The 288,358-nt window shown below is 42.1% G+C and overlaps 2 protein-coding genes across 3 annotated transcripts; one reads left to right on the forward strand and one right to left on the reverse strand.

Moving 5' to 3' along the window:
- The first annotated feature begins 99,957 nt into the window (after positions 1-99,957).
- Positions 99,958-210,890, forward strand: CDH11 (cadherin 11). 2 transcript variants are annotated; one of them, XM_081870518.1, is made up of 13 exons: positions 99,958-100,154; positions 141,179-141,299; positions 178,962-179,372; positions 181,887-182,181; positions 182,832-182,951; positions 186,555-186,722; positions 191,138-191,325; positions 192,914-193,167; positions 194,940-195,076; positions 196,562-196,683; positions 197,578-197,695; positions 208,588-208,839; positions 209,533-210,890. In XM_081870518.1, exons 3-13 carry the CDS (start codon positions 179,145-179,147, stop codon positions 210,027-210,029), a joined length of 2,379 nt encoding a protein of 792 aa, XP_081726644.1. In that variant the 5' UTR covers positions 99,958-100,154; positions 141,179-141,299; positions 178,962-179,144; the 3' UTR covers positions 210,030-210,890. The 2 variants fall into 2 exon arrangements, with proteins under 2 accessions (XP_081726644.1, XP_081726645.1); XM_081870519.1 differs by having other exon boundaries at positions 141,183-141,299.
- Positions 210,891-242,103: 31,213 nt separating this feature from the next.
- On the reverse strand, positions 242,104-243,317 carry LOC309345370 (putative CENPB DNA-binding domain-containing protein 1). The gene is made up of 2 exons (XM_081868385.1): positions 242,616-243,317; positions 242,104-242,540 (listed from the first exon to the last, which is right to left on the reverse strand). The coding sequence occupies exons 1-2, from the start codon at positions 243,096-243,098 to the stop codon at positions 242,247-242,249; spliced, it is 777 nt and encodes a 258-aa protein (XP_081724511.1). The 5' UTR covers positions 243,099-243,317; the 3' UTR covers positions 242,104-242,246.
- Positions 243,318-288,358: the final 45,041 nt, after the last annotated feature.

Here is a 288,358-nt window from a genome sequence, read left to right on the forward strand (position 1 = left end):
CGCTGCCAGTGCATGATTTCTGTTCTCATACTGAGGTAAAGTTCTTAACCGGAGGTACTACATCCGGGTTAGTGGAGTCTGTAACCCAAAGTGTTTGTAATCCAAGGTGTTTGTAATCTGAGGTACCACTGTAGTCCTAAACAATAGATAAAACATCCAAAACACACAACCAAATTGAACAATTTCCACATGAATCAAGATACAAAATAAAGACACACGCACAAATCAATAACAGCAATAACCCTACCTCCCGACAAAAAACCCCCCAGAGCCTACCCTTAGGATCTAGCACAGCAAGCTGTTTTTGCCCCTGTACCCAGCTCTCCAGCAGTCTGGACAGACTGCAACTGTCACAACTGTGTTGAAGATGACAAATGATCTTTGTGTTGCCAGCCTCACCAGAAACCCTTTAGGGGTAGCCATGCCCATTTGCCCTGACACTAGGGCTGTGCACAGCCCCTTTCCCTAACCAAACTCTTTTTCCATGGGATGCTTCTTTGCAAGCACCTTCCCTTGGGGGGAAAGGCTCTTGTGAAGGAGCACCCTGCCCCCCACAATACTGAATGCTGAGTGGAGGATCATTGCTGCTGAGGTTTGCTTCAACAATACAGTGGTGCCTCGCAAGACGAAATTAATCCGTTCCACGAGTCTTTTTTTGTTTGTTTGTTCAACTTTAAATGTTTATTTCCTGGGTCATGTTATGAGGTTTCCGAAGGGTCTCTTCGTCTTGCGGTTTTTTCGTCTTGCAAAGCACGGCTATTAGCGGCTTAGCGGCTTAGCGGCTATTAATGGCTTAACGGCTTAGCAGCTATCAGCGGCTTACGGCTTAGCGGCTTGGGGGCTATTAACAGCTTAGCGGCTTTAAGAAAAAGGAAACAAACTCGCAAAAACTTGCAAGACGTTTCGTCCTGCAAAGCAAGCCCATAGGGAAATTCGTCTTGCGGAACGACTCAAAAAACGGAAAACTCTTTCGTCTTGCGCGTTTTTTGTCTTGCGAGGCATTCATCTTGTGAGGTACCACTGTATGTTTCTGTGGTAGAATGCACTGGGGCGGCTGCCAACATCCAACATCCTGAAAGCCCTAGATCGCTCCAGGTGGCCTGACATGGTGATTTGGGGGGTGGCGCTGTGGGTTAAACCACAGAGCCTAGGACTTGCTGATCAGAAGGTTGGCGGTTTGAATCCCCGTGATGGGGTGAGCTCCCATTGCTCGGTCCCTGCTCCTGCCAAGCTAGCAGTTCGAAAGCATCTCAAAGTGCAAGTAGATAAATAGGTACCGCTCCGGTGGGAAGGTAAACAGTATTTCCGTGCGCTGCTCTGGTTCACCAGAAGTGGCTTAGTCATGCTAGCCACATGACCTGGAAGCTGTATGCCAGCTCCCTTGGCCAGTAAAGCGAGATGAGCGTCGCAACCAGAGAGTCAGCCACGACTGGACCTAATGGTCAGGGGTCCCTTTACCTTTACCTTTACCACCAGACTTGATTGAACCTAGAGTCCTCCAAATTGTCCTCATTTAGTTTAGGCTTTGGCTGAATCTGGGGCACATCCATACCTAATACACCCCCTGATTCATACCCTCACTCCCACCACTACGTCACATTTGTAACTTTGTTAACCTCTATTGCCCCTTTCTGTGCACACTTTAGGTGTCTTAAGAACAAATGGTTGGAAATCCCCTTGGTAAAGATATTTTGCAAGAAAAGAAACATGTGCCAGCAACATTTTGCATATTAACAACATCTAACTGCTTTCAAACAAAACATAATCCCCATCTATGGAGCTTCACAGCATGAGCAGGGAATCACATTTGGTTGAACAGCTGCTTGATTTTCATCTAGTGACAGAGTTAACCGTGCACCTGGAATGGATGGTGGGGTGAGAAATTTGGGAAACTGTGGACCAGTTGAGACATTACACAATATCAACTGATAGTCAGTGCTCTCCTATGGAACAAATGCCTACATACTTTCCATTTTCCTCATGGAAAATTAATATGCCATTGAGCAGTGGGCCAACAAATCCTGACAAATCCTGACATTCTCATTTTCTCTATACGGGGAACATTTGTTCATGGCAAAACATTCAAGCAAGCAGCCTCCCACTTCTGAGAACATCAACTGTATCTCAATGAAACATTACATGTGGAGGTAGTTTTTTGCTTGTTTTTTGGTCCACTCACTGTAACGTTTTACAGTAATACATCCCACACCAGTGTAAACTGATCCAGTGAGGTAAGTTTAAGTGCTTGACCAGAGTTTTCTTTTTGAAAACAATAAAGAATTGGGAACACAAAACAATAAAGAATTGGGGACACAACACCTCCACCCAAATCTTTTGGGGTTTCCCCTCTTCAACTGGGGAGCTTAGTTCTCCAAGCCAAAGTTAACATTTTAGAATAAAAAACCCCAGTGGTTTTCTCAAGTAAAACTTTATACAAGGGAACAGATTTCTTGACACCACATCCTTGGTTTGATTTTGGAATATTCCACTATGCTGTGCACTATGGTAAACTCATTGACTTGTAGTTTGGGAAAGAAAAAAGAACAACATCCCAGCAAATGTTTTTGCCAAGTTTGTTTGTTTTAAAAGGTCTGAGTTAGAGTTAGTTCTCTCCCATATTTCCTTCTTGTGATAATTTGGGGTCATGTTGTTAGTACACAGAAGAGGGACCTTTTTTAGACAAAGGACAATTTTCTCCTCTTGGGCAACCCTGAAGGGGGCAAATAACATTGGTGTGTGTGTGGGGGGGGGGGTTCAGAGACAATGGTGAGTGAAGCAGTAGTGGGTTTTTTTTTCTACAGTACAAAAAAGTCATACAAAAAACTGAGGTTTTCACACACACACACACACACACACACACACACACACACACACAACCTCTGCACATGGAAATATTCCAGTCAGACAAAAGGACTCAAGGAGAGCACACAGTAGGGTTAGTGTGACCTGGGGAGAGTAGGTGTGGCTTTGGAAGGGTGTATGACATGAAGGGTGAGGGTGACGGAGAGAGGCCTGGGGGCCATTTTTGGCCCTTATGATAGAGGTACCCAATCCCTGTTGTGTTTCAATTTTTTTGGGATCTCCCATTTCTCTTGAATTCTTTCAGAATTTCTAGCTATGGATTTTAATCTGAGTTGTATGAAAGCAGTTTTCCTAAAGTCCAGAATAAAGCATATTGACTATGCTCAGTTTTTACATCCTTTGCTATCACAATATCCAAGATGACTTGAATTCCTTCCATGTGTTCAGCTTGGAGTTTCAGTTGCAAAAGTGTGCAGGGGGAGTGGGGGCACCTGCATCGCCATTGCCTCCTGCCCACACTCCTGTGCACCTCAACACACTTTTGCCCTTTGTGTATCCAAGAAGGGTCTTTGCTCAGTGATAAAACACCTGCCATGCATGCAAAAGGTCCCGGGTTCAATCTGCAATGTAGGTAATCCCCAGTCTAAAACCATGGGGAGCAGCTGCCAGTCAATGTAGATAAGCCTCTGATCTGACACAGTAGAAGGTATATTCTTTATTCCTATAATGGGGTTAGTTTCATGCTTCCCCAAGGTTCCTTCCACTTTCACTTCATCAGCCATGGAGATTTTAAAAAATAAAATAAAACCACAAATTAGAATGGAAATGTAAGCAAATGGACTTATTTGCAATCCCATTTGAAAATGACACAAATCAGAATTAAACTGATTTGTCCATACCTAGTTTTGCTCATCCTTAGCCGAGCAACTTCCATATGAAGCTCTGGGCTGTGATTGATTAGGGGCAGAAACTGAGGTATTGATATTACTATTTACCCATGGTCATATTCAATTAGTACAAATCACACCTTTTCCAATTAACCGGGCTGCAGTACATAAAAGTGTTGTACAGGATTGCTAACTATTTATGTATTCAAGACAGAAACAGACACATAGCTTGGGGAATCAAATATGGATGTCCCATCAATGAGATGACTTTGCAAGCATTTAGTACACAAATAGACCATTTTATTTAATTAAGAAGATCAACCTCTACAGATTTTAATTAAACTTTCAATCTCATTGGTCACCTTTACAAAGTGAAGTGTGTTGCAAACTCTGTAGATGGAGGCTACTGAGACTTATTTGGGATGATTTGCCCATCCAAGGATATTTGGTCCATGAGCTGCCTTCAGTGAGCAGTACTTTATTTGCAGGTGGCTTGAAAAGGTTTACCTGCAGGACTTGATCTAGGATAGGTTCCTCACTCCTGAAGCAGCCATCATACACAAGTCAGCTGCTAGGTCAGGCCACCTCACTTGCATTCTGGATTACTTAGCAGTGTAAATCACACGCCACACTGATGTATTTGTGGATAATTAAAAAGGCAGATCATCTTTAAAAAATGCTGAATGGTGCTGATCAATGCCCAGCAATTTGACTCCATCACACTAGTCCTTTGTTATTTGCAATGATAGCCAATTAGTTTCCAGGTGCAATTCAAGGTGCTGGTACTGCATTATTGTGAAAAGCCCTTGGGACATGGATACTTTCCATCCATGGGACATGGATATTTTCAGGACTGCCTTTTTTGTATGCCCCTTCCCACATCATCTGAGACTCTGCTCCAGATCCTATGAGCTGGTGAGGTGGGGCTGGTGTCTAGGGATAGATTTATTTATATTTTTAATCTCCATGTCAAGCATATCTGCACAGATTTTGTTTTCCCAATTACCATTCTTAAGGAAATCAGCCCTGAGTGCTCACTGGAAGGACAGATCATGAAGCTGAGATTCCAATACTTTGGCCACCTCATGAGAAGAGAAGACTCCCTGGAAAAGGCCCTGATGTTGGGAAAGATTGAGGGCACAAGGAGAAGGAGACAACAGAGGACGAGATGGTTGGACAGTGTTCTCGAAGCTACCAGCATGAGTTTGACCAAGCTGCGGGAGGCAGTGGAAGACATGAGAGCCTGGCGTGCTCTGGTCCATGAGGTCACGAAGAGTCGGACATGACTAAACGACTAAACAACAACAACAACTTGATCTTGGCAAGTGCATTTTTAAAAAACCAGTTTCACTAAAAAGACATGCAATTCTTTTGTATTATATGCATTATTATTTGCATATGTGCTCCAGGTTTCCTATAGTAATCCAAGCTGGAGGTCACTAGAGTGTGAAGGCCAGACTGTACCATAGATTCAGGAATGGCCCTAGCTGGAGAACCAGCCTAAGATGGGCATAAGCTCTCCTTCAACACTGAAGCCATTTGAGGCCCCAGTGGCAAGTTGGAATCAAGGAGTGCTCCCGAACAATGAACCTGGTCCTTCAGGGGGAGTGCAACCCCTCACAGAACAGGATGCATACCTAATTCCCATACTCCCTCTCTCTCTCTCTATGTATGTGTGTGTGTCTTTTCTGCATGTAATTAGCTGGGGCTTTTTTTTAAAGAATTAGGTTTTAATTAGTAGGTTTTTAAACAATGCATAAACAATTTGGACATGAATGGTCACTTGATGAAAGAGGTGGTGTCATGTGGGTAAAGCTTGATCTTGTTGAAACCACAAAATTCTATGTATGTATCCCATTTAATTAGAGTCATCCTCCATCCCTACCAGTCGCAACCAGGGTTAGGTCCTTTTTCTGTTCTGGCACCCACCTGGCAGTTTGCTCTGCCAAGCAAGAGACACCACTCTCTTTCATTGTATTCTTTCAGGTGCTTGGTGAAAACCTGCTTTTTAAAGGTTGATAAAATAATGGGGTTTTTTTTTTAGGGGGGTTAAATTTGTGCTTTATCATATTGGGCACAGTTTGTAATGTTATTGTTATCTGCCTTGATTTTCCTTGGAAAACAAGTTGGACATATATAAATGTACAAAATACTCACATGGTTGGTCTTCATGCCCTGACTCTGAGCATTTTTTCTGGGTCATGCTAGAGTGTGACAAAGAGTGAGGAGTAAGCAACTGGCTTCTCTACATAGGATGAGTTTATCTGATGTGGTGGCTTTATTTCATACAGCCCTGTAATCTTCCTGTTATTTAGTGCAGACCTGAACGCTCCATAGAATCCTTTGTAAAAATTTTTCCAAGAAAAAGGCTTGTCTTGCTATTCTGCTTAAATTTGACCTCCTTGCCCACCCCACTTCCGCCTACCAGAATTCTCTGCTTACAGGCTGATGTCTGCCTCTAGTTTATTTTTATTTTAAAGTTGACTTTCATTTGATTAAAAAAAAGAGAGCATTGTGCCTGTCAGAATAATGAACAAAAAGACTGGAAGATATATTCTTTCCACATTAAGAGCAAAAGTACATCATAAAACTGATGGGATCCTTTTTATGTTGTTTTGGTTCTTCTGAAGATATTTAAAGTGCTCTTCTGCCTCAACAAAACCTTTCAGTTTCCCCTGCCCCCACAACACAATTTAGGATTGTCTCATTTGTCTGTCTAGGTTAGTAACGGATGAAACCCCACCATCTCAATTTGACTTGGCTAAAGGAAGCATCCCCCCTTATCCCCACCTGAAAAGATACTGCTCCTTGTGACCTCATAGGGATTGTGATAGAGCCTCACTGCCTCCCGCTGTAAGCTTCTAAGCCAGGGATAGTCAATGTTGTTGCGTGCTGAGGTCCCCCAAAACACCCCTACCCCAATAACTCACACATCACTCATAAATTTTTGTTTAAGGTTTTTGGCATAATTTCGGCCAAAACTTTATTAAACATACAAATTGTGAGTGGTTGCTTAGGCATTGGTTATGACTATCTGTCCCCCCCCCCCCCCGCCTTGGGGGACAGCACTGACTCCCAGATTCCAGCGAAAACCAGTGTGGAGGAACAAGATCAGGGATAACTGGAGCTGCGGCACAGACCCTCAGCTTCTCCCCGCATGCTCCCAGGGGCTTACGCGGCCCAAACCCGATTCCAGGGGTTTGGACGAAAGGATGGTAAGCCCCTGAATTCCTTTAATGGAATTCCCATGCAGCAGCAGCATTGGAGGGGCAGGCACAGCCAATCCATACCCCTCCACCAACCAATTTAAACCAATGCCTAACCACCAACCTTACAAGTTGTGACGATTTGCTACGCAGTAGGCAAAAACCAAATGGCACACACTAATCAGCCAAATGGAAAAATTCCTACCAGTGCCCCGCACCAAGGCGGACGACCCCATGACAGGCATAGCAAGGTCAAAGCACAAGCCCAAAAGGGCGGGCGGGCGGGTGATCCGGTGCCCACAGCGAAAGAGAAAGCAGCTTGCTGTGAACCTTGTTTAAATAACCTTTGTTCCCACCCCGAAATTGGCAACATCAAATTTACCCCAGCAACACCAACCACCAATCCAAGCCAGGCCCCTTCAATCTATCCTGCCTGGCAACTATGGGGTGCTTTGCCTGGCCCCATCCGCAACACGTGCTCTCCTTTAGTGAGAACACGCTTTGGATTACAACCCACATCAGGCCCAGCCAGCATGGCCAATGGGGAAAGGTTGCAGCTCAGCAGAGGAGCAGCTATCCCTGTTCTAAACTTTCTCTCTCACTTCCTTTCCTACATAACATACACCTCAGTGGCACGGTTGGGGGGAAATCTCTTCGTGAAGCCTCCATTGCTCAAGATTGGTAGCAAAAATCACCAAAATAACAATATCCAAGCACCAAGGACCCTGAGACATGTTGTTATCTAGGATGCCTGAGTGGTTAATAGGAATATCAGGCACCGCCCTTATGTTCCAAGATTTCATGAACCAAGGATATTGCTATTCAGTGTTTAGGTTTAGGGAGATGACTCAAGTAGGCCTAAAGTCACTAGTGGGTGCATTCTGGAGAAAGAAACAGGGTAAGAGTGGATAGCACCTGATTCATCCTCACACAACCCACTGAATAATTTCCTAAGCAGGAGTGGAATAATATTTCACTAGTGGGGATGAGGGCAGTCTCTTCCCACCATTTTGTTGCAGCCCTTCCAGCATCAGCACTTTACTGACCTCCCTCCTCCCCCTAAGGCCACCTGCCAGGAAATTATTGTAGTGGTTCTACCCCATGAGCCACTTTTTCTTACTCCAACTGTGTATGACTATAGGCCATATTCATTCCTGCATTCACATCTTATTTTTTTAAAAAAATAATATTTATTACTTTTAGAGCTTACAAAAAGAAAAGGAAAAAAGAAGACAAAAGAACAAAAAAGGACAAAAAAGAGAAAAAAAATACAATACATAAACAATACAAAACACAACCTTAACACATTAAACTAACACAATAAACTAAACCAAACCAAACAAAAACAATTTAAAAACATATATCATCCTTTTCCATATTCTATCTTTCATTCCCTTATATCATTGACCTCCTCTCACCTCCCTCTTTGTATTCCACTTCCATTAATTGTTTCAGCAATTCCTTTCCATCTTTCTCTATTTTCTATCATATAAATGTCTTAACATATTTTTAATCTTATTTCCATTAAAATTAATATACGTATTTAAGCTTAACTCCTTATAGCATTTCAGCTAAAGCCATAAAATTTCCTTCCAACATTTTTCTATCACTCATTAATTTTACAATATTTCTATATATAGACTTTAAATTTCCAATCTTCTTCCACCATCTCCTCTCCCCATCTCCTCTCCCCAGTCTCGGACTCTGCCAGCCACTTCCGTCAACTCCATACAGTCCATCAACCTGGAGATCTTATGTCCGAGGCTCTTACCTCTTTTCCACGTCCCTTCTGCCAGTCTTCTTCATATTCTTTGATGCTAAAGAGCAGATCTCGGGGAAACTCCAATCCAATGATACTTTTATTCCTTCTCGACGGGTCAGCCAGATTTCCATAATTACCTGCATTCACATCTTAATTAACATGAAGATGTTAGCTGATCCCATTGTATACCCAGGGAACTGAGAAGGAATGGCATTCACTTCTCCAACACCAGGACGGAGATAGGATCATAACTTGGTGCCTGAGAGTCAAATCCTACTTATCTGATAGATCACACAGGGTCATAGACTATTAGAATCCCCAGCACACCTATTATTTCTTCTCTTGGGTCTCTTTTGTCAGACTTTTCTGCTTAAAATACCTTTTCCTCTTTTCCGGAGCCTTGAACTGTGACCTTGTGCTAAAGCTGGATGTAGCTGCTACCTTTAATCTCAAACGCCAGTGCTGACTCAACGGCACTTGGAGAACAGAGACAGTATAACAAAGCCGGAGGAGGGGTGCGAGAGAGGTATTTCAATTGCTGAAAATGTCACTCAGTTTTTCTGGCCTCCCTTGGCTTTGTAAAGTTGGTCCACATTCATGTAGGGCTGCTCACAATCAAGTGGTGCAAATCTCCCACCACTCTCCGGACCAATGTCCTTTCCTACACAGTGCAGTTTGACCCGGGCTGTCAATCACCCATCTCTGCAGAATGAAGATTTCTCCCCATGTCCTCCAGACCACAGAAAAACAGCTCCCTTGCTGCCTTAGTATCATTTCAATGGTGCATTTCTTTTCTTTATATATAGTGTATGGAGGTCATGCACCTAACATTTATAGTGTGTATGTTAGCACCATAAAATCCAGAGGTGTCAGCACTAGCATCATCTTAGGTGCCTTCCTACAAGTGGAATTCAACTGCATATCAGTAAATTAAAGTGAAAGGCACTGGAAAGTATGATATAACAATGGGTTGATGCGATATTGTATAATCTCCTTGCAAACTGTTGTAGAACAAATCAGGTTGAGTGTTCAATGAACAGGTGATTTGGAAGTGAACATAATATACAAAGCTGCGTTGCCAAATCAATAATGGAGAGTATGTGTGTTTGGGGGAGGCACTATATATGGGAACTTTCATTTCCCCTAGTTTATTTACTTATTATGTTTACTTTAGCCTTCTTCCAAGGACCCAAAGCAGTGACTCCTTGCTACCAATTTTATCATCACAACAACCCCCTCAGGTAGGTTAGGATAAGAGAGTGCAACTAGTCCAAGGTCACCAGTAGCTGAGCAGGATTTGAACCTGGCTCCCCCTCAGCACAATCCAGCATTTTAACCACTATCAGCTACCCCTTAAACTTCAGAGCAGTTTGTGCTTAGAAAGCAAATTTCCTCCCACAGAATGTCAATTGAAGCATCAGATTTAGTAAGCCCTACTTATTTATTCATTTACAACATTTATACAATGCTTTACAAAGAAGTTTAAAACAAATAACTGAAACCCACACAACATGATTGAAAAAGCATAGTTGATCAGGGCCGGACAGCAGACGATTATCAACTGGTTTCAATATCCAGTTAAATCAAATATGTTTTTCTTAGAAAACAGCCAAGGATGGACTTAATACACATCCCTTGGAAAGTATTTCATTGGGGTAGGGCTACTATCGGATGGTATAATTCTTGATATAATTTGCGTCTGCACCCTGGCAGTTCAGGGCTTCATATGTAACTTAAAACCAGTACCTCAAGTCTACTGGAAGGTCTATTTGCCTTTTGCAATATGTGGCTTTGTGGGCAGGGCCTTGGCCTCCCTTTGTGAACTGGCTAATGGTAGGCCAGATCGTCCACCTGCTGCCAATGGCAGCAGGACTTGGAGAGCATTTCCTTGGGCACAGGACCAACTGCCCAATGGCAGCACTTGGCCCCATGCCCAGATCTTGGTTGGAGGTGAGGTTGTAGCCTCCGTCTGCCCCTCCATAGGTAAGGGTATCCTGTTAAAAGTATCTGGGAGGAGTGGCTCCTGTCTGGCATCCAGAAAGGGGCTAGGGCCATACCACTCTTCCAACTAGAACCACTTGGCTCTACCCTTAGAGAGACTGCCAGCAGATGGGCTAGAATGGTATACCTAGCTGCTTATCCCAATGCCTATGGCCAAATCCTTCACACCTGTAACCAATAAAGTTGTGGCCTTTTTGATCCTATAAAACCAATATACTGTGCACTGACTTGTTATTTAATCCTCAGGGAATCGGGTGGACACAGGGCCGTAACACGCAACCAACACAGTTGTTGGAAAACAGGGGTGCTTGCTGGCTTGCCTCAGTCAAAAGATGGACAGCATCTTTTGAACTCATTGAAGTTTCTAAACAGTCTTCAAGGACACAGACAGAGCACAAAACAGCTATCTGATAAAGATGTTGCCAAAGCATGAATGACAATGACTGTGCTTCTCTGTTTCAGCGGTGAGCTGCTAAATCAGTCACAGCTAGAAAAAAGGGCTCACCAAGCCACAGCTGGCATTGTAGAAGTCCCTCTGAATGTCCCCCCAAACAACAAACTTCATCCTTATCAGAGGCTGAGTCACCTCACTATAAAAATCTTTTATTGTATGGAGAGAGCACATCAAAGCACAATTCATATATGCATGGTTCTATTCAGACCTGTGGAGGAATGTATGGAGGTTGGGAGTAAGGATGGTGGAGAGTCCATTTCCTTCTTGGTGTCCTGATTATTTATAATAGAAATAATAAATTATTATTATTATTAGAAATAATAAATTATTATTGTTGTTACAGGGAACCAGGCAGAGGGCCTTCTTGGTAGTGGCACCCACCCTGTGGAATGGCCTTCTATCAGTTGTCAAGGAAATAAACAACTATCTGACTTTTAGAAGACGTCTGAAGGCAGCTCTGTTTAGGGAAGTTTTTAATGTTTGAAGTTTTATTCTGTTTTTAATGTTCTATTGAAAGCTGCCCAGAGTGGCTGGGGAAATCCAGCCAGATGGGCAGGATAGAATGAATAATAATAATAATAATAATAATAATAATAATAATAATAATAATTCACTCCATGCATCAGCAGAGGGCTTATCTATCTCTCCTTCTTTGAATGCTAAACGCGAAACCTTCTCAAGCCTTTCATACTAAATGAAGGGTGTCATCTTCCCAAACCAGCCCACAAGGAATACACGAGCACAGCAGCAATATCCCCAGGAGTTTCCTAGCAACTTTACCCAGAGGTATATTGTCTCTGACAGCATGTCTCCCACCATGGTTCAGATAGAATAATGCTACATCATGAAATAGCATCATTCCAGAGTGATTCATATTGGTGAGGGGTGTCCCCCCACTGACATTCTTCACCCAGCTGTAGACATAATAGACATATGTGCATACATGTCAGAACCACATTCTGTGATTCACACAACATCCTACATCTGTAATGCTTTAAAAACACTTCTGACAAGTGAGCAGAGCAGAACACAAACAATGGGAGCATTGATGGGTTTATCATGTCACCTCCCAGTCTCCGAAAAGCACAGCACACAGATGCCATATCTTCTGCACAGGGGGTGAATTATATATGCAAAAGAGTTCTGGAAAGAAAAGACCAACACAAGGAGACAGATTAGAATTCAGGACCAAGTCCAATATTCTCACCATTAAACTACCCAGCGTCAGTGCGGCTGATGGTTAGCAAATCTTTAATCAAACCAGACATCAGACTTTGGGGACTGCAAAATGCTCTTGCGGATGGTAGAAGCCTTGTCACTTGAAGACATTTCAAAGTAGTTGGCAGGAAGTGGTTGGGAATGGACTCCTGGGAGAAGAGCAGTCCTGTAGATGACAGAAAGATGGATGAATATATGAGGAGGTGTTTTGCTATCTTCTTTTCCAATTGCTCTACAGTCAAACTGGCACCTTTTGTTCTTTTTTCTAGCAAGGGGAGATGAGGAAAAGTTGTGTCAATAACCCACAGCCACAGCTAATTATTATGAGGAGCCTTCTGAGAATAAAGTGCAATGTAGATGTGAAATGTGATGATGAGAATGATGTTTTCTCCTTCTAACATATTCTCACTTTTAACCATTTTTCACGTTGCGGTTCTGTGTCATGTTGACATGCTTCTAGCACAGGTGTTCGTAACAGCAGGGAAGTAAGTGCCAGCATACCTTTGTTGCCAGACAGCCAGAGCATTCATTCATACTTCATTGCAAGTCCTAATTAAGAAAGGGAGTCAAATGCAAAATGAAGAAGCAGAAATGTCCAGAGGCTGTCAAGTGAGCGGCTCAAAAATCACAAATCTTGGCTACAGTGCTGGTATTGCGACTGAGCAGTGTTTGACTCACAGGGGTGCCAGAGAAGGGCTGGCACCCAGTTACCTTTTGTTATAATCCCACTAGCTACTTTTTGGAAACTTACAGGGGATACTGTTTGAGTCAATATTTTCCCCCTCTTCTAAATTAAGTTGCTGAGTTGTGAAAACTTGGGATGTGGGTGGGACACTAAGAGTGGATTTTGTGCAACTGGACTGTGAGCTCAGTTCTGGCATTAAACTATAATTTATGGACTCACAATATATTTGCATTTAGCTCCAGTTCATGGAGTAAACATTTGAGTAAACATCCAAACAGATCCTGAGATGCTGAAGTCTGCCTGCCCCTGTACTGCAATACATGTCCATCACATGATGGTAGAATATTGTTGATAGCGGGTGACTTAACATACAAGAAAATAAAGTTGCCATTCCTGACCCTGTCACTGAGGAACTACAGAGGAGTTCCAAGTTACCTGGAACATAGCATGAAAGCCACTGTAAGTACAACATAACCTCAGAAGTGTGAGATAATTTTAAAAGTGACCTTGAACCACAAAGTGACTGTAGTTTACAGACCAGTTGAAGTGGATATGTTCTGAGGTGCTGATGCATGTACCGTACTGGCCTGAATATAAGCCACACTTTCCCCCCAAATTCTGACCATGAAAAGTTAAAGTGTGGCTTATATTTGTGACCCTACAACATGTAACCAGGAGCGTGGGGCAAACAGCACCAGGAGCGTGTAGTTGCCCGTCTCCTCCCCCAAGGTCAGGAAGGGAGAGAGTGAGGAAGGGTAAAAGCCGCTGGCAATGCAGCACGGCTCCCCCCCCTCCCCAGTATGCAGCCAAGAGCAGCGAGGAATGGAGAGGCTTATATTCAGGTATTTTTTTTCTTTTTCTCTCTCTCCCCCCCCTCCAATTTTAAAGGTGCGGCTTATATTCGGGTGCTGCTTATATCGGGCCAATATGGTATGTTTGTGGTAAAATGCAAGTAAGATTTGCTGTTCTTGGCTACGACCAGAGGACTGTAGTAGTCTTTCTCTCCTTAGGCTCAGGGTCACTTTGGAATAGAGCAGGTTGAGTGTGATAGAATCAACCATCTTGGGCACCCTTATCAGCAAGAGAGGCACAGCTGGTGGTGCCCTTGCTGAGTGCTGCCCACTTGGCATTGATCTATTACAAGGCTTCCTCGATGGTGGTTCCCGGCCTGTGGAATGCCCTTCCTAATCTGGTGTGTCTGTCTACCTCATTACTGATGTTCAAAAGGAATATTTTTTAAAAAAGAAATGCTTGTTTACCCAGGCATTTGATAAGTGAACAATCAGGTTTTTTCTACAGTATCCCAAAGTTCACATCATGGAATGGATTTCATTGTCAATAAAAGGCGACAAAGGCACTTGGAAGTTATATGGTGCCAAATTCTTTTGTAAATTGCTAGGAACTTCTGGAGAGCTCACAACTTCCATCGTGTGCCGAAAATTTACTGGTACTGCTGAAGGGGAATTCAATCTTCATGCAGTATAATATAATTGGAGTATATTTCCATGATGAAAGATAAAAAGATGTCAAGGAAGACAATTTATTGGGAGCTGGGGAGCCTCTCTGAGAATTGTGATAGATCTGGCAAAAATATGTTCTCTGTCTTGTTTGTATACTAGCCAGCAAGTAATTAGAGTACAGTTTCCATATTCTCAGTAATGTTATTAAATAGGAAAAAAATCTCCTTAGTTAGTTGGACGTGCTGAGAACCGGGTATTTTTAGCTAATTATGTGGCTCCAATTCTAGTTTTTCAGAAATGAGATGGTTGTTTTTGTCAAGGTACAAGCTGCATTTGTTAACTCTAAATGAGCCACCTCCCCCTTTTCTCTATAACTATTCCATACAAAGTAAGCTGAAGCAAGCAAGTGGGGATGGAAAATATGTGATGTTGCTGGACTGCTGCTCCCATCGTTCCTGGCCAATGCCCACTGGCCAAACTAGCTAGGGCTGATGGAAGTTGGAGTCCAACAGCATATCAAGGACCACAGGCTCATCCATGAAGTAAAGTAATATGTAAATTTGCACTTCTCCAAATTTTGCAGTGCAGCTCTCCGCAAGTAATATGTACAAAAATGCACTTACTAGTGTAAAGGGTGCATAAAAATGCATATGTTCATGAAAGTAACATACAAAAGTGTATTATATTAGGGAACAGTGCTTTGCAAAAGTGTGTATATCAATTTCTGCCTCCCCTCTAATTCCTGAGTGACAGACACTGAATTTAGCAGTGTCAAACTACAGGCCACGTCCGTTTTCCCACTCAGGAGATTGCCTGTGGGAAGACTCACCAAGCTTAATGAAGACTGGAAGAATAGCCATTAAAAAGGCCATTAAAAGTGCCAGACAACAAGCGGGAATCCTACATCATAGGCTCAGGTTGTAGGTATGTGTAAATAAACCATATATCATAAAGACACCACAGTCTCAGCTGTGCCTCATTTCCAAAAGAAACATAATGTGCTGGGGGGGGGGTGTTACCGTGCGGCGTGGTCTGAGTCCGGTCCTGGGTCGAGGGTCTGGAGGCTGTCCGTCAAGGGCAAAGCGGGGTCCAAGGCAAGGAGCCGGGCGTGGTCAGGAACTCTGCAAGAGCAGGTTAGGGTGCTGGCAGGAACAGGTTTCCAACTGTGTTGCTCCCGCAACCTGGGACTGGGCTGACTGGCCTTTATCTCCTCTGAGGCCTAGGGCGGTCCTGGCCCACAGGTGATTCGCCTCTCCTGGCCTTAAGGCGAGCACTCCTCCTGAGAGAACTTAGTTCCCTCTGCCTCTCTGCCCTGAGCCTCTGCAGCTCCAGAGAGGCTGGAGGGTTACTGGACCCAGAGGCAACCTCACCTTCCCCTGACAGGGCTGAGAGAGGCGCACCTGCAGGCAATGGTCTCGATCACCTCCGGAGCCAGAGCGGCTTCATCTGGTGTCTGCTCCTGAAGATCCAGCACAGGTGAGGGCCCTTCAGGTTCAAGCCCCAGCCCCTGCCCCGGCTCAGCCAGCCCTGGAGGTGGGGACTCCTGTGCAGGCTGGGATTCCTCAGGTTCAGCCTCTGAATCTGATTCCCAGGCCATCACATATAAACCCTGGGTAAGTGCCTGGAACCCCTGAAATCTCGCACTTCTTGGAGATCTGATGCACAACCTTGGGATATATGAACAGGCTATGCACTTTACTGGTAGTGCTTCTCTGCTAATATAGGAACAAAACCTGACAAAACGCATCTAATTATTTCAAGTTGCTTATGTGCCACCCACTTCATATATATAAAGATTCCCCAAGAGGGAAAACCACACGCCTTTTTATACTTCTACCATAATTCAGAAGATTGGAGCTGCCGACTTCACAGAAACAAGATATTTGATTCCACTACTACCCTGCTCCCCTTCACTTAACTCTCCAACCTTTTTATCACTGCTGTGCACATTTGCATCATTATATGAGCGAAATTCCACAAGTGCCTTTATTTGCCATTGCCGGATTGAGTTGGAATGGCTTTTGCAAAGTGCCTCCAGTTATTGTCCAGAGCGTGTGCGCGTGCTTAAAAAAACAAACTTCATGAACAACAGGAGTTTATTTGAAACGGGCGAGAGCTAATTGTATGACTGGAAAAAAGTAACTTTGATTAATGATGCCCTTTGAGGTAATTTATTCCTCAATTGTCAGGCTTCTGAACAGCACTTAGACCCAGGGGGAATTGCCACAGAGAGCTCTAGGGCACAATTTCACAGCCAAGGCCGTACAAAGAACTCCAACCCAACTACAAGTAAAATAATTGATATTTCAAAGAGCTCCACTCTCGTGGTCTCGGGCAGCTTTGTCATCAAAATTCTGTTTAGAGTTTGAGCAGTAAAATAGAGAGTCAAATGAAAACAGCTCAACTTAAAAATTTGGATAATTATTTCCTCCCTGACTTCTGAAAGCAGTGCAATAGGCTCCTGTGGGGAAAGACAGGAATTAAATTCAAGACTGCACTGTTTTACAATCATGCGTTTGGATTTAACCCCAGGCTACATTGTTCACGTCCTCCTTAACTGTAGTGTAACAATGTTAGCTGGTACATTCCTAGAATCAAGAGCTCTGCACGGGGGTTTATGAAAGGCTCCAATTGGTAGTAAGTCCACTGGAAATACGCCCATGAATGAATATGGATTTCAAAAAATAAACATTCCTTAATATTGTTGGCCAGAACTTTAGGTGGGAGTTACTTCCATTAGCACCTACAGAGCCTCTTCCAGAAAAATGCTTAGAATTTCAGTGTTATGAGAGTTCTGGGGGTTTTCTGCAAGGCTCAGTTCAGATGCAACAGTAAATTATGCTTTGTCACTGTGTGAATGATCTGCACAAACCTCACTTTTTACTTTTTCTCCTCTGTTTTTGTTTGTTTGGTTTGGTTTTGTTTTTGCATGCCACAGAATGTGATTAGAAGCATCTGCCTCTGCTTTTAAACTAACTGCTAGGTGCACTGGATTTGTCTTGAACCAAATTGGCCTAATTCTGGGGGGTGGAGGATCTGGACATCAATCAATTTAGACTGAAACAACCCCAGCTTGCTGCTGGATGGATGTCCCAGAGCAATCTGGGAAAGACATCAGGCAGAAGGGAAAGGCAGGCATTGTGTAGGAAGGGGGAGAAAGCATGAAAAGGCCAAGGAGAGTAGGAGTGACCTACCTGACTGGTTGTGTCTACCTGAGAGATAGTAGGGGTGGATGCCTTTGCTTCCTGTCCAGCCTCTTCATCTTTCTGATGATGCCTTGCCCCCTGAAGCAGCACCACAGAAGTTAGAATCCTATGTTTACCAGTTGCTGCTCCTTCATGAGGGGCTTCTTGTAATGGAGCAGCACCCAGCAGAGTCGAATCCTCCTGTTCTCAGTTAGAAGTGAGAGAAGGAAACATCTCATCTCCTTTCTCCACCATACTCTATGTTTAATTAGGGGCTTAAGAAACACTGTTTAGACATTAGCACACCCACCCACATTGTTTTAGGGCTGGTTCTGGAGTGAGGGAGGTGGCCCCCAGATTGACCTGTGTGGATCACAGGGTCTGAGCACAGCCCAGCTAACCACAATTCTTCATGATGTCCAAACTTGGGACACTGGTTACTGGGAACAAGCCAGGATCAAGTCGTGATTTCAGATGTAGATTTGTTCTCAAACCATAGTGTAAACAAAGCACAGTTCCCTTGGATCCACTGTCATGGGAAACTGGTTTGCTGAAGAGCAGAAGCTTTTGATCTCCTCCCTGTGAGCATGAACAATCAGGTGAGAGAAGAGAACACAAAAGGCCAAGGCTTGGTATGGCTCATTCTCACAACATAAACCCATGGTAATACATGGGTTTTACATTAAAATCTGAATCAGGACTAAGATCTTAGGCTGCAATCCTATACATACTTACCTAAGGGGTAAGCCAAATCAAACCTCAGCGAGACATAGTAGATGTGCATTGGAATTGCATTTTTTTAGTCTCATTGTGGCACTATGACATCCCAAACCAGGGCCTTAAAGGACCCACTAGTGCTTAATTAGGAAGGTGGCTGTAGTACAGTGTCAGAGCACATACCTTGCTTGCACAGCACCCCAGGTTTAAATTCTGGTATCTGCTTTATTTCCATGGTCTTTCTCTGTCCTCTAGTTGAGATACATCCCATGAAACAGCTTGTATTTTTCTCACAGTGGACAGCTCCGAAGTCATCATGTTTTGATTAAATGTTGCTGGGAAGCTCACCCTGGAAATAGGAAAGGGCAGAAGCTCAGTGGTAGAGCACATCTGTTGCATGCCAAAGGTCCTGAATTGTGTCTGGCTGGGAAAGACCCCTGCCTGAAATCCTGGAGAAATACTACCAGTCAGTGTATATAGTTCTGAGCCAAAGAGAGACCAATGACCTAACTCAGTATAACAGGGTTGCCATAACAGTCCCAGCTAGTATGGCAAATAGCCTGGAATGATGGAAGTTGGCAGCCAACATCTGGAAGACTATAGGTTCCCCGCCCCTGCAGTATGAGGCAGTTTTGCATGACAGCACTTAAGTTGCAAGCCTCACTATTTTCTTAGCTGTGAAGCCAGGGTAGGAAATTCTTTTCAGTCTGACAGCCACATTCCCTTATTAGCAACTTTCCAGTGGCCTCATGCCAGCAGTGGATGGGGCCAGAGCCAAATATGGGCATAGTCAGAGGGGAAATGGGCAGAGCAACAGGTGTGACTCTTAATGGCATTCACCTACCCTAACTTAGATGCTTAAACCAATCTCACCTTGATGCATGGAATTCCTCACTTTTGTATCCCTTGCCAAGCCCATCCCTGAACTGCACCCAAAGCATTGCCTTATGACACATTTTAATGTGGTTTTTACTAATATTTGCATTTTCATGCACACTTTTCCTGAGTATATGCAGATTTGCACACATTACATCGCTGGAGAACTGTACTGGAATATTTGGACATGTGGCAAATGTTGGAGAATGGCTGTGCTTTGCTTCGTGTATTTTTGTGGAAAGTGTGAATTAGGTGTGTTCATCTCTAAAGGTGAACTGACACAGTTTTCGCCCCTATCCGTATCAACCGCTTGCTTGTCAAAAGTATGCTAACTGTTTCAGGCTTTTTCCCCCATGGATCTTTTTGGGAAGAGTACATTTCACTTCTATCTCATTCATTAATGGAAGCTACTCCTTACAGACTACCATTATGTGTGTTCCTTGGATGCCCCATGGATAGGTGTTCATGAAATGTAAAAAAAGGGTAAAAGGTAAAGGACCCCTGGATGGATAAGTCCAGTCAAAGGCGACTATGGGGTTTCAGTGCTCATCTCGCTTTCAGGCCAAGGGTGCCGGCGTTTGTCCACAGAAGCTTTCCGGGTCATGTGACCAGCATGACTAAACCGCTTCTGGCGCAACGAAACACCATGACAGAAGCCAAAGCATACAGAAACAGTGTTTACCTTCCCATCACAGCAGTACCTATTTGTTTACTTGCACTGGTGTGCTTTTGAACTGCTAGGTTGGCAGGAGCTGGGACACGGCAACGGGAGCTCACCCTGTCACAGGCATTCAAACCACTGACTTTCTGATCAGCAAGCCCAAGAAGCTCAATGGTTTAGACCAGTGTTTCCCAACCTTGGGCCGCCAGCTGTTTTTTGGACTACAATTCCCATCATCTCTTGCCACTGGTCTTGCTAGTCAGGGATGATGGGAGTAGTTCAAAAACAGCTGGAAACCCAAGGTTGGGAAACACTGGTTTAGACCACAGCACCACCCACATCCCACATGAAATGTAGGTCATGGTCAGCAGATCTGTGAGCTTCCAGATGCCATTGGACTACAACTCTCATAATGCCTGTCTAGTGGCCTTGCTGGCTGGTGTTAATTTGGTGATCTACAAAAAGCTTGAATTTGCTCATTAGCAAATGAGGTCAGGGAATAATGCATAAACCATAATACCACAGAAACTTGTGGTTATAGTTGAACAAAATAAAACAATTTATTGTATTATAGAGTTTGGGGGGAAAACATAGCAACATAAATGAAAATGTAATATAGAAATATAACAACTTAGGAAACAACACAGATTAACATTTACCTAAGAGTAGCATTATAAAAATTGCATTGACAAAGCAATCAAACATTATCTCTTATCCTAATTAAAGATTTGGCCTCCTGACTTCCTTCAGTCCATCTAATTGCTAATCAGAATTCCTAAATTCCCTGGCATGATTTTACTTCTAAGTGTCCTAGCATCCTCACACTTTAAGTTATCCATAGTTATCCAGACAGAGCTGTGGGTCAGGATCCTGTCACTTTCTGCTGCTTATTCAAATATATAATAAGCTAAAATTATTATTAAATGTGTTGACTTCTACATGTCTGGATAGGCTTGCCTGAACAGAAATGTTTTTAGCAGACACTGGAAAAGAGGTGCCTGCCTGGTGTCAAAAGTCAGGAACTTCCAAAGCGCGGGTACCACACAAAAAGATCAATTTCACATTAAAAGATGAATGCAGGATGATTATTATGTGGCACCTGCCACAGTGCCAGGTCCACAGATTGAAGTGGTCAAGTGGGCATGCAAGGAGCAATAAGGTGATTCCTCAAGTGAACCACAAGTTGTTAATGGCTTTATGTGGTAACAGTAAAACCTTGAACTTGGCCCAGTAAAGCCATAAGCCTTTTAAGAGGGCAATGTCAAAAAGGAGTCACTACAGGAAACTCTAAGAAGCACTACAGATCACCTTTCTTTGGAATCTAGGTAAATTACAGCTGGGCCCAAAGAACAGGGAAGCTGGGAAGTTTGCTTGCAAGCAAAAGTAAAAGAAACTACGTATTGCCAATATGCTGCTTCCAGCTGGGATCTTGGTGGCCAGATAACGGAAAAGTACTTTACCTAAAGAATGGGAAAACAACATCTGGCAAAGAATATTGATGTTTAATATCTTACGTTTTAAAATTGCTTTGGGAGGGACATTAGGATAGTGGGAGAGTTTTTTTGCAATACCAGAAGCAAAAAAATTATTATCGCAATTTAAGATCATAGGTGCTAGAATTTATATAAAGAAACAGACACTATGCAGGCATCCAGATTTAATTAGACTATCTTTTTTAATGTTAGCCTAATAATGAATGAACCGTTCAATATATTAAAACCTGAATTGGCTGCTACATAATTACTGGAATGTTTGATCAATGATGTATTTAATTTGATTTATAATTTATTTCATGCATTGCATATAAGCAGTTTTTTATTTGTTTGTGCTTTTGATGTATAATTGCAATTAAGTATACATTAATAAGGTCTAATAATGAAAAACAGAACTCCTTTCTCAATCCAGTGCTCTGAAATGTTGGTTCTCGCCTTAGGATCAGTAGGAATAGGTGAGCTGTGTTTTAAAATGCATTTTCTTACCATTACATCCCACTTTTCTTCTATCATAGAACTCAAAGGAGACACATGTGTGGTGTCTAGGCAGTGTCCACCCAGACCCAGACATAATTAGCTTCACACAAAGTGGCAAATCCCACACCAAATTTGTTTGATTCAGAGGGATCTAGGCTTTGATCCAGTTTGTTGAGACAGCCCTGAATTGCCCCAGATCAGGTCAGGCCTCTTATGGTGATCCAAGGTTGTCAGGGGGGTGGGGCTTCAGGCAGAACAAATGATGTTTGACTGTGTGTCCCTGTTCCTAGCAAAAGAAAACACACACACACATAGTCAAACTGAGCAGGTCTGAACCCTCTGCTGCTGAGTGGAGGATACGGTCCTGCAGGCTGCAGGAAATTGTTTCCCCAGCACACTCTCTGCAGGTCAGAGGACTATGTGCACAGACCTATTGGTAACCCTCACATGCCTTCAGATCATACCAAGAGACAGTGATTCATTGTACCGTAGAAGTGACTTGCTCTTACATATTTTCCAGTTCACAACCACAAAAATAAAATGCAAGATTCTATTCAAGTGTGTAGAAAAGAGGACCTAAGTTAATGAGGGAGCTGTCTACAACAGATGTCTATGGAGAGTGGTAAAACTGGTGGATATTTCCTCTGCATCAGTTGACATAAATTCCCCTTCTTTAATATGTATGAAAAAATAACCAAAGAACCAGAATATTCTGGCCACTGGCCATTATCATGAAGAGTTCAGGACTAAGGCAAGATCTTCTCAGTTGTGTAGAAAGAAGAGCAAGGTCAGCTAAGTACAGCACACTCCGATGGGTCTCCTCCACCATCAGTGGCCTTCCTCCTAGGGTCTTATCTGGCACTAATGGCAACAGCAGGGAGCAGGTGAGATCCCAAAATTGCAAGACAGCTGTGTATTGGAAACCCCATTTCAGTTTTCCAGAAATTCTCCATTGAGCACAAGGCAGAAAATTTTAAATAGTGGATATGAGACCCAGCCTCCAAACACTGCTTAGAACACCAGGGCGGCAACAGGGGGGGGGAGAGAGGGGGGCTTGCAAGAAGCCTTAGATAACAGGAAGGCTGCCTCCAGATCTGCGAGGAAACAAACGTTATGAGGCATGACATGAAACTATTAAGCACATGTGCTCTTATGAGGTTAAGTGGGTTTCCCAAAGGATGTAGCTATCTGGGTGGAAAACTTTACACTATTGCTGGTAAAGAGTGGGTGAGGCAGAGCTATAAACATGTAGTTGGTCAGCTCCTTTTGTTTTGAATTGGATCTGGGTGATTTCTGGTTAGTATTTCCTATGCCTAGTTAAGAAGTCAAACAAGAGAATAGGACTGTCCTACTAGGCAGGGTCACACTAATAGGACCCTGCTGGAGCTGGACCCTGCTGGAGAGTTGCAAATAGGCTTCAGTGCATCTACATGCATACATTCTGGAAGAATTGTGATGTGCAACACAGGAGGCTGTGTATATGGCCACATATACACTCAAAGCACATTTTGTCTCTCAAAGGAATTCTGGGCGATGTAGTTTTTCCTTCACAGAATGAGAGTTCCAGCACCCTTAATGAACTACAGTGATCAGAATTCATTGAAGGGAAAAATGTGCTCCAGATGTGCTGTAAAGGTATAATGTATTCACAGCCTAAGTACAGTAACATGCCAGCCATTCCACCAAATGAAGAGTGGGGGACTTGTGCCCTCCAGGTGTTGCTGGACTATGGGCAGATCTATGCCATACATTTAAAATACATCCAACATACATTTAAAGCACAATATTTCCTTCAAAAAAATGCTAGCTGGTTAAGGGTAGTGGGAATTGTAGCTCTGTGAGTGGGAAACTATAGTTAGCAGGATTCTTTGGGGGAAGACATGTGCTTTGAATATGCACTGGATGTGTGCTGAATGTATGATGGGAACCTGCCCTATACCTCCCACCATCCCCAACCTGCTAGGACTGATGAGACTTGGAGTCTCAATAGCAGTTGTGGAGTCACAGGAGAGCACTAAAGTTGTCTTCTAAGCTATTTTTCCAAAGGCATAGTAAGACTATAGTTTTAAAGAGCCAGGATGATAGACACAATGGCAAAGGTGACTTATGAAAATGAAAATGATTAAATTTTATCATGTCAGCCAGAGAATGAGCTATAGTAACAGCAAGATGGAAGCCCATCTCATCTTCCTGAATTTACCTTTTTTCTCTCCTTATAAATAATTTTATATTTTACAATTGCCACAACCAGATTTATATGCACTAGCAGAAAGTTATGTGCTACTTTAAAAAAACAAAAAACCCAAAATAGTGTTGACATCTCAGGAGATTTTTAAAAGTATCTTTATTGTATAGGGAACTTTACAATTTTAAGTGTCGATCACTTGTAGTTCTGAAAACTTCCTTTTGGACTGAGTTTGGATATCTTCTTTGTTATTTTTGGACTCGTATTCTAATGATCATTGGCTACAAGTAATCAGAATTTGACAGTCTGACTTATGCTTTACAAATGTATTCCTGTGGATCTGTAGATGCAATTTCTGGTTTCCCCTCCTTTCCAGACGGCAGTTTTAAAAGTATTTCTCCATCTTTCTTCTGCTTCCTTTCTTTATTTAAAGGTCATGGCCTTGGTAAAATGAAGAAGAAATGAATCGGCAGCTACACTTTATGTTGTTTCGCTTCTGCTTGCAAGGGAGCAGATGGGCTGGTTCAAACATACACATGCTCGTACATATGGAATAGGCATTACATTATTTATCCATAGTTTCTGTGCCGCCAAATCTCTGTTGTGTTTAACAGCAGAACTGCCATCAGCTTTCCCACCAGAAATCCAAACCTCATGATGAGTTCCTAATCTATATCTGTATATTTGTATCTGTATCTGTATAATCTGATGTATCAAGCATTTTCACACACCAGGGGCAGGATTTCCTTTTGTTTTCTTCATTAATAAAGATTTCTGGTGCAATTCTGAATGTGGGTGTAGACAAGAGAAAGAGAGAGAGAGAAATGGGGTGGGGGTGGGGATCAATGAAAGAAAACTCTGGAGCTTCCTTCCCCTTGTGAATTTCAGACACAGAAAGGCACTGGTCCAGATTAAGGACAAGCAAACATCAATAACCACATAGGAAAATGCCTTATACTGAGCCAGACTGTGCTGGTCCCGGGGGGGGGGGTACTGTGCGGCGTGGTCTAAGTCTGGTCCTAGGTCAAGGGTAAGGAGGCTGTCCATCAGGGGCGAAGTGAGATCCAAAGCAAGGAGTCGGGCGTGGTCAGGAACTCAGGAGAGCAGGTCAGGGTGCCAGCAGGAACAGGTTACCAATGATGTTGCTCCCGCAACCTGGGACTGGGCGGGCTGGCCTTTATCTCCTCTGAGGCCTAGGGCAGCCCCAGGTGCCTTGCCTCTCCTGGCCTTAAGGCGAGCACTCCTCCTGAGAGAACTTAGTTCCCTCTGCCTCTCTGCCCTGAGCCTCTGCAGCTCAGGAGAGGCTGGAGGGTTACTGGACCCAGAGGCAACCTCACCTTCCCCTGACAGGGCTGGGAGAGAAGCACCTGCAGGCAATGTGTCCTCGATCACCTCTGGAACCAGAGCGGATTCAGCTGGTGTCTGCTCCTGAGGATCTGGCACAGGTGAGGGCCCTGCAGATTCAAGCCCCTGCCCCGGCTCAGTCCCCTGGAAGCGGGGACTCCTGTGCAGGCTGGGATTCCTCAGGTTCAGCCTCTGAATCAGATTCCCAGGCCATCGCACAGACAATTGGACCATCTAGCTTAGCAAGGTCAACAAGAGCAGTCTTCTCCAACCCAGTGCCCTCCAGAAGTTTTGGACTGCAACACCCACCACCCCCCAACCCATGCTAGGAGCACCAGCTAGTGAACCCCCTAGGGAAGCCTCAGAGAAGCAAGGTTTAGAGGACGGGGAATGTTGAAAAACTGAGAACAGGTCAGAAGATGAAGTAGGGGAAGGAATGGTGGGCCACTGAAGAAGCAACAGGCGTGAGCAAGAGGGAAGAGCCAAGGGCAGAAAACAGTTCAGACTCAGCATATGAAGCTTCCCAGGAACTTGCCCAACAGGAACTTGTGTTAGGATCCTCTCCTCTCCCTGCTTATCTCCAGGGAGACAAAGAGCTATGCATGTGGCTGAACAACACGCAAGAGTTCCCTCCTGCCATAGTTTATGTCTACGTGGGCAAACTCCAGAGGAAGAGAGGTCTTAAGGGGAAGTATGAAGCAGGAACAGTCAGTCCTGGCAACTGTGCTATGCAGAAGACTGGAAGAATAGCCATTAAAAAGGCCATTAAAAGTGCCAGACAACAAGCGGGAATCCTACATCATAGGCTCAGGTTGTAGGTATGTGTAAATAAACCATATATCATAAAGACACCACAGTCTCAGCTGTGCCTCATTTCCAAAAGAAACATAATGTGCTGGGGGGGGGGTGTTACCGTGCGGCGTGGTCTGAGTCCGGTCCTGGGTCGAGGGTCTGGAGGCTGTCCGTCAAGGGCAAAGCGGGGTCCAAGGCAAGGAGCCGGGCGTGGTCAGGAACTCTGCAAGAGCAGGTCAGGGTGCTGGCAGGAACAGGTTTCCAACTGTGTTGCTCCCGCAACCTGGGACTGGGCTGACTGGCCTTTATCTCCTCTGAGGCCTAGGGCGGTCCTGGCCCACAGGTGATTCGCCTCTCCTGGCCTTAAGGCGAGCACTCCTCCTGAGAGAACTTAGTTCCCTCTGCCTCTCTGCCCTGAGCCTCTGCAGCTCCAGAGAGGCTGGAGGGTTACGGGACCCAGAGGCAACCTCACCTTCCCCTGACATGGCTGAGAGAGGCGCACCTGCAGGCAATGGTCTCGATCACCTCCGGAGCCAGAGCGGCTTCATCTGGTGTCTGCTCCTGAGGATCCGGCACAGGTGAGGGCCCTGCAGATTCAAGCCCCTGCCCCGGCTCAGTCCCCTGGAAGCGGGGACTCCTGTGCAGGCTGGGATTCCTCAGGTTCAGCCTCTGAATCAGATTCCCAGGCCATCGCACAGACAATTGGACCATCTAGCTTAGCAAGGTCAACAAGAGCAGTCTTCTCCAACCCAGTGCCCTCCAGAAGTTTTGGACTGCAACACCCACCACCCCCCAACCCATGCTAGGAGCACCAGCTAGTGAACCCCCTAGGGAAGCCTCAGAGAAGCAAGGTTTAGAGGACGGGGAATGTTGAAAAACTGAGAACAGGTCAGAAGATGAAGTAGGGGAAGGAATGGTGGGCCACTGAAGAAGCAACAGGCGTGAGCAAGAGGGAAGAGCCAAGGGCAGAAAACAGTTCAGACTCAGCATATGAAGCTTCCCAGGAACTTGCCCAACAGGAACTTGTGTTAGGATCCTCTCCTCTCCCTGCTTATCTCCAGGGAGACAAAGAGCTATGCATGTGGCTGAACAACACGCAAGAGTTCCCTCCTGCCATAGTTTATGTCTACGTGGGCAAACTCCAGAGGAAGAGAGGTCTTAAGGGGAAGTATGAAGCAGGAACAGTCAGTCCTGGCAACTGTGCTATGCAAGCTGGTCCTGCCTTGAAGATTCGGTTTTCTTGAATAAAGAATTAAACTTCCTGCTCGTTTCTGTGCTTGAGTGCTGACCTGCATCTGAGCCAGCCCTGACAGATAATGAATAATAGGAGATGCATTTCTGGAGAGAACCAGGCCAGGAAAGGCTGGACAACAATTACTGGCGGCAGTGGTTTTTCAGGATTACAACTGGGACTACTTCCAAATCCTACCGGAAATTCCAGGATTGAACCTGGAATCTGGGGCTTGTGTTCTATGACTGAGCTACAGTGTTTGCCCACAGGTTTGACTCAAGAATGATTAAGGTTTCCCATTTTCTTTGACTACTCCCAAGAATGTAAGGACAAAAAAAAAAGTTCAAAGATCACCACAATCAGTCCCTTGACAGTTGTAGATGAAATAAAGGTAAAGTGCTAAAATTCATCCTGTTATCCTTATTCTCCAGAGACTCTGTGTCACTTGCACAGTGAGCCAAAATAACATTTAAGGCTGTTCTAAAGCTCCATATAATTGAATTAAGTGTGCTTTTGCCAAGCAATTTAAGTTAGAACAAGGTCATTATGAAAACATGGACCACCAACCATCCTCATGAGGAAGCAAAATATCATGTCAGCCTTGCAGTTATTTAATAATGAATAATAGTCCTCTTCTTCCTGTGCTAGCCAAACGTGAGCCCAGCTGCCCTTTTGTTCAAGCCCAGCCTGACACATTAAAATTATTAAGGTTAACTAGTGAGATATTGTGGATGTAAAATGCATCTGACAGTGTGAAACACTTTGGATGGAATTACACTGAAATGTATTTTAACCCCAGGCAATAACTTGTAATGTTCTGTTCTGAGGTTTGCAACATTTTTCTTCCCACACATTCCCCCTAAACACACACACACACACACACACACACACACACACACACACACACACACACCATACCACAACCTCACGCATTTGAATGACTCTGACTCACTTGGACTTTTCGTGTGGCGGCCTCCGCACTATACATTTAAAGCAGTATCAGGTCACTTTAAACAGTCATTGGTTCCCCAAAGAGTCCTGCTGAGGATGCCGAGCATTAAGAGAGCCCTATCACAGAGCTACAATTCCTGAGTGGTTGAACAATTCTTCTTTCCCAGGAACTCTGCAATTTATAGCTCTGTGAGGGGAATGAATGCCTCCTAAGAATTTGCGAGTGGCGCTGTGGTCTAAACCACTGAGCCTCTTGGGCTTGCCTATCAGAAGGTTGGCGGTTCGAATCCCTGTGATGGGGTGAGCTCCCGTTGCTCAGTCCCAACTCCTGCCAACATAACAGTTCAAAAGCACACCCAAAAGTGCAAGTAGGTACTGCTCGGTACCGCTCGGGTGGGAAGGTAAACAGCATTTCCATGCACTGCTCTGGTTTTGGTGTTCCGTTGCGCCAGAAGCAGCTTAGTCATGCTGGCCACATGACCTGGAAAAACTGTCTGAGGACAAACTGGAAAAACTGTCTGAGGACAAACGCCACCTTCCTCGGCCTGTAAAGCAAGATGAGCGCCACAATCCCAGAGTCATCTGCGACTGGACTTAACTGTCAGGGGTCCTTTACCTGTAACAACTCTCAGCACTCTTAAGAAACTACATTTCCCAGGATGCATGGCTGGGTGGAGAGCCAATGACTGTTAAAGTACTATAATAGTGCTTTAAATGAATGTGAATGTGGGTGCTGGGTGCATTCTCTGGCCCTGTGCAGGGCTTTGACTAAAGGCTTCCTCCATTTAGGCTGCTTCGGTTCTGGTGTGCTAAACTTTCATAAGCAACAAGAGCATGGGAAGATTTTTTAATTAGCCTATCTAGTTGGAATAAATAAATAGCTTTAGCATATGTAATGGGACAAGAACTCAATATCTCTGTTCAGACCAGGTCTCTCCATAGTTTTCAATTTGGCTATTTTTGGTCATCTGCATTCTATCCCTTGCTTTTTCCTGTAGGTCTAATTGCAGTCGTTAACAGTCACCAACAGATTTACCATACCCATTGAGTCAATCACCCATCTCCCACTACCCTTCTGAGAAAACCCCCACCCCACCCTCCCACTATATATAAGGGTCTGGTGACTTCTGTTTCAGTGTATGCATGCACACGAAAGCTTATACCCAGAACAAACTTAGTTGGTCTCTAAGGTGCTACTGGACATCATCATCATCATCATCATCATTATTATTATTATTATTATTATTATTATTATTATTATTAATTTCGACGGCATCAGACCAACACGGCTACCTACCTGAATCTTAGTCTATCTAGGTTAGTATTTTCTACACTGACTGGCAAGCACTTCAAACATGTCCTTGGCCTAAACCTAGGCTACCTTCTGAATGCAGAATGTGTACTCTACACTGAGCTATGGCCCTTCCCCAAAATGGGGAAAGAAAAAATCAAATCATCAAAGGTGTTGTTTTCCTTTCACTGTAAGTGGTAGCCTCTGCATATCAGGTTGTGAATTATCCCACATTTTCTTCAGTCCCTCTCAAAGGCATCTTTAATCCAGTTTGGGTCACATTTCAAGCAAGCAAGCATATTTGGGTTAATTTAAATTTTGATTTAATCAATTACATCCTTTGAAAGACAAGATTAATCAACGCAAATTATCTGACAGCCATAGAAATAAGACAACAAATGTACATGGGCAAGCTATTCAGCAGAAAGGGCTAGAGGAGGGAAATATCATTGAGCACAGAGGCTGCATTTCATTTACATGTCATTAGCATGATTTCCATATTTATTTTTCCCCACCACCAACAGAAATGTCAAATGACAGGTGTTCGCAAATATTCTGATGACTGCTCTCAAACGCTAGAACTTGAGTTTCTCCTTCCCTTCCAGTGGTGACTCAATATATGGAAATTTGGAGAGCTGGAAAATGCAAGAGGCCTCAGCGTTTCTGCCTGTCTTTTTGTTTCCCTCAATGCTGTGAGAAAGTAATTAAAAGCAAATGTCTCCTAATCTTCCAGGGCTCGATTCAATAGCAGTTAGCGGTTATCTAAATCCTGTGATTTTCTGTATCCCATCATTTTAAGCGTATTGACTCAACATTGCATGGATGTTTCAGTCAATGTGGGCATCCATAGAGGCTAAATGCCCCCCATCTATGCTAGAGGAATGAGCCAATAACTAACTCCAGATATCGGAAGATTGTAAACACTAAGGAGAGACAGAAACACAGAGAGAAACATTTCCATTCATGCAGAATATTAAGGATACATTCCACCTTCCTTGTGTTACAAGACTTAAGATGTGGAATGTACAATCTACCCTGGAATTCAGCAAAACTTCTCAATTTTTGGGTCCCCCCCCCTTAAAATTCTTGAGAATTTTAAGCCACTGTATCTCTTTGCAATTTGGCAGGCTTAATCTGCTGGGGAGGGGGTCCTGTCCCTGAAAATTTCATCCACTTTGCCAAACAACTGGAAAAAGTTAGATTTCCCATTATAGTGAATGGGGAATTGCAGAGCTTCTTTTGATAGAGTGGCTCAGAAGCTGTTCGACAGAGTGAAGCAGAAAGAGCACAGAGAAGCAAATTGGAATGCTTAAAAGTACACACATATAACATGACTCTTGAGGCCCATGCCCACATCTACTAAATCTTGGTTGTTGGACAAGGAGGGAGTAGTTAAACCCAAGATTTCATGGGAGAAGGATCTGAAGAAAGAGGTGGGGTCCCTGCACTGGTGTTCTGCTTCTAAGAAGGTTCCATGTGAAGAAGGGAAGGCAGTGATTTGGAAGCATTCTCATCGCCAACATCATTGGTTTGCCTGTTGATAGACCCACTTCACATGCCTGATGAAGCAGGCTATGGCTTACCAAATCTCTACAGTTCTTGCCACTAGGGCTCATTCTGTTTTGTTATAATATGACTTGCTTCCTCTTTTGATAGGCCCCCATTTCCAAAGTCTTAGGTACATAAGAAAGTAGGTTACCTGTCCATCTTACCTTGTGCACAGAAGTGTCTTGTGCTGATGTCTTTTCCTGAAATGCTGCTTTCTGCCATTTGCCATTAATTGTCTGCTGTAGTTGATGTGGAATATGTGCAAGTATTGAGTGAGTGGAATTGCTTTTGAGTGGAATCCTATTCTATGGATTTTGATGTTTTATCTGTTTTACAGGTTCTTTATATACTGCATTCTTTAATTTTGCTGGGCATTTTCCTTTGTAATGGCACAATCCAAACCCTCTTTGCACCACACTGGGCTTGTATTTTTTTTGGATTGGGCAGAGGTGTCCATCTGCCTGCCAAATGTATGGGTGGACAAAAGTGCCACCGGCAAGATGCCCACTGGTAGAAATCCCTGAAACATGATGTTCTGGGAGTGGAGGAGATCTGAGCTGGCCCAGGATCCATTTGATCTCAAGCTGTCTTCATTGCGATAATATGTTGGCAATGGGCTTGATCCAAGGCTGGTCATTGCACCATCCCCAGGATAGCGCAGCTACCTGTCTGGTCCCCCACCTTCTACCTCACCATCATGTGTGGCAGGGCTGTGTACGCAGTGGTGGTTTCACCTCTCTAAAACCTTCAAAAAGGCTTTCAAAAAGAGTACTACCCTCAAACAACCATTCAAATAGATGGTTACTCTGTTAAATTGGGCATATAGCCATTCAAGCTAGAATCCTTCTAACATAACTTCTAAGTATAGCAACTCAGAGACTTGTACCAGTACCATTAGTGTGCTTTTCTATCATTACTGTTTCTTTGCAGATGTAGGCAGAAAGCAGACCCTTGTACTGAGAAGAGACCAATACATTTTTAATGTCTCTTCAGTTAACCAGTCCTCGGAGGGTGAACCCACATTATGTTAGACTGTTGTCCAAGGAGGCCTATGGAGAGAGGGCTGACCATACTTCACTTGCTCATTTGAGCTTGCATTGAACTCTTCTGTCCATCTGCTAAATACATGGCACTGAAATACAGGATCATGCACTTTCTTTCTCTCCTCCAATTTCACCTCGCTGATGAATAATTGATAATGAAGTGCTGGTCTATTACATGAATAAAGTACCAAGTTTGCACTCCTGGGACTGGAATTCCAATCGAATCTGTGGTCCATTGCAGTGTAAAAATCTATCAGGGGCTAAGAAGTTGCTCCTCCGGATTTCTCATCTTTGCAGCGAAGTATATAAAAAATGCAGCGCAGCAAATCACAGAATCTGTTTGAGGAAGGCCAGAGATTATGTTAACTCTGAAGCCAATATGCCTTCCTCTTGTACAGAAGAATGCCTCCAGGTCAATACTAGTAATAGACTACTACATGAAAATCTGAATAGTGGCTTCTTACTTCAAGGCTTTGCCTGTTAAGTTTGTGTTTGTGTGTTGTTGTTGTTGTTGTTGTTAACTTTACTGTTATCTTGCTGTGCCCTCAGGGTAGAATTCAGTTAGGTCTTCCTCAGAGGAAACCCAATGAAATTAACATGTCAGTTAATTTTAATGAGTCTATTTTGAGTATGACTAATGTTGAACCCCATAAAGGGAAATCAGGATGAAGGAGAAATTTGATTCAGTTCTCATTTAAAGCTGGATTTATCAATTTCCACTTTCTGAAACAATATGAGAACCAAACCAGAGCTCTCCTTCAAAATCCACACTTGTTCACACTTCTGTGATGCAATTCTCCAACCAACCAGATCGTTGGCATTCATTTGTCTCAAGAGACAATGGGGTGTGGCTCCAGGGGTGAAGTCAAACCTATATGTTAGCAGCACCGAAGTAACCTCCCCAGGGTTCAAGCCTGGGCAGTGTGTATGGAGGTTCTGGGTTGCCCAAACAACAGGACTTCTCTCTTGGCCTCACTGATGTGGTCCAAAGGAAACTGAGCAATAAGTTCGGCACCAGCTTGAATGAAGGAGTTGCCAGAAGGAGGTGTACAAGGCACCACCCAACTGTCTTAAGGACTGCACTCTGGATTTGTGTAGGGTGTATTCCTTTGCCTTTTCTTCTCCCAAAGATATCCCCCAAAGCAGACTTCCGGGTTGGTGCCCCCGGCAATGGCGGAGCTCCTCCGATCGGGAGGAACTTGCTCCGTGGAAAGTTGGGTCTGAACTGCCACGGCGAAGGCGGAGACCCATTGAAATCACAGGCGGAAGAAGCTTGTGAATCTGGGATTCGGCTGGCACCTTTTGCGCCTCCCCTACCTGCGGGGAAACCCTGTTTTGGGGATCCGGAGTGACGTGGGGTGAGCGGCGTGGTGCTTTGAATCAACTGCTTCTTTCACGGAAACAGCATTGCTGTTGCCGGAGAGCGCTGGCTTTTTCTTGTGGACAAGTGGATTTTAAATAACAACCCGTGAGTAAAACGGAAAATTGGATCTTTAAATATCTTAATTTGGCTTTGAACGGGGAAGGTTCAAAACAGGAAGTCCGCCTTCCCCTTTTGTAAATAGACTGAAGCAAAGAGCTTACAAGTTAAGGTCTCGGAAAGCCTTATGTAAAGGATTAAACTTCCATCGATTGAAATTATTAGACCCCCCCTTGGAAGCAGGAGAAGAGGAGGGAAATTTTGGACTGTGTATCCTGCAGGAGAGAGTGATTAAAATTAAATTACCACTGCTCTGAACCTGGGAACGGGCTCCCAGTGATTGACGTTTTGGGAGAGTTCATTGACAGCGAAGAGAACAGATGTTGACAGTCAGTTAAATAAGAGAAATATATTGTTTCCATTGTCCGCTTCTGCGTTTAAAAGGGAGGAAAAGTATCTGAAAATTGAAACTATCTTTACTTTTTGATCTGTGTTGGAAAAGATTGATACAAGTGGAGACTGTTCCCCTCTAGAGGGAGCTTTTGAAACTGTTACAAGAGTGGAGCTGGGAAATCTCCAGCTCCTTGATAAGAACTGTGAGAACTAGAGATTGACCTTGGATATTCAAGAATGTCGACAGGAGAAGCCTTATGGACTGCATTTTCTAAGATAAGACTGCATTTTTCTAAGATAAGCTTCATAAAAAGATGAATGCTATGACTACTAAAATTGACATTTTGGAACTAAAAGTGAGCACCAGTACAGAAATTATTCAGGATTTGGCACAGGAATCTATTTCAACAGGACAAATTGCTGAAAAGGAGAAGGAGAAAGTTGCTGTTGTCGAACCTAAAGTAATACAAGGGGGAGCCTTAGCCTTACAGAGGCAAATTGAGGACTACAAGTTGAGGCCCTTTATGATTGAGACTAGAAAAAGTCAGATTTTGAAGATCGGAGCCTGGCCTGGACTAGAAAAGGAAAGTTGGAAAGATCCCTCTATGCAGGGATTAACTGACTTTTCGAATATGGACTTGGGTCAGGAGGAGATTGGAGTTCTGGGGGCCTTTGGATTTGGAGGAATTTTGAAACATGCCCTGAAATACTTTATGGATCCTAGTTTTAATTATGGAAATCTGGCTGACCTGTCGAGAAGGAATAAAGGTATCATTGGATTGGAGTTTCCCCGAGATCTGCTCTTTGGCATCAAAGAATAAGAATAAGACTGGCAGAAGGGACGTGGAAAAGAGTTAAGAGCCTTGGACATAAGATCTCCAGGTTGATGGACTGTATGGAGTTGACAGAGGTGGCTGGTAGGGTCCGAGACTGGGGAGAGGAGATGGTGGAAGAAGACTGGAAATTTAAAGTCTCTATATAGAAATATTGTAAAATTAATGAGTGATAGAAAAATGTTGGAAGGAAATTTTATGGCTTTAGCTGAAATGCTATAAGGAGTTAAGCTTAAATAAGTATACTAATTTTAATGGAAATAAAATTAAAAATATGTTAAGACATTTATATGATAGAAAATAGAGAAAGATGGAAAGGAATTGCTGAAACAATTAATGGAAGTGGAATACAAAGAGGGAGGTGAGAGGAGGTCAATGATACAAGGGAATGAAAGATAGAATATGGAAAAGGATGATGTATGTTTTTAAATTGTTTTTGTTTGGTTTGGTTTAGTTTATTGTGTTAGTTTAATGTTTTAAGGTTGTGTTTTGCATTGTTTATGTATTGTATTGTTTTTTCTCTTTTTTGTTCTTTTTCTTTTGTCTTCTTTCTTCCTTTTCTTTTTTGTAAGCTTTAAAAGTAATAAATATTATTTTAAAAAAAAGATATCCCCCAAAGCAGCAGAGGTTTAGGTTTTCCTTCTCCTGGATGTGCTGACTTCCTAGTTTGATGAGCCCCATATGTCCCTCACTTCCCTCAACAGCACATGCAGAAACCACTTTCTTGACCATTGGACCCACTGTTGGTCTCATTCGCTCAATCCACTGGAGTCTGTCTTCTCATGCAGAGGAAGTTCCTAACCCATCTAGGGTTTGAGACCTGGGGCAGTTTACGGCATGAAAAACAATATTAAAAACAATAAAAAGCTTACATCATCATCATCATCATCATCATTATTCTATTCAAAAAAAACTTTAACACTTTTTAAAGTAAGTATGACCTGAGATTGGATGATCAAGAAGAAAAGGAGAAAACATCTTTGAGACATAAAATACTATGATTCTCAGTAAGTTGTAATAAAGTACCAGGTAGGCTCCTAGGTTTTAAAGTGCTTTATCACACACCTGAATTCTTCTTACCTCTGACAAGTTGACTTTAATCTGGCTTTGTGTCTCATAGAAATCTTTTCATTAAATATCCCATTTTTCTGGTAGTGCCGGATGGATGAACTCAACATATGTGGTATCTTGGCAGATGTCACAGAGGCAGAGGACTTCCAGATTTTTTGAGAGGAGGGGGTCGTTCAGTTGTTGCCAATAGACCATTGGCAAGAAGGGTTTTGGTTTTTTTAAATAAACTTTCTAGATTTCCCCTCAGAAGTGGTAAATCTGGGTTTGGTGAAGGCGTCGGCGGTGGTGGGCTGCATACAATGTGTGGACACGGGGTGGGGGTGGGGAATCAAAGAGGAGAAACATCCACCTCACCACTTGCATCTAGGAGCGCTCTGGGAAAGAAACTCTGGTATATTTTTTATTACCTAACTTGCTTTGTTATCACTAGATATGCTTTGCTGTCCCAAAACTGTGTACAGTATATTTTCCTTGTCAAGCGCTCTCTCTCTCTCTCTCTCTCTCTCTCTCTCTCTCTGTGTGTGTGTGTGTTGTTAAATCCTCTAAACTGCTCCTTGGATTAGATTGTTTTTTATCTCAATTTACTTCCCCCACAAAAAGAAACGGTCACTCAACCCCAGTCTCTATTGCCCTCAATGCCTTCCCCATCACTCAAGGCTCCGAATACCCTTGTTGTCAAGAACAACAGCAGGATCAAGGGGGGGGGGGAGGAATTGACATCCCTCCCTCCACCTCACTGTCTCTGCCCCATCCATCCATCCATCTATATGGAGTAATGTTGTGCATGATTGATTTTAGAGGAATCATTCTTTCAAAGCCTTAAAGGCCTTCATTTTGCCTCTTAATCTAACCACCACTGCTGCTGTTCTTACCTACAAAGTAAGGGACATATAACAGTTATGGATTGTTGCCCCAATCCCTAAACAGTGTGAGATTCCAGGGGTTCCAGGCACTTACGAAGCATTTGTGTTTCCTTTTGGAAATAAGGCACAGTGGAGACTGTGGCGTCTTTATGATATACGGTTTATATACATATATTTACAACCTAGACCTGCAATGGAGGGATTCACAGCACCAGCACCCCAAAGGGTCTTGTTTTTCCCATAGCTGCAGCCTTGGATTGAAACAGAAATCAAATATTGCTTTCAAACTTTGTTCTAGCTTGTTGCTTTACTTTTACGTCATATCACTGCCACCTCTGTTCCCAACTCTGGCTTTTTCTGTTGAGGGAGGGGGCCCCACCCATTTGCTACCTTGCACTGAACCCCTTAATCCACCACCACCTCACCAGGAAACTAGTTTGGCTATTTCCCAGAATTAGAGGCTTGAATAGCTTTGAAACTCATAACAGAAGAAACTTAAGATACTTGCCTGCACATCTGAGGATTAAATGGGCAGCGCTCCACCCCTAATGGCTTTTGTTTGCATATCAGACTTCAGACATTGAGTGCAAAGATCTGAATTGGGCTTCTTTGTGCAATCAAGTAAATACACTTAGAAACAGAAAGTAAGTACACAATGAAGGATCTTCAGTCACCCATACTTAGGAGCCCCTTTAAACCTTCACAGTCAAGGTGTGAAAGTCTAAAAAGAGCCTTCAGGAGTGGGAAGCACTGAGGGTGAGGTTGGCATGTGTGCCTCTGACACTCTACACACTTTTAACCTTTGTACGTTCAGGCAAACACCCAAAGGGGCTATGGTTTCTGAACCATCTGCCCTAAAATCTTCCCTATATAGTCACAAAGTCATTATGCTTCATTGCGTTTTAAAGCATGTGGTGCTGTTGCTAAACATGCCCATTCAGCTAAAAGTCATTTCAAAACTGAAATGTGTTGAGGTTTCTGTCTCAGAAGATTTGGAAAAGAAAGAAAGAAAGCCTTCTCCCCCCCCACCCCCGCCCAGTAGACTAGGCTGCTTTAACTACAGATGGAAACTCTAATCTTGTGGATCTTTATAGGGTGAAATGCATCTCCTTAAAAAAAAAAAAAAGGAAAAAGGAAAAGTCACAAGTTCCAGGAGGAGGAATATGCACATTCCCTGGTGGGACATTAAGTAAATTAACTCCTGGGCTACAAATGTTGGAAGTACTCACTCCATGCGAATAACTGACTTGTACATTCATACATTTCTACTGAGGATTTGCATGTAGGAACATAAGTCTAAATTAGAAGCTGGGCGAACATGCTTTGCATAATTTTTAAATTCACGGGAACATAATGGCTTTGAAAGATTGACTCTGCCTCCGATGCTCGCTTTCCCTTGTGAATATTGCACAAAAATCTGTCACTAGGAAGGAAGGGGAATGAATATACCCTTGGAAGAAAATAGGCTTTTCAAAACAAAGCAAAACCTGCCTCGATCCAAACTAAAGAGAATAAATGGATGCCGTGGAATTGCAGTCCAAAACCGCATCCCTTAGGAGGACTCATTGAATGGGTTTGTTGTTTCTGCTCTTGGTTTTGAGCCTGAGCCTGAATCTGATTGTCATATTTAGGGTGTGAAAGAATTTGTGATCAAGTCAAGGTTTTTTGTTGTTTTTTTAGAGACACTGGAACTATAGTTTTATTCCCTTTGTGTCTTGGCTCACTTTTTTGGGTTGAATTTGTTCCCTGCTCTGGCACATCTACTGCTTGTGACACTATATTCTTACAGTGGGAACGCACAATTAAAACATATGGAATCCAGTCAAGGCAGACAAAAAGAAGCAGTTTTTTTCACACACTGCATAGTTAAACAATGGAATTTGATCCCAAAACTTGTAGTAATGGCCACAAACATGGGTGGCCTTAAAAAAGGTTTAGACAAATTTATGGAGGACACAGCTATCAGAGGCTACTAGGTTATGTTTTCCCACCATGGTTGGACACAGTGTCCTACTGAAAACCAGTTTCTGGAAATCAAATCTGGGGAGAGTGTTTGTTGCACTCAGGTCTTACTTGCAGTCATCTGAGAGATAACTGGCTGATTACTGTGAAGTCAGGATGCTGGACTACACGTGTGTTTGGACTGATCTAGCAGGGTTCTGATTTCACAAGAGGTACTAAGACTTTCCTTGATCTGGACGCTATACTTCTGTGCATGCAGCCTAGAATAGAATTAGCTGTTTTGCTGCTGCATCACACTGTGGTTTGTGGTCTAGATCTTTTTCACATGCATTACTGGCAAGTCATGCGTTTCCTATCTTGTATTTGTGCAGCTAGTTCTTCCTGCCTAAGTGCGGAACCTCACATTTGTCCCTATTGAAATACACTTTGTTAGTTTGTACCCAATTCTCCAATCTGTTAAGGTCATCTTAAATCCTGATTCTGTCTTCTGCAACATTACCTACCCCTCTCAACTTGGTGTCAACTGCAAATTTGATGAGCATCACTTCAATTCCTTCATCCAAGTCATTTATACAGACTTTGAACAACATCAGACCCAGGACAGAACCTTGCCACACCCCACTTGTCACTTTTTTCCAGGATGATGTGGAACAGTTAGTGAGCGCTCTTTGGGTTTGGTCAGTCAACTTTGCTACACACCTGGGATGCTGGAATAAAGAAGCAATGACTGCTCCTCATTTCTGATAAAAAGTCTCTCTGGCAACCAGATCTGTATCACGTGTGCTAACTTCGGAGTAGACATGTATAAGGTTGCACTAGATTCAGCTAAGAATATTAAAAGACTGGTAGAAACTGAAATAATTAGCAGCTAAATCAATACATGATAGCATTTTAAAATACATACATAATAGATCCATGTCAAGTGAACATTTGGGATGGGATGCTGGTTTTAAAATGTTACTGAAGAACACTACTCTCTATGCATTGGAAACATTTTTGTGGCATTCACAGATGTATCACAACTTTAGTGACACCAAAGAAAGTCTCTAAGGTGCACCAAACTTGCCCATTTGGTGCTCCAAAGAGAGGCAATTAGGATTAGATAAGGAGCCTACTGCTTGTTCACAGTAGAAATGACTTCCTGTTTATCACAGGATCTCTGAAAGTAAGAAAGGTGGGAAATCTGGCATTGCTGGTGAAGAGATAGGCAGCTCATTAGCATTTCTCTCTCATTACCTCATAAGGAGAGCCCTACAGGATAAAAGGTCCATCTGGTCTGGCATCCTTTTCTCACAGTGGCCAAGCAGATGCATATGGCGGGAGGACTTCCGGTCGGCACCAGCGTTTGATGGCGGTCCTAGCCTCAAGCTCCGAGGCAGGACTGCTCCGTAAGTTCGGGTCTTACCCGCTACGGCAAGCGGGGGACCCCTAAAATCACAGGCGCTGAAGCCTGTGAGCAAGGAGATTCGGTGGGCACCTTTGCGCCCCCCCGGCATCGTGAAAGAGCCTTTTTAAAGGCTCCGGAGCGGCATCGGGGTGAGCGCGGTGCTGAGGATCGCTACCCAGCTTACGGAGTGAAGCCGCGTCGCCATTAACGGAGAGCGCCGATTCCTTTCTGAAATCAACGATTGGCAACAACAATACCCGTGAGTAAGACTGCAAAAGTAAGACGGGACTTAAAAAATTTAGAAGATTTGGCTGAAAACGGGAAGGCAAAATTAAGGAAGTCAGCCTCCCGGAACTGCATGATTAACGGAGCAATGAAAAGACTAAGCTGTGTTTAAATGGACTTTCCTTTTAACTCTTATTAAACCAGACATCGAAAGGGTCTCCCCCCTGTTGTGCAGGAGAAGGGGGGGAGGAAACAGAATTAATTTAACCTGCAAAAGAAAGGGATAAGGAATAAAAAACCTCTGCTGCTGATACTTCTGGCCAGGCTGCCGGAGCAGCGATCGCCTGAAAAAAGGAACTGTCAAGTGAGCTGTCAAAGGACAGCGGCTACAAAATAAGACTTATTTTGAAACATACTCGGGACTTTGGTGGATTACAATTTTAACAGTAAAGTGCTACAAACTAAAGACTTTTAATGGGACTTTTGCCTTTGGACTTTCTGTTTCTTTGTTCTGGGTGCCTTTGGACGGTTACAATTTCCTCCTCTAGAGGGCTTTAGTTACATTACGGAGTATCCAGTGGGATTTTCCACTTGCAACTTTCCTGTGTGAATGACCTTGAGTTATGAGCAACCCGCCAGAAGAAATTTCAACAAGAAGTAAAACAAAGCAGGCTCAAAAACAAGCTCAAAAGAGAGGCTCCTTATCAGGAGCAGCAGCTGCACAAGAAAAAATAACAGCAGCATCAATGGAGTCAATGACACAGGCCCTGCTTAAAATAAATCAGTCACTAGAAGTACTTACCAAGCAATCTGCAGAACTCACTAAACAGTCTACAGAGAACTCAAAGAAATTGACGGAGTTGACAACAAGACTAGACCTGAATACAACAACAATTTCATCTAATACAGATTCTATAAACCGTTTGGTGCAAGAATCTACGGAAACAAGGAGAATAGCTGAGAGTGCTAGGTCCACTGCTGAAGAAACCAAAGGAAAGTTTGCGCCTATTGTAAAAAAAGTACATGAACATGATTCAGCATTAGCCCTACTAGAACTGGAAAGGAAAAGTAAGAATCTGAAATTAAGACTGGTTCCAGAAGAGGAAGAGGACAAGCTCGGGGAATTCCTTACAGACAAATTTCAAGACTTCTGGAATGACGAGCTAGATGGAGAGGAAGATGAATTTATGATAACCTCAGCCTTTCGGATTGGCAGGAAGCAAGGGAAGAAGCCAAGAGATTGTTTAATTACCTTAGGATCAAAGGAACAAAGAGACAAAATATTGAACCTACATTTCCAGAAGGCCTTGGTCATTAAAAATTCTCAGATTCAAATCTTCAAGGATATTCCTAAATACTTTTTGGAGGTTAGATCTCAATTTAAAGAACTAGTTGATCTACTTAAGAAGAATAACATCCCATTCAGGTGGGAATTTCCACAAGGGCTGTCCTTTAGCTACAAAGGGAAGAAAATTAAAATAAAAACAAACCAGGATAAAGAGTTCTTTTTGGAAAGAAATCAAGAGGATCTCCAGAAAGGAACTGTCAACGAGGAGGAAGTACCGGACATCTCAAATCTATCATTTGGACTGAACCGAGCACCGACCGAGGAGGAACAACAACTTGGTGCAGTCGGTGGAAGGTCTACCCAGTAACCAAAATGTCTCTGCAACTCTTCAGCTGGAACTGCAATGGTTTGAATCACCCTCGAAAAAGGGGCCAAGTATTTCATTTATTAAAGAAGGAACATCTAGACGTAATCTGTTTACAAGAAACTCACATTGCCAGGATACATAGAAAACTTTTAATAAATAAGAGATTAGGACAAGAATTTATATCATCAGATAGAGTCAAGAAAAGAGGAGTTGTGATTTATGTCAAGGAAAAATTTGAACCAAAATTGATCTTTAAGGATGACCAAGGAAGATACCTGGCAGTGGAAATTCAAATTTATGGAGAAAAAATATTGATTGTTGGAGTTTATGCACCAAATGAGGGGAAGGCTGAATTCTTCAAGAAGTTGCATGAGACTTTAATGGACTTTTTGGACTTTAAAATTATAATGATGGGTGACATGAATGGAGTCGTCTCTACAAACATGGATAAGGCCCAAAGACAAACAATATCTAATGACGGAAGACTACCAAAGACTTTTTTTGACCTGACTGACACTATGGATCTGATCGATATTTGGAGAACTAGGAACCCTCTGGAAAGGGAGGGGACTTTCTTCTCTGAAGCAAAAATGACATGGACTAGAATTGATCAAATATGGATTTCTAGTAATCTGGCATCAAAGGTTAAAAAAACAGAAATCTGCCCAAAGACCTGCTCTGACCATAATGCTGTCAAGATGGAAATGAAACTGACAACAGCTGGAACCTTTAGATGGAGAATGAATGACACTCTCTTTGGAGATGGGGAAATCTGCAAAAAGGCCCAAGAAACACTTAAAGACTACTTTGAGATCAATTTGAGATCAGACACAGAAAAAAGAATCATTTGGGACGCAAGTAAAGCCGTGATGCGTGGCTTCCTAATACAACAGAATTCAATAAAGAGGAAAAAGCAGAATGAGAAGAAAGAGAAAATTTGGAATCAAATAAAAGAAGGGGAGAAGAAATTGAGATCTAAGCCTAAATCCCAGGAGATATTAAGAGAAATAAAATTCTATCAAACACAATATATGGAATTGACGAACCAGGAAATAGAATGGAAAATTAAACAAATGAGACAAAAGACTTTTGAATCTGCAGATAAATGTGGGAAGCTACTGTCTTGGCAACTGAAAAAGAGACAAAAATTGAATACAGTGACATCACTCGAAGTAGATGGGAAGTCTATTAATAAACCAAATGAGATAAGTAATTGTTTTCAAAGTTTCTTTAAGAAATTATACAAACAAGGGCCAAAAAATGAACAGGAGATAGAAGAATTTATTGGAAAATACGGACTATCAAAAATCTCTGAAAACAACAGAAGGAGTTTAAACGAGAAAATTACAGATCAAGAAATAGAGAGTGCCATCCAGGATATGAAGCTGGGAAAATCACCAGGACCAGATGGATTAACTGCGAGATATTATAAAGCATTGAAGGATTGGTTAATACAACCATTGAAAGAAGTCTGCAATCAAATTTTGGAGGGGAAAAAGGCTCCCGAATCGTGGAAGGAAGCATTCATCTCACTTATACCAAAGACAGAAACTGAGAAACATCAAGTCAAGAATTACCGCCCTATATCACTTTTGAACGTGGATTATAAAATTTTTGCAGACATTCTAGCAAAAAGATTCAAAAAAGTGCTGTTAGAGGAGATTCACAGGGACCAAACAGGCTTTCTACCAGGCAGGCATTTGTCAGACAATGTGAGGAATATTATAGATATTCTAGAACTTTTGGAAACTGACATAAATAGAAAAGCTGTTTTGATTTTTGTGGATGCAGAGAAAGCCTTTGACAATATTTGTTGGAGCTTTATGAAGAGGAATCTCCAAGGAATGGGGGTAGGCAAGAACTTTGAAAATGGTATAAGTGCAATTTATTCTGAGCAAAAGGCCAAACTTATTGTAAATGGTATGGTTATGGATGAAATTCCAATAGAGAAAGGGACACGACAGGGATGCCCAATTTCCCCTCTATTGTTTATATCGGTACTGGAGGTTTTCCTTAACATGATTAGAAGAGACCAGCTGGTTAAAGGTATACAGGTCGGAACTAAACATTATAAGCTAAGAGCATTTGCAGATGACCTAGTTTTGACACTACAACAGCCAGAAACTAGTACAAAAAGAGTTTTGGAACTTATTGAAATATTTGGTCAGGTAGCAGGTTTTAAATTGAATAAACACAAGACAAAGGTGTTGGAAAAAAATCTCACGGTGGGGGAAAAAGATAGTTTTCAAAGGGAAACGGGTTTGGAAATTACTAAAAAGGTAAAATATCTGGGGGTGAACTTAACATCTAAGAATGTGAATCTATTTAAAGATAATTATGAGAAATGCTGGGCTGAAGTGAAGAAAGATTTCGATATATGGTCAAGATTGAGACTTTCCTTGTTAGGCCGAATTGCTGTAATTAAGATGAATGTATTGCCGAGATTGTTGTTTTTGTTCCAGACATTGCAAATTTTAGATAAGATGGACTGTTTCAAGAAGTGGCAGAAAGATATATCTAAATTTGTCTGGCAGGGCAAGAAACCCAGAATTAAATTTAAGATTTTGACTGATGCAAAGGATAGAGGGGGCTTTGCCCTGCCGGACTTAAAACTTTATTATGAAGCAGCAGCTTTTTGCTGGCTGAAACCATGGCTACTTCTTGAGAATACAGACATTCTGGACCTGGAAGGTTATGATAATAGCTTTGGTTGGCATGCATATTTATGGTATGACAAGGTAAAGGTACATAGAAATTTTAAAAATCATATTATTAGGAAAGCATTGTATAATGTATGGAATCGATACAAAGATTTGTTTGAAAGTAAAACCCCCAGGTGGCTGTCACCAATGGAAGCTAAGGCGGTAAAAAGATTGAACATGGATACAGACTGGCCAAAATATTGTGAAATTGTAGAATATGATGGTGAAAAGCTGAAACTACAGAGTTTTGAGAAATTGAAACCTAAAGTCCGAGACTGGTTACATTATTACCAGATTAATGAAACTTTTAAGCAGGACAGAAAACTAGGATTTCAGAAGGAGAGGTCAAAGTTAGAAACAGAATTGCTAGAACCCAATACTAAGAATTTGTCTAGAATGTATAATCTGCTGCTAAAATGGAACACACAAGATGAAATGGTTAAATCAGTCATGATTAAGTGGGCACAAGATATTGGTCATGATATTATGTTTGCTGACTGGGAGCAGTTATGGACCACAGGTATTAAATTTACGGCATGTAGTGCCCTGAAAGAGAACATAATGAAAATGATCTATAGGTGGTACATGACCCCAGTCAAGCTTGCAAAGATATATCATTTGCCCAATAACAATTGCTGGAAGTGTAATGAATGTGAAGGAACTTTTTATCACCTTTGGTGGACCTGCCCAAAGATTAAGGCCTACTGGGAAATGATCTATAATGAAATTAAGAAAATCCTTAAGTGGACATTTGTAAAGAAACCGGAGGCTTTTCTCTTGGGCATGGTCGGCCAATTGGTACCAAAGAAAGATAGGACCTTTTTTATGTACGCAACAACAGCAGCAAGAATCCTCTTGGCGAAGTATTGGAAGACTAAAGAACTACCTACTCTGGAAGAATGGCAGACCAAGGTGACTGAATTTATGGGACTGGCAGAGATGACCGGCAGAATCCGTGACCAGAAGAAAGAGACAGTGGAGGAGGACTGGAAAAAATTTAAAATCTATCTTAAAAATTGTTGTAAAATTTCGGAATGTTAAGATGTCAGGGGATTGGACACTAAGAATTACAGCTATAAATCGAAATTTATAAAGCAGAAACTCTTTTTAAAGAGAATTAAATATAAAAATGGGATGAAGAATTGCTAAAAATTTTGAAATTTGGATGCAGTGAAGGGGAGGTTTGGGGAAGTCGCATTATGTTTGTTTTGTTTTTTCTTTATGTTGTAAAATCAATAAAAATTATTATAAAAAAAAAAAAGCAGATGCATATGGGAGCCTAAAAGCAGGACCTGAGCAAAATAGCACCCTCCCTACTCCTGATTCCTAGCAAACCATCATCAAATATTTCATTGTGCACAGACACACACTTTAAAGAAGATTAATCGTGGTCATGTTGATCAAAATGTAGATATTGCATAGTGATTCTTTGTTCTTGCTGCATTAAACCTTAGACAGACATTCCTGACATTCTATCGTATTATTGTGCTGAAGATCTAGATTACATTAAACCATGCCATGAGAAATGTTTTATTTTTACAGACATGTTTTACAGAAGCAATTACATTGGTGACACACCAAATATTCAATTATTGTCCGAAAACACCTCTGGTAAAAACTGCTGTGCTGCAACATTATCCAGTCATAACAATCACTCTATATAATACCTGGAAACATTTCAACCATTGGTTTTCAGCAGCAGCTTATATACATCAAATCAATATTCTGTATTTAGACTACACACAGATTTTGTACAGTACAATACAGTACAGTACAAGGACTGGATCTGGCCAGGGGTAGGTCATATGTGAAAGGGGCTGTAGTGTACATACTTATGCATTTGAATGATGTGTGCAAGAAATAAGATACATCCAATTACCACCCAGAAAATTATTGTCTAGACCAGCATTTCTCAACCTTAGCTCATCAGATGCTGTTGGATTACAACTCCCTTTGTCTCTGACCACTGGTCCTGCTAGCAATGATGGCCACCTTCCATGAGTTGTTGACCTGCACCAGGTCAGTGGACAAGCCAGGACACATGTTCCTGACATTTGAGCATGTTAAGCACAAGAGGGTTTGTTTCTTTTCTTTATTGCCTGGTGTAATAGTTTAGTCTGCTTGTCAAATGATCCTCTGCACTCCAAACACCCATTGAAGCAGGTGGACAGTAGCTGGTCAGCACTTTACTAACTGGCAGCTGCCCAGCTTAAGGCAGGCAGTAGCTGACTAGTGAGATACAATAATCTCTCCCACCAACAAAGGCAACTTGTAGTGCTTGTACCTTGTGCCAATCTGTTTGAGCTTATAATGTGGAATTGCCATCTCCCAAGTCAGTTTTTTGCTGTGTTAGCAGCACTGAAGTGACCTCTGTGGGGCACAAACCAAGGCAGTGTGTATGGAGGTCCTGGGCTGCCTAGACGACAGGACCACCCTCTTGGCCTTGCTGATGTGGTGCAAAGGAAAGCAAAACAATACATTTGGCATCGAATTGGCTGTGGGAGTTGCTGGAAATAGGCATACAAGGCACCATCCAACCGCCTTAGGAACTCCACTCTGGATTTGTGTAGGGTTTACTCATTGGCCTTTTCTTCTCCTAAATATGTCCTGCAAGACAAGGGATACAGATTATTCCTCAGGAGTTAATCCCAAAGCATTTCTCATGAAAGAGTATAGCCGCAAGGCAGCAGAGTTCTAAGCTGGTCTTCCAGGACTCACAGTTAATATGGTCTCTGGCCTCTTCAGGAGCCCCAACTTTGGTAGCTGGAGTCAGTCAGCCCAGATGGGAAAAAGTCTGAAATGCAGGGAGCAGGTCTTCCAGGACCCACAGCCAATCTTGGTCTCAGCATAGGCTTCACCAACATCTGCTCAAATAGTTACAGAGAGTGAGGGATAGGTTCCAGAAAATAAGGACTATCCTTTATAAATAGTGACATTTGGATCATATGAAGTATGCAACAAGTCTTATTTGAATATCCAACAAGAGTAAATTCATCTAGCCAAAGTTGGAAAGCCATTAAGGCATAGTGTTCGTAATGTAAATCCTAACACATCCTTGACACCATCAGAATGATCTTCATCCTATAATAATGTGCCAGTCATTTCCTCTTACTATTTGGCAGCTGTAGAATGGAAAATGTTCTTTAAAAAGAAGAGCATAACCATCATTATGCTGAAACAAATGGGACACAGCTTTTAGTACAGGGCATTTATCATGCATTTTGAGTTACCTCTAGACCATTAGAAGTGTTGGAAAGTAACAAAGTACACCATGATCACAAGAGAGGAGGAAATTGTTATTTCCTTTTCCCTCTTGATGTTCAAGTGACAATTAAAAGGGGGAGGAGGAGTTGGAGATCACCATTTGCATACAATGCATAGGGAGCAATCAAACCGTTTTGGAGGTGCATAAGGCTTCTAAATAGGGAGGGTTCCCATTTCTACTCTCTTTTACATTGGTCTGTGGCCATGAGCAAGCTCATTTCTCCTGAGAAGTCTCAGTGGGGACCAGGCACACACTATGGCTGAGCTGAAATTTCTCAGAAGGATTTTTTCCTTCCTTTTTCATATCCACCGGGGGGGGGGGGGAGAGAAACCACTTTGTAGATCCCACTTCCCACATGTAGAAATGGTCTATATATCTCTGTGTGTGATAGCCACCATTCCCCACCAAATTGATGCTAGGGCTAGGAAACTGAGGAGGATGCAAAATGATGGCCAGGCTATCAACACAGTTGCTTCTGCAAAATTAAGAGACAATTTTTGGGGTAAGTAGAGAAAGAAGCCATGCTATTGCTATCCCCGAAAAGCTGTTGGAGAATTTTGAGAGTTAGTGAAATGGTCTCCCCACCCCCTCCCAGTCTCTTACACATAAAAAAGCCATTTGCGCACAGCTCTAAAACACACACAAACACACACACACTTGGAGAGCAGGGTCAAGTGGCATGTACATTTTTATTTCAATTTCAGCTTTCCAAAATAACAACAAGATATGGTCATTAGCAGCAGTTTTCTACCTTTTATCTTGCATTCTCACAGCATTATTCCTGTCTCAATCTCTCTCTCTCACACAATCATATCAGTGACATTTTGCTTGACCTATTTATGACTGCAGTATCAGAACACCTGGCAGTACTAACATTTCATAACGCAGGAGCTGACCTGGGGACTCTCCAGCTAATGACGGAAGGTAACATCCTTTAATAGCAATGACCTGTAGAACTGCCTTCCGTGCTGCCTGGAGTGTACTGTATTCTAAGTGAGTAGTAGAAGAAAGAGCTGCTGGCACAGTACAGAGTCAATTGGGGCTGGAGAAAAGGAAGAAAAAAAAATTATGCTAAAAGTCCATTTCATTGTGCGTTTCAGCAGACTTTCCCTCGCCTGGGTCCAAAGGGCTGCATGGGCAGCTTCTGCATGTGCTTTGTGGTTTGTGTAAAGCTTCCACCACTTGTAGCTTATACCATTTGTACCACTTGTAGCATGAGCCTCTCCAAAGATCTTGGGAAATATTGAGAATGGTCTTCAATACAATAGCTTTGCTCATAGGTAAAGGTAAAAGGACCCCTGACCATTACGTCCAGTCGTGGCTGACTCTGGTGTTGTGGCTCTCATCTCGCTTTATTGGCCGAGGGAGCCGGCGTACAGCTTCCGGGTCATGTGGCCAGCATGAGTAAGCCGCTTCTGGCAAACCAGAGCAGCGCACGAAAATGCCGCTTACCTTCCCGCTGGAGCGGTACCTATTTATCTACTTGCACTTTGACGTGCTTTTGAACTCCTAGGTTGGCAGGAGCAGGGACCGAGCAACGGGAGCTCACCCCATCGCAGGGATTCGAACCGCCAACCTTTTGATCGGCAAGTCCTAGGCTCTGTGGTTTAACCCACAGCGCCACCCGCGTCCCAGCTTTGTTCATATGCTGCTCTAAAAGGGCACAGGTCTTGATTGGATACTTGTTTATAACAGCCAACCAACTAATAAACTAAACTACAGTGTATAAAATACAAAATCACACCATTCACCAAAGCAGTTTTCTTCCTTCAAAAAATTGACAAATGAAACAGAACTAACAATCACAGCAAGTCTAAGAGACATTGCAGCATTCAGATATTTTTGCTTGGTAATAAATGTATTGGTAATTGGATGTAACAATAAACTATGATTTATCAGTAGGTAAATTGACCTTGGGCTTGTGCACTCCCCTATTTCATTTTGTCTCCTCAATAATACCTCAAAGCAGCATTGTATTTGGCTTAGACATGGGATGGCATATTAAATAATAGAGACTACAAGGTTTTATGCATTAAAATTAAAAGTTAACTTAAAATGATAGAAATAGTACTTAGGGAAAAGGATTCATGGAAAACCAGCATATCCTATCAACAGAGGTAATACAGTAAAAAAAGCATTAAGTTTTAAAAAGCAATCCAGTTTTTCCTTATCCACACTATTCTTAGAGTCTAAGGCTTACAACTGGCCTGGCATCTCCATTCTTACATCTTGAACCTGCCCACAAAAGCCAGGCACTGGCAGATTACCACACCTTCTGATTTGAGCCACACACAGGTCAGGTTTAGCAAGTTAACTCCATACTCTCCGAACAAAATTACATGCAAAATGTATTTTTATATAATACAAAACAATCCACTCCCCTCAAGCAGGGAACAATTCTTTCACATTAAACTGCTGTCAGAACACAATTCTTTCCCTGGGCTGACATATTTCTAGTAGTTATTAGCAACAAAAAACCTCATGGCTTATTGAATAAATGCATTCTAGCTATCAGAACCCATTGAAAGGACACATTTAGCTAGAACAAACCTCACCTTCTCACTTGATAGCTATTACCGTGTCATGGGGTGTGTGATTTTAGGGAAGCTATCTGTGGTCTTTGTTAGGGTTACTGTAATGGACAACCACTGCAGTATGGGAAACACTCTTAATTTAATGCTAACCACAGCCAGCAATGCAGAAAGTTTTTCTCTGTCAACAGCTGATAGAAAGCATCCAATTCTTCTAACGCAAGCTCTGTCTAGCAAGCTGCCCTTCAAAAATCTTTCCCCTCTCCTTTCTAAACTTCCAATGACATAGCTAAAAAAGAAAGATTTGAGGAGCAAGTCCCTTTATAGGGGAATTTCTGGATTGTTTCTCCTAATTTGTCAAGTGCACACAAATAGGTCTTTGACAAAATCAGAGTCTGGTAATTTACTAGCCAGGTGTCTGATCTCGTAACTGCTGGCATGCTGTGAAAAACATTTGCGGATATTCAATTCAGTTTGCAGACGCCTGACCATTCTGTATTATTGCTTTTCCTATCACTCTGATTGCTCATCTGACTTCCCAGAGGCTGTTACATTGTAGAGAGAGTGCACAATTGTTGGCTGATTTCAGTTGCTGCATGTGCTACCAGGCCCCACAAACAGTCATATGATGAGGTTCTATGCACAACCCCTTGCAATGGAGTGCAGCTGCAGAAGGGGTTTTTTTGGGGGGGAGGGGGAGCTTAGGCAAGATGCTGTCCTGCTGTCCTGTCCTGTCCCACTTTACCATCAGGCTTAGCCCTAGACATTTTCATCATCACCATCATTTATTTGTATGCCACCTTTCCATAGTTAAACCATGTTCAAGAAAGCTAACAAGTCAAAAAAGAATATATATATATATAAATCACTCTAACAGTAACAAAAATATATATAACTAGTCAGGATGAACAATAGATGAAAACATCTCAAGAAAAATTAAATTAAATTAAATTAAATTAAACTAAACAATCCCCATCATAATTAGCAATAAAAATACAGAAAACCCCACATAATACTGATAACAGGAGAAATAAAGGATCTTCAATATTAAATTTCGACCCCAACAAATCTGCTAAATACTCCATCCCGATAGCCTCTAGACATCCTAAGCAGAATGGCTTGCCATATTCACAGGTAAGATGCTCTCTGGCAGCAGTTTTTGTAGCTGGAATTGGTCAGGGTCAATCAGCTTCCTCAGAACTCAGCAGAGTGGAGGAAGATAAGGACAGAATTAGAATTAGCTGGTTCCACCTTGGGTGGTTCTATCCTTGGCACTGGTTCCACACACTTATGGATTTCCTTTGTTCTGCCCCAGCAGTCTCAATGGGACTAGCCACCTCTGATTAGGGCCATCTCCTTCCAGGCCACATGCAAATAGGCCACTGTGGGTTTTGCAGGCTCTAAGATGGGCAAACTATCCCCTCACCCAGTTCCAGTCCAGAAAGTGACTGGACAACAGATGTCTCTTACTTCATGTATAGGGAGTGGGTGGCACTGTGGTCTAAACCACAGAGCCTCTTGGGCTTGCGGATTGGAAAGTTGGCGATTTGAATCTGTGCAAAGGAGTGAGCTCCTGTTGCTCTGTTCCAGCTTCTGCCAACCCAGCAGTTTGAAAGCATAGCAGTACAAGTAGATAAATAGGTACTGCTGCGGTGGGAAGGTAAATGGTGTTTCCATGCACTCTGACAGCCATAACAGTGTCCTGTTGTGCCAGAAGCAGTTTAGTCATGCTGGCCACATGACCCGGAAAGCTGTCAGTGGACAAACACCAGCTCCCTCAGCCTGAAAACACCGCACCCCATAGTTGCCTTTGACTGGATTTAACCATCCAGGGGTCCTTTACCTTTTCCTTCCTTTACTTTCATGTAGGCAACAGGATAGCATACCCCCCCCCCTGCCCAGTGCACCTGAGGGCAGCAGCCTTGTTAGGGGTGTATGACAAGCCTTGGAAATATCTATAGCTCTGATCAGGCCCAGGAGGAAAGGCTGAGATAGAATCCTGTCCCAGTCAAAATGAGGTGATTTTGCCAAATAGTAGGACCAGCCCTCTTCACTGCTACTCATTCAGTTGCCTCCTCGTACCGGTAGTTGCTCTGAAGGAGAGGGCAAGACTGCTTCTCCTCTTCCTTGTTGCTGCTTGTAGCCTCAGTGCAGGCAGATGAACAGACAGCAACAGCAAGGAGGAGAAGGTGGCACACTGTAGGAAAGGTCATTACTCAATAGGGGAAGGGCCATAGCTCAGTGGTAAGAACATTTCCTTTGTTCTCAGAAGGTACCAGCATCTCCAGCATCTCCAGGTCAGCCTGGAAGAGACCTCATTGCCTGAAATCCTGGACAGCTGCTGGCAGTCAATGTAGTGTGTGCAGACAATACTGTGCAGACAATACTGAGCCAGATGGAACAATCATCTGACATAGTATAAGGAAGCATCCTAGGCACATAAGATACTATTTTATATCCAGCTTCAACGTCCTTTCTTTTTTCTTCATGTTATAAAACCTTGGGGAAGGGATGTAGCTTAGCATCTAGCTTAGCATCTACCATGCATACAGAAAGTTCAAGGTTCAATTCCTGACATCTCCACTTAGGACTGGAAATAAATTCCTGTCTGAAACCCAGGAAAGCAGCTGCCAGTCAGTATAGATGGTACTGAACCAGATGTACCAGTGGTTTAACTCAGTGTAAAGCAGTTTCCCATGCTCTAGGGCTTTGGGGTTTTGAAGTGGTCCTCCTGAAGGCCACGCTGTAATGCCCTCTGATGCCAACCCAGCAGGTCAGGCAATTTTTTCCACACCAACAGAAACAGTTAAGAAAAAGAAAATCATGGAGAAAACCACACAAGTCACTTGGCAAGCTGCTGCACATGAAATGCTTGTGTGTGCACTAACAGTTGGAGTGGCATAGTGTCTAGATCTAGGACCATGAAGTGGAGGAGACTGAACTGTTTCAACAGCAGCTGGTAATTATTAGAGTTGGTGCCAGAGTTTTACATTTTCCTTCTCTCTGTGTGTCCCTTTTCCCTTGCATGTTATCTTTAGATTATATGCCTGAAGGCAGGGATTGGTGGGTGTATGATCTACGTGTTACCTGCTTTTGGAATGATTTTTCAGCTGAAGGGAAATGCTCTAAATAAGTAAGTAAAGTAATATATAAATGTGAAGTATTGTTGTTCATTTCAAGTGTTTTTGTGCATACACCCCAAAAAAAGCCCTGAAGTGACATTAAGACAGGGATTGGCCTTTTCTGTTGTTTATGCTGTTTTAATTTATTCTGTGCCATCCATTCTGGGAGTGTGTGGTGCAACTGTTCAAAATAAATTAATAAACCCCCATCAGCTCCACCCAGCATGCCCAATGGGTTTAGTAGTGGGAATCCAGCATCTTATACTCTCTGTGTTTTAGCCTTTTTTCTGCTTGCTCCTTGCAAGTGGCCCACTCCGTGTCCAAAAGATCCTCGGCATTACATTTTTACTTTGACTGATGCTTCTGCCTTGTTCTCTGGTGAGGTGTTTAGCGGTTAAGCAATCTTAAGAGTGTAACAGACCCATGGTGCCTGTCACAGATAGACCCATGACATCACTTTTGTGACAGATGTGGGTTGCCAAACCTACCTTAAGTCATCCAGTCTGAAAGGGGGAGAGATGGAGGAGATTGTCGCTGCCTGGAATCTTTCATGTTCACTTAATTGTACCTCTTCCTCAAGGCTGAAACATTACACCACAGGGACTTGTGGTTTATTTATTTATTTATTTTGCTTTGATTTCTCTGGCCTCTTTCTCCCCAGACACACCAACAAACAACAGTGCTTCTGTCGGGAAATATCGATATACAGGGTGACGAAGCAGACTGGGAAGCAAAGGGCAAATTCTTTCACCTCAGGGGAGAATTCCCCAAGCAGTAAAATGGAGAGGAAGGAAATTGCTCCTGACCCTCAACATTATCCTTTCATCCTTCCCTACTGCCTGTGTCTCCTTCTTTATCTCTGTGGCACCTATCGCTTAGGTGTCTAAATGGCAGGAACATTCAAGACAGAATAACTTAATTCCTCACAGTTTCCCTTTACGGGAATGCAGCTCAGTTAGAAAATCATGTCCCTGCTTGGACTAAAGTGCACTTACAAGGGAGTAAGTGCTATTGACCACAGGGGGACTTGCTTCTAAGGGGACTTTATGAGGATTTCAGAGGATTTCTGAAATTTCTATGTACGTTGCTCCCTGAGAGGTGAAGATGACTGTGATAGATTAATGCAGGGGTAGGCAACCTGAGGCCCGGGGGCCAGATGTGGCCCAATCACCTTCTCAATCCGGCCCATGGATGGTCCAGGAATCAGTGTGTTTTTACGAGTAGAATGTGTCCTTTTATTTAAAATGCATCTCTGGGTTATTTGTGGGGCATAGGAATTCATTCTCCCCCCCCCCTCCAAAATATAGTCTGGCCCACCACATGGTCTGAGGGACTGTGGACCGGCCCATGGCTGAAAAAGGTTGCTGACCCTTGGATTAATGCATGGTCAGTCCTACCATTAAGCAGAGTGAGGCAGCTTTCTCAGGCACCAGATGCTGGGTGATGGGAAGCAGCAGCAGCCGCAAGTGTTGCAGGTAAGAATGATGTGAACCATGCAGCTTACTCTGTGTCCCCTAAGTGACCATCAACTCAACACTGCCCTGTTGCCAGTATTGAAGCAATAGGCTAATGCAAACCCAGTTGACTCTTTATAATGCTTGAAGGGTGCCATCTTGTCCTTTACTTCAGGCAGGTAAACGTCTTGGACAGGCTCTGGATAAATAAAAACAGATTCCCTGGCAAATGTTAGCATCGGATGGGCGCAACATGGTTTTGGACTCCTTCTCCAAGAAACTGAATCCCAGAAAGCTGCTTTCATGGCATGATTATCTGTTTTCTATAACAAGTAAGTTCACTGGGTTTTTTCCCCCATTGTCAAATATGCTGAAGTAAACATTTCTTTGCTAGAATGAACTCAGATGATTTACAGCCAAATATTTGGGCGAACAGTGTTTAGCTCAAGGTACTTGCAGCATAAAGAACATGGTAGAGTGTGTTGTTCAGTGGATTACAGCCAAACTTTACTGCTTAAATTTGAATAAATTACAATATTCAGTGGTAGAGCTTCTGCTTTGCATGCAGAAGGTCCCAGGTTCAGGTGCGGCTAGAAATTTCCCCTCTCTGAAATTCAGGTGATCTGCTGCCAGCCAGTGAAGACAACAGTGACCTACTCCTTTCCAGGGGAGTGCAACTCACTTCAGGACAGCCTTCCAACCACCCAAATGTAAGAACCTAGGACACATAACAGCCCTGTCTTTTAAAGATTCAATTTATTGGCCCATATTTAGCCCATTGCCACCTCGTGGAGGATAGGGCTGTCAGTGGCTACTATTCCTATTTGACTATGTTCTACCTCCAGTGTTGGAGGTACCTGATGCTGGGAATCACAAGTTGGACATGTGCTGTTGCTCTCAGGTCCTGCTTGTGGGCCTCCCAAATGTCTGACCACTGTGAGAAGAGGGTGCTGGGTGAGTTGGGCCTTTGGTGTGCTCCAGTAGGGCTCTTCTTATGTACAAACCAAAGTCATGTGCAGAGGCTAAATCCACCCAGTCATGTACATATAGCTGAAGATGGAGAGAGAAGTACAGATGAGGACCTTGTTTCTAGCAAGGAAACCAGAGGTGGCCAGAGAAGACTAGAGATAACACAGCAACTAGCCTAGAGACTAAGAGGGCAGAAAACAGCTTCCAAAGTTCTTATAACCCTGGGTGGACACCTCCAAAGGAAACTTTCCATAAACTTCATTTCAAATTGGATTCTATACAGATTTTTTTAAATAGCAAATTTAGTTTCTTTTGCTCATTCAAACATTTTGCTTAGCAAGCAATATGTACCACTTTAGGTTGGAAAACTCTTGTATATGATTGCCATGAACTCTCGAACTGAAGCCTTCCTGATAAGACATAGATCTTTAAAAGCTGGCACCATACTGAAAACGCTGGCTGTTGAGAAAACTTTGCTCGTCTCTCTCTTGGCTATGCAAACTGCATTTTATATTCCCAAACAAACTTTTAATATTTTTCATCTGGACTTGATTTTCAATTGTCAGCAAAACAAAAAAAACACAACAACCAAAAAATAATTCTATGCATGTGGTTGTGTATTTATGGCTGAGTTTTTATCTCTAAACAGATTTGTAACTAAAAACAGAAATATCTTTTTATGGGAGACAGCTGGTTGGGAGATTAAAGAAAGGCAGCAAGGGAAGGGAGTTCAAATTAACAAACATTCCTAGACAAGGAATGCCGGGAGCATTAGCAGGCTTGCGACCTAAAAACATATCTAATCTCATCCATGGGTGTGTACTGATGGGTTTTGGCTTTGTTATTTGATGATAGCAATCTTTTCTCTCTTTTAAGCCTAAAAGGGAACCACAACTTATGCATCTCTCTGTATTGGAATGAGAGCTTAGAAATAAAGCTTTTGTCTGTTCAGCCTGATGCTTGAGCTATGATGATTCTGGTGCCAGTGGTGTGGTGGCAGATTTTTAAGCAAGTTCTCATAATGACACACACAGTGTGTCCAGAAATGCAGACAGCTGTGTTGACCCACAAATAGCAGCAGTACTGCATAGTACAATACCCAAGTTATTAGGTAATGCTATACATTGTGGACTAGGATTGTATTACTATATATCTATGTATAGTTACCTGGGAATGGGCACCATTGAATTCAGTGGGGTTTGCATCTGACCAGTGGCGTAGCGTGGGGGGTGCAGGGGGGGCCCGGCCGCACTGGGCGCAACATCTGGGGGTTAGGGTTAGGGGGCGCAAATCCACGGGTTAGGGGGCACAAATCCACGGGTTAGGGGGTGCAAATTACTTGCCTTGCCCCGGGTGCTGACAACCCACGCTACGCCACTGCATCTGACTGCCTGTAAAGCATCTGTCCAGCTCTTTTGGACTACAAGTGGTTGGGGCTGATGGGAGTTCTAGTAACATCGAATGTGTAACATAGAATGAAGGAACTGGGGGCATCTGAGCACTTGTCATCTACTGAAAGTCACATGGAGATCTCCCGGTAAACTGCCTTCTTCCCATCCCTACCACTCTATAAGTAGTCCAGAGTTTGAAATTGCTGAACTACATGACCTCCTGCAAGAACACTTTTCCACCCCTTTGTTAGTGTTCTCACTCACACAAGCCAATATTATTATTTTTCAAAGGATTTTTGACTACAGCTATCTTATTTTGGCTTGCCTTTATACTGGGATATTTTCTGCTTTTGTAAATGGGTTTGAGTATTTTAAGCATAATAATGCATGAGTTTATTTTAGCAATTTTTTAAATGCAGCATAATTTTGAATTGATGAATTATGGTGCTGGAGGAGACTCTTGAGAGTCCCATGGACTGCAAGAAGATCAAACCTATCCATACTTAAGGAAATCAGCCCTGAGTGCTCACTGGAAGCACAGATCGTGAAGCTGAGGCTCCAATACTTTGGCCACCTCATGAGAAGAGAAGACTCCCTGGAAAAGACTCTGATGTTGGGAAAGATGGAGGGCACAAGGAGAAGGGGACGACAGAGGATGAGATGGTGGGACAGTGTTCTCGAAGCTACCAACATGAGTTTGACCAAACTGCGGGAGGCAGTGGAAGACAGGAGTGCCTGGCGTGCTCTGGTCCATGGGGTCACGAAGAGTCGGACATGACTAAACGACTAAACAACAACAAAATTTTGAAATAAATGCATGAAACATTTATATATACCCAATAATCCATAAAAAATATGTTTAAGCTGCAGTCCTATATAGTATCTTTCCTCAAACTGATGCCCTCTAGACATTTTCGACTATAACTCCCATCAGTCCCAGCCAGCATGACCAATGATATCATCTAGAGCTACCAGATTGCAGTGGCTGCTAGATCAGCTCACCTGGAATAAGTCCCATTGACTTAATAGGGGTTACTTCTGAGTTAGACATGAATATGGTTTCAGTAATATGCATCCAGCAAACTCAGCACAGAGTGGGGGGGGGGCATTCTCTTTCTTCAAAAAACTGATTGGTTTGTCCTCCTGCTTCTGTCCATGAACAAAATTTAATGACCCTCCGCTTACACCCAACAACTATTAGGGACGATCAGATAATGAGCTGGATATGTGAGGGATAAGAAGAATGGGGGGGGGGGGAATCAAAGTAACACAAAAGATCTGCTGGATCAGGCCTATCCAGTCTTGCATTCTGTTTCCACAGTGGTCAACCAGATAATAAAAGGGAGCCTCATATTTTTGGTATGCTCTTATCAGCATTCATATTTCTTTTTCCCTTCAACGAAATTATAAAATATAACACAGGACAAGCAGAAAAATGAAGTGCTTTTATGTGGTTAGTTGAAAGCTGCTCCACTGGTGTCCACATGTCCAATGCATCTGTTTTACTGATTAAGACTGGGCTAACATCTCAGGAAAAGCACAAGACTCCAGGAAGATAGATTTCTTCTTTCTTTAAGCCGATGGCAGAGAATCTAGGCTTTGATGTTGCATTAAGATAGGGATAAAATAGTATATGTTCGCATTTATTATTATTACTGATATTTATTTATTTTTGCCAGAAGGCTGGAAGAAGCAGCTTCTTTTCTGATTTAATTTGCATTGGTTTTTGTAGTGGACAGCCCTTGTATGAAACAGATAAAGCAACAACAACAACAAAGCATTGAAAGCAAAAAGAATTGTACTGATCCTTCCGGTATTAAATGTAATAATATGCAGATTGCGTATACATCTCAGTTTCTGAATATATTTGTGCATGTAATAGCTAACTAGGAACACAAAAAGCAGCAAAACAATGTGAAGTAAAACGATGGAAGTCTGAAGAGGAAGGCGGCTTCTTTCCTCTCTTGCAGAGCTGGGGAATAAGTTGCACACACGCTGTCTCCATTTTGCTGGACTCCCATCATCCCTCAGAGGGCTGTCTCTGAAGACGGTTCAGAAACTGCAGCTGGTGCAAAATTTGGTAGCCCGGTAAGTCATCAGGGCAAGACGGTTTGAGGATATAATGCCAATCCTGGCCTGACTGCACTGGCTGCCAGCTTGACCCAACTGAAATTACTGATTTTGACCAATAAAGCTCAGGACCACAATACCTCAAGGCTCACCTCTCTCCATATGAACCTACCTGGAGCCTGTGATCATCATTTGAGGCCCTTCTTCATATGCCTCCTCCATGAGAGGTCTGGAGGGTGAAAACACAAGAAAGGGCCTTTTTTTGCAGTGGCTCCCCATTTGTGGGATGATCTCCCCAGGGAGATTCACCTGGCACCTTCTTTAGACCCCTTTAGGTGCCAGGTGAAAATGTTTCTCTTCAATCAGGTCTTTGGCTAATTAACATCCTATGACCTTTTAAATCAGTTTGTGGGAGGGAGTGGGAAGTGGGGAGAGGTTATTGATTTTGGGGGGGGGTTTCTTATTTTTAGTATGTATTTTTTAATCTTTTTTTAATGTTGTGAAATGCTCTGAGAATGAAGGACAGTTTACAAATGTAATAAATAATAGTACCAATACTAAATAAAATAAATAATAATACCAATATTACCTTATTGTGACTTTCCTAGAGTTCTTAAACAGCTTAATGAGGGCATTTCCTTGTATTAAACAGGGTGAGGATTGGGGGGATGGGAGGCTTAATAAGCATTTTTTTCACTGACATAATGCAGAGTCTCATCATGCACATCTGTTATTCTGAGGAAATTCCCCTGCACAGCAGTTACTAAGGAGACACTATAAGACAGAGACTACTATTGCTCCCTTTGATCGGTGGAGTGAGCTTGAAGTAGCATAACTCTCTTTGATTCTTGGCAATAGCACCACACCCACTGCTCATAGCAAAGGCTAAATGAACACATAATCTCAGGGCGCATGCAGAGTTCCAGCTGAAATGAGCTTCTCAGTAACACTGTTCTCTTGTACTCTTTAAAGCACCATGCACAGTACTCACTGACAAGAAGGAGGGGAAATGGTATCATCGCATTTTCAGAGCATAGTTCTGAACAGCAGTGACTTGGGCCCGTTGGGACAGGTAAGGCAGAAGGCAGAGAGTCCAACAGTTGTGGAGACAAGGCCATCAAATTCTAGTTTTGTTTCCATTCTCCCCGCTGCTGAGGTCTACGGTGGCAACACTGAGACAAAGAAGAAGAAGAAGAAGAAGAAGAAGAAGAAGAAGAAGAAGAAGAAGAAGAGGAGTAGTTTGGATTTGATATCCCGCTTTAACACTACCCTAAGGAGTCTCAAAGCGGCTAACATTCTCCTTTCCCTTCCTCCCCCACAACAAACACTCTGTGAGGTGAGTGGGGCTGAGAGACTTCAAAGAAGTGTGACTAGCCCAAGGTCACCCAGCAGCTGCATGTGGAGGAGCGGAGACGCGAACCCGGTTTCCCAGATTGCAAGACTACCGCTCTTAACCACTGCACCACAAAAGGTGGAGGAAGCTGGCAGGCAGTGCTGCCATGCCCTGGACTGGATAGGTAAAAAGGCTGGCAGGTGAGAGCTGACTGAGGGCAGATTGAGGTTGTGGGGGGGCAACCACCCATTCATCCAAATGGACTATCCTCCATTGGGTTTGTGGCAAAGCTGAAAGCTTCTTCCTTCAGTCCTGCTGCCTACACCTTATATCTTGGCCCACCCTGACAGCTCATTTTTCTACCCTGCTGGATCGTGAAAAAGACACCTTGGACTATACAAAAGGATTTTCTAGACAGTTTTATTTAATTTTCTTAGGGAAATGACTACATTCATACATGGCTGGAAATAATCATCTTTTCTTCTGGAGCATGTTCTCAAAAACATGTTATTGCAATCCTGTAGTTGATAAAAAAAGAGAGAGTCTCTTGCCATCCCTCCCCTGCGACCACTTCATTATGAGTCAGGGACAGCAATTTTCAAATATACAAAATGTTAAGCAAAATGTTAAGTGTTTCTAATGGGCTGCAACTGTGCTGGTGCAATGCTGTTACTATCCCACTTGACTTTAGAGGAAAGAATTCCTGATATTCTTCAAGCCCTTAAAACCGAAGAACTGTTCCATAACAATGCTGCATTGAAAATAAACACAATGCTTACTTAAGAGATAGTGAAACTGGGTCACAGGAGAATTAAGGATTCTAGCCTCCTTCATGTGTCAATCACAAAGTAGGCAGAAAAGTGCTGTAGGGACCCACCTCTTGCCCTGACCTAACTGAAGTGTGGATTCTCTGGGCTCCACCCCCACACTCCACAATAATGATAGAGAGGGTTGGGGGTGGGGGGCTGCTCCATCCTGATAGTCTCCGCATGCAATTTACAGTCCTGCCCAGTCAAGGCAAAGAGCTTACAGGCATTGAGTGTGTTCTTCACTTCTGTCCATTTCTCCAATGCAATGGTGGACTGAACTGAGGAGACAGGGCAAGAAAGTACCTCCCTGTTCTTCCCCTCTGGTTGGTTGTTGACATATCGGATCCTCTTAATTGAGGGGCCGGGTTGCGCACTGGGAGCAGGACGCCCCCTCTTTAGCATGGAGCGGTGTTCTGTGCCACACTGGGGTATGGCACCACAGTCACCCCAGGGAGGTGCTCCAATGGGAGCGTGGGGGCATGGGTGGCCATGGGGCCAATTTAAACCGCAGCCTGACACTGGGAGCCTTCTTGGCCTTGAGCCACAGAACATGGAGCATGGAGCTTTGCAGAGTTTTGCTGGCCTCCTCTTCGTTGCCTCTCGCTTTGGCCTGGTTTGCCTGTCCTGTCAATTCCTACCACCCTTCCTTTCCTTCTCGTTCTGTTCTTGCTATTCTTTGCCTTATCGTTCCGTTCTCTCCCTTCTCCTCCTTCCCTTTCTGTTCTCACCCATCTTTCTGTCTTTCCCGTTGCATGGGTTTTCGCCTATCTTGCCTCCTTCTTCTGGTGGTTACCCTTACCAGACTCCCTGCAAGGCGGGCAGGAGTCAGTTATAGTTTCGGATTCCAATGCCTAAGCCAATACCGCTCACATTCTGTATTCAGTAAAGTTGTGGCCAAACTTTTCCCATTAACATTCATGTGTCATTGTGTCTTTATTACCTGGGAGTGGATTGTGACCTTGACACACAACCATCTGTCTTGAGAGACAATGGAGTGCACCTTCAGGGATGAAGTCAAGCCACTGCGTTAGCAGCACTGAAGTGACCACCTTGGAGCACAAGCCTGGGCCATGTATGTAGAGGTCCTGGTCTGTCCAGATCACAAGACCCCTCTCTTGGCACAACTGATGTGGTCCAAGGGAAATGAGAGCAATATGTTTGACACCATCTTGGCTGCTAGGTGTTGCTGGAAAGAGGCATACAAGGCTCCACCCACCAGCTTAGGGACTCCACGCTGGATTTGTGTAGGGCTTTCTTCCTCTCATGTATACATTAATTGTGTGAAGCCTTGAAAGACTGCAAAAGGGCTTCTGCACTGAATCCTTCCTGTCAATGCAACTTCACAGAGGTTAGCATGAAAATACCTCCTCAGGGACTCCCCTGTATGTGAGGCTACATGGATAGCCCTGTCCAAAAATGCTACACACTGCTGTGGGTACAGCTCTTCCACATGAAGAGGGGCCTTGGTTAGTTCTCCCTCTTATGGGGGAGCTCTACACATGTACATCCTACACACATGTAAAACTCCTTCGGACAGCCATTGAACATGTGAGCTTGAGAGGAGCATGGCCATCTCACTGTGAGATGGCAGTGAGTGCAAATAGATTGCAGAATGGTGGCTGGTGCCCTTTAAGGTAGGTAGGGCAAAGTGCAAGGAGACCAACAGTAGAGCCAACCCAGGCGAAACCAATTAATTCTAGTTTAATCCCTCCTCCTCCTCCTCCTCTTGAGAGTAAGGTGGAGGCAGACGACAGGCAATGCCACCCTCTGCACTAGTTGTGTGTAAGAAGACAGGCAGGTGTGGTCTTGCTGAGGGAAGGTGGAGATTGGTGGGGCAATGCCCTATTAATCCAGATGGACCAGCCTCTACTGAAATCCCATGGATTGTGGGCTTCTATACACCTTCTTTTAAGGTCAGGGGATTGTGTGGCTTCCCTTCACTTAATGTGAAATGAGGAACACAAAGCATTGCTCCAGTTGAGCAATGAACAATTGAATCCTGAGGAGGGCTGATAAATGAAGCTGGAATTGATGCCTAGAGCCATCCCTTTAACACCCCCCCCCAAAAGTCCCACATCCAATTAATAAAATTAATTAGTGCAGGTGCAGTAACAATAACCGCTACAAACAATGAGTTGATTCTTAATATGCTAGAAGTATAAAGACCATCATTTCTAGGATGTGAAAGAAGCACTGAGGGTAAAACAAAAGAGGGAAGAAAAACGGATTATGTACCAAGCTGTTGACTTAACATATTTAATACTGCTGAGTATCTGAAGGTTAAATGAGAGCAATAGCAGAAAGAGAAAAAGGTGGGGGAGGGAGAGCAAGAGCAAGGAAGAGGTAGAAATGTAGATAGAATTAACAGTGTCTTGCCAATTTTCAGTTTACTTAAACTTACCCTTCATCCTCATTTGTTTGAATTATACATAGTCATGTTTCTGCTAGCTTCAGGAATATCTTTGGGTCATCTGTGTGCTCTTGCTCATGATTAACTATCTGGATCAATTTTTTTTCCTTTTCTTTTTTTCCTAAAGAAGAAATCAGGCTAAAAAGAAGTGTACGTTCTCATTTTTAAAAACGTATTCTGCTTGACATGGCATCTCCTGCTCACCTTCACCTTTGACTGAGTAGTGATGGCCATCAGCTGGCATGGCTTTAAATGGGGATGAGGCAAAACCATGGAGGAGGGGGCCATCAGTGGCTACTAGTCACCACAGCTATGATCTACTTCCACTGTCAGAAGCCATGTTCCCCTGAATGTCAGCTGTTGGGAACCACAAGTGGGGAGGAGCTGTTGTGCCCAGGTCCTGCTTGCATGCTTCCCAAAGGCATCTGGCTGGCCACTGTGAGAGCAGGACGCTGGACTCAGTGGACCAACTGGTCTCAAATTTTTAGAGCAGTTCTAGACACATAATCTTTTCTTCACATCTTCCACTTTCTTCTTCACATTTTCTTCACAGAGAAGTGTGACTAGCCCAAGGTCACCCAGCAGCGGCATGTAGAGGAGCGGAGACGTGAACCCGGTTCACCAGATTACAGGACTACCGCTTTTAACCACTACACCACACTAGCTCTTTGAACTTTGAAGGAAGAAAAGAACTTTGATAAGATTCATACTTTACCACTGGAGTATAATATGTAGGTTGGTCTACTTTTTTTTTTAATTGAATGACAACCTATACTGATATGAGCATTCCTGGGCCCACAAATTAGCTTCAGACGCCCTAAGCACACCACTAAAGTCAATCAGGTTGGCAAGTACTAGGGACAGGGTCTTTTCTGTGGTGGCACCACTCATGTGGAATTCTCTTTCCCAAGAACTCCACTCAGCCCCTTATGTTATATGCCTTCATATTCTGCAAATATTTTTTTTAATGATTTTATTGCTGGTACCTCTATATAATTTTATTCCATGTTGCTGTTTTCATACATGCTATTAATTCCTGTGTTGTAATCCTCCTTTGGTAAAATGGAGGTAGAAATAAAATGAAGCCAGTGTTCACCTGCCATAGGGATGGATTTTTCTGAGGTTACTGAATGAACGTCATGGACTCTTTTGTAACCTGGTGTTTATAGAACAAATATCCTCCCAAAGACCAAGTGGATTAGAATTAATGATCAGCACAGGAAGCCCTAAATCAAGCAGAGAACTTTGCCATTTCACATTAATTTTACTTTCTTTTAATTTAGAAAGTTTGACTTTCCTGTTTCTCCTTTGAAATCTGCAGGGAGACTCTGGGATAAAACCTCTCCAACTCACTTAGACTTTTAACGTTAAACCATTTCCTCCATTGAGTAGATGTGGATTGCCAGACCCTTTTAAAAAAACTTCTCCCTTCTCTATGATTCTTCCTATCTCCAATTTTACCTCAGTTTCTCTCATCTTCTGATTTGGATATAGCGTGTTTATTATTTTGTAGGTCACTTCAGTGTCATAATTTGGGTTCTTTAAAGTAATTCAGGCTTTGAACGAAACAACTTTAAAAAATACATGCATTACTTGCCACATCACACACACATCCACACACACAAACACACTCTTTTTACTTATTTTTAAATGTATTCCCCAGTCAGGCATTTGAGCTTCTCTCAGCATTTAATTATTTGAGGGGTGAGGAGGAAGAAAATTAAATTAGGGTATTTTTATTCATTTCATTTGAGACATGCACACAGATTAGTAGTGGTAGAGTGTCTGAGTGGAAAATTAGTTGTAGAAACCTAGACAGGGCTGCTCAGAAGTAGGTCCTTTTTGTGTTGAATGGAACTTACTCCCAGGGTCCCTATAACTGCATTGCCCATTTGTAAAATATGTTGCTTCAGGCTGAATTCTGTGAGAAATCACACTCTTGATGCATCCCAGGTTAGCGTGTGAGGCACTGCTGACACACTGGTCACCATGTTGAATTCTCCACTCAGTCCACATATCAAATTGTCTCATACAGAGCCAGATCATTGCCCTACTAGCTCAGAACACTTTGACTGGCAGCAACTACCCGGTATTTGCAGTCCCACTACTTCAGATCATTTCTAAGGGACAGCAGATCTCAGGCCGAGGCGCTAAATCATGGGTAGGCAAACTAAGGCCTGGAGGCTGGATCTGGCCCAATTGCCTTCTAAATCTGGCCCACGGATGGTCTAGGAATCAGCGTGTTTTTACATGAGTACAATGTGTGTTTTTATTTAAAATGCATCTCTGGGTTATTTGTGGGGCACAGGAATTCATTCATTCTCCCCCCCCAAAAAAAAATTATAGTCCTGCCCCCCACAAGCTCTGAGGGACAGTGGACTGGCCCGCTGCTGAAAATGTTTGCTGACCCCTGACCAGGCCTCTGTAACTGGCCCTTGGGACTCACCCTAGGCCACCCCCCCTCCCAAATCATGTTCCCCATCAGCTATGTTTTGCACCCTTTGTGAATGTGTTCACCTGACAGCAAAGTGTCCTTGAACCCTGATAATGCGTCATGCTTGTTTGGGTGGAGAAAGATGTCTGAGTACATAGAAACTGGCCTTCCGTACCAAGGTAAAAATGCACATTCATTGCTCCTCACTGTTCCCTCTCTGGCATAGCTGTCAACTTTTCCCTTTTCTTGTGAGGAATCCTATTGAGAATAAGGGAATTTCCCTTTAAAAAAGGGAAACGTTGATAGCTATGCTCTCTGGCCCCACCTACTTCTAGCATGTGGCTTCTGATAGGTTGATCAGAAAGGAATGGAGCTCTGGGGCTGAACATTTTTCCCCAACCCTGTTTTAAGAGGCTCTATGGGAGATTTTGACCTGGGATCCTCTAAAGCAGGGGTCGGCAAGGTTTACCTCGCCTGGGCAGTTCACTGCAGTAGAGATCCTTCCGTGGGCTGGATTGCGCCCGCGATTTCCAACATCTGGGTCTGCGCAGAAGCGATTTTTGGCATCTGTGCATGCCTTTTGTAATACAATACCTAGTGCAGCACTTACATGCATCATCTAAAAACAAAGGGTAATAGCCAACTAATAGTCTGAGTAGACCTACTGAAAACAGTGAGCTGAAGTTATTGATTTAAATAGGCTTACTCTGAGTATGATTAACAATGGCTATCACCCAATGTATGGGTTGTCTCCAGGCCAGGAAGCGCACATAACAACTCCCAGTTAGTATGAGGGGACTTTGTTTTGTATAATGTATTTGTTTTAGTGTTTAAATTATAAACCACCTTGGCAGGAAGGCAATGTGTAAATCCAATAAATACATAAAACATATTCACAATAGACCCATTGAAACTAATGGACATGACTAATACCTAAAGTTAATTGTCTTGCAATCCTAACCATGTCTGGTCAGAAGCATGTCCCATTCAATTCAATGGGCTTCCTGCTGGTAGGAAGTGGGTTTAGGATTGCAGCCCAAATTCTAAACTTGATTTCAGTGGGTCTACTCTGAATCTGATTTATTTGGACCCAACCATGCGTTTTTAGGCCATTGCTTTTCATATGTAAGTTTATGCAGGTTGAGTCAATTAAATAATCACTTTCTCAGCTGAGATTTCTTGATATATTCTGTGCAACACTCAAAATAGTGAGGCGAAAGATGCTGTATAGAGTGCATTGCTTTTTGTTATTATGTTATATGAATTGGTGCCTTCGTGCAAGTGGATCTGTCTCATGGTATCAGTTGCGAGCTCGGTGGCTGATCTCTCAACAGCAGGAGGGCTGTGAACCTGGCAATCAGTCAATGTGGTGCTATGGGTCTGATTGCTCAATTAAACTCGCTACAGTTTGTGCCTCCTGATGTTCTGCAGGATAATGGGGGGTGATTGACAAACCAACACACATTTGAGCTTCTTCAATATCACTCCGCCGCCGCCCAGCATGTGCAATCTTTTGATTTAGAGATACTCAGTTCATTCCCTCTTTCACGATCCCAATCTCCTTTCTCAGTGTGTATGTTCAGCAGCTAAGTAAGCCCTGGTGGTAGTTACTGTATACCAGCTGTCATTATGAGAAAGGATGTCTCTCATTTGTTACAATCCATAAGAACAGACGAAGCTGCCATCTACTGAGTCAGACTATCTAGCTGAGTACTGTCTACACGGACTGGCAGTGCTTCCCCAGGATTTCAGACCAGGAATCTCTCCCAGCTCTACTTAGAGATGTTGGGGATTAAACCTGGGAACTTCTGTATGTAACCCAGATGCTCTACCACCCTCCACTCTTTTCTCTCCTGTGCCACCCTTTTCAGGTCTGTATATGCTTCCATCAGGGCTGCCTCCAGGTTTCAGGGGGCCCTTGCCAAAGTATCCTACAAAGGCTATCATGGGACACTGGGTGACCGTGGCTGCAGTAGGCAGCATCAGCAGTGTTCCACTCAATGTTGGTGGCTTCATGCATGCAATTTTGCCTAATATACACATTTTCCAGGACGCGGGTGGTGCTGTGGGTTAAACCACAGAACCTAAGGCTTGCCGATCAGAAGGTCGGCGGTTCGAATCCCCGTGACGGGGTGAGCTCCCATTGCTCTGTCCTGTCAACCTAGCAGTTGAAAAGCACGTCAGAGTGCAAGTAGATAAATAGGTACCGCTCCGGCGGGAAGGTAAACGGAATTTCTGTGCACTGCTCTGGTTCACCAGAAGCAGCTTAGTCATGCTGGCCACATGACCTGGAAGCTGTACGCCGGCTCCCTCTGCCAATAAAGCAAGATGAGCGCCGCAACCCCAGAGTCGGTCACGACTGGACCTAATGGTCAGGGGTCCCTTTACCTTTACCTTACACATTTTCCAAGCATTTTTACCTAATATAATTCTTTTTGTACATCATTTTCACTAATGTAAGTCTTTTTTGTGCATGCTGTTATATGCAAATATGCAGATTTTGTACTCATTTTGGGGGTGGAGAAGTGCAATTTGAAATAATATCTTTATGCATTGTTCTGGGACATGCAAATTATGTAAGCCTTGCATTAAAATGTCCCATCAACAATTGTATCTATATTTCCCTCCTGCTATTTTCCACTCAATTCTTCCTTCAGCTATAGCTCCTGCTTTCTAGCATATACTCTGCAAAAGCTGGTTTCTTCACCTTCTTTTTTACCTTCCACCAATCCTTGCCCCTGTACTGCCCCAAAAGATAGTGAATGCAAATGAAATATTTGGCATGCAAAACCTGGAATGATTAGAAAAAGTCACCTCTTAAGTGCTATACCACATCAAACAGACAAGCGACAGGCCTGAGGCGGGTTTGCACGTTAACAGGAAGTACCAACAGAGTCTTTCTCACCACTAAGAAAGTCCCAGGAGACTCATCAAAACCTCAAAGTGAGTTCTTATGTTACTAAGAAGTGGTGATAAGAAGATAGACTGTTGCTTTTGCATCTTCCTTCAGTGTTTCAGTGTACAGTGGTACCTCGGGTTACATACGCTTCAGGTTACATACGCTTCAGGTTACAGACTCCGCTAACCCAGAAATAGTACCTCGGGTTAAGAACTTTGCTTCAGGATGAGAACAGAAATCGTGCTCCGGCGGTGCAGTGGCAGCGGGAGGCCCCATTAGCTAAAGTGGTGCTTCAAGTTAAGAACAGTTTCAGGTTAAGAACGGACCTCCGGAACAAATTAAGAACGGAACTCCAGAACACATTAAGTACTTAACCTGAGGTACCACTGTATTATGTAAACCATGGGTAGGCAAACTAAGCCCCAGGGGCCAGATCTGGCCCAATCGCCTTCTAAATCTGGCACGTGGACAGTCCGGGAATCAGCATTATTTTACATGAGTAGAATGTGTCCTTTTATTTAAAATGCATCTCTAGGTTATTTGTGGGGCCTGCCTGGTGTTTCTACATGAGTAAAATGTGTGCTTTTATTTAAAATGCATCTCTGGGTTATTTGTGGGGCATAGGACATTATTATTTTATTATTATTATACATATTATACATTAATTTATTATTATTATTATACATTAATATACATTTTTATTTTTCAAAATATAGTCCAGCCCCCCAGAAGGTCTGAGGGACAGTGGACCGACCCCCTGCTGAAAAAGTTTGCTGACCCCTGTGAACTCTAAGTGAGGAAGTTTCTTGATCATGAAAAGATGCTGTTCTCTCAATATAGGTACGATGTTCATGTATCCTTGCAAAGAACATGTTCAAATGTTTCTTTTTACACAGTACCTGATTAAAAAAAAAGGTGATGCCTGCAACTTCTGCTGAAACTTCTTGGTATGTTGACATCAGGAAGGCTTGGTTGGCTCTTCACAGGCAGGGAATTCCTGTGGACAACCACTGAGGAATTTTTCTACATGTCTTGCTGTCAGGACATGTTCCATTTTAAAAAGTCAAGATGGCATTCTTAGCAGATCTAATACACTGGTTTTGAAAGGCCAAGGCCTAAGAATAAGCTTCCCATCTGACTTCAGTCTGGTTCTTTAAGATTTTAAACAATATTTCCTTCAGCTTTGGTTGTTTTGCCAACTGTGGCCTTGTCTATTTTGAGAGAAAGGGGAAAGAAAGAAAGAAAACTAAAGAAATATAGAGAGTAAAATGACTTTGGCTCTCTGTCCTGTCTCTCACTTTCTCTTTTTTTTAGGTGTCTCATTCTCTTGTCTTTTTTTCTTTTTTAGACTAAGTAGCTGCTTTATCATAGTATATTATAAAAAAGACACTTTGTAACCAGTATGTATTTGTATGTGTGTGGTATATAAAAATAAGAAGGCATATTCCACCTTGCTGGCACATACATTGGTTACATTTAGGCAGGCTTACTGTAACACACTCTATGTAGGGTGGCACTTAATGATGCCCCAGAAGTTTCAATTGGTGCAGAATATGGCAGCCAGAATTCCTGTATGAGCTAGGTAGTCAGACCATATTTCACTGACCCTGTGCCACTTAGATTAGCTACCTTTTCATTTCAAAAATTTCATTTAAGGTGCTGGCATGAATCTTTAAAGCCCCAGATTGTCTGGGCCCAGATTGCCTGAAGGACTGCCATGAACCTGCTTGGGCTCTAAGATTGACATCTGGTTCACCACATGAGAATGTTAGGTTGGCAAATATCAGAGATGGGGCCTTTTCTGTGCTGGCCCCATATATCTAGAAAACCTTATCCAAAGTGCTAGGTATATTCCTCTCTCCGTTGGCCTTTCACGATTTATTCCGGTCTGCATTTTATGGCTCCTATATTTAAGAGCTATTTTTAACTTGCTGCTGTCATTTTTCATGCTGTTGTTTCGTTCCTTTGTTGTGATTTCAATAATTTGGCTCTAGTGTATTGTTATTATATTGACAATGTTGTAAACCATTGCATGGAGGTAGATACTGGGTGCACTAAAATGCAACTTGAAAATATGTATCAAAGAAAGAAAGAAAAAGAAAGAGTGAAGGTAGATGAACAGGGGAAATGGGCAAATATAGCTTCAGAAGAGGATTAGATAAATTCATGGACAATGAGGCTATAAATGGCTACTAGTCACAATGGTTATGTTCAAACCTTGCTGTCAGAGGCATAGTGACTCTGAATACCTGGGAATGGCAGGTGGGCAGAGTGCAGTTGTACTCATGCGTAGCTTGCAGGCTTTCCAAAGGCATCTGGTCAGCCCCTATGAGAACAGAATGCTGGCTAGATGGGGTATTGCCTTGATCCAGCAGGCTTGTATTATGTTCTTAAGAGGGAAAGGTTGCCAGGAGAGAGAGATTAGAGAGGAAGAAACCCAAACATGGTAAAAAATAAATAAATCCAAATCTAGATGCAGTAGATTAGGGTGTGGATATCCCTAGGGTCTCATTTTCTACTGCCATAGGCCACATGCCAGTGGTGGGTGAGGCCAGAGGCAGAAGTAGGCGGAGCAATTAATGTAAAGTTTTACCTTTCTACAGTCAGCTAGTGTCCACACACACACATACCTTCTCTGTATCCTCCATCCAGGCATGCAAGAGGCAATATCAGCATTCAAAAGTACATTCCAGCCATGCACAATCACTCAAGGAGGGTACAAAGCAAGAATGGAGACCGGTGCGACCTGCAGAGACTGAGTGTGGCTGAGGAGAGGATGTGGTCTGGAAAGAGTCCTGAGGGCCAGCTAGAGAGGCTTGGAGGGCTGCATTTGGCCCCTGAACCCGAGTTCCCCAACCCTGCTAGGGGCTAAAGGTGGACCCCAGTTCTGAAATAGCTTAAGATTCTGGCTCGTGAACCACTAGTTCCCCATGCCCAATAAGGTTTTCAAGCAAGGGGAAAGACACTTGAAACTTTGAAAAGCAGATTCTGCCTAACCTTGGGAATTTGCAGTCCAAAGTTGGAGAAAGAGTATCAAAAACCCAACCCCACATGCCCAAATTCTTGGGCACCCCCTGGATGCCAACCTATTGATCCAAGAGATTGCAAATGGGTATAGTACAGGACATGGTGTCTATCATCAGCATAGTTTATTAAAGACTTTAAAAATCAGAGGTTTTAAAAGCCACCCCCTCCTCTTTTGTGCTCTTTAGATAATGGCTTTTTCCCATTCTATTCCATGCAAACATGCATTTGACATTTGGATTAAGTGTGTTTCATTTCTGAGGGTATAGTTCATTGAGTATGCAAAGCCTTCAGAACACTTTTAATGCTACTCTTTTCAGTTGGCATGCTGAATCAGGCAGGTTTCGCCATGCCTTCTTATCCGAGCTATTAAGCATTCCTCTCCGAATGAACCCCACACGTCTCCTGTTTTACATGCTCACGACTTTCCTGCAGGAACCTGTGGCCCTTGAGCAGCACGTGGACCACAGGCTAATTTAATTGGCATGGGAATAAAACCTGGGAAAGGTAGTGGCAGAGAATGAGGGGGAGCAGGAGACAAAAAAAGGGGAAAAGGTAGAAAAAGAAAGGGATACTTAGGAAGCTGCCTTATACCAAGACAGATCTTTGGTTCATCTAGCTCAATACTGGCTACACAGGTGGACTCAACAATTATCCACGATTTTAGATAAAAGTATTTTCCAGCTCTACATGAAGATGCTGAGGACTGAACCTGGGATCTTCTGCAACCCACACAGATGTTCTACCTCTGAGCTGGGACCCTTCCCCATTTTTAGCTCTGATTTCACCTGTTTTACATTCCAGCCTCATGCATTATGCCCCCCCCCCTAAAAAAATTTATTAAGGAATGCCACAGTTGCCAGGAATAAGAAAAGGTTTGACACCCCTGTATTCTGATTATATATCATTTCCTAGCCAGTGTTGTCTTTCTCATTTAAGAAACACTGTATCCCCCCGCACTACTATTTGCTTTCAAGGACTTTGATTACAGACACAGTATTTTGATGGTCAATGAGGCTTATATGGCCTTTCATGCGGAAAATGCATAATGGTGTGGTAACCTTGTTATCTCCAACATCATTCTGCCTCTAATAGAACTTCCCTTAACCGTTCTCATCAATCTCCACACATGGTTGGCACTGCATGATGAAGAAGTTGAAATTTGCTCTCAGATTTGATTGTGCTGTTATCCATGTTTGGTTTGTGTTATCGAAGGACTATTTGCTCCATGCTCCACATGTTTACTATGGTAAAAATATTAATTATTTTTTAAAATGTACCAAAAATATTAACATTTTTGTAGAAACAGGTTGGTTAAAAAGAGAAACTCATATTGTTAAGCCCTGGTTAAACAGTGCAATTTCTAGAAGACATGTGAAAAAAAGATAGGGATGGTTCATGCCAGGTCTCTACAAGTAGGGAGTTCTTGCCACAGCAAAGGTTCAGTCCCTGGTGGAGGCCTTCCAAACCTCAGGGGCATTGGGAACCACCAAAAGTGCCCCATCAGAGGATTACCATGAACAGGGTGGGGCATATGGGACCAGATGGCCCTTAAGGTACTTTGGGGTGAAGTTGTTTAGGGCTTTGTGATTTAACACAAGTACCACGAAGCTGTTCCTGTGAGCAGTCTGGCCACTGCATTCTTCTAGACCAGAGCGGAGGGCAGTCCCACATAGATCTCATTGCAGTAATCAAGTCTTGAGGTTACCAGTGCATAGACCACTGTGGCCAGATTGTCACAGTCAAGAATGGTTGAAACTGGTTTACCAGAGAGAGCTGCTAAAAAGCACTCCTGGCCCCAGAGGTTACTTGAGCTTCGAATGACAGAGATGGATCATGGAGTATTGCCAGACCTGGTCCGATTTCCATTTTTGTATTATTATTTTTAATATGCCCAGGTTGATCAATACTTTGGATTACTGGAAACAAGGCCTTTTTATAATGTTGCATATTTATTGTGCTTACTTCATTGGCTTTTGAAAATGGATTCTTATAGGTTTATTGCTGGCATTAGTTTTATTAGTTTGAGGTAAGCTGATCTGAGAGCCTTGGCTGCTGAAGAGAAGGATGGAAGTATCTCAAAGTAGGAGTTTAGGAAGCTGCCTTATGCTGAGTTAGGCCTTTGACCCATCTACCCAACAGTATTGTATAGACTGTCTGGAAGTGGCTTTCCAGGGTTTCAGGTGGAGTCATACCCCAGCCTACCAGAAGATGCCAGGGGTTGGACTTGGAAGTTTCTGCATACAAAGTAGATTCTCTACCACTGAGCTACGGCTCTTCCCATAAAGAAGTAGGTCCTAGACATCACAAATATCATTGAATTTTAGTACCGTGGTACCTCGGGTTACATACACTTCAGGTTACAAACTCCGCTAACCCAAAATAGTACCTTGGGTTAAGAACTTTGCTTCAGGATGAGAACAGAAATCGTGCTCCGGCGGCACGGCGGCAGGAGGAGGCCCCATTAGCTAAAGTGGTGCTTCAGGTTAAGAACAGTTTCAGGTTAAGAACGGACCTCCGGAACAAATTAAGTACTTAACCCGAGGTACGACTGCAGTAGGGGGGAGTTTGGGGTCACCTAGTCCAACCTCCTGTTTGCTGTGCAGGAATCTTGCAACTACAGTAACCAGACAGAAGTTTGCCCAGCTTATGTCAGTGTAAGAGAACTCACCACTTCCTGAAGAAGTCTCTTCCACTGTCAAACAGTTATAACCAGCAGGAAGTTTCCTCAGATGTTACACTGAAATATGATTCCTTGCAATTTCCACCCTTTATTCGTAGCCTTGTCCTCTGGAACAGCATGCAAAAGGCTCCCTTATTGAAACTGTGGAGAGCTGCTTCTGGTCAATGCAAAGGCAATATTGAGCTAGATGAACTGATGGGTCTGACACAGTATAAGGCAGCTTCTTCTTCTTTTCCTATATTGTATGTGAGAGCCCTTCAGGATATTTGAAAAGGTCTATTGTGTCTTCCACCCCCACCATGTCTTCTCCAGACTAAGCACATCCAACTCCTTCAACCATTCATCAAACTACCTAGTCTGATTCCAGGTCAGCCATTTGGTTCCTTGAGCCACCTTCCCCTTAATAATCACCTGGGAACTTCACTTGGGAATCACACAGAAATGCTTATTTCTGGTTTTACACTTTACAGAGAAGCATATGCTTAAGTGTTTTTGTGGAATCAGGACTTAAAAGACAAGCTGCCATAAACATATCTAATAAGTAAGTGTCAATGAAACATACACACTGGAGAACAAAGTGAAGTTTCTCATATCTTTTCAGCATTCCTTACATTTGGAACAGATTACCTTTTATCTCACTGGTGTATTCATTCCGTTGCACTCTGATGTTCGCCTGCCAACTTTTCAGATCCCTAAAACAGGTCCTTTTGGCAGCTGTAAATGCTTTTCTTTCTTTTTTCTTTTTAAAAACCAACAGCAACAGCACTTGAAATGCATCCAACTCTCCCACAGTTGTAAAATCTTGCAAATTGAAAAACCATGGATCTCGAGGGATGACTCTGTTGAAGATCATGTTTAACCTTGTTCTAATATCCTCTTGCTGTCTGAGATCCTGATCTTTGCTTATTAATATCCATGGAAACTCAGAGTAACCAACTCATGTCAGCATGAAATATTCACAAGCCAATTTCTAATTTACATATATATAAGAAAATAAATTTAAAATGATTTAATTGACCTTTTAAATAAGGTGGAAAATGTAAATTAACTTTTTTATCCTTCAATATTTGCTTTCCAGCAATAAGGAATATATGCATGCATGTAGTGTGTGTATATGTATAGATTACAGATGTTCATGGCCCCCAAAATTCACCTTGTGTCTATATCTGTGCACTTAAAAAAAAACCTTATCTGTTTCTGAATTGCATTGTGCTCTTTTGCCTTCAGTCTGTGCTTTGAGTTCAGAGCTACTATGGGGAAAACAAATGTCTTTATTTTTCTCCTTTCTCTTTAATGGGGAATCTACAAATATCTATACAGTACCTTTACCCTCTTTTGGCTAAAACAATGTTTGTGAAGCATTCAGACAGCTACTTTATCTACAAAGGTATTACAATAAGGCAGACTGAATATATTATTACTGCATTTTGTTCTGAACTGTGATTTTGTACCTGCATTAACACTCAACTGGTATAAATATTGTTATTATTCATCTGAAAGAAAGAAGGAAAGAAGCAAGCAGTTTAGAACACCATGTTCTTAGGTGTTGTACCATTTTCTAACACCCATAAACTTTCCAATTTTGACATCTTGACGTTATGTGATAAATCAAAACAATGATTTGTCCTGAATTTCAAAGAAATGGGAAAACAAAATCATACCAGGCTCAGCTATCAGCTCATTAGGTGACTTAGCAGATATTTATATGATATAGTTACTTCTTAACTGCTGTTGATGGTGGTGGTGATGATGATAATGATGATATAAGAAGCAACACAATACTAAGAATTAAAGAAGAATGTCTGGGTAAATAAAGAACTTGTCATGAAATGCTCAGTACCTCCATGAAAATATCAATTGCTGTCTATGTGTGCAAACTCTGAGATTTCATTTAGTAATGAAAACATGATAGGAGAATCCATCAGCTCTCTGATTCATCATTTTGTTTTTACTCAGAAATTAGATGCCACCACAACAATTGCTCAGCAGCACACAGTATTTAACAAATCCCCAAACATTTTGTTTGCCAGTGTTGCCACTGAGGCAGACTTTCCATGCTGGCCCATCAGATCAGTGGTTTATTAGTCACAGATACTGTCCCTTCCCAGCATCAAGAAAATGTGCTTTGCATCATGATAGAAATATCCTCACGTTCCAGAACAAGAAAAGAACCACTTTGAGGCATAACTTTATTTATCTGTTTAGGGCCAAATCAGAGCCAAGGTTTTCTATCCTGCTGTGGGTGTTAAATTAGCAGAGCCAACCTATGAAGATTGGCTGATTGTCAGTTGCTGCTTGCTATCATTTGGTTACTGCATTTCTTGTAAATATTTGGAGCTTTACAGACAAAAGTCACAGGCAATACTTCTTGCATTTCAATTTTTTGGCGTTAAGTTTTGCAGTTTACATGATTCCCTCTTCAGTGTGTGTGTAGTTTGTTTCCCTATATTTTAATAAATTAATTACTATATAAACTAAGTGTTTTATTTTATGATTTGTTCTATAGTGATGTGTCATGCATGTTTGGAAAAATAAATAAAGTACAGTAGTTTATTATTGCTCATAATCTTATTCTATGTATTTGTAAGGCAGGACCCCAAAGAAGACCTATTTGCTTAAAGCTCAATGGAATTGATATAGTAGAGGGTCTCCCTCCGTCTTCAAATTACCGTATCTCTTGCACACGCACGCACGCATGCACACACACCCTCACAAACATGAGTAAGAGAGAGAGACAGAGACAGGGACTGTCCTGCCCGGCTCCCTTTTTGTGAAGCTCAGATCTATGTATACTAGAGCACAGGATTTGGCCAAGCCCTGAGACAAATCAGGGATATTTGAGGTCTGGGGTAAACACAGCCACAAATCGCTGCAAGTCAGAATGGATTGGCTCAGAGTGATCAATGGTTGTCAAGGGGTGGGCCATTTGGAAGGAAGGAGATGCAAGCAGCAAATTGCAAACTGCAACCTGGTGTGGAGGAGTGAACTGAAGATTGGAAAAATGAGAGACGTTCATAGATTTGAGCTGCACACCCCATTGATCTCAGTAGGAGAAATGCAAGCTTGTTGTTAAATGCTTAATATTGAAACCAAATCAATGTGACTTAAAGTGCCTAACTTTAGCAATATCAGACCTAATTGAGACCATGGCAGAATTCAAATACAACCCCCATCCTCACGGAAACTTACCATACCCCTCAACAGTCCCGATTTGGCTGGGACAGCCACGGAATTAGTTAAGCTTCTACAGTTTCTGCCTTGCTCCTGGGATGCCACAATTTCTCCTGGCCAGCGGACAGGGGTCGCAGAAGCAGCTACAGTGGTACCTCGGGTTACATATGCTTCAGGTTACATACGCTTCAGGTTACACACTCTGCTAACCCAGAAATAGTGCTTCAGGTTAAGAACTTTGCTTCAGGATAAGAACAGAAATCGGGCTCCGGCGGCGTGGCGGCAGCAGGAGATCCCATTAGCTAAAGTGGTGCTTCAGGTTAAGAACAGTTTCAGGTTAAGTACGGACCTCTGGAACGAATTAAGTACTTAACCCGAGGTACCACTGTACTGGGGCAGCAGCACTGAGAAGGAGGTACGGTGGTTCCTCCCCAAAGCCTAGTTAGTGCTTACTAGGCTTTGGGAAGAAGACGGGTAGACTCTAGGACCTTGTCAGAGCCCTCACACCCCCTGCCCAAAGCCATACAAGCCCCTCCTTTCCCCACTTTCTTCAGGTGAGGGAGAAGGGGCTTGCCCAGCCACCACACTGCTCCCACGCCTCTGTGTTGTTTTGCCCGGGCAGTAGTTAAAAATGGTTGTGTAAAGCAGTGCCTTGGGGGGGGGAACACCCCCCCAACCCCACCTCACTCCATTCTGCCTCCCCCCACCCCTGCAAAAAGGAAACATCTTGAAATAGAAAAGTGTCCAGGAAACATGGAAGTAGATGAAAAAACACCCTCTGCTGCTTCTAGCAAAGAGCCATCCAGACCCCAGGAGGGACAGAGAAATAAAAGCCACATCATGCAAGGCTTGGGAGGCAAGGATGGGGTGGGGGGCGGAGGGAGAGAGAGAGAAACTACCAACTTTTTTCCAATTTTTAAAACTAACAAAACAAACTTTAAATAGTATTCCTTTCCACCAGTGAGAGGTTGGCTTCACTCACTCACCCTTTTAAATATTTGTGCACAACAGCAGCTCACAAGATGCATTTGTAATGGGGTGGGGAGAATAAGTAGATAAAACAGTGGAGTAACCAAGGTGAGGAGGACTGAAGCCAGGGGTCTTGGATTTTTCCATTCCATTTTTCCATTCCATTCCCTCAGAGCTTGATGCTTTTCAGCAGCCAACAAGAAGGAGATTGAGGGAAAAGAACGCAAAACAATAAAACCTTCTCCTTTACCCTCCAACGTAAGTTTGCAGGGATGGGACTACATTGCCTCTTACAAAGCACTATGAGTACTCAGGGAGAAAAGGGGGGGGCACTGAGAAAGGCAGGTCACAGCCCCTTCGTTGCAAGCCTGTCCAACACCAAAGTTTGTGGGCAGGACTCTTCCCCAACCAGCCACTTCATGGCCTTCCTCCATTCTCGGGGAAGTGACACATTTCTCTCTTCCAGCAATGGCGGCCCTAGCTGCAAAACCACGAGGAAGCTGAAGGTGGAGTGGGTCCTGCAGAGTCTGCAAGGGGTCACATGGGGGGGAGGGGGGCTTGTGGAATCCATTTGTTTGTTCAAGCCAGTCAGTTTCACAAATGTCCTTATTTTCATCTGAGTCATGTTGAAAAGTATGCTTAATCTGTGCTCCTAAAGCCACTCCCTAGAGAATAATTTCCATTGAATTTGTCAGAATTTAGGCTGTAGTCCTATCACCCTGCTTACCTGGGAGTCAGCCTCATTCACTGACAATGGATGCACTATTATTAGTAAATTTGTGGGGGGGCTGCACAGCATGTGAAATATTGCTACTGTACATTAGCATATCATAAAAGATTATTTCCCTCCTTTGCAAATGAAAATGAAAATGCACAGTTAAAGGCTTCAGCTTTTTATCATTATTATTTTGCTTTGCAGAGGAGCAGTTCCATTTATAATTGTTTCCTGACAGGCAGAGGGCTACAATTGGGACAGTGTGTGACCTCTGGGATTGGTGCAAAATGGCTATTCATACAGCAACAATAACAGTGCCTCTGATTATGGCCTTGGATGGGCAGATAAGTAGCTATTGACTCATAGTGGCGGCCAATGGCACGAAGGCTGCACACACAAAAATCACAAATAATAATAAAAACCGAACCTGAAATGCTTCAGGTGCATGCTGGGCATGATTGACTGTCTCAAGCTGTGGGCATTAAATGAAGAAAGATCTTTGTGCCAGATAAGCGTGACTGCCTGGTGTTCATCAGTACAAAAGGGTTAGCAGCAGCATCCTTCTCTCATAAATCTATTTTGCACACGTTTGGGGCCCTTTGCAACCTGAAATCAGAAGTAACGCAAAGACAGCACAAAATGTGGCTGGAATCTGCTTCTGGGGAAAAGTAGAGGCTGGGTTTTTTTTTTTCTTTCAAAAAAGAAAAGCCCACACAGAATGGAGCTAAGAAGAAACGGGGAGGTTTTTAAACATCCCTTTGTTATGTGCTCGAATAAGCAAAGCTATTAATTATAGAGCACAGGCTGTACAATAGAAGCGACATTTGGATTAGAGAGAAATTAGATCCAGAGTTTCCATAACAGGGGATTCCAGCGACACCACACTTCCCGTATAAAAAGTTACCCTCTGCAAAATACCCAGTAGCTTGTCAGGATTATTTGAGAGCTAGGTGAGCAGCAATTCACCTCCACCATACCTTCTTCAAGGTTGATGCCAACCCTGCTGATGACTGCCCTTGCCCTTAGGGGCTTGTTGCCTACAATATATTAGGAGCATTGCAGGAAATGAAAACAGCAGCTACATCAAGTCACTTGGTGCTGCTGGGAGCACTCCTGTGCTGCCCTCTACCACCAGGTAAATCCAGCTGGTCTCACTGACAGAGAAGGATGATAATCTCTTGCTTATATTTGACAGAAAGGGACATGGGTGGTGCTGTAATCTAAACACTGAGCCTCCTGGGCTTGCAGATCAGAAGGTCAGTGGTTCAAATCCATGCAACGGGGTGAGCTCCTGTTGCTCTGTCCCAGCTTCTGCCAACCCAGCAGTTTGAAAGCTCATCAGTGTAAGTAGATAAATAGGTACTCCTGTGGCAGGAAGGTAAATGGTGTTTCCATGCACTCTGACAGCCATCACGGTGTCCTGTTGTGCTAGAAGCAGTTTAGTCATGCTGGCCACATGACCCAGAAAGCTGTCTGTGGACAAATGCCAGCTCCCTCGGCCTGAAAAGCAAGATGAGTGCCACACCCCAGAGTCACCTTTGACTGGACTTATCCACCCAGGGGTCCTTTACCTTTACTGTTTTTGACTTCCATGTAGGCAACAGGATAGCACCCCCCTGCCCAGTGCGCCTGAGAGCAGCAGCCTTGTTAGGGGGTGTATGACAAGCCTTGGAAATATCTATAGCTCTGATCAGGCATTTATCTTTTTTTCTCATATTTGATATTATTCTTTCACCCATTTTTATATGATTATGATTATTATGATTACATTTTTCTCCCACCTTTTCCCCAGGCACTACATTGTCTTCTCCCTTTCCATTTATCCCATTCCTATTAATTAGGTTACATTGAAAGACAGTGACTGGCCCAGGGTCACCCAGGGAAGTTCATGACTGAGTGTGGATTTGTACCCTGGTCTCCCAGGTCCTAATCCAAGTCTAATCCCAGGTCTAATCACTACTCCACACTGAACCTTGATCTGTTTTATTTCAAATATTGAACAGATCAGTAATTTGTTTTTAGTCTTCTTGCAAGCAGACATGAAAACTTGGTTACAGAGTGGCATATGTATATTCAAAATAAGAACATAAGAATAGCCCCGTGGGACCAGACAAAAAGCCTATCTAGTCCAGAACTCTCTTTCCCAAAAGGCCAACCAGATGCCTGTGGAAAGCTCATAAACAGGACATGAGCCATATAGAACTCCCTCATTCGAAATCCCTGACAATTGGTATTCAGAGGCAGACTGGAGGTTCAATGTAGCTGTCATCACTATTAGTCAATGATATCTCCATGACTTTGTTGTACTCCCTTCAAAACTCTTCAGATTAGTAGCCATCACTACAATCTTGCAATAGCAAGTCCCATACTTTTAACTATGTGCCACATGGCAAACTGTTTCTTTTTAGTTTTCAAAAAAACCCAAAACACTAAATAAATTCCCCAAGGATTAAAATGAAACAAAGTGTTAAGGTCACACCTCATGTATAACATTCAGTTAGGAAACATATATATATATCTCATTGCCTATGAAAATAAAATGCTTTGGTGATTGTGATTCTTAATATCTCTATTTTTAAAAAAGTGCAATGTCAGGAACGAATGAAGCTCAAGTTTCTAACACTAAATTATACCTTATCTAAATAGGAAATCTAGCTTTATGACCCATGTCTCTAAAAGCCCATTATCAAGAGCAGTGATGCATTAAAAAGTTTATGAGGTCCACCATACAACATACTACTTCAGGTTTTGTTTTTAATCCTTCAGCAGTTATGTTTTTTAAAAAATTATACCAGGTTATCAATATAAGAAAGATATTGCTACAAATCAGCCATTGCATCTAAAACTTGGACCTTCACCAGTTTGGTTTTTTAATAACAGGCGCTATCTGAAAAAATGTACTTTCGTCTCTGTTTTTTCCTTTCCTGATCTCAGGTAAGACAGAAGGAATCACAACATTGACTTAAGCCACAATCACACTTTTCATTTAAATCACTATTATACCACTTACATGATCATGGCTTCCCCCCAAATAATTCTTGGACCTGTAGTTTGTTAATGGTGCCAAGAGTTGTTAGGAGATGCCCCTTTCTCCTTAATAGAGCTACGAGTCTGAGAGTGGTTTAATATGCAATCCCTTTTCCCAGGGAACTCTGTGAATTTTAGCTCTGCAGTGGGAATAGGAGTCTCCTAACAACTCTCAGCACCCTGAATAGAGTTCCCAAGATGCTTTGGGTGAAACCATGTTTGTAAAAGTGGTATCATGGTGCTTTCAGTGTATGGTGCAAATATGGACTTAGTTGGTTCACAATCTGAATGATTAAAGTGTAGAAGAAGGTTACATTTCTTCCACTCATGGTGACCTGTTCTTGTCCCAAGTTGAAGCTGATGAGGCACAGCAAGGCAGGGCAGTTGTTTCAGCACTACAGAGAGCTCCAGTGAGGTTTGCAAGTGAACTGATTCCTCTTTTTAAAACTATTTATTTAGTTGAATTATCATATCAGAGACACAATGCAATTTCAGTAAATGACTAATTTTCTTGTCATATGAACAAAATTATATTTTCATTCTATCCCTGCAGTTAGTTCCAGAGTGTACCATGAATGCCAGCTGCTGATAAACAAGGTGTGAGAGAGCTACTGCACCCATTTCCTGCTTACAGGCATCTGGTTGGCCAATTTAAGAATAGGACACTGGACTACATGACCCCATGGCCTGATCAAGCATGGCTCTTATGTTCTGTATGCCTATCAAGGGCTACTAGTGATGATAATAGTATGAAAACCATACAAACTCATCTCCATATCCTATATACCTTATTGCTACAATGTGTTTCATTAATTTCTCAGGTAGAGAAATTTGCCAGGTATAATTACACCATTCATATACAGTTTCTCTTCTGTTTTTCACTGCTTTGTGGGTGGCCTATCATTTTTTAACATCCTTCAAAATACTTGTACTTTAGGACACCCTCACCACATATGAGCAAGGTCCCTATAGACATTCAATTTCTTCTCCAGTGTGATGGATTAAGAATTACATGAATTAGATTTTATTTTCTAGTTTCAGATACCAAAGGTGAAGCCCTTTTATTTCCCTTTACCTTTGCACACAAATATTAAAATGTATTTATGCACACAAATATTAAAATGTATTTTCATGCCAGATTCCTTCCTGTTTCTCCTGGGTGATACACATTCCCTTCCCCAACTTTATTTCCAGTTACAGATAGGTAGCCGTGTTGGTCTGCCATGGTCAAAACAAAATAAAAAAAATCCTTCCAGTAGCACCTTAAAGACCAACTGAGTTAGTTCTAGGTATGAGCTTTCGTGTGCATGCACACTTCTTCAGTGTGTATCTGAAGAAGTGTGCATGCACACGAAAGCTCATACCTAGAACTAACTCAGTTGGTCTTTAAGGTGCTACTGGAAGGATTTTTTTCCCCCAACTTTATGTTAGTCCAATTAGAGAGAATGTTAGCTGGAGGGGAAATGGCCTCTTCTCATTCACCTCAGTTTCACAGAAGCTCTCAAATGGATTGGCACTCAAGAACTAAGACTTACACCTTTTTATAACATAAAACAGCAACATACAACGAGGTTGTGGTGTTGGGGAAGTTCATAACTCATTTTTAAAAATTCAGGAAACCTCACAACTAACCTCTTTTTCAGGGTTTAGGACCTTAGAGAAAGGGGACCACAGGCATCACCCAAACTGTTTTGAGGTAATGAGCAAGTTACCCAGAATGGAGGACAACCCCCCACCTCAACTGTCCCATTGAGCATGAGCAGCTGTGTTAACATAATATACAACAGTGGCTTACAATTGCACTTAGGCCCCAGTTCTGTAGTTAAAGTGCCAGCTATAAGGCCACAATGGAACATTTAATAACAGAGGTTTGAGGCTCTGTCCCCTTTGAGAACTACAGACTCTCAAAGAGCCAACCCTTTTGGCTTGACCATAACACTTTTGCCTGGTGCACTCCATGTGCTGGAGTATGGGGGACACTGGGTTCCTCAGGCCAAGTAGAATGTGTTGTCTGAGTCCTAGCTCTGCTTCTATGGGTCCTGATGTTGTGGACCCAGCTGCTGTTCTTAGGTTCAGTGAGCTCCTAATTACCTGTATGAACCTCAGAGACAGGAAAAGGATCCAGCTTTTCCAACAGTGGCTCTGCAGTCTCTGAGTTGGTGTCCTGGTCAGGCCTCTTTTCCTGTTCCTAATTCTGTGCTCCACATCATGTGAGGAAGAAGAGCAGGGATATACTCCCTGCCCTTGACAATTCTACTACATTCCCCACCACCTTCCATACATTGTTGCTCCATATACCCTCCATACAGTGGGCAGCCTGCTTTACTTACGCAGTGCTTTCAGAGTTTCAAGGGCCAGACAGAGAGGCCTGCAGAGCTGTATTTGTCCCCTGGGCCTGAGGGCCCACTCACTCCTGAAACAGAACAAGAGCCTCCATAGTATCAGAGCCAAACTAGATGTAATATTAATGTGCTTAATGTTCACATTGTTCAAAATGTGAAACATATCCATTAATAGGGTGAGCAGCACAGGAACACAGAGTATAACATAGAATGGGAGAGTTTATCCTTTCCATGTGCCATAATCCTGGTGAAAATTGTCCTCCTGAGGCTGCAGTTTGTATTGGGAGCAAAACTTCAGTTGGAACCAAAGAATGCTTTACTGTTGATGCAAATAATAATAATAATAATAATAATAATAATAATAATAATAATAATAAATTTTATTTATATCCCGCCCTCCCCAGCCGAAGCCGGGCTCAGGGCGGCTAACAACAATCAAACAATCAAACAATCAGATAATCACAACATTCTAAAAGTATTTCATTATAAAAATCAATTAAAATCAAATTAATGGCAACTGATTAAGCAAGATTCTGTGCAGGTTGCCAGAGGAGGGAGTCAGGCTGCGCCCTGACCAAAGGCCTGGTGGAACAACTCTGTCTTGCAGGCCCTGCGGAAGGATGTCAGGTCCCGCAGGGCCCTAGTCTCTTGTGACAGAGCGTTCCACCAGATTGGAGCCGCAGCCGAGAAGGCCCTGGCTCTAGTTGAGGCCAGCCTAACCTCTCTGAGGCCTGGGACCTGGAGGATGTTATTATTTGCAGACCGTAGGTTTCTCTGTGGGGCATACCAGGAGAGGCGGTCCCGTAGGTACGAGGGTCCTAGGCCGTATAGGGCTTTAAAGGTTAAAACCAGCACCTTAAACCTGATCCTGTACTCCACCGGGAGCCAGTGCAGCTGGTATAGTACCGGATGAATGTGATCTCGCAGCGAAGACCCCGTAAGGAGTCTCGCCGCGGCATTCTGCACCCGCTGGAGTTTCTGGGTCAGTCTCAAGGGCAGCCCCACGTAGAGCGAGTTACAATAATCCAGTCTGGAGGTGACCGTCGCATGGATCACAGTGGCTAGGTCAGGGCGAGAGAGATAAGGGGCCAACTGCTTAGCTTGGCGGAGATGAAAAAATGCCGCCTTTGTTGTAGCTGTAATCTGCGCCTCCATAGAGAGGGAGGTATCGAAGATTACACCCAAACTCTTGACGGACGGTGCTGGCACTAATTGCACCCCCGCAAGAGATGGGAGTTGCCCCCTCAATCCCATATCGTCCCGCCCCAGCCAGAGGACCTCTGTCTTCGAAGGATTTAACTTCAACCGGCTCCCACGTCACCATCCAGCCACAGCTTCCAGACATCTTGCCAGTGTGTCTGGGGCCGAGTCAGGATGGCCATCCATCAACAGATAGAGTTGGGTGTCATCAGCATACTGATGGCAACCCAGCCCAAAACTCCGGACAAGCTGGGCGAGGGGGCGCATAAAGATGTTAAAAAGCATCGGGGAGAGAATCGCACCCTGAGGCACTCCACACACCAAGGAGTGGCGCGATGACAATTCCCCCCCGAGCGCCACCCTCTGTCCCCGACCAGAGAGAAACGAGCGCAGCCATTGAAGGACTGTGCCCTGGATCCCCACGTCGGCAAGGCGGTGGTCCAGGAGTTCATGATCGACCATGTCGAAGGCTGCTGACAGATCTAGAAGAATCAGCAGCCCCGACCCGCCTCGATCCAGCTGCCTGCGGAGATCATCTGTTAGGGCGACCAGAGCCGTCTCGGTCCCATGACCAGCGCGGAAGCCGGACTAGAATGGATCCAGAGCAGATGTTTCATCCAGAAACCTACCAAATAACATGCTTGGGAGGGAATGAGATTTTTGCTGGAACCATGGTATTGGTGTGTGTGTGTGGGGGGGGGGTATTTAAGCTCTCTCTTCCTGTTGTGTAAGTAGAAGCGCTATAGCTCTTTTTCATGCAGACAGTCCCAGGTTTAAACCCCGGCATCTCCAGGTATGGCTGGAATCCTGGAGAGCTGCTGCCAGTCGGTGTAGACAATACTGAACTAAATGGACCAATGGCTTGACTCAGTTTAAAGTAGCTACTTATGTTTCCATTCCCTGTGATCCTAAGGCCCCTTGGCTACTAATCACATTGTATCTACATAAATAACATTGCATCTAGTTTTGCCCTTAGAGAATGTGAATAGTGGATCAGTGGTTAGTAGTTATTCTGGCATCCTTCATCCAGTTCAAAATGCTATGATCTTATATGTGCACCCTAGAATTCTTTGTTCAGTGAATTCCCACAGCATCCTCTTTCATTCCCTTGCTTCCTTGCTTTAGTCTAAGCATGCTGTTTATTCAAGACAAATGCAGAGTATCTTAGCATGAAAATGAACTACATTCTGACTGTTGTATTGGAGTGAGGCCACATGTCTACCATTTGCCCTTGGGCTAGCTTGGGGAAGAGCTGGTGTGCCGGACATGATACAGATCAGTGACTCACCCAAACATTTCCCCTCTCCCCATGTGGCCACCGCTCACTTCATTTTGTTACAAAACTAAAGCCCTTTAGAGTAAAATCAGAAGGAGAAAAAGGTGATGCTTGTGTGATGAGATTTGTTAGTTGAGAAATATTTTGCATTACTACATTGCCTCTCCGCTCTGCCACCCCACATCTAACACTCCTTTAAAAAGAACCCTCCTTCTTCGCCCTCTGCCTTTTTCTGATTCCATCCTTACCCCCACCTACAGATTGTTCTCCGAAACCAAGGTCACATGTTGTAACTTTTAAAGCCAAGGAATAAATTTTATCTTTCCAAATACACTTCCCTTTAAAAAAAAAAAAAGGGGGGGGGGAGAAATCCATTATTTGTCTTTGTGATTTCATAGCAGCTGGGCCTAATAGTGCTTCCTACCATTAAAGCACTTTTTTTCTGGATGGTTAGCTACACATCACATGCAAACACAAGAATTTAGAAGCAGTTTTAAAGAAGGAAAATATAAAGGAAATAGTTCACCACCCAAAGGCGCAGAGGTGCAGCAGTAGACAAGGAAGGCTGTGTAGGGCCCCAATCCTCTCAGTGATATTTCATGCCTCTCCCTGAATGTTTAGTTTCACTTTAGCCCTTGTACTCATGGAATCATAAGAAAAAAACATTTTAGGCAGCTTTCTACCCCATGGCTCACTAAGATGCAACTGATTGAACTCTCTTCCCCTGTTATTATTAGACCCATAGTGGTAGTAGAACTGGGTAACTATGCCATGCATCTTTTGCTCTGCTATGGATCTAATAGCAGCTTTCAAGAGGGAGGGGAGGGAGGGAGTGGATTTAAATTTGGAAATGGCACAGGAAAGTGCTCACCCTTTCCTTCACTACCATTCTGATCAAGTTTGGAGGCTCCTGCAGCTGTATTTGGGTAAACACATCAGGCAGTCTAATGGCATCTCATTTTCTCTGACCATCACAGTGCACCAACCTTTTCCCCTTGACAACCCTTTGCACTCACGTGGTCTGCCAGGACTATTCTCAGTCAGAGCCCGCCCTAACATCAGGTAGAGGTAGATTACTACCTCAGGCGGTGAATAAAGGGGATGGGTAGCAGTAGCAAGAGGTTGGAGGACAGAACTGCATGTGCCATGTGGCTTTCCCTATGATATCTTGTTACCCTCAGGTGTAATGGAAGTAGAAGTTGAAGTAGGATTCAGTTGGCTTTTTCTGTACATGTAGTGGGAACCCATATTTGCCTCAGGCAGCAAAACTTCTGTCTGCAGTCACATTCTGCTTCTTTCATGGGCTCATTAGAATTATCCTGTGGCCTTGGAATAGTCACTGTCTCACTTCTCAGCCTCACTTCTCTTATGTGTGAAAGTAGGGAATTGTAACAAAGATGTTGCTGTTGTTGAGGAAAGTCAACAATGAAAACTGTGAAGCATTTTGGGAACCACTCAGGAACCTGTGGGCTTCTTTAAGAAGCTGGATTACAACTTCCATTATCCCTGATCATTGGCCATTCTGGCTGAGACTGATGGGATTTGGAGTTGAACATCTGGAAGCCCCCAGCTTCCCCAGCCCTGCTTTATACAGAGGTAAACAGTAAATATACACTTACCGGTATATAAAACATAGGTATAGAAATCTTTATTTCCCCCCTGTGAAATTGAATGAATGAATATGTTGTTGCTGCTGAAATATCTTAAATAAACCACAACTAAACAACAACAAAAAGAGACCATCTACATTCTAGAAAACACAATTAACAGCTGAATATCACATCCTCTTTAGCATCAAAGTAAACATTACACATAAAAATCAGCTACAAAAATACAAGGAAAATTATATGTATCACAGAACAGTGATTTAAAAATGGAAAATCAGCTACCTTGAGGCTTTCATCTGTTAGAACACAGTCAGATGTTGGTTTGTTTGTTTTATTTCATTTTAAATATATATAGATCAACTGTGTTAACTTGGGAAGCGAGCAGTGGATCTTTAAAATAATCTCTGAAATGAGCAAATGTCAAAGCACAGAACTGGCAACCTCTTTTCTCTTTAAGTCTTGCAAATCTGTTATCACAGATGTTCCTAACTTTAAGCATATAGACAGATATGGTTGCATAATGTTGAAACTATGTATAAACTTCCTGTGTTTATGTCTGAAACGTATGTCACTCCAACTGTGCATGAGAGAATCTGGGGCATCTGGGCAAACTTTTTTGCTGGAGGGCAATGTAGGTTTTCCTTCCTCTCTTTTGCTAGGGGTACAATGAACAGGATATACCGGTAGGTTGCAGGCATTACTGAAACCTAGGAGATCCTAAATTACTGCAAGCTATTCCTTAGTTATGCTTAGGGCATTGATGGAAGAACAGAACCATCAAGAGAGGAAATGTAATGTAAAAAGATTCCCATTAAAAAGTTGAACTTTGTAGGGATGGAAAAGAAATTCAGTTTAGTTCACATTTAAAGGCAAATCTGAACACCACTTTCTGAAATAAAGTATGAAGTGAATATAAAAAGGTAAAGGGGACCCCTGACTATTAGGTCCAGTCATGGCCGACTCTGGGGTTGCGGCGCTCATCTCACTCTATAGGCCGAGGGAGCCGGCGTACAGCTTCCGGGTCATGTGGCCAGCATGACGAAGCCACTTCTGGGGAACCAAAGCAGTGCATGGAAATGCCATTTACCTTCCTGCCGGAGTGGTACCTATTTATCTACTTGTACTTTGAAATACTTTCAAACTGCTAGGTTGGCAGGAGCAGGGACCGAGCAACGGGAGCTCTACTGATCGGCAAGTCCTAGGCTCTGTGGTTTAACCCACAGTGCCACCCGCGTCCCTTACATGAAGTGAATATAGCCATCCTTAAATTTGTGCTTCTCCAGATTTTGGGACAAAGTTTTCCAGCCAATGTACAACAATGTATACATATGATAGCCAGTGTGGGGTAGTAGTTAGAATGTTCAAATCCCCACATGGCCATGCAACTCACTGGGTGACATTGGGACAGTCACTTATATTCAGCTTAACACACCTCACAGGGTTGTTGTGGTGATAAATTGGGGAGCAGGCGGACTATGTATGCTACTTTGATATCCTTGGAGGAAAGGCAGGTTGTAAATGCAACAAATAAATGAATATACTAGGTTAAAGTGTAACAATGCACATATTAGTGAAAATAACGTATAAAAATGCATTAGGAAAAGACTGCTTTGCAAAAATGTGTGTTAAGGTAAAATGGCAGATGGAGATGTAGACAGGAAAAATTCACACAAAAATGCTAATGAATTTTCATAAGGGGAGGGTATGCCCCAACACTTCTTTCAGGTGTCATGAACTGGCAGGAAAATGTGGAGGAGGAAGAGGATCCCAATGAGGGGGGTAGCCAGGACTGGGATACACCGGGACAAGCTGGGGATGGGAAAAGGAGAGGTTGGGGTGATGGAGAAGGAGGAGGAGGAGGAGGAGGGGATGGGTGTCAGTGCATAGGAACCGAAGCCGCAGGGTCCATCACCAGAGCCACAAACATGGCAGGATCTGAAGCACAGGAAGCAGAGGGCAGGGTGCTCCAAGAGGCTGAGACAGGCAAGAGCCCACAGCCCAGCTGGCCAGGTAGGGCTCACTAGCTCTGGGAGGAGGTGTGTGGAGTATGCTTGTAACAGGTGAGGGTTACATGCCTCAGCAAGCCCAGATGCTGCAATCAGCAGGCAAAGTATAAAAAGGCTGCAGAGCTGAGGTGGTGTGTCTGCTTAACTGTCCATATTGATGGATCTTGACTTGGATACTCCTGGACCTCCAGAGGACTCTGCTTTGGGCTTGACTCTGGACTGTATCCTGATTTTACTGGACTTTGGACTTGGCTACTTGGATTGGCCCTCAACCTTGTTTCCTGACCTTTAGACTTTGCTTGTGTGAATTGACCCTCGGAATTGGAACTTTGGACATGATATACTGACTTGCTGTTCAGGACATCAGGTTGGTGGTGGTTCTGCAAGGGGAACTGGAGGTATGCATGATCCAGGCCTGGGCTTCCTCACATCTGCTATCTCTTAGGTTACACAGATCTTTCATAAGCAGCCTTATGCTGTGATCTTAGGCAAAACAAGACTCAGGTTGGGTGCAATGCAGGGGAGGCCAAATTCAGGCTGCACTTGTTGTACAGTAGGGTTCTGATATTGCTTCAGCATGCAACCAACTGAACCTGAGCCTTATATAGAACAGCTGCTGCATCCCATTTGCTTGCCACCCCCCCCCCCACTGGAAGGTGCCTTTTCAATTAAAGGACCCCAGCCTTCTGCATCAGTCTCACTGGGACCTCTGCATCAAAGTCCTCTGAGTCTGAGGGCAGCAACATTACATCCTCAGGCTGAAGGGGCACTTGCTTGGTGGAAGTGCTTCTGGAGCAGATTCTGCAAGCCTTTCCTGTTTCCAAGGCCTTGTCTTCATCTCAAAGAATAGGAATTTGATTCTGAAAGGTGTAGGAGGGGCTACTCTGAAAGTCATCTCAGCCTGTAAAGCAACCTTTCTCAAACTTGGGTCACCAGATGTTGTTGGACTACAACCCCCATCATCCCTGACCACTGGTCCTGGTAGCTAGGGATGCTGGGAGTTGTAGTTCAAGAACATAAAGGGACCAAATGTTGAGAAAGGCTGCTATAGAAGGTTTCATCAGGGGCCAATGGCATGTGTGCTTTCTGGCCTGGGCTCCCTTACTTCTGCCTTCCCTCAAGTCACACAGGTCATTGCCCCAGGGAATGTAGGGGAGTATCTGCTCAGGTAGTTCTCTCAGACCATTAATGGTTATCAGGAGATGATGGGACATGCTCCTTGGCCTGGGCACCCCAGCTTGTTGAGGCTGTCACGTGGTCTTGGTGAGATGGCAGGTCAGTTTCTAGCTATAAACCTAGGTGCAGTTTGTAATGCTAACACAACTGGCTATTTCATAATACATCTCCTAAAAAAAGCATTTTTTATTTGTTGCTTTCTTGTAAGGGCTTTGATAGCATTCATGGAAAGGCCCATCGCATGACCTCTATTGTGCTGAAACATTTTATCAGCATTGGTGCTTTTCAAGTTCCAAAATACGGGTCAGTTTGTATTTTAGTTTTTGTGAATATTGTTGATTCAGCTGGACATACATGAAGCATCTCTTCAAGCAGAGTCTATTGATTTTGAAATGAAATTTTGCTTGAGTATCATCTCCTGGGTTGTATCCTCAAACTTATAACTCCTTTAGAAAGTGGAGATGACAAGACAAATGTAATAGGGAAGACACCTGATTAGATTCTGCCTTTGAGATTCCAGCCTAGGAAGCTGAAGCAAACTCTGACCAGTCGCTAGCGCCCCATCAAATGTTATTGTATTCATTTGTTAACATGCCTTTTGAAATGTATAATGAAAGGTTTCATTAATTCATCAATAAATGGGTTTTGACTTAAGCATATTAAGCAGGTGCTGCTTTCTGTACTGTGTGCAATTCTATTGGGTTAGCTTTGGCATTTCTTCTGTCTCCCCGTCCCATCTCTTATTATGTTTGTTACATGTGGCTAGCTGATTTGAAATCTGGATGGCTATGTGTGTTCATATACATACCTGCATTCATACCCAGTAGGAAATAGGGTAATGTGGATTGGGGATGGTAGAGAACTTTAAAGAAAACAGAAATGGGAGGAGAAATTTCTGGTATCTGTTTATCTGGCCCATATCCAGAATGGAAATCAATCCAGTGAATAAGATCAGTATTTGCTGCTGTTGCTGCTTTTAGTCAACAGGCAATATGTGATGGATTGTGCTACCCCTCCCCCATTTGCATTGTTTCCTTTGCACTGAAATGTATGGAGTGGAATCATATAATTGGAGAGTTGTAAGAGACCCCAAGGCTCATGAAGTCCCACCCCATGCAATGCAGGGATCACATGGAATGAAACAATAACTATTTGACTTACGTAAGTTACATAATAATTACATAAATTATGTACCTTATGTAATTTAGCTACAGTGGACAGTGAGACAAATAACATAGTTTCTGATGGAAGATGAACTGCCCTGGAAATGGAAATGGTGTGGCATGCAATGAGTACAATGGGGAACTGAAGACTGTGCTTCCTTACTTCCCTAATGTGACTACACGCTAGTCCTATTAATGCATTTAGGATGAATGTGTGTTGGCTTAAAATGGGGTAGAGAGCAGGGAACTGCACACAAGGCCTGCCCCCAATGCCTCCCTACCTAGTTCCACTACAGATTTTCCTGCATTCAGTGGCAAGGCCTAAAGTGAATTCTAAGCATACATGGAATCATGTTCTTTTGGCTATATGACAATCAACACTTAGAGAATGTGTTTGCTCTTAGAATAATGGAGTGGGAAAGCAGTTTTAAGAAAACCATGTAGTTCCTCAGCATCTAAACAGTTGGAGTTAATATGGGTCTATCTGCAAGAAAGGCTCTAGCACTGGAATGGTGCCCCTTCCCCTCCTGTAGTCCCTGGACTCTGTTTTTGCTGATCTCTCATTAGTTCCACTCAGCAGTGAAACTCACTGGAAGCAATATTAGTAGGCCTGGGAGACAATGGAATAAGCTTTGTGTCATCAAGAAACTTTCTATAAATGGCCCATTTGGTTGGAGGCACAAACCTGTATGGGACTGGGAGTCATAACAGCTTAAACAAGACAGTCCCGTATTTTGTTAAATGTGTTTGCTCTAAATGCAGAACACATGATGAGAACAGGGGAAGGAGGCTGCAAACAAACAAAAAAGGCCTATTGAAGTTAATGAGTATGACTAACTGTGATTCATTAACTTCAATAGGTCTGCTTTGAGTTGAACTTTGTTGGCTACAACCCGTAAGCTCTAACTTTGGTGAGCCTCCAAGGAAAAGGATATCCATAGCTTAGGGAAATCCTTCATGCATGGTGGTACAAACTTGGCACATGGTTAATATGAGTGGGAGGCCCAGGTAGTTACCAGCTCCTGAAAATACCATTGGTGGTCTGAGAGAAGCCCCACAAACACACTGGGGATACTTAAAACTTTGTGTGTGCTCTGAGAAAAAGCAGGAAGTGAGGAAGACTAGGTCTGGAAGCTCATTCCGGAAGCTGTCCTGAGAATACTCTGTCTGCTTTATATTTATTGTAAAATTTATTCTAATATTGAAAAGCACCTTGGGTGCCTTGTCAGAAATATAAATGCAATCAATCAATAACAGTTAAGAAAGCACCCTTGGCTGATGTCAACGACAGCAAAAAAAACTTCTATAAAGCGGATATTTGTGTTGTACACTGAAGTTTGCTGGAACGAGACATTTTGAAGTTCTCATATATCATGAGAAACACAGGTTTCTAAGTAGCTACTTCTTGTGGTTAACAAAAAATGGCAATGCTGCCTAAATGCTCAGCATTCAGAGCAGCTTCAAAATGTATTACGAAGCTTCATCAGCCAAGCTGCTTCCACAGTTGCCTGGCGGTGCTTTGGGGGCAGGAGCAAAATCTGAGATTGCACAATTCATTTGCTGTCTTCTGTGTAGCCTGTCTGTTTGGAAGTTTGCACTTCCACCATAATGGACATACAAAGACTTCTCCTTTGAATGTTACAAGGAGCTTCTTCAACCAACTTCTGCCATAAGCTGTGCATTCATCTGGAAGCAGTGCCTTCTTTGAAAATCAGGAACAGAGGAAGCTGCCTTATACTGAATCAGTCCATTGGTCTGTTTGCCCCAGGACTGTCCACACTAACTGGCAACAGCTCTCTAAGATTTCAGACAATGGCGTCTCTCCCAGCCCTTACCACTAAGCCACTGCCCTTCCCCAGTTACCAGAGGGGCATGATGGGAACACAGCTTTTTGTTCTCTTTCCCCATGTTTGACTCACTTCTCCAACGCTGCTCCTGTCTCCCTTGCACAGCCCTTCATCCTGAGGACAAACTCCTCAAATCAGAATACGGCATGCAGATTGGATGTATGCATGCAAATGCCTTTGATTTGAATAATTTATTCCATCCTCTGACTACTTTGGAATGTTTATTTTATTTCATTTTTGGCACTGAGAAATGGGGCTTTGCCTAAGGTTGGGGTATGTCTCTCTCTCTCTGTATGTGTGTGTGTGTGTGTGTAATCTAGTTTGTACTGAGGTTATGGGAGAACTCATTTGGATTTCAGTGGCATCAGATTGAAAAGCATCAGACACTATCTGCTTTCAATAAGGCAGAAATATTCAAGCAGCCTTGTGAATAATATTGTTTTTTTAGGAGCCATTGCAGAGCCTGGACACATATTTGAAAGCTTTGACTGACCAACTCTGATTAAAGTAAAGTTCTTCCCTCTTCACATTCATAAAAACTGCTTTACGGACACATTCCTTTATTTCCCAGCAAACTCCCCTAAGCACATTCCTCTCATTTAAAGAATAACCATCTGGACCTCCCATATCTGTTTATATCTATAATGTTCTTGGGTATGTTCTGTTCTTCTCCCCCTCTCTCATTATATCCTAATATTTCCATCACAGCCAAAAGACACTGAATCCAGGACATCTAGAGTTCCAAATTACAACTGGCATGTTGCTCATGCAGAACCTGGGAGCTCACTCACAATATGTAGAATTTCTAAAGCCATTGCTTTTTTCCCTAAGCTGGTGAAGTTTCTAGTCCTTAAGGCAATGGAGGAAGCTGTGAAAGCACATGGGAGATATCTGCTGAACTCACTGATGCAAAATGCATAGTGATTCCTTGTTCTATTTATTTAAGTTTTTCTAGGCCATCTGTTAGGACAAAGCCCTCACAAAGCAGATTACATAAAAAAAACACTATAGAATACAATGTCACCGTTCATTTTTTTTATTTTTTAAAAAACTGCACTCTGAAAAAAAATCAGAGGTCAGCAACACATCATTACAGTGAACTAAAATAACTTAAAATAGTTTCAGACCAGCAACGCTATAAATCCTTAACAAAAAAAGTGCAACCTGACACCAGTGTTTTTTAAAGACCCATTATAAAGTCTGTTCCTACACAAATAACTGGGGAGTGAATTCCACAGATACTGAAGCCACCATTGGTCTCTCATGCCCACACCAATATTGCTGATCTTACACGTGGAACTATATACAGGGCCTCCACAGCTGATCACAAGGTTTGAGCAGATTTATACAGGAGAATCAGTCCAACATCCCACACTGTGTTGACACCCTGCATTCCACTCTAATTTCAAAGAATCATAGGAGTTGGGGGGCACCTCACAGGTCATCGAGTCCAACCCACTCCTGATGCAAGAAATCTATGGGATCCGTAATAGATGGCCATTCATTTTCTGCTTTAAAGCCTCTAACAAAGGAGTGTTTCTCTCCTTCCAAGGCAGTCCGGTCTACAAAATTTTGAGTTAACTAAGAGATTAAAATTAATTCTAGAAATAAATTGCGCTTGCAGAACCTTTAAGTGCCTTCAATTCTATCTGTATCTTCTCTTCCCTGCTGGCATGGCCACAGCTCTGGAAAAGAAGCAATCTTAGGATGATTGTATGTGAGGCTGCATCCAGGTTTGTTTACTTTTGGATGCACTGCTGTGCTTCAGTAAATTCTCCCTCTACTTTCTTTCCCCCTTGCTTTATTGTTTGTAGTGTTCTGCCACAGTATTCCATTCTTTGTTCTCTCGTTCACTCCAAACTCTGGGAAGAAATCCTGAAATACAAACACCGGCAACAATTCTATTAGCCATTTTCCTGGGGGAAAGGCCTGTTGAACTTGATGTTATGTACTTCTGAATGACGGGGGAAGAGATTGTGCCACCAGCAAATCAGTTTATTTGAAATGTTGCTAACAACACATCATTTATCAGCTCAGGATACCTTATCCCACTGGTTCAACTTACTCAGCTGCCCTGCTGTTCCAGGACTCCTCCTCCCATTAGTGTGGAACAAGGGGCTGTTGCTAGTGGCCTTGGCACCTAAGGTTCCTTAGCATCTTTGCCTTTTCTTGATTTGGTTTGTTATCTAAATCAGAAGGGACATTTTGTGATAAGAGTGACTGATCATATGTATGTGAACAGGAGATTTGTTTTTTTGAATGGTGTGGTAAAGGGAGAATACAAGGAACTGTTTTAGCAGAGTCAACAACCTGCAACCTCCCCCCCCCATGTGTCTATATCACACCCCCTGTCACCTGTGTTCTGACAAAGATATCCTCAGACATTTTATGCAAATAACTTGGAACCCAACTGCATGATCAGCAGTGCCTGGTGTCATATCTGCTCTGTTGCTGAGTTCTATGGTTCCAGGAAGATGAATGGTATGGGTGAATGCTTCTTCATGTTAATTCTGTCTGTCTCAAGATATCAGTCTGTTTAGTAGTTCTCAACACTTTAAAAGTGATGCCTGTGTGTCACTTATGAAAGAAAAAACTTCTCAGAAAAATAAAATTATGTACACATTAGTGGCTTGAAATACATTAAGTTGTGCCCCTGCAACGCCACTGCAATGTTTCAAGCAAATTTTTTAATTGTGCTATTCATACCAGAAAGAGGAGAGAGATGTCTTCACCCAATTACCAGATTTGTTTAAGTTGTCATTAGTGCATACATTGTCATCAGCGCATGTGCAATGGCTGCCTGAAATGTACACACCTAGGCTTCACTGCAGCTTCTGTTTCCTAATCAGAAAATGGGAGCTGGTTTGAGGGAAAGTGCATCAAACAGGAACATTTCTCAAGAAATACTACGGTCTGTGGCTAGCATCATGTGTACTCAGCATCAAACACTAGTGGTGGGACCACACTGGAGCTGAGTAAGCAATATTGTGCACGCAGCCTTCTGGAAAAGAAAACACTGCACTATCCTGGCTTTACCTTTTAAAAAAATTTCTACTTCATCCTGTGTGAAGATAGAGGATGGTTGCTAAACTGCCAGTTGACATTTAACATGTGGGTGTGTTCTTTTTGGGGGGTGGGGTGGGGAGTCATAGCAACAGTGTCATGGAACATGCAATGGTTCCCATACTTAATATTCTGGAAGAGGTGACTCCTTCATGCTAGCCATCACCCCACTGAAGATTCATCTGCATGCTTTGGAGAGACCATTCTGTCCCATTTCCAAGAAAGCAGGAGACTAGAAACATACGATAATGCCAACCAAGTTAGACCATTTGTCATAACTCAAGGTTTGTCTACATGAGAGATAGGAAACCCTCAGCTCTTCAGGTGCTGTGGGACACTAGAAGCCCCAGCCCAATAGTCAATGGTCAGACCAATGGTGAGGGATGATGGGAGTTTTATTACCCCAGCAGTATTTGGTGGGCCGCAGGTTCTCATTCTGGGTCTGCATGGACTGGAAGCGACTTTACAGAGTTTCAGTTGGGGGTCTTTTTCACCCCTGAAAAAGAGCTTTGAGATCTGAGACATTGAGCCTTGAATCTTCTGCCTACCATGCATGCACACTATATCACTGAATTAAATGGTCCATCTCATGCATTTGCAGGTTGGCTAGAGTGGGAGTTGCTTCTGAACGTGCACAGATTGCCTTACCCAGTGGAAACACCACCTCCATCCTTTGTGCATCTGGGCTTAGGATAGAGAAAAGGAGGCTTCCCAAAAAGGAGGAGAAAAGAAAAAATGAGCACGGCCTCCGCTCCCACTTTGTAGTGTGGCCGAAGAGATGCTGATCCACTCCTGCTTCTCCGTTGCTCTGTGGCAGAGCATCTGCTCAGCAAGCAGAAGGTCTCATGTCCAGTCCCCAGTATCTGTCGGTAAGGGTGAGAAGCTCCCCTGCCAGGAATCCCAGAGAGCCGCTTGTCAGCCAGATGCACCAGCACTCTGACTTGGTACATAAAGCGCCCCATGTTCCTAAAGAGTGAGCATTTCCCCAAATGCAAAGAACGCCTTTTCCCAGAGCCTGCACTGCCTTTTCAGGGAAGCCCCATGCAAAGGGAAAGATCTGAGGCCTTGCCGTCCCTTTCTGCCAAAAGAGGACAAGTCAGAGCCTCTAGCTTTTCCTCTTCTTCATCCTGCCTGCCTCCACCCTCCCTCCTTCTCCCTCCCTGCTCTCTCCCCTCCCTCCCCCTTTGCCTCCCTCCTCTCTCTCTCTCTCTCTCTCTCTCTCACTCACTCTCTCCTGTTTCTAATTCCTTCCACTAGCTCGAAGCCTCATTCAGCCGCCGTTGCCAGTGGAGTGGAATTCGCTGGGGATGCTGCTGCCGCTGCTCCTCCTGCGCCTCTAGTTGTGAATGGGACTTGCCTCGGCTCGCTTTCCTCTTGCCAGAGGTGACCCAGGGAGAAGCAGGCAGCCGGACTCGCAGGTAAGAGCTGACTCTCCGCCTGCCTCCGCCTGTCCTAGATTAATTTTGTGTGTGGGGGGGGGGGACTTCTTATATTCTTAATTGGAGCGATGCTCTTTGCTGCATCCATGGAGATTTTTTATTTGGGGGGGGGGAGAGGTTATGGGGAAAGGGCTGAGGGTGGATAGGGTGCAGATCTGCAAAGTGGAAGCTGCTGGAAAGAGGGGGTTAGATGGGGGCGCAGAGTTTCCTCTGCCATCGAGGCATCTGAGATTGCAGGGGCGGCGCGGGGAGGGGGGGCAAGGGAAGGATTTGGAAGCCCGGGGGTGGCTAGAAACTGACCTGAAGCCAAAGGCGAAGCTTGGAGGGCTGATCGTTGGTTTGTAGCTGGCGGCGGGGAGTTGGGGGGGGGGAGAGAAAGAAATTATGCACGCAGATCAGACACCTAGACAGGCAAGATCTCTGGGTTGTTTGGGCTCCTCTTATCTCTTGCTGGCTGTGAAAGTGCGTGGAGATAGAGCCATATGGGTGTTGTTGTTTTTCCCCCAAGCAGAACCTCCGGAGCAGCCCAGCAGCGCAGCTGGCTACCCCAGAGCAAAATGCCATAGCTGGCTTGCTGAGCATCAATTTGAGGCAATCAGATCAGTACAAATCGAGGCTCTGCGGGCAGGGGGACATTGCACAAGAAACGGCTACGGGAGTCTCGCGGGTTCTCCTCTCCCTCAAATCTAGACAGCACCCCAACCTCAAATCTTTGAGGTTTTATCTCTCTCGTTATGTTTTGTGCAAACGTCTCTCATGTCTTTACAAATATCGCTCTATCGCATGCATTGGCAAATGTTCTTTTTTATGGGGGGGAGGGGAGATAAAGTGGGTCGATAGGAACTGTGATTAACTCTGGGTTACTTCTGGAGCCTTCGGCGGTGTTTTTTTTTCGGGGGGGGCGGGCGGGCGGCGGCGGAAAAGCGGTCGACTCTGTGTGTGTGTGTGTGTGTGTGTGTGTGTGTGTGTGTGTGTAGAAGAATTGTGGGGAAGGAGACCCCTTTCAAAACATGATCCCAGAGATTCCCTTTCAGAAGATGCATGGCTGTTACCAGAGAGAGTTTTTGTCGTTGTTTGTTTGGCCAACCGCTCGCATCTTGCAGCAGCATTCACAAGGTACCCGTGGAGAGGGAGCGAGAGAGTGGTAATGTGGCTTGGCTAGAAAACCGTTATGCTCTTTGGCTGATGTATAGGTAATCTCAGCCCCAGGGAAGGTGAAATAAATCAGGCTTTGAGGCTGCCAGTCCATCTATATAACGGTCACTTTTTGAATAAGAACCCTCTTCCTGTGGAATCCTCCCTAGAGCCCATCTTACAATCTGACATCACCAGGCAAGCAACTTTACCTTTCTGGAGTGATGCCCATTTATCATCAGTGCCTTTAAATATTTATTGGGCCAGTACCAAAGCAGAGAGGTGCCAAGTTGGCACAGAGTAAGGAATGGGGGGGGGGGATATCCTTTATTATATATATTTGGTACAGTTGCTTTTGCAAAATAAAATAGAAAGGGCAGGTCTCAGTGATGTGACTGAGTTCTTTGCTCTGTGAGGACAAAGGAATCCCTTTAGCAAAATGCAGGTCAGTAGTTCAGGCGAAACAGCAACCTTTAATTTGGGAAAGGAGAACTAAGTGGTGTTTTTCTTCTTTCTCTTTCACATCCCCATGGCTCATAGTTCAGCTAGGAAACACATGATTCCTGTTGATTCATTTTGATGACACAATAAGAATTTCACAGGCCATTGACCCACTGTTAAGGAATCAAATAATTTTAATGACTTAATAATGAAACTGCGAAGTAATAAGGCTGCAATAGACCTACTCAGGTAGGCTGAGCCATGAGCAGCAGAGGGATTTCTTCCTTGGCTTTTTGTGTACGTATTTCCCCCGCTTCGTGTATCCACTTCTCTGGTTTAGAAGCTGTTTCGTCAGAGTTTGGAAAACATGTAATGCTCATTAGGAGGTAGATCTGAAACACTTGGCCTCTTCTCAGATTCAGTTATGATTTGTCAATAAAGCAAGTTCTTTGCAACAATTAAGCCGAAGTTTGCCTTGGTGGCTGCCACCTTTTGGGATTTCTGATGCAAGTTATGTCACTCTTAGGATTATTCCAAGCTCCAGAATATGATGGTGATGATGATAAAAGCTGTTTGCTTGCACGCCACGGTCCTGTAGCATTGCATCAGCACATTTCATGGTAAGGCAGTAAAGTAGACCTTAATGCCTGGAAGAGTTCTTCTTTTGTTTCCAATCCCAGAAGGCTGTTTCAGCACATTTTAAAAGGTGCTGCACCCCAGGAAATGTAAAATTGACCACAGTTTGAAAACATTTTGCCTTGCTGCTTCTTGAGAACAAATAAAGTTAGAGAAGGAAGAATTTCAGTCTGCAGGCTTAAAAAAAATATCAAACAAAGACCTCTATGCCCCCAAGAAAACCCGTATGATTCCTTGTTGCAGTTCTGCTTTATATAATTTATATTTAAAACCCAATCCTCTGATAATGCAACCAGAGGAAACGGGTGATAGGGATGTGCTATTTATAGGCTTCTCATCAGTTCTAACTTTGCAGAAAAGAAATGCACAAAGTTTGCACATTTGGGTGAGTTCATTAGCATAGAAACTATTACAATAAGCTCGGTCAAGAGCGAGGCAAAGAAATTCCCTTTGCAGTGTTGATAGTTGATCTCTCATTGGTGGGTGGGGTGAGGTCTGTGGACAGATAATCTGACAAAGTGCAATGATTTACATTGTGGAATTATATATGGAAGATGAGATGCATATAGAATGGTGACAGAGGATGGTGGTTCTTGGGATTTTTTCTTCACCTGATATCATGTATTTCCCCCCATTTGTCTGACAAAGCATTAACATCAGCCTAATAGGAGGGGCTACTTCCTCGCTAATGAATCGTGTTTAGAGTCCAGGCAACTTAGGCTGCATTTTTATACACACTTCCCTGAGAAATAAGGCCCATTGAATCCAACGGGAATTACTTCTGATCAAATATACATAGAACTGCACTCTCACAAACAAATGCAGTTTGACCAAATAAGATAAATTAAATGGAGAGGATCCCCCCTCTTGTAAAACAGTTACACTCATTGTTGAATATGGATCTTGCAGAAAGAGGAACTTTGTAACTCAACCACAAGATTTTGTGAAATTGCAACGGATTTGCAGATTTTTTTATTTATTAAAAAGAAACACATTTAAATAAAAACAAAAGAAAAGACCGTGAAACGAATTTTAGTTTCTGGAAATGCTAAGAATTCAGGTGTTTTTTAAGAAACAAAAAACAAAAACCCAATTGTCTTCTATTTTCAAAACAAGTAAATGAATTGTATGTGGGGCACTTGACCCAAGAGCTTTTGACAAAGAAAATCATGTTTTCACCTAAACAAATGTCATTTGTTCTTTGGTCATTTAAGAAAAAAGAACAACAGCCAGTTTGGTGTCAAATCAGATGCCTATGTACTGCTGTTAATTCACACTTCACATGACCTCTCTGGTGTTTATACCACTGAGCTTTAAAAATCCCACTGTTGGATCTTTTACTTTTCATTTCCAGCCTCAGTGAACAATTCCTTTGGATGCCCATGGATTCCTGAGTGAGACAAACCCCCATAGGATTTTTAGTCTGCAATAATACTATGGATTAGTTGATCAATACTGGAGTGCCATAGCCAAATTAAAATGAAATGGATGAGTGTGTCTATCGGTGGGGCAAAATATCCCAAATTTAAACATCAAACTCTATTAAGGCTACAATCCTAAATAATGTTCTGGAAAGTAAGTCCCGCCAAGCTCAGTGGAACTAACTTCTGGGTAAACATGTGATTTGTTTTATGTGATTTGATTTTGTTGTAAACTGTCCTGTGGCTTATACAAAGGGTAGCATCTAGTTCATTCAAACAAACAAGCATAGGATCAGGCTGTAAATGACAAAGGAAATACAGAAGCCTAAAAATTGTCAGAAGCTGCAATCCTATGCACACTGGGAGTTCTATCTATGGGGCTAGTTTCTGAGCAGGCATGCATAAGATTGCACTGTGAGAGTGACATGGTCCTCATGATTTCATCAAGAATATTGTCCCTTGAAAGCAAATCTCCAGAAAGCATAGCAAAAAAACCAACACGTTTTACTTCCATGTACACCAAGGGTTAAAAGTTCTTTTAAATCTATTTTTTACTGTGCCTGCTTTGTTTATGAATCCTACCATAGTTGCTTTTAATAAAGGGCCTTGTGTTTTTGGAAGGTATTGCTAGACCTAGACCCTCCATGCCTTCAGGCGGTATTAGCAGGGAATCTGTAGCCCTGTCTATATTTAGCAATTTGTTTCCCTAAGAGCTGGGCCTTGTGTGCACTAGAGGGCGCTGGTGCTCTTCTGTATGTCCTTGCTTGTGGCCCATCTGCTTTTTAGGCCACTGTGAAAAGCTGTTTTGTTACCACCGGCATTGCTTGCCCTCTCAGGGGAGACGGAATTCAATCTCTCTGTGGTTCAGGCTAATGCTCAGGCAGTTTGTCAGGATTAACATCTTTCTAGTCGGTCTTTCTAGTATTACCTTCAGCCGCATACTACCAGTTCTCTGCAAACTTCTGGAATTCTGTCACCCCAGATTCTCTGAAGAATGAAGAAGTAAGATCAGCCCCACAAATACCTTCAATCGTTTTCTCTCCTGCAGAGAAAGCATCTCCCCAAGTGTGGCTAGCTGTGAGGCTATCCTCTATGCTGCAGCCAAGGCCAGAGTCCCTGCATTAGTGATATAACTTTCCAGTTTTAAAAGGACCAGGTAATGGAGAATGGCAGTAGCTCAGTGGCAGAACTTGAGAGGTTTATGGAACTCAGTCTGTGACCTAGTCAGCCCAAAACCTTTGATATGTTTTGACACATATAGACAATGGGACTTACATGTGATTTGGGTCCCACCATCTTGGAGCCCATTGAATGTACACTGCAAATGTTGAGCTATTTACAAACTGTAGCAGTAAAGGAACTCTGAACAATCTCCCCACAACACATACACACTTCCAATTAAGAAATTCAGCATCTCAAGTAAGCTGAAAGAATTTGGTGTAAGGGTTCACAGAATCATAGAGTTGGAAGGGAACACCAGGGTCATCTAGTCCAACCCCCTGCAATGCAGGAATCTTTTGCTCAACGTGGGGCTCGAACCCACAACCCTGGTTGAGCCAGCAATAAAACATACTCTCTGATGGTGGCTGCCCCGTGATAAAGAACTGTATGGGATACAATCAACAGGATTTAGCTGGGGGAAAGGAGTACAACTTAAGTAAATGCTGATTTAGTCACCTCACATTCTCCAAGGAGTGAAATGCAGCTTCTTTCAACTCCTGCAAAAGGGTTTATTGAAATACTTAATTGTTCTGGGAGGGATCCTGGGCTTCAATAGCAAAAAAAAATCTCTGTGTATGGACTTGCCTTGCCCCGGGTTAGGGGGCGCAAATTACTTGCCTTGCCCCGGGTGCTGACAACCCACGCTACGCCGCTGGTGGGCCCTGTAAATAAATGGGGGTGGTAGGAGTGGACGACAGTGAGGTCAGATCTGTGATGAAGAGATCCCTGTGAGAGATCCCTGTTTTCTTCTTCTTGGCACAACACTGCAATTCAGAAGCGGGCTAAAGTCTTTCACTGGCCACACTTCCTTGGTTGGGCCACCTGAAATGCTGACTTATTCATTCTGTACATTTAATGGCTCAATGCAATGTCAACTGGTGAGGTGTGTGCTTTAACTTTGTCACAGACCAAACACCGCAGGCACAGCTTTCAGGTCACCCAACATCAGCTCAAAGGCAGTGCTTTATGTTGGGAGTCACACACACACACACACACACACACACACACACACACACAGCTTTATTGCAGTCCATAGACACAAAATGCTCAGTGTTGGGAGTCCACTTGCACACTGGGCCACAAGTCACCATGCCTGAAATATGAACAGATGTATGGCAGGATAGAGATACAGTTTTGCAGATGCAAGCCCATTCATTGTGGCAGAAGCTTTGGTGGACTAGAGGGCTGGTTTTGTCAAGATGGCAGTGAGAAAAATGAAATGAGAAATATGAATTATTATAAATAAGTTGCCTAGCAAACATGTGGGCTAATGTTCTAGACCTTTATTCCATTTTGTGATTGAAGGAGGCTCTGTGATCTGTGTGGGATGACCTCTTGCTCATTGTCAAGAAGACAATGTTTTGCATCAAATGTGCATATGCTAACAAGATTGATAGACAGTGCTATATTTCTAGGGGGGGAAAAAGGTGTCTGGACTTAACCGTGAATGCCTCACCTCCCTTGTTCTCTTATAATGGCAATGGTGCCCACAAGAGCAGTGCTTTTTTCTAAAAAAAATGTTTAGGGGTACTCTCGTTTTGACTCAAGAAAATCACCATTTTATAGTTCAAATCAGGAAAAATAAATGCAATAAATGGACAAGTGCAAAGATTCACAAAATGTTTAGAGGTATGCGTACCCCTGCATCCCCCCAGAAAAAAAACACTGCACAAGAGAGATGCCAGAACTTAGTTTCTGTGAGATCCGGCTAAAAAAAGCCCTGTATAGATATTCACAAATAACTGTAATGGGGTGTGGGGAAATCAGTATAGCTCACCATAGTCTCCTGGTCAGCTGCAAACTTTTGATAGGAAACTTTAGTTCCTACTATCCCTTCTTAGAAGCTTTTATCTTTAGACTGGAATTCAGCTCCACAGCCATTCCAACAGAAGCTGCCCCTTGTAAAGTAACCCTAGGTCTGATTACAGACACAGGGCCAGTTTTCTAGGCTAGGTGGAGTGTATTCCTTGGGCTGTAAGAATTGCAGCTCAGCATCCGGAGTCCCTGACTTGAGGCCCACTCTTATAAGGCAGCCACTTCACCAGTGGCGAGGAGATTTTTTTTCAGACAGAGGGCCACATTTCTTAATGGGGAACCTTTCCGGGGCCACATTCCCATTGTGGGCAAAACCTAAGAGGTAAGTGGTTGGAATGATGGACGGGGCTCTCATTGGCCGCACAGAAGTGTCCATAAACCCACTCCAATAAGGCAAGCAATGGGTGTTTTCAGAGTTTAAGGACACATACCAGGAGGAAAAAATACTCCAGGAGGACGCAGAGCAGGGCCAGTGAGTGGTGGGACCTGGGGAGAGGGCATGTTCAGGGACAGTCCCAAGGAACAGATTGGGCCACCATGCCTGAGATTTCCTAGTGACTTCTCTGTTTCCCACAGCAAGATTGCTACCTAGTTTTAAAATCCAAGGGTAGAGGAAAGAGATGGGACCTGGAATAGTTCCAAAATATAGGATTAAAAATAAAAAACAAGAAAATAATAATGCCAGTTATAAAAGGGCTAGGGAGATCGGCTTCAAGTTTCAAATATGTATAGTCAGCCCCACAGCTCAAAGCCTTTATGCATTTTGCAAGTAATTCTACTCTGCCACCTTGGCAGCTTAATGTATTGTATATACCTGCATGCCTGGAAAGTCCAATTATATAGATATAATAGTTCTCCCCTGCCATTAAGCACAGGAGAAGAGAACCTTAAAGAGATGAAGCAGTGTATTTCAGGAATAAGGCATTTTTTAAGAAAAGCAAAAATGATACTGAATTCTTCCATATTCTAATCATAATTAGAATTATTCTACTTAATTTAATCAGATTTATTCTAGTTAAGAACATGGCTACCACTCTAGAATTTCTAGTTAATTTAATAGCTGCACCAAGGTACAGGCAAATCTGATCCAGCCATAGTAGCTGGGTTGAGCTCAAATAATATCGCTGCCCTACCTCCTCCATGTATAGGACTATGTTTTACACCAAAATAGATTTTTGAAATGGATGGTATTAAACATGCAATCTGCACGCTTGCGTATATGAGAAATTGCACTAATAGAAGTTTAATTTTCCGATCAAATTGGACCAGAAATGAGGCTTGCTGGAAATAATCAACTAGATAGTAGAAATGCGGATAAGGATACATACAAAAAGATGAGACAGAGGCCTTTGACTATGGCCAGAACTTTGAAAGCTGCTTTGCTGGCTGGAGGTTGAAAAGGAAACCTGTAATTGTTCCTTCCATGGAGGTTTTCAGACCATCTTGTATTTCAAACACCTGCAACAGCTTGGCCCCAACCCATATTTCTTATAGGTGACATCAAACGTTAGTAATGCTCATAGTAGACCCACTGAGATCAATGATCTGAAGTAATAATGTATCTTTTATGAGAATGACTTAATGAATGGGTGAGGAACCTCAGGCCCAGGGACCATGTGTGGCCCTCCAGATCTCTGTCTGGCCCTTGAAACTCTCCTAAGACCACCCCACTCTCTGATCTTGCTTTGTATTCTGGAGTGGTTTTGCCTGGCTGGAATGTGCCCCTGAATTCTAATATTACTCTAACAACGCCTCTTGCTTGCCAGGATGAAATATATAGGGGTGTGTGAATGCAAACTTGTCTTCTGTACAAAAGTAAAATGTACACTAGTTCCTACTCCCACTTTCCCCTCTGATCCTGCCCACCGGTGGCATGTGGTCCCACGAAAGGACTGTGGCTCTCAGACTGACTGAATTGGATATTACTCTGTGTGCTTTTATATGTAGGAAGAAGAAATATGTTTTGGTTTTTTTTGGTGGGGGGTTAGTTTGGTTGGAGGAAGCTATTTGTCCAGGTAAGATCTCATTCTTCACCTCCCTGCCCCCGCTGGTTTTCTCCCATTTCACCCCTCTCTTCCTAATGCCATGTAACTTATATGGAACTGAGGTGTTGTTTCTTGGAATGAGGAAAGGTAATTTTTCTTTTTTTTCTGATCCATGCGTGTCAAGCACACACAAACAAACAAACAAACAAACAAACAAGTGCACTTAGTGGGGCTGCTTTACAGGGGACACCTGGGATCTTGTGTTTATATATCTCAGCATGGACTAGACATCAGAAGTTGCAGGAGGTATGCCATTGGTCATAGAATATAAATGTTACTATGTGCAGTAAAAAATGGCTTTCTGGAAATGAAAACAAAGTAAGAACATACTCCGCATAAATGCACTCATTAGGCTGTCCCCACCTGCACTCATTTATCTCTAAACTGAGACCTATGGGCCAGATTTCTGTTATTAAGAAGGCTTCATGTAAAATAATTGTGTGTGTGTGTGTGTGTGTGTGTGTGTGAGAGAGAGAGAGAGAGAGAGAGAGAGAGAGAGAGAGAGATGGTAGAATTACTATGATTCAAATTGTTATTTGTTATGGAATGCAGAAGTAAAATAGGAATGGGGGTTTGAGGAATTCTTTATGGCAAAAAGATGGGACTTTGGAAAGGCATGAAGGAATCAAGGAAGTAGTGAACTTCTGACTTTATCACTGTGTTAGTGATAAAATAACAGGCATAAGGTTTTGTAGTGTGTTATGTAAATGTGATGTTATTCTTACAAGTGGGACGTTCAAAAAAACATTGCAGTGTTGAGTGCTTCTAGCCAGCCATACCCTTTCAGAGACTACTGCATTCCATTCCCCTTCCTCTTCCAGCTACCTGAGTATATGCATTTTTGTAAACAATGCTTGGCTGGGGAGCAAAAAGAGAAGGGTGTATTTCAAAGGATGGCTGTGTTCAGTTTGCATATTTTTTGGGAAAGTGTGAATTAGGTAGATTCACCTTTAAATATGAACTGATTTGAATTTCTGTACCATCCATTACCAGCATTAAATGAACAGAATTCCTGAGAAGACACTTTCCAGAGAAAGGCTGTTGGAGAATGTTAGGTAAAGGTAAAGGTACCTCTGACCGTTAGGTCCAGTCGCGGACAACTCTGGAGTTGCGTGCTCATCTCGCTCTATAGGCCGAGGGAGCTGGCATTTGTCTGCAGACAGCTTCCAGGTCATGCGGCCAGCATGACTAAGCCACTTCTGACGAACCAGAGCAGCACATGGAAACACTGTTTACCTTCCCACCGGAGCGGTACCTATTCATCTACTTGCACTTTGATGTGCTTTTGAACTGCTAAGTGGGCAGGAGCTGGGACCGAAGAACAAGAGCTCAGAATGTTACCTCCCAAGAATATCCAGAATGATCCCCTCAACTTCAACTTCACTGCCCATGAAGAATTCTGGGAGGCCTTTCTTCAGCCCTAGTTTCCATTTGTCAACTACAGTTGACTTAAGCAGAAATTATTATCATTATAAGAGTATTTAGAGATTTCGAAATACACTGTATCAAGAGATGTGTAGTGGGGTGAATGGTTAGCCTTGAGGGTGACTGGGCTGAGCCCCCACCATCACCCGAGGGGGAAGCATTGATTAGCAATAGCATGCTTCATTAACATCCCACTTTCTCAATCATTGTAATTGTGGCTCTTCTCTTAAAATATAAAATAAAGTAGAAAAGGTTTCATCCCAACCTAATCAATCTAATGTGTTAACATTTGCATAATTTCCCCTTTAATGTTTTAAAAAGCAGCAGCGTGGGTTTTTAAAAATGCATTGTGTGCATAGACTATAATCAAAGTGTTGAAGAGTGCAAGGTTTACATTTATTATATATGGTGCTAAATTTTCCCTGTGAGTCTCAATGAGATGAACCTTCCCTTTTCTGTTCTGCCTACCTCATCTCATCATATGAACGGTAGATGTTTTCTCCAAACCTCAGGGTCTAGCATGATTGGCATCTGTTAATGCTATGAAGAAATAAGTTGCTAATAAAAATAAAATGTGGAAACCGAGCAAGTGCAGATCATCAGCCCTATTTTTTGTAAGAACATAGTAAGAGTTCTGGTGGATCAGACTGAAAGTATAGGCATAAGCGGCACCATTGAGAATGAGCCTGTTCAAGGTGGCTCCCCAATTAGGGAAGACTTCCTCCACAGAAATCTTCCTGGTGACAGCATGGTCTTCCTTTGGGCATGAGGCAAAAACAATTCCTCATTATCCAGGCTTGTTATTATCTTAGGCCCCATCTGCACTATACATTTAAAGCACCATCATGCCATTTTTAATAGTCACAGCTTACCCCAAAAGAATTTTGAGGACTGTTGATTGTTCAGAGTGTTAAGAATGGTTAGGAAGCCCTTATTGCCCTGACAGAATAACAATTTCCTGAGTGGTTTAAAAATCAGGTTCCTCTTCCCAGGGAACTCTGGGAATTGCAGCTTTGTGAGGCGAAGAGGGTCTTCTAACACCTCAGCACTTTTAACAAGCCACAGTTCCTAGTATTCTTGGGGGGGGGGCAAGAGAAGCTATGACTGTTAAAGTGGTAGAACAATGCTTTGGATGTCTGGTAGAGATGTGCCCATAGTTTCAGGAAACTGTACTTCACTCACCTGTCAATTCCCTTCATTTCCCCTTTTTATACAAGTAAGAATAAAACCAAAAGACCACATATATAAATTCCCTTGTCTAGCTTTCCTTACTAGGGACAAACTCTCTTTTTTAAAAGATAACAAGCACTTAACAAGACTTTAGGCAGACTTTTCTACTACAGTTAAGTAAAATGCAAAATCTTGATAATATCTGTCCTGGATGAAAGTGCTACATGTACAGATCAGCATAATCCATCCATGGGCCTGGGTGCCCGAAGTCTGCAGATAATCACAAATCCAGCGAGAGTCCAAGATTTGCTATTTGCATTTGTGTTTTAGTGAAGATATACATAAGAACATTGAACTTTAGTTAGCCTTCTCTCTCTCTCTCACTGCTTTTTAGAGAAATTGAAAAACTGCCTGCTGTGTCTTTCAAATTGCCAGCCAAGGAACAGTATAATGTGTTCCAAGCACACACGGGTAAATTCCTGGTACCCGGTCTACTGCAGTGATAGTTAACCAATGGAATCTCCTGTTCCTTTTGAACTCCAGCTCTTTTCATCCTTGACCATTGGCCATGCTGGTTGGGGCCGATGGAAGTCCAACAACATCTGGAGAGCCACAAGTTCTCCCTGTCTGCTCTAAAGGCATCTGATGTAGCACAGAATAGGTCAAATAAATATATTACTAAATAGGTACAATGTATCTGAATGTTGCAGTTTGTCTCAGAATCTGTATGATTGTTTCTAACTTGTCACCCTGAGGTATTAAGAATTGGTTCTACTGAGGCTGTTATTTTGTATTGCTTCATATTTTAACTTTTCATTAATGGTTTGTCGATGGCAACAAAGATTTGGTTGACTGGCAATTTGCTGAAGCTAAGCAGGTCCAAATCAAGGCTAGGTCCTGGATGAAATAATTACGTGTATATTGCTTTGAAGTTCCTCATGAAATAAAAACAGAATATAAGCATATAATAAATTCTAATATATATAGAGAGAGATTCATGCATTTATTGTACATCCTGCCTTCAAGGTCTACATGATTTATCCCCTTTAACCCTCACAAGAATCCTGTAACTGTAGTACAGTAGCTTTAGCTGAGAGTAAGGAAATAAATGGCCCTTGGTCACCTAATCTATTTCCTGGCCAAGAAGGCAGCTCCACCCAATCTAGTCCAGCAACCATCCAGTCCAGTCATCTCCACCTTGTGGGTTTCAAATAGGCCACCGAGAGAATACAATGCTGGACTAGACAGGCCTTTAGCTTGATCCAACAGGGCTCTGCTTATATTCTTATTCACACACTCCATAGACAATTCTGAAGAGAGGGATGTGTGTTTGGGATCTGCAGTTTTACCCATGCTCAAATAGTTTCCCAATGTGGCACTCACAAGATTTGTACATTTTGTTCAGTCATCCTTCTTTTGGTTGAAATAATTGAAATCCCTTCTAGGCATCTTGCTGTCACAAATGTACGGTGCACTTAGAAGTGGGCATTTATGATTCTTGACAGCGTAATGGTGTATGAAAGAAATGGAGGAGGACTGCAGTCAGTTTTTCAAATATAATTTAGTGGGTAAGAACAAGATTTGTTTTGTTGTGTATGCACCTTTTTGCGGTTGTTTGTTTTCCTCCCTCTTCAATTTATATGGATGAGAGTGCTTGGATGGGGTGCTCCTTGGAGTGGAAAAGGGTGTGATTAAGAAGAAACGGGGGGGGGGGACACCCAAAACTATTTTATGCTTCCTTTCCTGCCAAACAAGAAGATGACTGAGAACACCATTTTACAGGCTTAAGTTGCAATCCTAAACCCACTTTGCTAGAAGTAAGCCCCATTGAATTTAATAGGGCTTAGTTATTAGTAGACACGCTTAAGATTACACTGTTAGTTTTATTGTGATGAGAAAGTTCTGGTTTCTCTTATAGCTGTCTTTTTTTAAAATAACTTGGCAAGTTGAGGGGACTGTCTCCCATGCAGCATTCTCTCAAACTGTCCTAATTTGCCAGGTACAGTCTGGATTTTAGGGGAAAAATCAAAGTAGATATTGTGTTAAACGCAAACTCGCATTTGGTATGAAGATTAGTGTTGTTTTTTTAAATGCAAATAATATATCAGAGGGTTATGACAAATATTGGGATCACAGCAGATGTGGATCCTCCATGATGGCTCCTTCTCTATGGCTGGCTCTAACCAGTTCAGGATTTAAAGGAGGGTTTTAAACCTTATTTGGTTCCCATGGCTCTTATTTGAATGTTTTATTGTAACTGCGACAACTGAAGTTTTTGTGGCATTTTAAGATGTATCAGGGCAGGAGTCACCAATGTGCTGCCCTCCAGATTCTGTTGGACTCCAACTCCCATCAGCCTCAGCCAATACAACAAACAACATCAGGAGGGCACCCCATTGCCTTACCCATGCATTATGCCAATTCTTGTTAATTTTTCATTTATTGTTTTGTAATATTTGTCTTCGTGTTTGGTATTGTGGTTTTACATATGATGCACTGACTGCTCCCTGACATATTTTTGAAGACCAGTTTTTTTAAAAAAATAGTTATAGCTTTCTTCTCCTGCTGTTCTTCTAACAAAAAATGTTCCTCTGAAGGTGATGTTTGCACCAGGTGGTAATTCCCTATTGGCTTTATTTGGGGCACTTTGCAATCAGCACCATAGCAGAGATAATAGGGTTAAATTGCCCCTCTTGATCACATGAACACTAGGGCACTGTGCAAAGCACTAACCTGCCATTCCATGCCCTGCAGCCGTTGAGGTATATTTAGAAGCGTTGATAACGTATTATAGGCAGCGGTGGAGCAAGCCGATTGGGTGCCTGGGGCAGCACATGTGCCCTATGGCTGGGGCAGGGCAAGCCAGGGCAGGACGCTCCATGGGGCCTCCAGGAGTCTGCCTGCCTCCTCCCACTACAGCTAAGGGGGAATCAGCAGGTGGACCGTTTGAGAGCTTGGAGCCTGTGCGCACCCAAGCCACCGTGTCTCTCCCAGGAGAGATGCATGGCTCAGGCGTGCTGCAGGCCTCACGGTGAGTGCATTTTGTCACCCCCCCTCAGTGGTGACACTCAGGGCAGACCACCACTATCATAACCCCCTTCCTCCACCCCTGATTATAAGGCAATTGTGTGTGTGTTCCCACTTCAGGTATATCTTTAGCACCCCAAAACAAGCATTCCCTTCACTTTTAAATGATTGCAGTATGTTGCACGCTAAAGAAATCCAATAGATAAATAATGCAGAGCTTCCAGCAATAGATAAATAGTGCAATGTGTAATAGTGTGTGTGTTTGGAAGGGAGAGGGTTTCATGTAGTAATCTTTGGGCTCAGAATCAGAGTGTTACATGTATGTCTCTATTTTCAGTTGCAAAATGCTGGAGGGTTGGAATAAGCAGTACTGAAATACTAGTCTTTAGTCTTGAAACAACAGCAAACTTTACAGCTCCTAGCTGTTTCTTCAAACCAGCCAGCTCAAAGCTGTGTTCAGAGATGCCATTTAAGCAATGCAATCCAACAGGTGATTATTCCTCCTCTGTTGCCATTCTTCCCATATACATAGATTATACACACAGCAGTTAATACTCTCAAAATATTATTGGCTGAATCTATCTTTCTTTCTTTCTTTCTTTCTTTCTTTCTTTCTTTCTTTCTTTCTTTCTTTCTCTCTCTTCTCCTTCTCCTCCTTCTCCTTCTCCTTCTCCTTCTCCTTCTCCTTCTCCTTCTCCTTCTCCTTCTCCCCCCTCCACTTCACTCATACACATTGTTTTGACCTCTCCTTGTAAAAGAAAACAAAGCACAAATATTTACCTTTCTCCTTTCTTTACTTGGGGTATTAAATACTCTAGCGTACCTACCCACTTAGAATAACACTTCTTGCATTGAATAAAGATTATGCAACCACAAAGATGGTAGATTTTAAATTCAGTCTTCTCACACACTTGGTCTTTCTGCCAAGACTGAACACTTCAAAATGGCTTCCTTTAGCACCCCAGAGGCATATGGTGAGTGACAGACATTCCAAAGGGTTGGAATAACCAATGGCCCTGAAAGAGTATTGATCATGAGCCTATTGTCTGCCATAAAGTTCAGAGCTAAGAAAAGGAATGCTGGATAAGGCAATGCAGCAGCCTATTTCTCTGTCCACATTTAGTTATAATCTTTACCAATGAAAATAGATATGCCCTTTTTCCATTACAATTTCCTCCCCTTCTAGAAGGCTGCAAGCCTCTGAAATTATCTAGCAACTTCTCCGTGCTCTCTCTCATTTGTCCCAGGCAAGCCCACTCCTTTTCAAAAAGCTTCTGGGATCTTTCCAGCAATGCCATAGTTTAGAAATAATGTGGCAGGAAGAAACGCAGAATACAGGGGCTTTGAGGCAGATGATATCTACTAAATCTAACCAGGAGGTTTGAGTTTATAGAGCCTGCATTTCTAAGCAAGCCTGAAAGGCTTGGCATGATTTCAGCTCCTCCAAACTGAGCTCTGAACAAGCTTTTATGAACTAAGCCTTAAGGTGAAACAAGCTTTACTGAACTGAGCTTTCCAAGAGAATTATGTTGTTTTTACCATCTCCTGCTATTACATTTCATAAATAAAAAGGTGACCCAAGAATGTTCTTCCATTTCTTTGGTTTGAAAATAGCACCATAATTGCATTGCAAGTGGATCCAAAGGAGAATGAAATGTCTGGTCATTTCTAATTTAAAACTAACAATAAGGATATGGAATTACCTCTTGAATTCCAAAGTGTGTCTATCTATATAAAATGGAAGGAAACTTAGAATCATAGAATCATAGAATCATAGAGTTGGAAGAGACCACAAGGGCCATCGAGTCCAACCCCCTGCCAAGCAGGAAACTTAATTTCTCCACCATTTTTATTTTTTTAAAGTCTGCACTATTGCTTCAGTAGATACTGCATTGCATTTATTTCTATTGAGAATGCACCTGGGGTGATTGCCTGATCTTTCCCAATGTCACAGAGGGGTGAGACAGGCTCTGACTAGCATTGGATAAACTGCTGGGATTCTGGAAGGGGATTTGTTTATACTATGCTAGACAATTTGGCCATCCACCCAGCCCATATTTCTTCAACCTGGTGCCCTCCAGATCTTTTGAAATACAACCCCCATCTGCCACATGCAGCATTGCTAATGGTCATGGGAGTCACAGTCCAACACATCTGGAGGGCACAAGTTTGGGGAAGGCTGTTCTAGCCCAATGGTGCCTACTCTGGGTAGCAGAAGCACTCTAGTCAGAGGGTAATCAACTAATACTAAATCATTTTAAAATAGGAGAAGCCAGGGACTGAAACTAGGACCATTTACATGTAAAGCAGATGTTCAACAGCTGAGCTATGGCTCCTTCTCTAGATGATGATTTTGGCATTGCTAACTTGTTTTACTGGAATAGGGAAAAGAATAGCAGCAGTAGTGGCACATGAGGTTGGGCAGAGCCACTTTCCCAACACTGGTGGTGCTGATGATTGCCTGGACAGGGCTGGGGTAGGGCAGCAATGAGGTTTGGGACCTGTGGTTGCAACATCAAGAGCTCCGGCTTAGCACTGTTGTTCATGCCTTTGTGACCATGTGGCCAGACCTTGCCACTGCTCCAGCCCAGACCTGTTCAGCAAGGATACTTGTGTTGGGATGGAAGACAGCTCCAGCTCAGCACATGCACCACTCTTGGATGAATGCCAATGGGAAGACACACCAGCTCCTCACTACAATTGGAGCTGCTGGGAATTAAATCTGGGATCTTCTGCATTCAAATCCTGAGCTCCACAGCTAGGTTACGGCTTATCCCCATAGAATTAGCTCAGACACACAATATCCTATGGAAGGAGAGGTAAGATACAGTGATGGTCAAAAAGAAAATGCAACACACTGAGTGTTCTAAGCCAGGTGTGCTGAATAAATGGGTACAGGAGGAATAGAGTGAAAGGGAGGAAAGTGAATGTGAATAGACAGAAAACAAGAGTCCTTAAGACAGCTGAGGATCATAAAATCAGTCAGAGGGATCCTTGTAGACCACCTAATCCAACTGCTTGATGTAGTAAAGCCAGACCTAAAGCAACCCCAAGCGATGGTTGTGCAATCCCTGGTTGAAGACCTGTAGTGATACCCACCACCACCCTTCTAAATAACTGGGTCAGTTTTCAAACTGAAAAGTTGGAGACAATATTGGCTGTGAGTCCTGGGGTACCTGCTCCCTTTCTTTTCCCACATGGGCTGGGAGGGAAGGGCGTTGACTGACTCCAGCTACAAAAGCTGAATCTGCAGAACACACTGTTGGGCTGGGGTATTTTTTAGGGAGGGTTGTTGCTGCTGTTGTTATTTGTGTATCTTTAGTTTTAGATCTTATGATTTATGCGGGAATTGTTCAGTTTGGTTGTGTACTTTTTGAAGTGTTTTATTTAATGTTTATAAATAATTTTGCGATGTTTGTAATTATCTAAATACCTTTATTTTGTAAGCCACCTTGAGTTAATGATGGAGAGGCGGCATACAAATAAAATTATGATGAAACTGCTGTTTGGGGAGAGCCTACATCTCAGTGGGTTGGGACACGGGTGGTGCTGTGGGTTAAACCACAGAGCCTAGGACTTGCCGATCAGAAGGTCAGCGGTTCGAATCCCCGTGACGGGGTGAGCTCCCGTTGCTCTTTCCCTGCTCCTGCCAACCTAGCAGTTCAAAAGCACATCATAGTGCAAGTAGATAAATATGTACCGCTCCAGGGGGAAGGTAAACGGCGTTTCCGTGTGCTGCTCTGGTTCACCAGAAGCGGCTTAGTCATGCTGGCCACATGACCTGGAAGCTGTACGCCGGCTCCTTCGGCCAATAAAGCGAGATGAGCGCTGCAACCCCAGAGTCGGTCACGACTGGACATAATGGTTAGGGGTCCCTTTACCTTTTTACAGCTCAGTGGTAGAGCATCTGCTTTGCATGTCAAAGGTCCCAGTTTCATTCCCCAGCATAGAAGCCAACTCCTGGAGGCCGTGGGTGCTTGGGTACCCACAATAATATAAGCGTGAGGGCTGGGCACCCACAAAGTCAATGAGAAAAGCCAGCAGAAGGCAGTGGTGCTGCTTCCAAGAGAGAAGCATTTCAACTCTGCCCTCTGCAGCCAGCCAGTAAGCACTGGTGGAGGAAGAGGGGGGTGGGGGAGTGCACCACCCCTAGCACCACAATCTCAGTGGGGTGCCATTGTGGCTGCCCCCCCGCACTGGGTGCCACGCCCCCCAGGATGCGTGCCAGCCACACCCCGTCTGCTCTCTGCCACTGCCAGCAAGGCACCCTTTTCAGGGGGGGGGGGGCTCAGACACAGAGGCAGAGCCTCTCTCCATAGAAAGGGGTGCCTTGCTGGCTGTGGAGAGGAGGAGGAGGAGGAGGTTTGGATTTGATATCCCGCTTTATCACTACCCGAAGGAGTCTCAAAGCAGCTAACATTCTCCTTTCCCTTCCTCCCCCACAACAAACACTCTGTGAGGTGAGTGGGGCTGAGAGACTTCAGAGAAGTGTGACTAGCCCAAGGTCACCCGGCGGCAGCAGCATGTGGAGGAGCAGGGAAGCGAACCCGGTTCCCCAGATTACGAGTCTACTGCTCTTAACCACTACACCACACTGGCTCTGGTAGGGTTCTGGACAGTCTCACTGCAGGCTGCAGGGAGAAGAAGCTCTATTTTTGACTGCCCCGCCCTGCATAGACCTTCTTGCATGTGATAAATAAGAGCACCAGGGCGAAGTGGTGCTTCTTTCTGAGTAATGTGTCTAGAACAGGTTAGAAGCTATGGCTCTAAACACTAAAGAGGAACAGCTTCCATCCACCACCACAACACAGACTTGAAACATCCATACACGCCTGCACCTAGTGCATGTGACGTCACATGCAGACGTATGTGTGTGATGTTGCATGGAGAGCTGCTGGTAGTCAGTGTAGGCAGTACTGAGCTAGATGGACCAGTGGTTTGAGTTAGTGTAAGGCAGATTCTGATGTCCTTATCATCTAGCAATTTCCTAACATTCAACCAAAATCCAACTTAAGCCCATTAGATGCTGCTCTGGGCTCTAGAGCAACAGAGTTCAGGGGAGTGCCCCGATGTACCACCTCCTATCCCAATTAGAAATAACCAGGTATTTATTTATTTTTTGGCCTCTCTAGTTGCTAAATGTCTGGGGGTGAGAAGACCAAGAGTTTAATCTAAGGCTGTAATTGAGAAGCAGAATGACTTAAGAGGCTGCATCCTGTAATGTGACAGATAACAGGAACTAATTGCAAAGATCGAGCGATGGTCATTTAAATATTTTAGAGCTGCAGTATGTGCAAATGTGCTCTTGGATTCAAACATACACAGCTCTTTTCTTTAAGCAAGTGCTGCTGACTTAAAGGGATGCTGTCATCTTGAAAATGATTATATCTGAAAATGGTGTACTTACTGTTGCTATTGATTAATATAACTGAAGGATGTTAGAAAAATCTATTTTCCACAGGCTGTTTATTTTGTAGCATAGCCACTCTTTATGGTATTACACTGTTAGCCTGGAGCTGATCTATTTATTCCTGAAGTATGGATGTTCTCAAAAAACCCTCAGCCATGCGGTAGCTGCTTAAAGTTGTGCAACTGACAGTCGTATCTCATGGGGATATGGCATTCCATAACCACTGGTCACACAATTAAGCCCCAAATTCTAATATGTCTGCAACTAGAAGAAAACAGGAGAGTCTCTTAACAATGTAGCTGGCAGTGCCACCACACAACCAGCTGTCCATGTGGAACAAATATAGCAAGGCAGGAAGAGGGGGGGGGAGTGCACCACCCCTAGCACCACAATCTCAGTTGGGTGCCATTGTGGCTGCCCCCCCGCACTGGGTGCCACGCCCCCCAGGATGCGTGCCAGCCACACCCCGTCTGCTCTCTGCCACTGCAGAGAACTTTGGGTCTGGGGGCCTGCTCCATGACACCCTTGGGTGCTTTTCGCTAGATGGACTTTGTCTTTAAACTATGATTGTGTCTATTGCCTGCATGGATGAAGGAGATCTGTCTCTACCTCTGTGTGTGTACACACGCAAACACCTCAGACTTTTGCATGGCTGGAATGCCACCTATGGCACAAAGATAAGAGCCACATCTGTTGCTTCACCCACTTCTACCTCCTGACCCTGCCTACCTTAAAAAGAGAATTAGACACATTCATGGAAGAGGGATATCAATGACTACTAGCCATGATGGCTATGATCTGCCTCCGCAATTGGAAGCAGCTGTGCTTCTGAATACCTGTTGCTGGAAACCACAGAAGGGGAGGTCGCTCTTGTGCCCAAATTCTGCTTGCAGGTTTCCCACAGGCATCTGGTTGGCCACTGTGAGAACAGGATGCTGGACTAGATGGGACACTGGCCTGATCCAGAAAGCTCCTCTTATACTCTGGTGATGAAAACAAACCATGGCCACAAAATGCAGCTGCAAAATTTTGTTTCCTGAGCTGGGTCTTACTGAGTGTGCAAGATGTTCTTGGTTCCCTCCTCACCGCCTTTGTTTTTGAAATTTACCGTTGTCACAAACAGATTGGGAGCACATTTCACATGGCTGCCTGACCTGCATTCACTGAAGCACAGCAAATCTAAGCGAGCTTGTGAGTCCAGAGACAGCACCATTAAAATAAAAAAAGATACCCCACAAATGCCAAAGCTGTTGTTAGCTGCCGCTGCCGCTGCTTGCTGGTGTTGCTTGATCGGAGAACACAAAACAACTCTTCCGTCTGTGTCACTAGATTGAGAAGACAGAGCATCCCTTGTTTGCCCGTAGCCATTTATATGGAATCTAATTGTGTGCTGCGAAGACTGTATATGAATTGTCCTACAAAGATCTGCAGCGCTTCGTTTAGTTACATGACATTTCATTTCTCTGTGTTCCTCCAGAATAAGCATTGCAAGCCATATCCTTGATCCTCCTCTGATTTAAAACCAACAGCTCCCTGAAAACCTATTAAATGCTGAAGATTGGTATGTTTCCTGAATTGAAACAGGATAAAGGCAGAATCAATGCTTACATCAGGAGTCTGTTCAGGCCTGCTAGCCTGCATATTTCCTTTGGAATTGAAAGTTAATCCTAAAGGAAACTATCAACTGACTTACCATATCTTATTTGTATCACGATATCCTGAACCAGGTGGCTGATTTAAAACAAGAAGAAGCTTCCCAATTGTGTGTGCAGTACCTACATAACTTGTTAGGGCCTAGTTTCATGATAGAATGACCGCTCTCCCATCTACTGGAGGGCACCCTTTGCATGGCCGTGAGCAGCACCCTGATCCCTGAGACAAGTTCCTGGTCTGCCTCTCCACGTCACAGCCCTTTGAGGTTCCCGCCAAACCTCTGTTCTAATAAACCTATCTGTGGTGGGGGGAGGCAGAGCTATTTGCGTAGAATGTCTGCTTTGCAAGCAGAAAGAACAAGGTTCAATCCCAGGCATCTTCAGACAGCTCTGAGGATCCCCTGCCTGAAACCTTGGAAAGCCACAGCAGTAGAGAGATAAAATTCTTATCTCATTATATATATATATATACATATAGCATATTTGTGAAAATGATTATTCTCATATTGTAATGGGTTACTATTTGGTAAATGACCAACTGCCTAGCCCTGCTGCATTCTGCTCCTGACTGCTCATCACAAATTGTAACTTTGGCTCAAACTGTAACCTGCACATAACACTCCCCAAAGACTTTGCTTACCTTTCATGTGCAATTAGCTCAAGGGTGAGGAAGCTGTGACCCTCTGGACATTGTACTGCAGCTACCAACTTCTTGACTGCTCCGTGTGGGTTTGGATTAAGGAGAGTTGGAGTCCAACAACATCTGGAGAGCCACAGGTTCCCCAGGAGTGAATGAAGTGCTCCTGGTTTTGATTTTTAAGAAGTGTCTTTCTGCATTTCCATTTGCAAACAATGCCAAAAATAAATAATAATAATAATAATAATAATAATAATAATAATAATAATAATAATAAAAAATAATAATATGCAACAAGCTTAGATCTAATGCTGTCATCTTCTGAAGAAGGGAAGCTCTCATAGCCTCTTGGGGATCTTGACAGTGGCAGCTGCCAGGGAGGTTAATGAAGAAGATTTGAATTATTTATGCACGAATATTAAAGAGGTATTAAACCCGAGGAGATGTCAGAAGAATGCCTATTGCTGAATGATCAAGATAAAGCCTTTCCAACATTTTCCATTATGTGCTGCATAATTACTAAAACCTGAGCTGATCCTCAGGCACATTTATTTTATTTTATTTTTATGTAGTTCATATACTGGGGAACTTCTGTTGGCAAGGTATAAGGGTGTGCTGTATCTTCAAAGTAAATTCACCAAAGGGCTGAAGTAGCAGTGATCTTGTCCTCTAAAGTTTGATATGGGACACATGGACTAACTTCTTGATCAAGACAGGACAACTTATGTACAACATGAACCTAAATATTTGCATTGGTGTCTATATCTGAACAGCCAGATAAGCATACCTTCCAATATTTTTGGGTGCAGGAAGTCTTCAGTCTGGACCATTGAGTATCATTGTCAAGTTTGAGTAAGAAACAGTCTAGAGGTAAAAAGAGACTCTGTGTCATGCCTTTTCAATATCTTCCTTCGGGCAATTTCTGCAACATTTTCATCATTTCATCATCCTGCTTGGTGGTGGGACAGACGTCAGGGCCTCTAATTGTAACTTATTAGGCCAGCTCATATGGAAAGAACTATCCTGGTCCTAAACTGTATAGGACAAGGGGTGTTGTTGGACTCCACTTTCCATCATTCCATCATCCATGCCTATGCTGGATAGAGCTTATGGAAGTGGAGTTGAATGATATTCAGAGGACTGCAGGTTCCCCTGATACAGGGCTTATAGGCAAGGACCAACACCTTGAGCTGATCTCAGAAACTAATTGGAAGCAATTGATGAAAGGCTGGCATAGCATGGCCTGAAATGTGCACACCAGAAAAACATTCTGGTTGCCGTGTTTTGCACCAGCTGCAGTTTTTGAATGCACTTTAAGAGCAGCCCTGAGTTCAGAGAGAGTGGAGAGCAACTTGATTATATGTTAGCTCCTCTGATCTGCCAATATTAAGGACGCATGAACAAGAGATTTCAGGCAATCGTATCTCAGTCTCTTCTTGCCACCCACAAAACAGACGCTACAGCCAGCTCTCTTGCATTTTTCTGTTGTGTTTGAACATGCTTTATTACGCCCGATCAATTACTCCCGATCAATCCCACATTGAAGGTGCTCACTGCCATTCTCCTGCATCATCAATTGAGTTAGCCAAGAAGAAGGAGAGGGCAGGAGGGGGGTGAGGAGACAAGAACTGGTGCTGAAGCAGCAAGCAGGTGGGAAAGACAAAGGCACTGAACAAAAACATTTTGGGGAAAATATTTTTACCCCCCTCAAAAATTGCTATAAGACACCTGGAAACAGGCTGATTGTTATTTCCTCCCCTGAAGTCTGGGCTTGTTTATCTTCCTCTGCACCACCCAGCTATATAGGACAGAATAGAGGAACTGGATAGGGGATGTAGCTAGTTCAGCAATGACATTAACTAATTGGAAAAAAACCTTATCTAGCTGAGAATTAACCATATGAATGCCAAATACTTTCACAATCATGGTGTGTGTGTATATACGTGTATGTGTGAAATGGAGGGTGAGTGGTTTGGGTGCCTTTGAAATACATTACAATGGATAGGTTTTGCACAGTTCATGCTGGAAAGCATGTCTTACAGTCATAGTAGTAGTTGTTAATAATGCAGGTAGCCATGCCGATCCAAAGGAGGGAATCAGATTTGTGAATCTTTAGAAGACATTTGAAGGCAGCCCTGTATAGGGAAGCATTTTAATATGTCATGCTTTATTATGGTTTTTATATATGCTGGAAGCCACCCAGAGTGACTGGGGCAGCCCAGTCAGATGGGTGGGATACTATTACTTACTTACTTACTTACTTACTTACTTACTTACTACTACACTATCCAAGTTAACCACAATCCTTCTCCCAGTTGGATGTTAAGCAAAGAATGTGTGTGTGTGTGGGGGGATAATGGATGCTGGTGCATGTGATGGTTAGATGGTTACAATCTCCAACTTTACTCCTCCACCACCATACCCACCAACTACTCAATGTGAACGGAATGTGGCTTACTTCTAAGTAAACAGGTTTGGAATTGCAGTGTGCAATGGCAGTAACTTTTCTCATGTTGGTTGGCTGAAATATGACAGATGTGAATCAATGTGGAAATTGAGTGTATTGTGACATTACTATATTTTGCTCCAAAACTTTCTGCTTTGTGGGTTGTACATATCTGGATATTTTGAGTGAATGTGGTTTGTTTTGCATAGGAGAATGGGCAAATGAAATTGACTTAACTGAGTGGAGTGGATAATAGCTGGGCTTATGATTGCTAAGAAATGATTTGTGAGATGTTTCTGTCTTTTTATTATTATTGGCTTTAATTAAACTAAATCATTGGTGCACACAGCTTAGTTGCAACCAGCTAAAATCCCATTGATTTCAGTGGGATTTAATTGTGGCTAATTTCTGCTAAATCTAGCCATGTGTGTAGCTGGATTGTAGCAAGCAGAAATGTGCTAAAACACCTGAAAAGGTAGTTTCTTTCTTTTTAAAAATAAAATAAAATAGTGAGGACTGAGAAATGTATTTTACTTTCAGGTTTGTTTGTTTGTTTTTTAAAAATTAGTGCTTTGAATTAACTTTCTCATTATTAAGGCAGATGATTATGACAATTTAAATGGTCATTTTCCGAATGAGCTGTAATAGAATTGTGGAAATATAGTAAGAATATATACACACACAAAGTTAGAAAGAAAACCATCGTGTTCATTATGTGAACACTGCTTGCTTTGGTGGCTGGCACTTTAATTCTGCAAAAGCATAGGGTTTGCTAATGTAGCGCTGATTAATAAGTCCACCTGCACCTCCTATGGGTGTCATAGGCAGTGCCAAAAAATATTCCCCCTGAAATCCACTATGCACAAGAAACCATTTGCTCTTCCTGTTCAGTTCCTGTTTGCACTGGCTCAGCCTCTCCTACACTGAACACACCTCCTTAAACATGCCCACCTTTCATTCAGTGCTATTACTGGACACTCACCTTCCCTTTTCTGAACAGAGGGGAGGGGCAAAAAGCTTTTCTGTGAGCAGGCATCAGCATGGCTGATGTAGACACTTTTCCCCTATGGGGGCTGCATGCCCGCATTATTATGTTGTCTCTTTTCCCACTCTTTCAGATGTGGTAGCCATTTTTTGTTATGCCACACCATGACAATGGGCATTTTCTTTTATGCCACCCTCCTCAAAAAAACCCCCTAAAAACCAACCCAGCAATTTTGTGAAAGGCACCCACAATGCTTCTTCAAAATTCCAAATATGCCAGACACCCAAAGAGCTCAGTGATGCCTTAGCATACAGATTGCTCTTCAGTACTACTCTTCAAACAAGCACAAATACATTCTATGATTAGTGGGTATGAATAAAATCTTGCTCAAAACATGAGTTTGATCTTTGAATTTTGAACATACTGTGGAAGCAGTTACATTTCAATAATTAGATGAAAAAGAGTTATCAAAGCAAGAAAAGAGAACACCTGTAGTTTGTATTGATTCATTATCTTGTTGGAGATCAAAGCATTCCATTTCAGAGCGGTAAGAGATAATGAACAACAAGAGAAAGATGTCTGTTAGCTGAGTTAAAAGTAAGTGATTTGGGGGTTTTGTTTGTAAATATGAATCAAACTTTGCTGTTTTCCTTCCAAGTATCTGTGTCATTCTTTAATACGTGTGTGATCTCATCAAAGTTAATCAAGGTTTCTGTGTCCCATTGTTTGCAATAGGTGAGCGGGGATTGTAAATCACCATCACTGAAAAAATTAGGGAGATGCAAAGATGTTCAACTTTAACTGAATCGGGTGAATTATTCACCCATATATGTTGTGTTAGTGTAAGACCCATTATATAATAAATATTTGTTTGAGGCTAGGAAGACTGGATTCTAATTTCTGTTCAGCCATCAAATGTACTGTGGTTGATCTTGGTCCAATTCCTGTCTCAGCCAAATCCTCCTCAAAGGCTTGTTATCCAGAGGAGGACAACAAAAGCCCCATTTGCACTATACATTTAAAGCAGTATAATGCCACTTGAAACGTCCATGGCTTTCCCCCAAAGAATCCTGGGAGCTTTAGCTCATTAAAGGTGTTGAGAGTTGTGAAAAACCCCCTATTGCCCTAAGGTTCCAAGAGTGGTTAAACAGTCAATCCCTCTTCCCAGGAATGCTGGGACTCCCTACTCTGTGAGGGAGTCTATTAACCATGCTATGTGCCCCTAACAAACTACAGTTCTCAGGATTCTTTGATGGGAGTCATGGCTATTTAAAGGGGCACGATGCTGCTTTCAATGTGTAGTGCAGAAGAGGCCAAAGATGGTGTGTGGCCTGGAAACCATATCCTATGAGGAAATGTTGATGGATCTGGGTATTTTTGGAGAAGATATGATAGCATATGGTAATAATAAATAAATAAATAAATAAATAAATTTTATTTATACCCCGCCTTCCCTGGCCAGAGCAGAGCTCAGAGCAGCTAACGCCAGTAAAATTACAATAAAAACATAATGGGGGGGGGGACCAATTTAAAATACCGGTTAAAATACAATTTAAATTGCAGCCTCATTTTAATAGTAGCCCATAGATCAAAACCATAAGGGGAGGGAAACATAAGGGTCAGACTGAGTCCAAACCAAAGGGCAGGTGGAACAGCTCTGTCTTGCAGGCCCTGCGGAAATGATGTCAATTCCCGCAGGGCCCTAGTCTCTTGTAACAGAGCGTTCCACCAAGTTGAGGCCAGTACTGAAAAGGCCCTGGCCCTAGTTGAGACCAATCTAACCACCTTGCGACTTGGGACCTCCAAAGTGTTGTCATTTGTGGACCTTAAGGTCCTCCACGGGGCATACCAGGAGAGGCGGTCCCATAGGTACGTGGGTCGTGGGCTGCATAGTGCTTTAAGCGGTCATATTATAGAGATCTACAAATATCTGTCACATTAATGAGCAAATGTGTTTTGTTTCTGTTGCTCCAGATGGTAAGACCTGAGTCGAAGGGTTCAAATTGCAAGAAAGGGGATTCCACTAAGCAGCAGGAAGAATTTCCTGATGGCATGAGTTCTTGGACTGTGGAACAGACAGCTTGTGGGGTGGGTGGGGAGGGTGGGGAGGGTGGACTCTCCTTTATTAGAGAATTTGGGGTTGGATGAGCACCCACCAAGAATAAAGGAGCAGTAAATTTCATCCATCAGTAAGGAGTTGCAATGGGTGATTCTTGAGGTACCTTCCAACTCTGTGATTCTACGAATAGGAAACAACCTTCAGCTCTTCTTAAACCCTTGGGAGAGCAATGAGACACAAATATGGTAAATAAATAAGAACACATTTTATTATCAAGGGCATATACTTCAGTCAAAGTGATAACTAGTTAATAAAACACATTTAAGATGGTGTAATAAACGAAATGGAATATTATGATTATTTAATTTAATGATTACCCTTTAAGTTATGTTTTTAATATGGAGACAAAATGATAAGGACTAATAATACCTCTGCACAAAACAACACAAATAGCTTATTGTTATGAAATTATGAACCCCTTCTCTGGAAAGAAAATGACTTTTTATTTCTTTTGGAAAATGTGTAGTAATAGATGCTTCTATCCACATTCCTGTGAACATTATTTACCAGTTTAATCTCCACAAAATGTTTGAAGTCAGCTATTACATTTATTGATGCTCATAACTTTTCAAATGAAGCAACATCTTTATGAGGGGATTTGTTGTCAAAAAAATACTGCCTGTAGCTTATTTCCAAATTGTTTGTTTGAAATTGCCCCATTCTGAATGAATATACAAGTAAGGTGGGTAGATAAAATGAAGGCATGTTATATTCAGAGGAGATTGTGTTCAAATAACTTTTGCTCAGAGTATTACTATTGAAACTTAAGTTAGACATGTCCACTTACTTTATTTTAATATTAAAAGGTAAAGGTAAAGGACCTCTGACAGTTAAGTCCAGTCACGAATGACTCTGGGGTTGTGGTGCTCATCTCGCAGTTTTCCAGGTCATGTGACCAGCATGATGAAGCCGCTTCTGGTGAAACCAGAAGCAGCGCATGGAAACACCATTTGCCTTCCCGCCGGAGCGGTACCTATTTATCTACTTGCACTTTGACTGGCTTTCAAACTGCTAGATTAGCAGGAACTGGGACTGAGCAATGGGAGCTCACCCCATCGTGGGGATTCGAACTGCCGATCTTCTGATCAGCAAGCCCTAGGCTCAGTGGTTTAGACCACAGCACCACCCACGCCCCTGATTTTAATATTAGGCACGTCCAAATGACATGTGATTGCCAATGTGTAGTAGGTCCTTCTGGACCCGGAAGAGGGAAGGATGAGGATATAATGGAGGTGAGGTGTAACAGAGCGTGGCATGCGTATTCACATGTTGGCAGCACATGTACTTTATTTCCTTCCCTTCCTCCAAGGAGCTCAAGGTGGCATACATAGTTTTTCTCATCCTCATTTTATCCCCACCACAAACTTGTGATGAAGTAGGTTAGGCTGAGAGGCAGTGACTAGCCCAAGGTCACCCAGTGAACTTCACAGCTGAGTGGGGATTTGAACCTTGGTCTCCCAGGTCCTAGTCTGACACTCTAACCACTAAGTCACAATGGCTTACCAGTGGGTCAACTTTGGTTAGAACTTAATTGGACACAACCCAATGAAATGAAATAACAAAAACATAAATTTGCCCCCAAACTAAGTGGTATACCTTTAATACTCAAAATACAAATGTTGTCTGCAGCCCCTTTGTTTGTTCTCTTCATGACAATTATGTGTCGAGGGAGCAAGCCCATACTAGACTTTGGCTAGAGAGCTCCACTGCCGTGTCAGGATTTACTTTCCACGTTCCCAGCAAGGGAACAATGACATCCTAGTGTGTTTTCAGAATGAACGTTCCAATGGGTTTTACTTGGATTTCTATGCCCGGGATTACATCTGTGAGATAAGAGATTTCACTAAAGCTGTTTTTAGTCACTGCCCTTTTCTACTGCCTCAAGGTGAAGAGAATGAGAATGTTTTAGAAAAATGGAAAGAGCCTCAGGAAACAGCTTAAGTGCCTTTGAAGAAGGAGGACTACTGGCAAATAAAAACACATAACCACCCTTGGATTACTGGTGGAAAGCTCCACCAGCACAAATATCTTATTGGTGGTGTTACACTAGTTGTGGTGGTGCAAACTGGGCATTCCACAGGCATAGATCATCCAGATCCAAAATGCACTCATTTCCCTGCACCCAGTGCCAAGTGGAAGCTGGGTGAATGTGGCATTGCCCGACCAACATCTGCTTGCTCTCAGCCAGCCCCCACCTGCCTGCATTTTTACTACAAGTAGTCCAGAGGTTGCACTCATCTCCCCCCTCCTCCTCAGTCTCAGCATTGCCTTTGTAGAACTCAGCAGGAGGATGGGGGCAAAGCCAAAATAAGTTGGCTCTGCTTGTCACTGGCTCTGGTATCACCTACTATAACCTTCTCACAAGCTTTGTGCAAACAAATTGGGATGAATGTTTGATAAACCAGTCATCCAAATGTAAGAAAAGCCTGTTGGATCAGGCCATGGGCCCACCTAGTCCAGTATCCTGTTCTTGCAGTGGCCAACCAGATGCATCTGGGAAACCTGCAAGCAGGATTCAAGCACAATAACACTCCTATGGTTTCTAGCAGCTGATATTGAGAAGCATTACTTCCTCCTGGAGTAGCCATCTATTATGGGAAGCCATCCAAAATTGTATCTTAAAAGCTGGGGGAGGGAGTGAAAAGTGATTGCCTAGCTTCGAAAGCACAAGGAAGTGAATTTCAGGGAACCCACCAGGAGGAGAGTGTTCCGCACCTGGGTTCCTACCACTAAGAAAGCCTCTCTCTGAAAGTCCACTCCTTCACCTCAGACTTCAGTGGCACCAGAAATTTCATTATTACTATTATTATCATTTTGCTTCCTAAATAATGATGAAAATAATAATTAAAAGGTTCAATAAAACGTAGCTGTGATAATGAAATGAATGTTGAGTGATAACTATTAACTTTGATCATGGTCAATACGTTGGCATCTTTTTAATCCTTTTCTCCCTGCCTCCCCTTCCAGTTCTACCTTGCTTTGCTCCTAAGTCTTCATTAGAGACAGCTTGCGTAGGCATGTGATTTAGAAATCATGACTTATTAAACTGCCAATTGTTTGTTCTACAAAGGATCACTGGAGACACCAGCTTTACTGAACTTCTCTGGAACTTAAATTAAAATCAATGAGAAGTGTGTGACTAACATCCCTCATGGAATTCTTTGAGAATTTAAGGGTTATTTTTAATTTGCTAGTAACCGGACTGCTTTATCCACTTTAGAGTGGAGCCTTATCATCTGCTGACTTCAGTTCTTTACTGCTGTTTCCCCACTGAAGCTTCAGCAAGTTATTTTATTCTGTGCATGTTATTTTTGCTGCTCCTGCAGCATCGTTATCAGTTAATAATATGGCTTGTTTTCCATATCTATCAACGTTAGATTTAGGCAAAGCACTCTGCTGGGCCATATTATTAGTTCTCAGCTGCTGCTTCCGAATTATTGGCAACAGCTATATAGCTGTATGAGCCAACCAAATAAATGTTATGATCCATTGATGTCAATAGGGAAGATAAGGGTGTGTTTAGATGCAGCAGTGACAAACAAAGGGGCTAGAATTCCCTGTGGTGGCACATCATTTGCCAGGCAAAGGGGCTAGGATGATGATGGTAGCCCCACATTTGTGGGACAGTCAACTCCACCAAGCTGGAGGCCCCCTGCCTTTGGGCCACCTCACCTCACTTCACCTCATCCCACTCCACCCCACCCCACACCTCTTCCAGTTAGTGGCAGTGCCAGAAGCACTGGGAGGATGCTGTGGCCACTCCACCCTCCTCATGCATACTGCTACTGCTTCTGTTTCATTCAATGGAATAAGTAGGGCATAACAGTCTAGCACATAGTGCAGGACTGGCATCAGCAGGGCACTTCACAACATCAACTTAAAAACCACCCCCTGTGACATACAGTGACCAGTAAAAATAGACAAACTTCACAAAATAGGGTAGAGCTGAAACAAGGTGGTGCTGGGGGACTAAACTGAGGTTGCAAGTGAACTGATGTGTCTTAAAAGTCCTTCTCAATGTCAGTAATGAGGGAACCGATCACATTTCCTAGGGGAGGCAGCTTAACAAGCAGGGCATCACTCCAGAGAAGGCTAACTGGAGTACCGATTGTAATGAACATCTTATTGCCATCAGCTGGCAGCAGGGCATCCAGTTACAAATGGGCATCCAGTTTGTATGTAGACAGGTCATCTCTTCAGCCATCTTGGTCCTAAACCATTTATGACTTTATAGGTAATCGCCAAGGCCTTAAATTGTGCTGGAAATGTAGTGGTAACCAGTTGTGCAGAGAAATATACTGGGATAAGAAGATAACCATTTGAAATACTCCCCTATGTTAGAGATTCCCATAAGATAGAACACTAGCATAGCAGGGAGAGGTTCTAGAACCTTTGATCCTATGTATGCATGTTTTCTACTTCCAAAGATATCTGGAACTATTCAAAAGTGGAATCCCCCTCCCCTCTTATCATCTGAAGTGGTATAGTCCACTCCTCATTTTCATTCTTTTCTCATTCTGCTGTATGTCTAGTCTCGGACCCAGAATTCTGCAGGTAGAGACACTGATTCCAGAGGGAGTGTGTTACTGAAGAACTGCTCTATAAATACAATAGAATGAAAGAGTAATGAGGCAGGTGAATTCTGAGGTAGTATAATAGACTGTTTCATTTAAAACTCCTCTACATTAAAATAAGACACTTAGTAGCTTAAAACTAGTTCAGCAGGGAGTGAACAGGGATCGGTCCTGACCCCCTGATGGGCTAGCCAGTAAATTTGCAGGAGGTTTAGTACATGGGAGAGCACTTAAAAATAATTCCCATCACTGCCACTACAATCTGGTGACTTGCAGTGGCTTTCTAGGTTTTCAAAGCAGGGGTCTTTTTTAACCTTACCTGGAGGAGTCATTGCATGGGACTTTCTGCATGCAAAGCAGAGCTTCACCACTGCCACCTCCTTCAGCTGCTAGTACAGATGAGGTCTGAGTGAGGCAATAGGGGAACATGTCTTGAAGCCACAGGGTGGGAACCCAACCCTACAGCTTCGCTTCCATTTAGCTAGGCCTTGTAAAAATGTAGGCAATGCAGTAACTGGTATTTATGCATCATTTTACTCTGTGAACTAGCATTAATAGCAGGAAGAGGGAATTTTGGGTTTTGCTATTTTGAGTGCTGAATCATTCTGATGGAACAACAGCACCCAACACATTGTGGGAGAAAACCAGCTAAATTTCAGTAAACAAGTTATTATTTATAAACTACCAAGTAATGATCGCTGCTGCTGTTCCGTATTGCAAGCATAGTTGGCTTCACAGTCGTGGTGGGCAACAGACATTGTTTTATGGAAATTACAGTGGTTACAATTGGCTAGATCTCTCTAGCCTTGTTGTTTAAGTGCTTTTCAGAGGCACCTCTGGCTCACTGGCCAGCTTCTGCCTGATTGACTGTTGGGACAATTTAGCAATCCTTTTGGAAGGTCTTGATAGACTTGGCAACAGATGTTAATGTTGCCGCTATATGTTTAAACTTTAAGTCATTCTTATCTGTCAGTTTCTGCTTACATATTTCACCTTCAAACAACAATAATAATGAATCCAAAACCAAGCACATTAGCTTCCTTGATCAACATAGCTGCCCATCAGACTGGCATATCCAGCAAATAATGTTGAACAGCCTGGGAACCCCAAGCATTGTGGACTTACTTTGGAAAAAGCCAGCATGTTTGGACACCTGCTGAGGCCCATACCTTGGCAGCCATTCCAGTGACTTCACTTGGTCTTGCTGCTACTCCATTCCACATTTGCCACCTACTGGTTTACTCGTTTTTCTGAGTGAGCTGTGATGGCAGCAAAGGAGCAATAGCTGCTGTCACACCCTCAACAGCCTTTTATTTGTGTTGTTGAGCACACTGGCAGAGGAAGAGGGGGGGCGGGGGGAGAACACAGCTCCCAGCACCACCATCCTGGTGGGGTGCCATCGTGGCTGGCCCCCCTGCACTGAGTGCCATGCCCCCAGGCAATGCACCATGCCCCTGCGGGCAGCGCACGACACCACCAGGATGCACGCCATGCCCCTGCAGGCAGTGCGCCACGCCCCGGGATGCATGCCACACCCCTGGCCATGCCCCCACCTGTTCTCTGCCCCTGGTGCTGGAGCATGAAGCTCTGCCTCTACCACTGCTTGAGCAGTTAGCAGCAATGGAACTGGGTACAGTGGGGGCTATTAAGGGAGGAGGCAGCTTGCTCAATCCCCAACCCCAAATCCTAGAGCCATAACAGGCTTTTATTTTCAGTCCGTGAGTTATCTGCCACCAGCATGCCCTTGACAAACAAAATCATGTTTTAACCATCTTTATAAGAACTTATGGCAGGACTGGGGGATCCTGTGGTCTTCCTGATGTTAATGGACTACAACTCTCAGCATCAGCATCCCTGACAATTGGCACTGCTGGTTGGGCCTTATGGGAGTTGGCGTTCAGCAATATCTGCAGGGCACAAAGTATTGCTTCATTGTGAACAAGTCTTTGGAGCTTTGCACAGATGAGGTCTGGGGAAATCGGCTTCTCATTTCTCTGCTACAGCAAAGATCCCTTTGAAACTTTTTGTTTACTCAGTTCAGCCTGGTAAACATGCATAATCTTTTTAGTTTCTCTATTATTTGCAGCTTTTGTTTGTTTTCCGAGACACACTGCTCTAATATGGATTCATTACAAATGTATCAACAGAAATAATCATCTTAGAATCAATTTTGGCTTGGGCATATTGTTATCCCAAACCAATTTGGAAATGCTTATTGTTCCTCTTTTTTTTATTTCTATCAGGATTAACTAGTATAAATCTTCTTTTCTCTAGCATCCCCGAGAGGCACACTTTAAAAGCAGCCTCAATTCAAAATTCTACTGCATGCTTCAAATCCTATCAAAAATACCCTGAATCTTTAGATTAGCTCTTGATGAGGTATCTACCATAACTGATTGCTGGGACCAGTTGCTTGCATACCACATCCCTTTGCCTCTTCAGCCTGCCAGGAATTTGCTCCCATGAATATCTTCTCCTGTCAGAAGGCATCAGCATTCAAGAAGAGAGCATAGGAATAAATATCTAGAAGGACTGCAAAGCAATCTCCATTTAACAAAGGCCTCACATTAAACATTGTGCTGTTAATCAAAGTAACGAGTCCTACCTAATACTTTTGCATAAGGAAGGCAATTGGATGCCTTGCATTGGCCACATAATTAAATAACAGAAAGGCAGATATGTACATCCTCTGCAGCTCATTTTAACAACCACTTAATGACTGTGGAAGTGTGACACAACCCTGGAAGGAGGAGAGAGAACCAGAGAAGGAGAGAGGAAACAGTCTGTTAAAGAGGAATGTTGGAGGGAAAGAAAGGCAAGAAACATTCAGCCAATATTGGGACACTCCACCAAGGAGCCCTTCCCTTTAAGCGTCATCAAGGCACTTGTATATCTGGGGGCTGATTCACATGGTTGTATATCTGGGGGCTGATTCACATGGTTGCCATGAGGAAAGCCTGCCTATTTGGGTGAGCCTGCTTCACTCATGTCAACACCCTTTGATTTCTCAGCATTTGATCACTGCACGTTAAGGGAAATGGTCTTAGCTAAATGGCAGAGGACATGCTTTATGCAAAGAGGGTCTCAGGTCCAATCCTGGCAATTCCAGACAAGGAAGATACAGCACCCCCTTTGCATTCAGAGCACCCCAAGTTCAATCCCTGGCATGTCCAGTTTAAAAATATCAGGCAGTGGGTTCAACGTAAGGCCAATATGATTTGTTTCAGGGACTGAGCTGGCAGTGACTCACCAGGAAAGGGCTCTAGGGGTCTGGGTGGATTGCTCAGTGAAGAATGCTGTAAAAAAAAAAAAAAATTCTCTGTGTCAGCTTAAATTGCAAGAATATTGTGGATTTTCAAAAATGGGGGGGGGGGTTGCTACTTTTACTCCTCCCCCCACAAAACCTCACCACCCTGAAATGTCTGGATTTATGCCCAACATTCTTTCATGAGGACTTTAAAAAACAAATAAACCTGCAAACAGGTATAGAAATGTCAAGAACTGAATTTAAGATGTGAAAAACGAGAAACAGAGAAAAGACCAAAGATAGATTCACTCCTCCATATGCTTCACAAACTTCAGAATGTATTAAGATAGCTCTGGTGCATTTGGTGGGCTCTTGTTCATTCTGTTGAGAGGAACACGGGGCTCATGACCCAAAGTTCAGCCCTGACAGCATAACTGCACACAGGTCACCTTGTCACGGTTTCCCCAAGTATGATGAGATATATTTCTATTTAAAAATTGTGTGTGTGTGTGTGTGTGCACATGCAATTTTAATGCAAATTGTTTTTTGTCCTCTTTTGATGATGCTTAAGTGGCTGCCCTGATCTACACCTGTGACTCAGTTGACTGTGAAATAAGCCAGGGCCAATGGGTTGTATCCAATGCAGGCTTTTATACAGAGTTGACCCACTGAAAATAATAACTTGACTAACTTTGATCCATTACTATTCCAAGTACAACTTAATTGGATATAACTCCATGTCCCAAGAGATTCCTGACTGTTTGGAAATGACATGTTCATGCATAGGGGTGAGGGGATTAGTCAATTAATTATTTCTCTATTGCTTTTCTACACACACACACACACACACACACACACACACAGGCTTACAAAGTGAAAAATTAAATACATCAAATGAAAAACAAATAAAATAGATCTAGGAAAACGAATTGAAAAGACATCAGCCAAGACCACTAAATAATGCAGAATACCACATCATAAATGGAAACAGTTAAGGAAGCACATAGCAATAAACTCACAGCCAATAGCCATTTTTTAAACCAAATTCCATTTCAAAAGGTGGCTGGAGGAAGGTCTTCAGGACTAATCTAAAACTTGTGGCCCTCCAAATGCTGTTGGACTCCAACTCCACTTGCCTGGCCAATGACCATGGATAGGGAAACACTGAGTGGAAAATGTTGGTTTTAAACAACAGCAGATGTTTGAATGAAGCAGGATTGGAGAAAAACTGAAATACAGAAAGTGGTGATTTTAAACAATGGCAGTGGTTTGAGTAGAGTGAGCAGAGGCAGACAGTGGAGGGCGGAAGTGGAAGCTTAAAGGAAGGTTTGAGTATATCAAGAAAGGCTCTGTTGTGTTAGGTTTCAGGTGTCAGTTTCTGTATTGTACACATCTTTGCAATTTTTTCTGTGTCAAAACTGACTGTTTTGTTTGAGGGGAATGGTGGGGGGTTGCTGAGCAGTGTGAACCAGGGTGCAGCTCCTAAAGTACCATCTTAAAGAGGTACTGGAGACAGACTGGAAAATGGTTGAGTCAATGTTTATATATTCCTTCTTTATAGAAACAGTTCTGCTGTGGCAAAGACCAAATTGTTTACACAAAAAACACCATCCCCTGACTGATATTGCTGTATGTCAAAAGCCAACATTCTTTTCTCTCTGAAAGGATTGAAGCATTAAAATGTGCAGAACGTTAAAGGAGAATTCTAAAATGCAATGTGGATACAGATTTGTATGTTTGTTTTTTTTACTATAGATAAGTATGCACATTGAAAGATGGGCTGGGACATATATTTGACAATGGCTGAAATAATGTTTGAAGACTCTGAGAACTGTGAGGTGCCATAGATTTTTATTCTGCTGAATGAAGCTTATGTGGATTCAGACAAGTCTAGTAACTAGAAGTGTCAAATACATTTTCCCCTTTCTCTCCTAGGCCTCTTCTGCACCATGCATTTAAAGCAGTATCATACCACTTTAATCCCTTTAGGATTAAACTAGCCACTACTGGGCCAAAGCTTCCCTTTCTGTTTGCCACAGGTTTCTTAGCCCTGATTTAGAAAAATGCCTCCTGTTGTATTTGCCCAGGGAGTTCCTTGGCTGATCTGTTATGGTCAGGTCAAAATGCATCAGGGCCTCAATTACAATGCATTTTGTCTGACCCAGAATTGACATAGGTCAGCCTTGACCATTGTAATCGACAGTCTGGGGGAATATTCATCGAGCCCTGGGTCTGTTCAACCCAGCCAAGCCCATCTGAAAGTAATTAGTTTGCTGCCACCAAGCTTGGAAGCAGCCCAATGGTTTTGTTGAGATTTGCAAAACTAAAGCAAGAACATGGTCCTGAATATTTTATAAATTGCAGGGGGCAGATTTTAAAAAGGAAGGGGGAAATTGGTAAAAATGTGGATTCAGTTGTGTGTCAAGGCATAGAAGAATTTGCAAGGCTTCTCTTGCTCAAGGTATCACACGATGTGAAAATTTGTTTTTAAAAAGTGATAGACATGAGTGTCTGGGGAATTATTTTATTGCCTATTGCTTGCTTATTGTACATTGAAACTGGATACAAATGTCCAGATATTTGAATTAAATATCATTCAGCAACATTAGTCTGAACTTCTGGTAGGCTTTTATTAAATATTTAAGAATTCTCTCTTTCCTTTTTTTTAAAAAAAAATGCTCTTATTTCAAACTTTAAAAGTGTTTTAAACTTACCTATTTACCAGTCCCCCCTTTTTTTTACTCACTGGATTTTCCCTGGAAAGGGTACATCTGGATTAAATGAGGAAAAAAATGTCAGTAGGCATTTTGTTGCCAATGGCATTTGAAGATGCAGCAAAAAAGAAAAAAGCACACATCAGGACCATCAGTCTCACAACCAATACCCATCTGAAAGCACCCTAAAACTGAGAGTGATGTGCCACGTTAATGCATATACACCTGGCATATACAGTAATGATAAATGTGGGCCTGAGAAAAGGAAACTGCAATGGTCTCATATTTTGTTATAGTTCTTGTTCTTATTGTTACTATTGATGCAGTCATGGTGGCAAACATACTATAAATCTGCAAATATTTATTTAGTTCTCCTCGTCATAGGGTGTTTTTTTCTAATAGGGAATTATTTGGGGACAATGAAAGACATTTGTAAATTAAGCAGATAAGCCCTTTGGCAGACAATGATTGTTTTGTTGAACACAAAAATTCTATTGTCCATTGCTTTAGTTGTCAAGAGCCCAGGGAGCTGAGGATTTATGAGAATGTTACAATGGTCTTTTCACTGTGCAGTCTAAGAAGCTGTGAGATTCAGTTCCTCTGCTTTTCAGCCTCTAATCTTTTTATCATGCAAGGACAATACAGGATTCAGCTGGTTCTTGGGACCCAGGACTGTCCATTTAGCATCAGGCACTGTGAAGTAATTACTACAGGGACAATGGGCTGGTTTTTTGGACACCCCATTTCTTTGCATCCAAAGTACCAACAGTTTCCAAATCCCTACGGTTGCCACTTAGTATAAACCAACTCCTCAAGAAATGCCTTACTTAAAAAGAGGAAAAAAGAATAATCTTGTTATGAGTTGGGCTAAAAGTACCACTATATCAATTCCATTCAAATTACATGTTTATTGGTGATGAGTTATTGATTATACTTTCCACCCTCCCTCCCCTTGATTGTTGCATTTTGACTTTGAACACTGCAACCTGAAATTGGAATAAATAAGCTGGCCTGTCAAAAAATAAATCCAAAAATGGCTGTTATGGATTTTCCATCTGTTGCTTGGAAATCATAATCAATGCCCGTGGTTCTGTCTTATGACAAATATCCTAATCCATAATATGTTATAAAAGATAAGTATAATTCTTCTTAATGAGTTATTCATAAGAAATATAACTTAAGAAGTATCAGCTGGTCGGCATTTCTGCCTACAACTGACAAAATGCATTATGCATCCATTTTAATACCCTGGGAGAGGAAAATACAGCTTTGTTTACCTTTCCTTTGTGGGGGATCATAATTGATTATTTCCTGTAATGTACAAATTACAAAGGTCCAAGGCAGGATATAAACCCATGACACATTATAGTAGGGATGTCAGAATTCAGAAACTCCGATGCCAATGCAAATATATGCATATCTATCTATCTATCTATCTATCTATCTATCTATCTATCTATCTATCATCTATCATCTATCATCTATCTATCTATCCCTTACTGAGAATCTATCTTTCCCTCTTCTTGTGAGTCAGTGGGAAAGTAAGAAATCTGAAATCTTGCATATAGCCTGTGGGACAATGGGTCAGCGTGTCTGGCTGTTAACCAGAAGGTTGGCGGTTCGAGTCCACCCAGGAATGGCTGTGGTCAGAATTCCTGCATTGCATAGGATTGGACTAGATCATATCCCTTCTGTCTTTACAATTCTATAATAGGATCCTAATAATAATAATAATAATAATAATAATAATAATAATAATAATAGTTGCTGCTGTTGTTATTCAGGGCTGAATAAACTTTCCTCCATGCTTTCCTCCTCTGCATTCTACCACCATCAGAAGTGTGATTGGTGGGTATATGGGACATGACCTCCTCAGCTGTAGTTCCCAGGCTATGGAACTCCCTGTCCCAGGGATAGCTCTACAGATAATATCCAACCACAGTTCTCATAATCCATTGCCATTCTGACTGAGGGTGATGGGAGCTGGAGTCCAACAATATTTGAAGGGTTCCACAGTGGCTACCTCTGCCATATCTTATTCTTTCAAGTACCCCCAGGAAGAAAGGAAGAAAGAAAACCACTGGAAGAAGGTATCCAACCTCTGCTTGGTTTTCTTCTTCTCTGACTTCTACTATGCTAAACTGCCATGAACCAAACTGGAAGGTTCATTCTCATCTTATGCACTTGTTGGAGCAAGGAGGATGGGTCAATTAGCCGGGCAGTTTGGACCATGATACCATCACTCAGAAAGAAAGAAAACATGTCCTGAAGTTGCCCTTCTGCATTCCCTCTCCATAATGTCGATTAGCAAAGAACCTGGCTAGGGCTTTAATCTCATCCTAAATTGGGGTTTGAGCCCACATCTCCATGGAACTAAGTTCTGAATTCTAACTACAACACTACATTCACTCTCAAGCATCTGTATAGGTTTCCAGTCCACACACTGAAGATCAAGCCTGTTTCTCTTTCTCTTCCCTTTCTAATTTGCCTCACAGTGCTTCAAAAGGCCTGAGCCAGCAGAATTTTCTAATTGGCTGCTGCGACAAGACTCTAGCTGTTACTTTTGCAACAGTGTCTCTTACACATGGTAATGATTCCAGAGCCCATTTTCTTTCATGATACTCTGTTTTGTCTCAAAGGGAAAGAGCAAAACATGTGGGATATTGACAGCACTTTATTTATGGGAACATTCCCGCCCCACCACCCAATAATATGTCTGTACTGGTTACTTTTAAATATCGATGTTGAGAGGCTCTTCCCTCCTTCAAAATTCCCCAGGGTCCCAGGAAAGGGGGAATGCTTTAAAGACTTTATTTATTCTTTTATTCAGCCTGTATTGCCATTCTGAATTTCATCTGAACTCCACCCCTCTTCTCTTTTCCAGAAAGAATTGGGATACTGGATACGTTGGCATCACAGAACTTGACTCTTCACTGGGACTGCTGACTTGCTGAAATGGGTGGAATATGCTACTTCAATTGGCAATGGGTTTCCAGTGGGGGAAGGTAAGATGCCTGATCACAACAGCTTGCGCTTCAAGCAAGGATGGAATACTATTTTTTCCAGAGAGAGAGATGTAGTTTCCATTTATTTTTTATATGGAAACCCTTCATGATTCTGATGACTTCCCTATTAAGAGCACCTGTGTGCTTCTCTCACATGATGGTAATCAAAGAAGATTAATACATGTTAAATTGTATGCATTTGGATAACTTTGGCCTACTGACACAAAGAAAATAGTTATGGAAATAGTTGCTAGATTTCTTTTCTTTTTTCCCTTCCTGCAAAGAATTTTGCTGAATAAATTGTAACTTGGTTGGTTTCTGACCTTATTTTATACGAGTACAACATATTTCAGTTTAGTGTATACTAGAAAATGTATGGTATTGATGTATACATGTTTTTTACTGGCTCTGTGATCAGACAAATAACTTTGGTTTACTGTTGTTGGAATCACATTAGAGGAAGAGTGCCTGAACATGGCATGACTGGCACCCTCATCTAAAGATAGGGACAGCTGTGAATCAAAATGGCGGACACCAATTTCAGCGCAGCAGCATCCCACTCAGTGTGTATTCATCAGCCTTCCCTGCTCTGTGGTATATCCTGTTGGAATGTGACTGCAATAGCTTACTACTAATTGGGAAGCATGCAGGCCAATACCAATGAAGCTTTCCCAGTTAGGGCCAATATGCCTTTAAAACTGTGCACTGCTGGTCCTACCTTCACTGTGACCGACAGTATTTCTGCATTAAAGTATGGTGCCTATGGTGCCACAAGGAAGTGGTTAGGGAACTGTCAGGGCGCTACGAAGTTGTGAGTGGTTGTACAAGAAGAATGGTTGTAGGAAAGTGGTTGCAGAGGAATAGTCAGAACTACAGTCACCTCCCTCAAAGCACAAAAAAGTGTGCAAGCTATGCCAGCACTCCCTAAAAAAGGGGAGGGGGAGTACCTCCATCGGTGCTGAACCATGAATATCCTTGAGGTTTATTTTCTTTTATAATTATTATTATTTTAACCTCTTTGAAGTTTTTGGTTGCTATTGTTGTTAGAAATAGTGTTGAGATAGACCAGGAGTGAGGCACCTCACATTTAGGAGCTAGGGCTACCTTCGGGTCCTTCCCCAGCCACGTTCCTCACTGGCCCCGCTTTGTACCACTCTTGACTGTTTTTGCCTTGATGGAATATATCCTTAAACACCGATTAATGTCTCTTGCTTGCCTGGATGGAGGATAGAGAGTGGTGTGTGAGTATATATAGAAACTAGCCTCCTGTGTGAAGGTACAGTTTTTTTCATTGATCTGCCTACTTTTGCCTCTGGTCCCATCACTGGCATGTGGCCTCCAAAGGGCTGCCCAGAAGGAAGTGCAAACCTTGGAGTGAAAAAGGTTCTCCGCCTCTGAGCTAGAATGGACCATAGACTTGAGATAGCTTGTCAGTCTTTGCATATGTTTTGTACTTGATGTGCAGTTACTACATTTTGAGTTTGTTGATAACCAGTTGTGGTTTTAATCCATAGTGATGGTTCTTGTGTGTGACCCAAATATTTCCCAGTTTCCTGCCTGTAAGGCTTATTTTCATCTCATTATTTCATCGGCTAGCTCTGCTGTTCACATGTTACTGTGGATAGAGGAGGAATTTGATTCAGTTCACATTTAAAGGCAAACTAATCTATTTTGCATTTCCCAAAATAATATGTGAAGGTAACACAAAAAAGGGGGGGAAAGGTAAAGTTAATACGTGAACCCAAACACAGGCATCCTTTGAAATATGGACTTCTTCAAATTTTGCAATGCAGTCTTCCAGCCAAGTAATGGGTACAGAAATAGATACACTCTGGTATATTGTGCATGGAAATACATATATTAGTGAAAATGTCATTTAAAATGCATTATATCACGGAAATTGCTTCACAAAAAAAATTGTAAATTAGGGGAAATTGCATACAAAAATGTGTATATTAGGAAAAATTTGCACTAAAATGCTTATGTATTTTCATGAGGACTAGCATAAACTGATGAGAAAATGTGGGGAACTGAATGTAAGATTTGACAACTAAGCAAAACTGCAGTTGATAGATTTGTGAATCACTACATGTGATCAGTCAATGTGGTTTTTTCCCTCACTGTTCCAGCCTAAAATCTGGAAAGCAGCGCTGGAGTGTGAAGCAATTAGGATAATAAGGAATTTCACATCCCTACTGTTTTCACTGTTTTGCAGCTATTCTCTGTTCAGTTGTGTTGGTTATTTCTTTTTATTTTACCATCTGAGACTCTGTAGAGCCAGTGTGGTGTAGTGGTTAAGAGCGGTAGTCTCGTAATCTGGGGAACTGGGTTCATGTCTCCGCTCCTCCACATGCAGCTGCTGGGTGACCCTGGGCTAGTCACACTTCTCTGAAGTCTCTCAGCCCCACTCACCTCACAGAGTGTTTGTTGTGGGGGAGGAAGGGAAAGGAGAATGTTAGCTGCTTTGAGACTCCTGAAGGGGAGTGAAAGGTGGGATATCAAATCCAAACTCCTCCTCCTCCTCCTCTTCTTCTTCTTCTTCTTCTTCTTCTTCTTCTTCTTCTTCTATAGATTCGTGTTTTCTTTTTTTCTGTCATTGAATATGCATGCTGTTGAAATATAAGAATTTTCACATTTTAACTTGCCCCAAACATTTTTCTGCATTGGCTGTAATAGATATCATGCCAGTAACAGCCTTCTTAGCTGCATCTGATGTTAAGTTCCCAACTGAATTACAATGCTCATAATACAGTGCTTAGGCCTATAACATTACAGCTTAGTGCTTAGCTGACTCATTCATATTGTTTTACAGGCAGGGTAGCAATGTTCTGCTTGACAGCTGCTTCATTTCTGCTCAAAATGTCCTTGAGTGTTGATAATCTTATTTCTGGCAGCTAAATGCCCTGTGCGCTGTGACATTGCTTTAAAAAAAGAAAAAGAAAAACCCTCAATACAGGACAGCGTATGTGACATTCATTTGCCAGTTAAGGTAGACTGCAGCAATTAGTCTTGAGAGTTAGTAACATTGATTTGATGCTTAAACAGATAGTGATCAATTTAATTTGGCAACGACATCTATGTGTCATCTAAGGGGAAAATACAGCACTTCAAGTCTCTCTGTGTGGTGCCTGGGACTCTACCTAGGTTACATCCCTCACCAGGCTTCTTTGTACTCCGCTTGAGTATTTTTGCCTGGCTGGAACGAGTCTGCGAACTCTGCCAGTGCGTCTTCCTTGCCTGCATGGTGGGTAGAGAGATGAGCTTTGTGTGTGTGTAGAAATTGGCCTAACGTGCAAAGGGCTGCTGTACAAATTCACAGTGCTGCTCTGCCAGCTTTTGCTTCTAGCCACATCTGCCACTGGCATTTGGCCCCCAGAAGGCTATTGAGGTAGAAATGTGGCCCTTTCCCTGAAATAGAATCCCTATCCCTTTTTTAAACTATGGCATTGGGGTCGTTGAACACATTTACTGACAAACTCAAAGCTGTGAAAGCTGGAGAATGTTTCCCTTCTTCTAATGTGCATATATGTGTATGCTTGCAGGAGCGATAGTGTGTCAGTCTCCACATATGTGTGCTTAGGCCTGTGGGTTTTAGTTTTTTGTTTCATTTTGGTTTTAACTACCTCCACCCCATACTTTTCTTCCACCTGTCTCAACTGAGGAAAAGAGGCTGGGGAATGAGCTTCTAGAAATCCTAATTTTGGAAGTGTGGCGTAAGAGGAGCGCTTACTAATTTGGTAAACAAAGGTCCATTTCCTGAAGTTACAATGGAAAAATAGAAGGATAATTGTAAGTTTTGTGCCTCCATCACTCAAAGCTGTATCTACAAATTCATTTTTCTTTTTTCTTTTGCCTCGGTGGCCTTGTTGAGAATCTATTTTAGTCAGCAGGGGAGCTCATGAAGCATGATCACAACCTTGAAATGTCAATACATGAGGAACAACAGGAGATTATCAGGTTTCTATAGGTACATGAACATCCATCACAAAATTGTGGTGAAATTATGGAGACAACATCCAAGAGCCACCACAAGGCAATAACTTTTTATCAGGAACAGCTACAGTTTTTGAGTTCCTTAAGAACAGTTACTTTTTCAAAAATCCTAATTTCAAATATATGCTAATTGGATTTGAGCTGACAGAGCAAGACTAAGACTTTGGGAGTTTGGTGAGTAACCCAATGAAGATGTTGACCCAGTGTGTGGCAGCTGCGAAAAAGACAAAATCCATGTTAGGGATTATTAGGAAAGGGATTGAAATAAAACTGCCAATATCATAATCCAGTTCTAAAAATCTATAGTGCTGTGGAATACTGTGTATAGCCCAGGGTGCAGCATCTCAAAAAGGATATTACAGAACTGGTAAATGGTCAAAGAGGCAATGGTTATGACATTGGAGCATTATAGTTTAGGGGAGGGAGCAAGTAAGAGGAAACATGCTAGAGATGTGCAAAATCATACATGATGCAGATAATCTAAATAGATAGCTGCTTTTTTATCCCTCTCTCACTAGAACCAGGGGCCACCCAATGAAATTGAATGTTGTGAAATTCCGAATACTTATTCACCCAACACATCATTAAACTATGGAATTTGCTCCCACAAGACGTCATGATGATGTCAAACACCTTGGATAGCTTTAAAATAAGATTAGACGAATTCATGGACGATAAGGCAGTCGTCTAGTCCCAATGTTCTATCTCCACTGTTGGAAGCAGTATGTCTTTGAAGACCAGTTGCTAGGATTCACAAGTGGGGAAGAGTGCTGCTGCATCCAGGTCTTCCTTTTCAGCTACTCAAAGGCATCCGGGTGTCCCCGGTGTGAACTGCCCCAAGATCTATGGATGGAGGGCAGTATATATTTTGCCAAACATGAGGCTCAAACCCATGACCCTGGGATTAAGAGTCTCCTGCTGTACAGACTGGGTGGGCCTTTGGCCTGATCCAATTTCTTAAAGGAAGCGAGAGAAAGTGTGAAGGATGGGAGTTGTTTAGACTTGTCAAGAACGGGGGTGGGGTGGGGAGTCTTAGTCAAGCAGCATCCAGTTTTGAGAAGTGTCCCATTGATTTTTGTAGGTGCTTTGAATTTGAAATACAGAGGAAGCTGCCATGCCTATAATAATTTCTGAGAGAAGACTCCTTGCTGGTTGATTTTAGGTGTCCACTCTATTAAGAATTTCAATTGTCTTCCTGCAAAGAAGAACAAACAAGCACCACTTCTGTTGATTGTCATGTAAACCTGGGTGTCCATATGGCATTTACATTCTCTATTTCACTTCATATTTTGTTCTCCCCTGAAATGATTTCATTCCTGCTGTGCTCACTCAAGAATGTAAATTTCCTGTTTCTGTATCTAAATCATCAAAGAGCAGTCAAAGGTGAAATATACAAAAATGGTGATGATTGCTGAGGCAAAAATGAAAAATAGCAGATAGAAATGGTGACTATAGTGAGGCTGAGCTTGGCCTTATTTGATTGTTTCAACTTTCTTGGACTCTTCTTTCCCCAAATCCGACACTCTAGGTGGGTCTTGAGGGCAATTTAGCCTAGTAGGTGCTGTTGCTGGAAATACTATGGAAGAATCCTTGACTGAGCATACAAATCTCTAGTGTGCATACTCTGTCTTAGAATTCTGGGTGTAGGCTACATTTCAGATGTTTGTGTATGTGGCTTCCATGGTCAGCAATGGGATGACCTGCTTGTATAAATGAAGATTGTTTTATAAATCACAGTAATTACTTTCTGATTCATATTTTAAGTAAGTGCAGGTCTCATTTAATGAATCAGTCCATAGAGACAATTTGGTAGAAGGAAATTGGAATCTACTAAGTGGTAGGTTAGAGGATATCATTTAACTTTTGGCTGCCATTGTACTTTGGGTCATTTCCTATAGAGATGTATGTCTCGATTTTTCATCACAGTGCTACTTATTATTTTCTAATATGTAATGCTGAATGTCTGAGTAGACTGCATAAAAATGTAGTGTTAGAGACAATATAACTCAGGCATAGGCCAATTCGGCCCTCCAGATGTTTTGGGACTACAACTCCCATCATCCCTGACCACTGGTCCTGTTAGCTAGTGATGATGGGAGTTGTAGCCCCAAAACATCTGAAGGGCCGAGCTTGCCTATGCCTAATATAACTCATTGTGTTTCCAATGCTTAGTTAGGAGTGATATTGCTTTATGTGGCAAAATAGTACAAAAAGGAGGTATATGGAACAGCTGCATATTCCTGCATTGCAGGGGGTTGGAGCAGATGATCTTCAGGGTCCCTTCCAACTCTACAATTCTACGACTTTGGGAAACCCTGTGGTTTGAAGGTCCAAAATATTTAGGGATGTAAAACAACAACAACAACAACCCTAAGTGGGTGGGAAGAAACCTCTCCCTCCAAAAAACAGACCTATGGAGATGTATATTCTCAGTGGTCATTGAATGATGTGTGACAGTTGCAGGGGGGACAGTGGGGGGGGGGCTGGAATATAGCGTCTGACATCTTGAGCAGCAGCACTCCACACTTTTGTTACGGTTCCCATTTGAGCATGCTCTATTTGCAGTGTTTAATTTGTGATGGTTCATTCAGAAGATACTGATGTAATCAAGTCATCACATGTATCAGTTGGTGGAAGCCATAGGAGAGAGTGCTGTTGCACTCAGGTCCTGCTTTATTTATTCATACTATTTAAAATATGAAAATTTTGGTGTGTGTATATGTGTACAGTGGTACCTTGGTTCCCAAACTTAATCCGTTCCAGAAGTCTGTTCCAAAACCAAAGTGTTCTAAAACCAAGGCATGCTTTCCCATAGAAAGTAGTGCAAAATGGATTAATCTGCTCCAGACTTTTAAAAATAACCCATAAAGCAGCAATTTAACATGAATTTTACTATCTAACAAGACCATTGATCCATAAAATGAAAGCAATAATCAATGTACTGTACTATAAAATAAATAAGAGTATTGTAGATGATAAAAATTACAAGGTTTTTTTCTTACGTACACTGATGATAGTCATTGTTTGGCTGGGGGGCTTTTATCCATTTCTGCAGTCACACAATCAATCAATCAATCAATCAATCAATCAATCAGTAGAGCTGAACAGGGTTCCACACAGTCACAAAAACAAGTCACAAAAATTACAGAACTGGTCACAAAAACAGGTCACAAAAACGAAGTCACAAGCCACAGTCACAAGTCAGTCCTGTAAAACAAAGAACAAGTCACAGTAAAAAAAAAAAAACAATGAAAAAGCCACACAAACAAAAATGCATTTTTTTTATTTTTATTTTTTTTGCAAAAGCCAAAGCTCCAAATATCACCTCTGTGTTGCGTGGGTGCTCGGGACTCAACAGGAAGCCTCTGATTAGCAGCAGGGACTCAATTTACAAACAGAACACACTCAACAGGAAGCAGAACATGTTCAGCTTCCAAGGCAAAGTTCACAAACTGGAATACCTACTTCCAGGTTTGCAATGTTCTATTTCCAAGTTGTTCATAAACCAAGCTGTTCTAAAACCTGTGTGTGTGTGTGTGTGTGTAAAACATGGGTAGGCAAACTAAGGCCCGGGGCCCAGATCTGGCCCAATTGCCTTCTAAATCCGGCCCACGGACGGTCCGGAAATCAGTGTGTTTTTACATGAGTAGAATGTGTGCTTTTCTTTAAAATGCATCTCTGGGATATTTGTGGGGCATAGGAATTCGTTCCTTTTTTTCTTTCAAAGTATAGTCCAGCCCCCCACAAGGTCTGAGGGACAGTGGACCGGCCCCCTGCTGAAAAAGTTTGCTGACCCCTGGTGTAAAATATATAATCTTCTGAAACATATATATCTAAGTGATGTATGGAAACTAAAGCAGCAACATTTTTTCCAAAAATACATATAAAAGGGTTACATTAATGCAATGTAACATTTAATATAGCATGTTACATTAAATTAAATGTTACATTTAATACAAAGTTACTAATGCACACTAATCTTAGTTCATTCTCCTGCTGACACATGCACTGTCTCAACTTCCTGTCTGTCACTTTTACATTTTAAAAAAACTCACAAAGAAGGTCCCTGGAAACGGCTGAGATCACCCTAGTCTTTCATTCTAGGCTTGCATTTTATGGGCAGGCACCAATGTAGATAGTGCTTCTTGAGGCTGCCCACATCCATTCTGCAGTCAGCTGCACTCTCACTTCCAGGTACAGCAGGTTTGGTGTGTTTGTGAGCTTCCCACTGGAAACCGGTGAGACCAGGATGCTGGAATAGACAGGCCACTGGTCTGATCCAGCAGGGATCTTCTTATGTTCTTATGTGTGTTTGGGATCCTTGATACATTGTAGAAAAATGTCACTGCAGTATGTTCTTTTGGATTAGAGGAGGGGATTTTTATTTTATTTTATTTTATTTTATTTTATTTTATTTTATTTTATTTTATTTTATTTTATTTTATTTTATTTTATTTTATTATTTTTATCCTGAGGCCCGTCTCTTATGAGCACTCATCTCAAGGTCACAAATCCAGTGGTGAGAGGAGCGAGAGGAAAATGTGAGCAGGTAGGGCTCTTATCTTTCTCCCAATAATACAGAGAGAGTTCAATATGCACACATCTCTCTCCATATCCAGGCAAGCAAGAGGCATGATCATAGTTCAGTGACATGTTCCAGACCAGGGAAAATACTCAACCAGGCAAAAGCAGGCTCATTGAGGGGTCTAGTCTTGGCAGGTGTAAGGCACAGAGGGCTGCATTCTGTCCCCAGGCCTGGGATTTTATGCGCTTTCCTAAAACTTATAGGCAATTGAAACTCTACCAGGGTGGGAGTGGGCATAGATGCAGCATGCCTCTGCTGCAATGTGAGGACAGAGAGCAACCTTAATTTAGGGTAAAGTGTGCACAAGCCCAGAGAACAGCTTTGCTGATTTCCCTAGATGAGCCTTATTATGCCTCTATTAATTTACTAATTATTTAGACAATTTTTCAGGGTTGCATAGATGAATTGCTAATCAGAAGTATTAGCAATCCCAGAATGTGGTAGCAATTTCTAAAGTATGTGCCTCTTTGCATATAAATAAGTGTTTTAGCAGCTTGCATCACAGAGGGAAAATATAATAATATACGTAAGTATCATAAATTGAGATCAAAAGAAGGCAGCACATGTCAATTTTCTGAGTTCATTAGTTTTGGGTATGCAAGGAAATAGTGTAGATACCATGTTACTTAGAAAGAATGTTTTATTTATTCATTTATTTAAAATTATTTATATCTTGCTCTTTGGCCCTCAGGAGATTAGTGTGGCACAGTAAAACAGCATAAAATATGAACTAACTATAGAAAACTGTAAAACTCACAGCAGTCCAAATAACTAGGGCACAGAAGCTTGACTGAATAGAAATGTTTGACTGCCCTCTGACCCAAGCGCTGGGAGGAAGTTACTAGGGTGGGGGATGACGGCAGAAATGTTGTTAGAAAAGGCAGTTCTCACATGTTCTTAGAAAATACAGTTCTCTGGCAACATTATATGGAGAAAAGCAGCCTTTTGAAGCTGCAAAGCACCTTACACCTGACTTCAATGTGGTGCCATGGGATTTACTAGTGGGTGACCTTGCCCTCCTGTCAAATTTGGCCCACAAAGCTAATTTCACCAATGACCTGGTCGGTGGAGTAAAAAATACATGGCCCTGAATCCTTTTCCCCACATGGTCTGCCTTCGTACAATGCAAATCTAAAGGAGAATTTATAATTGGGTGTGGTGGTGTCAAGAATGCATTTCTGATATAGGATCTGCTTCACCCCTGACAACTTGCCTTTGCAATCACTCTCAATGCTGTTCAATTATACTCTGGTGCTGGGTGGGTGGGGAAGGGTTTTTTTAAATTAATAATAATAATAGCAGCAGGAACAACAACAATAATAGCAATGAAAACAAATGCACTGAATAAGCCATTTATATTGCAGCTCCATCATAGTTCCCATTGCTAAACTAGACTGGACAGTTCATTAAAAAGAAAATGAAAAAATAGCACAAAGTTGGAGGGAAACAATAACAGATTATGACTACCTTGTAGCAGCATTCTGCCTTTCACATACCTGAATAAAAATGATCTCTCTCTTTCCCTCTCTCTGTCTGCTAATGAAGAGCCTTTTCCAACAAATTTGGCAGAGACCAGGTTTCAAATGCTTGCTATGAGCATTAGGAGAAAATCTTTGTTAACAGTGACAAAAGCAAGCCTGCATAATCTGGGATCCACCAAGCTGCCAGCCAGCTGTGCTTGGTGGCTGCTCAAGTGCTCAATAAATTCCCATTTTTGCCACCTGCCTCTATGGGACTGCCCAGTGGGTAGCTTGCCTAGTAGGATGCCTGCTTATGGAAGAGGAAATTACCTATCCAAAAATGAAGTCAAAAGGACACAGATTTGCATATAAAATGTAATAAGTTTGTAAACTGAGAAATAATTTAAGGCAAAACATTTCACCATTATGGGGTGACCTGTGTTCCTGCTCAGACTGCTAACCAGGTTACGTGTGTAGATGCTTGGGCATCCCCAGGGGAAGTCAAAGTAAATACTCCAAATGAATAAACAAATACACATGAGAAGCAGAAAGATTCACCTTTAAATGCAAACTGAATCAAACTTCTCCCATGTCCCTATGTTCATACTGAAATATTGCTATGCTTTCCCACTCCACCACCAATCTCAACCACTGCCATCTAAAATGGTACCCCTGCAATAAGACAGAGCTGAAGCTAACTGGAACACCATTCCAGCACTCTGAAAGTATCTTCAGTTGCTTTGTTTAATTGCACATCACAAGAGTATATTCTCCAACTGCAACAGTGGATGCATAAAAGGTTTTCATCAATTAAAATTAATTTTTGCCATATTTTTGCCTGCTGCCACTATTATACACAAGGGTTGTTTTGCACAGGGAAGAAACATGGTTTGGTTCAATGACCTTTTTCAACTTCCAGAGGTTGTATTAATCTTTAATAATCTTCCTCTCCTCTATTCCCCCCCCTTTATTTTTCAATGGGGCTGGTTTTTCTCTCCTTCTCTTGCCTGCCCCCACTAGCCTGTAAACACAGGAGAAAAGACACCCTTACAGGAAGCAGCCTCCCATTCAATGAATCACAATGTTTAAATGGCACCAAGCAGAGCTGAACAAAGATTCTGTTATGCTGTAGTGCAGCACAGCCAACCACAACTGCTGCTTCTGCTGCTTTCTTGCAGCATAAACAAAACGATCCAACAGAAGCCAGTTCAAGACGTTTGCCTGCCGAGTATCACACTCCTTTCCTGATTGTTTGTGACCCTGTACTAAGCCATTGTCTCCCCTGCCCCCTCAAAGGATATATGGTTATATTTCATCAATAAAATGGACTTGCTGCAGAGAAATGTTGCACTCTTGGGTCCCAAGTCCCTGGCGTTTGTAAGAATCAGCATGTTGATATCTCTGATGGGCTTGGGTCAGAACTCAAGCAATGGTGGTTGGGTGGGAAATAAGTACATTATCTAGACTCAAGGATCTTGGTCCAGGATACAAGCCCAGTACTGAGATGGGGGAAAGGGTTATGTGGCAGAATTGAGGGTATACTCTGTCAGCGCATCTATATGGGATATCCAGGGCTTGTAAAATCTAGTGAAGTTTGTTACAACCAGGCAGAAGCAGAAGCCAGTCAAATGCAATATTCTGAACAGTGAGCCACATCTATCATGGATGAATGTGTCAATTTCAGTTTCTTCCCACCCCCCCACCCTTTTTCCAATTTAAATTTCACTTCTCCACATTTCTACATGAGTTTCCATTTTTTAAGGCCTCAGGAAAATTCACCAGCATTTATCCCAATACAGTGGTACCTTGGGTTAAGAACTTAATTTGTTCTGGAGATCCGTTCTTAACCTGAAACTGTTCTTAACCTGAAGCACCACTTTAGCTAATGGGGCCTCCCGCTGCCACCACACCGCCGCCACACGATTTCTGTTCTCACCTGAAGCAAGGTTCTTAACCCGAGGTACTATTTCTGGGTTAGTGGAGTCTGTAACTTGAAGTGTCTGTAACCTGAAGTTACTCAAGGTACCAATGTATGCAAATTTGCCTACCATGCACACTTTTGCAAAACCATTCTCCTTAGTATTCTGCTATTATTATTATTATTATTATTATTATTATTATTATTATTATTATATCCTGCCTTTCCCCTCACAAGGAATCAAGGTGGCTTACAGATAAAATGGGAACAGCTAAAAACATGGGGGGGGGGAGGAAGAGAAATCTTTTTAAAAAAGAATTAAAACATGTAGGTGTGTTTATTGTAATTATCTGTATTAAAACATACAGATAATTACAATAAAAACAACACAGCATCAGCCCTTTCCTTAAAATCAGTCAGCGCTCAAAAGCCTGTTGGAATAATACAATGCATCTGTTTGTTATTATTGCTAACATATGCATTTTTATGCAGGGTTTATCATTTTGGTGCACATTACTTGGCACAGAAAAAATCAGAGAAGTGCAGATTTCCATGGGGGGCTCTGTTTCGGTTCACATAATGTTTCAGAAAGTGCAAGGTAGGTAGGTTCACCTTTAAGTGATAAATTAATCCAGTTTCCCTCCTTCTGTCTCGAGGTATGGAAATATGTGGCTTTGAATATGCCAGCTAGATGTTTCAGAACACTGTTTTGAATTACAAAAGGACAAAAAAGCAAAACAACGTGTTTGTGTTGACTGTCTAAAGCAGCAGTAATCTTGGCTATGTTTAGCTGTGGATAGAAAATCAAGGTCAAACTGCGCGCTTATGCTTAATGCGTACCATACACCTATTTCTCCCTTTCTTCCTTACTAAATAACAAGTGGGGGGAGGGATTGTTACTTATCAGGACAGCAGTGCATCAGGAGGAAAGGTTCATCATTTCTCTTTCCAGCCACACAGCCATCACCACCAAATGGCCACCATCATGGCTACCAGGATTAGTAAAAATGTTCCTTTGAGCTTTGTGGGTGGCAAGATTGTTGGCATGTCACAGGTCAGGAGATAAGGGACAAGTCTCATGCCACTGTGCACTGAAGTCTCTATAACAACTGTCCTTCCACATTTGTACTTAAGGCAGAGGCAGTCAATGTGACACACCCTCCAAATGTTGTGGAATCCTACACCCATAACCCTTGGCTGCTGACTGTTAGCTGGCGGCCAATGGAGTTTGTTGTCTACAACATCTAGCTTGGCTACATCAAATATCTCTGAAATAATGAAGTATAGGGAATTATACATGTTTAATAAAAAATAAAAATAAAAATGATATGTAACAGCACACTGTGCATTGAGCAAAATATGTAGTATGCCCTTTCTAGCCAGGCACTTCAACAATGCACATTCAATAAAGCAAAAAGGAAGCCAAGCAATTATCCATTTTTTCAAAACAACAATGAGGTTATTGGATGTTTTTAAGAGCAGAGTTGTGTTATAGGTTTGCACTGGGCCCATAAAAACAATATTTCTGTCCTGGGTTGACATCTTTTGGTCTAGCTATAAGCCAATTTCTGAATAATTGTTTCCACAACTGCAAATTCAGTACAATGAAAGGCATCAGTTCTGAGTTCTGTGTCCAGTTCTGTGGGCACCACAGTTAAAGAAGGCTGGAACATGTGCAGACGAGAGCAACCAGGATGATAAATGGTCTGGGAAGCAAGTTTTATGGGGAACAGTTGAGGAAGTTAGTGTGTTTAGCCTGAAGAAGAGAAGACTTTGAGCTGCTGCTCCAGAGAGTAGAAAGCAAACTAATGGATTAAAATTACAACAAGGAGATTCAGAGAAAACATTAGGATGAACTTGCTAGAGCTCTTTGACAGTTGAAGAGGACCATGTCGGAAGGTGCTGGACTCTCCTTCATTGGAAGTTGTTGATGTTTTTTGAGAAGGTTGGATGGTTAACTTTCAAGAATTGCATAGTTGTGATTCTTGCATCCTGTATCCTGTATTATGCTACATCCCAGCTATATAATTATATGATCACTTATCCTGGGATGGAAATGAACTTATTAAAGAGCTCCAAATCTTGCCAAGAATTGTTGACACTCAGCTCATTTTATCTTCTGAATAAATAAATTAATCAGCCGTGAAGGATTAAATACAGTTACACGTGGTAGTTTTTAAGTTACACGTGGTAGTTTTAAAGTTTTTTTTAAATAGCTTGTACAAATATGGGGGGGGGGGTTGCCATAGCTCTCCCCACCCATTGGGCATAAGGTAGTGGGGGGACGGACGGACATGATTTACCCATACAGTGTGATGCAGTTGTTACAATGTTCATGTAGGACCCATGAGACCAGGGTTTAAATCTTGGGTCACCTTGGGCCAGTCACTATCTCGCAGCCAAATCTACCTCATAGGGTTATTGTGAGGATAAATTGGGTAGGAGGAGAGCCCAAGTGACTTCTATGGCCAGCAGTGCATTCCACCAGCTTCAGATGGTATGCCAGCTGCACTTATTCCTGGACTTGGATAGCCACAGTGGTCCAGACATTGGTAACCTCAATGCTTGATAACTGTAAAACAGTATCTGGTCCAAAAGCTGCAGCTAATTCAGAATGAAGTGGCCATACTTCTCAAAAGAGCAGGCTACTGGCTACATGTTACTCCTTTGCTGAGAGAACCAAATTGCAGTCAGGCCAGGCTCAAGGTTCTCATGTTAATTCACAAGGCCTTGAATAACTTGGTCCCAAAGCGCTGTAAATGCCATCTGATTTCTTATGATCCACCTCAACTGCTGAGATCTTTGGATGGGACACTTTTGGTGATCCCCCTTCTCCTGAGGTTTGGCTGGCCTTCACGAAGGACCAAGCCTTTAGTGTGATGAGCCATGCCCTGTGGAACTTCTTGCCAATAGAGGTTCAATAGGAGTCATAGCCACTTGTTTTTCGATGTCTACTGCAAGGTGCATTATTCAGAGAAGCCTTTCAAACTTGAGATTCTTTGCCAATTAGCTTTTACATGATTTTGTTGTTATTTTTTGTGTTTTTAAGTTGTATGCCACCTTGCAATATTCTTTATGAAAGTGAACTTCATATTTAAATAAAAATAATGTTTTCTTGAGGTCCTTAGGGGAAAGGTGGGGTACAAAGGGAATAATCAAATATATTTCATAAAAACATAAGGAAAGCCCCATCTAGTGGCCAATGTAGATGCCTGTGGGGAACTTTCAAACAGCATCTGACAAAAGGAACACTCTTTGCTTCTGTACTCTTCAGCAACTGCTATTCAATACATGACTTCCCCCAACTGTGGAGGCAAAGCATAGCCATTATAGCTAGTTGCCATTGTTAGCTTTCTCCTGCATGCATTTGACCAATCCTCTTTCAAAGCCATCTAAGATGGTGGCCATCATTGCCCGCTGTGTGCCAGTGTGGTGTAGTGGTTAAGAGCGGTAGTCTCGTAATCTGGGGAACCGGGTTTTCGTCTTCGCTCCTCCACATGCAGCTGCTGGGTGACCTTGGGCTAGTCACACTTCTTTGAAGTCTCTCAGCCTCACTCACCTCACAGAGTGCTTGTTGTGGGGGAGGAAGGGAAAGGAGATTGTTAGCAGCTTTGAGACTCCTTAGGGTAGTGATAAAGCGGGATATCAAATCCAAACTCCTCCTCCTCCTCCTCCTCCTCCTCTTCTTCTTCTTCTTCTTCTTCTTCTTCTTCTTTGGATTTAAGTTCCACAGTTTAACGATGCACTTCATGAAGAAGTACTTTTTTTTATCTGTCTTGAATCTTCCAAAATTCAGCTTCATTGAATATCCACAAGTTTTGGTGTAATGAGAGAGGGAGGGGCAAAATAATCTCTATCCTCTTTCTCCATGCTATGCTTACTTTATAAACTTTTACCATGTTGTCTCTTTCTCAGCTTTTCTCAATAAATCCCAAATGTGGCAACCTTTCTTTACAAGGGGGTTGTTCCACCACCTCAGTCATTTCGGTTGCCCTTTACTGAACCTTTCCAACTCTACGATATCTTTTCTGAGGTACGGCAACCAGATCTGTATATACCGTAGTTTTCCAAATGTGGTCACACCATAGTTTTGTATAACAGCATTATATTTTGGGTGACACCTTCTGATTGTCACAAGAAAGACCCATGGATCAAACAGCACTCTTCTTCAGCAGATGTCTAGAAACAAAACAAAACAGTCAAACAGTTATAATATCACTAGACGCCTTCAGTTGCTCGCTTTTGTTTGTAACCTTTGCAAACATATGCTCCCCTCCTATAGAATTAGCTTCCTCCAAAGAAGGTGATCATCATAATCGTATCTTTGCTTTGGCTGATGAGGAGAGCTGCACTTTTCAAAATCCAAAATGTGCAAGCTGTGTGATCTTTAAAAGGTTGCCTAACCTGACTGTGGAGAACCAATTAATTCTCACAGAGTTTAATTAATCTGCACTTAATAGGTAAACATTCTGCATGTGTTTACTTTAGCAATCTTGGCACATCTTCACACATATGAAAATGATGAATGTGGGTTTTTTTTCTTTATAGCATGACATTGCCAGTATCTAGCTGTTTCATATCTAAATCCATGGAGTATGGTTAATGGGAGATTTAGGCATGTGCTTAATCCCCTCTCATGGTGATCAAGTGATTTAAAAGTGCTTCATGCTAACTAAATGGTGTCCATGGTGTGTAGCATTCCTCTTCAGTCTTTTGTTGCCACCTTGTTCATGTGTGAGGCCTCTTTAAATGATCCTTGAAACTCTCCACATGCCACACATCCTCGCCCTCGATCATACCACTCTCTGGCACTACTTCAGACCCTCCTTGAATGTTTTGTTTTGTTTTGTTTTGGTTGGCTGGAATGTGTCATAATAATATCCTCTGATAATGCCTCTTGCTTGTTATGATGAAGGCTAGAGAGAGGTGTATGAGTGTGTGTAGAAACTAGAAATGTTTCCTGAGCACATTTCAAAGTGTTGGTGCTGACCTTTAAATCCCTAAATAGCCTCAACCCAGTATACCTGAAAGAGCGTCTCCACCCCCATTGTTCTGCCTGGACACTGAGGTCCAGCGCTGAGGGCCTTCTGGCGGTTTCCTCATTGCAAGAAGCAAAGTTACAGGGAACCAGGCAGAGGACCTTCTCAATAGTGGTACCCACCCTGTGGAACACCCTCCCATCAAATGTCAAGGAAATAAGCAATAATCTGACTTTTACAAGACATCTGAAGGTAGCCCTGTTTAGGGAAGCTTTTAATGTTTGATGTTTTATCACTTATTATTAATATTTATATTTATATTCTGTTGGGAGCTGCCCAGAGAGGCTTGGAAAACTCAGACACATGGGCTGGGTATTATTATTATTATTATTATTATTATTATTATTATTATTATTATTATTACTGTACAATATTTGCATTCATTGCTTCACCTACTTTTGGCTCTGGTCTTGCCCACCACTGATATGAGACCTTCGGAAGGTTGCCCAGAAAGGAATGTGGACTGAAAAAGTTTTCCCCGGTCCTGTAGTACAAGGGATTACATAGTATAAAGGACTGTTGCTGTACAGCTCAGAGAAAATGGGAGATGCGTAGATGTTTTTGCCCCTTGAACAATTTTCACAGCAGAAACTGTGAAAGACAATTCTGTGTAGTTTAACTGCTGTTTCTTTATGGTTATCTTGGAAAAAAAAGGGGTCAAGACTCAGAATGGCAGCAACCTCTCCTATTACATAATTACTCCAGAAGCAATTGAAAAGCAGAGTTTGCAGATCCCAGTTATGCAAAGCGATGCTCTAGCCCATTCAGTGAATGAAACTGCTCCTAATTCAAATCTGCAGGATACCTTTGGTACTATTTGATTAATCCAAAATCTTTGGGGGTTTTTAACAGACTTTCGGCACCTTTTGATCAAGACAGTCAGTTCCAAGTCAGGGGATTCAGCTGCAGTCTGCAATTTCTTTTTTTTTATAATAATATTTATTAAATTTTTAAACAATAATCAACATACATAACAACATGATCTTTTTCAATAACCACATTTCATTCTCATCTTTGGACTTCCTCACATCTCTTGTTCCTGCATTCTGAGCACATAAATTTTTCTAGCAAATTATTTACTTAATTCAGTTTATATCATGTAATTTTCCAGTATTAAATCTCAAATCTTAGAATTTAAATCACTCTTTTTTTTTAAGAACTTAATTCTAACATATTATTTATCCAAAATTTGTCTTTTCTTTCAGTCACGTTTAAATTTATGTTCTTTGTTACTAATTTGTTGGAGCCATATTATTACAGATCTTACATCTTTCTTAACATTCGTACAATTTACAGTGTTTTTGTAAATAGTCCTTAAATTTCTTCCAATCCTCCTCCACCAATTCTTCTCCTAGGTCTCGGATTCTGCCAGTCATCTCTGCCAGTTCCATATAGTCCATCAGTTGCATCTGCCATTCTTCCAATGTGGGCAAATCTTGAGTTTTCCAGCCTTTAGCGATGAGTATCCTTGCTGCTGTTGTGGCATACATAAAAAAAGTTCGGTCCTTCTTTTGCACACTCTGGTCAACAATGCCCAAAAGGAAGGCCTCTGGTTTCTTAGGGAAGGTATACTTAAATACCTTTTTCAGCTCATTATATATCATTTCCCAGAAAGCCTTCACTCTAGGACAGGACCACCAGAGGTGAAAGAATGTTCCTTCAGCTTCTTTACACTTCCAACATTTATTATCAGGCAAATGGTATATCTTTGCAAGCTTGACTGGGGTCATGTACCACCTGTATATCATTTTCATAATATTTTCTTTCAAAGCATTACATGCGGTAAATCTCAGACCTGTGGTCCATAGCTTTTCCCAGTCAGCAAACATAATGTTGTACCCTATGTCCTGTGCCCATTTTATCATAGCTGTTTTAACCGTTTCATCCTGTGTATTCCATTTTAGCAGCAAGTTATACATTCTTGAAAGTGTCTTAGAGCTGGGTTCTAACAGTTCTGTTTCTAACTTTGATTTTTCCACCTGGAATCCTATCTTTTTGTCCGACTTAAAAACTTCTTTAATCTGAGCATAATGTAGCCAATCTCGCACTTTATCTTTTATTTTCTCCATACTCTGCAACCTCCAATTATCTCCGTCTTTTTCTATTATTTCCCAATATTTCGGCCATTTGGCCTCCATATTGAGCCTTAGCCTCCATTGGTGATAGCCACCTTGGGGTCTTGTTTTCCAGTAAGTCTTTATATTTTATCCAGACATTGAACACTGCTTTTCTGACAACATGATTCTTAAAGGCCTTGAGTATTTTAACCTTGTCATACCACAAATATGCATGCCATCCAAAAGCATTGTTGAATCCTTCCAAATCTAAAACATCTGTGTTTTCAAGAAGCAGCCAGTCCTTCAACCAGCAGAAAGCTGCTGATTCGTAGTACAGCTTTAAGTCTGGCAGGGCAAAGCCCCCTCTCTCTTTAGCGTCAGTTAATATCTTAAACTTAATTCTGGGCTTTTTGCCCTGCCAGACAAATTTAGAAATATCTCTCTGCCACTTCTCAAAACACCCCATTTTGTCCACAATCTGTAGAGTTTGAAACAAAAACAACATTTTTGGCAATACATTCATCTTAATAGCAGCAATACGTCCTGACAAGGAAAGTTTCAATCTTGACCAAATTTCTAGATCCCTTTTAATTTCAGACCAACATTTTTCATAATTATCTTTAAATAAGTTCATGTTCTTGGCTGTTATGTTTACCCCTAGGTATTTTACTTTTTTAACCACATTTAATTCTGTCTCTTTCTGAAACCTTTCTGATTCTGAAGAGGTCATATTTTTTTCCAAAACCTTGGTTTTTTGCTTGTTAAGTTTAAATCCCGCCACCCGACCAAACTCATAAATCAATTGCAATACCCTTTTGGTACTGGGCTCTGGCTCCTGTAAGGTCAATACTAGGTCATCTGCAAATGCTTTAAGTTTATACTGTTTCGCTCCGACCTGAATACCCTCCACCAACCGGTCTCCTCTAATCATATTTAAGAGCACTTCCAGGACCGATATAAATAACAAAGGGGAAATAGGACAACCTTGTCGTGTTCCTTTTTCAATATTAAACTCTTCCATCACCACATTGTTCACTATCAATTTTGCCTTCTGCTCCGAATAAATTGCCTCTATCCCATTCTCAAACCCCCGCCCCACTCCTATTCCTTCCAGGTTTTTCTTCATAAACTTCCAAGAAATATTATCAAAGGCCTTCTCCGCATCTATAAATATCAGAACTGCTTTTGTGTTGATATTTGTCTGCAGGAGTTCCAAAATGTCAATAATGTTTCTTGTGTTTGCAAACAAATGTCTACCTGGGAGAAAGCCTGCTTGGTCCTTGTGAATCACTTCATTTAACACTTTTTTAAATCTGCTTGCTAAAATGTCTGCAAATATTTTATAATCCACATTCAGGAGGGAGATGGGGCGGTAATTCTTGAGTTCTGTCTTTTCGGTTTCTAGTTTAGGTATCAATGTGATAAAGGCCTCTTTCCACGACTCTGGTGCCTTCTTCCCTTCCATAATTTCATTACAAACCTCCATTAGTGGGTATATCAAATAGTCTTTCAATGTCTTATAATACTTGGAGGTGAGACCATCTGGCCCTGGAGATCTGCCCAGTTGCATGTTCTGAATGGCTTCTTCAATCTCTTGTTGTGTTATTTTGTAGTTCAGGATAGTTCTATTTCGCAGGGACAACCTTGGTAGACCATTCTTCTTTAAAAATTGTTCTATCTCCGATTCGTCTTGCGGCCCTTGTGTATATAATTGCTTGAAATATCTCTGGAAGCACTTTCTAATCTCCGCTGGGTTCTGAATGTTTCTTCCTTCAATTTCTAAATTTGTTACCGTGTTCAGCTTTTGTCTCTTTTTCAGCTGCCATGCTAGCAGCTTTCCACATTTATTTGCTGATTCAAAGGATCTCTGTTTCATTAGCTTGACTTTCCATTCCACTTCCTGATTTATCAGTTTTGAATATTGCGCTTGATAAAGTTTAATTTCTCTTAAAATCTCCTTTGATTTCGGTTTAGATCTTAACTTCTTCTCACCTTCTTTAATTTTCTCCAAAATCTTATCTTTTTTCTCATTCTGTGCTTTTTTCCTTATAGTGTTCTGTTGTATCAGAAACCCCCTCATAACCGCCTTACTTGCGTCCCAGACAGTTCTTTTTTCCACCGTGGTGTTCAGGTTAATCTCAAAATAGTCCTTCAAAGCTTTTTGGGCCTTTTTGATAATCTCCTGATCTCTAAACAGATTGTCATTCATCCTCCATCTAAAGGAGCCGGTTGGAGTTAGTCTCATGTCCATCTTTACAGCGCTATGGTCGGAGCAGGTCTTTGGGCAGATTTCCACTTTTTTTATCTTAGGTGCCAGGACTCTAGTTGTCCATATTTGGTCGATTCTTGTCCATGTCAGTTGGGCTTCAGAAAAAAATGTTCCCTCTCTTCCTAGGGGGTTCTTTATTCTCCAGATATCGATCAAGTCCATGTTGTCAGTAAGTTCAAAGAATGTTTTAGGTAGTCTGCCTTCTTTTGTTACATTTTGACTATGTGACTTGTCCATGTTAGTTGATACCACCCCGTTCATATCTCCCATCATAATGATGTTGTCATAGCTCAGATAGTCCAGTATTGTCTCATGCAGCTTCTTATAGAATTCCGATTTTCCGTCATTTGGCGCATAAACTCCTAATATCAAAAACTTTTCTCCTTGGTTCTGGATCTCAATTGCCAGGATTCTTCCTTGTTCATCTTTGAATAAAAATTTTGGTGACAGGCTCTCTTTTGCATATATCACCACACCTCTTTTCTTAACTCGGTCCGAAGAGATAAATTCTTGGCCTAATCTTTTATTTATTAACACTTTTCTATGAAGCCTAGTCACATGTGTTTCTTGTAAACAAATAATGTCCAATTGTTCTTTTTTCAAAATATGAAATATCCTTCTCCTTTTCTCCGGGATGTTGGCGCCATTTATGTTCCAACTCAGAAGTTGCAAAGACATCCTGGATATATCTGTTATTGCCCTGGTGGTGGTATCTTTTTGTCCTGGTCTTCAGGCCCCAAGGGTGTAGGTATAGATGCAGAGGATGGTCCAGCCCCTGAAGGTTCTTCAATCCCTTTCTGAAGGTCCTCTCCGTAAATATTCAAAAATTTGTCTCTGTCTTCAGCTGTTTTTATTTTCACCTTCTTCCCTCTGAACGTGAAAGATAGTCCTTGTGGAAATTCCCACCTAAAAATAATTGAGTTGCTCCTCAACAGCCTTGTTAGTTCAAGGTAGGTGGATCTGAGGTCCAGAAGTTGTCTAGGAATATCCTTGTAAATCTCTGCTCTTTTATCCGAAATTTCAAGTGACTTTCCGTAGTGTAGTCCTAGTATCTTGTCTCTTTCCTCCTTGGATCTCAAAGTAATCAAACAGTCTCTGGGCTTGTCCTTCCTTGTTAATTTCCCAAGTCTAAAGGCAGTCACAATTTTAAAGTCCTCTTCTTCCTTCAAGGGCCACCATTTAGAAAATTCCTTTGTCAAGAAGTCAATTAGATTTCCTTGTTCAGGTTCAAGTTCTGGCACACACCTCAATCTTAAGTTGTTTTCCCGGGCCCGAAGTTCGATCATAGACAGATAGGCCTGCTGTTCCCCAACCTGCTTGTGAAGTGGTCTTACCTCCTGCTCCAGTGCCTCAGTTTTCTGGATAGCTTCCTCTGCCAGTTTCTGGTTTTCTACAGTGGATTCAGTTAATTTGCCAATTGCTTGTGCATTCAAAGCAACTTGCTCAGTTAATTTGTTGACAGAGTCTCTAGTCTGATCAATCTTAGCCGTTTGTTCATCCACTTTTTTTATCTAGGCCTTCCAATTTTTCAAGTATTTTGTCTAATACTGAAGCAGATCCCCCTGATGCCATATCTTCTTCCAGCAGCTGTTCAGCTCCCTCTAGTTCCAAAACATTGGGGGCAGATGATCTTCGTGGCTGCGAAACTAAAGTCAAGGTTGCTTGCTTTTTTCCTCTAGCCGCTCTTGTTTGTCTCGCAGTGCCACTCATTCCAATTCTGTCTGCTAGTCAAGGTCAAATTAAATATGTTCCCATGAGAATCCGCAAGCCCATAAAGTAAACTTTTAGGAGGAAAAGAAACCAAAAGGAAAGTCAAGTGTAGTTATAAATCCAAAGTCCTCTAGAGGGAGCTCACCTTTATAATCGGGGATAAATCAAATTATTAATCTCCCTTGTATAAACCTTCAAGGTTTTCCCCGATTTCTATATTTGCACAGTCCAAACAGCCTTTAGTTTCCCAAAAGACCTTCAGTTTAGTTGTATTTAGCAGAGTTGGTCTCAAAATGTAACATTGTCTCAATAAGTGCAGAATGTAACAGTTCAGTGTAACAGTTCCACTAAAGCTCAGTTAATAATACCTTCAGCAACAAAGTATCAAAGTCTTGCAATCTGACAGCTCTGTTGTCCAGGCAGTCCGACTACCAGGGATTCTTTATCAATTTGTAAATCCAACGGAACAGGTATCAAACAGTTTGTATTCCAAAGTAAACTTTTAGCAAGTTAAGTCCTAAAGCAGCTTAGATAGATGTGAGAGTTACTTGCCTTTTGACGCCTCTTCAGAGGCTCCAAACATCAAAGCCTTTGCTTTAAATCTTTAAGCAGTGACAAGAGACGGACTTCCTGGTTTCGTCTCTCGTTTTTAGCCGAATTAACAAAAATTTAGCGTCCAAATCTTTCTTTCCTTCTTACTCACGAGTTGTTGATTTCCAGCCGAATGATTCCAGGAAAAGAGGACAGCACTCACCGACAGCAGCTACGCGGCTTCACTTTGCAGAAAGAGCGATTGACTCACAGCACCGCGCCAACCCTTCCACGTTCCGGGACCTCTTACGGGGTCCCTTCTACGTTTCGGGGGGCGCTCCTGGTGCCCGCCGAGTCCCACGGCCACAGGCTTTCGCTGCCTGTGGTTTTCCGATGTGGGTCTCCGCTGCGCCGTAGCGGACGACCCGTTTCTGCGGAGCTCCCTCTTCGCAGTTAGAAGAGGGCAGCCATTGCCGGACGCGCCGCCTCCGGAAGTCTCTGCAGTCTGCAATTTCTGGCCTCAAGAAGTAGGGGTTGGGGGTTTCCAAAATTTCTGTGTTCATTGACCCCTTATTGAGCTTATAAAGTTGTCATCAGCACCAACCCAAATTCTTTGGAATGTAAGTGAAATAAAGTCAAGAAACACCAATATGTAATCAACAGTTTTCAGTCACCAATCTTCATTACTAAAAATTACCATGTGTAAAGAAGAAGAAAATAGTGTTGTATTGTGAAGGTTCCTCACTGGGAGTGGGAACACTCTGTACATGCCCATAGCCTTTATTTCTGAGGATCGCAGTTCCTAATTAAAGTTTTTTCTCTGTATTTCACAAATGTATTTTCCATCCTCGGCCTTTTTCAAACCTCAGCCCAGCCCGATTCATCCTAAGGGGTCAATGTCAACCAATTTCAGAAACCAGTGGTTATATCATCATCTTGTTTATTAGTATTCTGAAGACAATAAGCTATTAATTCTACGAAAAACAGACAAATATGTTACAGTTTGGGTTTCTCTGTTCCTATTTTCTCTTCCAGTCTTAAAGGCTGTTCACCCTATATATGTTTGCATAAACATTAAATCATGGACCCCAAAAGTTCCTTTTCCCTTCCCTAGATTCTTTTGCTCTGTAAAGTTATTTATTTGTAAATTCTGTCTCTTTTGAATCTTTGCTAATGCTATTTTTAATGCTTTTGTGCTGTATTGTGGTATCTATTCATTTGTTTTTAATGATAAGATTATTGGCTTTTTTTTCTTAGCTGCTTTGTTAGCCCCTCTAAGCATCTCCATTGGAAAGCAAAAGTGAGTTAGAAATTTCATTCGAAAAAGGAACCACCAACAACCCCCAGGGTCAGTGGCAGTTGTGTGTCTGTGCCATTGGATTATTTGTTTATTCTTGTTTATCAATCTTTTCCAATGAAACAGCTAGAAGTGATATACATATATAATTACTGAAAACAATTTCGAATCCAATATAGATGAAGAATGGGATAAAAATAACAAGCTCCCTTTAAAAGACTTTGTTGAAAATGCTATAATTTGGAAGGTTATACAGTGGTACCATGGGTTAAGAACTTAATTCATTCTGGAGGTCTGTCTTTACCTGAAACTGTTCTTAACCTGAAGCACCACTTTAGCTAATGGGGCCTCCTGCTGCTGCCGTGCCGCTGCTGCGCGATTTCTGTTCTCATCCTGAAGCAAAGTTCTTAACCCGAGGTAATATTTCTGGGCTAGCGGAGTATGTAACATGAAGCGTCTGTAACATGAAGCGTCTGTAACCCGAGGTACCACTGTATATGTTTGATATGCTTGCACACACAAAATTTCTTCTTCTTCATCGCTTCTTGTGTCCCCCCCCTCTAATTCTGAAACAAAGTTAAAAATAAATGTTCCAAATGAAAATAAATGAAGAAATGCCTCCAAACAGTTGTATATGAAAGCAAAGTCTGCCTCCTTTTGCTCTGTACTAGTTTAGATCTAAAGCATGCAAATTCTGTTGCATGTTGAAATTAGGCTGCTATTGGGGCTGGAATTTTTTTATATACTTTTTTCTGCATAAACCTGCAAACAAAAAGAAAAGGTCTAAGGTTAATTTTAACCTTCTTACACACAAGCTCTCTTGTAAATGAAAAGCACTCAGAACTGGCTTATAATGTGAATGCGACATATAATAATTGGCAGCTTCTTGACTTAGGTTATTTCTCCCTCAGGGCCCCATCTACAACCACTCACTTATATAATAGAAAAAAGGCTATTGGAATGGGAATGGGCAAAGGCTAGGGCGATATTGGATTTTGAGCACACGGTAAATTATGAATTTTCCACTTAGCTCCAAGTCACACAAGTATACAATTATTATTTAAAGTAAACTCCTCCAAGAGCATAGTCATTATGTCAAATGATACTATCAATCATTGTGTTCCTTAGTAAGACTCCTTTTCTTATGCTGGTTGTTTTCCTATTCCTGCTGAGTGTGTGCTTAAAAATAGACAGTCTATGTCACATTTATCTCAAGTGCATCTCCCCAGGGCAGTTGAAGAATGTAAAACTCAGTTTGCAACCATTTTTCATTTCCCAATCCTTTTAGTCTCTCTCTCTCTCTCTCTCTCTCTCTCTCTCCCTCTCCTATTTTGAAATCATTCAGTTTGTTTGTACTTTCAAATTGTGCCTTCACTAGACACTGTGCGTGCTTGAAAATGAAACCAAAACCAGAGAAAAAAAATTTCTATGACACCTCTTTTAAACTGTTAATATGCGTAAATGCAAATTTAGAAAGTAAAATATTACAATTTAAATTGAAACACAGGACAAAAGACACAGCTTTTGTCTTAGGGTAGAAATACTGGGCAAATAATATAGACTTTTGTAAATAGGTGGGGCCAGGCAGAGGTGCCTGTCACAAACCACAATGTATCCTCTGGATTTATGCACATGCACTCAACCCCTACAACCACATAGCCTTCCTTGCTTGCTTGCCACAGATCTGCTACTCTTGCAAGTGAGAAATCACTCTCTTCTCTCTCTCCATGCTTCTTCAGTTCTCTCCATCTCCCTTATGGTACACAGAAAGATACCTTACTGGGATTTGTAGTCTGGTAAGAGCAGAGAAAGAGGGAAAGTACTAAAGCATAAAATCATAGAATCATAGAGTTGGAAGAGACCACAAGGGCCATCGAGTCCAACCCCCTGCCAAGCAGGAAACACCATCAGAGCACTCCTGACATATGGTTGTCAAGCCTCTGCTTAAAGACCTCCAAAGAAGGAGACTCCACCACACTCCTTGGCAGCAAATTCCACTGTCGAACAGCTCTTACTGTCAGGAAGTTCTTCCTAATGTTTAGGTGGAATCTTCTTTCTTGTAGTTTGGAGCCATTGCTCCGTGTCCGCTTCTCTGGAGCAGCAGAAAACAACCTTTCTCCCTCCTCTATGTGACATCCTTTTATATATTTGAACATGGCTATCATATCACCCCTTAACCTCCTCTTCTCCAGGCTAAACATGCCCAGCTCCCTTAGCCGTTCCTCATAAGGCATCGTTTCCAGGCCTTTGACCATTTTGGTTGCCCTCCTCTGGACACGTTCCAGTTTGTCAGTGTCCTTCTTGAACTGTGGTGCCCAGAACTGGACACAGTACTCCAGGTGAGGTCTGACCAGAGCAGAATACAGTGGCACTATTACTTCCCTTGATCTATACTCCTATTGATGCAGCCCAGAATTGCATTGGCTTTTTTAGCTGCCGCGTCACACTGTTAGCTCATGTCAAGTTTGTGGTCAACCAAGACTCCTAGATCCTTTTCACATGTACTGCTCTCCAGCCAGGTGTCACCCATCTTGTATTTGTGCCTCTCATTTTTTTTGCCCAAGTGCAGTACTTTACATTTCTCTCGGTTAAAATTCATCTTGTTTGTTTTGGCCCAGTTCTCTAATCTGTCAAGGTCGTTTTGAAGTGTGATCCTGTCCTCTGGGGTGTTAGCCACCCCTCCCAGTTTGGTGTCATCTGCAAATTTGATCAGGATGCCCTTGAGTCCATCATCCAAGTCGTTGATAAAGATGTTGAATAAGACCGGGCCCAAGACAGAACCCTGTGGCACCCCACTAGTCACTCTTCTCCAGGATGAAGAGGAACCATTGATGAGCACCCTTTGGGTTCGGTCAGTCAGCCAGTTACAAATCCACTGAGTGGTAGCATAGTCAAGACCGCATTTTACCAGCTTCTTTACAAGAATATCATGGGGCACCTTGTCAAATGCCTTGCTGAAATCAACGTAGGCTACATCCACTGCGTTCCCTTCATCTACCAGGCTTGTAATTCTGTCAAAAAACGAGATCAGGTTAGTCTGACATGACTTCTTTTTCAGAAATCCATGCTGACTATTGGTGATCACAGCATTCCTTTCTATGTGCTCACAGACTGTTTGCTTAATGATCTGCTCCAGAATCTTCCCTGGTATTGATGTCAGACTGACTGGGCGGTAATTATTTGGGTCCTCTCTTTCCCCCTTTTTGAAAATAGGGACAACATTTGCCCTCCTCCAGTCTGCCAGGACTTCGCCTGTTCTCCAGGAATTCTCAAAGATGACTGCCAGTGGTTCTGAGATCACATCTGCCAGTTCTTTTAATACTCTTGGATGCAGTTCATCTGGCCCTGGAGACTTGAATACATCTAAACTAGCCAAGTATTCTTGTACTATCTCCTTAGTTATTCTGGGCTGTGTTTCCTCTGCTGAATCATTTGCTCCAAATTCTTCAGGTCAGGCATTGTTTTCTTTATCGGAGAAGACTGAGGAAAAGAAGGCATTGAGGAGTTCAGCCCTTTCTGTGTCCCCTGTTTGCATTTCACCACCTTCTCCTCTGAGTGACCCCACGGTTTCTTTGTTCTTCCTTTTGCTACGAACATACCCATAAAAGCCTTTTTTGTTGCTTTTAACCTCTCTAGCAAGCCTGAATTCATTCTGTGCTTTAGCTTTTCTGACTTTGTGTCTACACGTGCTGGCTATTTGTTTGAATTCCTCTTTGGTGGTTTCCCCCCTTTTCCATTTTTTGTACACATCCTTTTTTAATCTTAACTCAGTTAAAAGTTCTTTAGATAGCCACCCTGGCTTCTTTAGGCACCTTCCATGTTTCCGTCTCATTGGTATTGCCTGAAGTTGTGCTTTTACTATCTCCCTCTTAACAAACTCCCAGCCATCATGAACTCCCTTTCCTTTTAGTATTACTGTCCATGGGATCTCACCCAGCACTTCCCTAAGTTTTATGAAGTCGGCTTTCTTAAAGTCAAGAAATTGAGTCCTAGTATGCTTGGCTGCTCCTTTCCATTGTATAGTAAACTTCAGAAGAGCATGATCACTCGCGCCTAATGATCCTTCCACTTCTACCCCACTAACCAGGTCATCAACATTGGTTAGGACCAGATCTAAAATGGCTGTTCCTCTTGTTGCTTCTCCCACTTTCTGGACAACGAAGTTGTCTGCAAGGCCAGTGAGGAATCTGTTTTACCTTATGCTCTTGGCTGAGTTTGACATCCAACAAATATCTGGGTAATTGAAGTCCCCCATTACTACTATCTCCCTTCCTTTTGCATGCTTGGCCATCTGTTCCAGGAAGGCATCATCTATGTCCTCCGTTTGGCTTGGGGATCTATAGTAAACTCCCACAATGAGGTCACTGTTCTCTCCCTTAATTTTGACCCAAATGCTCTCACTTTGGCTTTGAGGTTCTAAATCTTGGATCTCTTCACAGGTATACTCATCCCTGACATATAACGCCACTCCTCCTCCTTTCTTGTCTGGTCTGTTTCTCTGAAATAGATTGTATCCCTCCATTATTACATTCCAGTCGTGGGACTTATCCCACCAGGTTTCAGTGATGCCTATTATGTCATATTTAGTTTGCTGTACCAAGAGCTCAAGCTCATCTTATTTATTTCCCATGTTTTGCGCATTAGTGTACAGACATTGAAGTCCATTAATCATTCCCCCGTGTCTCTTATTTAAGGATTGTTTACTCCCACCACTAGGTCTGCGTGCTGTTTGCTCCATTTGGTCTATGAATTCAGAATGTACTGCACTGCACTGCACTCCAGCCTGGTTCATTGAGTTTGAAACCCTCCAGTGACCCTCTGGAATTTTCAAAGACATATGTGAAACTTGGATAGAACCTGGGAAGAATCTTTTGCCATAAGTTTCTAATCTTTAATTAGTTTGGCCAGCATACAAATCAACCAAATATCTGGTTGAATGGTGAAGGGAAATTTTAAGCTAAGTAGATAGTAAAATTATGAGGGGTTTTCAGGGGTTTTTGAGGTGCTACTGGAATAAAGAATTTAAAAGACAATAGTAAAAGTAGTCTCACAGCAAATGATAAATTTTGTTTTTCAAATTAAGCTCTCCACACTTCCTCCGGTATTTCAAAAGAGTACATATTGAGGGTTTGTTAATATGCAAATACATTTGCATTTAACTAAGTACCTAATCAATCAATCAATCAATCGTTAAAGACTGGTCTGTATGTTGGCAATTAAGCAACAAAACATTCTTCATTAGTTGGCAGCCCTAGTTGGTACTCATAGACATCGTTTGCAAGATGCTTCTCATATTTGGAAGCATAGTACAGTGGTACCTCTAGTTACGAACTTAATTCATTCTGGAGGTCCGTTCTTAAGCTGAAACCGTTCATAGCCTTTTGCTAATAGGGCCTCCCGCTTCGCGTGCGCTCTGGCATGTGATTTCTGTTTGCATCCTGGGGCAAAGTTTGCAACCAAGAGCAGCTACTTCCGGGTTAGCGGATCTCGAAACCTGAAGCGTTCATAACCAGAAGCATTCGTAACCAGAGGTACCACTTTACTTTAGACAAATCAGCCTTTATTCTATCATTTCTGTATACAAAATATCCAACCAGCCACAGGGAGAAAGCAACTACAGTATGAAAAGCTATTTTTAGGAACAGTTGGAGTTTACCAGATTTAAATGTTTATCCAATACCAAGCCAAGAGAGATAATTCTTAAATGCAAGGGATTAAAATTTTCATTCATAACTTTGCACAGAATGTAATTTTTAAAGCTGCCCCAAGAGATCTCCAAGGTAAAAGGGAGAGTATTAAAAGAATAAGACTCTAATCCCTTCAAAGATTTACGTACAGAGGTTTATGCAGAGCATATTAGACTCACACAATTATATTGTGGTCTGAAGCAGCAAAGAGCACCCTGTTGTTAGGAGAAGCTCTAAGCAGCAGGTAGGGTGTGACTCTTGGGCACTCAAATGCTTGATTTTCCACATTTCAGTTATTTCATGGACGTGTTTGCTTTGATTTCTAGCTACCCATAGTAGCATGGGATAAACTGAAAATTTGGGTCATGTACTCCATCCAGTCAATTCCCTTTTTGCTTCTTTGTGCTAACCCACTTAATTCTCCCCCTGCCTTGAATCCATCTTGCTCAATTGGTCTTTCATCAAGCCCCAGCTACAGAGTTAAGAAATGACTTTTCATGTAACAGTCTCACTCCACAACCCCCCCCCCCGACATTTTATGTACAATTCAGAGCCACACCATACGTTTAAAGAGGACTCAATGCACATATAAAGCATATGACTTTCCCTCAAGAATCCTGGAACTATAGTTTTCCCCTTGCAGACCTACAGTTCCCTTAACAGACTATAGTTGTCATGATTCTTATCTGATAATCAATGGGATTACATCACTACTAACATCACTATAATTCTCATATCCATTTCTGCTAATGAATAAGGGAAGGAGGTTGCTTTTTACATATTTCCCCTTTCTCCTACAGCCATCCATGCTGCTTTCAGATTGGGAGGCAGAGGGGGCAGCAGTGGATAGGGTGGGAGGAATCGGCAAATACACATGCACACACACTACAGACAGACAGGCACACATATTCCCAGCTCAAACAACCTGCATTTAAAGTATCCGTTAGAAACTGGAGAAACTTCAGGTTATTAGGCCACAGAAGAGAGCTTCTCTACAAAAACAAGGTAACAAAAACCCATTAACCCATTAGTGCCATATTATGTTTTCTCATGTGAAACACAATAGAAACAGCCCCCAAAGTGTCCTTAATCTGTTACTGAAGGCTTATTTTTAAAAAGAGGGGGAGACCTATGTCCCTCCAGGTGTTGTTGAACACCTAGCTCCCATCAGCCTCAGCCAGCATGGCCAGTTGCCAGGAATGATGGAAGCTGGAGTGCCACTGATTCCCCATACTGGCTTCAGCTAACTACATACTTGAGCAACTTAGTCACAACCATTTTTTTAAAACATGTCTTCTCAGAATCAAGCCACACTGAGTTCACTGGGTAAGTAGATATAGCCTCCATGCAAGCTGAGGTTGCTTGAAGTGTAAAATAATTCTTAAATTAGCAGGGAAATGTAAATCTGGTAATAGCTAAGCTGATTGAAGCCACAGTTTTTACTTTATCTCATGAAAATTCTCAGCGGGAGGTAAGCGTACTTAAACACCTTTCCATAATATTTCAGTTCGCTGAGACAGATGATAGGAACAAAGACAACGGTTTATGCTGAAGTGCAGTGAGCTTCAGTGGAATAGTGTCGTTTATCTAGGCACTGTTGAATATATGTAAAATATATATCTGGATGAGATCCTCAGTATTCAGCAACATCTGCTTTTAATTAATTCACTTACATTGCAGTTCTGCACACACTTACCTGGGAAGTAAGTAACCCACTGGACTCACTGAAATAAGTGAACATTAAGTTAGTCATATCCATTAATTTCAATGTGTCTATTCTGAGTAGGAATGCCACCCAATGAATAGGATTCATAGGATTACATTGTAAAGCTGCAATTCTCCACCCATTTCCCTAGGAATAAGCTCCATTTAACTCAGCCAGATTTACTTCAGAATTTAAGATTGTACTGCAGTAAATGTATTGCTTTTGAAATCGCACACTCTGAGAGCTCTAGAAAGAGCTCATTAATGACAGCTACAGGGGACCATGTTGATATGGCCTACAACCCAATCCTGGAAAAAAATATCTCTCTGAACTATTATCACCTACTGTTCCCATTCCTCAACCCATCTCCCTCTTTTCAGTTTAAGGGCTACATTCATTTCTGGGCAAGCTTCCAGTGGGGACCAAGGGAATACCTGTGGTTGATGGGGCAAGAGGCAAAAGTGGGCAGAGCAATGAATGTAAATTTCACCTCTCTACAGTAGGCTAATTTCTATCCTCCAGCCAGACAAGCAAGAGGCATTATCATAGTTTAAAGATAGATTCCAGACAGGCAAAAACATCATATGTGTGAAGAAGGACTGGTGAGAGGGAGTGGCTTGGGGAGAGGGGTATGGCCAGAGAAGAGTTCTGAGGACCAGATAGAGAGACCTGAAAGGCTGTATTTGGCCCTTAGACCTGCAGTTTCCAACCCATACTATGCTGTATTGTTGCGTGCTTCCCATTTCCCACACTGTTGGGGAGTTTGAAAGGCAGTGCTACCAGGCTGGATATTCTTTGGTCGAGAACACTGGAAACGTTTTTGTAATAATTATTTTAAAATGCACAAGTGTGGTGAAAAATAGTAGTGGAAAACTGCAGATGTTCTTACAAGCAGAAGGTAAACTACTCAGTGTTAGATCCCTAGACTCTCTGAATCCTCTAGGTAACTTTTGCCTTCAGCCAATTCACCATTCACTTTCTGCCTCTTCCAAACTGCTTTATGACTTTTTACCACCACCACCCTCTCTCTCACACACCCACACCCACCCACCCACCCATGTTTCCATCCCTGAGATCAGGTGCCACTTCCCCAAAGTCCTAGTGTAGAGGTGGTGAACCTCCAGATATTACTGGTCTCAAACTCCCATCAGCAGAGGTGGATTTAGGGAGTATGACAGGTTTGCCTGCACTGGGTGCTGAGTCAAGAGGGCAACAATGATGAACAATGGAAGGCGAGAGGCGGAGGGACACCGAATTTTGGTGTTGTGCAGGGTGCTGCTGAAATTTTAACCCCCAAAGTCTGGCATTGCCATAAGCCGCATCACATATGACAAGTGGTCAGGGATGATCAGGGGATGATCATGGGGGAGCAGGGGCCCAAGCTCTCCCCCCTCCCATTTTCAAGGAAGGAATTGGGTTCCCTCAAAATTCTGTGGCAGCCATGCACGCATGTCATGGGGAGTACTGATGTCAGTCGCGCATGCCGCAGGGCACGCCAGCACTACCTTTCAGCATGTGCAAGTGATGTCAGCATTCTCTGCAGTGTGTGCGCACATTGTACACACATGATGCAGCCCCGGTCCCTTCAGTCATGAGGGCAAGCCAGCGTGCTTGGGGATGATGGTAGTCATTGGAGGGCCAATGGTTTCCCGTCAATTCTCTAGTGGATATTTTATTCAAACACAGCAAAATACATTACCAGGGTGTTCTGAGCTTCTCACCAGCATTTTGACTATCAAAGGAATGGCCATCCAGCTGTGTAACAATTTTATGGGCAGCCAAAATATCTAAATGGAGGTCTGGCAACCTTCCATTGCTACAAACCCAATAAGCATGAAGAAGAAGGTCTGCGTCTTCTGTGCACTTCCCACTCAGTTATTTATCCATCTACATACGAGGTTCAGTTATTTGTTCTGTCTGTTTGCCAGAAAATCCCACTTCCCTTATTTCTGCAAACTGTCTCAGAATTACGCTATCCATCATAATGTCATTATATAGCACACTCTAGAAATCTGTCTTGTTAAATACATATCCCCACAGAACAGCTGCTATTTTAATGTATCATGCAGACATGGTGGTTAGACAAATCTAAGGGATTGTTTAGTCTATTGAGCTTCAGCATATGGTGTTTGAAATAAAGGCAGTCACTGGAAACTTTTTTTGTCCTACTGGGATTATATTTGCTATATAGAGAGTATGCTTGAATACCATTGGTCAGACGTGGTTTCCTAGACTCTAGCCTTGTCATCAAATAATAATCCCACTTGCCTCTTTGGGTTTTTGTCTGTGATTCATTTGTTATAATTTCCACCCCCTCTACGGAAATTGAAGATGGAACATATGAAACATGGGGGAAAAGATATTTATTGAATAGGAAGGAAACAGGAAAAGATTTTGCAAAGAGTTTTAGGGGATTTAACCTTGACAGTTTATATGTTATTATTTCTTTTACCATTTATTGTGTATGTTCAGTTTTAAAAAGCTACCCTGAGCTCCTAGGAACAAAGGAAAGTTCATTCAAGTTAGTTGCATGCTCTTCAACCACACATTTGATCAGTATTTCAGCTGGATCCTACTTCTATAGTAGCAATCAGCTCTCCACAACTTAGAATAATTTATGCATCGATTGTTTTAAGATACAATCCAATCACTTAACTGATATTTGTTGTTGTTTAAATTTCCATACAACCCTTCATCCAAGGATCACAAGGTAGCTTAGAATATCAAAAAACCAAAAATACATAACATAGTAACAAGCAAAAACAACAACAAGAGAAAAATGTTTTCCTAGTACAGGCAAATACTCCCACTGAAACATCGTTGTGTCAATCCTGCAAGAAGGATCCATGCATCAGGTCAGATTTCTACACATGAAGTCTGGATTGCAATGCTCATCCATGGTCCATTGAACTATAGGTCATGTCTTTTGATGAAAACATATATCCACATGCTTCTGTCCCTAGATGTTTATAAGTCTAATTGGACCAGGTCCAGCTCCTACTACATAAACCTGCTGTTGAAAGGGATACAGCTCAGTGATAGAGCCTGTAAAGGTTCCAGAGTCATCTCAAAGTCGGGATGGGAAGGAAACCTGTTTGAAACCCTGGAAAGCCATTCCAGTTAGATAAAGCCCAATCATTTTCTTTTCAGGTCAGTGTCACATGCCATGCTTCTGTTCATAAGCCTGTTCTGTTTCTCCATGAATATGCTTAGAATTCACAAAAATTAAGTTTCTTTCAGCATCCATACCTCTATTAAGTACAGAATATCCTGGGCTAGCTGGATGAGTCGGCAAACCCTGAGTAAGGCAACTTTCTATGCTTCCATAAGGTGTGTTTTCTTGCCCAGGTATTTGTTAGGAATGTTTGCAAAACCCAGATAGTTGGTGAGGTAAACCGACAGGAATTGCACTTCTCTGTAGGTCAGCTGAAAATAACCCCAGTGTGCTTTCTCCAGACTGAAAACCTCTGTGTTGCATGCTAGAAAGAAACCCTAGGGTACTGTTGTCATGTCAACAAGACCAGATACAACAGGACTTGAAAAGATTCTGGCCCATTCCTTACCCAACAGAGAGAGATTTACAAAGAAAGGGATTGCAGGCAATTACCACATTAAGCCCTAATTAGTATATTAAGGATAATGGCTTAGATATGTGGTTAATGTTTTGTGTTTGGTTCTTCATGCCTGAACAACTGATAGTAAACACTTTCATATATCCACACATATTTTCTATTATTCTAAAGAGTTTCTTGGTAATTACATAATAATCCCAGTAATAAAGTTATACTACATCTTGGCAGTTATTGGAAATATTTGATGATTTTCTTAAACCCATTTGTTGACGGCATCATTTAAAATTAATGGTCTGTGGAAGAAAATTCACTTGTACGTTTCATTTGTCTTCTTTTAATTTCCTCTTATATCTCTCCCCAATCAAACAAAGATAATGAAGCAGAACACCCAAACCTTCCCTTTGTATGTACTTTCACATGCCCTGGAATACTCCCTTGTGGTGGCTGGAGGAAACTTGGGGGAGTTTTGATGTGGACCTTCCCCACTATAGTCCTATTTAGTTACTTTTCTCATGTGGATCATGTAAGGAGAATGCCTGCTCTTGTGCTCAACCAAATTGACTGTAGTTCACCAGCTATGTATTGTCATCCAGTCACATTCTTTGATATTTGGTCAAAACAAAATAAAAAAATTCCTTCCAGTAGCACCTTAAAGACCAACTGAGTTAGTTCTAGGTATGAGCTTTCGTGTGCATGCACACTTCTTTTGATATTTGGGTTTTACATGCTGAGTGTGTGACTGAAGTGAAAAGCAACTCAGTAAAGGGTGGGTGCTAATGTTTTATTCTTGTTGGAAAGTTATCTGGTGAAAGTGGAAAGGGCAGTAGTGGGTTGATATTTGGCTTTGCTTGCTTCTATGTGTTATAAATATGCATATATATATATGACTTTCTATGCACTCTACTTGGTGAGTTGATATCATGGTTCTGCAGCCTTAACTCTAGATGCTTGCATTTTGAAAAGGTACTGAGAAGTGGTGAAAGCAAATGCTGACATTAGGTCATGCACATTTGATACAGACAATAGCGTCTGCCTTGCTTGCAAAAGGTCCCAGCATCAATCCTTGGTGTGTCCAGGTGGGGCTGTGAAAGGTTTCAGCCTGAATCCTTGGAGAACTATTGCCAATCAGAGTAAACAATGATGAGATAGATGGACCAATGGTTGGACAGTTTTCTGTGGCAGCTTTCTACACTCTTAGTAGAAAAAACAAACAAAAACAGAAGCAAACTCCATTCTTCAATAATCATGAAACTAACTGTAAATGTTTCTAATAACCCGGTGAGTCTAGTACAGGGAAAGAAATCATTCATTATAATTAGAATGCATACCTGCAAGTATTATAATATATTTTATTATAATATATAATATATATTATTTTCCTATTCTACCCGATTTCATTTATTATCTTGCAATCGAAAAAGAGAGAGGATATACATCATCAAAAAAGAAGGCATAGATGTGCATAAAATCATGCATCTTAATATGCACACTGAGAAATAATTACTGTAATTACTGTAATTTAAATAGATATGCAATGCATCTCACCATAGTAAGGAAGAGGATGACCAGGTTACTTTGTGTGTCTGCTTAGTTTGCTAACAGTTAATGGGCATCTGCAAGAGTCTATCTCTCCTTTCTTAAGGCTCTTTATCTTTAAAACAGCTCTGAACCAGGCAACACTCCAAACAGAGGAATGTCATTGTAATGTATGACACATTGGCCATGCTAACTTGCTTCACATGACATATTCGAAATTATAATTAACTTATAATTGACACAGTGGGGGAAATTAGCCTGCATTTCTCACCCTCTTTCTTTTTCTCTCTTTCCACCCTCTAGGAAATAATTTGGGAATCTATCCAGAATTAAAGTGATGCGCTTAAGGAGTGTTTACATCTCATTTATGGAAAAGTACACCTGAAATTTCAAGAGGATTATATTATTCCTTTTTACTTTTCTGGTGGCCCTGTGAGAAGAAGTGTTAGATTTGTGGATACTCTGGTGCCTATACATTAACCAAAAATGAAGGTGGACAACTGTTTACATGCTACCCTTATCTGCCTGGGAATGCTGTGCTTCAGCCTTGCAATAGAGATCGGGAAATTGAATCATTTCAGGCCATCACTCCATGGTCATCATGAAAAAGGAAAGGAAGGGCAAGTTCTCCACCGTTCAAAAAGAGGATGGGTATGGAACCAGTTCTTTGTAATAGAGGAGTATACGGGACCTGATCCTGTTTTAGTGGGAAGGGTAAGAAAGCCTTTATTCTTTATCAGTTGTTGCATTTTACCTCTTTAGGAACTATTAAGCTGCAGTTCTATAAATCTGTGGTCCTCTAGATGTTGTTGGATGTCAGTTCCCATTATCTGCTGCCCCTATATATTCTGCCACCTGAGGCAGTTGCCTCACCTTGCCTCATAGCTGGGCCAGCCTTGCATCAAAGAGTCCCTCTGATGCCCTCGCAAGGACCATATTCTCCAGAGACAGAGCTATGTTTTGAAATGTGCACATCTTTGTATTTTGTAATGGAGTCCTCTAACCAAATAATGCGTCCATTAGAGGAAAGAGTACACAAAAATGCATATATTGGTGAAAGTAACATGCAGAAGTGCATCATAGCAAGTAAAATTGCTTGCAAAACGGTGTATATTTGGCAAAACTACATACAAAAATGTACATATTTGGCAACATAAGAGCCAATTCCTGCGGTTTGAGTGGTCTTTGGTCCCCCCAATAAAATATTTGAGGGTGCGGGGCCCCCAAAGTTGATGAGCATTGCCATTCAAATCATATGCATGCACTGTGTCATGTCATCAATTATCTGCATATTTTATTCAAGTTGGCACCCCTGTTTGGAAAAGTGTGTGTTAAAATGGTGACAAATCTTTGTAAGGCCTTTTCAAATTTAAATATGCCTATTGATGCATTTCAGTTGAAAAAATGAGAGAAACGGAAATTAACTGAAATTTACCCCTGGATTGAACCTAGAACCTTCTGCATGAGTGATATCACCACTGAGTGATAGTCCCTCCTCAGTCTTTCTCTGCTTGTCTGTATTCCCCTTTCCAGGGGAAGGTTCTTCGTGTGTATGAGCATGATGGATGATCAACATTTGTGTGGCAACTCACATGACAGAGCACTCAGATGACTTCTCTATCACAAAAGCAATAGAACCAGACTTTTAAAAGTCATCCTTGATAGAAGAAAACTGTGTTCATACTTGGGTTGCAGCCTGTATTTGCTCTTACCCAGAATGCAACCTATTTTTCCAAGTTATAACAGAATGTACCTTAAAAAGTGCTGCCCTGCTTACATCAAAGGACCTGCACCAGCATTAAACAGCAGGAACGGATTAACCACACTGAGTGACAATTCTTCACTATTGTACCAGCTTGAACATTTGAGGAAGCGAAGATGGTTCCGAGTCTTATACATTACTTTTTCATATCAATTCACAGAGCCAATGCCTATAAGCATTATGAAAGTGAAGGAAGGCAAGTGGGGCTCCGATTTCATTTTATACTTTAATTGCTTTAGTGCCATTCATTAAAATATCACAATGGGCATTAAGTAGCTGAGAAATTGGAAATGAGGTGGAAGCCAATGGGTGGTTCATTTGTTGCAGCCCCATGCTTCACATACCTCATTTTTTAAAAAGTTCAGATTAAAAAAAGTATCTGATGAATATAAAACCTTTCATAAAAGATACTCTGCTTTTTCCTCTTAATCTCAACAACTAATAATCAGTTTTACTTTCCACATTGCCCCCCCCAAAAAAAAATCCCAAGTACATTTTAAACTAATCCTTAATTCACTTTGTGAATTCTTTCTTCAGGCTATTTAAAATTACTTGTTCATTATATCCATGACAGAGATGCCCAGAAGCATCATAGAATAGGAGTGTAGAACCTTTTTTCAGCCTAGGATTCCCTTCTGGGCAAGCCTTTCTGAGGCCACATGGCAGTGGTGAGCTAAGGGTTAAGGTTTTACACCTCTCTCTCTCTCTCTCTCTCTTTCTCTCTCTCTCTCTCACACACACACACAATCACACACACACACACCTCTATCCTGCATCCAGACAAGGAAGAGGCCGAGGAGAAGGTGTAGCCTAGGAAGAGTCCCAAGGGGGCCATACAAAGACACATTGGGTTATCAGACTCTCTGCCCATGCTACAGAAAATCAGTTTCTGGAAACAAATAAACTCTGAGTACATATCTGGTTTCAGCCCAATAAATTTACAATATATGGGCAAAAGAAATCTGGGAACCCCAGAAATTTCATTAATATGTAAAAGTCAGTGTGTTGATAAAAAGCATCTTCAAATAATAATAGTAGTAATAGTAGTAGTAATAATAATAGTAATGATGACAGTAATAATTTTATTATTTATACCCCACTCATCTGTGTGGGTTGCCCCAGCTACTCTGGGCAGCTTCCAACATGTATAAAAACATAATGAAACACCAAACATTAAAAACTTCCCAATACAGGGATTAGGAGAAGAAGAAAAAACATGCTATCAGTGTAATACTATCAGTGACTCCTGGTCACAATAGCAGTATTATCTCCAGTATCAGAGGCAACATGTAGCTGAATACCAGTTGTTGGAACTGCTTTTGCACTGCTGTCCTGCTTGCAGACTTCCCAGATGAATCTAGTTGCTCACTCTAGGTAGGCTTTCAGCCTCATCCATCAAAGCTCTTATGTACTTAACATTTTCTTGGCTTTGAAAACAATAAGTGTGTATATCTTGCATTTTGCAGCTTCATTCGGACATCGATTCTGGTGATGGGAACATAAAATACATTCTCTCAGGTGAAGGAGCGGGAATCATTTTTGTCATTGATGATAAATCAGGGAACATCCATGCAACAAAGACACTGGATCGGGAAGAAAGAGCTCAGTACACATTAACGGCACAAGCTGTGGACAGGAATACCAACCGACCTCTGGAACCACCCTCAGAATTCATTGTGAAAGTTCAAGATATCAATGACAACCCCCCTGAATTTTTACATGAAAACTACCATGCCAATGTACCAGAGAGGTCTAATGTAGGTACGTAACAGAAAACATGAAATAACAGTTAGTTTGCAGGCTGACAAATGGATTTCTAGGACAATCGGTATTGAGCTGATCATCAATTATGGTTTACGCTTAGGACATGAAATTTTCATTCATGCCTATTTTTCACAAATAGCATATCCGTGAATAAACTTGTGTCTTGACTAGGATGTCAGAGAATTTTGATGAAAGCACCAATGGGAGCAGAAATTGCCCATCTTAGGTTCTTCACTTCATGTCAAAGAGAAATCAATCCAGCAATTACTATACATATAACTGCCAGATACCATGAAATGTTGTTTTTATCAGAGGGAGCCTCTAATAAACACCCCCAAATAGTAATATTAAGTAATTGCCAATGAGGTAAAAAGTGATTCAATATAATTTACTGAACAGTGTAATTCAAATAATTCATTGGACAGAGATTTCCCATAATCCCTAGCACAGCTGGAGGGTAACCAGTGGTGGTTCACTAATAATACCTCATCTAGAGAATTTGGAGTTTTCCAGTGCTTAATTAGTACATAATCTCCCAATCATTTAGTTTTGTTTTTTAAATAAAAATGAATTTTGAAAATGTTCTCCATGCTTTTAACATGCTTACTTAAATCCTGAAATGTATCACCACACCTTTCTGTTTTCAGGTACATCTGTTATTCAGGTGACTGCCTCAGATGCTGATGATCCCACCTATGGAAATAGTGCCAAACTTGTTTACAGCATCCTTGAAGGTCAGCCGTACTTTTCTGTGGAAGCACAGACAGGTGAGCAATTCTTTTTTGCTACAAGAGAAAGGTGCTTCCTGCACTCCCCAGAGTAACCGGAGCAATGCATCTTTACAAATCTGGAAATATGGTGATTAGACCTGAGCATAAATGAAAATCCAGATATTAATTCATTTTTTTAAAGAATGGGCATGTCTATCATTCTTTATATTGCTGTGGCAAGTCCTGATACCCTTTAGCAGCTGCACCAAGAGTGGTAGCACATCTGCTTTGCATGTAGAAAGCCCCAGATTAAACCCCTGGTACCTCCAGAGAGTCCCATGGACTGCAAGAAGATCAAGCCTATCCATTCTTAAGTAAATCAGCCCTGAGTGCTCACTGGAAGGACAGATCCTGAAGCTGAGCCTCTAATACTTTGGCCACCTCATGAGAAGAGACGACTCCCTGGAAAGACCCTGATGTTGGGAAAGATAGAGGGCACAAGGAGAAGGGGACGACAGAGGATGAGATGGTTGGACAGTGTTCTCGCAGCTACTAACATGAGTTTGACCAAACTGCGGGAGGCAGTGGAAGACAGGAGTGCCTGGCGTGCTCTGGTCCATGGGGTCACGAAGAGTCAGACATGGCTAAACGACTAAACAACAACAAACAACACCTCCAGACAGGACTTTGAATGTCCTCTGTCTGAAGCCCTGAAGAGTCGCTTCCAGACTGAGCTACGTGCACTAATGGCCTGACTCAGTGTAAGATTCCCAGAAGCTTTCAACCACAGATTTCATAATCATTGACCACTGACTACATGTGATGGGTGTCAAAAACACCTAGTGATCACCAGGCTGGGGAAGGCTGCTTTAGAAGAAAGGATGAAGTACCAACAATGGGGGAAAAAATACTTCTTCCTATTACTAAAGACCATGTGATTTATCTTTGTAATTTATCTACTGTCTATAGGAGCCTTAAAATCTGCCATTGGGAGCATTTGCTTAGTTCTGACTGAGCAGTAATTAGTGTCCTGAACTTAGACTAAAAATCTAAACTAAAAACATTTTTGAATATCTGCAGTCTGATTTTGCTATAGAGCTGTAGAAGAATCTCTGAGGGGAAATGTCATTTGATTTGTAACACATTCAAGCATTGTGAGAGAGGCACATTCATATTCTGAACCACCTAGTTACAAACTTTGACAGCACCATTACTTTTCAGTTGTAGATACAGTCTGACATTTCATATCACCAACTGGCTCCAGACAATGGTTGTGCAACACGCAATTCACCAAGCAAAAGCCATCTATTAACAATGTATTTTAGCCTGCCAAATGCTTGGGATGTGCAGACCTGTATTTTTCCTAGTCCGTAACACTTCTGCATGTCTTCACCTCTGTCTATCCCATTTCCATATTTATCTTTGGAGTTGCTTTCTTAAAATACTGAATATATAAATTAAATAAAAATCTACATGAAAAGTCACTTTTAAATATGTATTCTTAACAAACTTCCTTAATTTTAAAGATGTACTTAATGTTTCTTGAATGGAGAACTGTACTATAATAAAGTCTATACTCAAATTTAGAACAGGAACAGAAAGTGGGTCTATATTTAACCAGGATTATTCCGGTAGCATATCCTGGCTTCATCATTGTTCTTCCCTAGTATCATGTTTAGAGCTGTTTATATATGTCTTCCAGTTTCTCATTTTTTTCTCCCTCTTTCTCAGGGCAGTCAATTTTTTAAAAAATAATTTTTGTGGGCGCTGGATTGGATTTATAATATTCAGGTCGCTATGGGTGTGTGTGTGCTCCCATTAAACATTTCTCCAGCATGCTGCAGCTTTCCCAGATGCCTATTCTTCCTGATATCAAAAAATCCCCATGGGATAAATTACCTGATAATGTCTTCCCCTGAGCTTTATTTGAAGCATCGTAAGCCAGGCAGGCTTGCTACTGAGTACCTGAGTTCAGTGCGGTCACTGGTTTTATTTTAAAGGGAAGTCTAGATAATGGGAGAGTACAGGCCTCTAGAGAGATGATTTGTAGGATGAAAGAAAGGACAGTCACATACACCTCTTGGCCACCTTGATAGTAACCCACCCAGCATAATTTCTCTGAATTTTTTCTCTCCCCTTTCGTAATCTTTGAATACAATCTATTTTCTCATTAACTGGTGCAGAATAGCTGGGAAATGAGAAATCGTTGGCACAGAAATTGAAATACTTTATTGCCACTTGTACAACTTGTACAGTGGTGCCTCGCAAGACGAAATTAATTCGTTCCGCGAGTTTTTTCGTCTAGCGAGTTTTTCGTCTTGCGAAGCACGGTTTCCCATAGGAATGCATTGAAAATCAATTAATGCGTTCCTATGGAGACCGCTTGCCAGGCTGGCGGTGCGGAGAAGGGCTTTTCTCCCCACCGCAAGCCTTCAGGACAGGTACGGGAACAGAGGGGAAGGCGCGCAGCGCTTCTCCTCTGTTCCCGGGGCTTGCGGTGGGAGGAGGGTTTTTCCTCCCCACTGCCAACATTCAGAACAGCATTCTGAAAGTTGGCGGTGGGAAGGAAAACCCTCCTCCCACCGCAAGTCTTCAGGACAGCCATCCGAAGGCTGGCACAGGGAGAAGGTCTCTCCGCCCCACCGCCAGCCTTCGGAGCAGCCATCCCAAGGCTGGCGGCGGGAGGAGGTCTCTCCGCCCCACCGCCAGCCTTCGGAGCAGCCATCCCAAAGCTGGCGCGGGGAGAAGGTCTCTCCGCCCCACTGCCAGCCTTCGGAGCAGCCATCCCAAGGCTGGTGGCGGGAGGAGGTCTCTCCGCCCCACCGCCAGCCTTCGGAGCAGCCTTCCGAAGGCTGGCGGCGGGAGGAGGTCTCTCCGCCCCACCGCCAGCCTTCGGAGCAGCCATCCCAAAGCTGGCGCGGGGAGAAGGTCCCTCCGCCCCACCGCCAGCCTTCGGAGGAGGTCCGAGGACAGTGGGGAAGACACGCTGCGCTTCCCCGCTGTCCCGGAGATTTCCCTATGGGCTTTCATCTTGCGAAGGAAGGCCATAGGGAAATTCGTTTTGCAAAGCGCCTCCAAAACGGAAAACCCTTTCGTCTAGCGGGTTTTTCGTCTTGCAAGGCGTTCGTCTTGCGGGGCACCACTGTATACAGTGAGATTGCATGAGCACCCCCTACTCAGCTCTCTTAGTCTTAATTCCCCTCGTTTACTGACGTACACCCACCAAAACCAAAAGTCAGTTGCCCTGTTGTTATCATTCAGCAGCCTAACAGTCCACGGATAGAAGCTGCTCTTTACCCTGTTGGTGTGACTAATCTTGCTTCTATATCTTCTGCCTGAGGGCAGGAGATCAAGAAAGTGACGGCCAGGGTATGAATCATCCCAGAGAATTTTCCTCACTCTCCTTAGGCAACGTTCTTCCACTATTTCATCTAGCGGATTCATACCAGTCACAAGCTCTCACCAAAATCTCCTGTTCAGATAGGATCTGAACAGCTGAATATTACCCAGCCCATGTCGGGCTCATTCTCCCCTTGCTGGCAGTTGCTAGCTATGAGGAATCTGGACCAGTGCTGATGCATCTGAATATGTATGGTTCTTAGTGTAGAGTAGATGTCTAAAGAATGTTTTCTGAACCCTCCTTCTGTCTTTTACCTGCAGGTATTATTAGAACTGCCCTTCCTAACATGGACAGAGAAGCAAAGGAAGAATATCATGTTGTCATACAAGCAAAGGACATGGGAGGACACATGGGAGGGCTCTCAGGGACAACCAAAGTGACAATTACACTTACTGATGTCAATGACAACCCGCCAAAGTTCCCGCAGAGTAAGTAAAGAGCATCAGAAGAGCCCTGTTGAATCTTACCAAAGGCCTATGCCAGGCATAGGCAAACTCTGGCCCTCCAGATGTTTGGGACTACAATTCCCATCATCCCTGGTCCTGTTAGCTAGGGATGCTGGGAATTGTAGTCACAAGCATCTGGAGGGCCGGAGTTTGCCTATGCCTGGCCTGCGCAGTCCAGCATCACCCTGTTTCTCATGATCAGTGAGATGATTCTGGATAACCCACAAGCAATACCTTTTCCCCACTGTTGCTACACAAACACAAACACACACACAAGTCACTAGTATTTGGTGGCATACTACCTATGAACTAGGAGGTTCCTTATAGCCGCCATGGATAATAGCCATTTAGGGATCTATTTCCCTTGCTGTTGCCTGTTAGCAAGCAGTATTCAATAGTCCACAGACTCTGAAGTTGGTGTTGCAAGCCTTCTTAAGAATAATGCAGTGGGTTAGGTATTCAGAAAATCTTTGAGCAATCTACTATCAAAGCACACATGGAATGTCAGCTGGGTATTTTGGCCATCCTGCCTAAGTGCAGTCCTAGAAAGTCTAATCAAAAGTAAAATCTCATTGATCTTAATCTGGACTACATTTAGGTAAGAGTTTCTGGGATCATTGCAGACCAATCCAAAACCAATTAAAAAATGGCATTCTAAAAACAGTTTAAAACTCATTTTTTTAAAAAATCCTCTGCTTTCAAACTAATAATTTCCAGTTTGCCAGGGACATGACTTTAAACCATCATGTCCCTGGGTAAACCGGAATGGTTTAGGACATCTGTTCTAAAAGTTAATGGTGAGTGAGACTGACACACCTCACTAAGAAGGGCATTCTACAAGGGAACAAACAATGAGAAGACCCACTGGGCCTCCATGACTGATCTCAGGGCCCAATATACATGATAGTGGGGAAAGCACTATTTTAAGCACTTGGGTACCAAGCTGTTTAGGGCTTGTATGTTTGTGCTAATACTTTGAATCTGGCCTGGTAGCTTAGGCAGAATTTATCAGTATCACTTGAGCTCCTCTGCCTCACCCTTAAATATGTAGACACATCTATATCAAATTGAGTTTAGGAGTCATTATCAAAACACCCTCTTTAAAAAGGGGGGAGGCAAGCTTATTCATAAAAGGATTAAACAACTTCCTAGTGACTCACAGTGAATTGTTGTTTTTTTATCCCTCAAAGGCAAGATTAAAACCCAGGGGGAGGTTTTGTGCTTTGTGTCTCACTTTCAAAACATACCGGACAATGATGTTTTAAAAACATACTCCCACTGAGATCAATGGGATGTGGCAAAGACTTTTGTGGAAAGCACTGGAAAAACCTGTTAAATGAGACAGTTGAGACTGCACTGGATGAAAGCAATAAAAATATACTTGAGAAGGGGGAAAATATCCATTGTAACAAGAGAGGGATGAAAGAAATGGAATCTCACTTCTTCCAGATTGTATATTTATGAGTTTGTGCACACTGTGAAACTGACAAGGACACTGTTCTTAAAAGCAATCTCTGTTTAGATTTCATTTCTGTCCCAGTGATGCACAACAATTACATCAGCTGTTTTTCTGTGAATTATCTGACTTTTGGAGGCCCTGATTTCTTTAGTTTTTTGAGGGTTAGGTTGTTGGTTTTGATTGTGAATATCTATGCTCAAAGTATGGCATGTCAAAAATGAAGTGTGCAAACATAATTTTTGGGCCCTGTCCTTTGAAATGCACACAAAAAGAAGGTGTGAATAAATGTTCTGAAACCACCCTGGGAGTTGAAGGTTGTTCTGTGATTTGTTTTTAATGTAATTTTCTCTGGATTTCTGCAGTAACACCTGCAGCATAAATTACAGCCTTCGTGTCACAATATATTCTGCATGGTCTTATAGTGCTCGTGACTGAGATTAAGACATGCATAATTAGAAGGTAATTTTCTATAATTGGTTTACAGGTGAATGAGGTGTAGTTTACAGGCTCTTGTCAGGAATGTTGGAAATAAATTTTCGAAATGCAGTGTGCTGTAGTGATTAGTGTACCAGATTAGAACCAGTGGGATGTTGGTTCAAATCCCCCCTCAGCCATGAAGCTTGGGAAAATCACAATGTCTCTCTCATTCTAATTCACCTCACAGGGTTGTTATGAGGATAGCAAGGACAAGGGTATATTGTTGGTTGTGTCAGCTGTGCTGACAGAACTTGTACTGAGGGGTAGGATAACAATTTACTTAACTAACTAAACAACTAAACAAACCTTAATAAGGGCTAGCTTCTTAATCTTCATCTCAAATTGGAAAGCATACCTCATTGGAATTGAATACCGTATATATTCATAAGGGCTAAGCAAAACTCAGGGAGGTGGGTTCTTTTCAAGAACATTAAAAATTGAAATATAAAACAAAATCAGTAATTTGAAAACATAGATGCCTGCTAAAATCAGATTACATGCCAAACTTGCATACTTAGCTAGGTTTTCTGGAACAGAAAAGGTTTCAGCACATGGTGAAAGTAATGTGGTGTAGTTGTCTGCCTACTGTAAATAATGCAGTGAGAGTATTTATTAATGGGCAGGGATTTAGGCGGTAAGCTCTTTGGCTCATTCTTGCCTTTGCAACTCAATAAAATGGCAAGCACATTGATGATTTTATATCCCAGTTTTAAGAAAAATTAGCTCCAGACCTTAGTATTGCATTTTTAAGTCTGAAAATATGGTGGCAAAAAATAGCAAAGAAGGCAAGTAAAGCATAGCTCAAATGTACTGTGTTTTTTTCAAATGCAAATTAGCGCTGGTAGTAACACTGCAAATAGGTTCCATTTTAAATTCCTCTCTGGGGCAGCTGACAATCTGTGCTAAGCCTTACGACGAGGGTCAAGTTGAAGTTATTTTTTGAGGGGAGAATAAAATAACACCTTCCAGTTGGTCTGCTAATCCACTGCACATAAATATAGCAACTGGTGAGCAGGTCACAGCCAATGAAGTCATTATTGTGAGTGACTTAAAATTGTCATTGTCCCTACACTCACAGACTCATGAGCTAGCATTGGAATAAAGGTTATATATATATATATTCCTCAGCAAGTTGGAGGAACTACAAACCAGCATTAACCCAACTGACAGATTCAAAGAGGTTTTAGCCAGCTCTGGTAGGGAAGCATCTATCCATGCATCTGGGCACGTGCTTGAGCCACATGCTGGGGCTCTCCAATAAAGGTTGGGGAGGAAATAATTCCATCCTTGCTTGGTGAGCCTTGGATATGAAGCCAACATGCCCACTGATTCTCTGCTGTTGAGCATGCACATGCCAGGCCTAAAATACACATGCCAGGCCTAAAGGAAACTCTCCAACCCTGCCAGGTGTAAAACACTGGTAGATCCCTTAACCCAATAATGTCTCACTTTCCCTGCAATTTTCTCTTCCACTTCCTTATCTTTCTGTACTCAGTGCCCACCACAAAAAAGAGAGGGATCCTAAGGCCTCCCCCCGCAAACATCCCTATTCAGTCCCTTCAACAAATGACCACCATAAGGAGAGAGGGAAGGAGGGAGGGTGCTGCAAACTCACAAGGAACAAGACAATGTGGGAGGAGAAGGCTTATAATGCCAATCTCCCCCCGTTTCCCTATTGGTCATCAGGCCTCATTTTAGAGAGAGCTGGGTGACGGCAAATACGCTCCCACCTTAGGTGCAGGAATGGGATTCACGAGTAAACCATCGTGTAGAAGCCAGACATTTCTAAGCACACATTCCTACTCCTTGAGGTCTTGTAAGGCCAGAATGAAGGTTGGAGGTCAGATGGAACGTGTGGTTTGTGGGTAATGGGTACTCTAAATCACAACACCTTTCGGGAAGCACCAAAGGTTTTTAAGGTTGTTGTCATCATGCTCTGCCTGTTTGGGGTTGGTGTGGGTTATAATATTGTTGTTGCATTGCACTAGATTTGATCTGTTTTGACATGTCTACCAAGAAAGCCCTGAACGTCTGCCAAATAACTCCTATGCATTTGGGAGGATTGTTGAATGTGTTATGGAGGGCACTTCCAGTTCACCATCAAACCATGTGATCTGAAACTGCATTCTTAAGTACACTCAACACTTTCATGTAGCTGTGCATTGCAGAGGAAAATGAGTAGTGGCAGGTAGACTGTCAGTAGGTCTATACAGAAGTGTCCAACATACAGAAGTTATTTCCAGATGCTGTGGGATTCTGATCACCCCTGACCATAAGCCATGCTGGCTGTGGCATATGGTAGTCCATTGGAGGGCAGCACATTGACTACTTCTGCACTTCGAGATGTCTTGAGTTTTAGCACTTTCTGTGCTGCCTTTTGCACATGTAGATTAACAAGTGAAAAGAATGCACATAAAGAAACTAATAATGGCTCATTTATTAATAAATGCTATTTGCCTAGGTGTTTATCAGATGTCAATATCAGAAGCAGCCATCCCAGGGGAGGAGGCTGGAAGAGTGAAGGCCAAAGATCCAGATATTGGAGAAAATGGCTTAGTAACTTACAACATTATTGATGGAGACGGTATAGAGATGTTTGAAATTACAACCGATTATGAGACTCAGGAAGGGGTTGTGAAGCTTAAGAAGGTAAGCAATCCGATCCTTTCATTCCTGTTAATGGATAATATACTTCATTTTCTTCCCATGCCTTGCAGAAACTATAATAGCCATAGATTATTGCTCATGGTAAGAAAATCACAGCAAATGCAGTTTTGGATAATTTGTTTATGAAGCTATGATTAACTTCCAGCATCCCATTTTACTGTTATCTGCTAATGCCTGGAGCCAGAATGGAAGGAAAGAGATTATGAGAAGAAAGCATTGATGCATAGAAGCTTCTTAACATCTTTTTAAAGTGAAGAAAGTACATTCTTCTTTTACTGATCTTCCACTTGAGAAATCAACACCATTCGTTCTTCAAAGCATATTGCATATTAACTTGGAAATAAATGATAGGATTGCTTTGGTTATAATCAAGCATTCATTTTCAAGTTGGCAGTACGGTGTGAATTTTCGGATAATGTGAAAATTACAAGAGATTTCTTTTTGTGCCTGCTTTTCTGATGAAAACTTAATTTCTGCTGTCAATATTCCTTCCAAATGCATTCAGTGCTGAGAGAAAGAAAGGGGGAGATGGGAAGAAAGGAAGCCTAGGCTGAACGGCATTATATTCCCATCAAGAGATTCAACCAGCCTAAGCCACTTAACTGGTTTCTGCTTGCAATTCAAAAATGAATTCTTTTATTGTACAGCTGATGTCACTGCTGAAATCAATCTGAACATCTAATAATGCTAAATCCCAAATGAAAGTAACTATGCTCAGTGTCATTAATGACAAACTTTTAACCAACACTGCAAACTGGTTTCACAGTATACTTTACTTGGGCTGACTGCTTCTCAGGATGTCCTAAGAGGCCACCAACTTGCATGACTTTAAAAGAGGAATGGACAAATTCATGGAGGATATCGCTATCAGTGGCTACAAGCAAGGGTGACCATCTTATATTTTCACTGCCAGAGGCAGTATGCCTCTGAATAGCAGTTGCTGAGAATCACAGGTGGGGAGCATGCTGTTGCTCTCAACCTCTGCTTGTGGGCTTCTCGTGGCCATCAGGTCGGCCACTGTGAGAACCTGGGCAGAAACAAGTGGCTATCAGAACTAGCAATGGGGAGAAATTTGATGTAGTCTGTGCTTTCCAAAACAATACGCAAACCAAAACACAGTCATCCTTGGAGATTTGCACTCCTCCAAATTTTGCAGTGCAGTTTTCCTAGCAAAACTTCTACAAAACTGCATATATTCATGAAAAAGCATTAAAATGAATTATATTAAGGAAAATTGTTGTCCTTAGAGAGAGCAAACTAAAGAATGCTGGAGATGCTGGGGTGTTAATCTCTTGGTCAGCCCTGAGCCACCAGCCTCAACCTTGCTACCTTTTATTTTAACTTTTAATGTTGATAAGTTATTTCAAATATCCATATTCAAGATTATAATATCATGGGCCCTTGCTTCTTCATTCCTTTAAGCTCAGAAATTCTGAAAAATTGTGCATGCATAGGAATCTTTTTGTTTGTGACTCTGTGTGTGTGTGTGCGCGCACACACACACACACACGACTTCTGTAAAAATAGCCACAGCACTGATTCTAATATGCTATGCTTCTGTCTTTTTCAGCATCTTGATTATGAAACCAAAAGGACCTACAGCTTGAAGGTAGAGGCAGCCAATATACACATTGACCCAAAGTTCATCAGCAATGGACCATTCAAGGATACTGTAACCGTGAAAATTAATGTGGAGGATGCTGATGAACCACCAATATTTTTAGCACCATCTTATATTCTGGAAGTAGAAGAGAATTTGGGCCCTGGTGCTCCAGTTGGGAGGGTTCATGCCAAAGACCCTGATGCAAAAAACAGCCTTATAAGGTATGCTTGCAAAATGGGAAGGATGGTTTCAGTGATGCCCTTATGGAAATCCCCCAAATGGCAATTTTAAAACCTGTAAAGCCATGTTGTATATATTTCCATTGCCTTGTTTGAGTTAAGCCATCCTATTCTCCTGTTTGCCTTCTCTGGTCCTGTCCCCCCCATGCAGATCAATCAGAATCTGTGCCCCAATTTTATTTATTCTTGCAACTTGAAAGTAACCCCCTACCCAGGGGATGCTTTGAAAAATAACTCGGGGATGTGGTGCTCAATGCAGCCAAGATCTGCAATCTGATCATAATGGCATCACAAGCCAGGCAATTGCAGCCTTCAATAACATCACACTACATACATTGTACCAATGTTAACTATAAAGGGCACATCTGTTTTATGCTATAATAACAATTTCAAAAGAGATGCCAGATTCCATAAAAGTTTCAGTTTTATTATGCTTTTTATATCCAACTTGTTCAGATGCCAACTGCAATGTCCAAGACTACGGAGTCAGAGTGCATACAGTTTCCCAAGACCTCAACACAGTTATCTTAGCTAATAAAGAGGCTGTATAGATAAATGTACAGTTAATGAACTAGCAATGTTTCAATAAACTGGCAAACCATGAAGCATAAAATAATGTAAATTAAGCTGACACTGGTTGTTTCCAAAATGACTTCATGGGAAATTTGAAAACATATGTGGGGAAAATGGGTTGCATCCAAATAAGTCCTATTCAGAGTAAACCCATTGAAATTAATAAACTCAAGTTAGTTTAATGGATCTATTTTAAGTAGAACTAGCATTGGATACCACCCAGTATCTCCACCTTTGAGGAATATATTCACTTTTCACACAATATAGTTAAGCATGGAAACACATATTATTGGGGTTGGGGTTCTACTGAAAATGGCACACCCAAGTGCTAAAACATGAAACAACACCTCCATGAGGTCATGTCATCACATCACTGATTTCCTCAACTCCACTAGTGGTAAACAATGATGTGGAGCAGGTGACAAGAGAACCCAAAGCACTTGTCATGTCATTGGATTGAGTGTTGCTAAACACCACGTGGGGTTTGTAGAGAACACAACAAACAAATGGCTGGAAGAGGTATTTGGTGCTTCCAGTCCAATAGTTCTGCTATCCTAATCTTATTGGGTGTTCTAAATCACATGATCATCATCATACGAAATGGGGGAACAGGGGCACTGTTCATATCATCGTGTTGTCCACATACTGGGTGAAGGATTGAAGAGAGCAATCTGCTTTTTTCATGTAGGTTCCTACTGTAATGTGGCACCCTGATTGCACAGATTCCAAATAATATGGGGTGGCTATGTACATAGAGGGTCCATTATTCAGGCATTCCCTCAACCTATGGAAATTGTAGCAAAGGAGCCATAATGTGTTTCAGTGGTAGATGTGGAGCCAACAGTTGCATCCCTGAGGTAACATGCCTCCTGCTTCACACAATTGTAATCACATGATTCAGAATGCACCAATAGGCCACCTGTATCTCTGGCAATGCATAGCTCTATACTTGTAAGTGTTTCTTTCTGCTAAAAGACTGATATGAAAAATGGTGCTCATGTAGGAAAGGAAATCCATTTTGATGTTGGTGATTTAGTTAAGTGTAGTTAATTATTTTTTTATCTTGCTAAGCAGAGTGCCTCCAAACAATTTTTTCCAAAAAATAATATGAGGTACACTGTCTAGGAGACACTAAATGAATTGAATATTTCTCTAATTACTTCATTTGCATCCACTTTTAGTTATATAATTGATCGTCACACTGACCTCGACAGATATTTCAGTATCAGCGCAGAAGATGGTTCAATTACAACCACAAAGAAACTGGATAGGGAAGAAATGGCCTGGCATAATATCTCAGTGTTTGCATATGAACTCCGTAAGTATTGATCAAACAGTTATATATACTTTTCGTATAAATTATATTAAAATGCCACAGTCTCCATTTTGAGCAAAATTTGAGGTACATTACAGGTAAATTTTGAGCCAATTTACTAGAATAGTTTTCTAAGAAAAGTTCTGAGATCCCCCCCCCCAACTCCTGCAGAGTTCTTTCTTGATACTACTCACCATTTTGTAGTGTGTGCATGTTGGTTATCTTCGGTCTGTGCATTGTGGAGGATGTAAAATTGTAGCCAGTCTACCAGCGCAAAAAGAAACAGAGGTGCCAGCTTTTCAAGAGGATTGGAGTGTGATGCGACATTGTACGACATCCTGATGTTGCATGTGTGGCGTTGTGCAATGTCCTCTGAATATTAAGGGGGGCAGCCCCCTAAAAATATAGAGTGGTATCTCAGGTTAAGTACTTAATTCATTCTGGAGGGCCATTCTTAACCTGAAACTGTTCTTAACCAACTGTTCTTTCACTGCTCTGGTTCACCAGAAGTGGCTTAGTCATGCTGGCCACATGACCCGGAAGCTGTATGCCGGCTCCCTCGGCCAATAAAGTGAGATGAGCGCCGCAACCCCAGAGTCGTCCGCAACTGGACCTCACGGTCAGGGGTCCCTTTACCTTTACCTGACCTGTATTTATTCTGCTCCAATACAGTCTCACATGAATAGAAAAGCTGTTTTATGTATACAAACATCAAAAAAGAAACGCTTCCTAATGTATGGAAACTCTAGGGGGGAAAATGGGCAAACTTTTGTTTCTCCTGAGAATCATTAATCCCATTCAGCTCTTGTTGCCTATTGATGTCTCCTGAAGGGCAGGAGTGGTCAGTGAGAAGGGAACAGCACTGTGCACCTGACCTCCCAGCAATGGAGTCACTGCTGCTTACTAGGAGAGGGGCATGTCAGTGAGGAGCTCAGCACTGTGCGGGCTGATATGCCCACAAAAAACTGATCACCCACCAATTTGCTCCTGTCCTAGTAACTGGCAGCAACTTTGGTGGTAGGAGGCCCAGTGCACAGCACCATCCCTCCTCACCAACAGTTCCTGCTAATGGGACATTCTGAACTTGTGAGAGTTGTGTGACCTCCACATCTTGACTAACAACCTGAATTAATGCATTCCTTCATTCCCAGGTAGAATTATTATTATATTTGTTTTTATCTGCTCACCAGTGCCCAGATACACACACACACACACACACACACACACACACACAGAGAGAGAGAGAGAGAGACTCCTGAGAAATTATGTTTTTATGTCATGTTAGTCTATGTAAACTTATTCCTTAAGAAAACTTATTAGTCTTAAAGTAGCCACAGGGCTTTTGGGTTTTGGGGCAAAGGCAGGAAAACTACTCTACTCCTGATATCAATGGTCAAGGATAGGATTTGTGTGGGTGGGGCAGCTAACTTTGTTTCTTGTGTTTTTATCCCATGTTGTGACTTTTTTTCTTCTAAATTACTGCTGTAGATAATCGGCACCAGGAAGCCAAAGTTCCAGTAGCGATCAAGGTCCTTGATGTAAATGACAATGCTCCAAAATTTGCAGATAACTATGAAGCAGTTGTTTGTGAGAAACCACAGACCAATGAGGTAACCTCTGCCACACAAACCTCTCATTTGTGGGTGGGAGAGATTAAATGAGGATGTTCATTTTTCTTAAGTGCAGAGTGGCAAAGAAAATTCAATTTAACATAGGTTTGGCTTCTGGGGGGTTAATATCCTGTTCTCCGAGACATAGAGCATCTCTAATGTATTCTAATAACAGGCTTAAAGCTCATAAATCATCCCTTTTGGAAAGAACATGTTGCCAAGTTTCTTAGAAGAGCCAATATTGTCTATCTGAGGCCTTTTTTTAAAAAAGGTTAAGATTTCAGGTTAAGTTTTATTCATATTTTTCAAGTAGTTAAAATTATAGCACACACATCCCCCCTTTTAGAATATAGAGAGCTGCTTTATATCAGTTCACAGCTCGTTCTAGCTCACTATTGTCTACATTGACTGGCATTGGCTCTCCAGGTTTCACAAAAAGGTTTTTCCAGCCCTCTCTGGAGATGCCTAAGATTGGACATGGGACCTTCTGCATGCAAAGCAGATGTTCTACCACTGAGTTGTAGCCTTTTCCCCTTTAAAAGGGGCTTAGCCAGATTCATGGGGGGAAAGTCTATCAATGGCTACAAGCAATGATGGCTACCTTTTGCATCCAGGTTCAGAGGCTGAATGCCACTGAACGACCAATTTCTGGAAGCAACAGTGCAAGAAGAAAGTTGCCCATCCACCTTGCTTGTGGGCCTCTTTGTGAAATTGGTTGCTAGACAGGAAAGGACTTTGGTCTGATCTTATGATGTAAGATGTGCTGGGCAATAGTTATGAGATTGCACCCTAAAGGAAGCTGCACAATTTTCACTCAAGAGCCAATTTGGTGGGATGGGAAGAGGAATGACTTTTTAGATGCACTGCATGCTCACAAGAGCCTTTCTTTTACAGCCATTATTAACAATTACTGCAGAGGACAAGGATGATGCAGCTAATGGCCCAAGATTTATCTTTGGGTTGCCACCTGATATGATCCAGAAGCCTAATTTTACTCTCCGAGATAACCGAGGTTTGTGAAGACAGGAGCAAACTAATTATTCTTATCATGCCATACTGTAACACATTCTTTATCCATGCCCGCCTATCTGGGGCTGAGACTTGTTGCAAAGGATGGGCAGTGGGGTGAAATGTGAAAATAATGTTCAGAGGCATTCCTTTAGTGCATCACCACCAGCATTTATCCTAATAAATACATGTAATATAGAATCTATAAGATTAATGCCTTGGGATTGCAAGTGCTGTAGCGATTTCAGGAACATCTGCTAGCACATCATCTCTGAGCTGGTAACAGTGGCGGAGGAAGGGGGTGTGGACCGTTCCGGGTATTATCACTGAGGGGGTTGACAAAATGACTAAAAAAGAAAAAAAAAGAAATTTTTAAAAATGGGCTCACAAAACTTTTTAGTACAGTCAACAAATGTAACGAAACACGACTGGCACTGGTTGCCACACAGCAGGGGCCAGCACTTACCGCAGGGGCCTGCAGCATGCCTGAGCCACACGTTTCCTGCCCTGAGGGGGAAGCGGTGGAGAGGCTGCATGCAGCGTGCCCCACCCCCATGGGCAGCTCATCTTGCCCCCAGCTGCGTGATGCACGGGCCACACCCAGTACCTGAGCGGCTAGCTATGCCGCTGGCTGGTAACACAAATAAAATGGTCACATGGCAGCCTTCTGATTTGCTGGGGCCTATCAGATTGCTGGGGCCTATCAGAGGGTCGTGGGTGGTGTGAGGGACATGGGTGGTGCTGTGGGTTAAACCACAGAGTCTAGGACTTGCTGATCAGAAGGTCGGCAGTTTGAATCCCCACGACGGGGTGAGCTCCCGTTGCTCGGTCCCTGCTCCTGCCAACCTAGCCTTCAAAGTGCAAGTAGATAAATAGGTACCACTCCGGTGGGAAGGTAAACAGCGTTTCCGTGCACTGCTCTGGTTCGCAGAAGCGGCTTAGGCATGCTGGCCACATGACCCGGAAGCTGTACGCCGGCTCCCTCGGCCAATAAAGCGAGATGAGCGCCGCAACCCCAGAGTTGGTCACGAGTGGACCTAATGGTCAGGGGTCCCTTTACCTTACTATCAGATTGTAGGAGAATGGTCTGTTGCTTCCAATGGGGGGAGGATTAATTTTAAAAGAAAAAAAATGATAAAGGGCAGAAGAACTATGGTACTTACCTCCCAAAGAGGCAATGATGAAAAGAGGATTGGATAAATTCATGGCAGATAAGGCTTTCAATGGCTGCCAGCTATGGTGGCTGTGTTCTACCTTCACTGTCAGAAGCAGTGTGCTTCTGAATACTAGTTAGGTATCACAGGTGGGGAGAGTGCTGTTGGGCTCAGGTTTTGTTTAAGGGTTACCCAAAGGCATCTGGTTAGTCCCTATGTGAACAGAATGTTGGATTTGAGCCTTTGGCCTGATACAACAGGGCTCTTCTTTTATGTTCTTATGCAATTCTTTCCACTATTGGTATTATTGTTATTATCACTGGTGTGGTGGGAAATTCTGGGAATCTAGCACCAGTTGGAAGTTTCCTTTTCCTTATCCTAATTGCTGCACATGGGTGGCAATTGGTTTTTTTTACCAGGATCAAAGTTTGGGAAGGAGATTTAAGCTTCCTCATGTGTTACGGGGTCAACCACAGTCACCCCTCCCCATGCACACACCTGTACTTTTTATATTTAAAACATTGCATGGTCACAAGGTCATGGGTGCGTATTCCTGCACAGCAGGGGTTGAGACAAGATGATTCACGGGGTCCCTTCCAACCCTATGATTCTAGATCCTGAGCCATTTATAGAAAAAAATCCCTGCTATTCATTTCTCCTGTAATGTTAGGGGGAATAGAGGGAAGGACTAACTATGTTAAAGCAGTTAAAGAGGAAGAGAAAAGCATAAACACCAATTTAGAGCTGTGCTAAATAGAAAAACTTTACCACCAAGTTACAGCACTGGGGAGAGTGCTGTTGGGCTCAGGTTTTGTTTAAGGGTTACCCAAAGGCATCTGGTTAGTCCCTATGTGAACAGAATGTTGGATTTGAGCCTTTGGCCTGATACAACAGGGCTCTTCTTTTATGTTCTTATGCAATTCTTTCCACTATTGGTATTATTGTTATTATCACTGGTGTGGTGGGAAATTCTGGGAATCTAGCACCAGTTGGAAGTTTCCTTTTCCTTATCCTAATTGCTGCACATGGGTGGCAATTGGTTTTTTTTACCAGGATCAAAGTTTGGGAAGGAGATTTAAGCTTCCTCATGTGTTACGGGGTCAACCACAGTCACCCCTCCCCATGCACACACCTGTACTTTTTATATTTAAAAAATTGCATGGTCACAAGGTCATGGGTGCGTATTCCTGCACAGCAGGGGTTGAGACAAGATGATTCACGGGGTCCCTTCCAACCCTATGATTCTAGATCCTGAGCCATTTATAGAAAAAAATCCCTGCTATTCATTTCTCCTGTAATGTTAGGGGGAATAGAGGGAAGGACTAACTATGTTAAAGCAGTTAAAGAGGAAGAGAAAAGCATAAACACCAATTTAGAGCTGTGCTAAATAGAAAAACTTTACCACCAAGTTACAGCACTGGTCCCTTATAACCCAAAATTACATATTTATTTAATTATTAAAATACCCTCCTCCATATTTTTTAAAAAACTGCTTCAAACCCTGAAACCATCAAAGCAATGTAAATAAAAATCTATAAAACAAATCTGTTCATACAGTGTACAATTACACTGTATCACATCAGGGTACACAGAATCTCAGGAACCACTGACACCAATCCTGCTTCCCGAGGCAGCTAGTGGAAAAACAAGGGAAAGGGACTGAACATGGGGCCAAATATGTTGCTAAGCTATGATTTCTCTCAATGCAGGCTGGTGGGACCTATAATAGGCAGAGAGTCTAGGAGGTCCCCATCTTCTTTGAGTTTTATTTTCTTGATCTCTTACAATTCATACCCCATAAACATCTCAAAGCTATTTCATACACACACACACAAAAACATCAGCATCCTAAGGGCCCAATTCCTATACTGTATAGAAGGAACCTCCTGATGAGATGGTATCTTCATGAGCTCCTTCCCCCTTCAGAGTGCAGTGATCTTTTGAGTGTATAAGGGTCAAGACCATATTTAACTACCTTCAACTATGTAGTTATGAACTCTTGTACCTTGGTCCAACTTTTTCATTTAGCGTTGCCTTTGTGATGTTTAATGGCAAGTATCCCATTAGAAGTTATAGATTTTTAAAACTGGCTTCCATCCAAATAATCACTTAATGTCTGGGTTGTTTATGGGAGGCGTGGACCATTAGTTGGGTCATGTATTAACTGAACTACAGCTAACCTGTGTCAAGTTGCTATTCATTCTCTGGACTGGCACCACTGGTTTTCTTTTTTTCATTGTTTTCAATCAAAACAAGCAGTGAATTGAATAACATTCCTAACACAGACACTTGATAATCTGTTCACCTGAGTAGCTTTAGCAGACAGCACTCTGGCAGTTTTTTTTTTATATATATATATAAAAACAAAACTCCTCAACAATTTAAGTCAATTGAATTTATCTGGATTGGGGGGGGGCGGTATGAGCTTTTCATTTACTTCACCAATTCTCCAGCTAAATGATAAATTCTTTAATATATTCATGTCATTTTCATGAGTGTGGGGGGGGGAGGGGGGACCCACAGTGTAGTTAATTTAATTCTTTGTATGTGCGTGTATTTTTAAAAGGTTAAGCTAGAGAGTCAAAGTGAATAGCAGGAATTCTAAAGGCTTCTAGCGAGTAACCTTTTTTCCCCGGTGACAGAATGTCTTGCGATTTGCAAGTCAAATAATTTAAAATTTCTCCTTCTCCCCTCCCGCCATTTGTAAATCAGAGTAATCTTTGTATCATGCCTCCACACTCTTAAGGAATTCACTACTTTAAAAGAAAAATGGCTTTATTAACTGCAAAACCAGTTAATGAAAACTCCTAAGTTTAGGCCCCTGCCAGAACTTTTAAAGTGAATACCATCCTATAATGATCATTTAATAGAGTTTCTACTCGTTTCCCAAAAGTAATTACATATTGAAATAATAAAAAAGTCACATTTTACATCCTGTTAATAGTCAGTGGCGTTACTGGCTTTCTCAAGCCCAGCTTGGTTCTATAGAAAGCATGGGATAATGGGTAATTTCATGCTGTGATAAAGCACAACACTGCTTTCATTCAGGGTGTTTACTCACATTGCATCATATTAATAGACAACCATCTTCTTACTTCACACTCTCTCTATACATCTGGTATCATTTTTAATTCCCATGACAGTTTGGGACAGAATGTACCAGTATTGCAGGAAGATCAGAGGCACAGCAATAAAAGTCAGTTGAAACGGATTCTTCATACAAAAATGAACTCCCTTCTACTGTGGCGGAAATTTCCCCTTTGGGGTTCAAGTATGCAGACTCATACCCAATTCCCAATCAGTCAGACTTTATTCAATAATGTACTACAGGGGAGAGTCTGCAAGGACTTTCCATTAGGGCACACACTGTACAGACAAAACATGCATCACCTTGGCTATTTCATCCTCTTCCCAGCCACCTTCTGCCATCCCCTTTCCTCACCATCTCTCATCCAGACACAATCCTTGTACACACGTTGTTGTTGTTGCTGTTGTACATGCAGATCCCTTCTTGTGCTCTTAGGTTTTTCCTTAACTGGTTCTTACCAGTTTTATGGTCAGCCCATATTCTTGTGTACATGACACTGGCCTCACTGATAATGGGTAGCAGAAATTCCACTGCAGTAGCAGTGCCCCTTTAGCCTTTAATGGTCAGCATGCTTACATGAGAAAAAACATGTCCTTTTAGCCCTGTGTCTTAAATGTATGTCCACGAATGCTGCAAGAAGGAACAAAATAATAATAATGTCATCTTGCATGGGTCTCTGCCATGCAGCAGAAGTGTCTTGCAGCTTTTCAGGAATCTAATGTGTACATAACCATCTTCAGCCATCAAACCATTCAGAAGTGGACATACATCATTCCAAACTGGGGGGGGGGGGCTATCAATAGGAAAGAATGACAGAAGCCATGGTGGCTATATTCTGCCTGCACTGTAAGAGGCAGAGTGCCTCTGAACACCAGTTTGTGGGAGTTGCAGAAGAGGAAAGAACTGTTGCACTTGAATTTTGCTTGTTGGATTCTCATGGACATCTGAATGGACACTAAGGGAACAGGATCCTGGATTAGATGGGCATACACTTATGAGCAAAATGCTCTCTTTCTCTTTTTCCGTGTGTGTGTGTGTGTGTGTGTGTGTGTGTGTGAGAGAGAGAGAGAGAGAGAGAGAGAGAGAGAGAGAGAGAGAGATCAGGTATTCTTTGACCTAAAGGTATCTGGTGTAAACTGTTGGAACATTAGTCTTGCCTGAGTAGCAAGTCCTAGCAGCTATATAGAGTTGCTGTTCTGTTACAAACAACAAAAAACAAACAAATAATGTCGAGGTTCTCCTGGAACAATGACTACTCTATCCAGACACAAACCCACAATATATTATATAAACAGTTATTAAATGATTTCCAAGCATTATTGATTTTTTATATAAAAAACAAAGAGTATTATATGATGCTGTTTCATACACAGACCAAGCATGTGAATTCCTTTGGAAGGCTTTTAAGGATGGTTAGAGAACTGTACTATAATGAATTGTCTATGGTTTTTGACTTTTATCAATGTGGCCTAATTTGTTTAGTGGCAAAATTCATAGAAACGTAGAATTGGAGGAGTCCTTGTTGGCTTCTAGTTGCGATGCTGGAAACCCAGAGCTAGAGCATCACTAATGCATTGGATCCCCAATTCAGCCTCTACTTGAAGACTTCCATCAAGGAAAAGCCAATCACCTGTCTAGGTCGTTGCTTTATTGGTCTTACCAGCAAGAAGTTTATTCCAAAGTTTGGTTCTTGTAAGCTCATTAGATCTAGTCCTACCTTCTTCCATTACCTGGCATGAAGGCAATTATTCACACAAAAGCTAGAAGAGAAGAGAAGAGAAAACAAATGGAAAAGAATGAATAAGTATGAATTGCACCATGTTAATTGAACAACTTTAGTGTGGAGTTCAGCTACGCTATGGAAATGCTTTCTGAAGATGATGATGGCTTTGCTCTTATGAAGCCACTACTGCATCATTCCTAGCCTACAACTAGACATTTCAGAAGTGTTAACAGATAATTGCATCCAACCACATCCAGATGTCCATCTAACCACTGTAAGAATCCTGACATACGTGAACAACGATGACCACTTCTGCAACACAGAATGATATTTGTGAAGTGGACCTTAGATGTGAATGTGCTAAAGCTGCCAGCCCCAAGCTGTGGACTTCCATGCATGCCCAGGCCACCACACTCTTATCTTACTGACCTCAGGAGAGCTTTCTTTTTGATGCATTTTGTTGTTGTTGTTGGAGTACAGTCAATGATATTTGGTCTGCTGTACAGCAGGTGGTAAAATTCAATAATCTATACCAAACTTTCTTTGACTTGCTTAAAATGAAAAAGAAAGGGCATTTCAATGAATAAACAAACCCACAGACTTTTTCCCAAGGTGTCTAGAGGAGCATCAAAGAGGAGGAAATAAGTCTTTCTGGAAATACCATAAACATATAAAAGAACTGCAACCAATCTATGAAGAAGGATCGGATCAGGAGATAGCAGCCACCTGCTGGTGCTTTTGAAAGAAAAACAACATTAATTGAGTTTGAAGTTGTTTGGAATGGATTCCACCCCCCCCCCCTGCTCTTCTCCTACAGTACGTTCAGAGTGGATAATAAAAGTAGTGGCAACTTCATGATTCTAGAGGATGCAAGAATTAAGATTATTATAGACCTTGGAGTAATATATGTACTTGCTGGCTGGAGTTGGAGCCCTACAACAACTGGATGGCCGCAGGTTACTTATGCTTGATCTAACACCTCTGTTTGTGCGGATCACATGCCTTTTGCAGTACACAACCATGAAATTTAGAATTGCTATTTCCCCCCTGTGTACGCATATAAGGATTTCATGGCCTTTGAAAAGGGAAAAAAAAGGAAATCATACTGTTAGCAGCCCTCTTTTAAAGAAGGAATCCACAGATATTTATCCTGGTACTGATAAACTCACCACATCTGATTACAAGCACATGTCCAGGGTGGGAAAAACTTACAGTAATATTTGGCTTGGACCCACCTCTTTTAAACAGTAAATAAAGTCTGAGGAAATGATAGCATTACGAATTAGCTTCTTTGTTGAGCCAAATTTAGTTCCAGGACTGGCTTTATTGGAATTATGCCCAGTGACATTATGTCTGAATAAATGCCATTTCTTTCAAGTGCTTGAATACTATGATGTCTGCCAAAGGCAATACACTGAAAATATAAAGAGGGAAAATATTTATTTTGACAGCTAAATTTAGGTAGGTATTTAGCTCCATTTAGCCATAACACATGAGTCATTTTCATTTTGACTACTATGACTTAAAGGACAACACCATAGCTTAAATTCAGGGTATAGTTCTGCAGACTGCCATGCAGTCTGAAGGGTTCCATTTATTTAGTGGGATATGCATGAAATGGTGATTTAAATTTAAGTGCCTTGATGCATACCCTCCTACGAAAATAGGGACATCCCATTCCATAATGATAATTTTACTATTTATACCCCACATACCTTACTGCGTTGCCCCAGCCTCTCTGGGTGGCTCCCACCATAGATAAAAACACAACAAAACATTTAACATTTAAAAACTTCCCTATACAGGATTTCCTTAAGATGGCTTGGGGGTCAAATAACTCCATACCCTCCAACATTTTTCCAATGAAAATAGTGACATCCTAAGGAAAAGTGGGACATTCTGGGATCAAATCAGAAACTGGGATGGCTTCTCTATATGAGGGATGTTTCAACAAATAATGATGTTGAAATGGGGGGATGAGATCTCAGCCAATGAGGCACCCTTAAAATAATACCCTTAGATTCTCCAGGTCAGGGGTGGAGAACTTTTGGCCCACCAAATGTTGCTGATCTAGAACTCCTATCAGCCCTAGCAAACATGGCAAATGACCGGGATGATGGGAGTTGTAGTTCAGCAACATTTGGAGGGCCAAAGATTCCCCACACCTATTCTGTTTCTCAGCAAAAACAAAGATTGTATTAGGAAGAGGTGGAGATTCTATTCTACAGAAAGCCCCAATTAAATCTCTGGCATCTCCAGTTAAAGAAATCAGGTATGTGATGGAAAAGACCCCCTGCCTGAGACCATTCCAATAAAGGTAGCGAATACTAGAGGGTAGATTGTAAATAATCTGATGTGGTAGAGAGTACCTAGTAATGTATGTTTTGAAATGAGGTACATTTCCTAAATGACATGCAAACTATAGATACAAATGTGGGGTGAGCCAATGGACATGGGAGGGGGATCACATACAGAATGCAATGGTACCTCGGGTTACAGACGCTTCAGGTTACAGACTCCGCTAACCCAGAAATAGTACCTTGGGTTAAGAACTTTGCTTCAGGATGAGAACAGAAATCGTGTGACGGCGGTGCGGTGGCAGAAGCTAAGTGGTACCTCAGGTTAAAAACAGTTTCAGGTTAAGAACAGACCTCCAGAACGAATTAAGTTCTTAACCCGAGGTACCACTGCAGTCTACTGAAATGTACTTTTTGTGAGTCTGCCTTTAAAGGTGCACCAGAAGCTTCAGCAGGTATAGGCCCTGCTGGATCAGACCAAAAGCCTGTCTAGTCCAGCATCTAATTTCTCAGAGTTGCTAAAGTAAAGTAAAGTTGCTTCCCTCTGGGAAGTCCCAAACAGGACAAAGCTCACTCCTACCCCCATCACTAGTATATGGAGACAAACTGCCTCTGATCCTGGGGGTATCTATCATGCCCATAATTTGTAAATCTCTTGTAAAGCCATCTAGTGACCACCATCAAATATTGTGGTTTTTAAAAAAGCTCACAGTATAGATGCTCACATGGTAAAAAGGTGATCAAACAAGAAGGAGCTGTCCCTGTGCAGTTTAAAGTAATGATTTTAACCTGTAGAACTGTGAAGAGTTTGTGATCTGGTTACCTGAAGGATTGCCTGACTCTGCCTAGGGTTTAAGATCAGCCACGGATGCCTTGCCCACAGGGCTCTTTCAGTGGTGACCCCATATCTATGGAACATATGTTAAAGATTATTTTCCCCAAGTCTGCCTTTGGTCAAATTAGGAGCTGGATATTTAAACTGGTATTATTGTCTATTTAAATTGTAACATTATGTTATCCCCCATCAGGATTAGAAATAGTTTCATTCTGCTTATTTGGGATTGTTGTATATGACTTTTATTTGTTTGTTTTGTTTTTGTTTGTTTCTAAATATACTGATTTAAGAGATTTTTATTCTGCTGATTGGAAGATGCCCTGAGTAAAGTTTTGTTTTTAAAAGCAGCATATAAACGATTAAAATAAATATGCCTCTTCTCTGATCTATGTGCATTTTTGTGAGGGTTGAACATAGCCTACTTGCATGCAGCTGTAGAAGGATGGGACTTGCTCCTCATCTTTGCAAATCCAACCTTTTCAGGTTTTTAAATTGCACAGAGTGTGAACATGTGTAGGGCAGGGATGAGCCTCCAAGTATTATACTACTCCCCACCTTAACTATGTATTAAAGGACTTACAAAGGAGGGACGTGCATTTTCTGCCTGAAAATGACTGACTGAAGCTTCCTAACATTGGACATGTGCTTTTTGACTAGGGATGGGGCAGAAAGTTGATTCAGAGGCAAATGTAACTAATTTGCACTTTCTCAAACAATGTGAAAACAGAACCACCCTTCAAGATCCCTGCTTCTCTCTTTTTTCACTACAGTTCTCATGCCAAGTAATGTGCACAAAAATGCACATATTTGTGAATATAACATTCATAAATGCCTTGTATTATGGAAAATTGCTTTACAAAAATGTGTGTACTAGAAAAATGCATTTCAAAATGTGCAAAGTAAGATAAATTCACAAATGGATGTGGAAATGTGGAGACTAGGATTCAAAATTAGAATTAAATAGAAATTGAAAGGAACCTGTAATGGTTCTGGGGGCTGCTCATGCGTAAACCGGCGCCACACCTGGCTGGGTTGCCTGAGTGAACCTTTTCTGTCCGGACAGCCACTCACCCGTGGCTGTCTCAATCGCTGGCAGAATCCGTCAGTGGGCGTTTCTTGAACTTCTTCCTGCAAAGAAGCTCTTTGACGCCTAGTCTCCGCCTACTCTCCCTGCGCGGAAGCCTTCTGCACAAGGAGGGTGTGGGCAGCGGAGGACCCGTGCTTTCCCCGCTGGTCCCCGGCGAGGAGTCATGGGACCGCCTCGACGATTCCCCCATCTGCCCCCCTTCTCCACTGATGCTACGCTGATTTCCTTCCCCAGAAGATGGGCTGCTTCTCCCCATCCTGGGATGCTCTCCGGAATCCCTCTGGAGCCCCCTCTCTCCCTCTGGCTCTGATGGCAGTTCCCTGACAGAACCAAAATTGACAGATTTACCTATCCATGTTCTTGGTATGCGTCTCTTTCATACCCCTGCCATTTAGGGATGCAGTCTCACATTTTACAAGCTCTCTGCAGTAATCAATACCCATAAATGGGTGTGTCCATAATATTATGAGCAAAGTTATGTGTTTTATTTTCTTCACCCACTTTCTGTTCTTTTCACCACTGCATTTTATCTCAAATAACTGAAATGATGAGAGCATGACAATATGCAGAAGACATAATGTTAAAATGTTGTCATGCCATTAAGACCGAAGTTCTGTGTTTATTTTGGACAAAAGGGCAAATGCAAATTCTTTTTACAAAGGGGTTGGTGCTGGAATAAGCCTTATAATGATTATTATCTTATTTGCAACAGATAACACAGCAAGTGTTTATGCAAAACGCACAAGCTTCAACCGGCAGACGAAGGATTTGTATTCTCTGCCCATCGTGATAAGTGATGGTGGGAACCCGCCACAGAGCAGTACCAACATACTCACAATCCGGGTGTGTGGTTGTGATGGAAATGGACAATTAATCTCTTGCAACCCAGAAGCCTACGTCCTCAATGCCGGACTTAGCACTGGAGCTTTAATTGCCATCCTTGCTTGTATTGTCATTTTGTTAGGTAAGGAAATCTTAACATTTATTTTCCTCTCCCTTTTCTTGCTTCTCCTCATTCTCCCTTCTCCATCGAAATATGGTGTGTGATCCTACAAAAATATGTTGAACTCAGTATACACCAAACTGAGCACAGCACAGCAGCCACATCTTGGTGAACCCCATTTTTTTGTAGTGCCAAGCAGGCACCATGTGCCTTTAGTGTAAAGAATCTTAGGATTTCCCAGTATAATCTCAAGAGTTCCACTATTCCCTTGATGGGGAGGACTCATAAAGGCACCAGATCAGGGTGTCAGTGCCTGGTGTGTTCCAAATCCAGAAAGGAGCTCAGATTGTGTTCCAGACATCCAGCAGGCATATGGGAAATTAACCTGTTAAAATACAAATTCACCCTGCAGTGGGCTCTGCACATCTCTGTTCAAAATGGATTAGATCCAAAAGTTTTGTTCTATTCACAGAAAGGCTTTTCATGCATAGAAGAATTCTGTGAATGGAAGGACAAAAGAAGGCCTTCCATAAGCAGAACTCACTTTCTTAGAACAGAAGCTCATTATGTGAATGGAATGGAATCTTTGGATTCAATCCAGTATTTTTGCCTGTTATTCTAAGATTTGCCCAGTGCACAGGAAGATTGTTTCTTTCACTTGCTTTTTAGTAATAATAATAATAATAATAATAACCTTCTCATTTCCTCCATCAGTGATTGTAGTGTTATTTGTAACACTTAAACGTCAGAAGAAAGAGCCTCTTATTGTTTTTGAAGAAGAAGATGTTCGAGAGAATATCATTACTTATGATGATGAAGGTGGCGGGGAAGAAGACACTGAAGCTTTTGACATTGCTACTTTGCAAAACCCCGACGGCATCAATGGATTTATTCCTCGCAAAGACATAAAGCCGGAGTACCAGTACATGCCACGGCCAGGGCTTCGGCCTGCTCCAAACAGTGTTGATGTTGATGACTTTATCAACACAAGAATACAAGAAGCAGACAATGACCCAACAGCTCCTCCCTATGACTCTATCCAGATCTATGGCTATGAAGGAAGAGGCTCAGTGGCTGGTTCACTTAGCTCGTTGGAGTCAGCAACGACAGATTCCGATTTGGACTATGACTATCTACAAAATTGGGGACCTCGTTTTAAGAAACTAGCAGACTTATATGGCTCCAAAGACACTTTTGAAGATGATTCTTAACAATAAAGTTAAAATTTGGCCTTAAGAACTGTGTCTAATGTTCTGAGAAAAAGAAATCAGAGGAAATGTAAGCAGGTATTTTTTTAAAATAAAACAAGAAAAGGTTCGTATAAAGAATTTTTGGTTTGGTGTGGTTCAGGAGAGTCCTTAAATTAAAAACGGATGTTAAGAAAAAGTGGTAAATACTGTGAAGAACCTTTTCATGCAAAAGGCAAATATAGGAGTTGGTTATCAACTTCACTAGAAGGGGGACAAAAATAACCACTTGTGAAATACAAAATATTTAAGTGAAGGGAAACTCTTTTTAAAAAATAAAAATAAAAAAATCATCCTACAATCGGGCAATCTTTGTATGTATGATGAACAACTAAGTCTTTTATGTCAAAGAAGCTTCCACAAATTAGAAAGGATAACAGTTCTGAGCTGTAATTTCGCCTTAAACTATGGACACTCCGTATGTAGTGCATTTTTAAACTTGAAATATATAATATTCAGCCAGCTTAAACACATATGATGTATGTACAGGACAATGTACAATTATAATGTCTCTTGAGCATCCGACTTGTTTCTGCTGACTCTTGTAAATCTTTTTGCTTATACTTTCATCTTAATCTAATACGTGCCAGATATAAAACTCTGTCTTGTTGCAGTGAGAGGCGCCCTATTTCTATGTCATTTTTAAATGTATCTATTTGTACAATTTTAAAGTTCTTATTTTTAGTATACATACAAATATCAGTATTCTGACATGTAAGAAATGTTACATCACACTTATATTTTATGAACATTGTACTGTTGCTTTAATATGCGCTTCAATATATGAAGCAGACTTTGAAATAAAAAAAAATGATTCTTTTTTTACTTCTGGTTTTGTTTATTAAAAATTTAAAGGGAAAGTGTTGTTTCTAATGCTCCATTTACATATGTATATCTCCCCTCACTACCCATTTGACCTTTTAATAGCCCTATTTATTATGCGTTTGTAGTCAAGATGTCTTGTTAAGTGATTATTTAAAATCAATTACAAGTTGTTTTTTAGCGAAATACTGGCAAGCTGGCAGCTGCTCCAAGAATGCAGTAGCACCTTAAATGTAAAATGAGTCAGCTCTGGATTCAGTTCAGTTTTCCTAAGTATTTTTGCCCTGTTATATGCATTTATCTTTCCTCTTGACAGTCTCACAAATGACTTTATAAATGTGCAGGCATGCACTGTACTTATAATTTACTCAGTGCTTTTTAAGCTGACTATCCATTTTAGCCTTCTGTGGACTGCAAGAGACTTAAATCTCAGCCTGACCCAATTTGGGGATGCATGCCCACTAACAATTTTCTACCCAACTTCTACCTAAGAAATATATTAGTTAGTGCTTTGATATTTTAGTAGTTGTTTATTTTAGTTCGCCGGGCAGGTATTGCTGCTTCAACGTTTAGAATATAAAACATTGAAAAATAAATACATAGCTTTTTATTTAATATTTTCAATGTATTGATTTAATCAGTTTTTAAAAGGGACTATAGATTAGTTCTGGATTAGTTTAGACAACAGACCAGATTATGTTCATCTGTTTGTTTAACATCTGGAAACAAATGTAAGCAAGCTAGATTTTAGATGGCTAGTAGGGGAAGGTCAGAGGTCTGAAAATGTAATATAGAAAACAACCATATCATCAGCAAAGCCCATTTTTAATGTCCCAGAGGAGATTGGACAGGGGGATAAATGCTGCTTCTGTCTTCAACTGGCAGTGAAGAATGCCAATATTGGCAAGAGCTGCATTGCTTATGGTAATTTTCGTTTTAACTTAAAGATGTTGATTTAAATTTAATCACTTCAATATAGTTGTCTTTTGCCATTAAAGGTCTAAGATTGGTAGATGCCCCACTAGTAGGCTTGAGTGTAAGGAAAAAATGTAACTATTATATCATGTCCTATTTCAATACTACATTTTAACAGAGTGCACATTCTATATACTTTCACACTCTTTAGTTCAGAGTTCTTTCGTTATTGTTATTATTATTTTCTTATTTTTATAATCCAAAGACTATTTTGCTAGATTTGCACATTTCCGTGATATGAATTAAAATTTTGAAAGCTCGCAATTTATATTAACATATAGAGGAAAAGTGAACTTGCTGTTAAGTTGTCATTTCCACCTTTATCTTCAAAATGACAATAATCTTCATCATAATTTTCACTACTTGATAATGTACTTTTTACTGCGTTGTTAGGCAAAAATGTAACACCTTTTCTATATGCTTCTGTTTAATTTTTAAGAGAAACAAGTATTGTCAATTACTTTTTCATAATTTTAAATATTTGGGGGTTTTCTTTTGTCTGTGGTTCTCTCTCTTTCTCACTTATAAGGTTGGAAATAAATTTACTTTCCCGGCTAGTTTTGTCTTTTTTAAATTTAGCTGTCAGAAAACAAATCAGTGTGTAGGAACCCCCTTTTTAAAAATTCAAAATCAAAAGGCACATTTGTGATGATACTATCTAGGGGAAAGGCAGTAGCTGAGTGTTTTGCATGCAGTAGGTCCCAATTTCAACCCCCCCAGCATCTCTAGTCAGAGCTGAAATTTTCATGTCTGAAGCTCCAGAAAGTTGCGCCTGTGAGTATAGACAAGAAGAGCTAGACAGACCAATGATTTGACTCAGTATAAGGAAGATTCCTGTCTTCCTAAACCTACAAAATCACTGAAATACTTGCTAAAATGTTAGAACACACTCACCAATAATATTGTTAATTATACGTTCCAGAGTTCTGTGAACTACTTGCTGTCATCTCAACAATGACCAGCAGGAATCATTCATGTTTCCTTTTATCATTCAGTTTGAATTTAAGGCTAAGACTTCCTTTCCCCACATGAAGGCTGCCCACTTCATGTAGTTCCTTCTCTAGCAGTCTGGGTCTGTGTAAAGGCTTCCATTTGTGTAAAGGCTTCCATTTCCTCTGCTACCGTGTTTCACACAGGATGCAACCTATTCCTGACTTTTCAATGAAAAAAGAGTTACTTGCAGGATATGCTAAATGATCTATACACCAAGAATTGCTACTCTGGCATCCATGGGCCTTTACTGATGCCTCCATGATCTCCTCCCACCCAACTGAAATTAGAGTTGAAAGAAGCATTCTGGTGTGGCTAATAGATTTGGCTGTGGTGAATGCTTGGTCCGGGGTGCGTGTGTCTGTGTTTGGGGCTCATAATGGTTTCTTTCCTCTGTGAATATGCCAAGGGGTCCTAAGGTTGACAACCACTGCTTCTACAAGTGTGGACCTTTATGTGCCAAAAACAGAAATATCCATGAGAGGGAGGTAGCAGTTGCCAGAGTCCATTAGGTTTAATGGGGCATTGCCCCACCAACTTCTGTCTCTTCTCAGCCAGTCCCTATCTGCCTGTCTTCTTACCAGTCCAGGGGATGTCATTGGTTGCCATCCTCCTTAGTCTCCTTTTCCCCTTATAGAATTAGCAAGGAGGAGTAAGATGGGGACAGTGAAATAGTCCATCATCTAGACCTGAGCGATAGCTCAGTTAGGAGAGCATGAGACTCTTAATCTCCAGGTTGTGGGTTCCAGCTTCATGTCAAGCAAAGTATTCCTTCATTGCAGGAAGGTGGACTAGATGACCCTCATGGTCTTTTCCAACTCTATAATTCTATGAAAATTAGAATTATTTTTTTCTGTTTGTCATTGACTCTGGTACCACCTACTGTTGATTTCCCTGCCTTCCATTCAGTGGTCACCAGCCACCGTTGATCAGCAGCCTTGTGGAAATCCTACAGGCTTGATGAAGTACAAAAAATATGTAGATGGGGGCAAAAACAGTCCAATAGGCACTATATCCTTGTTGGGTGTGGAATGAGGGAGGAATGAAACGTGGCAGGCAGTGGGGAGAGGAACGAAATGAAATGGACCATGCTGGAAAACGGTATGGCTGATTGACTGGAATCCTGAACAAGAGCATTGCACACTGTAACATTTCATTGCAGTTCCTACCAGAACTATCAGAAATGGAAGGAAGCTTTTATATGGATCCTGACTTGCATGGGAGCAACTCACTAGCCAGGGTACTACAAAGAGGCCCCTTTCGTTACTTGAGAATACAGACAATGAAAATCAATGCAAATTAATCCAAAATAAATGGTGATTCAAGTAGAAGTCATCTGCAGCAAGACAGCAATAAGCTCTGTGGGCTGATAAGGTTTTTACCATAGCTGGAAATAAGAGGCTCGCTCATATCCATTGCATTGTAATGAGTTTGGCTTTGGTTTTGCAAGCCTCTCAAAGAGAAATGCTGATTTTATGAGATAAAATGAAAGATGCTTTTCAAGTCTCCCAAATCAGGGTGACATCACAGCATCACACTGACCTGCATATCATGCATGTTGTTGGCAAATTTTTGTACTCTTAGAAGCATCACCTACACTATTCTCTGATACGGAAGAGAGAGAGAAAGATGATCAGTATTCGGTGTAAGGAATGCTCATGTTTAAAACAGGGGGAGCAAATGAGCAGAGGAACTACCGCTTCCTAAGCCCTGCCAAGCTCACACCAGCCAGGTAGAAAAGTGTGTGTGTGTGTGTGTGTGTGTGTGTGTGTGTTCTGGGGCAGGGGAAACCTCTCTTCTTTTTTTAAATCATCATCATCCAATAGCAGTTAAAATAACTGGAGCTAGGGCAGTTGCTTCCATTTCAAGAGTGAGTCTGGAGAGCTTTGAGCCCTTCCCCATCTGCCCCACATTTTGCCCTTATCATCCACGGAGTACTGCCAGCTGAACAATCACAGAAGTTGAGCTTTCCAACACCAATTACTGATGGGTTTCTACTGCAGACCTCCCTCTCTGCCCACAGAAAGTGAGGTTCATCATATCCTCCGCCCCCTGGGACACCCTTCCAGGAGCCCTAGGGTTGCACCCTAAGTGCCTTTCTGAATATTGGAAATTAGACATAGTTATTTTCTGCTTTGATTTAACACTTGAGGGTTGTTACTTGTTCCATGAACACATGTTTCCCTATGAAATTTTCTCAGATCCATTGCGTTACTGTGACTCTGGTTCACTGTACTCTGTATTCCATTCCTCCTAAATTCTAATTATAAGGAGGGCTTATTCTATTATTGTCTGCAGTGACAGTCAGCAGCCCTCCAGAGTTTCGGAAAGGAAGTATTCCCAGGCCTACCTATACATGCTAGGAAGCAAATCTGGGGTCTTCTGCATGCCAAACAGATGTTCTACGCTAGTGTGGGCTTCTTGTTGCCAGAATTCCCCCCCCCCCACAAAATTCATGGGTGGTGATAGGGAGGCCCACTTCTTCGTCTACACAATGTGAAGTGTATGGATAAATACCAGAAGGCTACTGAGCTTGAATATTATAGAGAGAGGGAGAAAAATCCCCACCGACTTTTGTAAAGAAAAAGAACAGATGTCAAACAGCAAATAGTGGTTTCTAGTGATGGGAAAACACCCTGGGTTGGTCTCCGGGGTGGGGGAGAAACATTAAAATTCTCATTAAAATTGTTTGAATTTTAATGAGAAACTAACCAGTTCCCACTTATAGAACCAAAACACAACTTTTCTTCAAAACTTGCACTTCTCTGATTTTTTTCAATGCTGTTTTTTATGCAATGTGTAGCAAAATCTATATTTTAGGGGAAAGTGTGCATAAAATGCATTGTATTGTGGGAAATGGCTTGCAAAACTGTGGACAGTGGTACCTCGGGTTATAGACGCTTCAGGTTACAGACTCCGCTAACCCAGAAATAATACCTTGGGTTAAGAACTTTGCTTTAGGATGAGAACAGAAATCGTGTGGCGGCGGTGCGGTGGCAGCAGAAGGCCCCATTAGCTAAAGTGGTACCTCAGGTTAAGAACAGTTTCAGGTTAAGAACGGACCTCCAGAACGAATTAAGTTCTTATCCCGAGGTACCACTGTATGTTAGTCAAAACAGCATAAAATGTATTAGGAAAAAATGGCACTAAAACAATGAATTTGCATTAGGATTTATTCTTAATATGCATTGCTGCAGAAATGTGGGAAACTGCATTTAGGATTGGAAACTAACAAATTATTCCATACCCAGGTGTGCTTAATTCAGATTTAGGTTTGGCTAGCTGAGTTAGTTTCCTAAAGAACTGAAAAATAGTTTAACTAATTCCAGGCTGAATTAGGAACCATTTTCTAATCCCACTGCAAACGCAAGGGCATTAGAATTTCAATTCTAATTCTGTGATGCTCACCTAGGAGCAGAGGAGACCATCAGAAGATTTGTATTCCCAGCCAACTTCGGTAACATCACTAGCATTCACTTCCTTATGTTGGAAAACGAAATGTGTTTCTTTGTAGTTGACTAGGGCTTAAAAGAGCTTCATTAGCACACATCTCCACTGTGTCATCCACATCCTCCTTTCCTGTGCTTAGCTCTTTTGTCACGTCATATCGCATAGCTGGGCAGAAAATGAAGCTACATTCATCAAATACATTATTTATTGTGAGCTCTTTCTCACCACTTAAGATACATGCTGACTACATCCGCACGACGGCCTGTCAACTCTTATCGGAAGGATCGCTTAAAAGTGTTCTGGGAAAAACAGGCTTTTCTCTTTTTTATAACTGACTGAAGGTGAATCTCGTGCCCAAAGAGAAAAGCTGAACCTGATTCGATTAGTTACCACTGCAATCAGAGATCTGGGACACTCTTACACCCTGGTTAACATACAGGTCACTAGACTAGATTGCTCACTCAGATGATCCAATAAGGATGATATTCAATTTAAGTAACTAATGCTCAGACTTGGCATCAATACACCACAGCCAACATGGGCACAGCCCACCACAGATGCTTGCCCTGGGCTCCCAAGTGGAGGAGTTTGGGAGCCACCATTTTTATTTCCCACACTGCCCATCAGCAACACTATGTCTGGGGTGATTTAGGAGCTTATCTCCCAGTTGCATGATACTGATCAAAGCAGAGCTGTTGCTACTGCTGCTGCCGCCACCACTAGTGCTAGCCAGAGCTCACCAGGCAAGACAGGGGCATTATTGAAGTTCAAGGACACATTCTTTGACCTAGGGGGCTGCATTTGGCACCAACATCAGATTCCCAAACCCTGCTCTATCAAATGCAACTTCTCAGCCTCTGCACCACCATTCCCAATCATTAGGAAAGTAGGCACATAGTAATCAGTCAAGTATATGCATATTTAGCTCATGCTCATCTTACATTTTTTTTTTAAAAAATAACATTTTATATTTTTATTTTGACTTATCTGAGTAAGTTTTGTAGCTGGCTAATGTTGATCCAAATTCCTTCTTTCTCCATTTCTGGGGGGGGGGGGGGAGACGGGGACCGACGTTTTCCATGGGTTGTTGACTTAGCTGACATCCTTTTGTGTAAGGGAGACCATTGTTGCACTCATGTTTTGCTTGTTGTTGTCTGATAGTTATTTGTTTGCCCTCTGTGAAAACAGAAGGTTGTACAAGATTGGCTCTTGGCCTGATCCAGCAGGGCTCTTGTATTCTTAAGGATTATTTTTTGTTTGGCCGGTTGGCTTCACCTTTGAATTAAAACGGGGGTGCTGGAAATGGCATTAGCCCGGTTGCTTCTTCAGCTAACTTCCTAATATTTATTAATTTCAGTTCACTAATATGTCAAAGCTGTAGCCACCTGATGTCTGATACTTATGTTATGAGAACTGAAACGGACTCTCCTCCAAAATCATAATCAAAGCTGGCATCTTCACTAACATCCTTTCCAAAGGTGTCAGAGACTAACTGGCCATGAAGAACAAACGAAAAGCATATTTAGGGAATGGAGATTAAACTAGCTGTGGAATAAGTTATATGGCTGAGGTTCCCCCACTCCATCCAGCACTTCTGTGGAGGGGCAAAAAAACCTCCCAGAAGTTGTCAAGCCATTGGCTGAGGGTGAAAGACATTCCACTTTTGGATGAGGGGGTCAGTTGCTTAGATTCAGTAAGGCAGTTGAGGGCTCTATCTCTCCATTGCTAAGGCAAGCTCAGTTGGTTAGAGCATGGTGCTGATAACACCAAGGTCCCATAATGGCAGCTGCATATTCCTAGATGGTCCTCTGGGTTGCCTTCCAACTCTGATCTACGATTCACCCCAAGCAGAGCTTGGCTGCAGCCACTGTTTACTTGAAAAGGAGGACCAGAGCTGATGATGTAGACAACATTTCTAGGCAATAAGATGCTGCCTTCAGCTTAGCTTTGCTTTAAGTGAAAATAAAAATGGTGTGAGGGTGACACCCTCGGTCACCTTGTCATATCCCTCCCCCAAAGCCTCTGATATCTCCCCACACCTGCAGGGATGAGGTGGAGTGGCACTGGCAACCTCCCTGTGGTACTGCTATGCTCACTGGGATGGAGCAAGGCAGTACCCAAATCGGGGAAGCTCCAGGTAGACAAAGTTTATGTGCACCCTTGAGAGCCACTGCAGTCAATCTGCAGCTCCCCCCCTCTCCCCACCTTTTCCCATGGAGCATAGGATCTCCATTACCAAGAAGGCCCTGCAAGCACTATGTCCCCTTCCTATGCCACTTTTACAATTAAAAGTGCCACACAATTAAAAAATTGCCACACAATTTTTTTCATTTCCTGAAGGTACATAATGCAACCATCTTGTTGCATTTCACCAGCTCTGGATCTGGTCTGTGCCTGGATGGATCATTGCCTGCAGACCTCATTTAAGCCAACTCAAGTTCCCCCCTTCATTAAAAGCAAAGGAAGGATATGAATAAAATAGAGTGAGTAATGAAAAATGTGCCCAGCATAAATTATTTTAATAAAATGACACTGTGGATCTGTAAGACCAAGAGAGGTGGAAGAGATAAATATTTATAAAATGTGATTTTTTTACACTGGGATAACCTCAGACAAATAAAACTGACTCTGGGTGAGGAGTTGCAGACTTTGCAAAAATACTGCTTCAGTTCTGAATTCTCAGTATACAAATAAAATCAGTATTTTTTAAGGAGATAGAATATATCTATCTATCTATCTATCTATCTATCTATCTATCATCTATCATCTATCTATCATCTATCTATCTATCTATCTATCTATCTATCTATCTATCTAGTGTTTTTTAGCCAGTGTCTACACACTGAGAGTGTTTGGCTAGTGTTAACAGCATTCCAGAGTGCAGGCACTGCCACACTCAACTCTTTACAGGTGTAGAGCAAACCTCATATGATAATTGCAAGAGTGCAAGTTCAAGAGACTGAAGCAGTCAAGTAAGCACACAGAGGTAAAGCTGACCCCTCACCCTCAAAGAAACAGGTCCCAAGTTGTTAATGACATTATATACCAATGGTGAGACCTTGAATTTGCTCTGGTAGGTTACAGATGGAACTATTCTACCATTGCAAGCAAAAGGGTGGTTCACAAGTTACATTCCATGGGTGTACATTTTATATAAATGCTTACACAAATATTTGAGCTGTACACTTGTGCAGTTATTCACATTTAATGATCAACAAGTTATCATCTGTGTACAAATCAACAGGTGAACACTGTCACACAAGCACTTGAGTACGTGTGTAGTGACAGCTTGTACCTATGCTCAGTGAAAAGTGTAAGTCTACAGTGTCATCTATGGTTTTTGCACATTCAACTGGAAGTCACCATATGCAGGAAAAGAAAATCAAGGGGCATGCATGTGTGAAACAGTCCAAAACCTTGTTTAAATGTAGTGTTGTCAAAGTGCAATATCACAATTTACATGGCTCAAGTGGGTCTTGACAGCTTGTAATAAAATAGTAGGGAAGTGGGTGGGTGGGTGGAATTCAACAGGCCAAACTCATCCCTGGGGTTACTTCTTTGAAGTCAGTGGAATTACTGATGAGGATGAGGTTGGCTATATCTGGATTTAATGCACTGTGATCTTACACTGCCAGAAATCATAGAAGCTTCATGGGCTGCCAGTGCATATTATTCAGCTTTCATTAATTCAAACTAAGAACAAGCCAATGGATTTAATTTGGATTCTTGATGGAATTGACTGTAGCCCATCTGTTTTCCATCCTCAAAAACTGATAGACCAAAATTTTAAGCGAACATTTTGTTCAAAAAAGAGAGGAAGAATCCTGGAAAACAATGCTGCTTGGATACCACAAATCTTGGTGGCTCTTTTAGTAACGAAGGGGTGGCTAAAGCTCAGGATTTTCGTGCCAGGTTTGTTCCAGTGCTGACTGCAGAATTAGATATTCCTCCCATGTTAGATACGACAGAGATATTTTGCTTGACGAAGTGTTGTTGTGCTCTGGGGCCCATATGGATTCTTCTGGAGTGTGTAAAGGTCATTGCTTCTGTTAATCCGACGATTGCAAATAGCTCCCTGCCATAGCACTTGGTTTCTCCTTGCTTAGATTGGCAGCTTTTTCTTTGACAATCTGGGATTTCTTTTCCAGGTGGATCATTAAGTTAGGTGTGAGCTGCAACCTGATTCTCAGAGATTCTCTGCTCACATGAAACCATTCTTAAATGAGTGAGGGTTTTGTGCATATGGAGCAAATGAGGGCTGGAGCTGCTTTAAAAACAAAAACTCAAGGGGGTCAAAATACATTCCTATGAGTGTGTGAAAGTATGTCTACCATACCCTGCAATGTAAAATGAGAGCATCCCACAAGGAAAAAACATATGCTTTTGATTTCAATAACATAGAAATCATGCACACTGAACTATTGGCTTTTCATATTTTTGCACAGCCCGGATATTCCGGTGATCTGGAAAATGTCATTGAAATATGTGAAAGAGGATGTAATTAAATTGAAAGTTATGTCTTGGGATTATTTTGTGCTTGAGATAGAGAACATTGATAATTGGCTGAACACTGGAGCTACAAACAACCCAAGACTGACACAAGGCTTTGTTTTTTTAAAAAAAGTAGCTTACACTGATAGCATCTGCCAGGCCCAAGTAGTAGTGTAGATTTCAGCGTCTGGGGGAAGCCATTCATCATTCTGACGGGGCCAGAGGTGATTAGTGTTGTCCAGGCCAGGAAATCAGCAGCTGAAACTCAGAATGCAAATGTACAAAAGGTGTAGCCAACATGGTGTCTGCCAGTTGTTGTGAACTATGACACCCATCACGGCCATTGATCATGCTTGATGGGGCTGATCAAAGTTCTGCTCCACAAAACTGTTCTGCCAAGGGCAGCTCTTATTTTGAATTCATGGGCAATAAGTATGCTTATGGGTGAAGACTATGGGTTTTACTGGCCATACACAATTGGCCAAGCACAATTCAAAGTGTTGCTGCTGACCTTTAAAGCCCTAAACAGCCTCGGTCCACTATACCTGAAGGAGCATCTCCACCCCCATCGTTCTACCCTGACACTGAGGTCCAGCGCCGAGGACCTTCTGGCAGTTCCCTCACTGTGAGAAGCCAAGTTACAGGGAACCAGGCAGAGGGCCTTCTCGGTAGTGGCACCCAGCCTGTGGAATGCCCTCCCACCAGATGTCAAAGAGAACAACAACTACAAGACTTTTAGAAGACATCTGAAGGCAGCCCTGTTTATGGAAGCTTTTGATATTTCATAAATTAGTGTATTTTAATGTTTTGTTGGAAGCTGCCCAGAGTGGCTGGGGAAACCCAGCCAGATTAGCGGGGTATAAATAATAAATTATTATTATTATTATTATTATTATTATTATTATTATTATTATACAAGTATCTACCATATATTCTGGAAAATGGTTTTTATGTTTGTTCTCCTGAGATATCAGATGCCTCCTGAAATATCATCGCCAAACTTTGCAGGAGGATTCCTGAGGTGGGAGCAGTGGCGTTCATCAATGTTGGGATGCTGGATGCTATTTTGAATAAAGATGGCAGTCTGAAATGCAATGTTGGCATGACTTCACCTGATTTTTGGTGTGACAGATCCAACTTGGATGCCTCTTGAGAGATTGTCACCAAACCTAGCAACAATAGGTAGAAGCGGCAATCTACATATAGCTTTTGATGCCAGGGACCATTTTGAGTCAAGATGGTATATAAAATTAACCCTAATTAAATGTTCACTCAAAAACATATTTATTCAGGGCTGGATCAAGTGTTTTCCTAGTCAGGTCAGAGCCATGGGGTTGTATGTATGGATGTACACAGTCCTCAAAACTCACTAACTAAACCTCTGTCAACTAAACTTTGTGGACTGAAGAAAAGAGATGCAAAACTTGAGGGGAAGCACATTCTGGCCCAGCTCTCAGTGGAGGTTTAGGATCAGACTTTTCTTTCTCTTAGATGGGCTACCTTCCCAGGTTGATGAGCCCCACCAGCCCTTCACTTCCCCCTACAGCACATGCAGAAACTGCCTTCTTCAGCATTGGACCAGTGATTGGTCTCATTTGCTTGATCCACAGAAGCCTGTCTTTGCATGCAGTGGAAGTCCCTAACTCACCAAGGGTTTCAGGCCTATTGGCTACTCTCACCTGGTTTAGCTGGTCAGTTGAAGCTGTTCCCAGGGTGTGGCTGCTGTTGCATAGTGACAGCTTCTAGGAGCCACAGGTGAGAGCTGAGTGCAGGGTGGGGACCAAAGGTGGACAAACTACCCCAGAATGAGCATGGCATGTTCCCCACTAGAAGTACTACCCCTCCCCTAACACTAGTAGTATTATTATTATTATTATTATTATTATTATTATTATTATTATTTACCACCCTTTGTCCCACAGGATGGTAGCAAACACACAACAGATAAAACAATTTAAAAATCTAAAAAACCCCACACAATTCCAATACAGATGCAGACTTATTCAATTTATATCCTACCCTTTCTCCTGAAGGAGCCCAGGGTTGCAGCCTCCCTGTAAACAAATTGGCTAAATAAAGACCATAGTCTAACCTTTGTGTAAGCTCTGCACAAGCAAATTGGGGTGAGTGCTCGTTAAACAGACTGTAACACAGCATCTTACAGGTGGCTGCCATCTGAAAGCTCGTCAATATCAATGTTAAAAAAGCAACAAATATTGTGCACGCCTAACACATCTTCAATGCAGATAATTCAGCTTTTATTAAGCCCAGCAAGCTGCAGGTTTGACACAGAACTTTCAAATCCCCTGATGCTTTCTCATGTATTTGCCTCTTGACCAAAACTTCTTGAACTTAAGCCACAATCCCCTTCCAACACACTGTCTTGTATTTCCCCTAAGCTTCCTGTACTGAGCTTTTGAATGCTCCCTCATACACATATCCCTGGATGTTATGCTCACCTTAGTGTGAAGCTGCCCTTCTTCCTTTGTGAGAGACCAAAAAGCTTCCCACTTTCACCTGGTGCATCTTGAAGAACAATCCCTCGGGATGCTCATTAGGTGATGTTAATTATGGTAATCAGCCTACCTGGTCTGACCCAATTAAAACTAATTAGCTTTCCCCCTTTATTTCCAAACTTAGATCAAAATGTAGCTTCATAGGTGTTTTCCATACCAGAAAGATTGTCTTGTAAAAGAACCACAGCACCAGCCGAGTGTCACTGAATCTTACAGTTTATTTCAAGAATATAATCAGTGGTGGCTGGTGCCCAAAAGGACTGGCTGGGTGGAAGGCAGGAAGCCCACCTGCAGGTGGAATCAGAGCCAGTGATATGCAAAGGCAGAACTCATGACAGGCAGAAGCAACTACTTATAGTTTTATCCCCATCCTCCTCCCTGTTGAATACCATAAGGGCAACATATAGGCTAAAGAGAGGAAAGCTGACAGCTACTCCCCTTGACCCAAGAAGGTTGAAAGAAGGATGTCAGGCAGGTAGAATAGGTTTAGGGCAGTTTAATGTTGAGAGGGTGTCCCATTTGCCTTATTGGACTGGTCTCCACTGAACATAATGGGTTTTTTAAAATAAAAAATCCATATGATATAATTGGTCCTGAAGCTTAAAATTATTTGCCTTGATAAAGTATCATCATCTCATTATCTAGGAACAGCCTTGCAACAAGCAGATGGTTACTGCCAGTGGGGACAATTCTACATATGTATGCTAAGCAATAACCCCCATTTAATTCAACGGGACACACCCAGTTAACTGTGAATATGATACAAATGAGCAAATCTGCTTCACTTTTCTCAGTTTCTCATTTTTACAGTCTTAAATTCAGCTCATATTTCCATGTCAGTTTTCAATTTTAAAAGTCCTCATGAAAATTCAACAGCATTTTTGTGAAAATTTCTCCTGATAATACATTTTCATTTGCAATTTTGACTAATAGACACATTTTTGCAAAGCGATTTTCCTAATACATTTTTCTACTCCCCCCACAAATATATGCATTTCTATGCATTCTTTAGTATATGCTTTTTTGTACATATAACAACTGTCAGAAAAAGTCAAATTTTGAAGGATGTCTGTGTTTTGGTTTGCCTATTGTTTTGGAAAGTGCAAATTTGTAAAGTTCACCTTTAAATGTGAATTGAATCAAATTTCTCACCCATCGATAAAAGAGATTCCATTCTACTTCACTCTGAATACAAACTTACCTAGTGTTTAATGCTTGGTTGCACTGTGAATAGGAATGTATGAGGAATTTTGTATTTGTGAATTCTGCTGTGAACTTGTGATGTGCTGGGCCCTCAGCAGCTCTCTAATGGAGTGCTGACATCTGATGTAAGTTCTGCCACTAGCCTGGCAACCTACCTGGCAATCTATCAAGGTCTTGATAAGCACCCGTGTTTTGCTTCCTGGTGAAAACAGCAGAAATGCTATGTAGGACAGGGTCAAGCACCTTAAAAGTCTCCATTTATGGCTCGAGACTTGATGAGTAAATAGTTTGGTACAGCTGTTACACATGAAGCTACCTTATTCTGAATATTTATTCATCTGTATATTTATTTGTGTAGCTGAAACCACTGCAAAGTAAGATACATAAAACAAAACAAAACAAAACAAATCACACAGTTAAAATACTGATTAAAACTAGGCATTCTGTCAAATAAAAATTTGCTGCAATGAATGGTTTAACTTAGTATCAACACAAACCTTTTTCCTTAAAATAGCCACTCTAAAGGCAACAGCAGGGTACCTTATGGACTACAACTCCCATCAGCCTCAGCCAGCATGGCCAAGGGTCAGGGATGATGGGATCTGGAGTTCACCTGTATCTGGAGAACCACAGGTCCTTATCCCAGTTTTAAATCCGAAAATGTGTCATTTTTTACAGCTAACCTTGCTTCTCACTATTGATAGATTAAGGTATACTTTCAGGGAACTCAGGAAAGCACCCCACCCCCATTCTTGACATATGTTAAGCTTCATTTCTCTGTGGATACCTTATTCTTGTTTTTACTCTCACCCTTTAGCATCATCTGTCTTGTCTCTGGTTTTTGCTTGAGTACTACAAAATGATCTTTCACTCTATTGGTAGCCTTTGCAGGCCATTATCCTGCCCCAGAGGAAACTCTATGTCTAATGTTTCTCTCTGGAATTCTACAATGCTTCTAACCTTTTGGCTCCGTGCTATAAAGCAATGCACTCTGGCAGACTCTCGCTGTCTCTTATCTTTCCGATCCATACAAAGGTGTCAGAATGTCCTAGGGACCCATTAATCAACAGACCTGTTCTGACATCAGCTCCTTAGAAGCCTCCTGTATACCCTTAATACCTCTGGAAGGAGCGAGAGGGAGCTTTTCAATGGCGAGATAACTTTCCATAGATCAACTAACATGACTGATGACTAGATTGAGAATTAAACATTTATGTCTCAGAAGGAGCCTGGAGATTGAAATATGCAATTTCAGTTTACATTGGGAAGTACCATCACAACAATGTCACTGCTTCCAAGAAATCAGCTTAGGAGAAGAGGGTCATGCCTCTGTGGATACAGAGCCAAGGGTATCGATGACATTATTTTCTTCGATGCCCCACCTCAAAACAAATGAGGAGCACTGAAAGAGATAAATATAAATATAATCTTCAAAATGAATGGACTTGCCTATTCCCTGATGTGAATAATCTCATTTGGAATTAGAATCTACCTTGTTTCCCACCCATTAGATTTGAAAACATCTTGACAATGCAGAAAGATATGCCAGAAGTCAGCAATTATAAGCAATCCTCTTCATTCCCCAGGTTTATAGGAAACTGCCTTATGCCGCGTCAGACTGTTAGTCCATCTAGCACAATATTATGTACTCTGACTGACAGCAGCTCTCCGAGGTCTCAAGAGCCAGCTTGGGTGGTGCTTCCTTCTTCCACATGGGCTTATTTTCATATGGAAGGACCTGGAAAAACAACAACTAGCATCCCTTAATAGCCTCCTGAAGTAAACCTCTACCATGTCAGGTTTCTGTGCCCTCATCTACTGCATGTATAGACCATGATAATGTGGGACCCTGTTGCACAATGTAGAATCCCATATGGTGCATAAATTCACATGCCTCTATAAACACTGTTTCTTTGGAAGGTCAAAGAAGTGAAGAGGTTATAGGCTTTTTATTTTATTTTTTTAAATGCTGGGCGATGGCTGCTACAGCAGTAAACCATAAGGACATAAAAATCAGCATGCTGGATCATTCTGGTTGCTCATCTAACCAGGCATTATCTTCCCCCTGTTGTTAATCATTGCCATCTGTAGCCAGCGCTACTGTCCCTCAGCCTGGAGACTGCACTTTGGCTATGCTTTCCCTTCTGTCATCAGTACATATCCATGGAATCCCTTTGCCATGACAACATCCTGCAGCAAGAGGAGAGTTGTAGCTAACCTCAGCCCCTTTTGAAAATTGCCTTTTTGGCATGAGTCAGCTGGAAGGAAGACAACAACCAGAATCCCAAGCCCTCTTTCAAACATTTTGCTCTCATGCACACATAACACAATTCTGTTTCCAGGAAACCATTTATATAGGACAAATAAATCAAGGCCCTCTTCCTGTCTGGAAGCTATTTTGAAAGACCTGCATTATAAATCATACCTCCTCACATCTGCATGTATCAGGGATGTAAACGACTTCCAGTAAGCCTGTCAGATCAAGCAAATTCTAGCTATCTTTGTATTATTGGCAGGGGTGAGTGTAACTTGACAGTAGACACAAGTGCTTGAAGTATTCAGGACTTCCTAGGCTAGGGTTGGGGAACCTGTCACCTGCCAGACATGGCTGGATATTAACTGCCATCATTCCTGACCACTAGCAAGGTTGGCTGGAGCTGATCGGAGATGGAGTCCAGCAACATTGAGAGGGTCACAGCTTCCCCACGCATCCTGGAGAAATCATAGCCATGTGAATGAGAACAGTTACCCTAGTATATGATTAACCTGGGAGTGCTACCCGGAAGACACACATCTCATGTAGGTGCATGATTTATACATTGTCTTCTCACCAATGGTCTCAAAGGCAGATTACAAACAAAGTAAAAGCTATACATAATGAAATAGATTAAAGTCAATAATGCATAGCAGCATACTTGTTGCATTCATATTGCAGGTGGCCATTTAGGATCGCAATTCGTAGGAGCACACTGACTTAAGAAACTACCTTGTACTGAGCCAGAGTCCCAGCCCATTCTTTCAAGTATGGCCTGCTCCAGGGGTAAGGAACTTTATTCTGTTGAAGACTGAATGCTAGTGATATTCAGGGCTTGAGACAGTTTTGTGTAGAGCCAGCGTCAAATGTGAGCATGACCAGAGCTGCAAGTGTGTAGTGATACTCACTTTCTGACAATTTCCATCTTCTTTCTTCTCCTGCAGTAGCTGTGGGAGGAGAGATAGATCACTCTTGCCAGAAGTAAGAACTGATTGCTTTCATATGGCTCCCTTCCCTCCATATAGACCAGGGTTGTGCAACCACTTTTGATGAATCTTGAATTCAGTGCCTGATTCAGTTTGAAATTTGGGATTCATCCATAGTGGTTGCACAGCCCTAGTTTATATCTGTAAGTACATAGAGGATTTATACCCTGCTTTTCCATCACTTATCCTTCCACTGAACTATCATTTTGGCTCTTCCTGCTCCATTTCTTCCAGAAATCTGAACTAATTGCCTTCAGAGGGCTTCCCTCTTCCACTCTCAACAATACATTTATGCTGTGCCACCCCAGCACCCAATTTGTCCATCCATCAGCCCTCATTTTTCCCCTCTAGGCTGTCCCCACTTGGGATCTATGTATCTGCCAATCTCAGCATCTCTCAGTCTATTCTGACTGGCAGTAGCTATCCAAGGTCTTAGAAATCTTCTACCTAAAGTACTTTTCAATTGGATAAACTATGTATTGAACCTGGGACTTTCTGGAAAGCACATGCTCTCCTGAGCAATGGTCCACTCCCAAATGTGAGATGTCTAAAGTGACCACAGAAAACAGCAACAACAACAGTCCATTGCATATGTATTGGTTACAGTTCCTACACTGGCTGCTTCCAAACTGTTGCTATTTTGCAGGTGGGATTCAATCACATTCCAACAAATTCAGGTTGTGCAATTACAGAGGACTTGCGCTCTTGCACAACAAACCAACTTCCAAATGGGAGTAAGAGATGTTTTGCAACAAAGAAAGTGATACGGGAATGCACTGGGAAAGTTGAGATGACAATTGCTTGATGCAATGTTGTATTACCCCACAAAATTGCCTGCAAAAATAAGAATGAATTCTCAATAAACATTCAAGGGTTCTATATCATTTCCACAGACAAACCAGGATGAGTGCTTAATAAGTGGGTGATCTGGAAGTAACCTTTAGTTCCATTTTCCTCAAACCTATCTGTTTTCTAGATCCTTCCTTAATATCCTTCAGCTGTAAAAGAACTGATCTTTATTGATCAATGAGAAGTACTTACAAATTCTCCACAGAATGTGCAAGATTTTAGAAACATAATCTTCTTCACCAATTACCTTCATTCAGCATTTCCCTTTTCCTTAATTGCATTGCTACTTTTTAAATTGAGTTTAACATTCTCCATCAGTATCTTTTTTAATATGGCATCTGCTTCTCTCCTACATCAGTTTGGGTTCACTAGCAAACTATTAATTTGCATTTCCAGGCTTTTAAGAAAATGCTTATGATTGGCAAAAACTTTATGGTGCACCATTAAAGTGAAAGGAAATTGGTGCCACGGGGGATTAACATCTAGGCTGCATTCATAGAGAAATCTGTTTGGGCTTTCAGTGAGAAAGGCTGGTTAAATATTATATAAGCATCCCTTTTCAGAAAGAGTTCATCATTTGGAGTAAATTGGAACAGTTTTGTTATCGGTGAAACTTCATCCTTTGGATTAGCTATGTCAAAACTTAATTGGCAGGCTCCCTAAGGCACTGTTGGGTTCAGGGCACCCTCAAGCCTTCTTCCACAGCCTTCAGTTTATGAGGTCCTTCGGAATGCCCTTTGGGCCAGGTGTGCACACCTTGGTGAATACCGGACAGAGGGGTCTGGATACACATGTTGGGTTTACATACCCAAGGCTCACTTAGCAACAGGAGCACAAACTATAGGGGGAGGAAGGGGCTTCAGTCCCCTCAATATTTGTGGGTAGGGGGTTGAGCCCCTCCCTCCAGTATTGAGGTAGCCACTATTCCCCACAGCCCGCCGCCATTGGGACCACACTCCCTACCCACCACTGCCATGAGCGAACACTCATGCACTGGGTGGGGGATGGGACATACTGAGGGGTGCATGACATCGGACGTGATGTCAAATGATGCCCCTGCTTAGCAAGGGGGGTAATCTTATCCCAATCATTGGCTGGGGAGCAGAGTGGAGGGATGCTTCTGTCCTAGTTGTTAATTCAAACCTGAATGCTTCTACTTACACAATCTGGTTATTGTTTGGCGGATCTTCTATGTGTAGATGAATTCTTAGTCCCACTGGTGTCATTGGAGCCTCCTTTCAAGTCTGCTATGGAGTACAGATTTACTGGACTATTCCAACTTTATACTGCTACTTGGGTCCTGCTCCAAGTTTGACAGGGTCCTTTGCAAAATTTATTTTAGTTCTCTGTCACTGGGTTCTTATCTAGTAGTCATGCATGGGTGGGCAAACAGAACACTGAGCCACAGCCTGAACATTAACCATCAGCTGAGCCTATCCACTGTTTTAATTCTCCAAAAAGTAACTCCATGGGCATTTCATGGGAAATTAAAATGGTGCAGTAGGCTGGATTTTATGTAGGGGGGCAAGAGGAAGAGATCCCTGGTGGATTTCCAGTTCCTGGTGTCCTGCAGTTACTACTGTCGTATTTCAAACTGCAATCATCTGCTGCAATTCATGCAACAGAGCCAGTGAATCAGGGTTGGGGAATCATGTTCCCTTCCACTGACACTGGGATTCTTACACCAATCACATCTATCAGATGATATGAGACACTCTCTGCTCTCAGGAGATCACAGACCAGGCCCATACAACTTGAGACTCCCTAAGGCAAATGCAGTGATGCACAATGACCCACCAGGGTACTGGTAAGTCTCCTGCACTGGCATTTCTTCTTCTGTCTGCTTCCCTTTGACTTAGAAGCAAGGGAAGGTTGTATTTTCATTGGAAATTATATGGATCTGTATGGAAATTTCAGCCAAACTGCTCATTCCATCAGGCTGCTTACTGAGACCCTAGATGTGGTGAAATATATGGGTGATGAGTTGCATTTGGCTTAGAATATTACCAGTTCTTCAGACATGTCCTACAATCTACTGGTCCCCCATTGGGATAAAATAATGAACTATTGGACTGATCAAGGTCCTTTAGGCTTCTGACTGCCTCTTGCAGCACTTTTCCAGCTCTACACTGTCCTTTATAAGGTGCAGTGACCTGGACACACAGCATTCTAAGTGTGGTCACATCACAGACTTGCATAATAGCATTGTGATAGTAGCAGTTTTATTCTTGATTCTTTCCCCTGATGTACCCAACATGTTTTTGTTGTATGCCTCACTTGTGAATTTGTCTGCATGCCCTTTGAAAGTATCTTGCAGCAGCAGATTCCACAAAATTAATTACGCATTATGTGAGGAAGTCCTTTCTTTGTTCTGCCCTGAATCTCCTGTCAATCAAGTTTAATTGGATGACTGAAGTTTTAGTGTTTATTTATGAGAGGGAGAAACACTTATCTCTGTCTGCTTTTCCCCACATCATGCATAATTTTAAACACCTCTAGCATAATGACCTGATTTCACCCAATGCGAGATCTCACCAAAGTCTGAGGCAGCAATAATGAGTCAGCTCATTGGTCCATCTAGATCAATAATTACAACTTCTAGCAGTGGCTGTTCAGGATTTCAGACAATAGCCTCTCCCAGTCCTGAACTGGGGCCTTTGCATGCAAACCAGATGCTCTACCACTGAGCTACAGCCATTCCCCATCTTCCATATGTACTCTACCACTAATATGCAGCCTTGGGTACATCTAACAAAACTGACTGCTTGAATATTCAGGGCCAACAAATGAAGATATTTTTTCATACAACATGTAGCTAAACTATGGAATTCATTCCCGCAAGATGTAGTAATTCCCACAAGATGTAGTGTAGAATTAGAGAAGTTAATGGAAGATGAGGCTACTAGACACAATGGCAATGCTCTGCTTCCCATGTCAGCGATAGGTGTCTATATTATCTCCAGCGTCAGTGGTGGTGTGCCTTGGAATCATAAGTGGGAAGACTGTTGTTGTGCTCAGTCTTGCTTGCAGACTTCCAATGGGCCACTTGAAGAACAAGATGCTGGATTAGGTGGGTCATTGGCCTGATTCAGCAGACTCTTCTTATGTTCTTATGGTTGGGTCTCTTCTCTGAATGACTGAAGAAGCAGTATTATACAGTGATTTAATGTAGGAGCTACACTACAAATGAGAAGTGATTCAATTTTTTTACCAAGCTGACATGAGCTAGTGTTCTCTCTCTCTCTCTCTTATAGGATGTCTGTTCAAAAAGGAGAACATTATGAAACCATTACATATCCTTCAGAGCAAAGTTTTCCTCTTAAAATTCTTTATAAATGATGTGTAATTTTAAAATGAAATATGTTCCACTCAAAATACCTCATTTTGGAAATGATTAGATTTGAATGTGCAAAAAAAGGATATGGAAATGATGTATAGTAAGTAGGACTGGATCCAATCATGCTATCAGGATTCACAGGTAGATAATAATGAGAAGTAGGTGGTTTTGGCTCCATTACAACAATTACTGTGTCTTCATGGCTACCGTCTTCACAGTTATTTTTGAAAAGTTTTTTTCTTAAGTTTCCCAGAAGTTTCTTTCCAGAAAGATTGATGAAATTGCTAGCACGTCATCTCCACCTAGATTATTATTATTATTATTATTAGTAGTAGTAGTAGTAGTAAGTAGGGCCATGGGGACATATTGGCATGCACAGAGAAAACCCAAGCTATGCCGAAATGACAAAAAATAATAAAAGTTGTCGGCTTAATACACCCATTTTAAGTGGTACAGTTGCTGGGGGGTTTCTGGATTTTTTTGGCATGTTGCCACCCATCATCGTTTTTAAGTTTGTATTCCGGAATAATGTACTCAAACAATAGTTTTTTGTACTGCAAGAAAATCCAACCCCTGTAAAAGACCCAGAAGGACTCCTCGTCATCCAGGTTTCTTTGTGGGTGGGTAGGGGTTTCTGCATATGGTTTGGGAGACATCCGTTTCATGTCACTTTCCCCTAACCAGAAGGACCAGCACTTCCCTATTGGTACACAGGAGAGTGTCAGATACAGAGACTTTGGCTAAGTTTGCACTGTTGACTGTACTATTGTAAACATGTATATGAGTGTGTTAGGGGTGGACTAATCCATGAATGTCGGTTTCTCAGTTTTCACTCTTTCCAGGGAAGTTCAGTTCTCCTTATTTTCTCATGAAAATTCATCAGGATTTTATTGTCAATTTCGCCAAACCTGGACAATTTTTCAAGAAGAAGAAGAGTTTGGATTTGATATCCCGCCTTTCATTCCCTTTACGGAGTCTCAAAGCGGCTAACATTCTCCTTTCCCTTCCTCCCCCACAACAAACACTCTGTGAGGTGAGTGGGGCTGAGAGACTTCAAAGAAGTGTGACTGGCCCAAGGTCACCCAGCAGCTGCATGTGGAGGAGTGGAGATGCGAACCCGGTTCCCCAGATTACGAGACTACCGCTCTTAACCACTACACCACACTGGCTCAAAGCATTTTTTCTGTAAAGTAACACAGTTATGTGTGGAATATTCACTAGTATGTGTGTTTTGAGAGACAGATCCTGAAGCTGAGGCTCCAATACTTTGGCCACCTCATGAGAAGAGAAGACTCCCTGGAAAAGACCCTGATGTTGGGAAAGATGGAGGGCACAAGGAGAAGTGGACAACAGAGGACGAGATGGTTGGATGAGTTTGACCAAACTGCGGGAGGCAGTGGAAGACAGGAGTGCCTGGCGTGCTCTGGTCCATGGGGTCACGAAGAGTCGGACACGACTAAACAACTAAATGACAACAACAACATGTGTGTTTTAATGCACATTTTACACAATCGTGTTTTTCTATACACATTACTTAGTTGAAAAACTGCATTGTGAAATTCAGAGAAGTGCGGGATTCAAAGGATGGCTGTATTTTGGTTCACATATTGTTAGCTTTGCCTTTAAATGCAAATGGAGTCAAATTCTACACCATTCCTATTGTGTGTGTGTGTGTGTGTACTACATTATCAAATGTTTGCCCATTCCCTGCACATAAAACAGCCCTTAGTTTGGCAAGCAAAGTGAGTCCATCTCCCTAATAACATGTAGGTAGTTTTTCCTATGTAGGGTTTTTGGTGGGGGAGGGGTAGTGTTGGTGGTGATATTGAGGAACAGTACATTAAATATGAAGCTGCAGAGCCCAGATACAGTTTGCTACGACACCCCAGGGAGAACTAGACCATTCTCTATGGTTTCTCCAATACACACAAACACACACACCGCTTTGTCTGAAGCAATGTGAAGCTGCCTGTATCTTGCTAGGCTAAATTAATTACTCTTAAAAGAAAATTCTATATTGTCTGATGTTTTAGACAGCTTAAAAGGTCACAAAGGCTAAATTGGAAGGCTTGAGGGCACTGGATGAAGCGTGAAGTAAACCCCAGCCACCATCAATTTATTTTTACAGCTAGAATTTAGAGCAGCGTGGCAAGATCAAACATGATTCTGGACAGAGAAGATGTGAGGAGAGAGAAGTAGCTCTTCACCCTGTGATGCTGGTGACATTCTGTTTTATTTACAGCAATATACTCAGAAAAATTTACATGTTTATATAGCACAAGAGTATTAGAAACTGAGCCTCAAATATAAACCCCACTCTAAAAATACATTTTCAGTGCCTTCAAATTTGCTATTATTTTCTTAGCCGGAAAGACAAAAAAATAAACTAAAGAATGCCCTAATGAGTATAACACTGGCAACGAGTCAGCTGCCAATATCAATACTGTGTTGTGTCTTTTATCACCTAGTATTTCAAAGTTGCTATCAAAAGCTACAATCCTTTATCTCTGATAGTGGAATACAAAATAAATCATAAGCAAGACTCTTTCATGGCATATGTGGACAGGTTTCTTCTCAGTAAATGGATTTTTGCTTCCTCTAAATTACAGGGTTTGCTTGTTTGCTGAAGGCAAATGGGTCTATGACAGGTTGCAGTGGGCCAGCTGCTTGTTCTAAAAGCTGCCAAATTGGCCATTTTGCCAACTACATGGTACAGTTGGGATAAGACCCGGGAGACTAGAGTTCCAATCCCTACTTGGCCATGAAGCTGACTTTGCTGACTTTGGACCAGTCACCAACTCTTAGCCAAACCTACTTCACAGGGTTGTTGTGATGATAAAGGGAGGAGGAGGAGAACTATGTATGCCACCTCAAGCTCCTTGAAGGGCATCAGTATTGAGTTATCAATATAATAAATGAATGTTTGTTTTTGTACTCCTGAAAACTTTGAAATCCCGGAAGATTCTCAATACATTCCTTTTCTGTGTGGGTAGTGCAGTTTTGGCCATATTAGCAAAGGATCTTGGAAACAGAATGCCTGAATACTGGAAATAAAAGAACTGATAAAAAAGAGAGAAAATGAGCCTGTCCTGTCCCCCTCCCCCTTAAATTTGGGAATGAAATACATCTCTATATATTTCTAGAACTGTGTTCTAGGTTCAGAAACCATGATTACTATCACAATATATGTGACAAATGATCCCAGTCACTTTTCATTAGTCAGTGACAGACAATATACTAAAATCTGAACACATCAGCCATTCCGTTAACCTTTAAGGTATTGATCCCTGTAATTTTCTGAAAGGAACATTTATTTCCTATATGGGGAATGCACACACTATAAGCTTCTAATCCATGTCAAGTAACTACTTTAATGCACTTGGATAACTCTTTAAAAATATATATTCGATTTCAGACTTGGAAGAATGTTGCATGTGTGTTATTTATAGCCATACTGATCCAGAGAAGGTGATCTTTATGTGGAAGCAGGCTTCCTTGCACACAGCAAAAAAAACCAAGTGTAAATCGGTGGTACATTTGATTGTGCAAGCTATATATGCGCATGGCATTATTTTCAGTGGGAGACATACAGTAACAGGATCACAAATGCAGGTAGTAACAATGCATGTAGTAGTTTACACTGGGCATGCTTTGGCTTAATTGTATCTTTGCAATCTACAAGGCATGCACAGATCACTTTCTTTCAATCAGGCCGCACATATCTGAAAGATTGCCTTCTTTTGTATAGACAATCTCAGTTTCTAGAATCAGCAGAGAGGGCCCTCTTGAGAGTTCTGCCACCCTCAGAAGTTTGAAGGGGCTCTCAAAAGGAGAATGGGACTCCCACACACATGCTAGAGAAAACTGAACCCTAGCTTAGACTAGTAGAGTGAATGTCAGTGGAAATCATTCCTTAAGGACTTTGCACCAAATGATGTAACTCTGAACAATCTCTAAGTTATTTTATAACTCAGGTTTATTTATTTATATTTTGCAGTCTAAAAACGAACTTAGGTAGCAGATGATTTCCCCCCTATACCAATATTAAAACAATAATTTAAAGAAGAGCTAAAGTGATTGTTTTAGAACAACTCTCCCTTGAGACGTAGGTGGTTCTGTGAGTTAAACCACAGAGCCTAGGGCTTGCCGATCAGAAGGTCGGCGGTTCGAATCCCTGTGATGGGGTGAGCTCCCGTTGCTCGGTCCCTGCTCCTGCCAACCTAGCAGTTCGAAAGCACATGAAAGTGCAAGTAGATAAATAGGTACCGCTCCAGCGTGAAGGTAAACGGCGTTTCCGTGCGCTGCTCTGGTTCGCCAGAAGCAGCTCAGTCATGCTGGCCACATGACTCGGAAGCTGTACGCCTGATCCCTCGGCCAATAAAGCGAGATGAGCACTGCAACCCCAGAGTCTTCTGTGACTGGACCTAACGGCCAGGGGTCCCTTTACCTTTACTCCCTTGAGAACAGCATTGTGTGTGTGTGTGTGTGTGTGTGTGTGTGTGTGGAGGCATTAGGCTTCTTAATACTTGTTCCTGGGAATCACTCAGGACCTTCTTGCAGGTTTCCCATAGACACATGTCAGAACAGCATACTGAACTAAGTGAGCCATTGCCCTGATCCAGCATATTCTTATGTAAGTAATTAAACTGAGATGATTTTTGTTTGCTTATTATGTGAACTTTTAAAAATCAAGGTTCAAACCACTTCAAACAAGAGGGCTCCAGATTGACTTGTTAAAAAGGTGTCTTCATCATCATCATTATCATTTATACTCCACCCATCTGGCTGGGTTTCCCCAGGCACTCTGGGTGGCTTCCAGAAAAATATTAAAGTGCAATAATTCATTAAGTATTAAAAGCTTCCCTAAACAGGGCTGCCTTCAGAAGTCTTCTAAAAGTCAAATGTTCATTTCTTTGATATCTGATAGGAGGGTGTTCAACAGGGTGGGCACCACTACTGAGAAGGCCCTCTGCCTGGTTCCCTGTAACTTCTCTTCTTGCAGTGAGGGAACCATCAGAGAAGGTCCTTGGCGCTGGACCTCTGTGTCCGGGCAGAACAATGGCAAGTTCTTTATAGCAAGTTCCTATCACTACTATCAGCCTTGGGCTGAAGAAACACTAAGTCCAAGAAAACAAAAATGGTCCTTTCTTGTATAAAAGATTATTAACTTATTCTTTAATACAAAAGAAAAGAAAAAGTAGGGCAACCAAAGAAGAGGAGAATGGTTGTAGCTGCCTAATTGGGAGAGTATTATTTTTAGTCTGACAAAAAGACCAGTGGCAAGAAAACAATTAGGATCTTTTGTCAAGTTAATTAAATTTTACTAAGTGTAGTAATCTCAGTGGGTTTAGTTCACTGAGGAAATGCTAATTAAAAACTCAGATTTTTTTGCAGTCTAATAAGGAACCCGGGTAGCAGATGAAAGTTTTTGCATACTGATATTAAAACACTAATTTAAAGAAGAGCCATGGTGAATCCTTTTAAGATCAAGTTCTAGACAAAAAAAAGGTTTCCCTTGAGAACACCAATATGCATGCCTGGATCAAGGCAAACCATCCCAGAAGTATCAAAACGGCTGGGGAAACAGGGTTTCTTTTTGTAAAAGAAATTGTGTGAGGACACCAATAAGTCTGCTACATTGATTCATTCAGTGGTGGGAGAGAAAAGCAAAGTAATTGAAATAAAAGGCAGTGTAGGTGTGTTTTTAATTGGACACACACACACACACACACACACACACACACACACACACTTCCGCCCCAAAGCCACCTTGCCTTCATGACTTCCTCTAAAGACCTGCTGAGTTTTAAAGCATTGTAATAAAAGTGTATTGCTTGAAAGACTGTCCATATTTTACCATCTGCTGTTTCACAGGCATCACCCATTCCAAGAGTCGACAATTTGCAGCCTCCATATAGTGGATTGGAGCATGGAAGTAAATAGATGGGAGAGGAGTGGGTTGAATTTCATTTGAATTACAATTAACACTGGGAGGATACGATTTACTTCATCCCACCCACCCCTGCCCATCTTTCCCCTGTGAGTCACCTTCTTGCAAAAATGACAAATTTACTCAACTCATTAAATGTACTCAACTAAGTTAATCTGGTTGTTAGCAGCTTTGTCTGCTTTGATACTCCTGACAGGTAATGTGCAAGGAACTCAACAGGGCCATTCTAAAGCATTTTGCAGCCTAAGGTGAAGCAGCAAATTGTGTCTTATTTTCTCCAGGTCAGGGTGCATATTGCAAAAGACCAGTGAGGTTGTATTTTGTGGCCTGTTCTGCCTCAGCCAGGGTCGGTCCTATGAAGCAGCTGCCTCAGGCAACAAATGCTGAGGTGCAGGGAGTAGATAGAGTTGTGAGTGTCATGAGTGTCATACCTATGCTAGCTGACTGCCCTCAAGTGGAATGGAGCTATTGCCGTTTCACTAGAATTGGAGTAAGAGTCAACTACCAGTCCAATTGGCTTCTGTATGTGCTTTGGGAGAGGGTGCTATCTTGTTCTTCACCTCAGGCCAGCCAAACATAGTGGAAAACCCCTAAACATCTCTCATACCTGGCAGCAAAAATGACACTTACATATTAAATAACTATCAATTCACTGTCTTTTGACAACACCTCAAACCTGCTATCTGGGCTGGCTGCCTCACTCTGCCTAATAGCTTGGCCAACTCTTTCTCCGTGTCCCTATTGATGTAAAAAGTAAGGTCAAGCCAAAAATACTCATTTTAACTTTACTGGGCCAATTCATTGCCCATAAAAGTGGGGTGACCAAATTGGTGAGACTGGATACATTTCTAATTTGGTGGGAAGGGAGCATAATCAATGTCGCAACATATTGCAGGTACTCACTGGCACAGGAGAGTGACCTATCAGCCAATCTGGAGTTGCTGGGCAGCTCTCTTCTCCCAAGAACACACACTGTAAATTGGCACAGGCCTATTAAGAGTCCAAGCAAGTCTCTGCCTGTTTTATGGAGTAAATACTGTACAAGAAGAAATTATGGTGCTGAAGGAGACTCTTGAGAGTCCCATGGACTGCAAGAAGATCAAACCTATCCATTCTTAAGGAAATCAGCCCTGAGTGCTCACTGGAAGGCCAGAGGCTCCAATACTTTGGCACCTCATGAGAAGAGAAGACTCCCTGGAAAAGACCCTGGTGTTGAGAAAGATTGAGGGCACAAGGAGAAGGGGATGACAGAGGACGAGATGGTTGGACAGTGTTCTCAAAGCTATGAATATGAGTTTGACCAAACTGCGGGAGGCAGTGGAAGACAGGAGTGTCTGGCGTGCTCTGGTCCATGGGGTCACGAAGAGTCGGACATGACTAAATGGCTAAACAAGGAGGAGGAGGAGGAGGAGGAGGAAAGAAGGCTACAAAGGTTTGTTGGATCCCTTTACTCCACTAGCCCAGCTATGCAGACATTACTGAGTTAAGTATTCTACTTCCCTGCTTTCATGGTTTGACAATGGTCACATTAGACTGTAGTGCCCTCATGCTGGAAGGTGGGTATTAAGTGGTGCATCGGGTGCTGCTGCTCTGCTCATGCAAGAGAGTTTCAGTTGTGCAACAGAACTCCTCCCACCTCTCCTCTCCCATGCAGCCCCGTCATGCCCTCAGAATCTGCTGCAAGGGCTTTGGGGGATCCTCTGGAATAATTTTGGGCAGCATGCAGAGAGAGGTGAGAAAGGAGAAATCCCGGTATGCAACTAGCATCTACTGCCATGCAGCAATAGATACTCCAAGGAATCTCTGGCATGCTCCGCATCAAGAGGATGAGATTAAAGAGGCTTCTCTCCAGTTTGTTTCATAGTTCTGCTTCCCTTTGTTCTTCCAGATCCAGTTCCACCTTAACAGACAGCTACTGCCAACTTCCATCTCTAGATTTACTCTGAAAGTGAATGGACATTTTATGTAGGGCAGATAAGCACAGGGATGAGGGTGGAAGGAAACGCTGCTTTTTGCTCTTAAGGCGCAAGCACTTAAGAGTGCTCCAATCCCAGTGCTGTGGTGCTTAGTGCTGGGATCAGAGATAAAAGACTCACCTTCCAATTGCTCTTTAGAGTTCCTCTGCAAAGGACAGCCAGGATTGGAGGGCTTATCTCAGTGCTGTGGTGCTCATTCCTTGAGACCAGAGAGGAAAGATCGTTCTGATTGCTCTTTAGAGATCTCTAAAGTGGGGATCTTTTATCTCCCAATTGGGAGATAAAACACTACGCCTGGTCTTTAGAGATTGCTCTTTAAAATTCAGAGGTAGGGATTCATCTTCCAATCAGATTGGGAGACAAGGTTGCAGGGGCTGCCAGTCCATGGCCAGATCTGAGCTGTGACATTGTCACCTCTGTCCTAAAAGGTTGCATGTTGGAAGGGTAGTGGGATCACAGGGACATGCTCCATCCTGACACACACTTCTATTACATTTTCTGTGGAGGGCCAGAGTTATATAGAGTGTGTATGGTTGAATACACAGAGGGCTCTCTCCATGAGTTTGGAAATCCCATTTTTCCAGGGGGCAAATCACAGAAAGAGCTCGCTCTGAATGTACTTGTAGAGATTCTCCAACAGGTGTTATAATGGGCACGTGTGTAGGTCAGGGGCAGAGCCTCAAATTTAAATCTCACCTCATGTTTATTCATTAGCAATCTGGAAGGTGGTTTGGAGTTCATGAAAAGAGTGCTTCAATTTCATTTATGCAGGGAGAAAACAGAGAGTTAAAGCTCAATGAGGCTGTGTAACCAGACCCCAGGGGATGTCTTCAGCAGTCTGCTCCCTTTATCCTTGGCTTCAGACTAATTATACACAAAATAGTATAGTCTAGAGCAGTTCTTGCAGTATTGTATCATCCTCTTGTCTGTTCCCAGGTGACTAAGCAAACTGAAAAAGTCACATGGAATCTAGTGTCTCCCTCGAGAGAGAATGAAGTTTTTTTGCTTCTATTTTTCTGCTGTTCAAGGCAGATATCTGTTAAATTTGTGTGGAATTCATGCTCTGTGGGGCTCTTTGGACTGTGATTATGGCAACTTCCCTTGATGATGAATTCAAAGCAAACTAATTGTGCTAATGACTAGGGGAGGGGAAAATATGAATGAAGCTTTTGAGTCAACCAAAATAGGTTTTTTGTTGTTTTTTTAAGGACACTGCATCACAAAATGTCAACTGAGTTGAAAATGATTGATCATAATGTACTAGTTGTCATAAAGAAAGAGATTCTGCAATCTTAATGAGGTGCTGGTAACAGACAAAGGGTACATTCTGCAAACTATTTCTGTCACAGCACTTTTAGTTAAGAAATAGAGTTACTCTTGAGTAACTACACCCCAGGTTCTTCTGACCTGCTGGTATTTAAAAATGCTGGCAAGACTAGATTTTAAAAGGGTGTGTGTGGATTCAGAGATAGAGGGATAGACAGAATTATTGTAAAACAGATTTAAAAGATGTTTCAGCAACAATCTGAAAGTGCTTTCTAAAAAAATACATCTCAACAAACATCTGTTTTCTGGTTCCGAGTCAAAAACAATCTGTTAAATTTATAGACAACAGAATGGAAACAGTCATTCTTTATCTGCACAAAATGTGGAACACAGTGTTATAGTGCTCCATACTCTTAATGTTGTAGAAATGAATATTTTCACAGTAAGAATCTACCATTAGCTTTCAATTTCATTAGGCTATAATAACTGCTCCACAGGCAGAACCTTATAGAGTTTTAAAGAAAAGTTTTAGCAACTTAGGAAGACTAAAACAGAAATCATCATGTTGAATGGCAAGCTAATTGGAAGCCAGAGCCATTTCACAGGTTTCCACTCAACTTTAGTGTGAATAGTGAAAATATATAGATGAGATGGGGATAGACGAACTCAAATTTCTGTCAGGTTCTAATTTTTCCTAATCTTTAAGTCCTTCTCTTCTTCTTCTTCTTCTTCTTCTTCTTCTTCTTCTTCTTCTTCTTCTTCTTCTCCTCCTCCTCCTCCTCCTCCTCCTCCTCCTCCTCCTCCTCCTCCTCCTTTTTATTTACAGTGGTGCCCCACAAGACGAAATTAATTCGTTCCGCAATTTTTGTCGTCTAGCGAATTTTTCGTCTTGCGAAGCACGAAATCCCATAGGAATGCATTGAAAATCAATTAATGCGTTCCTATGGTCAAAAAAAGTCCAAACAAAGCCAAATTTGGTACAACAACAGTTTATTAACTGCTCTTTAAAGTCACACATACTGTAAAGAGCAGTTCAAAAATTGAAGGGAAAATAAATTAACTTTATAAACATGACAGAAAAACATTTAAAAATCAACAAAGTGTACAGTACATTTTCTAAGACTCTGGGGGACCACTCGAAGAAGGCTCCTCTTCCACTCTTTGCTTCTTGGTCAAGAACCTGTCCATAGTCTGCTGCTTTATCCGCCTTTTCAGCAGCTCCCTGAAAGACGACATGACCCTCGTATCATAAAAGTTCCCAGCGTCATGTGCCACGTGCTTCTCATGGTGGTGTAGATCTGCAAAAGTCTGCACCTCCTTCCACTTCTGGCAAATGTCCCTCAGTCTTTCGGAGGACAGCCGTTCCTCAGTTGCTTCCTCCTCTTCCAGTGAGGCCTGCTCCTGCGCAGCCTCTGCCTGCAGAACGTAGCCCTCCGTCGTCACAACCTCCAGGAACTCCGCTGCAAAGTCTTCAGCCGCAGGAACATCAGAACTGGCAGCCTCTCCATGCCTGACCACACTGTGGATGCCAGATCTTGTCTTGAACCGGTCAAACCAACCTCTGCTAGCCTTGAAGACTTCTGGCTCGGCTGAGGTTCCTGGCTGTTCCCGGATGAGGTCAGCGTGCAAGGCCTTGGCCTTCTCACAAATGACGGCCTCAGACACTGTGTCCCCTGCACGCTGCTTCTCTTCTATCCAGATGAGCAGCAACTTCTCGACCTCCTCCAGGACAGCTGGGCGGTTCTTCACGATCCTGGTGACTCCCTTGGCTGCATCAGTCGCCAGGATCTTCTCCCTCATCTTCAGGATGGTCCCGATGGTTGATGGGTTCCTGCCGTACTCCCTGGCGATGTCCGTCACACGCATTCCGCCGTCGTGCTTCCAGATGATCTCCTTCTTCATTTCCAGCGTCACCTTCTCCTTCTTCCTCTCGCCGGCCACCGCAGCAGCAGTCTTCTTGGGTCCCATGGCAGCACAGCTCCTACCTTCGTAAACTCAGAAACAGAAAAAAAAAATCAGTGATGTGCTTCAAACCCAAAAAATACAAAAGCAGCCAGCCACCCACCACACAGAAATTAAAACCCAGAACCAAGGCCTTGAATCCCAAGCACCCCAACCCCAAATCCAAAATCCAAAAACCCCCAAAAAAGTTTTAAAAGTTTAGCTTACCAAATGGATGAAAGAGAAGTTCTGGAAAAGCTTCAACAATCAACCACCGACGTCCTCAGAAACCTCAAATGGCTGCAAAATAAGTTTAGGAAAAGCTTCAAAAATCACCAATGTCTTCAAAAACCTCAACTGCTCCCACAGACACGCACCAACCCACCCACAACACAGAAATTGCAAACCCCTCCCCAACTGCTCCCCCAGCCCCTCCCCAACTGCTGCAAACCCCTCCCCAACTGCTTCCCCACCCAGACAAAAAAAAATTTCAAAAATAACAACATGGCCAGCACTCAGAAATTCAAACTCAGAAAATTTTTCCAAAAAAATCAACCTGGCCCAGTGGTCACAGAAAATCATAAAAATTCCCAAAAAAGGCCCACAAGCCCCCAGATTATCGCAAACCCCTTCCCAACACCAAGTCCTTGAATCCCAAACACCCCAACCCAAAATCCAACCCCCCCCCAAAAAAAAGTTTTAAAAGTTTAACTTACCAAATGGATGAAAGAGAAGTTCTGGAAAAGTTCTGGAAAAGTTTTGGAAAATCTTCAAAAGTGAGCAAAGTCTGAGAAAAGGCTACCAAACCACGTGCTAACAGTTGCTCCTCGAAGTCAAGTCACAACTGCAGCTGCTCAAGCTAAGCACCCTTGGTTTTAACGGTTTTTACACAAAGGAAACAAAGTCGCGAGACGTTTTCGTTTTGCGAAGCAAGCCCATAGGGGAATTCGTCTTGCGAGGCAAATCGCGGGCGAAAAAACCTTTCGTCTAGCGAGTTTTTTGTCTTGCGAGGCATTCGTCTTGCGGGGCACTACTGTATACCCCACCTTTCTTTAGGAACTCATGTCCATATAAGTTGCCTTTTGTGTGTGTGCTAATTTCTCCTTATACATGTTTTTGTATGCAGTCTTCCCTAATATACACATTTGTGCAAAGCAGTTTACTCTTATATAATATAGTTTTGTATATACGTGCATTTTATGCACACCCAATACTCACATTTTTATGCACATTATTTGGTTATAGAATGGCATCACAAAATTTGAAGGTGTGAATACTGAACTGTGTTTCGTTTCACAGATTTTTTGGGAAATGCGAATTAGGTAGGTGCTCATCAAAACACTAACTGAACTGAATTTCTCTATCACTCCTAAGGCTAGATAATTACTTTTTACCACTTCATGAGTACCCATTTAGAGGGTCTACAAAAGAGGAGTTATAACCTCCAAAACATCTTGATAGAGTTGCATGAGATCAGGATTGCTTCATCTCAGGATGGGAAATTGTGTGCACATCTCTGTTCCAAGAATTGTTTCAGAAACCACCACTTCTAAATCATTATTACTCAACCTACAGTTTTCTCCTTACACTGAAATGAATGAAATCATCAGACATGATGGCCAGGATATCACTGTGACCTGTGCAAAACATTTATTTAGCATGCACCATATTGTAGGTACAGTATTATTCATGTTCTGTGATTGATGGGTGACAATTACCATGAATGAAAGCACTGGAAACAAAACTGTTTAAAATTCTGAGAATCACTGAAGGTACCTAGCAACAGGAGAACTCTTTTATTTATATATAAACATCTGGTTCCTACCCTGAAAACTTCCTTATTAATTTCTCTGATATCTGATATCTAAATCTTCACTTGACAGTAGTTTTAGCTAAGGGCATTTCAAGGTCAGAGAATATTCAGTCCTATGTGAGACATGTATTTTTGCAGGAAATTGGGAAACTTTTAAATGAGCAAAAATACTTACAATGTCATTTTAAAGAAACAGAAACCCCAAATTATCCACTGAACTAGATGAACTGAAGATATTACTGGTTTCAAAAGATTATATCATATCTGTCTCTTAAAATAAAAGAGCTGAACATATTTCCCATAGAAGTTAAGGTCAGTAATTAATTTAATGCTTCTAAATTGCCCCTTATAGCCACAATCCTATACATGCTTACCTGAGCATAGCTTAGTGGGACAAGACATGCATAGGATACTAACCAGGGTGGCATCGCTATAGAACTCAGTGAGACTTTCCTCTGAGCAGACCAAGTAGGATTCAGAATGTGGTGAGACTACATTGGAATAACAGTCTGGCATTTTGCCTAGTGGAATATTGAAAAGACTCTGGAGATCCCTAGTCGTCTCAAAACATTATGAATTTTTTTTTTTGAAGAAAATAAGAAAAAAATGTTTCTATTAACAATGGGAATGCTAAAGTGACTGTACTGTAGATGAGTGCAAAATAGTCTCTTCAATTCTCCACTCTATTTATGGGAAGAGAAATTGGGCTAGGGAGACCATGTTACCACCCTTAGCAGCCATTGTTATTGTGCCCTCTTCCCATTCCCTCAGTCTTTTCCCTTCTTGCCAAATTCCTGTATCACATCATGTCCCTGGGCTCCCTGTAAGATTTTACTCCATTCCTAGCTGACCTTGCACTTTCCCCACAGAAACCAATCTGTTTGTTAGCATTCAGTTCCCCCGTGGATTTCAGATCCTTACGACTATTAGCAATACATTGAAGCACAGTTCGTGTGACCGGGTTGTGGTAATCTTATGAGTGGTTTCTACAGAGATGTGGTGTCAGTTTTCCGTAGAGTCACTTTGGCCTACATTTTAGAGAGAAGCATGAAAGTAGCCTAAATTTAGAATTTCTCACAGTGCCATTTTTTACAGTTGCATTTCCAACTAGATGCTTGCCAAGTTATACAAAAAGATTCCCAGGAGGACTTCTAGAAACAATGAAGGTCCAGAATGCCTTTGTCCCTTTTCTTTCCAACCTTTTCTCTTGTTCTCAAATGCAACATATTTTATTCATGGTGACTCATACAGTAATGTAGCTGAGCAAACTGCTGCAGAATAAATGTGCAAATATGGGGGATTATTAGGACTCTTGTTCTCTGTAACACACCTTCTACTCCAGGGGGCCGTGGAGACACAGAATGGCAGCTTACTCCAGTTCCTGCCTGGGAGGTTCATATCACACAATACCTTTTGTGATAAACAACAGCCCTTATAACTTCTTTCTGCTTTTCACTGCTCACCACTGAATTTCACAACCCCAGACTTCATCCCTCAGCTATCTCTTTCACGGCTGACTCTCTGCTTTGTCTATACATTCTTTGTCTACACATTCTTCCTCTCTGCTTTCCTTGTCTCATGCTCTCAATTAGTATATCTTGCTCCAGCAGCTTCACTGGGCAAAGATTGTTCGCAGAGTGACTGGAATCAAGCAGATGACGGTGTCTAGGAAACTGATAATACTTCACTGAAGTAAGCTGAACAAAAACAGTGCATAACATGTGAAGAAATAAACAGAGGTTTTGTCTCATTTACAAGCCTACACAAGGGAAAACTCCTTCAGAACACTCTTTCCCCTCCAACCCCTTTACCTGTCAAATCTCAAACCTTTTTCTCACTGACAGCTAACTCCCAACTAACTAGAATTCAGAGTCTGCTGTCATCCTGATCAATAACAGACATAACCCCTTAAGTCACAAACTGGATAATCCCTGCTGTTGTATACTAAAAAAAGAGCCTCCTCCTATATGCCCCTGTGAACTCAACATCTTTTTCTCCTTGCCCTTCCTCCCTGTGATTATTATTATTATTATTATTTGCTGCTGCTGCTGCCATATTCCTTGATGCCCTTTTCTCATGTTTTATCAGGCTGAATTGAGAATGCTAGGGCAATACTGACCCGGTCTTCACAGTGTGTTACTCCCAGTCCCTCAAAGGGGTGTTTTAAAAACCATTTTCATATAGCATCTGTTTAGCTACCAAGCCTTTCTTTATCAAGGCAAGGTCTTAGAGCAGGCTTCCTCAGCCTTGGCCCTCCAGATGTTTTTGGCCTATAACTCCCATGATCCCTAGCTAGCAGGACCAGTGGTCAAGGATGATGGGAATTGTAGTCTCAAAACATCAGGAGTGCCAAGGTTGAAGAAGCCTGTCTTAGAGGGTCTTTTAAACTACAAACTGGGCACATAACAACTACCCCTTACAACACAGTTGCAAGTAATTTGCAAGTAATTAAGCTGCCTAGCCTCAAAATTGCAGTTTATTCTCTTCTGACTAGTGTGCTGGTAACCATATTTTGGCTGGGCTGTTTAATCCATAGGAATTCCATAATGGCTTATATTAATAAACAAAACGATAAACTTACTGTTTAAGTCTAAATAAACTTCCACCTCAAACAAACATTTGTAATGAAACTGAACAAAATATTTCCTAAGAAATACCAAATCTATGAACCCCCAAAAGCCTTCATAGCAGAATTGAGCAATTTCATAGGTAGTTGCAAACTGTGGTGAGAATCAGTGCTTAGCTATCACAAAGCATGCATCCGTCATACCATTCTTTGAATTTGGTCAGGTTTGGCTATTTGACTACTACTCTTTTTGGTATGAGGTAAGACATGTGTTAAAGTTTAGAAAGCTGTTTGATTATCTCTGTGTGAAGAGATGAGGGGGCGTTGGTTGGTCTGAATGACCTCTCAGGGTATCTTCCAACTTCTTCTTCTTCTTCTTCTTCTTCTTCTTCTTCTTCTTCTTCTTCTTCTTCTTTCTAAGAGACAGAATGAGCGGATGAAATCTGCACATACATTGATGGGTACATGAATAGGTCAATATATGGGAGGTTTCTCCATCCCCTGCCCACTGCAGGGCATCAATGTATTGTACATCCCTATACCAAGTACATGAGCGTGCACACACAAACACACACATAGCCACTAAGATAACCCCTAGTTGCAAATCCTTTTCAGCGGAGCTGGGGCTGATTTAGTCAAGGCAAACCCCTGTAATATAATTAAGTTGCAATTACATTTTCAGAAACAGAAAAGATGGCAGGATTCCAAGCAAACCAGAGTCCCATGGATAGATAATCTTAGACTCAGGCTTTTCAGTCTTCCCAAATGGGAACTCATCCAGACAGGATGATGACAAGAGCTTCATGATAGGCTCCTGAGTGGCATTCCCTCTTCCAGATAACATTGCTGTAGGTTTTATTGCAGGAGTGAAATGTGTTATGCCAAAATGATTAATTTTGCATATTTGCAGAGCCTTCTAATAACCCATGTAGCCATTCTGCATTAATGAGCAGCATGTAGATTTTTACTGGAGCAAACAGTTTATTTGGCTCACAGCTGTTTTACAACAGCCACAATCATTCCAAAGAAGTTGGCTTTCAGTCACCAAGTTTATTTGGGGAGTCAAATGTTCCTATCCAAACAGTTGTTGCCTGGCTATCAAGTCTGATTTCCACTGAGCTTACACAGTCACTCCATTAAAACAAAAGAACCATTAATAAACAGCCCAATACCTGGTCCAAGAAACAGAAGGAAAGGAAAATGTGTGTCTCATTTCCATTGAAACAGGCTCAATAGTGAACAAATAATAGCAGTATGCAATTAGTTGATTTTTTTTTTTTAGTAATGTATGTGTGTTGTTCCAGCTCTGAAATAGTAAGTCTGTCTAAATGAAAACATTCCAAAGGTTATTTCCAAGACCATCTATTCTATGATGACTTTCTGTTTGCAGGGCTGGAAAATATGCTCACTGAGCTTTTAATTCAACTTTAGGAGAAATGAGAAAGAACATAAACAACACAGTTATTTGATTCATTGGACAAGAAGACCAAAACTGAATTTCAGTTTATACTTCTGTTCCTCTCAGTTAATGTTTATCTATATCTATATTAGAAAGTTGTTTGTCTGTCCATCTATCCTCTATACATTTGGACACTTCTTAAGATATGGTCACCAAATTTGGCATAATGGTTCCTGAGACTGAGGGAACCTGCCCAGGGAAAGACCTGGCACTCTCAAATCAAATGTTACAGAGGAGCAGGCTGTCGGTCAGTGAGACAGTACAGAGGGATAATGGGTCTTCAGGGCTCACATAACACCAAATTCCTTCTGCAAGACACAGAGGGCCCCTGCACCTAACCAGCTGTGGAGGCTGAGCCACCACAAAGCCTGGGGGAGCTTGACTAGTTAGAAATAAGGCAAAGTTGGAACAGTTCTTACCAGGATACACATGAAATGTTGCTCACTGCCTCTACTGGGTATGTTCTAGTTCACACCAATTGATTAAATGGGAGGCAAAAATGCCAAGAGAGTGAAAGTTCTCAAAGCAGCTTACAACTTTTTAACTCACTCATTAAAAAAATTATTTTCCCTTGACCTACTGATGTCTTATTAATCGAACCAGCCATTGACAACACTTGTAATCACAGGGGTGGGAAACCACTGGCATTCCAGGGGTTGTTGGACAACAGCTCCCATCCATCTTGAAAACAGCCCATGCTTACTGAGTCTAATGGGAGATGTAGTTCAGCAGCATCTGTAGGGCCTAGGTTTTCACACATCCAATATGCAGTATTATCAACAAGCGACACCAAAATGCTAAGCCATTCACAGAAGATAAGGAACAACATCAAACATTGACTGCCTCTGTCTTTAGCACCTTCTGCTAAAAATTATATATATATATATATATATATATATATATATATATATATATATATATGAGCCTTATACTCACAGGATTTTGATTTAGTCTAATCACAAAGTCTGATGGCTAAAATAGCAGAGTGCATTTAGTGAGTGAAAGTATGTGGCCTGGCCTTTGGGTTCACTAAGCTAAATGCACTGCTTGATAAATACATATTCCATCTGCATGTCACCACCTATTATAACATTACCAGAAACAAGCAAGCCTGTATGAGGAGCAAATAATTGACCTATGAACCTGGAGCTCAGTTATAGAAAAGTAACCTAAAAGAGATATCAGGGACTATCACCTTTCTAAGCCTTGATATCCAGGATGCCATAGGTCATTGGGATATAATGGCAGACATTAGGTCAATGCAGTCATGTCACTACTTAATTGCCTAACAATAAGAGCTGCTAGGCTGAGCATCAGGGTCTAATTCAGGGACAGGAGACTGGAGAAATTCAATTCAGTTCACATTTATGGAAGACTATGTGAGTTGAATCACAACTGTTCTTTGAAATTTTCACTTACCCAAAGTTTTCCATCTGTACAAAGCACATATGCTAAAGTGTGCATATTAAATGCACATATCCATGAAAACAACTTACAAAAATGAATTATATCAGGGGAAATTGCTTTGGAAAAAATGTGTATTTTAGACAAAATTGCATATACAGTGGTACCTCAGGTTAAGTACTTAATTCGTTCCGGAGGTCTGTTCTTAACCTGAAACTGTTCTTAACCTGAAGCACCACTTTAGCTAATGGGGCCTCCTGCTGCCACTGCACCACCGGAGCACGTTTTCTGTTCTCATCCTGAAGCAAAGTTCTTAACCTGAGGTACTCTTTCTGGGTTAGCGGAGTCTGTAACCTGAAGCGTATGTAACCTGAAGCGTATGTAACCCAAGGTACCACTGTAAAAATGTTTAGTGTAAGATAAATTCACAAACTGATGTGCAAGTATGGATGGGAAAAAAAATTGGACATATTTAATCATCCCTGCAGAAGGCCCAAGTGATTTGGGGTGCACTGGGCTTGAGGCACTTCAATCAGACTTTGGAGTACAGACCAGGAAATAAGGAAAGCACTGTGAACTGTCCAACAACATCTGGAGACCACCATGTTGGCTACTCCTGCTCCACCCTTACATGTTTCATTGTCCCATAATGGGATAATCTGATACATAGAGGCAATATCAGAGCAAAATAGAATTTTGAACCCTGTCCTCTATTTGCAAATAGAGATGATACCACAATACATGCAAAAAATATGGAGACCAGAACAGGAAAGGAAAGGAAAGTATGCATTTCCCCAGAATGTGCTGCCTCTGTATTCCCTGATCTCTCCCCTCCACAGTGAGTCTACATTTTTCTCTTGAGTTTTGTTAACTCACAACTGCTTCTGTTTCATTAGAGCAAGGCACCCCAAGCACTCTATAAATCTATAAAGCTAATGACTGAACAACTTATATCTTTTGACTGAGAGCCTGTTTTGGCTAAAGCTTGCAGAACTATACATTAAGGATGGGGGAGGGATTGCCTTGTATGTCTGTATATTTATAACCTTGCTGTTTAAATGTTTGGCAGGAGTTCAGCTGCTCCATATGTTCACAGTATTATGCCTTACCATAAAAGGAATGAAACTACACAGGCGGAAGAAAGCTGAGATGATATGGTTTTAGGAGTTTGGCGTTAAAAATAATACTAGTCAAGTCAATCTTCCAATAGCAGACATGTGGTGATACTCTAATATTTCAAAGGAGAGGGATTCAGGTTGCATCACCATCTCTCTTCTTTATGTTCCTAGTTGAATCTCTTTCAATTCATTATGGCATAAGAAAATAGAGATTCCATTGTTGGCTCACAGTGCAAGGCAATGCATGTCTACTTAGAAGTAAGTCCTGCTGAATTAAAGGGCCCTTTTACTCCCAGGTAAGTGTACATAAGGGGACGTGGGTGGCGCTGTGGGTTAAACCGCAGAGCCTAGGACTTGCCGATCAGAAGGTCAGCAGTTCGAATCCCCACGATGGGGTGAGCTCCCGTTGCTCGGTCCCAGCTCCTGCCAACCTAGCAGTTTGAAAGCACATCAAAGTGCAAGTAGATAAATAGGTACCACTCCGGCGAGAAGGCAAACGGTGTTTCCGTGTGCTGCTCTGGTTTGCCAGAAGCGGCTTAGTCATGCTGGCTACGTGACTTGGAAGCTGTACACCAGCTCCCTCGGCCAATAAAGCGAGATGAGTGTCGCAACCCCAGAGTCGGTCACAACTGGACTTAATGGTCAGGGGTCCCTTTGCCCTTTACCTAAGTGTACATAAGATTGCAGCCTCAAGTTAATGGTTCCCATTCAACACATGCACACCTACACACATGCACTCCAAGGATCCTTCTTAAGTTGGCACATATGTTTGCATATGCTTGTCAGATTTATTTGAGGATCTAGCTTCAGGAGTCTCATGTATGATATTCCACTGAGTGCAAATGAAGAAAGGTTGTCAATTCATTGTAAATGACTGCAAGTGCCATTGATAATCTATTTGTAAACTGAGAGGATATTGTTTTTGCTCCCAAGCTGAGCAGTCTCCTAATGGTTAAGATGTATTTACTTGAACAAATCCCTCCTATCCTGAAGCCCTGATCCAGGGATCCCCAGCAAGGCATACCTGCCTGCCCTCATAAGAGGTGAGACTAAGAGCTTTTCAAACTCCTTTTTAACATATGGTCCAGAGAGTGGAGGAGGAAATGCTGCATCTCCTGTGCCCCACCCCAAACTGAGAGATGGTGGTTTGATTCTGTAAAGATCCTGTTGAGGAAAGCATTTAATCTCCACCAACCGGTGAGAATTGTTTTTTCTCAGATGCAGGTTGCAGAGTGTGCATGATTTCCTTATCTTTGGCCTGACACATAATGTTGGCCTAGGGAAGAAGATCACATTACAGCATTCCTGTGTGGAGATGTCTGGAGATGTATTGGGGGGAAATTGCGGAGACAAGTGGTGAGACTTTGTGGCAAGACTCGTTGGAGAGAAGTTGAAAAATCTGAAGACTAGTAAACTGAAGAACTGTGTTGTTGCAGGACTTTGGCAACTGGATTTGTCTAAGCATGTACTTTGAAAGCTAAAACCCTCTCTGGGCTCAGAGAGAGCAGACTTCTTCAAGCAATTGTTTGTGTATTGTGTTTGTGTTTAGGAACTTAGGAAAACACCTTATCATATCTGTGTTATGTATGCAGGTACAACATTTACTAAGTAAAACAAGTCCGCTACACCTTCATTTGTTGTGGACTTCCGTGCACACCAAACACTGAACCACCTGCTCCTTTATGAGAAGCTTCTCTGCACACAACTGTCAACATGCAAGATTGAATCCTCCCACTTGCCAGCTGGGAATAATTTGATTCTGCATTGTGCTGCTTCAAGGGGTGAGAATGAAAGGCTGGGAGGAAAAGGCACAACCACCCCTACCTTCACTCATGAAGATGCTGTTGCCAGGTAGGTTCCCACTTTTCACAGTTAGTGGATTTATATTGGCATATATCCAGCTGAGCTGTGGTGAGATAATTCAGCTGGCATGGTCCCAGCTGAGTCCTTGCTCAGCCAGCACAGCTGGAGATCCACTTATTCCAAACTTGCTCATCCCAGCAGATATTGGGTTTGTATTGCACTGTTAGAATTCCTGTGTAATGCCAGGAATGAGGATGCTGGTAAATAATTGTTTAGTTGGACTTAGTTCTGAGTAAACAGATATAAACTAAGGCTGCCTATTTCACTTTAGCAATTCTGCACTACATTTAAACAGCTGTTTTGCCTTTGCTCTCCTCTGTATTCTCCCCTTACTTAACAGCTTATTAAATAGTCTCTTTCCGAGAAAATTCTGCCTAAAAATTCTTCCTTTGTTCCAAATTGACTCAGACTGTAACTTCGTATTTTAAAACTATTCCCAGAGAAGGAAGTTCATCTGGTTTCTGTTATTCAAAAGATTTATGATGTTCTGTGCTTCCATGCCAATTTGTAACCATGTGACAGTATTTCATATATTGTGTGTTGTACAAATAGCTTGAGACCAATATAATCATCCATTGCTGCATGGAAATAATCTATTGCAAAGACAAGGGGAAAGTCCATTTTAGGATTCTGGCTGGTGTCCACATTTGTGAGTGAGTGTTTAAAAAATCAACGTGTATTGTTTGCAAAAGTGTTCCTGTAAATAAAAAAGGCTGGAGAATGTACAAGATGATGCAGAGGTATGTACATTCTCCAAGGCTTGTTGGATATTATGTATGCTGACTGGGAAAAGTGCACAATTCTCTCTTTTTTAGACAGAATATGAGCACATTCACAAGGTATGGTGAATGTGCACAATGACCATTTTTATGCACATTAACTCACATTACTTGTAATATATTGTTATGAGTTTGGTGCTGCCAGTCTGGATGATGCCCTGAGTCCCTTCCAATTATTGGAGTCCTATATCTGTAGGGATAGAATGTATCAGAGCAAGCTTGGTAAACCAGTTCCTTTGTCTAGGTAATAGCCATGGCTGACTACTTAAGCACCACAATTAACATAAGCAAAGAAGTTGCTTTGTGAAATAGAACAAATGGGTGTTCCTCTCCTGCCTCCCAGTTAACTGCTCAGTAGGAGAACAACAGCCTGAGCTGGAAGCAGACTGGAAATTGGAGACACAGAAGCAAGCTTGTTCTGTGCAGGATCCCAAGTTGTGAGTAATGGAGAAGCAAGATCCTTTGGGATGTTAATGCTGTGAGCCCCTACATCCTATGCTCAGACTGTATATATGTGTAAATAAAACAAAATACCATAAAGACACCAAATAAGCATTACGAAGCATTGCAAAAATACAAAATAACACATTGCTTTTAAACAGCAAGCAATGTGGTCCTGTCTCAGTAAACTTTCCTCTCTCTAGCCCAAGAGACATCATAAGAAATTTGCACTACTGCCAGCTCCATCAAACGACAAAGACACTGAGGTCTCAGGTTTGCAGGGATGAGTAATCAATTAGCTCTAAACACTCTCCTTGCTGCCACATTTACCAATGCAAATCTCTTTGCAAACACAAACCTTTGCATGTTTATTTTATTTTTAAAAAAATTTCAATGCATACAAACATTACCTGTTATGCACATTAAGCATATACCGTATTTTTCCCTCTATAACACACAGATTTTTTCTCCTAAAAAGGAAGGGGAAATGTATGTGTGTGTTATAGAGCGAATGTGTGGTCCCTGGAGCCGAAAAATCAGGCAAAAATCAAATTGCGGTGCTTCACGGAGAAGGGAAACCTGAAAAGAGGAAGCGGCTCCTTTCCTGCATTCTGCCTCAGGGTCTTACTGCCCACCCTCCTCTGTTTCGTTGCTGTGTTTGCTGAAACGGAACAAAGAGCAGGGAAAGCCCCTCCCCTCCAGGCAAGCGGAGGGGAATTCCTCTCTGTGCTCCGGTGCTGCTGGGGGAGAGGGAGAGAGAGGGGGGAAGGGAGAGAGAGAGGGGGAGGGGGAGGGAGAGAGAGAGGGGGGAGGGAGAGAGAGAGGGGGAGGGAGGGAGGGAGGGAGGGAGAGAGAGAGAGAGATGGCTGGCTTGGGTGGGGGGAAATTTTGCCTTTCTTTCCTCCAACCCGTTAAATCCCTCTCCTGCATTCTTAGCCAGCTGCTTCTCTGCACACCCCTCTAATGTCCCTTGTTTTTCCTTCGCTCCCCACTTAAAATGTGGTTAGAAAGCACGGATCCACATGGATCCTCAGGATTTTTGCATTGGGTCACCCCAAATTCACCATCAGATCACATAGCATGTCCATGGCTACAGCCTGCCCCCCCAAAATCACGCACCCACTGTTGCCTGGGGCTGCAATGGTGCAAAAATGTGGTTAAAAAGCATGGATCCACATGGATCCTCAGGATCTTTGCATTGGGTCACCCCAAATTCACCATCAGATCACATAGCATGTCCATGGCTACAGCCTGCCCCCCCCCAAAAAATCACGCACCCACTGTTGCCTGGGGCTGCAATGGTGCAAAAACGTGGTTAAAAAGCATGGATCCACATGGATCCTCAGGATCTTTGCATTGGGTCACCCCAAATTCACCATCAGATCACATAGCATGTCCATGGCTACAGCCTGCACCAAAAAAATCACGCATCTACTGTTGCCTGGGGCTGCAATGGTGCAAAAATGTGGTTACAAAGCATGGATCCACATGGATTCTCAGGATCTTTGCATTGGGTCACCCCAAATTCACCATCAGATCACATAGCATGTCCATGGCTACAGCCTGCACCAAAAAAATCACGCACCTACTGTTGCCTGGGGCTGCAATGGTGCAAAAATGTGGTTAAAAAGCATGGATCCACAGGGATTCTCAGGATTTTGGCATTGGGTCACCCCAAATTCACCATCAGATCACATGTCTGTGGCCACAGCATGAAGCCCAAAAATGATACATCAAGGGTTTTTTCCCTTGTTTTCCTCCTCTAAAAACGATGTGCGTGTTATGGTCAGGTGCGTGTTATAGAGCGAAAAATACGGTATCTTTCACATCTCAATCACCATCACCAATATCATAATTAAATCTGTACCTCAGCTTTCCTTCAGCAATACCAGGATAGGCTTCACATGGGTGTGGTTTACCCAACTTTACTTTCACAACAATTATGTGTGATTGTATTTGGCTGAGGAAGTGTGTGATTAGCCTTAAGGTCATACCAGTGAGCTCCATAGTCGACAATGGGATTTGAACTCTGAATTCCCCAGGCAAAATTGCACAGTCTCTAAATGATAATTCACTGTCTATGTTCTTCCTGAAAGAAAGATTAGCCCCATTTTCATCATATGTTTATAAGCAGCAGCTTTTAAACTATGTAATACAACTATGTATTACCATGTAATACAACAAGTAAAATATACTACAATTTATAATCTTGTCTAACAGTAATTTTGTACATAAGCCCACTTATTTTTGCTTTGGATGATCTACAAGAAAATTTAAGCTTTTCCTTTTGAGTGGATTTGACCTGTCTCTCTCTGTAAGAGTTATGAAGCCTTTCAGAGCCTGATATGATGTGGAGATTATATACATCATTAAGCCAGTCAGCACAGCTTTGAAAGAGGTTCCACTGTTTGTTTGTTAATTGTGCTGTTGCACAAGAAGAATTTCATTCAATTAAAAGGGTTTACATTGGATGATGCATTATGAGTCATCACCATGCAATATATTATGTGTTCTTAATAACAGCGAATAGTATCTGAACGCTGTTGGTGCTTTCCTAAAATATATATTTCCATGGTGATACTGGGAACAAGCAACACACACACACACACACACACACACACACACACACATATATTTGTAAAAACCAAAGTTGGAATAAGTGAATCTTCTTCAAATGAAGATCAGTTCAGTCCTGCACAACTGCAGGTTTGAATAATAAGCATAGCGACAATGGGTTGGTGTTTAACCTTTAAACAACAACAACCCTGAATTTCATGTGTCTTTTATAGATTACATTGGTGTGTTTTACCTGCCTTGTTTTCATAGATTTTGTTTTTAAGCATTTTATTGCTGATTTATTGTATTTTATTATTTTTATTGTATTTGTAATTTATTCCTTTTAGTCACATTGGACATCATTAAATCAAAAGGATAGGTATGAATTTAACCATGAGTATAACTAATAATGATTAAAATACAGTGTGTGTGTTAATAAAATCAGAACAAAATTTTAAACAATGAAAGATTAAAAATGTCATAAAAAGCAAAGCATGAAGTATCATAATGATGCTACACTGCAGCCTAACCATAATGATTGAAATTCTGCAGTGATTTGGTTCACATATAATGCAAAACCATGCTTTCACTGTTTCTCAGCCTCAAATTGTAGTTTCCAGTTCAGATTCCAAGCTAACTTCCACAATTCATAGTTTCTCTAGCTTCTTTTCTAGTCAGATTTAAGGTGCTGCTTTTGACCTTTAAAGCCCTTCACGGCCTAGGACCCTCGTACCTACGGGACCGCCTCTCCCGGTATGCCCCACGGAGAGCCTCAAGGTCCATAAATAGCAACACCCTAGTGGTCCCGGGCCCTAAGGAAGTTAGATTGGCTTCAACCAGAGCCAGGGCCTTTTCAACTCTAGCCCCGACCTGGTGGAACGCTCTGTCTCCTGAGACCAGGGCCCTGCAGGATCTGATTTCTTTCCGCAGGGCCTGTAAGACAGAGTTGTTCCGCCTGGCCTTTGGCTTGGAGCCAATTTGATTCCCTCCCTCCCTCCCTCCCTCCCTCTCTCTCTCTCTCTCTCTCTCTCTCTCTTTTTTCTTCTTTTCCTTCTCCTCCTGCGATGAGGCTACATTTTAATATTTTAATGTTCCATTATTTTAATGTTGTATTTTATTTTTGTTTTTAAGTTGTAATCATTCATCTTGTTTTTATTATTGTTTGTAAGCCGCTCTGAGCCCGGCCTTGGCTGGGGAGGGCGGCGTATAAATAAAAAAATATTATTATTATTATAGTTTGTCCAGCAAACAATGGTTAGATTAAACCAGGAAGTGAAAGGGGGTTGTAATGTACTTAGGGACAGGAGGGAACATGTTATCTCAAGCCTTGGGCATGATGTAGATCAGGATTTGCTTGAAGCACAAACTAAATCCATTCAATCATTTCTGAAAATATGTTTACTTCTGAACTTATGATTATACTGACCCTTCAGAGAAGGTATTGGGATCATGCTTATAGATGCTCTTTTTGCATTCAAATTGGTATGACTATAAGCCATCTCTGAATATAGGCCACACCCCTAAAATGTGACGTCTTTGACAGTAAAAATGTATTAAATCATAAATCTCCAGCATAATCCATAGTATTTTTACACTATTAAAAACCCACAGGCAACCTCTAGACTAATCTCGCAACTAATAACTCACTGGGCAACCAGCACCTCCTGTCAAGAAGGTCAGTTGAGGTGATCCTTTTACAAAAAACTGCCAAAGTATACCTAAGTTCTAACAAGTTACTGAGTTCTCACCCCAAATTACAGCTTCACTTATTATGGGTATGATTATGGGCCACACAGGTTTTATATGAGCAAGATCTGGGAACAAAGTGTGCCCTATGTTCAGACCACTGCAACGTGCTTTGCACATTCCATAGTTTCCCTTGAAAATGGGTAGAATGATCAAGCAGGGTTCAACTTTCAGGAGAAAATTATGTCCTCAATGCGTAAGTCAGGAGAACATGATGTGAGGGAACCATTCTGTACACTGTCCCTCTGTTGGCCTGACCAGAAGATTGGATGGGTGAAGTAGGGAGATGGGGCAAAAACATGGATGAAGATGCCTTGGAATGTTGAGTGGAATCCATAGGGTACAAAAAAATAATAATATAATGAGCAGAGTAAAGGAACGAGGAAGTGGCACAAGAGGGAAGCAGAAAAAGGGGGGGAAGGATACAAGAAAAGCTGCTTTACCTCAGAGGAAATGGAAGACTGGAGACAGAGAAATACCTAGGTGTGGGCAAAACTAGCCCCTACCGTGGGCGAAGGCCCAGGGGTGGCACAAAATCACTTAGCAGACTATGGAGTATATGGCACATATGTATGTGGTGCTGTGCTTCTGCTGTTTCAGTGAGGTACCTCTGAAAGGTGTTGGGGAGCAACTGCAAGAAGGAGCAACAGTTATCATGCCTTGCTCATGGGGTTCCCAGAGACACCTGGTTGCCCACTGTGGGAAACAGGATTCTGCACAAGATAGGCATCTGGTCTGATCCAGCTGATCTCTTCTTTTGGCAGTGAACCTCTTTTATGAACAGAGGAAGCATATTAAGGGCTCTTTAGACAGAGTGGAAGAATAATTCTATAACATGCCGGGGAAGAGGTGTTAGAACGCAGAGGTGCTCCATCTGCTCACCCTCTTGTTAGATTTACATCTATTTAGAAGCTTTCACAATTTTGGAGTCACTTCCTGTCTCTCTCTCTCTCCCCCCTCCCCTCTAAACTAGCAGTGTGGGTGTCTTAAAGGGCATCAAATTCTTCATCAAGAGATATAAAACTTGCAATGTTCTTGAACTCAATAAAGCCTAAAATATGCTTGATGAGCGATTATCGCGCAGTCAAAGCAGAGAGGTGGAAACAAAGGAAGCTTCATTAAAATTCTCCTGTTCAGAGCACAGTAACCCATCCCTGTATGTGAAGAAATGATAGAAGGTCAGATCTCTGGTTTATGCAAATTGTACAGATTATATTAGGGATGAATAGATTTACCTTGTTACATTATTTTATTGTTCTAAGGGTTCATTCTGCCCTGCATCCCCTGAAATCTTCTTAAACTAGAGCTCTCTTCATGTGTTGTGGCAAATTTAATCAAGTCAGTTGCCTGATGGAAGCACTTGTGTGGCAGGAACTGCCCTCTTCTTCTGGCCTAGGCATGGTCACCGGCACTGTTGGATCTGATCTGGGGAAAAGAGTGCTTCCAGAAAGGTTATCCTTTCCTGATATAAAGATAAAGAGCCAGGGGCACCAGGGAGTCCAACATGCAAGGAGCAGTCATTGACTAGTCCCTTTCCAAGCCTCCCAAACCACATACTTCACCCTGCATAGGGACTGCCAAGAGGACCTCATCTGCTGATTTCAAAGCACAGACAAGTTGTTATGTAAGGTGTTCTTGCAGATATTTGGGTCTCAGGGCTTCTTAGGACTTTAAAAGTCAAAGAAAACACCTCAAATTGGGCTTGGGAAACAACTGACAACCAGTATGGCTCTTTTTAAGGATGAGATAATTTCCTTTCAACTAGCTGCATTTCTGGACCAGCTTCAAGGGCAGCTCCTTCAATAGTCCACTTGGAGCTTGTCCAGTTGCTGAGAACAACAATGGAAATTGGTTATTTTTGCCCTCATACCTTGTTCATGGCATCTAGCTGGTCACTGTAGGAGAGCAGGACTCTGAAGTTTATGCACCTTTGGCGTGATTCAGCACCTCTCTTTTATGCTCTTTTCAAAATTATTCTGATGAATTCTCCTCCCATTTCCCTTAATTTCTTCTTTGCTAATTGCCATAATTGAAAATGGATCTCACTCTGGGAAGGAGCAGGGAGTAGAACTGAAGTACTGGTACTGAAGTACTTTCTTCTTCTTCCTGACCCTCCCAGCTGTCCTTAATCTTGGCTTCTGTCCACCCAAAGTGCACAGAGTACACTTGGCACCAAAGAGTATACTCTTCTGTTGAAGAGGGAACCAAATGCCTTTTCACTGAGATTATCCTCAGCTCCTTCATAGTTGAATTTCTTTTCTTTTTAAAATAGGCTACTGCAATAAATCCACTTCCAGATGAGGGGCAATCATTTCACCAAAGACATGACAATTTCAACCCTCTCTGAAGTTTTTGCAGATGCAGAATTGTTTGGGTTTGAAATAAGATAGGCTTGTAAGATTGATTTGAACAGGCCTAAGTAGGCAAACTTAGACTGGGGGCCAACTGTGACCCTCCAGAATTCTCTGTCTGGTCCTCTTAACATTCCCCAAGTCACATTCCTCTGCTCAGGTTCCACACCTCACTGACTCTGGCTAGAATGTGTCAAACTCTGATTCTGCCTCTCACTTGCCTAGATAAAGGATGAAGACCTTTTTGTGTGCAGAAGCTAGCCTACTATACCAAGGTGAAATTTACTTTAGTTTCTTCACTTAGTTTTGTTTCTGGCTCTGCCCATCACTGGGTTGTGGCCTCCCAAATCTTGCCCAGAAGGGAATGCAGTTAAATTAGAGGGTCAAAAGAAAATACTAATTAACCTCTATGAATATACTTTCAGCTGCTAGAAAATTCAGTGAACTGATAGTGTTATATGTTCTAATGATTCCATGTCCAATGGTAAGTTATTGGTTGATTTTCTTCATCAAAAGTGAAGACACCTTCTAGAGCAGGGTTTGATCCCTCTTCAGGAAAGTGTGTTGAGATTGCCCTGCACCTATATCAGGGGATCCCACTTCTATGTGGGTAAACATTGGTGGATTTATCTGATAGCACCAAGTGATACAGAGGTTAAACCAACAAATTATTATTAAGGTTCAACAACAGCAACAGCAGCTAACCTATCAAATTACAGAGAAAAGGTTAATCCACTTTAGGGATAGGTCTGTAAGTAGGAATTTCCTGGAACTAGCTTTTCGATATTGTGACCTTGCTCTTTATCAGTTAATTGGAGACAACCTGCTATAACTTACTCTCCCTTGTCAGCATTTCATTATTCCTGACATTCACTTGCAGCACCAGAAACGATGCCCTCCATCTGAGGGGAGGAGGAAATGGTTTTCCTTCCAGCAATTTTTTTTTAAAATTAAAAATTAAAATAAAACTTGTTTGTCTTCATACGGGCATGTGGATCATGAGGGGCCATTGGTATATGTAGCAAGTGGGGAAACCCAGGCCTGTGGTCCAAACTCAGGCCTTTCTGTGTGCCCTTCCCAGGCCATTCCCTTCACTAGCCCTCCTTGGTGGTAGTGGGTAGAGGGCCTTCTCGGTAGTGGTGCCTGCCCTGTGGAAAGCCCTCCCACCAGATGTCAAGGAAATAGACAAGTATCTGACTTGTAGAAGACATCTGAAGGCAGCCCTGTTTAGGGAAGTTTTTAATGTTTGATGTTTTATCATATTTTTAATATCCTGTTGGAAGCTGGGGAGGCCCGGCCAGATGGGTGGGAACTGCAAATGCCTCTTGTTGGCCTGGATGGAGGATGGTGCATATAATCTCTGACACATTTATGACTGGAATGTAGCCTATTGTACAAGTGACATCTGTTACTCCAGCCACTTTTGCCTCCGGGCCTGCCTACACCTAGCATGTAGTCAACAAGAATACCTGTATAATTGGGTGAATGCATTGGATTTATGAATGAACACATGCTAAATTGACACAGAACAGAAGTAGACTCATCCTTCCAGGCTTATTTATATCCCATGTCTCTGACAAAGTAGCTTCCTGTGCTTCCACTAGAAGCAATGTGAACTTCAATTCAAAAGTTTTATTTTGAAGGACACGTCTGATAATGGGAGGAAGGTGATGGATGGACATCTCTTCTGTAAATAAGGAAGGACTAGATGATGTGGAATGTCACCAAAGCTTGCTTCATCTATTCTCTGCTTTCATGTTCCCATTCATCCATGCCAAGTTGCTATCAAAGCAATTTCTCTTGCAAAGTTATATGTATAAAAATCTTTGGTGCTCTGAACAGAATTTCTGCACAGACGCTGGGTTGTGAGGAAGGTTAATTAAAAAAAAAGAAAACATTGCCTGAAAACAGATGTTTGGATTTTGAAGAACAAATATAGCTGTCTCTTGGCAGATAAGCCCAGATTTCAGCAAGTCTAAGAGATAAGAACCAAACATTTATTCTTTAATCTGATCTGCTTTACTCATCAGTGTTCATATGATGGATCCTTTGTCCTTTATGCATCTCATCTTAGAAATGATTAAATCAGCAGCTTTTATCTACATATCTGAAACTTTATTGAGATCCATATATATTGGGGGGGGGGAATTAATTTTGTGTCTATGAAGTGGCAAAATATACATATTAAAAGAATCTTGGGATTGTTTACTTATTACTTTTTAGGTTTCTCCATCTCAAAATCACTGCGTGTCAAACATATTAAGTTACCACAAAAACTCTGCACAGAAATATAGAAATGAACACTAGAAACTTGGAATTGCAGGAATGTCCGGGCATCTGAGATCCCATTTGCACAGGGGATCTGTATACAGAATCATTTACTTCAAAGGTGGAAGTTACAAGCCCTATGCAGGTTTCTTGGTTCTGTGAATAATCAACATGGAGGGAGGGAAAAGAGCAAGGATAATTGTCCTTCATCTCTTCACCAGCACAATCCCTCACAAATTCAAGGGATAATTTTCACAGCATAGAGCCTCTCTACACATCTCTGCTATAGAGCAGGGATGGGGAACCACATTTAGTGCTCTGCTTGCTTTTGATTCTCACTCCACACACTGATTTATGGTCTCTGAAAAGTTTTCCAGAAGGGAATATGGCCCTTGAGCTGAAAAGGTCTTCCCACCATAACTTTCCCCAGTTGTCCAGAGGTCTACATTGAGTGGGGAGCCTTCACACTTAGAAAAGAAACTATCCCTCCAACTCATGGCAAATGACAAGAATGGCACCAAAGAGGAGGGAAGCAAATGCATTCATTCTCATTCTCTCTTCTTAAACGCAGAAGTAAAATACCTGAATAGGGCTATGGAACATATTGGGTCCCTAGATGTATAAACCGTTTTACAAAATAGTGCTGTGTTCTAACCTTTCCTCCACTAGTAGAAATGAGAATTTGAATGCGGGGACACTGACTGTGTGAACATTCAATGAGCAGAGCCTGTGTGAGCAATCCCAATCCCTCCCTTCTGCATAAAGTGGACATCTGCCCAGAGCTGCAAAGGGAAGTGTAACATGCACATTTCAGGTGAGCATGACTGAAATTCTGAGGTGGTACAGTTATTTGATACATGTGTATCCGCATTTGGCATAAGGATGAGGCATCAGGATGCACTTAAAGGCAAGCCTTCCTCATTAGCAATTTCCAATACACTATGCACACCAAAATGCAACCATCCTTTGAAGTTCGTACTCTTCTGGTTTTTAATCTACTAGCTAAAGTGTATGTAAAAATGCAAATATTAGTGAAGATGACATTCAAAAATGCTTTCTGTTAGGGGAAGCTGGTTTGCAAAACTGTGTTCAATAGAGAATATGACATACTAAAATGTGTATGTTAAGATCAATTTTTGTACTGAAATGCTAATGAAAGTTCATGAAAACATAGGGGAAAATTGAACACTCACCCTTTCCAAGTGGGTGGCAGTTGCAGTACCTCACTCTCTGCCGCCATCCCGGCAATCAGCTTGCACATGCTTACTAGCTGCTTGGAAATTCCCCTGGCCAGCACAATCTCAGGAAAGGATTTCCTGCCTGAATGCCAGTTTCAAATGGGTTAATCAGGGGGCCCAACTGATGAGCAAAATTGACAGATTCAGCCATCCCTGCCTGGCATATTTTAATCAGCTTTAAAACAGGAGACAAAGTGAGGTAAGAAACATGGGGAAGTGTTTAAAATAGGTCACATCATTCTAGCCAACAGCTCCTTGTGCGCTGTCTGGCAAATGCTCTCCTTAGTCTCCGACAGACTTATTTCCTATTACCTGCACCTGAACTTCTTCCTTAAAAACAAAACACAAAACAGGTAAATACCAGGGTTGACACTGGGACCTTCTGCATTCAAACCATTCCAATGAGCTGTTGTTAAGTTCAATAAACTATATGTGAAAATATTAAGTTTAGCCTAACTCTGCATTTCTAGGGACGCGGGTGGCGCTGTGGGTAAAACCTCAGCGCCTAGGACTTGCCGATCGCATGGTCGGCGGTTCGAATCCCCACGGCGGGGTGAGCTCCCGTCGTTTGGTCCCAGCTCCTGCCAACCTAGCAGTTCGAAAGCACCCCTGGGTGCAAGTAGATAAATAGGGACCGCTTACCAGCGGGAAGGTAAATGGTATTCCGTGTGCTGCGCTGGCTCGCCAGATGCAGCTTGTCACGCTGGCCACGTGACCCGGAAATGCCTGCGGACAGTGCTGGCTCCCGGCCTATAGAGTGAGATGAGCGCACAACCCTAGAGTCTGGCAAGACTGGCCCGTACGGGCAGGGGTACCTTTACCTTTACCTTAACTCTGCATTTCTAGGCAAACGTATGGATGTGCCCATCAATATTTCAGTGCATGACAACCATGGGACAAGGGAAGACCTAAGGATGGAATGATTTGTCAGTGATTTGTTCTCTCAGTTTCTCATTTCTCCAATTCTAAATTCAGTTTCCCACGTTTCTGCAGCATTTTGTGCTGCTGTTGTTTAAAATAATCTTCATGATAATTCACCAGCATTTTAGTGCAATTTTTTTCCAAATAAACACATTTTGGGGGTATGAATTCTGACATTTGTGCAAGCAATTTAATAAAATGCATTTGCGTGTTATTTTCACTAAAATATTCAAATTAATCTACACTTTAACCAAATAAAGTGTGTTTTTGTAGCAATTGTTTGGCTGGAGAACTGCATCACCAAATTCAGATAAGTACGAATTTGTATGGCTGTGTTTCTCAGATTGTTTCATAATGTGAGAATTTGATAGACTCAGCCTTAAATGTAGACTGAGTGAAATTTTCCTACCATCCCTACTTAGTCTACCTTAATTACTTTCAGCTTTAGCATTATCATTCTAAAACAGATAAGAGTTAATACCACAGACATTTAACATGCTTTAAACTTTGAGAGGGGGGGTGGTCTTGTTGTCTGGACAGCCCAGGACCTTCCTACACTACCCAGGCTTACCCTCTGGGGAGGTCATTTTGTTGCTACTAATGCAGTGGTTTGACTTCACTCCTAAAGGCACACCTCATTGTTGGATGCCAACAACTTCTGAGTCGACATGGTTAAATTACACTGAGGAAATTGAACTCCCCCCCCAGGAAAAATGCTTAGAATCATGCTGTGTGTGTGTGTGTCTCACAGACACACGTGTGTGTCTTGTAAAATGAATTTAGGATGGAAATATAACTACAAGTTAAATCATAGACCGATGTCAAGACTGCTAGCTTGTTTGTCCTTTCCTTTCAATTGGCATATCTGTGCTAGCAGAAGGAAGAAATATTATCAGTCAGTGTGCAGGATCTGCATGAGATGCTGGAAGTATCAATACTAGCCAGCTACCAATGACATGAAATCTTGATTGCTGACCTTAACAGTGAGGAGTAAACAGGGTGACAGCACATGATGATTCACCGCTTCTATCAAAATAAATTGGGGAAAAAACACTGTAACACACACACACACACACACAGAGAGAGAGAGAGAGAGAGAGAGAGAGAGAGAGAGAGAAAGTCCACTTGAAGAGATAAGCAGAAAGAAAAGAAAATGTATGGTGGTACATTAAAGTAGGTTTCTTAGTCCTATCATCACATGATGATATGATGAAAATGAATAGGGGTTGTTTGAAAAGAGGGCTGATTTTGTGTGCTTGCATGTGTGTGAGAGTTAGGTTTCATATTTGTATGAAATGAGGATAAAAGTGGCTGAGGGAACTCTGACCCAAGCCCTAAGATCAACAGAAGGAGCAGACATCTACCTACAGCTGTGCCAGGTGGTGGGGGCTGAGGGGGTCTTCAGCCCCCCCCCATTTTTTCAAGGAAGGGGCTGGGCTAATGCAAAATCCTGTGATCCTGTTCCGCTTCCTCACTGCCGATACCATGTGGGGAAGAGGATGCCGAGCGCGGAGCCCTCCTCTCCATTCTCTACCTGCCATATGAAAGGCAGCGTCATGGCAGCGGCACACCCACACATCCCAGTCTGGGGTGTGAGAGCTCTCACACTAGGTGGGGTGGGACATGTCACGTGACATGTAATGTGACACATCACGTGATGCACTCCTGCAAAGGCGGGGGGCAGGTCAGTGCCCTTGTTTGCGTATGTGCTACTGAAGCAACACAGAAACAGAAAGCACACAGGAATTCCTACTCGATAAGGCAGGTAATGATGACAGATTAATTTTCCTATTGCTGAATATGGCCTACTGTTCCCTGCATAGCAGCAGACCATGCCATGCTCAGCACAGCAGGCCCACTAGCAGAAATCAATTCCAGCATACAGATTGCATTCACTGGTTTGTGACCTATGGATGAAATGTAAGCTTCTGTAAAGAGGACAACAAACAAACAAAAACCAAACAAACAACCCCTGCACAAATATTCCACAGACATCCCCAGCATTTCATGGTCATTTTGCTTGTCAATTGAGTCAATATTGAATGAGGTAAGCCTCGATTCCATTAAGTCTGGCATGGGGCGTTGTTTTTTTCAGACTGAAGGCCACATTTTGTGGGTGACATTTTGGGGGCCGCATGGCAATGGCAGACATGGTCTGAGGCAAATGTGGGTTGGGTCATAAGCAAAGGTGAGCAGAACAACATATGTAACCTTTACCTTCTCCCCCAACATGTAGTTAATTTAACCAACTTGCATGACTTTGAAAGATTAGACAAATTCATGAGGATAAGGGGTACTTGGATTCTGCTTGTGGGTTTCTTTTGGCCACTGAGAGAATAGGGAGCTGGTCTCTGGGCCATAGGCTCGATCCAGCAGGATCTTCTTATGTTTTACTGTTGGACAGTAGGCAGTATTCCAGCCACATGGAAGCGAAATATTTCTGTCCCACATAGACACAACTGTCCGTCTTCCAAGGAAGAGCCATTATCACAGTTCAGGGGCATAATCCAGTCTAGCAAAACCACCTAAGGAAGTCACAAAGCAGGAGCAGTGAGGGGCAGAGTCTGGGAAAAGCAGGGGCGGTGACCAAGAGAATGAGGATTTGGCCAGGGGATAGTTCCAAGATCTAATGGGTGAGGTATGGAGGACAGCATTCAGGCAATGGCTTGCTAATTTCTTGTACTTTCAAAAAATGGAATGGAAAAGAATCATTTTTAAAAGGCATGCACTTGCAGGATCAATAAAAGCCTCAGGTCTGGGGATAATGCTAGCAAACTCCAGGGTGTGAAACAGTAGAATGATACATGATTCTTGTCCATCAACAGGTATGGTAAGTGCCTATGAGCTCTGATCATTTTCCTTACAACCTCCAGTACCAAATGAGTCTACTTTCATTTTGTGTTCTCCTATTGGTATCCAGCTGTGGCTACTTGGACCTCTTGTGAGTTTCAGGAAAATATAGCCGGCCATTTCCTACACGGGACTTGAAGGGTTTTCCTTGTCAATGACTTTGGAACAAAACAGCAGGTAGAAATTAAGAATGATTGGAAATAGCTAGAAAGGATGTTACATATGCCTGAATATTAATATGCACCTGTTTTAAAACAGTATTTTAAAATGAAACAACAGTTTTAAAAGCCAATGGAAGAAGAAAGAATCAATAGGCAAGAGAAAACTAGGGACTCATTCATCTTCATTATGAAATCATGGGAAGGTTTGAGAGTAAATCATTTCCCTTCTCTTCCACATGCACCATGCAGAATCAATGACAACCAGACACATTTATTTCTGTATAGAGCTGACACTCATATTTTTGCCTCCTAGGCCAGCAAAGGCAACATAAGCATTAAGCTGCTTAATGGAGGTTTCATGAGAAAGAAATTACCATATTTGGGAATGTAATGGTACCTGAAAGGGCACTGAAGCATTTTATTTTATTTATTTAAAACCATCCCTAACCTGCCATTCTGTCAAGTGTTCATGACAGCAAAGACTTTTATTGATGTGCTAATATGCCAATCAGTCTGGCCTTCTTCAGTCCTTTACAGTGGTACCTCGGGTTAAGTACTTAATTCGTTCCGGAGGTCCGTTCTTAACCTGAAACTGTTCTTAACCTGAAGCACCACTTTAGCTAATGGGGCCTCCTGCTGCCGCCGCTGGAGCACAATTTCTGTTCTCATCCTGAAGCAAAGTTCTTAACCCGAGGTACTATTTCTGGGTTAGCAGAGTCTGTAACCTGAAGCATATGTAACCTGAAGCGTATGTAACCCGAGGTACCACTGTACTTGGGTCTGGAAAGGCAACTCAAGAACACTCCTCCACCATCACATGGCATCTTCTGGCTTCTCATGTGTTCACGGTGAACTTCCACAGTGTGGAGCTTATATGTCAGGAGATTTAGAAGGTTCTTTCCCTGGCCCCAAACACAGTGCTATTTTTCTGGAAAAAAGAGGTGCTGGGACTCACCATGAACAACTCTTAAAACGGCAATGGGACCCACCTGGGAGGTGCTAGAATTGAGTTCTGGTGAGTTCTGGCTGAAAAAAACCCCTCTGCCCAAACAGCTACATATCAGACTTTGGTGAGACACATCTAATGAGTTGGCAGGCTCATATGGGGAAGGAAGGAGCAGCAGATTAGTGGGCTTGGGAGGCATGCAAGCAGGAAGAAAAAACATGTTGGAGCTTTTTCATACATAGTTGCCTGCAGTGATCAGTGAGATCCCATCAGTTCTCGCTGCCCAGCCTAGGTCAATCAGACCATGCTAAGCCAATCAGAACCATGCAGTCTTCCTGTGGTTGTAAGTCTTTTGAGTCTGCAGAGAATTTCTCTCACAGAACACTTTGTAGAAGGAGAAAACGAGTCACCCTTGTAGTAGAAGGAATTTAGTTTTTAATTGATTTTGTTCCCTTTTAAAGGGGCTAGAAGTGTGTGTATTGTGGGGGGTGGCAAGCACTTTCCTTGTTTGTTGTAATCCTTAATCTCTCTCTTCCTGCCTGTTCCCCCTAAGCATCCTCAGTCTCTGTCTCCCCAACTCCCCCGAACTTTGTAAATCTTTCCTCCCCACAGCATCTTCACAGTTGTGGGGGTGGAATAATCATTCTTCGTAGGGCTGAAAGTTTACAGTTGGGTGGATTTTGCTAACAGTTCTGTGTGGCCCCTTAAGACTAACCAATCCAGGCTCCAGTCCTGTCTGTGAGTCTTCCCCATGGAATTTAGTGGGGACTTACTTCTGAGTAATGTGTGGTTATTGTGATTATTGTGGAATGAAAGAAAGGACACTAACAAAAACTTCTCCCAGCCACCTCACACTAATCCATGCTAAAAACTGTCATAGCAGGGACCGCTTCTAAAACAAGGTTGGACACATTTCAGTTTAGTTAGCAACATAAGAATGTAAACAACTGCAGTGCTCTGGGGTCTGCTCCACCCTTTGTTACATCTGTGTGACCTTATTCCTCCCCAACAGACATGGCCTCCTTAGATATAATCTGCCCCAGCAGGTCCAGGGGCTACCAGCTGCCAATGGTGCAATCTGAATTTACTGGTATGCAATTGAATCCTGCCTGCAAATCAGAAACCATCTGGAAGTGCCCTTTGTTTCCCTCCATATCCCTGGTGCTTTATCTCTATGTATCGGCATTCGTATTGGACTGCTATCTTCCTGAGATACTGTAACTGCTTATGAACATACTGAAATGGAGCTAGTTTTGTTGAACTGCACTGTTTGATGCAATCATGCTACCATTGCAGTTAAGTGCACTTGACAAAGCTATTCAACTAAGGTTTGTACAAAAAAGAAAAAGAAAAAGCTCACAAAGAACATTTATAAAAGCAGGGAATTTGCTGCATTGATGTAGAAGGAACAAGCATCCTGGCCGTGTGGTTATTTCCCTTCCCCTGTCCTTTAGCCCTGTCTTTCTCCAGAAATATGGTCTCTTTCAAGCAAGTTACCTTTTTTTTGGTATCCTTTCAACTCCCCCCCTCCCCAAGTGGCTTACAGTGTTTATCAACTTTAATCAACATGGCTGACAGGGAGCCTGATAGAGGATAGCAGTCGCTGCTTGTGGGGCAGAAGTTCTTTGAAATGTCAGGAGTGAATGTGCTGTATTTACATTTCTTTGGGACTGGAGCTCTTAACAGATTTTCATCTTTAGGAAAAAAAACCACACACACTAGAGAGATATACAAGTAAAGGTTATTTAAGAGCTTGTCAGAAATTGTATTGTATGATAAGATACTTCGCCTTTCAGTAGTGTGGAGATGATGGCCCCTCACTGTCTGTGTGCTCCTGCACCTTGCTCTAGATATAGACACCATTTCCCCTCTGATAGAGGAACCCGTTTCATCATCCTTTCCCCCAAAACACTCCTTTGGAAACCAAGTTTGGTTTTCTCATGCCTGAGTTATATTTTGTTTGCCAGCAGACTCCAGTGGAGGAAATAAAAGACACCTGCTTATCACTGGACATTTATAAGCTTCAGGGCCCAAATGATGGACCAATCTGAGTGCCACTGTCGTGTAGTGGTTAGGTTGAGCGCTGTGCCCAAAGTAAAAGAAAACCCTGCATTTCTTCTTCTTTTGCCATTTATCAGTTAATAGTAAAAGAAATAGGATTAAAACGTTCAAAGAGTAAAGAAAACATAAAAGGGATTCTCATGAGTGGAATGCTTGCAATATGATTATGTTACTTGTGAGGTGGCTGGAAGAAGTTTTTGTTAGTGTCCTTTCTTTCATTCCACAAATCATCTCCTCAGTGATCTGAACTCTGCAGCCTTCCCAAGCACCTGTGCTTCAGTAAAGGGAGGTTAAAAGAAGAGGGAGAATGGCATAGGAATATATAAAGTTTTCTTATAACCTTGTTCCATCTGGCTTAGTAACATCCACACAGATTGGCAGCGGCTCTCCAGAACCAATGTTTCCCTGAGATGCCAGGAACTGTACTTGGAACTTTCTGTGTGCAAAGCTCTGGACCGGCCACTGAGATGTGGCCCTTTCCTGAATGTCTGGTCTATTTTCCCCAATTGCATGGGCTTGCCTGGCAATTGAACCAAGGGAATGTGAACAGAGAGAGGAGAACTGATAAGGAAAATATATTTGAGGTGCTCTCTCAACCACCACACATCATCTAATTTGGAGGCAGGTTGTAGAGAGGAAGAACTGTCACATTTCTGCATGCCACCAGTAAAAAAAAAAGGGGGGGGGGAGAATTGTGTGCATCACTGGACTGCATTGCAAAATTCAGAGAACTGTATTGCAGAGCTGCATTGAAAAATTCAGAGAAATTTGAAAGAGAGATGTGCTTGTTTGTGTATTGTTTTGGACCAGTGCAAATTAGGCAAGTTTGCCTTTAAATGTGAACTGAATCAAATTTCTAGTCAAGATACAGAAAAACACTATTGCTGTACTTTCAGTCAGAGTAATATATGAGATCTGCCGGGGAGGCCCTTTTAATTATTCCGTCCCATACAAAACGGGGGGGGGGGGGTGTCACCAGAAGATGATTGAGCCTTCTTGATAGCAGCACTCCATTTCTGAAATATGCTCTCCTGCCCCAGTATTAGACTAGAAGTGGCATTGGCTTAGCTTTTAACAATGGGGGGAGGAGAAATAATTTATTTTCCTTTTGCACAAACTGTATTGGCCTATGCTTTGGAGCATGACAGATGTGGGGCTGTATATATGGAATTTTAGACTGTGAATTGTAGATATTGTAAATAATTTTTGATTTCATATGCTGAGATAGGTTGTGACCTGCCTGGAGATTATTTTAGGGGGAACTGTGTGATATAATTGTATAAATATCAGAGGGGAATCCTGATTTCATTCCCTGCCACCTCTGCCTCTGCTCTCCATGCCTCATGCCTGATTAGAATCATGTGATGAGAGTCATGTGATTAGGGCTATTGTCTCTACAATCATTTTCGTTTATAATCCTCTATCAGGATTTTCTTTGCTGTATGCCAGTAATGACTATTCAGTCAGTCAGAGCCACAGATCTCTAAAGATCGATTTAGCTATGCTGTATTGAGGAGGAAGTGATTTGTGAGTGAGTGTGTTTTGATGGGGGAGATGCATGGTAGTTTGAAGAACAGGGAGCCACCTTTGTGAGCAAATATCATTTCAGGAGAGTGTTAAGCAGAGGGCAGAATTAGAACCATCTATCTTTACTTTGTAATTTCCTGACCTAAATTTGCCTGTGACACAAAATTAAGGAAAGGGGATAAAGCAAATACAAAGGAGTTGAGCAAATACGTTCAAAATGATCTGGATACATTCAGCTTAGAGGCTGGTAAGTAGCTTATTCAGTTCAGCCATACAGCAGTCTAAAAGTAATAAGATTAAGGAACAAAAATAATCAGCAAGAATATAGGCCGTGCATGTACACACACATACACAAAGCCACACAGGCCTGGACAGAAGCTGTCTGGAAGCAATTTGATAATAGGCATGTTCTACAAGAATGAAGAAGAAACAAACAAAAATAGTGCAACGTTAAAGGTCACTGTGCAGTATTATGGGGATGCTCTATAAATAGATTGATGGAACAATATAGCAATAAAATACTGCCACCACAAATCCAGTGCTCCAATTCTGTTCAGCACACTGTGCAAAGACAAGGAAAAATACATGAATGTAACAATTTTTTCTCCAGGTTTGCATAGAATCATAGTTTCAAGAGAGTATTAAGCCCTGTTTGGGGATTCAGACTTTACACAAAATTAAAATAATGTAGGAGAGTGAAGGCTCAAAAGCTTGGCTCTCTCCAGTGCATCATCTTTCTCTGATATATGTCCACCCACAAGTTTGATTTTAATGTAAACAGCATGTCCAGCACTATCCCAGAAGCATACAGACAAGGCAGCTGCACAGAATTGGAATGATATGGTATTATCATATAACCCATCAGCACCTGAACCCACAATATCATTTATCAGTAATATAGTATGAAAAGGTATGGAGAAAGGAAAAGTCAAGGTTTCTAGAAGATTTTAGAAGACTCCTTTTGCCCTACTTAGAAGGAGTGCTTCGATTGATTAAAAAAAATCACCTGGCCTTCTAGAGATCTATCTATCAGAATGCAATAAATCAAGGGTGAAGGACCTTAGACCCATTGCTCTTTAGATCAGACTCTAAGCTTTATATTAATCAGTGGTTATAACCTTTGTAAGGATTATGAAGATTAAAAAAAAAGGTAAAGGTAAAGGACCCCTGAACGGTTAAGTCCAGTCAAAGGCGACTATGGGGTTGCAGTGCTCATCTTGCTTTCAGGCCGAGGGAGCTGGTGTTTGTCCACAGACAGCTTTCCTGGTCATGTGGCCAGCATGACTAAACCACTTCTGGTGCAATGGAACACCATGATGGAAACCAGAGCACACAGGAATGCTGCTTACCTTCCCGCCAGAGTGTTACCTACTTATCTACTTTTTGGCGTGTGTTCAAACTGCTAGGTTGGCAGGAGCTGGGACAGAGCAATGGGAGCTCACCCTATTGTGGGGATTCGACCGCTGACCTTCTGATTGGCAAGCCCAAGAGGCTCAGTGAGTGGTTTAGACCACAGCGCCACCCACGTCCTTGATTATGAAGGTACGATGGTGTTTCTATAGATGTGGGTTAGCGGGTGGCTCTGGAGCAGATCAACATCAGCAAAGTCTTAGTATCTCTAAAGGCAATATATAGCACTACAGGATATTTCTTCACAGAGTGGTGGCTGGTGCCTATTGAGACCAGTAGGCAGAAGAAAGAAAAGGCAACAGTAGATGTAACTGGAGCCAATGACAAGCATAGCCAGCTAAACAGGTTTGTGTATCAACCTGCATCCTGTCTCAGTTCTACAATATTGAGACTAAGGAGGAAGAAGCTTACAGCCAGTTTCACCTCATGGACTGATTGTAATGGCGAAGGCAGGAAGATTGGGCAGACTGAGATTGTTGGGGCATTGTGCTAATGGATCAGCCTCCCTAGTGCTCACAGGTGAATTCTAGGGAATGACCTGTTTCTAAATGATTAAAATTCCAACTAGCTTTAATCCAGGTCATGTTCGGTTTACTGCTTATATTTTTTAAAGGGATAGGTTTTACCATGTTGAGGGAATTATACTGAGCAATTCCATCCTGTAATAGACTGGCAGAATGGCTCCTTAATTGGATTTGTTCACAGTAGTGATAACATGATTTAAAACATGATGTTGACACAAGAAAATGTAGTGTAAAAAAGAAAAGAAAAGAGCATTCAGCAGCGTCTTGAACTGCCAATTGAAGGTGTATTGGATTTTGCTGAGCAAATTCAAATCAAAATGTTGAAATTAAAAGTGATAAAGCAGCAACAGTGAGATCAAAATCCCTCCCCAAATTAGATTTACGCCTGCTTGGGGCCATAAAAACCTTATTATCTTGACATGACTTGATCAATCATTGCAAGACAATTACTTTAACAAGTTAAGCGAGTGCATTTTGCTTTGATACAGAGAAAGTTAAACCATATTTTCTCCTCTGGTGGATGCAAAAATGGGGAATATGAGATTCAGGGAGTGTTGAGATGAGAATGAAATGGCTGCATCCTAAAGTTGCAGTGTGAAATAGGCCAGAACGGCTGTGTGCTGCAGAAAATGTTTCATTAATACGGAAAGGAATGCACAGGCCAGACTTGCCTTTTCTCCCTAGGGTTGCCAGACCTCCAGGTCTGACATCACCTCCCTAAGTTTGTCTGAAGGTGGAGGGCTTCCATCTCTGGGCAGACAAGAGTAAGTGCCATATATATGAGTACCATATATACTGCAAAGTTTATCCTAGACCAGGGGTAGGCAACCTAAGGCCCGTGGGCCAGATGCGGCCCAATCGCCTTCTCAATCCGGCCAACGGGCAGTCTGGGAATACATGAGTAGAATGTGTCCTTTTATTTAAAATGCATTTCTGGGTTATTTGTGGGGCCTGTCTGGTGTTTTTCATGAGTAGAATGTGTACTTTCATTTAAAATGCATCTCTGGGTTATTTGTGGGGCATAGGAATTCGTTCAATTTTTTTTTCAAAATATAGTCCAGCCCACCACATGGTCTGAGGGACGGTGGACCAGCCCACAGCTGAAAAAGGTTGCTGACCCCTGTCCTAGACATTCTGAGAGAGTCTGCCCTCTTCCGCTCCCAATTCACCTGTCCTGAGAGCCCACCTCCATAATATCACCAGCCCCTATCCCATGACACCACCAGGGGCCGCCCCTAGGTCTCAGGTTTGAAATCTCAGGGTCTGAGGTGCTCCTGATCTGACAAATCTATTCTCCATAGATTTTGGAGCTAGGAATTATGTGGTGTTCTGAATTAGCAGTTCATTATGAATCCTCCATTATTTATTTCATGTATATTTTTGGCTGTGCACAGGTACTGCATCTGTTTTGTTTTGTTTTTGTAAAGTTCAGTCTGTTTCAGAGTCACCCTGCACTCTCCCTGCTGCTGTCCTTCATTTGGCTCCAGAGCCCTTCAGAATAAGATGAAGGAAGCTCTGTGTCCCCCTCTTCACCATCATGAGGGATCTGTAAACTGGATGAAATTTACAGGCATATGAGTCCCTCCATGGTGGATTAAGCCTGCCCAATTGCAAATAAATATATATGGGGGGTGGGGGGAGTAAAAGGGATTGTTTTCATTCACAATCCCTTATAATAGAAGGAACAGATGTTTGTGTCTTACTTTAGAATACCTTACCTCATTATCTGTGCTGTACACAGAGCTGTTGCACACCCCCTATAACATTTGCTATAGTTTTCAGTTCATTGAGTTCATTTTCATCACCCCATACATTCCAGTGCACACATATGTGCAATGACAAAACACAGCAGCAGCAGCAGCCGCAAATGCATTCTTTTCTGGTTGTATATAATCTTTTGGTTGTATGAAGATCCTTTTTGAGTGAAGCACAGAGGCATACCAGGATGGCTTTTTGCAATGCTTTCTCCAGTGTTTGGAAAGTTTGTTTTCCAAGGGAATTAGTTCATTTTCCAGTCCACTCCCTTGAAAATGGAATTAAGTCTAGCCATGTTTGCTACCTCTAGAAAATAACGAATCCTATTGCTGTTCAAGTCATTCATTCAAGTTCAATATGTTCACACAAATGGTCCTTGGAATTTCCCCCCCAGAATTTCTTAAGAATTTTATAAGCTTCTCTGCTAAAATATAAAATAAAAAATAAAAAACCCATCAGAACACACAAACCATGTGATGTAAACCATTGTTTCACTCATTTTCCTAAACAATTATTATATTTAAACTTAAGTATATCATCACTTTTCAGAAAGGTAAAATTAATAAATGCAGCAACCACAATCAAACACAAAGGTAAGTGCAGTTAAAATTATGAATTAATAATTACATGAATTAAAATTAAAACAGAATAAAATTAAAAATCATCCAAAATTTGACTGGGGGGGATTTTATGTTCATTTTACCTAGAAATTATAGGAACTCTTTTCAAATATAATTCACTTTTTAAAATAAAATAAAATAATCCTGTGAATTGGATAATCTATATTAGTTTTATCACTATGTATGTGAAGATTGTTGGTGAGAGGGGAACATAAAACATAACTGAAGAAATAAACATGGTGGCAAAATATGCATGCCCTGATTGCAAAAAGTATGTTGGAAATGCAGGGTAGAACAACAGAACACAAGAAGAATGGACAGGTAAAGTCTGTTCCTCCCTATTTATGAGAGTGGACTTCTATGGGTGAGACACCCTCCTCTTCGGCTGCACAATTTTAGTTCAAAGGCATTGCAATTCAGAATTTGGAGATTCTCTCTGCCTCCCTCCCTCCAATATTTATTCAATTTACAAATGGAGATATTGCATGACACTGATTGAGAAAAGGAGTCGGCTATTTTGTCATCAATGAGGGCAATATGAAAATGACACAAAAAGTTAATTCAAAGAAACACTTCCCTTTCCATAACAGTTCACAGTTAATTTGGCATCTGCCCACATCTTTGGAACTTGTGATCCAAATAGAAATCCATTTTCCAAAGTAGCAAATAATTCTCTTAAATTATAATGGACAACATTGCCCCAAGTCAGTAAAGGCAATTGCTATGTGTCATATTCTAATTGCTTTCAAATGCTGATTTGGGGACGGGGCAGGGGGAATGAAGCCATTTCAATTACTGATCCAGCATCCTAGCTCCGAAACTGAGATGGGGGGGGGGGGGAGCAATGAATGGTTTATGCAAATTTGGCTTCAAAATTACTTCCAAGTTGGAATGATTTAAGATCTGTTTAGCCTTCAGCTTATTCCCAATTGCTGGATTGTAAATTCTTGAAAAATGTTGCTTTATTGTACTTGAAAACACTGAAAGACCATTAACAGCTGTGGCATTAGATTCAGGGGCTGACTTTTACCAGGGAAGCTGTCCATAAATAAGTCTACCATTGGATAGAGCAAGAATTCCCATACATTTCCTCAAGTTTTATTAGCCAAGACACTTTATAATAATTATGATAAACAGCCCTGTCATTAAAGATCAACTAGAATTTGATAAGATTAACTGTAATACAATCTTTGCTTACAGAGTCAGTATAATAAATTGCCCCTAGTCTTAGGAACAAGGTGTCACCCAATTAGGATGTTTCTTTAAATGCTAAACAACCCCCCCCCCCGCGTCTGTCTCTCTTTAAAGGATGGTATTTGATTAAAATCACTCTTCAGGTTCAAGTCACAAGCAACAATTTAATGTTTTCACACTCAAATCATTCCAAGCTAATAATGCAGTTTATTTTCTGCATATCACCACAAGGCTTTAATGATATAGAAGCAGCAATCTACTTTTTAAAATTAGAAAGATGAACTATAATTAGGGCATAATTGCAAAAGCACTCAGCATGAGTTCAGCTTACACTGTGACCGTGTCCACATGAAGACATTAACTCAAAAACAGGCTGCTCAGAACAGATTTTTCTATGTGCATGACTGGTACGCAAGTGTCCACACACTCCCTTAAAAAAAATTGTTGTATGCATTGCCTTCCACCCCTTGCATGTTCACAGTTAGTGGTGGCTGGTTCTTATTGCCACTGGCAAGTTGGAAGGGAGGGAGGTCAACTCCATTTTGGACCCAAGTCAATGGACCCAAGTCAATGTCAGGAAAAGTCAACTAATTCTACTTTGGTGCTCATCCTCTTCCCTGTTGAGTTCTACAAGGGCAAAACTAAGACCAAAGACAAGAAAACTAACAGGTACCCTCTCCAGACTGGTTGTAAGTAAGAAGTCAGCAATTGGTGGGAGCAAGGACTGACTATGGACAGACTGAGGCTGGTGGGACAATGTCCCATTTCCCCATATGACCCAGTAATCCCCCTCTGTGTTCTGGGCCACAACATCTCATCAGTCTTCACCATGTTAGATTTGCCACTAAATTTTCCTAACATGTTTTCATTTTCAGAACACTCATATTGAGTGTTCTCGTTGAACTTGAGAACTTACAAAGGAAGAAACAGGACTAACCCACACTGGTCAGTTAAAAGGTTAAAAATACATTATAAAAATGTGACACCAGAGTATGTGACTGTAGAGCAGCAATCCATCATCAATGGGAAATTGCATTGAGAACTATATTACTTTTTTTAGCATATTTTTTTTCAAATCAGTGTAGATCCAGCCACAATTATTTATCAGGACAACTGCCACACATCACTACCTCGAACCCAAAGAATACATTGATGCAGTTTAATAGTGAAGAAACATAGTGACTGAGAGGTTCTTCTTATTAAAGCTTGATACCTTTTCTGTGATGGTGCCCTGGCTGTTGAACTTCAACTCCCATCAGCCCCAGCCATCATGGTCAATTCTGGATTCGAAGCACAACATGATGGGAGTTGTAACTCAGGACACCAATTTGGCTACCTGTGCAAAAGAGGTATGACTGGTACCTCTTCTAAAATCTTTCTGGCATCAGGTTAAAACTCTCCCCACCCCCACCCCAAAAAACATTAAGCATTATATCTGTTGATCTGTCAGCTGCTCTGGTTTATTTATCTATCTGAAATTTGTTTCATTTGATCGTTTGTTTTGTATCACTTTATTTTACTGTTAGTATGAAGCGTTGCTCATACCCTTTGTTTACTGCCCTGGGAGCCATAAGGATGAAGGGCAACTTAACATACGTACACACATACAAAATACATACATATGTATTATGAAATTTGGGGAGTGAAGAAACTCCATTCACTCAGAGCTCATCCACTTTCCCCACTGCTTCCTCCTAGGTAAACTCAATCTTTACCACTGAGGGCTCATCCACACTGACTTTTGCTCACATTAGTAGACACAGGTACATGCTTTAAAGCTCCCTGTTCCATTGTTTTTACCCCCTCCTGGCGTTTTCCCCACAAAAAACCTTACTCTTTACCACTGAACTGGAGCAAACGACAATATACAGAAAACCCAATTTGACATTTCTTCCGATTCAGTGTTAAAGAGTGGTTTTTCCTAAGGAAAGAGGCTCAGACATGGATCAGGAAAGCACAGACCTGTGCCTAGAAAGTGCTGGGCAAAAGGTAAGTGCAGGTGAGCACTGAATTGGAGCAAATGTCAATCAGGTTTTCCGCAGGTTAACGTTTGCACAGATTCAGCAGTAAAGAGCAGGTTTTCCTGGGGAAAGTGGCGGGGCAAATGGGAAACTGGTTGGACCAGTGCCTAGAAAGCAAGAGGAAGTGTGGATGAACCCTCAGTAAAGCTGATAAGGCTGCAACTACCCCTTGTAATTTCATCTTGTAAAATTTCATAGTGAGGTTTGAAATTGTCACTCAAGAGAAATCAAGGGACTGAAAAGTTTTTGATAAGCATTACTAACCATAGTTGCACTCCACACTATGTACCAGGAACTCAGCATACGTCTTTGTCCTCACAACAACCCTGTGAGGTAGGTTAGGCAAAGAGATAGTAAGTCACCAAGTTCAGTGGGTGAATGTGGGTTTCAGTCTCTGCAATTTTAGATCAACACAAGATGGGGAGCCTCCAGTTGCTTGTTGAACTCCAATTCCCATTAGCTCCATTTAGCCCATTTGTAGTTCAACTCAATCTGCAGGTCCCTTATCCAACCACTATATCATGCTGACTAAGTCTGGTGATCTATTACAGATGGCTTCCAACACCCGCTCATCCCTAAATACAGCACTGCTCTTGGGACCCAGCAATGGCATCTCATGAACATCTTTTCCCATTGAGTAATTTGTAAGTCTGGGCACCAAATGATCCTTGCAGTAACCCATTTTGTATGCTAGAGCTCACTTGGTTTTAATGAGTAATGCACACTTTTTTTTAAAGAATAGCATTTCGTTCAGCTCTGAAAACTTGTCACTGAGGTTACAAAGGGAAGGAGGCCTTTTGATGTTCTTTCGTAGGAGATATTTTGAAGGAAATTAAGCATCAAAAGCTACATTTAGGTAACATTTCAAGTAAGCCTCTTTAGGGGGGGAAATAGACAAAGGCCTGGGAATTCAAAAATCAAAGCAGACAACCCTTCATCAGGCTTTCTCCATGTAAAATAAAAAGAAAGGGCTGATGGATGGAGCATGTATTTTCTCTTTAAGACTCTTGATGTTGTGCTTCTAAGAGCTCCTGAAATAACATATAAATGCTTATGGCAATGCATACTGAGCCAACACAATGTCAAAGACTGTAAGAGCCCCAGTTTAGATGTAACTGTCCAATTATCATTTATTGGCATTATCAATTACCAGTAGCAATTATCAGGCCAAGAAAAAGTCTTGATCCTTCACCCTCCCCTTGCCTCCTCTGTGAGATCTAAACACAACCTCAGCCAGAAATCTGGCTGCTGCATTTTGGACCAACTGATGTTTCTGAGTCATCTCAATTTATCATTGGTACTGGTAGAGTGGAGGCCAATGGTAGGTGGAGCCAGGTAATTATGTACCCATTCTCCCTGCTGAGTTCTACAAGGACAAAACTAAGAGTAAGGAGCAGGAAGCTGGCAGCCAGGGACACCCCTGAGATCATTTTAAGTAAAAAGGCAGACCAGTGGGGGCTAGTTGAGGGCAGACTGAAGTTGATGGGGAAGCAACCCACTAGTGCCAATGGATCAACCTCCCCTGGACCAGGCCAGGGATTCTGGATTACCTTGACAGTAGTCAAGTTTAGGCCTCCCAGTCTGTAATGTTGCACCATTTCCATTTCCATTAACAATTAAAAGGAGGGCTGTATCTCAATGGCATAACGTTTGCATTGCATGCAGAAGGTCCCAGGTTCAATCCCCAGGTAGATCTAAAAATGTTCCTTGTCTGACATCCTGGAAAGTCACTGCCAGGCAGTGTAAACAATACAAAGCTAGATGGACCAATGTCTCTAATTCAAGTTGATGGAAAGGACAATGGAAGAAGCAATTAGCTGTGTTCTAGTTTGGTCACACTCCCTGTAAGGAAATACACATATGGCATCAGCCAAATTAGTGTTTATATATGGCAGAGATTTATTTATTCATTTTCCTTTTGAATAAATAAGCACATTACAATATATGGATAGAAATGGAAGAACGAACAAATACACCCAGAAACTGCCCCAGTAGGGCAGTTTAAAGTGTCCCTAACATATTGGCTCTTATGAAGAGCACCTTGACTGTTCAGAAGCAATTATGGCAATGATAACTTTGGATGAAATGAAGCAAAATGTGCAGAATTTATCTTCATGTTCGGTTTTCTACATAATAAAATGGCTTCCATTTATCTTAGTTCACTTTCTGTTAGCCTGATTAGTAAACTGGCTTCAAAAGCAAAATATGAGCTGGCTTACAAATTGTTCCCTTTGCCTCCTGCGCTGTCCAAGAGTTAATACCAAGTCTGTGCTAATTGAGTAAACAAGTGACTCCTGTTACAGATAAATACATTGAATGAGGTCGTGTTTATTTGGATACACTGAATTCCAAGCTGCAAATATCTATCACTAGCTACAACGTAGCACCAATTTCAGTATTCACTTGCTGCAACATATTCTAATTCAGCAACATTTTTAAAAGATGGAACACAATAATTTAATAGCACAAATCAAATCAAATGTTTTTCAGATTTTGGTTTGAAATGTTGTTGTTTAGTCGTTTAGTCGTGTCGACTTTCATGACCCCATGGACCAGAGCATGCCAGGGCCTCCTGTCTTCCATTGCCTCCCGCAGTTTGGTCAAACTCATGTTGGTAGCTTCGAGAACACTTTCCAACCATCTCATCCTCTGTCGTCCCCTTCTCCTTGTGCCCTCAATCTTTCCCAACATCAGGGTCTTTTCCAAGGAGTCTTCTCTTCTCATGAGGTGGCCAAAGTACTGGAGCCTCAGCTTCAGGATCTGTCTTCCCAGTGAGCACTCAGGTCTGATTTCCTTAAGAATGGAGAGGTTTGATCTTCTTGCAGTCCATGGGACTCTCAAGAGTCTCCTCCAGCACCATAAGCATCAATTCTTCGGCAATCAGCCTTCTTTATGGTCCAGCTCTCACTTCCATACATCACTAGTGGGAAAACCATAGCTTTAACTATACAGACCTTTGTTGGCAAGGTGATGTCTCTGCTTTTTAAGATGCTGTCTAGGTTTGTCATTGTTTTTCTCCCAAGAAGCAGGTGCCTTTTAATTTTGTGACTGCTGTCACCATTTGAAATACACCATTTGGTTTGATATACACCTAACTAAAACATTGTATCATCTTAAAATGCCAGAAGAGTCATAACCTTTTAGCTTAGGTTTTACTCAGAGCTATCTCTGCCCATGACGTGCCACAAAGCGCCCTCCTCAGGTGGCAGAAGGGCAAGACCACTTCCTGCCACTTCTGCCACTGAGAAAGAGGCATTTTAGCATGTAACATTGTGGCCCATGTGTTCAGTGAGATCCAGGGCCTGGGGAGCTGCTCAGCAACACTTTGAAAGCACCCTGCTTCTCACAGAACTCAGTAAACGCCAGGGCATTCCTGTCGTCCCTTGGTTACCCCCTTCCTGGCACAGGGAGCCAATCGGCAACACTTTAAGGAGCAGCCCAGCTTGGCTTGGTGGCAGAAGTGGGGCACGGCAGGGGGGAGAAGAGGTGGCAATTCCTGTTTTGCCTCAGGTGGCAAAATGAGATGGACCACCCCTGGTCCCGTTCCCCCCCCCCCCCAGATTTCAGAAGTTGCATAGCTTTGGGTGTGGGAGATGTAACAGGAAAAAACATTTTTGCATTCTGTTAGTTCAGAGTTATATGCAGAATTGCATACCCACAATTATTGCGACTGTTATAAAGACTCGGAAACATTTGTTCCGAATTCTGGTAGGATGCAGTTAATCACCAAAAATCATATTCATTACTGTGACCATCAAAACTGAACTTTTAAATTCTTACAGCAAAATGTTCCAGCTTTTTGCACATCGATAATGGCATAATGAAAGGTTCGCACTCTCTGGACATCCCAGATGATATTAAAAAGGCATCAGGAGTTTCTGAAAATGCAGTGGATTATCATAACAACAGAAATCATTATCACTAGAAGATCACTGCCTCTCCATAGTAGGGTCCCTAAGTGATGAAATGTGAGATAAAAGATGCAGAGTAGTAGTAGAGAAATGGATGCTCACACATTGTAATAGTAATAAGGTACCTAAAATCCTCGAGGTGGGAGGCTGGGTAAAGATGCTCATATTTGCTTCTTGAAAAGCAACAATCAAGAGGGACTGTTTTGAGGCTTCAACAAAGAGTATTAGCAGTGCCTGACAGAGACTGAAGCTTCTCCATTTTAAAATCCCAAGGCAAAAAATTGTCCCACTGCATGTATTATTTTTCATTTTCTCTTTCCCCTCCTTTTGCATCATCATATTTAGGGAGGTATGAAACCTGAGAATATTTCTAATGTGGTATTCACTGAAATCCCACCTAAAATTAAATTGGAAATGAATTTTGATTACTTTTTTGCAAGCAGAGAACAGTGGAATTTAAAGAATATTCATAAAGAGTTCTTTTTAAATAAGATTAGCAACATTTCTCATGCACTTTGCAGATCATTTATGATCTACATTCCCAAATGTTTTGTACAGACATCTAATATTGGTGATTGTTTCTCATCCCCCATTGAATATATTTATTAGTTGTCTTTCAGCATATCATCAGTTCCCCATTAAAATTCAAATAAACCTGTCTAGCTATTGTACTTGATCAGGAGCTCTAGCTTCTCAATATCTGTGTTTTACTGCAGATAGAACTGGCTAGCTATTTCTCACAGGCTGCTGGGTATCCTAGGACTAGCCTGATAAAATGTCAGATAAATAGGACCCAATACCAACAAAACACATTTGTATCACACAAATTTTTGTGGGAGAGTTTAGCATTCCATTAACCTCTCCTATTGCAATAATTTAATTTAGCATGCTTAACTTGGGCTGCATAATGTCATTTTTTTCAAAGTTAACATGAAGTTTTTTTCTTTTATGCACTAATATTCTGCTGATACACTGATCCAAGCCAATAATTGGTGCTTTTATTAAACACTTTTACTTCTGGTGCTTTATCATCACGATAATCTCTCTCTCTCTCTCTCTCTCTCTCTCTCTCTCTCTCTCTCTCTCTCTCTCTCTGAATTTATCTCTCTCTCTCTGTGTGTGGCAGTAATAAAGAAATGGAACAGATGGAGCAAAACCAAAGTGCAGTCTTGTATTAGTTTTAGATAGCCCCTTTCCAGCACTCTTCAGAATATCTGGGATTTAATAACCCAGCAAAGCCTGAGCAAATTTCTCAATTAAAGTACGTCCCTGTGATGAAACAATTTAAAACTACTGCAAACAGGGAATTATGCCTTGCTCCCTTGAATGAATAAGATGACAAATATTAACTTTAGTCTCAAACAATGAATAATTCTCTTTTACCTCTTTCATTCCAAGTCTGGATAATGTTCAAGGTCTTTGGCAAGTGTATGTTGTCCTTAACTGGAGCAAGCTAGAACCATAACGAATGATAAAGTGCCATTAACAGACTTGCTTTTTGTGATAATTTTAAGGCAATTAGCTCTGGAAAACATTTTAGCTCAATTTAGACATCATGCCAAACCGTGATTCAGAAAATGTTAATGGTCCTTTCCATCTTTCAGACTTAAAAACTGCTATCGTTTGGTGTGATGTCAAGCCTCAGTGAACAAGCTAGGAGGAAAACAGAGTTTTGATGAAGCTGTAAACCACCATGATTTTTATGGGAGGTCAGTATATAAATACTTGTATCTCTCTTCTCTATATTATAACTGCACTTGTCTGTCAGAATGCTGGTGACCAAGTGCACATGCACAACCTTGGGCAAGAAGGCCGGCAGGCACATTAAGCATCATTGCAGCACATTGTCAGCAGGGAAGGGAATGAAGGGGATAAAATTTGTCTCCCCTGATTGCCCCTACCCCTCATATTGAAAATGAGGAGAGAAGGAAGCCTGCATTCTCCCTTTTATTCTCCTCCCCTTACTAGCGGCAGCAGCGACAGGGGGAGCACAGGGAGGGGGCATTGGCCAAGCTGTGAGGAATGGGGTTTTATGGGGCTGGGGCAAGAAGGGGTAACTGACCCTAGTTAAGAAAGAAAGAAAAACTGTTCCAAACAATTTCTCAACTGTACATTTGAAAGGAGCAAGATAGCCATGGTTACTGGAAAACAGGGTTTAAAGACAATACTAATAATAATTTATTATTTGTACCCCACCCATCTGGCTGGGCCTCCCCAGCCACTCTGGGAGGCTTCCAACAAAATATTAAAATGCAATAGTCCGTCAAACATTAAAAGCTTCCCTAAAAAGGGCTGCCTTCAGATGTCTTCTAAAAGGCTGGTAGTTGTTTTTCTCTTTGACATCTGGTGGGAGGGCATTCCACAGGGTGGGCCCAACTACTGAAAAGGCCCTCTGCCTGGTTCCCTGTAACTTGGCTTCTCGCAACGAGGGAACTGTCAGAAGGCCCTCGGTGCTGGACCTCAGTGTCCGGGCAGAACGATGGGGTGGAGACGCTCCTTCAGACAATAATGGATTATGAAGGTAGTCAAGATGGTATGTGGAACAAATATTATTCCTCAAAGTCACTCCCCTGTGAGTGCCTGCGGGCCCTGCTCTTGCTACTTACCTGACCTGGGGCGGGGCCTGAAGCCTCAAAAGGACTGCTCTGCTGCCCAGGAGGACTCCCCTGTGAGTGCCTGAGGGCCCTGCTCTTGCCACTTACCATCTGACCTGGGGCGGGGCCTGAAGCCTCAAAAGGACTGCTCTGCTGCCCAGGAGGACTCCCCTGTGAGTGCCTGCGGGCCCTGCTCTTGCCACTTACCATCTGACCTGGGGCGGGGCCCGAAGCCTCAAAAGGACTGCTCTGCTGCCCAGGAGGACTCCCCTGTGAGTGCCTGAGGGCCCTGCTCTTGCCACTTACCATCTGGCCTGGGGCGGGGCCTGAAGCCTCAAAAGGACTGCTCTGCTGCCCAGGAGGACTCCCCTGTGAGTGCCTGAGGGCCCTGCTCTTGCCACTTACCATCTGGCCTGGGGCGGGGCCTGAAGCCTCACAAGGACTGCTCTGCTGCCCAGGAGGACTCCCCTGTGAGTGCCTGAGGGCCCTGCTCTTGCCACTTACCATCTGACCTGGGGCGGGGCCTGAAGCCTCAAAAGGACTGCTCTGCTGCCCAGGAAGACTCCCCTGTGTGAGTGCCTGAGGGCCCTGCTCTTGCCACTTACCATCTGGCCTGGGGCAGGGCCTGAAGCCTCAGAAGGACTGCTCTGCTGCCCAGGAGGACTCCCCTGTGAGTGCCTGAGGGCCCTGCTCCTTCCTGCCACTTACCACCTGGCCCAGGGTGGGGCCTGAAGCCTCACAAGGACTGCTCCTGCCACTTACTATCTGGCCCAGGTGGGGCCTCACAGGGACGGTTGTTGCCACTGATGCTGCTACTGCCCAGGAGGACCCGGAGGGGTGCAGAGTTCTTTTTAACATGTTTTAAAATGTTCCTTTCCCTTTAGATTTTTTATATATGGGGGTGGGATGGATGTTTGGGTGGGCTTGGGAATTTAGATTTCCTTTAGATTTTGATGAATTTGTAATTTTTGCAGTTTTTATTTGTATTGTTTTATTGTTTTATGGGTTGTTTTTGTTTTTTTGTTTTTATTGTTTTAAAGTTTTATTGTTTTAGGCTGCGAAAGAATAACATTAATTGCCATCAATGGAGGCTACTATGAGGCTTGGGATTGCTACTGTGGAGGGAGGTATGGCGGTGGGGGCAAATGTTATAGGCGAAGGGGATCGAGATATGGATATGCTCGTACCCC

The sequence above is a fragment of the Podarcis erhardii genome (assembly GCF_964252035.2).
Source record: "Podarcis erhardii genome assembly, chromosome: 7".
Lineage (NCBI taxonomy): Eukaryota > Metazoa > Chordata > Lepidosauria > Squamata > Lacertidae > Podarcis > Podarcis erhardii.

Coding starts and splice junctions, on each gene's coding strand:
- LOC309345370 (XM_081868385.1), bottom strand. CDS start 243,098: ATGGGACCCAAGAAGACTGCTGCTGCGGTGGCCGGCGAGAGGAAGAAG. Junction 242,541..242,615: donor GAGAGGCTGCCAGTTCTGAT/GTTCCTGCGGCT, acceptor CTGCAGGCAGAG/GCTGCGCAGGAGCAGGCCTC.
- CDH11 (XM_081870518.1), top strand. CDS start 179,145: ATGAAGGTGGACAACTGTTTACATGCTACCCTTATCTGCCTGGGAATG. Junction 179,373..181,886: donor ATCCTGTTTTAGTGGGAAGG/GTAAGAAAGCCT, acceptor TGCATTTTGCAG/CTTCATTCGGACATCGATTC. Junction 195,077..196,561: donor AGTGTTTGCATATGAACTCC/GTAAGTATTGAT, acceptor TTACTGCTGTAG/ATAATCGGCACCAGGAAGCC.